Below are 288,358 nucleotides of genomic sequence, written 5' to 3' on the forward strand. Positions count from 1 at the left end.
AGCTGGGGGTTTAAAGGACTGTCCTCCAGAGAGGATTTTTATTTCCCTCCACTACTTACTTGGCATATGAGTAGCCCAGGGCCCCTGAAATAAGTGCTCGGCTGGAGGTGTTTGTTTGTTTGCTTGCTTTTTCAAGTAGCATGAATCCAGAGGACAAGTTCATGTAAGTGCTAGCTTGTGTTTATTTTAGCAGATTTACCTTCTCCATCCAGTGTGAAGGTCAGGATTAGCAAGTTTCTTCATTCTTCCCTTCTTCACAGTAGGTTTGTTTCTAGTTCACCTTCACCTTGATGGCATTGCCTTTGATGTCTTAAATTATGACAAAGGTGACATTGTAAATCAATAACAGAATGACTCTACGCTTTTTTTTTTAATTAAGTAGGCTCCATGCCCAGCTTGGAACCCAACTCGAGGCTTGAACTCAGGACCCTGACATGGAGAACTCAGTGGAGATCAAGAGCCCCACGCTTAACCGACTGAGCCACTCAGGCGCCCCCCAATAACAGAATGAAAAGTTGGTAAACACTTGTGTGATAACCTGAAGAAAATTCGGTTAGATCCCTGTATCATGCCTTAAGAGGTATTCTTGAAAAAAAAAAAAAAAAAAAAAAAAAAAGAGGTATTCTTGAGAGATTAAAGACTTCAAGGTGAAAAGTGAAATCGGGGAAAGATTATAAATATACTCTTTATATTCTTTTTCTTCTGACACAACTCAAGGATTTGGCGGAAATGGGGCAAACTTGGTCACTCTAGAGCCCTTGGGGCAAGTTCCACTGATGAGCCTGTTGTTTTGGATTTTATGGAGTCAAGCAGGTGGCATCCAGGAGTGTAAGTACTGCTGCAAAACAAACCACTTCAGAAACCCGGTGGCTTAAAACAACAACAGCCCTTTATTATGCTCATCAATCTGCAGTTTGGGTGGGTCTAAGAAGGGAAGCCCATCTCTACTCAACATTTCATTGGCTGGTGGGACCTGCCTGAGGACTGGAGGATCCACTTTCAAGATGTGTCATCATAGGACTGGCAAATTGGTCCTGGCTGTCGCCTGGCCTCTCAGCTGAGGATGTGTTCCCTGGGTTTCAGTTTCTGGCTGTACGGACCTCCCCACAGGCTGTGGGCTGCTTCACAGTGTGATGGTTTGGTTTCAAGGTGCAGCATCCCAAGATAACCAGATGGACATTGTGTTGCTTTTTTATGAACTAGCATCCAAAGTCACATAGTATGATGACACTGAGGTCACAGTCCTGCCCAGGTTCAAGGAAAGAAAACATAGGCCGCTCCCCACCACACCTTTCAATTGCAAGAGTGTCAGAGGCACATTATAGCAGAGCATATGGGATGGGAGATGCTGTTTTGCCCATTTTTGGAAAATACATTCTCTCACAAGGAGATAAGCTGGCTGTAAACCTGCCTCTGTAACGTGACCCGGGAGGTAGCCGCTGAGCTCATGGATGAGCCTGTGCACCCGAGGACCTGAAACTACTGCTACCCGATTATTTGACAGGGCTTTGGGAGTTTGCCATCGACGGGAAGCGACTGCGTACCTTAGGCACACACCCACCTGGAATTTACCACCAGCACTGACTCACGACAACCCTCACAAGACTTCCCAGTTTGGAATACTGCCTCAACCCCTTAAAGACCGTGTGAACTTTCTGTGTCTCAGTTGCTCCATCTATAGACTCGGGATAATAATGATGCCTGCTTTAGAAGGTTGTGATGATGATTAAGTTAATTGACTCGTGTAAAGGCTTAGAATAGTGTCTGCCATATAGTTAACCTGAAGGAGACTCTACTCCAGGGACAAACTCACTCGGTCCTCCCCCCCCCCCCCCCATGTTTCCAGGATGGAGTAAATTTCCTCCTGGCTGGAGAGGCTCTTCCAAGTGTCACGGTCCCAGTTGTGTCAACCAAAGAATCGCATGGAGGGGATCTGGGGTTGACCGCCTTCTACTAGTTTCTGGAAAAATCTGAGCAGCTATCTCATTTAGTCCGTGAGGGTGGAAAATGCAGATTTGTGAGCGTGGAAGAGACTCACCTGGATCCTTCTGCTTTGGCCATCGTGGGCCGCTCGCCGTGTCCACCCTAGAGGGGGCACCTGCTGGGCTGCTGCCCTCTGGCCAATGAGGCTCTGGAGCGCAGCAGGTGTCCCCATCGGGAGCCCACGGGGAGAGGCAGAGAGCCTGTCAGCCACCTGGCTTCCCAGCAACCTCCCAGCGGCCAGCTCTAGCTTCCGGGCCTGAGCAGGACAATGAGCCCACAGGAAGGCCATCGGTCACAGGAGGACAATCAGCCTTTGAGAAATAAGAGGAAGTGACTTCTAATGAAAACAAGTCAAGACATGAAATAGGAGAAGGACTTCTGCTTTGCCGCCCCTTCTCCAAATCCCCATAAGCAGCAAAGAAATAGAAAAACAAATTCAAGGCGGTGCAGGAAAGCCAGAAAGGCCATGTTGTAAGGAAAGGGATAAAGGAAATGAGAATTGGCCGCCAGACCAACCTAGCGGAGCAGAACCTGAACCCCTTCCCGAGCTGGGGCCCCGGAGCAGTTAACGAAACAAGGCAGTGGTTGAGCCCAGCTGCTGGGGCCTGGAGGCCTTGGCCGCGCCCAGCGGGGTGCGCTTCAGGAAGGCCAAGGGCCTGGTCCTGGGAAGTCTGCTCTGTGGCGGCCGGCCGCTCTCCCAGGCTTGGGGGTCGGTGTGCACGCCTTTCTGACACATCCCCCGAGTGAGGTACTGCTGGCCTGACACGGGCCGGGGAGGCCTGACACGGGCCGGGGAGGCACCGGGACACAGGGAGCAGCAGCTGCTGCAAACCCAGGCGGGCTCCCCTCCCCCCAGAGGCATGGTTAAACATTTACCAGCATATGACAGTCGGGGGAGAGGGGGGGACTAAGGTCACAGAGAAAGGACAATGCCCTGGCGGTCAGGGAGACTGAGGGAAAAAGAGAACTTACCTACTTAGCCTCTCCCATGAGGCCAATTCCTGTAACCAAACATGCATTTGCTGCCATGTAAACAGTTCTTCTTTTTCTTTTTATTCTTCTTTTTTAAGATTTTATTTATTTATTCATGACAAACAGAGAGAGAGAGGCAGAGACACAGGCAGAGGGAGAAGCAGGCTCCTTCAGGGAACCCAATGTGGGACTTGATCCCAGGACTCCAAGATCACGCCCTGGGCCAGAGGCAGGTGCTAAACCGCTGAGCCACCCAGGGATCCCCTGAAGAAAACTTTAAAATGATTGCTAAACCTAATAATTGCGGCGAATATGCAACAAATGAGTTGGAAAACTGAGTTGAGAAAATTCCCCTGGGATGCCTGGTTGGTTCAGTGGTTGGGTGTCTGCCTTCGACTCAGGTCCTGATCCTGTGGTCGAGGATTGAGTCCCGTATCAGGGCTCCTTGTGGGGACCCTGCTTCTCCTTCTTCCTGTGTCTCTGCCTCTGTGTGTGTGTGTGCCTCTCATGAATAAATAAATAAAATCTTTATTGAAAAGAGAGAAAATTCTCCCAAAATGGTATGGTAAGAAAAGAAAAAGGAGAAGGAGAAAAAGAAGGAGAAAAAAGAAGAAAGAGAGAGGGAGAAAAGGAGGGAAGGATGGGATGGAGAGAAAGAGGAAAAGAAAGAAAGAAAGATAGATAGATAGAAAGAGAGGGAGAAAGAAAGAAGAGAGGGAGAAAGAAGGAGAAAAGAAAAAAATAATGTTAAAAGACATGGAAGATAAATACAACAAAAACTATAGGTATAGAACTGTGAGAATTAAAAGGAAGAAATTATCAAAGAAATAAGAAAAGAACATTTCCTGGAACTAAAGAGGGACATGGACAGAAGGGGCCTATTCAATGCCAGGCAGAGTTAAAGCAAAATTATCTTCTGAAGGTATCTGCGTATTAACCTGACAAAGAAAAGTTAAGTCATTCCCCGTCTCTGTTTTTAGAAACCACCCATGAGTAATGCAAAGAATGAGAAGCAGTAACGCCAACTCCATATCTGATGAAACTAGAAGGCATCTGTAGCTAAAATAGGAAGGAATCCTGCCAGCCTGGCAAAGGTCAGACAGACGCAGGGGAGCATGGGGCCCAGAGCTGCAGAGCTGAGAACAGGCCGGTGGGGACCATCCCTCCAAAGTAGAGAGCGTGGCTTAAGGGGACAATTGGTAGTCCCTCTTTTGCAACAATGGAATGAAGGGGTGGGAACTTCTCTGGCATCAGTTTGTTCCTGAGAAAAAGCTAAGGAAGTTGACTTAAGCAAAAAATATCATAGAGTAATCATATTTTCCAGGAAGCTATCTGTTGTTGAGGGAGGAGGGAGAGGGAGAGAGACTGCCTTGGGTCACCCCTTTGAGGCCGATGCTGGTGGGCTACGGAGGAGCAAAATCTAAAGGAACTGATACACACGCATCACCATGTGCTGCGAGGAGAGTTTCTTCTGACCTTGAATGGCGTCTTGGCCTTTGTCACACGGAATTCCAGTAAATGGCTATCCAAATAGCTTATTTAAAGCTGAATAAGTAAAAAAAAAAAAAAAAAGAGAGAGAGAGAGAGAGAGGAAGATAGAAAAAAAAGAAAAGAAAAAAGCTAAATAAGTAAAAAAAGAAAAAAGTGCTATCATAGGAGCAATAGAAAGAGAGAATAAAGAATGCTGATGGGGAGGTGGGGGGGCAGGCAAACCAAATGACAGATGAAGAAGTCTCACTGTGGAGCAGGTAAAGACTGAGACAAAATAAGTTGTCATTAAGTTTTAAATTTTTATCTCTATTAAATTCATCTGTGTAAAATAAGAGCACAAAGCAGAAATATTTAAAGGAATGTACGTATGATAAAAACATGAAGACATGTGTTTCTTTGTGTTATGACACAAGATAATTGGGCTCAGGGAGAAATGGAAAGAAAAGAAAAATTGTTGAGGGGCACCTGGCTGGCTCGGTCGGTAGAGCACGTGACGGTAATCTCGGAGTCCTGAGTTTGAGCTCCAGGTTGGGCGTAGAGATCACATTTAAAAAAGCTAGATAAGGGCAGCCCAGGTGGCTTCAACCCGGGGCGTGACCCTGGGGTCCTGGAACCGAGTCCTGCATCGGGGTCCCTGCATGAAGCCTGCTCCTCCCTCTGCCTGGGTCTCTGCCTCTCTCTCTCTCCTCTGTGTTTCTCATGAATGAATAAGTAAATAAAATCTTTCAAAAAAAAAAAGCTAGAAAAAAACATTTGCAGATAGGAACCTGACATGAGAGGCAGCACAATGGAAAATAGGCGTTGCTGAAAGCACAATGAAGTAGGCACACAAAGGAGAGGAGGACTTAAAAAAAAAAAAAGAAACAGAACAAAATGAAAAAACAAAATTATCATTTTTGGAAAACAAGGAAAAGAAAACCTATATATGTACGATTGGTGTCTGTCAGTTTACACACTGAAATAAGCTAGTGAAGGTATCATTCAAATGAACATTTAGGAAGTATTTAAGATATAATTCAAGAGAATATTCCAGTAACAAAAGACTTATCCTAACGGACTGAAGAGACACAACATATCGTTGGCCAAATCTACTTGCCAGCTACCAAAATTTGTTTTCCCCTTCTTCCAAAGAGCCAGGCATCCGGCTGGACTCCCTGCATCCCTATGTGAAGAAGAGCCGTCCTATGATCTACTTCCCCTCTTCGGACATAATCACAAAGGCTTCTGGGTCTTTTGGCTCAGACTAAATGCAAAGACAAGCCTAGGTACCAGTTTCTTATATATGCTTCCCAAGATAGGATGTAAACGCATAAGAAAATACTCACACTATACATAAATTGTGTGTGTGTGTATATATATATGTATAAAATGTCTATGTGTATATATATATATATATATATATATATACATGTGAGCATATACGTTTGCATATGTGTGTACACATATACAGTATCCTTTTTTTAAGATCTTGTTTTTAAGCAATCTGTACACCCAATGTGGGGCCTGAACTTATAACCCCGAGATCAAGAGTCGCTTGCTCTGCTGACTGAGCCAGCCTGATGCTCCCACAGTTTTCTTCTTTTCATGCAAATGGGACATGCCATACGTCCTGTTGCGCACCTTGCTTGCTTCTGTTTATTCACACACCTTGAACACCATGGTAGTATATCTGGAGAGGTGTGGTGGTGAAGAGTTAGCACCACATTGTCTTGCCCCTGTGTAGCTTGTTCTAGCAGCCAGCGTGCTCTTGCTGGGTCGTGATCCTCCTCTGCTGAAGGCCCTGTGATGGCCTCTTAGGATTCTCCCAACAACACCTGAAGCTGTTCTGTGGCCTGCAAGGCTCTGGGTGACCTGGTCTCTGGTTTTTCCTCGTTTTCTACGGCTCCTACCTGCTTGTTCTGCTTAAGCCACACCACCTTCATTGCTTTATGCACCCCCTTTTCCTTCTTCCCGGAGGGACTGTGCTCCCAGACAGCCGGTGACTCTTTCACTCCACTCACCTTCTCAGAGAGGCCTTCTTCCAACATTCTCCCTGAAATAGTGCCCCGTCACCCCTGGGCCTCTTAATAACATGCACAGCTTGCATTTATCACGTTTCCTATATGCCGGACACTATTCTAAGTACTTTCCATGTTTTAAAGAATTAAGTCCTTACAGCAACTCTCTGGGGCAGGTGCTAGTATTATCCGCACTTTACAGATGTGCGGTTGGGTTGCACAAGTAGTTGAGTAGCTTCCCCAAGATCAGAGAGCTCACGAGTATCAGCGTCAGGATTAAAATCTTAGTTCCAGAGCCATATTTTATTTAGTTGCTCAATGGCTTTTTTTTTTTTTTAAAGATTTTATCTATTTATTTGAGAGAGAGAGCAAAGGGCACAAGCAGGGGGAGCAGTAGGGGGAGAAGGAGAAGCAGGTTCCCTTCGGGGAGCCTCGATCCCAGGACCTCGGCTCACAACCTGAGCTGAAGGCAGACGCTCAACCCACGGAGCCACCCAGGTCCCTCTCTCATCTGCTATTTTAAAATAAAATATTAGGGCAGCCCGGGTGCTCAGCGGTTTAGCACCACCTTCAGCCCAGGGCCTGATCCTGGAGACCTGGGATCAAGTCCCACATCGGGCTCCCTGCATGGAGCCTGCTTCTTCGTCTGCCTGTGTCTCTGCCTCTCTCTCCCTCTCTCTGTGTCTCTCATGAATAAATAAATAAATAAATAAATAGATAAAAATCTTTTTTTAATAAATAAAATCTTTAAAAATATATATAAAACATAAAATACTTTATGGCCCTTGATCTCTCTTATTTCTTTTTGCCTTATTTTTTTAATATAACACTTATCACTAGACTATGTGTCTCCTAACACAGTGCAGACATTATACTCTATATTTACTTACATATTTTATTTTATTTTTGCCTGCCATTCCTACTGTGCTGTAAGATTTCTGAGAGCAGGATTTACCTGTTCTCTTCATTACCGTGTGTCATACACGTAAAACAGTACCAACACGCAACACACAATTGTTGAAAGAGTGAATGGGGATGTGTACTTGTAGATATATCCACACCCCAATGTGGGAGCCCATATGGAAACATCGAGAAATAGGAGATGATGTGTTTTCAAGAGTAAACAAAGAAGGATGAATCCCCACAACCACCAATACAAGCACATGCACCTGCAAAAAAAAAAAAAAAAAAGAGAGAAAAAGAAAAAGAAAGAAAAGAAAAACAAGAACGATGCCACATAGAACAGCATAGAGCTGTCTGTGTCAAGATAAAAACTACTTAATAATCTAGAGACACCCGGGTGGCTCAGCGGTTGTGTGTCTGCCTTTTTGACTCAGGTTGTGACCCTGGGGTCCTGGGATCGAGACCTGCATCGGGCTCCCCACATGGAGCCTGCTTCTCCCTCTGCTTGTGTCTTTCCCTCTTTCTCTCTCATGAATAAATAAATAAAAATCTTAAAAATAAATAAATAAACAAATAAATAAAATCCTAAAAAAGAAACCTTAATCTAAAGGCTATATGTGTAAATACATGGGGAAAACAAGAAATATAAGTGAGATTACCCAGAAGGTAATGGCTTGGTAGTTTCTTTTTTTGGAGGAGTTATCCTTGATGACAGCTTGAAGAAAAAAGTGGTTTTAGCTAGTATGTGGGAAGTGGGAAGAAAAAAAAAAATAACATACATCTTCTGGACCTAAATGAAAAGAAAAATAACTAATTGGTGACAGTTTGTTCTTGAAACAGTATTAAAAAAGCATATGAAGGCAGATGTCATCCAGCGGACTTGTAAAGCTAGACATGAAGCTTTATTGGGTCGTCTTTGGATCTGACCAGTTTGGCCCAGACCAGCTGCCTCCCTGCGAGCTCATCAGAATTCCCGGGTCTTAAGGATTTGATAGGGAACATCACAGTCCTGCCTACAGATGGACTTGGTTGTCTGTTCCCTCTGCTTGTCAGAAGTGACTGGTTTCTAGTACAATGACCAGACATCCTGTTTAGGGTGGGACAGCCCTAGATTTTGATTGGAATCTGAGTTTTGGACAATTACATTTTTTGCGTGTTTCAGAATTGACGGTGTGGAAAGAAAAGACTTAATTATTTATTTTAAGATTTTATTTTATTTATTTATTTGAGAGGGCGAGAGCTGAGTAAGAGAGAGCATGAGCACAGGGAGGAGGAGGGGCACAGCGAGAGGAAGAAGCAGCCTCCCCACCCAGCAGGGAACTAGACACGGGGCTCAATCCCAAGACCCCGGGATCAGGACCTGAGCTGAACGCAGACGCTTAACCCCCTGAGCCACCCAGGAGCTCCGAGGAAAGACTTAGTAAAAGAGAAAGATGTTGGGATCCCTGGGTGGCTCAGTGGTTTGGCGCCTGGCTTCGGCCCAGGTCATGATCCTGGTGTCCCGGGATCGAGTCCCACGTTGGGCCCCCAGCATGGAGCCTGCTTCTCCCTCTGCCTGTGTCTCTGCCTCTCTCTCTCTCTCTCTATATATATATATGTCTATCATGAATAAATAAATAAATCTTTAAAAAAAAAGAAAGAAAAGAGGGAGAGAGAGGTGGGGAGGGAGAAAAACAAAAGGGGACAAATTGAATTTCTTTGAGGTTATCCTTCTGAACAAACAGTGACTTGTTCATTTTTCATTTAATAAATGCTTATTGTCAACTGTACACCAGGCACTTTTCTGGGCACATTGTTTTGGATTGTCATTGTCTCTATTGTCTTATTTCTTATGAGTCTATGTCAGATTGTGAATTTTTTTTAAGATTTTATTTATTTATTCATGAAAGACACACACAGAGAGAGAGAGAGAGGCAGAGACACAGGCAGAGGGAGAAGCGGGCTCCATGCAGGGAGTCCAACATGGGACTCGATCCCAGGTCTCCAGGATCACACCCTGGGCTGAAGGCGGTGCTAAACTGCTGAGCCACCCGGGCTGCCCAGATTGTGAATTTTGTTAGAGCAGAGAGTCTTTTCATTGTGTTAAGTGCCCAATAATTGCTCATTGTCTGAATGACTGAGAGGAGAGAGTTAATGAAAGACCTAGGAAGATATGGCCCAGTGACATTTATTTTTATTTGTTTTTTATTTTTTTTTTGGCCCAGTGACATTTATACTCAAATCAAAACAAAGGACAGTGATTGCTCTTTATATCCTACTTTAGAATACATTTTAGGTGTTTAGTAATTGTCACAATCTCAACACCTGAACGCATACATTTTCCATTTTCTTTTGATTTTGTCCATTTATATGCATATTTGTACACTCTTATAATTTTAATGTATCTTCCTTGTCATCTTCTCTTTCCACTTAACATGTGTCTACAGTATTGTACCTTTTTTGACTTTCTGTAATTCAGCAAATTCTCCTTTCTTACCTGTTTTTTAAAGATTGTATTTATTTATTCTGAGAGACACACACACACACACACACACAGAGGCAGAGACACAGGCAGAGGGAGAAGCAGGCTCCATGCAGGGAGCCCCTGATTCAGGACTCGATCCCGGGACCCCGGGGTCACGCTCTGAGCTGAAGGCAGGTGCTCAACCACTGAGCCACCCAGGTGTCTCTCCTTTCTTACTTTTTAAAAATCAAAAAAATTTTAAGTCGTCTCAGTGCCCTTCATAACGTGGGGCTGGAACTCATGATCTTGAGATCAAGAGTCGTGTGCTCCACAGGCCAAACCAGGCAGGTGCCCCTATCTTTTTTTTTTTTTTCCACTTTTGAAACTTGTGTTGGGTTTCCTGTGGTCAGCAGCACTGTAAACCCCTGAACAACCTGTCAGGTGTTCTGTGTTTGTTTCACAGCATGATGATAGAGTCCATCAGAAAGCACATCTCATTCTGGATTTAGAGAGGACGCCACACCAAAGAACAGCCAGTGAACCCCGGGTGCACTCAGGAGAGAAGCCGGGTGTGCCCAGAAGCTGCTCTGACATAGACCAGCGCGTGGAGGATGATATTTAGCTCCAGTCTGCACTTTGATGAGCGTGTCTGTGTCTCCCCGCCCTTGCAGAGCAGTCTGGCTGCACACCATCTGCTAAGCTTTTGCTTTTCTCTCTGTTTTGCGTAAAGCTCTGGCTTTCGATATGCTGCTGTTGAGTGGGGACAAACAGGAGAGCGCCAGACTCCAGGGATCTGCCTCTTTCTCTTCTTTCAGTGGAGCTTAGTTCTTCTGCCCCCTGTTCTCGCCAAGTAGGAGATGTGAGATGCGTATGGGGTCTACTGCATCCTGCACCGGATGCTGCCCTTGAAGAGATCAGCAGGATGTAGGAGAGGGTTAGCGCAGCTTCTCCGCTTCCACTCTCATCTTGGAAACACATAGAAGCACCTTTGCAAAATTGTATTGAAAATAAATGGGAAAACATGTGTTTTATTTTGTAGCCTACTCTCCGGGAATAGAACTGGTTTCGAATGAAGTAATGAGGAAATGGTCTTTGTAACTGAATGTTGATTAAGGAAGTGTGAGCTGTGACCTCAAGATGGGAAGTACGAGATCAAACTAAGGAATGAAAAGGGATATCTTGTCCTCAAATCTGGGAGACAAGCCATATTTCGTAAAACCAGAGAATGTAGATTTAGGTAATTTTGCGTTAATTTCTCCTCTCTTATTTGCTACCACTTGTCAAGTCGTGGGTGTTTTGTTACCGCGTTAGTAGTAAGGCACATGCTTGGGGGCAGAGTTTAGTGGGGACCAGCAGCAACCCCTGGGAGCCAGTTTTTGAATATTATTATCTCAATTTTTGTTACAAAAGGCAGCTTATCCTTTAAGAAGCGTACTCAAGCTGGGGTGCCTGGGTGGCTCCCTAGGTTAGGTGGCTGACTCTTGATTTTGGCTCCTGTCATCATGATCTCAGGCTTCTGGGGTCAGGCTCTGTGCTCAGTGGGGAGTCTGCTTGAGAATTCTCTCTCTGCACCTCCATCTGCTTTCTCTCTCTCTCTCTCTCTCTCTCTCTCTCTCGCAAATAAATAACCCTTTAAAAAAGTATATTCAAGGGATGCCTGGGTGGCTCAGTGGTTGAGTGTCTGCCTTTGACTTAGGGCATGATCCCAGGGTCTGGGATAGAGTCCCCTATCAGGCTCCTGCAGAGAACCTGCCTATGTCTCTGCCTCTCTCTCTTTCTCTCTCTCTCTGTATCTCATGAATAAATAAATAAAATTTAAGAAATTAAAAAAAAAGTATATTCAAGCCCCAAAGAATTCTTTTGAAAAAATCAATGTGAGAAAATTATATCAAGTAGAATGTAAATAATGCTATTTTTTATAAAGCTCTAAGACCTAGCACCAAGGGTATGAGTAAAAGAATGGAGTCACTGCATAATCAAATATCATCCACCGTGACATTTCTATGATAGGTGCAGTCATTCATGCACTGTCTCACTGCATGTTTATTGAGTGACTATTAAGTACCAGGTGTTATAGGCAGTGAGTGGAACAGTGTTGTTATGTGTGTCAGTTCTTAGTAATTTCAAAATGTGTTTGGATAAGCAAGGGCTAAGTGTGTGGGTCACAAATACCTAATGGCACAAAAGTGAGCTACCCTCTGGTGGCCTTATCTACGCTCTGCCAGAGTGTCTGTGCACCCCAGCAAACCTCACTTGAGAGAACAGAATGCGCTAGGCACAACCCACATTCTTCTTCTATGTGGCTGAAATTTACACCTTAATCAGTGTTTACCCTAAATTCCCACAATTTAAATATCAGGCAATTACAGAATATGGGGTTTCAGCCCTACTGAGTCTTGTAAATCCCCAAAGTACGCGGAATACTGGTCTTTCTGGTAACCCCGCCTCTGATATATTGATGAGACCACAGGTACGAGTACAAGTGGAGTGCTCCCTGTGCAGTTATTTGAGTGCCAGGCTAAACCGTCAGTGTTAGAACACTAAAAAAAGGAGAGTCTGTGCTTGACACCACTTTGTTATGCAAAACAGCACTTTGTTATGCAAGAATCTATTGCATTCCTGCTGGGGGAAAAATTGGACGAGTTAACTTGCTTAAGCACTTCTGCTGCTCAAACACCGCTGACCCTCAAGGAGCCTGTCTCTGATGTGGGCAGCTCTCCCACCCACCGCTCTCTCTGCACTTGGGAGTTACACCTTTTGTTCTGAAGACAGAGGTCAAGAGCTATGAGGAAGTCTTTCCCAGGGGCCTGACTGGGGTTGGTCATGGGAGAGGGTACATGCAGTTATGGGCCAGAGTTCAGCATCAGATCCAGATCTACCTGAGACATCTACCTGTCTTTTTTTTTTTTTTTTTTAATAAATTAATGTGTTTGTAACATGTGAGGTCCTGTAAGCGTGAGTCTAGGAAAAGGCTTCTTCTCCCTACGTCTCAGCTGGTTAGTGCCTCGTGATACTAGGATTTTAATGCCAAACTTATTCGCAGAGAGATCTAGATGGCTGTATTTTTTAAAGTTTTTTTTTTTTTTTTTCAGGATGAAGAAAGCGCTAGACTAATGGTTCAGAGAACTGTAGCAGATTGAGCCTTCCCCTGACACTTGGTGTAAATGACAGTGTTATGAAGACTTTTTAAGAAAAGGAAGTATCAAGCATACACAAAGGGAGTGTAGTACTGTACCCAGGTTTCCATAACCCAGCTCCCAACAATCACTAGCTCATAGTCAGTCCTACCGTGCCCCTACTCATTGTTCCTCTGCCCCGGGGGGTTATTTTAAAGCAAATTGTTACAGCCTATAGATTTCTTTTTTTTTTTTTTTCAGCCTATATATTTCTAAAAGACATTCTTTTTTTTTTTTTTTTTTTAAAGATATTAAGGACGGCCCTGGTGGCTCAGAGGTTTAGCATGTGCCTTCAGCCCAGGGCCTGATCTTGGAATCCCGGGATCGAGTCCCACATCAGGCCCGGCACATGGAATCTGCTTCTCCCTTTGCCTCTCTTTTTCTGTGTGTCTCATGAATAAATAAATAAAATCTTAAAAAAAAAAAAAAAGATATTTTTAAGAAAAGGAAAAAAATCACAACACCAGTATCCACTTACTCCCCATTCAACAAACCCTTTACAGCCCCATGCACGTGCGAGGCACTGTGTGGTTTTTGCTTTTGAGGACCAAAATCATTTTCCCCAAGAAGCAAACGCTCATTCCGTTTGGAGTCACGAGACCTGAGCAGGCGCGACGCGCGTGTCGGGGGAGCGGCCCCGAGTGTGTCGCGGGTCGGAGGCTCGCTCGGTTGCAAGCGCTGCAGACTGCGCATTGAGCTGAGCTGCTGGCCACGACCTTGAGGCCGGTCTCTACCGGGACTGAACGTTGTCCCCCCCTCCCAGACTCTGGAAAAGTGGGCGGGGGGTTTCCTTTACGTTGTGCCGGGATGTGTCTGTTTTTCCAAAATGTACAAGTCGCCACGAGAGCTAGGGGCTTCAACGAACAAGCCCTGGAAAAGACTATTTTATTATTTTATATTTTATTTTGTTTTAATTTAACTTAATTTTTATTTATTTTATTTTTATTTATTTATATTTAATTGTTTTATTTATATTTATATTTATTTTATTATTTTATTACTTTTCATTTTATTATTTTTATATTTTAATTTTAATTTTAATTTTGTTTCCCAAGGCGCCGGGTCCGGGGGGGCGGTCCCGGGGTGGGTCCCGCCGCGCGGCCGGGCCTGGGCCTGGGCCTGCGCGTGCCCGGGGCGCAGGGCTGGGGCCCGGGGCCCTGGGGGCGCGCCCCTCGTCGTCCGGAGCGTCGCCCCGAGCAGAGCCGGGCTCCCGGGCCCCCCGCCGCCGCCCGGCCCTCCCGCGGCAGTCCGGGGCCTGCGCGCGCGGCCGTGACCCCGCCACTCCGGGGGCCCGGGGCGACCCCGCCCGGGCGCGGCCGCGGGGCGCATGCGCAGCGCGGCCCGGCCCCGGCGCGTCCGCCGCGGCCGCTAGGTGGCGCATGCGCCCTGGAGGGTGCGGGTGCGGGCCGGCGTCCGGGAGGCCGGCGGCGGCGGGGGAGGCGGGGGCGCCCGGGGGCCGGGCCCGTGTTTACCCGGCGGCGGGCGGGCGCGGACGCGAAGCCTGGCGCGGCGGCGGCGGCGGCGGCGGGATGGTCATGGCGCGTTTCGTCGAGGATTTCTGGGTAAGGCCGGGGGTTGGGGGCGCCGAGCCTCCCGCGCCGGGCGGCGGCCTGCGGGCGGCGGGGGGGCTCCGCGGGCGGGCGGGTCCTCGCGCCGCCGCCGCCGCCCCGGGCCCCGCGGACCCCCTCCCCCCCCCACCCCCACCCCACCCCCGGGCGGCGGCTGTCAGCGCGGCCCCGAGTCCGCCCGCGGCCAGGACGCCGGGACAAAGCGGGGGGCGGGGGCTCGGGGGGCTCCGGGGGGGCTCGGGGGCGGGGCGGGGGCTCCGCGGGCTCCCCCTCCCCCTCCCCTCCCCACCTCCCCGCCCCCCGCCCCCCGCCCGGCCCGCGCTTCCTCCCCGCCTCGCCGCCCGGGACTTGGCCTCGGGGCCTGTTGACAAAGCGCAGGACGCGGCGGGTCGGGCCGGGCTCCGGGCTCCGGGCTCCGGGCTCCTGCGCGGGCGGCCCCGACCCCCCGTGACCCCCGCGACCCCGCCCCCACCCCCCGCGCCCGCCGCTCGTCGCGGGGGTGAAGGGCCCTTCGGGGACCGGGCCGCGCACTCCCCGCCGACCCCCGTCCGCGCGCGGTCGGCCCCTGGTCCACAATCTTTTATTTTCTCCCCCGCGCCACCCCCCCCGCAAGGGGCACAAATAGGAGACGCGAGGTTTTTGTTTTTTTTTTTTTTTTTGAAAAAAAACAACTCTGTGGGGCCGCCCCGGGGCTCAGCGGGGGAGCGCCTGCCTTCGGCCCAGGGCGGGACCCTGGGGTCCCGGGTTCAAGTCCCGCTTCAGGTCCCCGCGGGGAGCCTGCTTCTCCCTCTGCCCCTGCTTCTCTCTCTCTTTCTCTCTCTCTCTCTCTGACTCTCATGAATAAATAAATACATTTTTTTTTTATTTTTTTTAATCATACAAACTTGGACGCCTTCGGGGCTCAGGGTTGGGCACCTGCCTTCGGCTCAGGTCGTGACCGCGGGGTCTTGGGATCGAGTTCCGCGTCGGGCTCCCCGCATGGAACCTGCTTCTCCCTCGGCCTCTCTCTCTCTCTCTCTCTCTCTCTCTCTCTCTCGTGTCTCGTGAATAAATAAATACAATATTTTATAAAAAAAATCATACAAACTTGGACACCTGCGGGGCTCACCGTTGGGCACCTGCGTTGGGCCCAGGGCGTGATCCTGGAGACCCCAGATCGAGTCCCCTCTGGGGCTCCCTGCAGGGAGCCTGCTCCTCTCTCTGCCTGGGTCTCTACCTCTCTTTCTGTGTCTCTCATGAATAAGTAAATCTTAAATAAAAATGAACAGCTTTGTTAAGCCACAGTTCACGCACTATATAGTACACACTCATTTAAGCATACAGCTTAGGGGTCTTTCTGCGTTCCTTTGCATGCATCCCTGCGGCCGTTGTAGAACAGGGTCATCAGCAAAGAATCCCTGTACCACCAGCAGCCGTGACCCCTGTCGCCCCTAGGTCAGCCTAGGCCGGTTAGGCATCTGCAGGCTCCCGCCCCTATAGTCCTATGTCTGCGGGTCTTGGCGGCCTGAGTGGGATCGTCTGCGTTGCGCTGTGCATGGGCTTCCTTCCTTCCCTTAGCATGTTTCCCCGGTTAATCCCTGAGCTGCGTGCATCAGCGCTTAATTACATTTTATGGCCGAACCTGCCACTGTCCTATCTACTCATGAGTGACGGACGGTTTGGTGGGTCCCACTTTTTGGCTATCGTGAGTAATACCGCTGTGAACATTTTTTGTACAAGTCGTTGTGGGGAAGTATGTTTTCATTTCTTTTGGGAATGGAATTGCCGGGTCATACTGTTGTTACTCTTTAACGTTTTAAAAAACTGCCGAACTTTCCCAAAGTGACTGTCTGGTGTACCGTCCCACTGGCAATGTCTGACGTTCCAATTTTTCTACATCCTGGTCAATCCTTGTTATCCGTCTTTTTTATTACAGTGGATGGGTGTGAAGTATTATCCCATTGTGCGTTTTTTTTTTTTTTTTTAAGATTTTATTTATTCATGAGAGACAGAGAGGCAGAGACACAGCAGAGGGAGAAGCAGGCTCCGTGCAGGGAGCCGGATGCGGGACTCGATCCCAGGACCCAGGGTCACGACCTGGGCTGAGGGCAGGTGCCCAACCACTGAGCCACCCAGGCGTCCCTCGTTGCGGGTTTGATTTCCGTTTCTCTGATGGCTGATGTTAAGCACCTGTTCATGTGCTTATTTATATATTTTCTTTGGAGAAATACCTTTTTAGATTCACTGCCCATTTTTAAATTAGGTTATTTGTTATTTGGAGATAACAAATAAATACCTATAAATTTAGGTATTTATTTGGAGAAATACCTTTTTAGATTCACTGCCCATTTTTAGATTAGGTTATTTGTTTTTATTACTGAATTGTAACCGTTTTTGTGTTTTTTTTTTTTTTTAATTCTGGGTAGTCTTTTACCGGATATATAATTTTGTAAACATTCTCTCCTGTTTTGTGGGCTGTTGTTTTCATTCTCTTGATGGTGTCCGTATAAAAAATATATTTCTTATATTTATTTTGTTTTTAAAAATTATTTTTAATTGAAGTATACTTGACACACAATGTAGTCTCAGGTGAATGATATTCCACAATTACATATATTATGAAATGTTCACCAGTGTGCCATTACTGTCTTACACTATTATAGTATTAGTGACTCTATTCCTATGCTTGTACTTGTCATCTTCATGACTTATTTATAATAGTATGTTTGAACCTCTTAACCGCCTATTTCACCTATCTCCATCCCCTCCTCCCCTGGCAGCCACTACTTTTTTCTCTATATTTTTGAGTGTTTCTGTTGTTTTTGTTGTTGTTTTTCATTTGTTTTGTTTTTTTAGATTCCATATATAAGTGAAATAATGGTATTTGTCTTTCTCTGACTTGTCTGTCTTAGCATAATACACTCTAGGTCCATCCATGTCAGATGGCAAGATTTCATTCTTCTTTATGGCTGAGTAATAGTCCATTGTGTATGTATACATCTCCTTTATTCATCTATGGATGGACACTTAGGTTGCTTTCACATCTTGGGTATTGTAAATAATGCTGCAGTGAACACAGGGGTTCATAAATCTTTTTTTTTTATAATTTTTTTTATTTATTTATGATAGTCACACAGAGAGAGAGAGAAAGAGAGAGACAGAGACATAGGCAGAGGGAGAAGCAGGCTCCATGCACCGGGAGCCCGATGTGGGACTCGATCCCGGGTCTCCAGGATCGCACCCTGGGCCAAAGGCAGGCGCCAAACCGCTGCGCCACCCAGGGATCCCCCATAAATCTTTTTGAATTCATGTTTTCGTTTTCTTCAAGCACATACCCAGAGGGGGAATTATTGGATTGTATGATACTTCTATTTTTTATTTTTTGAGGAACCTTCACGTTATTTTCCATAGTGGTCGCGTGAATTTACATTCCCACCAACAGTGTGCGACTGTTCCCTCTTCTGCACAACCTTGCCGACACTTGTTACTTTTTGATAGTAGCCATTCCAACTGGTGTGATGTAATTTGATATTCTCCTTTGACGCATCAGTTTTTAATTTTTTTTTTTAATTTTTATTTATTTATGATAGTCACAGAGAGAGACAGAGAGAGGCAGAGACACAGGCAGAGGGAGAAGCAGGCCCCATGCACCGGGAGCCCGACGTGGGATTCGATCCCAAGTCTCCAGGATCGCGCCCTGGGCCAAAGGCAGGCGCCAAACCGCTGCGCCACCCAGGGATCCCCTCAGTTTTTAATTTTGATGAAGTCTAGTTTATTACTTATGCTTTTGTTTTATTAAGAAGTTTGTCCTAACCTATGGCCACAGAGATTTATTTGTTTTCTTCTGTGGGTTTTATAGTTTTAGCTCTTCTGTTTAGGCCTAGGATCCATTTGAAGTCAGTATTTGTGTGTGGTGCCAGAAGTAGGTTCAGCTTCATTCTTTTGCGTGGATATCTGGTCTCAGTACCTTTGTTGAAAGGCTCTTCCTTTCTCTTGTTAAAAAATCTTGGCACTCTTGTCAAAAATCAGTTGGCCATATGTTTATGGGTTTACTCCTTAATTTTCAGTTGTATTTCATTGTCTATCCTTAACACTGTTTTGATTACCATGGCTTTGCAGTAAGTTTGGAATCAGGAAGTGAGAGTCTTCCAGGTTTGGTTGTCTTTTTCAAGATTGTTTTTGCCTATTCTTGGATCCCTTTCGTTTCTGTGTGAATTTTAGGTTTACTCTGTCAACCTAATTAATTAGTTAATATATAACCTATCAACTTCAGACTTTAGGTTTTAGGCAACTTATAAGACTATTATGAGGATTTAAAATTGGCATTCCAAAATGTTTTCTTTTTAAAAAAAGTTGATTTAAGTAGTCTCTATACCACCCTCCGCCCCCGAACCAGCATGCTCTTGTGACTAAGCCAGCCAGTTGCCTCTTGCCCGTTTTTTGATGGATGAAAGTGTTTTTGAAGCTTGCTAATAACTTAATTCCAAAATGTATATTAAGATTTTTTTTAAAAAATTGAAATATAGTTTACTACAAATTGTACAGTAACATTTTAAAGTTCTCTTTTGTCTCAGTTAATTGAGCTTTGAACATAGCCTCGTCTATTGTTTTTGGCTATTATGAGTAATGCTTTCTATGAACATTCTTTGTACTAGTTTTTGGGTGCCCCTTGTTTGTCCCTCTTAAGGGACAGACAGGACTAAATTTGGATATCTGAAATCTGGAGAGAATTCCCAGTCTAATTTGTTTTTGTCTTTGCTTCACTTTCTCACTATTGAATACAGTTAAAATAGATTGCATTTTATTTACTTCCAAGCCTGGAATTGGGACTGAAAGCTCTAAATTGGAGCTTTATAAAAAGTTCCAAAGGAGGACTAAATGAACTAGGAAAGACTAGGAACAGGAACTAAATAACTTCTGAGAATCTGATAGTTGTCTAAGACAACTTAAAAATTTACGTATTTTAGGATCATTTATAACTTCTTGAAACAGAGAAATTACAATATTAATTTCACTTTTCTCCCCTAATATTTAAAGTGGCACTGCCAAAACAAATAAAGCTTGTCAAAGTGAGGTAATGGGAAACTTTTAAGTTTCTAACCAAACAACCTATTAATTGTTGTTTTCCCTGCGTATAGAAAGACAAACTTTTGTTGTGGCGTTTGTTAGAGGAAAGTTTGAATCATGCAAACTATTTTCAAGTCCTTTTGAAAGTAGCACATCCTGCCTTTTTCTTTAAAGTGTAGTTTTTCTTAACTAAAACAGTATGCTGTGTTACAAATTACTTAATATTATACTTTGAAGAGAAAAATGTATTTAAAACTTCCCACAGAACAGGTGTTTTGTTGCTGATAAGTCATTTTTTGCCACAAAGTATAGTGCCTTTGATAATCGAGTTGAAAATGTTCTTCTTTTCCATTAACATTGGTTAGCAAAATTAATTTTGATAGCAGAAATCCACACCATTGCCTTAATATTTAAAAACAGTTGTTAGTCCTCCAAAAGATGATGTAACTTTAAAAAGATATTTACAGGTGCAGCAAGGAAGTGTCTCTGTATACTGGTTCTTTCTCAGAGTAGGATACTAATTTATAATGTTCTTGATTGTGTCAACATTGCACTATACTAATTAGAATGGCTTTATATATGTATATTTTTTAAGATGTTGTTTATTTATTCATGACAGACACACAGAGAGAGGCAGAGACACAGGCACAGGGAGAAGCAGGCTCCCTGCGGGGAACCTGACGCGGGACTTGATCCTGGGACCCCAGGATCACATCTGGAGCCAAAGGCAGATGCTCAACTGCTGAGCTGCCCAGGCATCCCTAAGATGGCTTTATATTTTTATATAAACCCAGATTATTTAATTGAAGAGTTAAATTTTTTAAAAATTTGCCTTTTTAAATTCCAGTATAATTAACATACAATGTTATATTAATTCCAGGTGTACAATATAGTGATTCAGTAATTCTGTACTTTACTCAGTGCTTACCATGGTTAAGTATGCTCTTTATCCCCAATTACCTATTTCCGCCATTCCCAAACTCAACTCCCTTCTGGTAACCATCAGTTTATTCTGTATAATTCAGAGTCCGTTTTTTGGTTTGTCTCTTTTTTTCTTTGTCTTGTTTCTTAAATTCCAGATATAAGTGAAATCATATTGTATTTGTCTTTGAGTTATTTCGCTTGGCATTAGCCTCTGTAGATCCCTCCATGTTGTTATATGTGGCAAGGTTTCATTCTTTTTTATGGCTGAGTAATATTCCATTGTGTGTGTGTGTGTGTGTGTGTGTGTGTGTGTGTATACACACAACATTTTTTATATATTCATCTATATAGATGGACCTTTGAGTTCCTTATGTATTTTAGCTATTATAAATAATGCTGCAGTAAACATATGGCTGCATATATCTTTTTGAATTAGTGTTTTTGTATTCTTTGGGTAAATACCCAGTAGTGGAATTGTTGGACCATACAGTAATTCCTTTTTAGTTTTTTGAGGAATCTCTGTACAGTTTTCCACAGTGGCTGCACCAGATTGCATTGCCATCAACAATGCATGAGGGTTCCTTTCTCTCCACATGTTTGCCAACACTTATTTCTTGTGTTTTTGATTTTAGCCATTCAGAAGGGTGTGAGGTGATAACCCATTGTGTTTGTGTGTTTTTAAGATTTTATTTATTTGAGAGAGAGAGGGCGAGCATGAGCAGGGGGAGGGGCAGAAGGTGAGGGTGCCCAAGCACTGCCTAAGCACCTGGAGCCTTTCGCAGGGCTCGATCCCAGGACACTGAGACCATGACCTGAGCGGAAATCAGGAGTCAGATGCTTAACTGACTGAGCCACCCAGGCGCCTCTCTCTTGGTTTTGATCTTCATTTCCCTTATGATGAGTGATGTTGAGCATTTTTTCGTGTGTCTGTGGCCATCTGTAAATTTCTCTGGAGAACTATGTCTTCTGGTTTTTTAATTGGATTATTTGTGTTTTTGGTGTGGAGTTCTAGAAGTTCTTTATGTATTTTGGGTACTAACTCTAATTTTTTTTTTTTTTTTTAAGGAATGGATTTCATTGGTGATAATATTCTTTTTTAAGATTTTATTTATTCATGAGGGACACACACACAGAGAGGCAGAGACACAGGCAGAGGGAGAAGCAGGCTCCCTGTAGGGAGCCCGCTGCAGGACTCAATCCCGGGACCCCGGAGTCACGCCCTGGGTCGAAGGCAGACGCTCAACCGCTAAGCCACCCAGACGCCCTGGTGATAATTATTTGAAGGGAAAAAAATACAATGTAGCTGATTTAAATACCTTATAAATCTCATTTTGCATAGTAGTCCTGATCTCTATAAATTCTTTAGCATATATCACATTGTATTGAACTGACATTTTTAGTTTAGGTGACCTTTTCCAAAGATTATTTCCAGTCAGCACATCAAGAATGAAATAATTAGGGGCACTTGGGCTTAGCGGTTGAGTGTCTGCCTTCAGCTCAGGGCGTGACCCCAAGGTCCAGGGATCGAGTCCCGCATCAGGCTCCCTGCAGGAAGCCTGCTTCTCCCTCTGCCTGTGTCTCTGCCTCTCTCTCTCTCTCTCTCTCTCTGTCTCTCAGGAATAAATAAATACAATCTTTAAAAAAAAGAACGAAATAATTATCTTGGGTGTTTTTTATCCTGAAGTACTTCTGTGTTTCTTGTCCTTATTTTTTTAATTGTTTAACCAGTACAGAAGTCTCTTTCCAGTCTGTTGATTTCACTGGTATTGTCATGTTTTACTTCTAAATAAATTTGGAGCACTTGGTTATATACCCAAAAGTTGATCTATTATTTACATGGATAAATTGAGAGGATTAAAATTTTTTTAAAGCGTGGAATTGCTAGTAATAGGACTTTGGAATGTGGAACATTATATTTTTGCTTGATTTTTTTTTTAAGATTTTTATTTTTTTGAGAGAGAGAGAGATCACCAGCAACGGGGAAGGGCAGAGGGAGAAGCAGGCTTCCCACTAAGCAGAGAGCCCTATGCAGGGCTGTATCCCAGGGCCCTGGGATCATGACCTGAGCAGAAGGTAGAGGTTTAATGGACTGAGCCACCCAGGTGTACCCTTTGCTTGATTTTCTCAATCTAAATTTAGTATTCTAGATGAGAGACTTAAATGCATACACACACATATTCTTGGGGATATATCCATATGCAAATTTAAATATATATATTTTTAGAAAATTAGTTGAGGTGATTATAAAAACCCAGAATATAGACTTTTTTTTTATTACTTGAAAATTTCAAATACTGCTTATTATATCCCATTGGGTGGTCTGCTGAAATTTAAAAAGTCTATGTGTATGTATATTTACATATACATTAATTAACAGATTTGCAAAATTTACATGGTTCAGTATTCAAAAAGTGCCTAAATCCTTTTTTATTTTTATATTTTTGTACCCCAGCCATTAAGATCTCCATCAAGGCCATAACTGTTACCAATTTCTTTTTTTTTTTTTTTCTTTTTTGTTACCAATTTCTTATAAGAAATAAGAATAAGAAATTTCCAGAGATGATCTCTGCATACACAAGCAAATTATATAAACTAAATGAAAATGTGATCTTGTATAATTGTTAGCCAGTTAGCCATGCCCAAATTATTTTCAGCTGCAACAAGCTAGGAACATGCAAACTACCACATTCATCTAAGTTGGTTCAAGTAGACTTGACAGGTAGACATTATAAATCATAGTCTTTTAGATGGCAATAAATTTAATTGTGAGGTCCTTAAAATTTTCAGGGAGTGGAATGGTGGTTTGTTTTGTATTTTTGCCTTACCTGTAGGAGAAATTTGAAAGTGAGAAATTGATACCGATTGAGTCTGCTTAAGTTCAACTCGGGGGAAAGACTTTAACATTGACATGGAACGGATAAAAATTTGCTGTCTGGATTCTTTTCTACCCTACACACTAAATCTTGAATGCTCTAATCCTTTCAGAACTACTTAAATTATTTAGGCAAAGGCATAGGAGAAGGTATTCTTCATATTGTCCTGTACATTTGGTTAGCATAACTCTTTGGAAGTACTTTTTTTAGTCCATTTTTTTTTTTGAGATTATCCTTCCTGGTTTTATAATTCTAAAACATTTAACAGAAGCACCCTAAGAAATCCATATAGAAATATGGTGCCATGGAGATGTAGAGGGAATGAGTTTGGTTTTTCCAGTTTATCTAGTGTGGAAAATTTAAAGAATACTAGAGTTGGAAGAATGTAGCAATTGGTCCACAGAGATGAGCATAAACTGGTCAGATGTGGGTGATAAACGAAAACAGTACAACAGCAACTGAGACCTAAAATGGTAACTGTTGGTGAAGTTGCTAGAGGATTTTGCTGGTATTCGGATTCAGAGGATTAAATTGAGAAGTGATTGGTGGACTGTGTGATGAAGTTAAGACACCCGAGTCCATCAGTTCTATCAGGGACAAGCTCCTTGATGGAACAGCAGAAATAAAGGTCACAGAAGATGTGACAAGCATGTTTGGTTGCCTGTAGGGAAAAGATAGGAAGGTGCGGTGTAAGTACAGCAAATTGGTGATGCTGGACCTTAATCCTAAGAAGTATTAGTTTTTAATTGTTTGAAATGAGCCAGTGAAGATGGTTTTCCTATTTAATTATAACCATTGTTATGTGATAGGTAGAGCATAGAAGAGTACAGAAGAAAATTAAAATTATATATAGCTTTTCCATGTGTCCTCTAAGATCTTTAGAAATACAAGATTCACAGTGTGTTCTGCTGTATTTTTCTAAAGCTTGGTATTTTCAAATGATATTACCATCAAGCATTTTTGTCATATGATTAAGTATTCTTTGAAAATATTTTGCAGTGACTTGCATTGGTTTCCATGGAATGAAGAGGTAATTTTTAAAACTATGCCCTGTTTGAATATTTAGGTTATTTTCAATTTTTTTTCATTTATGAATTAGGAGGAGATTTAACTATTATGAACAAGATGTCAGTTTAAGAAGGTAGTCTTTGACTTTAAATGCACAGGTTGAAGAGTTTTGGAGAAAGCTGATGTTGTATTTATTTTTTTCCATTTTGAGATTAATGAACATTCATTATAGAATATTACAGAAAATTTAAAAGTTATGAAACAAATTATCTCCTAACTCTTTGCTTCTGCTATTTTTGTTGAATCCATATCAATTTATTTGATGGCTTAAAGGATTTAACTAATTGAAGAGATTAGAGAATATATCTGAGAGGTTAGAAAATATAGTAAGATTTCTTCCCATTAGTCAACCGACAAATGTGTTTGAGTGACTTTTGTACCTGTATCAAGTAGTTCTGACTCCTGAGCAGTGCTCATTTTACATCTTTAATTATTGTTTTCTGCTTTAAAAACATCTTGCCAATGGTTGTGTAGTATAGTTTTGATGATCATGTATGAAAATTTCAATGTATAAATAGAAGGTTAACAAGAAGAGATTGTAACTTGTGGTTAAATGTGCTATTCGCTTATAGAAAAACTGCTTACATAAGAGCTAGAGCAAAAGGAAAATGTAGAGTGGTAGGAAGTGATGATATTTATTTATTACCTTTGAGGCGGTTTGAGGTTGAGAGGAAGGTTAGGCATGTTATTTGCTGTTCACATGATACCACCTTCTGACTCTTTGATCCCCTTCCAAAAATTCTTTTAAAAATTTAAAAAGGAGGGGCGCCTGGGTGGCTCAGTCAGGTAAGCGTCTGACTTCAGCTCCAGTCCTGGGATGGAGCCCTGCATTGGGCTCCCTGCTCAGCAGAGAGTCTGCTTCTCCCTCTGCCCCTCTCTCTTTGATCTTTCTTGTTCTTACTGTCTCTCAAATAAAATCTTTAAAAAATTTTTTTCAAAAGAACAAGGTAAAAATAAACTCTTCAGTTTTGGTCTGATTGTATAGTCTACCCTATCCTCTGCCTGTTTTTCAGATCTTGGAATCATCAAAAGTGAACGATATCTAGGCTTTTTTTTTTTTTAAAGATTTTATTTATTCATGAGAGTGACAGAGACAGAGACACAGGCAGAGGGAGAAGCAGGCTCCCTGCAGGGATCCCAACATGGGGACTCGATCCCGGAACTCCAGGATCACGCCCTGAGCCAAAGGGAGATGCTCAACCACTGAGTCACCCAAGTACACCTCAGGCTTTTTGTTTTTAGTATTTAGTTTACTCTTGCTCTTAAAATGTTCTTTGAAGGAGAAGTTCCAGGCCATTAGCCAAACTCACTGGGATTTATAGCTTTGTGCTTTTCCACTATTACTATTCATGGATCTTAAAAACCGAGGTATGTTATATCTAGATTTTTTTCACAGCTTTGTTAATAGAGGTGCATTTTTTCTTCAAGTGAAAAGATATTGGGTTGTATTTTATATTTATTTTAAAAAGATTTAAGTATAAAGGGATGTTATAAAATCAACCAGAAGAAGATACCTTTGAGTTTCCAAAATAGGTATGATGATGTATTCAGACTTTTTAACTTGAAATTTCAAGTATGTCTTACTTGTGGATTCTAAATTACGGTGGAAAAAAAAATCTGAATGTTTCCAATGACTTTGTGACCTTACTTATAACTTAATTATCTTTTTAGCTAAATTTCAGTTTAATTGATAATTCTAATGCAAAACTATGCATAGTGTGATCTCATTTTCATAATAAAAAGTTAACATGTTAACTTGTTACTATATGTATGGGAAAAGGAATCTGGATTGATAAACATCAAATTGTTAAGTGTAGTCAAATTAGAGTGTGGTAAGTATGGGAAACAATACATCCTGAGAAGTTTGTGGTTTTTCTTTTTTCTTTTTTTTTAATATTTTATTTATTTGAGGGAACGAGAGACTGAGAGAGAGTGAGTGAGTACATGAGCATCAGGAGGGGCGAAGGGAGAGGGAAAAGCAGACTCCTGGTTGAGCAGGGAGCCCCAAGTGGGGCTCAGTCCCAGGACCCCGGGTTCATGACGTGAGCTGAAGGCAGACGCTTAACCGACTGAACCACCCAGGCGCCTGAAGTTAGTGTTTTCTTAAAGGACTTGTACAGTTCTGTACTGAACATCTTCAAAGGATAAGATTTTTTTTCCTACTTCATATTAGGAATTATTTCAAAGATTTTTAAGACTTGTTTATATCAGATTATAACAAGATTTTGTTTACCCCAGGCCACAGTCATTGGACTTTTATGTAAGTGTCAATGCTCTTTGCAAAGTGCATTGAGACCAGCCCATAAAAAATCCTATCTTAGTGTAAATCTTCAAAATAATTGTCTTCCTTGTACCAGCAATGGTGTTAATAGCTGCTTTTGTCAGTTAATACTGCAGATTTCTCTGCAAAAGTTTATTGATTGAAATGGATAAAAATACCGCTTGCACCTTTGACAAATTTATTGTGATATATTTTACATATTATGCAGTTCACTTAAAGTGTACAGTTCAGTGGTTTTGCGTAATAGCGATATTTGCATCCATCATCATAGTCAGTTTTAAAACTTTTTCATTATCTCAAAAAGAAAACCTGTACCTTTTGTCACAACCCCTCTCCCTAGCAACCCACTCATCTACTTTCTATCTCAGCATATTTGCTTATTCTGGACATTTCATATAAATGGAATTCTACAGTATGTGGTCTCTTGTGTCTGACTTCTTTAACTTCGTGAAGTGTTTATGATGTTAAGTCTCATGCATCAGTGTTCGTTTTTATTGCTGAATTATATTCCATTTTATGGGTATACCCCGTTTTGTCTTTTTAGTTACTGGTTGATGGACATTTAAATTGTTCCTAACAGGGACAGCCTGGGTGGCTCAGCAGTTTAGCACCGCCTTTTTAATCAATGGAAAAAAGCAAGATACAATTACCATGACAGCCAAAAATAATCTAATGTTAGGAACATTTTTTTTTTAAGATTTTTTTGTATTTATTTATTCATGAGAGACAGAGAGGCAGAGACACAGGCAGAGGGAGAAGCAGGCTCCAGGCAGGGAAGCCCGACGTGGTACTCGATCCCCTGTCTCCAGGATCACACCCTGGGCTGAAGGTGGCGCTAAATTGCTGAGCCACCCGGGCTGCCCTGTTAGTGCCTTTTGAGGCAGGCTTCTTCTGTATCACATCCTTATTAGAATGAGTTTTCTTTGTCTTTCCAAATGAAGACCTGAAAGATGGAATAGCTAGTACTGTTTCCTAGGGTGTATTATTGCTGCTGTAGTACTGTTGTTGTACTAAATAAATAATCCTCATTTCCTTATTGTATTGTATGAAATAAATAATCCTCCAGAACTAATGTGTTCTTTGGATATCTGAAGTTCTCTAATAAAGAGCTTACTCTTGCAAAGACTTCTTAATTTCTGAATATAATTTAACCTTTTCTTAATTGTTTAATGTTTCTGATACTGTAACAGTGAAGCAGAAACACTCAGGACTTTATTGCCCGAATTACTAGATGGTCTCAAAGTTCTTAGCTCCTTTAAAAAAAAGATTTTTTTCTTTCTCTTGTAAGCCTGGTAAATAGTATTTTTAATAGTCCCTGTGCCTGTTTTGAATAGCCCTTTACTCCCACCTTATTTCTAATTTGAATATGCATAATGCATATTGGGAACCCAGGTAGCCTGACTTGTTAGATTTTTTTTTTAAGAAGATTTTTATTTATTTATTTGAGAGAGCACAAGAGCATGAGTGGGTGGTGGAGAAGCAGACTCCCTGCTGAGTAGGGAGCCGGGAAGTGGGGCTTTATCCCAGGACCCTGAGATCAGAACCTGAGCTGAAGGCAGATACTTGAACAACTCAGCCACCAGGTGCCCCCCTGATTGTTAGATTTTGTGCAAATGAGAACTAGTAGATGTCCAGTAAGAATTTTGGGGTGTGAGAGCTTCAGACTTTGATTTTATGGTTTTAGTATTTAGATTTGATTTTTTTTTTTTAGGGTTCAGGGCTATACTGGGAATTGGTGGATAGTCTAATTACGTGTAAATTTATGTATTATATTCAAGTAATAAAATTCATCCCTTTGAGGATTCAGGCCCTTTATTATTTTGTCTGCAGCTTTACATACTAATCTGCATGATGATGTATTTTTGCTTGCTTATATAAACTAGTAATAATGGTTACCTCAGAGAATAGTCTTCTTTCGGCTAGGATAAATTTCCATGAAAAACCTACAGATAGAAGAAAAGCAAAGTTAGATAATAAGTTTTTGATCTTAAAAATGAAAAATAGGAGCCAAATGGATATGTTTGGATTCATTAGTCTGTGTTTTTATGTTGTGTTCTTATTGGTAAATAGAAATGGATGTTCAGAATGCTGAGTATATTGTCTATATTATCTCATTACAAATACCACATTTTAATTTATTGTATATACGGCAAAATAATTACTATTTCTATATTAGTTTACAAGTTTGTTAAGGATTCCTTCAGCATAACTGGAAGTTCTTAAAATAGGTTTCCTGTTTTTGGTGAACTGTAAAAAAATTAGGTTTCATATTGTGTACTTCTTATTGTATTGCTATTTCCAACAAATACATTGAATTCATTATTTTCATGGAAGAAAAACTACTAATTGTAAAGAGAGTTTAGTTTAGCTTAGTTTATTAATAGTCTTATTTCATTTATAAAATTGATATTTCTGTCTTCTTCCCTATGACTTACTAATTTAGCATTTATTGGAAAAAATGGCAGTAAAGGTTTTCTAGGGTTGTGTAGTGGTCTTGTTCTGTTAATTTCTCATTAGTTGAGGATTAACCAATGACTGTTACTGCTCTTTTGTTAAAATTTTATCTCCTTTCTCACTTCTCAAGTTGTTTAAGTTTACTAAAAGATTTATGTTAGCTATTATAAAGCATTTTGTGGTATTGAATGCTTAAGTGACTAATAATAGGCTCTTGTGACTCAGAAGTCAATAATCAGGAATCCCTTAATGTGTATTAAAGGAATTGAAATGGGCTTTGGTCATGTATTTAAAAAGATCTATGGTTATCTTTTCTAAATTACACTGCATGTTATTTTTTTAAAATTTCAGACCTAATTCCATTAATATAGTCATAAGTGATTATAGAATGTGTTCATGTATGTTTAATGTGTGTGTATATATATATATATAGTAAATTTTAAACTTTGTCAAACTGTGTAGTATTCCTTTGATACAGTTTAAAGTCATACAATGAGCAACAGTGGTTCAGTTAAAGAGAAGTAGCTCACCTGCATATTAGAATTGCATATTGGTTAGTATAGGGTTATTCTTAAGTCATTTTAATCTTTATTTGTTGTCATTAAACTAAAAATCTTTTTCAATTTTAGGGGGAAAAAAATAGTGGCTTTGATGTCCTGTACCATAATATGAAACATGGACAGATATCAACAAAAGAACTAGCAGATTTTGTGAGAGAAAGGTATGTATTTTTTAAATAAGTAATTTAACAATTCATCTAGTTAAATTTTAGAATATAAATGAGAAAAAACATTTTTTTTGAGAGAGACAGGGGTGCTTTAGTGGGCACGGGGTTAGGGAGAGAATCTTAAGCAGGCTCCCAGCATGGAGCCAGAGGTGGAACTCAATCCCAAGACCCTGGGATCACAACCTGAGCTAAAATCAAGAATCAGACACTTAGCCAACTGAGCTGTCCAGGATATTTTAGTTAGATCTGGCTTAAAATTATCAAGTACACTCTTGAAAAGTATATTATTATAGTTACATTTTAAAGTAGTGTGGTTATCTGGTGTCTATACATTTACGTGATAGTTTCAAGTAGCATTGCTGAACTCCTGTTTTGTATTCACTGTTTGAAAATTTCTACATATTTTTCATTGAATTTACTATTACTAGCAAGGTGATACAATAGAAAAATGGAGGAATTTTGCAGGATAAAATACTCCATTTTATTTTATTTTTTTCAAGTTTTGGGATACATCTATAATTTTATTACAAAAGCATTCTTTTGGCATTAGTTGGTTACAGTGAAAGCAAGATACTGTAAGTGTGGCATAGCAGCTCTAATGTAACAGTTGCGTTCCCTGCTTCCTGAACCCAAATTTAAGTTGCCTTATATCTGTTACATACAAGTTACCTGCATTCATTAGTGCTGCAAATAGGGAGGAGCTGATGCTAAGGGATTAGAGTAAATGTTGATGAGACTTTTTTTTTTAAAAATATTTAATTTATTTATTCATGAGAGACAGAGAGGAAGAGAGAGAGAGAGAGGCAGAGACACAGGCAGAGGGAGAAGCAGGCTCCATGCAGGGAGCCTGATGTGGGACTTGATCCCCGGTCTCCAGGATCAGGCCCTGGGCTAATGGCGGCGCTAAACCGCTGAGCCACTTGGGCTGCCCCTTGATAAGACTTTAAAAGTTCCTTCATGGGAAGGAACTTCCCTCCCTCCCCACAATTTACCTTACTTTAAAATAATCAGTTGCTAGTCTGAATAGCAGCAGCACCCAAGGAGCATCATGCTTAGTTCTTGTTAAACAGCAATACCTGTGCAATGCACGTTTTACAGCACAGGCAAAGGGAATGATCACTTTTTTTAAAAAATTTTAATTTTAATTTATTTATGATAGAGAGAGAGAGAGGCAGAGACACAGGCAGAGGGAGAGGCAGGCTCCATGCACCGGGAGCCCGACGTGGGATTTGATCCCGGGTCTCCAGGATCGCGCCCTGGGCCAAAGGCAGGCGCCAAACTGCTGCGCCTCCCAGGGATCCTGGGGAATGATCGCTTTAAACTCCTGCATTAGAGTCTCTTAAAAAAATAAAAGGATTCCATTGAGTTCTTCCAGATGGTGTTATTGCTGTACATTTGTTGGTGGGTTACTCTGTGCTGTGTTTGCTTTGAAGGGATCTTCCAGTATATCTCCCAATATTCCTTTCTTATAGAGTCCTTTTCTTTAGCTAGAATTTCACACAACTCTAATGCTTTATTGAGATTGTTCTCCTTGTCACATTAGTTTTCTAGCATGTCTTCATAGATGTCCATGAGAAAGGCAATCAGGTAGGGGGAACTATGACTTGGTTGAAAATCAAATCACTGGTTTAACGATTGGGATATTTGGAAAGACCAGGATCCTGTACAATCCCTTTCAAATAGTTGCGTGCACTCTCATTATGTGGTACTGGTTTGATCATTTCCAGAGTGTACTGGACTTCCCTCTCCAGCATAGCACTATCATTGTAGCCAGTGGTGTTAGAAATTGTGAAGTAGGGGATCCCTGGGTGGCTCAACGGTTTGGCGCCTGCGATTGGCCCAGGGTGTGATCCTGGAGTCCCGGGATCGAGTCCCACGTCGGGCTCCGTGCGTGGAACCTGCTTCTCTCTCTGCCTCTCTCTCCCTCTCTCTGTGTATCTCATGAATAAATAAATAAAGTCTTTAAAAAAATTATGAAATATCTTTGGTTCCAAACAGAGTTATTACATCCTCTTTAAGAACCTGGTCTACAGGGGTGCCTTGGTGGCTCAGCAGTTGAGCGTCTGCCTTCAGCTCAGGCCATGACCCCGGGGTCCTGGGATTGAGTCTCACATCAGGCTCCCCACAGGGAGCCTGCTTCTCCCTCTGCCTGTGTCTTTGCCTCTCTCTCTCTGTGTCTCTCATGAATAAGTAAATAAAATCTTAAAAAAAAAAAAAAGGAACCTGGTCTATGTACTGCAGCTTATTATCCCAGTTTAAATTCCTGGATAACCCATTGTCGATGTTGCCAGGCTTGGTAATTCTTTGCATCCTGATAAGAATATCAGCAATAAACTCAAGCTCCTGAGATGGATCTTGTAGCCATTCCATTAATACTCGCCTGTGATGCCAAACTTGATAGTTTTGGGGCTGTTTCTCAATTATTGCAGTGATGTAGTTCATTTCTTCATTTAGATGCTTTTGAAGTGATTTCAAGAGAACTCTCCGAAAATGCCACACTGTATAATTGGCTGCATTTAACTCAGTAGCATCTCTGCTGACTTTAAAAGCTCGTTCACTTCTTTCATCACACTGCAGAATGATCCGGAAATAATCATACACATCTCTAAATTTTTCACTATAAATGATCCGGACCACTGGATTGGGGCCATCGTTCTGCGGCACTGTATCTCTATCAGCCCATTCTGTTCTGGGCCTGTACAGGACATAGGTGGGCGAGTCCAGGCTTAGGAACGTGTCGTCCATGGGGGATGCCACCGCTTATCCCAGCTCAGCTGCATGGCTTCTTCCTGCGGCTGGGGCTGGTACTGGGGCGGCTGGGGCTCCAGCTCTGGCTCCGGCAGGACTTGCTGCCCTGCACAGCCTCCCCCACCCCCTCCGTGGCCACCATCTGCCAAATATTACCATTTTAAACAAACATCATGAAACATGCTAAAATAATTTGAAAAGCCTAAGGTTTTTGAATTTGTAGTTTAATTATGATTGATTGATTTAGATTTTAAGTGGGCTCCACACCCAATGTGGGGCTTGAACTCACAACCCTGAGATCAAGAGTTGCATGCTCTATCAGCTGAGCCAGGCATGTGCCCCTCTGAGTTTTATTTTAAAGAAGTATGTATTTTGAAAATCTGCAAATTTCTAAAATGTGTTGTCTTTAAGACTGAGATATGGGATGCCTGGATGGCTCAGCAGTTAAGCACCTGCCTTCGGTTCAGGGCATGATCCTGGAGTTCCGGGATCGAGTCCCACATCGGGCTCCCTGCATGGAGCCTGATTCTCCCTCTGCCTGTGTCTCTCCCTGTCTCTCTCTCTCTCCCTCTCTGTGTGTCTCATGAATAAATAAAATCTTTAAAAAAAATCTTAAAAAAAAAATCAAGGTAATTTGATTTGAATAAAGCTATTTTGTGGCTAGGCCCGCTTGGTAATTTGGGTTATTTCTAGTTTTTGCTATTACAAGTAACTTTGCTTTGAATATTCTTGCACATGGGTCTTGCCACACATATTTATATTAGGTATATGCCCTAGAGTAGAATTGCCAGGTCATAGAGTTTTGTATGTGTAACTGTTGTAGGCAATGCCAAAGAATTTTCCAGGGCGATTGTACCAGTTTACACCAGCAGCAACCTTGTTTCAGAGTTCTAGTCATTCCATGTCCTCATTGCCACTTGGTATTGCTCGTCTTTTAATTTGAATCATTCTGATAAGTAGTAGTACATGTTTCCCTCACTTTTCAGAGGTTTGTGTTACGTCATTTTGCGCTTAGGAAATATCGACATTAGTGCCTTTTTTTGCTAACTGGGAAAAATCTGAAGAGGATTTGGGTTTTTGCAAAATATCGAAATGAGAAAATAGCATTTGGCGTTTGTTTTGCAGTGAGCCTTTCTGGAGGCAGTGCACACAATGAAAGTGCCACTGCCAGGCTTCTTCCTTTCGAACTGTGCTCAGCATCTCAGCATCAAGCTGCTGTAGTTTTGAACTGTGTGAGCATCTGTGCCTTACCTCAGTTTATTTTGTGCATCTGTTAGCAAGATGTGTCCTGCAGTATCAGAAAAGCCTAAGAGGGGTATTTTTGGGTCCAGTAAAGCTCAGAAATTTTTCCATATAAATTAATGGTAATTGCTTCTTTGCTTTATGCCATTGGCTTTTGAAAGGTTTCATGGGAAGGCTGAACTTCTAGATGGTGAGGGATACCTGTATCTCATTGTGATTTTATTTTATTTAATTAATTTTTTAAAAAGATTTTATTTATTCATAGAGACACAGGAAGAGAGAGAGGCAGAGACACAGGTGGAGGGAGAAGTAGGCTCCATGTAGGGAGCCTGCTCATTGTGATTTTAACTCGCATTTTCTTGATCGATAATGAGCTTGAGCATCCTTTCATATGTTTATTGGTCATTTGCATTTCCTGTTTTATGAAGTACCTCTATCTCTTTTTTTTTTTTTTTTAAAGATTTTATTTATTTATTCTTGAGAGATAGAAGGAGAGACAGAGCCAGAGACACAGGCAGAGACAGAGCCAGAGACACAGGCAGAGGGAGAAGCAGGCTCCATGCACCGGGAGCCTGACGTGGGATTCGATCCTGGGTCTCCAGGATCGCGCCCTGGGCCAAAGGCAGGCGCCAAACCGCTGCGCCACCCAGGGATCCCTCTATCTCTTTTTTTAATAAAGTATTTATTTGAGAGAGGGAGAGAGAGTGGGCACACACACACACACACACACACACATGCAGTGTGGGAAAGAGCAAGAGGGATAGACTCCTCAAGCAGACTCCCTGCTGAGTGTGGATCCAGTGCAGGGCTGGATCCCAGGATCCATGAGATCATGACCTGAGCTGGAAGCAAGAGTGGGACATTCAGCCAGCTGAGTCACCCGGACGCCCCCCTGTTCATTTCTGGTGTTTTTTTTTTCTTGTTCTCCTCCCCCTCTTTAAAGAATAAATTGAAGGAGCTCTTTAGATATTTTGGATGAAAGCAGTTTGTTGGTAAGGTGTTGCAAATTCATTTTTTTAAAAGATCTTATTTATTCATGAGAGACAGAGAGAAAGAGAGGGAAAGACTTAGACAGAGGGAGAAGCAGGTTCCATGTAGGGAGCCCAATGTGGGACTCGATCCCAGGTCTCCAGGGTCCCATCCTGGGCCAAAGGTGGTGCCAAATCGCTGAGCCACCTGGGCTGCCCGGTGTTGCAAATTTATATATAAATGTACTTGATTTTTATATATTGACTTTGTGCCCAGCAATCTGTTAGTCTTTGCTTATTCTGACAATTTATCTGTAGATTGTTTGGGATTTTCTGTGTTTATAATCATCTTGTACAAAATGACAGTTTTGTATATCCCTTTCCACTCCTCATACCTTTTGGTTTTTCTTGACTTACCATACTGGCTAATACCTCAGGTATAATGCTGAATAGAAATGATGATGGCAGGCATCTGGTCCTGTTCCTAGTCTCATATTTATTTCACTATATTTTTTAAAGATTTTATTTGTTTATTTGAGAGAAACAGAGCATGAGCAGGAAGAGGGGCAGAGGAGGAGGAAGAAGCAGACTCCCCTCTGAGCAGGGAGCCCAATATGGAGCTCAATCCCAGGACTCTGAGATCATGACCCGAGCCAAAGGGAGATCCCCAACCAACTGAGCCACCCAGTTGCCCCCACTCTTTTTTTTTTTTAATAGGCTTCATGTGGAGCCCAACATGGGGCTTGAACTCATAACCCTGAGATCAAGACCTGAGCTGAGATCAAGAGTCAAACACTTAACCGACTGAGCCACCCAGGTGCCCCTTACATTTCACTTTTATTTTTTTATTTTATTTATTTTTTTTTTTACGTTTCACTTTTAAATATGATATATTTATTCTGCTTCTTTCCTTACTGTTAATCAGATAATGGAAATTCCCATTTGTTTACTGTTTTCTACTTTTTTTAAAAAATTATGAATGGTTGTTGACTTTGATCAAATGCTTTTCATGTATCTATTAAGATTTTTTTTCTTTTTTTCCTCCTTGTTAAAAGCTGATTTTTTTTTTTTTTTAGGATTTTATTTATTCATAAGAAACAGAGAGAGGTAGAGACACAGGCAGAGGGAGAAATAGGCTCTATGCAGGGAGCCGGACGTGGGACTCGATCCCAGGACTGTGGGATCATGCCTTAAGCCAAAGGCAGACGCTCAACCACTGAGCCACCCAGGCATCTCGTTAAGAACTGAATTACACTGAAGTTAAAATGTTAGACTAACTTCTTATTCCTGATAAAAACTCAACTTGGGGGAGATATATTATCATTTTTAAAGATTTTATTTATTCATTAATGAGAGACACAGAGAGGTGGGGGGCAGAGACACAGGCAGAGGGAGAAGCAGGCTTCATGCAGGGAGCCCGATGCGGGACTGGATCCCAGGACTCGGCCATGAGCTGAAGGCGGTGCAAAACTGCTGAACTACCCGGGCTGTCCTTATATATTATCATTTTTGTATATTAGTGGATCACTTTGCTGTTTTATTTAGGATTTTAGCATCTATATTTGTGATAAATAGTGGCCTGAAAAATTCCTTTATCTAACTCTTCTTAGGTTTTGGTATCCAGATTAGTTGACCTTATACAATGAATTGGGAGTATATCTCATTTTTTTATTCTTTGAAAATATTTGTGGAATATTATAGTTTCTTCTTTATGTATTTCATAGATTTTGCTGGTAGAATCATCTTTCTAGGAATGTTTCAAATTACATACTTAATTTCTTCAGTCCTTACAGGATTACTCAGATATTTCAGTTTTTCGATGAGTTTGACAAGTTTTACATATATACACCTAAAGATTTATTTATTTTAGGGAAGATGTGTGCACGCATGAATGAGGGGAGGGACGGAAGGAGAAGGAGAGAAGTGGACTCTCTGCTGAGTGTGTATGTAGGGTGGCTGGCTCCATCCCATAATCCTGAGACCATGACCTGAGCCAAAATCAAGAGTCTGCTGTTCAACTGACTGAGCCACCTGGGCACCCTGATAAGTTATATTTTTAAGGAATTATTTCATCTACATTTTCTTTCTTTTTTTTAAAGATTTTATTTATTTATTCATGAGAGACAGAGAGAGAGAGGGGCAGAGACACAGGCAGAGGGAGAAGCAGACTCCACGGAGGGAGCCCGACGTGGGACTCGATCCCAGGTCTCCAGGATCACGCCCTGGGCTGAAGGCAGGCACTAAAACACTGAGCCACCCAGGCTGCCTTCATCTACATTTAAAAAATTTTTTATTTTATTTTTATTTTAAGTAGGCTACATGCCCAAAATGGGTCTTGAACCCATGACCCTGAGATCAAGAGTTGCATGATCTACTGACTGAGCCAGCCAGGTATCCCTCATCTACATTTTCAGATTTGTTAGAAAAAACTTACTCTTAATGTCCTCTTATTGACTTTTATTTTTATTTATTTTATTTATTTTATTTTTATTTTTTAAAGATTTTATTTATTTATTCATGAGAGACACAGAGAGAGCGAGAGGCAGAGACATAGGCAGAGGGAGAAGCAGGCTCCATGCAGGGAGCCTGATGTGGGACTCGATCCCGGGACTCCAGGATCATGTCCTGGACCAAAGGCAGGCTCCAAACCGCTGAACCAACCAGGGATCCCCGGACTTTTATTTTTATTTATTTATTTGTCTATTTATTTTTAAGTAGGTCTGTGCCCAACAGGAGGCTTGAAACTCATGACCTTGAGATAGAGAGTTGCGCGCGCTGACTGAACCAGCCAGGTGCTCCCTTTTATGAACTTTATAAATGTGTGCTGGATCTGTACTAGATGTCCCCTTTTCATTCCTGATTTTGGTTATTTGTGCCTTCTCTATATTTTATGATCAGTTTCATTTGTTGCTTGTTGGTTTAATAATTTGTATAAAAAAGTAACTTTTGGCTCTGCTGACCCTTTTTGTATATTTATTTTCTATTTCATTAACTTTCTGTTCCTTATTTCCTTTTACTTTGTGTTCAATTTGCTGTTTTTCTAATTTTGAGACAGATGTTTGACAATGATTTTCAGCCTTTTTTCATCTTTTTTTTTTTGGTTTTTCTTGTTTTTTTTTTTTTTAATTTTTATTTATTTATGATAGTCATACAGAGAGAGAGAGGCAGTGACATAGACAGAGAGAGAAGCAGGCTCCATGCAGGGAGCTCGATGTGGGATATGATCCTGGGCCTCGAGGATCGCGCCCTGGGCCAAAGGCAGGCGCCAAACCGCTGCGCCACCCAGGGATCCCTTCATCTTTTTTTTTAAGATTTTATTTTTATTTTTTAAAAGATTTTATTTATTCATGAGAGACACACAGAGAGAGGCAGAGACATAGGCAGAGGGAGAAATAGGCTCCAGGCAGGGAGCCCAGTGCAGGACTAGATCCCGGGACTCCAGGATCTTGCCCTGGGCCAAAGGCTCAACTGCTGAGCCATCCAGATATCCCAAAGATTTTATTGTTTTAAGTAATCTCTATACCCAACGTGGGACTCAAACTCACAACCCCGGGATCAAGAGTTGCACACTTCACCAACTGAGCCAGCCAGGCATCCCAACCTTTTTTCTTTTCTTTTCTTCTTTTTTTTTTTTTTTTTTAAGATCTTATCTATTTATTCATGAGAGACACACAGAGAGAGAGAGGCGGAGACACGGGCAGAGGGAGAAGCAGGCTCCATGCAGGGAGCCTGACATGGGACTTGATCCCGGGTCTCTAGGATCACACCCTGCAGGCGGCGCCAAACCGCTGTGCCACCGGGGCTGCCCCCTTTTTTCATTTTTGATATATTCATTAAAGTCTGTAAATCTGCCTCAAACATTGCTTTGTTGTGCCTCACTAGTTTTGAGTAATAGGATTTTCATTATATTTTGTTTAAAGATATTCTAAGTTTCCTTGTGCTTTTTTTCTTGCCTCTCTGGGTTATTTTGAAGTATATTTCTAAAATTCCAAATATGTGATTTTTAAAGGTATATATTTGTTTATGCTTAATTACATGTAGTTAGAGAACATACTCTGTATGATTTCAGTGGTTTGAAATTTGTTGACACTTAGGTTACAGACCAGATACAGTCAATTTTGGCAAATACCTGCATGTACCTGAAAAGGCTGTATTTTGTATTTGTTGCCTATATGTATTTAAGTTTGTGCATTCTGTTCAGTTCTAATCTATCTCTACTGGTTTTTGTTTTATTTTAATCCTACCCATTTTATCCTTTCCCAAGAGAGTTCTATTGAAAATCTTTCATTTTGATTGTGATTTTTCTATTTATCCATGTACTTCTGTCAATTTTTGCTTTATATATTCGAACCCATGTTAGTAGGTGGATACAGATTCTTTTTTTAAATTGAAGTGTGGTTCACACATATGTTTACATTAGTTTCAGGTGTATGACATAGTGATTGGACAGCTGTACATGCTGTGCTCACCACAGTGTAGCTACTATTACCATACGGTGCTATCACAGTACTTTTGACCCTATTCCCTCTGTATGCTTCATTCATATGACTTACTCATTCCGTAAGTGAAAGCCTATATACCCTTTCCCCTCTCCTTAACCCATATTGTCCTTTCCCCCTCATCCCTTCTTTTACCTCTCCTTCGGCAATCACCAGTTTGTTCTCTGTATCTATAGGTCTGTTTATGTTTTTTTTTGTGTTGTTTGATCATTTGTTTTTTAGATTTCACATAAGTGAAATACTTTATGGTATTTGTCAGACTTATTTCACTTAGTGTAATGGGCCATATTTGCCTGATGGTGCTGTAGGTTGCCAGACTCTATGTTATTTTAGTATTTGTTATCTATGTATCCTATTTATGTTTTATTTTTTCCTCTTCTTTCTTGCTTTTTGGCCTTTTAAAAAATTATCTTTTCTTCTATTAGCTTAGAAGTAATACCCTCTTTTACTTTTTCTTTTAGTGGTTATCCTAGGTTTACAACAAAAATGAGAGGAAGATATGGAGATTTCCCATTTATCTCTGCTCGTACACATGCATAGCCTCCCCTATTTTGAACATCCTTCACCAGAATGGTATATTTAAAACATTTTTTTTTAATTTCTTATTTAAAAAAATTTTTATTTAAAAAATTTTAATTGATGTATAGTTGACATACAAATTTATATTAGTTTCAGGCATACAACATAGGGAATTTGCAATTCTGTACGTTAGAGAAGGCTTACCACTGTAAGTGTGGTTACCTCTGTCACTATCCAAAGTTATTCCAATATTGTTGACTCTGTTCGCAATGTTGTACTTTTCTTTTTTCTTTTTTTTTTTGAAGATTTTATTTATTCATGAGAGGGAAGCCTGATATGTGGGCCTCAATCCTAGGATTGAGATCTGGGATCACGCCCTGAGCCAAAGGCAGACACTCAAGCACTGAGCTACCCAGGTGCCCCCCCAGTTCTGTACTTTTCATACCTATAATTTATTTATTGTGCACTGGAAGTTTGTATCTCTTAATCCCCTTCACCTATTTTGTCCATCTTCCCACCCCTCTGGAGTATGGTACATTTTTTTTTTTTTTTTTTTTTACCAAGGATGAACCTACATTGGCACATTATAATCACCCAAAGTCCATTGTTTTCCCTTGAGATTCACCCTTAGTATTGTACATTATGTGGTTTGGACAAATAATGGTATGTATCCATTGTTCCAGTATTATGTAGAGTATTTTCACTGTCTTAGGAATTGTTTGTGTTATTTTTCACTGTTTTCATAGTTTTGCCTTTTCCAAATGTCATATAGTTGAAATTATACAGTATGTAATAGACTTTTCAGATTGGTTTCTTTCACTTAGTAATATGCATTTAAGGTGCCTTAATATCTTTTCATGCCTTGGTGACCCATTTCTTTTAGTATTGAATAATATTCTATTGTTTGTATGTACCAGTTTATCCATTTACCTATCGAACAGTATGTTGGCTGCTTCCAAGTTTTGGTAGTAATGAATAAAGGTGCCCTAAGTATTTGTGGATTTTTGTGTGGACATAACTTTCCAACTCTTTTGGGTAGATACCAAAGAATTCCTTTGCTGGATTATACAGTAAGAATATGTTTAGTTTTGTAAGTAACTGCCAAAATGACTGTATCATTTTGCATTTCTATCAGCCATGAATGAGAATTTCTTTGCTCCACATCCTTGATAGTATTTGATTTTCTCAGTGGTTTAGACTTTGGTCCTTCTAATGGGTATGTAGTTGTATCTTGTTTTAATTTACATTTCCTTGATGACATATAATGTTTAGCATCTTTTCATATGCTTATTTGCCACCTGTATATCTTTTTGTGTGTGTGTGTGTGAGCTATCTTTTGAGGTCATTGGTCCATTTTTTAATCAGGTTGTTGTCTTATTGTTCAATTTAAAGAGTTCTTTGTATATTTGAGGTAATAATACTTTTTCAGATGTATCATTTGTAGTAGTTTCTCCCAGTCTGTGGCTTTTCATTTTCTTGACATTGTTTTTCACAGAGCAGAAATTTTTAATTATAATGAAGTCCAACTTATTATTGATTTCTGTCATAGATTTTTACCTTTGTTGTTCATCTGAAAAGACATCACCATACCCAGGGTCTTCTGGGTCTTCTCTCTTACGTTATCTTCTAGGATTTTCACAGTTTTGCATTTCACTGCATTTTAAAAAATTAATTCTAGCATCTACTGTTGAGATGTTAGCTATGAGTAATTTTTGCTTCTTTAAAGGTAACATTTGGTGGTAGGAAGGGTTTAGCTGCTTTTAATATTTTCTTTTAGCCTTTCATTTTCAGCAGTTTTCACCTGTGTGTAAACATATGTTACCTAGGAATAGACATAGCTTTACTATTTGATGAAGTATAGATTTCTTTTTATTTATCCTCTTAGGGTTTGTTGGGCTACTTGGATCTGTTGTTTGATATCTTTTGTCAGCTTTGGAAAATGGTCCGTCATTATCTCTGGAAATGTTTTTTCCCTTTACACATTAGATTTTTTTACTTTGTCCTTTCTGTGTTTTCCATTCTTCCATTTCTCTTTCTCTTTTCCACTCTTTGGCCTTTTTTTTTTTTTTTTAAGATTTTTATCTATTTATTCATGAAAGACACAGAGAGAGAGGCAGAGACACAGGCAGAGGGAGAAGCAGGCTCCATGCAGGGAGCCCGATGTGGGTTTCGATCCCGGGACTCCAGGATCACACCCTGGGCCAAAGGCAGATGCCAAACCGCTGAGCCACCCAGGGATCCCTCTTTTGTCTCTCTGAGCTTTATACCAGGATAGAGTCTTCTCACTTCTCTTCCTGTTTATTAATTCTTACCATAATGTATTGAATCTGCTATTTAACCCCATGAGTTGAGATAATTTTTTTTTTTTTTAGATTTTATTTATTTGAGAGACAATGTAAGAGAGAGATCACGAGCAGGAGGGAGGGAGTAGAGGAAGAAGCAGACTCCCTGCTTAACAGGGAGCCCAATACAGGGCTTTTATCCCAGGACCCTGGGATCCTGACCTGAGCTGAAGAGCTGAAGGTAGATGCTTAACTGACTGAGCCACCCAGGTGCCCAAGATAATAATTTTTGATATTGTATTTTTCAGATACAGAATTTGTGTCTCTTTTCAAATTTGCTCTGCTTTTACTTCACTTTTTAAAAATGACTTCCATTTCTTTTTTTTTTTTTTTTGACTTCCATTTCTTGACTGAAATTCTTTATATTTTATTCATTATTTATATTTTATATATATCTATCTATACACCTGTACAGTCTGCACCCAATGTGGGGCTTGAATTCAGGATCCTGAGATCAAGAGTCACATGTTCTACTGACTGAGCCAGCCAGGTTCCCCTGAAATTCTTGATTTAATGTACTGTCTCCTTAAAGATAATATATAAACTCATAAAATCTCAGCTTTACATTCTCAGCATTTGGAACGTTGCTAATTTGTTCCTCCTGGGTTTTGTTCATTTGTCTTATTTGCTTATGTCTGAAGGTTTTATGAGTGTGTATATGACATCCATACAGGATCCAGTATCAGGGTTTGAAAAGGTACTGTTGGTAGTCCCTTTGAGAGCTTGCCTACTTATGTTTTTTACTCCTTGAGTCTCAGAGGACATGAGATTTCCCATGCTTCTCATCTTTGGTAAGTCTGAATCTAGTTTTGTCTCCCTTACCCTGTGAAGCATTGAAAAACTCTGCTCCCTTCTTAGTCTCAGCTGCTGCTTCTAGATGCCCCCCAGGGAAAAGCTAATCAGCTGATATCTGACTTCTCTAGATATCCTTCTCGTAGATCTATCCTTCTCATTCTTACTTGCTTCCTGAGCTCTCTGATGCCTTATAGTTTAGTCCCTTTTTCTCCATATTTTTCTGGTTTTCCTCATCAGGAGGTTTTTTTTTTTTGTTTTTTGTTTTTTTTTAAATCAGTTTACTGTTATAGATTAAGCCACTTTTTTGCTGTTAAACTTACCCATTGAGATACTAGTTTTTTTCTGTATTAACATTTTTTTAGGTGATCAAAGTACTGCCTTTGTGATACGATATATTAAAAAGACATCAGAAGTTTAAAGGTGCAAAAAAAGGCACAGTTCCATCAGAGAGAGGCAGTTACTGTTAATAGTTCATTTTTGTTAGAGCTGGGTTTTGTGGGCATGGGATTGCGGATGAGTTTGAAGATACGTGTGGTTTGAATATTCTGAGTTTGAGGGGCTTAAGATCCCTACCGAGTTACGTTTGAGGCATTTAGATACTAAACTGATGATTTGATGTAAGAACAGTGTAGAGATCTGGATTTGGACGTTTAAAGCAAAAAGGTAGTTGGACCTACCAAAGTAGATGGAAGGGCCATGGTGGTTTGTAGACCATTTCTGTTATGGGTAGCCCATATTGAGAAGGGACAGGGTAGTAATGGGAGAGTTACGATAGAACCTAACTTTTCTTGTGTTAAGAGGTTCAGAAAAAATCTCGTATTTTGTATTTGAGATTATGTGTCTTTGGGAAAAAATTTTTTCTTGCATATTTAATGGTTTTGGTTGATTTTTTTAAGCTTAAAGTCCTACGTGCTAAATAGTAGCTATATAAAACACAGTATTCTAGTGTGAAATATTTGTATTTTCAGTCTAATCACAAAATAGGTTAAACCTTGAATTCAGGACCTCAGACTTGCTAATAATTTTATTTGGTTTTGGCCAAATGACAATCCTCAGTTTTTTGTTCTCTTAAATATGCATAATAAGTGAAATCACAGTATTAAAGAATAATAAAACTATTAAGTACACTAAGAAGTATTAAATGCAAATGACATTCGCACTGAATTAGTTTACAGAGAAATGGAATATAAGAAGCGGTGTTCTTGTACTTGTTCACATAACCGCTGGTATATTAAAAATAGAGTAATGATTTTAAGTATTTTTGTTGGTACAAATTTTTTTTAGTTCTGTACCAGATTAGTTCTTTAAATAGATGTGCACAATGGGCATTTAAGGATAGGCCAGAAATTCATGACCACATACCTACTTTTTTTTAAAAAGGTAAGCTCTATACCCAACATAGGGCTTGAACTCATGACCCTGAGATGAAGAGTTGAATGATCCACTGACTGAGTCAACTGGGCACCCCAGTAACTACTTATGTTTAATATATAATTTGGATTTTTTTGTTTCTATAGTTTTAATTATATTTTGATAATTTTTCTGTGTGTTTAAGAGCTCTTACCATATGGAAATTTGATTTAACAGAGCTACAATAGAAGAGGCATACTCCAGGTCAATGACAAAACTAGCAAAATCCGCAAGCAATTATTCACAACTTGGGTGAGTTAATTTCTTTGAAAAACTCTTTTTTAATGTTGACGTAGGCATAGTTCTTGAGAATATTAGGTTCTTGTTGAAGACATAATGGTTCATAAGTATAATTATATGTAATTTACTTATTTAAAATATCTACATATGAATTCTTGATAGAAAATATATTTGAACTTGGTGAATCAGTTAATGCAGTCAAAGTAAATGAAACCTATTTTTTCCCATTATTAAACTAGATAGTCATTCGATAGTATAATTTTGAGGTTATAAATGTGTGTTATGCATGGTATTGTAATTTTCTAGAAGTTCACTTAAAATCTGTTGAACAATGATCTTTAGAAACTCAAACTTTATTGAAATGATTACAGTGCATTAAAAATGTCTCTTATGATTTTATAGATTTACTAAATCCTTCTCTTGAAAATTTGCAGTGAGAAAATGTGTTCTTTGAAAAATGAATATTAAAATAAGATATACTTTAAGATACGCTACATGGCTTTAATAGTTTGGGAAAGAAATATTGTATGATTTAAACCACAACAGCAAAAAAAAAATTAAAAAAAAAATAAAAAAATAAACCACAACAGCTATAGGAGGAATATTTAATATTTTTTAATTATCTAAAATTTGGGGAAAGGATATGTTTTAAATAACATGTTAAAATAATTTAATGTTTATAAAGATTTTTATAGTGATAGTAACACATTTCTTTGTATCTGGGATTCTGATGAATCTGTGAATACCCTGAATTTTTACATTCGTATTCATGTTTCTGACAATGAGGGTTTATACTGATTATTAGATTCACATATGGTTCTGTGAACTAAAACACTGGTTAAGAATGCCTTTTATGAAAGTATTCTCTGGTGTGGTTGGATGAATTTAAATAAAAATCTCACTAAGAGCAGCCTGGGTGGCTCAGGGGTTTTAGTGCCTGCCTTCGGCATGATCCTGGAGACCTGGGATTGAGCCCCACATCAGGCTCCCTGCATGGAGTCTGCCCCCCCCCCGCCCCCGTGTGTCTCTCATGAATAAATAAAAATAAAATCTTAAAAAAAAAAAACTCACTAAATTGTGGCCCAGATAAAGAGGAGTCCATTATAAAACACACTGTCCATTGTATTAAGTGCTGACAATTGCAGCTGAGAGGACCTTCTATCGCCCTGTACTATGGCTAGGAACGTTGGGAGCTGCCACCGTTTTTACCTAGAGGACAGTGGGGACTGTTATATGATGGCCATCTATTGCTGTTTTTTTTTTTTTTTTTCCCAGTTGTCTTCTCATTCTTTCTGTCCCTCTGCTCCTTCAGTATAATCTCATTCTTCATTCTTTTTCCATCTCTCCACTTTTTTTCTGGCAATTTCCTTTTTCTAAAGCCTCTATGTACATACACCTCTTCTAAAACATAATTTCTTGTTTATTTATTACCACAGTAGGAGGGCCAGAAGGTAACTGGAATAGCAGAAGCTGGCTTTAAACAATCGACTGTGGTTTTATTATAGGAAATTCTCATTATTTTTAGTTATCAGGTGGGAGATAGAAAAAACATGGATTGACTTCAACTGTGTTTCCTGATAATAAAGATGTTGGCAATGTTTCTCTTTGGAATGCATGTTTCTCATAAATAATATTTTATGTGTTACTGTCGTCACTTAAGACAAAGATTTTAAATATTAATGTTTTACTGATGTATATTTAGTTAAATTGAATTTCCTCTTTCTGTATTTTTTTTGTTTAAACATAACTTCAGACTTGTCAGTTTTCTTTCTTATTGCTTAATATACATCAATGTGTATTGCTTGACCAGAAAAAAGTTGTGTATATCAAACTTTTAAAAATGTAATGATTTTTGACCTTCCTTCAAGAAACCTGTGCTTAGGGCAGCCCGGGTTGCTCAGTGGTTTAGCGCCGCCTTCAGCCTAGGGCGTGATCTTGGAGGCCCAAGATCGAATCCCACGTCAGGCTTCCAGCATGGAGCCTGCTTCTCCCTCTCCCTCTGCCTGTGTCTCTGCCTCTCTCTCTGTGTCTCTCATGAATAAATAAATAAAATCTTTTCAAAAAAGAAAGAAAGAAAGAAACCTGTCCTTAAAGAAGTCTCATGTTGAATCTCTTTATGGTGTAAAGACTCTTTTGGTAAAGGGACACTCCCATCTTCCTGCTTTGTGAAACCCACACTATCATGTATCAGGCTTACATGAAGTAATGTATTTTGGTGCTATAGTGAGTGGATATTTTGTAGGTATCTTTTTTTTTTTTTTTTACTCCCAAAGTTTTCCGTGTAACTCCTTGCCAGATTTGATGCTGATTAGATTTTAAAGTGCGAGGTGAGATCTAATCAGAACAGCTCTAAGTATCTTAACTTTCTTCTTTAAACTTCTTTACTTTTGCTTAAAATGATCACTGTGACTTAGCATTCTTACTGGATAGGAAATGTGGTAATTGGGACAGACTGCATATTAGGATAATAATTTTCTCCACCTTTTGCTTCATGCTATTTGTTTTTTAGTGGAAGTCTGGTCCTGGAGCGAAACAGGTGCTTTGAAATTATCTAAGGTAGTACCCCAGGAAAACACAGGATAAAATTACCCTAAGATTATTCCCTATTGACCAGATTGAGTTCATTGACATCCTAAGTATTATCCAGGAGATAATCATGTAGCAATTCTTGGATATACTTGCACCTGCTGAAAATACTAAATTCTCAATATTGAGAAAAAGTGGTAGGAAAGTATGCCATGCATTATGCACCATGTACTAAGAACTGTCTTAGTGTTAAAGTACATAGATAAAATGACCTGAAACAAGATTTCAAGTAACAGTTTTAAAATAATTCTCAAATGATTATAATGAAGATTCTTATAAAATCATGTGTGCATTTGACTTTTGTATGTTTGAATTCAGGGGAACTTTTATTTTGTGATGAAGCGTTTTAAATGAGCACTAAATAGTCAAAAATTAAAATTGGTAACGAGTTAATTTTTAACAATAGACAGTGATCAGAAAGGCTTCTGATACAAGTCTAAATAACCAAATCAGGGCAGCCCGGGTGGCTCAGCAGTTCAGTGCCCCCTTCAGCCCAGGGCCTGATCCTGGGGTCCCGGGATCGAGTCCCACATCGGGCTCCCTGCATGGAGCCTGCTTCTCCCTCTGCCTGTGTCTCTGCCTCTCTCTCTCTCTCTCTCTCTCTGTTTCTCATTAATAAATAAAATCTTTAACCCCCCCCCCCCAAAAAAAAACCCAACCAAATCAACTCAGAAAATAGTATGATAAAATTAAGACAGGGCCATAGCCAAATCTTTGGTAAATATTTTACTGGATTTCTGTGTACTTAAGGTTCAAAAATATTTTAATTAACCAAGGATTAAAAATCAATGTCAACCTGTCAGTCATTTCATTTGTGATTTATTTTAATTTCTTATTTTATCTAATTAAAATTGCTGAATATCACATTGTTTCTGTTGGTTCTATTTTGGAGTCTTCATCTTTTCTTTTATTAAATAATTCCTGCATTTTCTTTCCCTCAGAACATTTGCACCAGTGTGGGATGTGTTCAAAACATCTACAGAGAAATTAGCAAATTGTCACTTGGATCTTGTTAGAAAATTACAAGAATTAATAAAGGAAGTTCAGAAGTATGGAGAAGAACAAGTAAAATCTCATAAAAAGGTATCTGTTTTTTCCTGCTAAAGGATTAGTTGATCAGAGATTTGAGTGTTTTGCAGTTCAGTCATTTTGATGAATCATTTTGTACCATTCAGACTAAAGAAGAAGTTGCAGGAACTCTGGAAGCTGTTCAAACCATTCAAAGCATTACTCAGGCCCTCCAGAAATCCAAGGAAAATTACAATGCCAAGTGTGTAGAGCAGGAACGTTTGAAAAAGGAAGGAGCTACACAAAGAGAAATAGAAAAGGTAATTGTAATAAAAGTAGTATCTCTGGAGTTTCAAAGCACTTTCAAACATAAGACTGTATTTAATATTCACACACTCCAGAATGATCTGATATTAAAGATGAAGACTCTGTACCTCTGAGTGTTCATGGTTTACCTAAGTGAAATGGAACTAGGTTTGTGGAATATGTTTTGTGTGTGGTAAATACATTGATTAGCAAATACCTAAAAAGAAGTAATTTCTTCATGCTGTTGACATTTGCAGGCTATTTTTATAGTAAGATACTTGATAGGGATACTGGTTGGTGTCAGGTTTAACGTGAGATAAAAATTTTTTGAGGCAAGATTGGTATATTTAGGAAGGCATAGATACCTGAAGATAAGCTTTAAAATATGTGTTGTGGGTGATTTATTGCTGACTTTGAAGACATTTATGTAGTATTGTGGTAAACCACAGCCCTTTCCCCTAGTCGCGTTTCAATTGAAAGTAGATTTTTCCCCCTTTCAAAACAGTTTAACCATTCACTTGTTTGATGTGTTATATCTCATTTAGGAATGAGGCATAGGGAGTGATAATTTCGAAAGCTTTCTAAATTATGTGAAATATCCTGTAAAAAAAAGGAAAACCAAATTATAACTGCATTATAGCAATTACAATAATTATAGAAGTATATATACATGGGAAGAAACTAGAAGAGAATATAATAGCCATATTTTTCATTTCAAGTTTTCTAATTAGCTGTTTTCCTATCTAGTAGATCTTACTTCATTATGCCTCTTTTAGTTTCTTAATCTTCTTTATTTATAGTTTATATTTTCATTTATCTCTTTGACCATCCTCACACAAAATTTTTTGTTCATCTGTTTCATAAATTTAAATTTTATCTGGAGTTAATTCTTTTTCCATTATTAAATTTACTGTATCTTAGATTTCTTAGAGGTACTCTACGATTTTGGTTGTTCACTCATTTCAAATGGGAGGCTTCTTATCTTTCTTATCTTTTCGCCTTTTCTTCTTTGTCCCTCCATCAGTGCTTTGGGATAGCTCCACTGAAGGCAAAGTAAGTGTTATTACCTAGAACTTGTTATGTTCTATCCTTTGTGGTCACCTATCCCCACCTAGCAGTTTTCAGGTTATTTCCTGCCAGCCCCCAAAGTCCTCAATTTAGTATCAATCTTATAAAGGTAGTTTTTAATTGTGTCCCTAGAAGAATACGGGGGATATGGCCAAAATAGTCATTAAATGGTTCCTTAGCTTGATTCACGTCAAAACTGTGTCAGTAAGCCCCCATCTTCCAATAAAGCTTTAGCCCTAGTCAGCACCCCAGTCTTTTTTCCTACCTATCTTGCTTCACATGGTGGGTGGGGCTTCTTGTGCTTTATCTCAAGTAGGAAACACTTAGTCCCTTTTACCACACAAGAGCTTAAATTCCACAGCCTAACTTTGGACTTTGAGCCAACAAACCTGCAAAATCAATCTCGACACACTACTTTGGGTTTCTGTTCTGTTTCTGGTTCATCAAGCTAATATTCTATTTTTTTTGGACGCATTTATTTTGTTTTGTTTTCCCTTCTTATATTTTATTCACAAATGCTGTGTCTGGAATGGTGTTTTAAAATAATAAACTTATTGTGCCTTATCTTTTTCTCCCTTCCAATTTTTATTTATTGTACAAACATTGAAGGAAATCTATTATGCCAAAATCCATCAACTGTTTTGATTTGAAAAATCAAACTGCTAGGTGGGGATAGGTGACCACAAAGGATAAAACATAACAAGTTCTAGGTAATAACACTTACTTTACCTTCAGTGGAGCTATCCCAAAGCACTGATGGAGGGACAAAGAAGAAAAGGCGAAAAGATAAGAAGCCTCCCATTTGAAATGAGTGAACAACCAAAATCGTAGAGTACCTCTAAGAAATCTAAGATACAGTAAATTTAATAATGGAAAAAGAATTAACTCCAGATAAAATTTAAATTTATGAAACAGATGAACAAAAAATTTTGTGTGAGGATGGTCAAAGAGATAAATGAAAATATAAACTATAAATAAAGAAGATTAAGAAACTAAAAGAGGCATAATGAAGTAAGATCTACTAGATAGGAAAACAGCTAATTAGAAAACTTGAAATGAAAAATATGGCTATTGAGAAAAAAGAAATAGAGAATACAAATTTTAGACTTGATGTGGTCAAAGGCTGAGTTTGGAAGGGAAGTCACCCAGAACATAGTACAAAGAAATAAAAGTTACTGGGGTGCCTAAGTATCTCAGTCGGTTAAGCATCTGCCTTTGGCTCAGGTCATGGTCCCAGGGTCCTGGGATTCAGCACCGCATTGGGCTCCCTGCTCAGTGGGGAGTCTGCTTCTCCCTCTCCCTCTGCCCCTCCCTCTACTCATGCACTTAGTCTCTGTTTCCCTCTCACAAATAAATAAAATCTTTTTTAAAAAAAATAAATAAAGGTTCACAACATTCCAGAAGAACATGGAGAGAGAGTGGTGGTCTCCTAATATTTAAAGAGTTAATAGGTCAGAAGTTTTCAGACCTGAAGAAATTCAGTAGTGCGCAGATTAATTTGTGTTTTAACTGGAATTAACATAAAAACTTTAAATATGCATTTGTAAATAGAATAGAGTCTCCAGATTGAAAGTACATTCTTGATTATTAATCAGGTTACATAAAGATAAATTCAGACCTAGATGCCAGAGAGAAAAAAAATATTAAAAGCTACCAGATAATTCTTTTTTTCTCACATTTTTGAAATCAGAATGCATCTTCAGCTGATGATACCATATAATCACTGTTGGTTAGGTAGCTGTTGTGTGTAGTTTTAGTGTCTGTGTGAACTTGGTGATTCTATCTGGTGATGTGATTGGACAACTGCAGCACTTTGACATATTAGATAACAGACCATCTTAAGACCGTTTGAGGAAGGAATTGTTCTGATACTTGTCTGGAAACCTTTTTTTCTGGTAAGATCAAGAAAATGTGAGCACTGGTATTTAGAAGAAAACTGGGAAATAATAATAGAGCATTTTTAAGAAGTACTGTATCAGTAATGGTCTTGATGACATTGAGGATAATATTGTGTGAGGAAAAAACAGACCTTAGCAATCTTTTTTTTTTTTTAATATTTTATTTATTTATTCATGAGAGAGAGAGAGAGAGGAGCAGAGACACAGGCAGAGGGAGAAGCAGGCTCCATGCACGAAGTCCGATGTGGGACTCAATCCCAGGACTCCAGGATCACACCCTGGGCCAAAGGCAGGTACTAAACCACTGAGCTACCCAGGGATCCCGCAGTCTTTGAATTGGAAAGAATTGAGAAGGGTCAAATCTGAATATAAGGAAGATACAGGAGTATGTCAAACAATTCATTTTGCTTTCCTTTTTATTCTGTATCACATAGAAAGGTACTAGAATAAAAATGTACTTCTAAGTAAGTCTAAAAGAGGTCTTTTTAAAGTACTAAATTAGAATTTTAAGGATAAGGCATTATTTTATACTTCAGGTGCTAGCATTTTTCTATTTTAATGGTACACAAGAAAATGGTGTCCTTTATAAATTAATGGTATGTCAGAATTAGTAGTAATCAAGTGTGTTCATTAAGCATAACTTCTAAAAGAATAGAAATCTATTCTAAGTCTTTTAAATAAGCAAAAAGAAAATAAGATATTAAAATTTATTGATAAGAGAGGAAGGAGAAAGTAGAGAAAAAAAGAATGGTAGACAGAAGGCTCAAAGTAAGCTGGAAGAAGTAAGTTCAAAGATACCAAAGCCATAATATGTATAAGTGAATTAGACTCCCCTAATAATAAGTTGGTTGTCAAATGGAAAAAAATCTTATTATGTAAAACATCCTTAATGTTTAGCAACAGAAGATTGTTTCATATAATGGTACCATTCAGGAGTTCAAATAAATTTTATAGGGTAAAATGTTAGATCTGAGATTTAAAATACCAGATCAAGGGATCCCTGGGTGGCGCAGCGGTTTGGCGCCTGCCTTTGGCCCAGGGCGCGATCCTGGAGACCCGGGATCGAATCCCACATCAGGCTCCCAGTGCATGGAGCCTGCTTCTCCCTCCGCCTGTGTCTCTGCCTCTCTCTCTCTCTGTGACTATCATAAATAAATAAAAAATTAAAAAAAAAAAAAATAAAAAAAAAAAATAAAATACCAGATCAAAAAAAAAATATTGGAGGAGGAGGCATGGAAGGAATCTTGAAGTTACATGATGAGTTAATGGAGTTTTTATTATACTTCTTTTGTGTGCTCTAAAATGTTTTCTTTTTTTTTTATTATTTTTTTATTTTTTATTTTTATTTATGATAGGCACACAGTGAGAGAGAGAGAGGCAGAGACACAGGCAGAGGGAGAAGCAGACTCCATACACCAGGAGCCCGACGTGGGATTCGATCCCGGGTCTCCAGGATCGCGCCCTGGGCCAAAGGCAGGCGCCAAACCGCTGCGCCACCCAGGGATCCCTAAAATGTTTTCTATAAAAGAAAAAAAAAACCTAGAATGCATGAATTATTATTTTTTAAAGATTTTATTTATTTATTCATCATAGACACACACAGAGAGAGAGCGAGAGAGAGAGAGGCAGAGACAGGCAGAGGGAGAAGCAAGCTCTATGCAAGGAACCCGACATGGGACTTGATCCTGGGACTCCAGGATCATGCCCTGGGCCAAAGGTTTTAATGGTAAGTTCACAAGGGAGGTATCCTGTTTTGCACAGAACCTGTAAAAAGAATACAGGGAAGATCTCATAAAATAATTTACTTTAAAAAGTATAGACAATCATTATAGTCCTATTTGGGGAGAATTTTCCATTTTTATGAATTTTTTTCAAGTTACAAATATCTCTAGGAGTGAACACAACTCAAGTCTTCATTAATAGCTAGCATATAGGCAGCCTGGGTGGCTCAGCGGTTTAGTGCCGCCTTCAGCCCAGGGCATGATCCTGGAGACCCAGGATCGAGTCCCACATCAGGTTCCCTGCATGGAGCCTGCTTCTCCCTCTGCCTGTCTCTCTCTCTCTCTCTCTTCCTCTTCCTCTCTCTCTCTCTCTCTCGCTCACTCGCTCTGTGTCTCTCATGCATAAATAAAATCTTAAAAAAAAAATAGCTAACATATAAATTATTAGGCAGCAGTAAAAAAAAGAGTGGGTGTTAGGATAAGGACCAAGCAAAGAGGAAGGGGCTCCTAGTGAGACTATGTTATTTTGCTAGGGTCTGTCATTGAAAATCACTCCATGGACTGTGAGTTGCTGATCATTCTTGCACAGACTGAAAATACAGGGAGTTGGAAGAAGAAACTGAAGTCTCTTGGTGTTAAAAAAACAAAACAAAACCAAAAACCCCAGATAACCAATAACCAAACCATTAAATTTTTTTCCTCACATCTATATATTTGTTATCTGGGTTTCCTGTGAATTTACTTAGTAATTGTTATGTGTTTGAACAAGGCCAGGATATCAGAGGAAGGTATACGAACAGTAGTAGAAATAATGTCAAAAGGCCAGAAACAATGGGAAAAGAGTTAAAAAAAAATCCATAGGAGTAAATTTCAAAATTATTATGTTTTAACCACTTACGTTAGTGATGGAGAACTCAGTACAACTTTAGATATAATAGCAAAATACAAGTATATATTCTCCTGATGGTGTTACTTTTAGAAACCATAGTAATAGCAGATACCATTTATTTTGTAGATTTAACTATATGACAGATCCTGTCCCAATCATTTTACCTAAGTTACATTTCATCTCTGCTAAAGCTTTAAATAATAAGTGGTATTCTTCCCATTTTAAGAATGAGAGAACTATGTAAAGCTAAAGCTCCAAGACCCAGGTTTCTTTACATTACAAGATAAAGTCGCATCCTGTATTACTTACAAATGCCAGGAGGGACCCTTGGGTGGCTCAGCAGTTGGGGGTCTGCCTTTGGCTCAGGTCATGATCCTGGAATCCAGGATTGAGTCCCACATTGGGCTCCTCCTGGGGAACCTAGTTCTCCCTCTGCCTGCGTCTCTGCCTCTGTGTGTGTGTGTGTGTGCGTGTGATGAATAAATAAATAAAACCTTTAAGAAAAAGAATGCCAGGAAAACATGGAGCATATATGTTTAATATACTGTATGTCATCATATTTTAAGCAGCATTCAGAGGGACCTTTTTAGAGAGTAGGACTGTCTACATCTCTTGCCAATCCCAAAACTTCCAGGTAAACCCAACTTTCTATTTCTAATTCTTATTTTTAGACTCCTGAACATACCTGGAGATAATTATATTTTGTTTCCGATTGGGTCTACACAAATTTCATGTTTTCCAGCCTTATTTAGCCCTCATTGGCTCTTAGTAGTACTTTTATTCATCTAGCTGTTACCTGTTGTATCTTTCACAACCTGGCTTGAAATGTTTTTCATTCCTGTGAAACTCCTAGCTCTACCCTACTCTTCTTCACTCTTAGCAGACTAACTCATCAAGAAAATGGAGATACTTGTATCTTGAAATTTGTATCTTCTCTTTTTTGATCTTCTTTAATAAACTCTTTTTTTTTAAAAGATTTTATTTATTTGAGACAAAGAGGGAGCACACGAAATGGGGGAACGGCAGAAGAGAAGGGAGAAGCAGATTCTCCGCAGAACGGGATGCTGGATATGAGGCTTGATCCCAGAACCCTGAGATCATGACCTGAGCCAAAGGCAGATGCTTAACCAACTGAGCCACCCAGGCACCTCAATCTTTAAACTCTTATTTACATCAGCACTCTTTACCCCCAAGCCTCCCATGTCCAAATTGATCAGTCCTTTGAGAATTGATCAGTCAGTCCTTTGATAATTGATTAGTCCTTTGAGAATAGTCAAGTTTCTTGATTACCATTATGTCTGCTTCAACCTCCACATTACATGTAATCTTTCTTCTGAATGTCTGTCTTCCTTAGAATTTATCTTTACTTCCGTGGCTTTGTTGCTTTTTACTGATTTCTAGGTAAAAATAGGAAAAGATTCCCATATAATTTATTTTCATATTCCTCACTGCCTAATATTTATTTATTTATTTATTTATTTATTTAATTTAATTTTATTTATTTATTCATGAGAGAGACAGAAAAAGACATAGGCAGAGGGAGAAGCAGGCTCCATGCAGGGAGCCTGATGCGGCACTCGATCCCGGGACTCCAGGATCACTGCCCTGGGCCGAAGGCAGGTGCCAAAACCACTGAGCCATCCAGGAATCCTCACTGCCTAATATTTAATATATTGTTTTAATTGAATAAGTAACTTTGATAACTAGAGCTGTAACATGGCAATAACAATTTTTAAGTAATAGTAATCTTGAAAAAAATAGGCAATAATAAAAACAAATTTATAGATTTATTGGAGCATATGGAAACAGACACATCAAAGAAAATGATTTTCTCAACTTTTGAGCTACTTTTATATTTATTAGTCAGACATTAAACGGAACATGTATATGTTGTAGGAGGAAGGAAGACTTGTAGGTGTGGAGCATATTTCAAGCATATTTTGATGGTATTGTTACATTTTTGTTGATTGAATTCTTAGTAACACCAAGTAACTTTTCAAAGCACGTTCCATCAGACAGAAATGAGACTTGACATTTAGTTTCTGCATTATTCTGTGACTATAACAAAAAATCTTACTAATGAAGACTTTAAAAAGGATATTAAAGTTTATGTCATATTGGACTCCCCATGGGCCTCACCCCTTTTAATGCACTTAAGTAGTTATTTCAAGTGAACTTAGGAAAGAAAACAGATCATTATATAGTTAAAAATGTTTTTGTCTTTTAAAAAAATGTTTTTGTTTTGTAACAGGCAGCTGTTAAATCTAAGAAAGCTACAGATACCTATAAACTTTATGTGGAGAAGTATGCATTAGCAAAAGCTGATTTTGAACAGAAGATGACAGAAACAGCTCAGGTTGGTATTTTTAAGCTTTAAATCTAAAACAGGATATTTGTTTTACTGATATAAATAATATAATTCTTGTATCAAATAATTCTTTAGTATTAAAAATGTTAAAATACACAATGTTTTATTGATGCTGTTTTAAAGATACACATCTTATTTTGGAGATTGAGGACCAAGATGCAATAACTATGACAATATAAGGGACTAAAGAGAATTGGGGAAAGTGAGGATGTTGATAGATGGTGAACAGAGCTAATTGTTAAAATTGACTTCTGCTTTAGAAGAAAACTGAAAATGATGCACTGCTAAGAATATAGCCATTAACAAATAATCAAGAACTGCCTTCATAGAACTTCTATTTGAGTTAGGGAAGACATAATAAAGTCTGTCTTCCATAAACTTGGGATAATTTATATCCCATTCTATGTTTTTAGAGCCTTATTTAAAGGGCTAGGTTTAAGATAGGTGTCTTTTATGGATCATGCCTAAAACTTCTACCCTCACGTTCTTATACATTTTTCTTGTTTTTTTCCTTAGCACCTATTATCATCTAATATGCCATGAATTGTATTCACTGTATCAGTTAGAATAGGCTGGGTTTGCTGAGGTGACAAAGAAACCCCCAGATCTCAGTGGCTTACAATAGTAGGGGTTTTTTTTTTTGTTATGTTCCTATTTATCATGGCTTGGCTGTAGCTGTCCTTCATCTTCACTCTGGTATTGAGGCTGGTGAAGGAACCTTTTCCTAGAATATTATTCTTAGTCATTATATTTGAATGTACTAAAGCACAGTGGTTCTTCTACCCATAATTTTTTATTGTCTGTCTTCCTCCACCAAAATATAAGTTGTGTTATAAGAGGGATTGATTTATTATTTCCCCAGTACTTTTAAAATAACTCCCAGCACATGGTAGGCATTCAATAAGTTTGAAGAAGGACTTTATATATCTGCCTTTTTGGATTCTAAAGAGTGTTCCTGTGAATCGTTCACATCTCAGAAATGAAAAGGCTTTCATGCTTCCTTGCAGGCATATATGGCATCCGTCTTTACTTGCCATATTGCAGACACTGTCAGAAAATGTTTGCCCTTCAGTCATTTAATTTGGAAAAATTAGAATTTACTAGAGTCAGAGTTTTTCATTAATTTATATTATTTCATCAAAGTGTTGTTTTTTAAAAAGATTTTATTTATTTATTCATGAGAGAGACAGAGAGAGAGGCAGAGACCCAGGTAGAAGGAGAAGCAGGCTCCAGGCGGGGAGCCCGATGTGAGACTCTATCCCAGGACCCCGAGATCACGACCTGAGCTGAAGGCAGATGCTCAACCACTGAGCCACCCAGGCATCCCTCATCAAAGTGTTCTGAAGGAAAGGAATTTTCAGCACTCATCTTTCTCTCATTATTTTTCCTTTTTTCCAAATTGACATTTTGTTTATCCTGCTACTTCCAAGATGGGAATATTAATGTATTTGAGCAGTTGTATAACCATGCTGCTTTTAAGTAAAGGTGATAGTATACAGTGCTTGTGTGTGTGTGTGTGTGTGTGTGTGTGTGTGTATTCTCTCACATGCCCTCTTTGAGTAAGTAAATAAAATCTTAAAAAAAAAATTTGCCCACCATTTGCTTCAACGTGGATGGAACTGGAGGGTATTATGCTGAGTGAAATAAGTCAGTCGGAGAAAGACAAACATTATATGGTCTCATTCATTTGGGGAATATAAAAAATAGTGACAGGGAATAAAGGGGAAAGGAGAAAAAATGAGTGGGAAATATCAGGGAGGGAGACAGAACATGAGAGACCCCTAACTCTGGGAAATGAACTAGGGGTGGGGGAAGGGGAGGTGGGCGGGGGGTGGGGGTGATTGGGTGACGGGCACTGAGGGGGGCACTTGATGGGATGAGCACTGGGTATTATTCTATATGTTGGCAAATTGAACACCAATGAAAAATAAATTTACAAAAAAAAATCGTCAAGACAAGACATTTTAACTCCACTATTTCTCTTGAATAAAATTGATTTAAGTTTTTGGACCATTGTTGCATTATTTCCAAAACCATAATTTCACCATTATTGATTGTTTTAAAAAAGTTCAGACCCTTTGCATAAATATGAATATAATCATTTAGCTTAGTGATTTTCTGATCATGTAACTCAGTGTTGAAGAAAATTGTATATTAAATATGAGGTGAAGGAAATTAATTTTGATAAACTAGCCAGAAAAGATAACAAGGCATTTAAGGCTTATTCCTTAGGACTAATTTAATTTGGGGAAAAACATGGGTAATCAGGTTTGTGCAGTTGAAATGACATGTATTTTGTTTGAAAATAGCTAATTCAGCATTTCCCAAATCCTGTTTTGAGGAATATCATTGTTGTGTGAAATATTAATAGGTACTTAGAGAAGAAGAAAAACAAAAAGGGCTTCATGATCAAAGAAATTTGGAAAACACTGGGTTAAGCAAAATGAAACATGTTTTATTTCAGTATTTCTCAGGGTTCTTATTTTGTTTATTGGAAGCCAACTCAAGCAGTGGTTTTCTTCTTGGAGAATAAATACCAGAATGACCTGGGAATTTTTCAAACAACGTTCTCATCTTTTTCCACTCCTATCTCCAGGGAATAGTAGAGGATCTATGTGTTCTATAGTTTGAAAACATTTTCTAAGTGATTGGATATATCCCCACCTTGGGTTGAGAACTGCTGAGATTGAGTTTACAGGCATTTCCTCATTTCTTTGACCATAGATTACCTCTTTTGAAGGCTGTGTATGTATTAACATTTCAAGGATTAGAAAGACACTTTGAGAGTCTTCGGGCTAGATTTTAAAGTCTTCAGAAGTAAACAGTAGTTTCTGCTCTGTCAACTAATTGCTCTTCAATTTGAAACACTTCTACCTTAACTTTTGTGACACTTCTCATTTGGGTCTTGTTCCAATTTTCTGACCGTGATTATAGATTTTAATATGTGGCGTTTTCAAACTCTGAACAAGTTCATATATACCTAAAAAATGGCATAACAAAAAGTTAACATAATACAAAGTTAAACATTTCAGTATTTTTACTGGACCCATTTGTCTAGAAGTATTATTAAACATTACATAATAATGTTAACTCACTGAATTTGGTTAGATGTATTGAAATTATTTAAAAGGTCTTTTGATTGCAGGGGCACCTCTCTGGCCCAGTTGGTAGAGGATGTGACTCTTGATCTCAAGGTCGAGTTTAAGCCCCATGTTGGTTGTAGAGATTACCTAAAAAAAAAAATACATAATAATAAAAAAAGTTTTGATTTCAGAGTGTATTTCTTTTATGTATATATGTAACTTTTCATTTTTGTTATCCAGAAGTTTCAAGATATTGAAGAAGCCCATCTCATTCACATAAAGGAAATTATAGAATCTTTGTCAAATGCTATAAAGGAAATTCATTTGCAAATAGGCCAGGTAAGTTTTTCTTTTGTTGAACTGATTCATGAAAATTTTATGTTGATTTATGACTTTTTAAAAATCCAGAACTCCATATGATACCGGATTATTTCAGATAAAGAATATATATTTACGTGTATTAAGTATAAAATAAACTGAGTGTTTTGATTGGCCACCAAGGATGATAATTCAAACCAGTTGTTAAAAAGTAACCATAGCTCATTCCTTTTACTTTAAAATTCTGAAGTTCATCAATTTTTTAATATTTAAAAATTTTTTTTGCTGTTTTATAATTTAGAACAGCCGTAAGTTATAGAATTTGTGCTTAGAGGGGAGCCTGGGTGGCTCAGTCAGTTAAGTGTCTAATTTCGGTTTAGGTTATAATCTTAGCGTCCTGGGATTGAGTCCCATATTGGGCTCCCCACTTGGCGGGGAATCTGCTTCTCTCTCTCCCTTTGTTCCTCCCTGCTTGTGCTTGCTCACTCTCTCAAATAAATAAATAAATAAAATGTTTAAAAAAATTGAGAGAAGAAAAGAACTTGTGCTTAGAAATTTCCAAAAATAGGAATTCATGGCAGGCTTAGTTGGTGGAACATGTGATTCTTGATCTTGGCATTTAGAGTTCAAGCCCCACATTGGGTATAGAAATTACTTAAAAAAAAAAAACTTTAAGAAAACATTTTTCCCCCCAAAATATAAAAGCAGTTTGTTTGTTTATTAAGATTTTATTTGTTTATTCATAAGAGACACAGAGGCAGAGACATAGGCAGAGGGAGAAGCAGGCTCCACGCAGGAACCCGACATGGGACTTGATCCCGCCCTGAGCCAAAGGCAGATGCTCAACTGCTGAGCCCCCCAGACGTCCCTAAAAGCAGTTTAATTATGACAATTGGAGTGCATTGAGATAGATTAGAGAAAGATGAGGTCTATTATTTTTTATTATTAAGGATCCAAAGATTGTTAGAGATCTGTGTAAGTTTTAATTTATATAAGAATTATGTGTCTAAAACATTCAAAGATGAGGACAGGAAACTGCCTTGACTTCTAAGGCTGTGGGGCTGTATCTTCATGTAAAACAGTGGTTGGTACCCACAGAGTAACAGCATGTTAGGTAAATGAAAGTTCTCAAAGGTTTGGGGTCAAAAAAAGCCTCATATTTTGGTGTAACAAATTTTAATTGCTTTGTCCAAGTTCTGTCTGAAATATAGTAAGAATTTTTAATGGAAAAAGAAAAAATATCTTTATTTCATTTTAATAGGTCCATGAAGAATTTATAAATAACATGGCTAATACTACAGTTGAAAGCTTAATACAGAAATTTGCTGAGTCAAAAGGCACTGGGAAGGAAAGACCTGGTAAGATGATAAACTGTCAGGAAATGTATACAAATTTCTCATCCAGCAACAAATATATTTGCTTTTAAATTCCCAAACTTGCAAAGTGGAGCCTGGGAGATATCTAAAAATCTGTGTAAAATATCAAATATCATTTACTTTGTATCTGATAATATGTTAAATTAATATTTTTATTTTGGTCTTTAGTGGTTAATAATTTAATATTAAAGTAGTTATAACCTTTAGGAAATTAATATGTTGCTTATTTACATTTTTCAAAGAGTTAACAAAAGTGCAGTTTATTTTTATTTTTATTTTTAAATTTTTAACTAAGAAATTTTTTTTTTAATTTTAAGATTTTTTTTTTATTTTTAAAGAGAGGGAGAGCTCACACAAGCAGGGGTGGGGGATTGGGGTGGGGACAGAGGGAGAGGAAGAGAGAGAATCCTAAGGAGGCTCCATGCCCAGCACAGAGCCCTATGTGGAGCTCTAACTAAGAAATTTTTTTGAGTATATGGACACACTGACACAATGTTACATTAGTTTCACATGTGTATCATGGTGATTCATCTTTCTAAGGGTTATGCTATGCTCACCAGAAGTGTAGCTACTATCTATCACCATACAAGGTGATTGCTGTATCATTATCTATATTCATTTATCTATATTCACTATGAACAGAAGGAAAAGTGGGAGAGAATATTGAGCCCTCAGAACATTGAGGCCAACAGAGAACCTTTCATAAATCTTAACTTTTTAAATTTTCTTATTGACATATGTATTCAACAAATATATTTGTTGCATGCTAAAAAGTATTTCAGATGGTGTTTGAGACACTGGAGATATATAGGAATCCTGGTTCCTGTTTTATAAACAATGACAATATTCTGAATCTTACGTTTAATAAGCATATTATGATATATCACATATACTAAGTAGCCTATTCTTTTGCCCGGCTCAGCATAGAGTCTTCCAGCTTTCTTGATTTTGTATATTGGTTACTATACCATATTCTTGTAAGATACTTGTTTCATTCTACAGGTAAAAATAATTCAGTCTAGTAAAGAAATTAAAATATCCAATTCAAATAAAAATTTGAAATTCAGGAAAATGGGTGATTTTTTGGGAAGTCGGGGAGCCATTTTTCTTTAGTGCAGTTCCCAGAACTAAGACTTGTAACCTAAATCTTCACTTTTTCTTTTCAGATTTTATTGACTTTCAGATCATTGGTTCACTTATGTTAGTATTTTTCCCTTCAGATCTTCTTTTCATGCTTTCTCTACCTACCTGATCAATTGCAGCGGTAGGTTTCTGAGTATTGGCACTTCTCTAACCTATTTTACATGTTACAGCACATTCATTTTTTGAGTATACAGTTGTGAACTTATCATTGCAGTACTCATAAATCTTTGACTTCTCATTATAGACAGAATGATTAGGCTCTGGATTTGGATTTAAAGCTTCTCAGGATCTGTCTCTGACTAGTCTTTAGTCTTACCCTCACTGTAGCTGACTGGAACTGCTTGCTATTTCCTATACCTGCCCCCTTTACCCTGGGGTACCTTGGGTGCCCTTATGTTCTTATTCTAGGAAATGCTGCATTGTACTTCATTTCTGCCTCATGTCTCTTCCCGTTTATTTGTTAAGCACATAAACTCTTAAATACCTGGGTCATTTGCTACTTCCTCCATTGAAAGTGCCAGAGAACTTTAACTTTTTTTTTTCTCCTTTGTTATTAGTGCTGTCTTCCTTAGATTTTAATAATTGTGCAGATATGAAGGAAAGTTCTGTATTTGATTCATCTGTTTATGTGTAAACAGTACATTTTTGTTGAGTGAATGAACAAATGGACGTATAATAGTAAAGTTAGAATGTTAGAGAGGTTGAAGTGGATGGATTTGCTATTCGAAGAGTCTTGGTGAGGAATAGTAATTCTGGTTAAAGTTTAGTGAGACACTCTGCCATGTACTGTGCCAACCATTTTGCAGGCAAACTTTGATCTTCAGCAACTGTTTGAAATAGGTACTGTTATTCTCATAATAAAGATGAGGGAAATGGTGAGAGGTTAAATGATTGGCCTAAGGTAGTAGATGGCAGAGCAGATAGTAAAATGCCAGGGTTCTTGACCCCAGGGCCTATGCTTTGGAGAAATTAGAATAGAACTGAGTAAGTTTACATATATCAAGAGAATGAGATATGTAACTACAGAAAAGTATGAAACCCTAAAATACCCTGTAAAGAGATGAAATTATGGGGTGCCTGGGCGGTGTGCAGTTGGTTAAACATCTGACTCTTCATTTTGGCTCAGGTCATGGTCTCAGGGTCATGAGAGCGAGCTCCATGTTGGACTTCTTGCTGGGCGTGGAGCCTGCTTAGGATTCTCTTTTTCCCCCCTCTGTCCCTCATCCCCTGCACTTGCTGTCTCTTTCTCAAAAAAAGATTAAATTATAAGTGAAGGCCAGTTAAGAGAGATGAAAACAGTTGGAGAACAAATACAGATTTTATATAGAGTAGTTAGAAGGGTTGATCAATAAAAGCAAGGATGTATTGGCTGGAAAAAGTGACTTATAACACTAAACAAGATATGCAGATTGTATTATTATCGGTATCCTGTTTGTGACATTATATTGTAGTTTTGCAAAATGTTATCATTTCAGGAAGTTGGGCAAAATGTACAAGGAATCTCCCTGTATTTTTTTCTTTACAGCTGTATGTGAATTAGCTCGATAAAAATTTCAGTTATTTTAGGGGTGCCTGGGTGGTGCCAACTCAGTTGGTTGAGTGTCCGGCTGGTGATTTCGCCTAGGCTTGTGATCTCATGGGGCCTGGGATTGAGCCCCATGTCCAGCTCCATGCTCAGCATGGAGTCTGCTTGGGATTTTCTGCTTCTCCTTCTGTCCCTCCCTTAGCCCGGGCTCAAGCTCTCTCTCTAAAATAAATAAAATCTTTAAAAAAAAAATTAAGTTATTTTCTTATCTGTTGTAATACTTAGCCCTATAGTTCGTAGTGTTATTTACTAGCCGTGAGATTTTTAAGCTTCATTACCTTTATCTGTAAAGTGGGGATAATAATAGTATTTGCTTCATGGGGTTATTATGAGGGTTATATGAGATAATTTAACATTTATTGAGTATTTAATAAGTGTTATGTTAAAAAAGTAATACATTTCTGATTAATGGGCAGCTACTGATAGATATTATTTCTTTATAAATTTAAACTTACTGGCCTTAAGATAAACTGTGACATGTAGAAAATCCCTGTAGCTAAATGGTAAGCTGTAGGACAGAGGCCAGGAGTGATGATGACATGGGCTTTCCTAGAATAATCACTAAATCCAGAATCAAGTGACTGTTCTAGGGTGACTGTTGACACTGTGACTATAAATGACTGATTTTCAAAAAAAGTAGTCCTAGAACTAACTTTAAAAAGAAAGAATGGTGCCAGAGTGGAGGAGGTGGAATAAATATTACTTCTCTAGTTGGCTTGTGGTGGGTAATGAGTTATAGCTCTGTGTTTGTTTGGCTTATGGGCACCTGAACAGATGAGTCTGGGGGCCTATTTCAGTGATGAAAACTTTGTGTTTCTCGTAAAAGTAATATAATCAAAATTTTGCATTTGATTATATAATGGAATTCACAGACTTAAAGGATTTTGTTTTGTGAAATGTAGTCTAACCTTTAATTGTATATACTGCTGATTGCTGTTAACATTTTATTTCTCCTGTTTTGTAAGGGCCCCCTCTGGTGGATGAATTCCTTCTTAAACTAATTTTTGTCCTTTGGGATTTATATTTTAAAAATAAAACAAGAGGCCCAGTTCGTTAAAAAATTGGTATATCTTAAAATCTATTTTTCGTTAGTTATCTGTTCAAAGCTACAACCTCTAATTTTATGTCCAATTTTCTTGTGTAAATCAAACACTTTGAGAGCATTAAAACTTTTTTCCTATTCATTGAGACTATTTTATACAACTTATTATATGAAGTGGCTTTTTTTGTCATTACTTTGTAAAGAATAAGATGGGGTACCTGTGTGGTTAGGTCAGTTAAGTGTCTGACTCTTGGTTTCGGCTTGGGTCGTGATCTCAGGGTTGTGAGATTGAGCCTGGTATTGGGCTCCACTTAGAGTATCCTTGTCCCTCTCCCTCTACCCCTCTCCCCACTCGTGAACACGTGTGTGCATGCACTCTCTTCAAATAAAGGGATAGATAATAAAAATCTTTTAAAAATTAGGATATCATTGACATATAGTGTTGTGTTTGTTTTAGATGTACAACGTAATGATTTGATGTATGCATATGAGAAATGATTACCAAAGTAAGTTTGGGTACTTGGGCCTACATGGTTACAGTTTTTTTTCTTGTGATGAGAACTTTTAAGAATTAGTTTCTTAGCTTTCAAGTACAAGTACAGTATTATAAACTATAGTCACCATGCTGTATATCATTCTATCTCCAGGACTGACTTATCTCATAATAGAAGTTTGTACCTTTTGACCATCTTTAACCATCTCACCACCCCTCACCCCCCTAACCCCACTCTTGATAACAACCAGTGTCTTGACTGTATCTTTGAGTTTGGTTTTCTTTAGATTCCACATAGAAGTGAGATCATACAGTATTTGTCTTTTTCTGACTTAATTCACTTAGCATAATGTCTTCAAGATCCATTCATATTGTTGCAAATGTCAGGATCTCTTTCTTTTTTTAATGGCTGCATGATATTCCATTGTATACTCACAGCACATTTCCTTTACCCAGTCAGTGGATGCTTATGTGGCTATTGTAAATAAGGCTGCAGTGAACATGGGAGTGTACATATCTTTTTGAGAGAATGATAAATAGCTATAAGAGTTGCTGGATCATATGGTAGTTTTATTTTTAAGTTTTTGAGGAACCCCCATACTCTTCTTGTCATTATTTTTTAAGTACTGCCTAGCTCTTCTGGAATTTGAGTCAGTATAAGTAGATGCCTTGAATATCAAAGTGCCTGTGGTCTGAAGGGTTATGAATAAACAAGTGTTTTCTAATTGTGAATATCCTTCTGTGTTCTAAGGACATTCTAATATTCCTGTCCATTCTCAGGTATTTTAATTGTCAGAGGGGATTAAAACCATATTTTGGGGAGTTTTCTATTTTATAGTCATTCTGGTAATTTTGCTGTATGCTTTTTATAATTCAGAAAGTTAAGCTAGTTTCCATTTATAAGAAACAAAAGGATAAATAACCTAAAAAGTTGGTAGACCAGTGTATATAAATATGTTTAATTGGAAGATTTTGCTGAAAAACTTACCTGTATTTTCATTATATGATGATATAGGCTTATAGCTCTCATTTGAGAACTTCCAGGGATTAAACTGTGTTCAAGATAAAAATATGAAAATCCTGTGAAAGGTACACATGAGAAACAATCAGCCACAAAGGAAAAAGGAGAAATTATATTCCTGTGGTCATACTACCTAAATGAAATTGATTGATTGAGGTATTTGGAGAATTTTAGCTTCTACATTATGTTTATTATTTTATTTACTTTTTAAAAAGGTTTATTTTATTTTTTTAAAAAGATTTTATATTTTATTTGAGAGAGACAGGGAGCACACCCAAGTTGGGGGGAGGAACAGACGAAGAGGGAGAAGCAGATTCCTTGCTGAGCCGGGAGCCTGATGCAGGGCTCCATCTCAGGACTCCAGAATCATGACTCCTGCTGAAGGCAGATGATTATTAACCAACTGAGCTAGCTACTCAGGTGCCCCAGACTTATTTATTTTAGAGAGAGAGCATGTGTGTGTGTGTGTGAGTGAACAAGCAGTGTGGGGAGGGGCAGAGAGAGAGGGAGTGAGAGAATCTTAAGCAGACTCCCTGCTGAGCGTGTAGCTGAAAGTGGTGGGGCAGGGCTATATCCCAGGACCCTGAGCTGAAATTGAGAGTCAGACACTTGACCAACTAAGCCACCCAGGCGCCCCTATGTTTATTATTTTAACGTATAGGGTAAAGCAAATATTTTTTTAAAAATCTAAGATCATCTTTCTAGAGCTCTCAGGATTTGCAAGAATGTTAAATGTACAAATAACTTCTAAGTCAGAGAAGCAGAAACCCTTATGTAGAAAGCAAAATTAAAAATAGCTAAGAAGAGGGGCATCTGGGTGGCTCAGTGGTTGAGCATCTGCCTTTGGCTCAGTTTTGATCTCAGGGTCCTGGGATCGAGTCCTGCGTCAGGCTCCCTGCATGGAGCCTGCTTCTCCCTCTGCCTGTGTCTTTGCCTCTCTCTCTCTCTCTCTCTCTCTCTCTCTCTGTGTCTCTCATGAATAAACAAATAAAATCTTTAAAAAAATTAATATAAATTAAAAAATATACTTATTAAGTAGCATAGTAGCAGGAATGATCTCATTAGAATTGTGTACCTCACAGTAGTACATAATCTTTTTTCCTTTTTTTTAAAGCTTTTAAAAATTGTTAAAAAAAGATTTTATTAAAAAAGATTTTATTTATTCATGAGAGACAGAGAGAGAGAGAGAGGCAGAGAGACACAGGCAGAGGGAGAAGCAGGCTCCATGCAGGGAGCCCGATAGGGGACTCGATCCTGGGCCTTCAGGATCACGCTCTGGGCTGAAGGCAGATGCTGAACTGCTGAGCCACCCAGGGATCCCCATAATCTTTTTTCAAAAGCTGATTCTGCTCTTCTTTTTGGGTTCAGAAATACTTTATTCTGACACCTTGTACTAACTACATCTGCAGTTATAGTGTAGTAATTGATTCTTATAATAATAATAATCCTGAATTGTGAATAAAGATTAAGATGTTTTGAGCAGGCTTTGTTTAATAAAAGCTTATTTCATTAATTTGAAGTAGCCACTAAAAACGTTAAATGTATAAACACTGGCAACAAAATAGAAGTAAAAAGTAAGGTAAGCTGATTACAATTTTTTATGTGCATAATAACAAGGACAGAGTTTTCATTCTTTTTGCAGTATGTTAAAGAAGCTAGCTTAAACACTTTAAAAGAAAATTTACTGGAAAGAGAGATATCCCAAGGATCCAAAGTCAGGAATATAGCCAGGCTGCAAAAGGAAACCCAAACCTGTAGGAACACAGGGTATCATGTTTCCTTCATTTGACCTCTGTATTTCTACTGTTTTATTTTTTTCTTTGCACAGTGGCTTTCTTTGTTTTTCCAGGCACATGACATAAGGTGACCTCTCTGTAATTTCTAGGTATTTCTACTTGTTCTTTAATTGCAGCCACAGCTCAGAATTAACCCAGGTTTTAGTCCCTTTACAGATTTCTGGGAGAAAGAAACTGGTCCAGGTAATCTTGGATCAAGTAATCCTTCTATGTTAGTTCATTCTGACTAGGTCATGTAGTATAGACGTGGCTTCTGCACCACTTGTGTGTAGAAGGGGGAAGTTCTGGGGGGGAGGGGTGGAGAGATTTAGTGAGCTCGGTATAATCACCCAAGGTTTTATCAGGATCACAGAGGATGGAGACATGACTCAGTCTAGGAGTATGGAGGTATTGTCAGATTTTGGACGTAGGAGATTATATTTTACGTTAAGATTCTGTGTTTGGAGAACTAGATGAAATTTTCCTTTTCATTTTTCTCTTCTTTACGTCTTTACTTCCATCTATTCTTCCTTTCTCTTTTTCTCTTTCCCCTTTCCTTTCCCTCTCCCTCCCTCCCCCATCTCTTTTTTAAAAAAATGCACAGACAGTTCACTGCCCTGGAAATTCTGATTTCAGGGGTCTAGGGCAGGACCTTGACACTATTACATTTTAAAACTCCTCATTTAGGGCGCCCGGATGGCTCAGTGGCTGAGCATCTGCTTTGGGCTCGGGGCTTGACTCTAGGGTCTTGGGATCGAGTCCCACATCAGGCTCCCCACAGGGAGCCTGCTTCTCCCTCTGCCTATGTGTCTCTCTCTGTGTGTCTCTCATGAATAAATAAATAAAATCTTTAAAGTAAGAAAAAAATCTGTATGTGTGTACGGGTATATGTAGAGAATGGGAAAACAAATACCGTAGAAGGTTATATTCTGCAGTAGCATTTGTAAAATTGATACGACCTAGGGGGGGTTGCCCGGGTGGCTCAGTCAGTTAAGCGTCCGACTCTTGATTTTGGCTCAGGTCATGATCTCTGGGTCGAGGGATCGAGCCCTATGTTGGGCTCGGGCTCAGTGCTCAGCAGGAAGTCTGCTTGGGATTCTCTTTTCCTCTGCCTCTCCCCGGCTCCTGCTCTCAATCTCTTGCTCTCTTAAAAAAAAAAAAAAAAAAAAAGAAATGATACGACCTAGGTTCAAGTAGAGTAACTAGTTTAAGGTAATTAGCCGGCAGGCAGGTGGCAGAACCAGAACTTGAGCTCCATGCCCTTTGTACTTCTCCACAAGCTGGAGTTTGATGTTGTTTTCGTGCTTGAGTTTGCCCTCCCGGCATCTAGGAATGTGGCTGTGCTGGGTTCCACAGGCCCAGGAGGAAGCTTGAAAATTTAGGCGTGGACTTCCATTGTTATGACTCATGATCCCACCCCCATCCCCTCCCCTCTTTCCCTCCCTCTCTCCTGTGTCTTGGTTCCCTCCTCACCCCCTATTATCATCATTCTTATTATTAGACTTTGGGATCTGGGCATGTTCATATACATTGTTTTGACTTCTAGTTAGAACCAAGTATTCGGTGGTTTGAGTTGGGCCTATGCAGAAGTATGGTTGACTTGCATAGCCCAGCCTTACTATTTCAGTTTTCGGGCCAGTTATTAACTAGATAGACTTGTAAATTTGTCCTGTTGGTGGCCTGAGATTTAGAATTGATTTCAAAACAATGGGAACTAGTAAATGTTTTACTTTTTAAAATACTGTACCTCATCCACAAAATGTTTGTGTTGATTAAAGATTGCTGTTAAATTGTCTTTTCTCCTGTAACATTTCTTAAAAATTTCAATTCAAATTAGAATTAGATGAAGTCTTTAGGTGGTTGACTCCCTCCTTTCTCTCTCTTTCTTTTCTTTCTTCTTTCTTTTCTTTTCTTTTCTTTTCTTTTCTTTTCTTTTCTTTTCTTTTCTTTTCTTTCTTTTCCTTCCTTCCTTCCTTCCTTCCTTCCTTTCTTCTTATCAATAATTTATTGCTATCTGATGATTAAAGAAAAATCCTCTCTAAGAATTGTTTTACTTTATTGTTGATTTTTTGGAGATCTGCCTTTAATTGAACTCATGATGGCATTTTTATATAATGTGTAAAAGAGCATCAGGAGATAGAGCCAAAATGGTCTTATTTGCTTTTATACAAATTAAATTGCCCTTGTGGCCCAGTATAAAATCTAAGCACTAGGAGCAGTTATTTATTTTGACAACAGAATTAATTGACCCTAAAACAGTTGAAATTCCAGTTGTAGCAAACTATTCTTTCTGACTCTCACTCTGGCTTTGGGACTGTCAAAAAAAGTAACTCGTCTTATGATTAAATAGCAGAATGATGGGCAGTGGACTGCATTTGAGGGAGATGCTGAATAAACTTTCTACTTGTGAAACATTTCAGAAGTGACATGCTACAAGGGGGGTCAGAATGTGCACTGATATCCAGCTGAGCTGTCAGCTGGCACAGAGCCAGGCACGCAAAGCTTTGCCGTGTGAAGCAGCATGTGGAGCATATGCCACTTAAAAAAGAAAATCTTTTTCATGCACGAGTTGACGTTTTTTTTTAAAGGTATATTTAGTTTTATTATACCAGAAACCGTTTATGTTTCTGTCTTTAGTAGAAAAGCTTATGTGCTGAAGGTACTCAGTTTTAAATTTTTATATATATTTTACAATTCGAAAGGATCTGGCACTTTATATTTCAAAAATGTTTGTGATTCTGAATAGTTTATTTTTATTGAACATTTCCCTATTCTAAATGGATTTTAAAGGGATATTTAGAAAAGATAAAGGGAAAAGCAGTCGGGATATGTCTGGTATAGGAAAAAGGTTTCATGAGGAAAAAAATGTAAAATTTTGTTGGAGGGAATTTTGGTAGAGTTAAGGGATGCCTTTGCTATTTTCACATATATGAAGGCATCCAAAGATGTTAAAAGAATATATGTATCTTATTTGCTAAGGTAATGTCATAGAAGTCTTTTTAGGTTCTCTTTTAAAATATTTGTAAATAACGCAATTTGTTTGGCATTGACATTTTGTTTTTCCTCTCAGGCATAAGCCCATAGCCTGAGTATTTGAGATTTTGTAAATAGTTAAGGGCACAGATTATGTGATGTGTAACTGTAGGAGCCCTCAGATTTATTTGACAGGTGAACATAGTCTCTTAAGGTTTATTAGTAAGTGATAAAGCTAATCATACATAATAAACTGTTGGTAATTTAGGTACAGATTTTTCACAATTTTTACATCAACTAGTTGTTAATTATCAGATGGACATACTACGGTTCTTCTATTGATCTCTCAGTTTCATCTGTTTGTAAACTGTTAACTTAGCTCTTAATGGATTCTAACAGCAAGCTCATTACCCTTTCATTTAATGAATTCTTAGCTTTCAGATTTGCAGAATGAACTTGGAGCCTTTAAATTTTTAATTGGACCATGTTCTGATTCTAAGGCTTTTTTTTTTTTTTTTTTGGGTGGAAGTATTGAATGTATTTTTTAATTTTAGTCACATGATATATATGATAATACTTTAGTAAGAAAGGTATATCTAATTATTTGATTAGGACGTTGTTTATCAACTCACTTTTATGAGTTTTTAAAAGTTATTTTGCTTATCCCTAAATGCTAATGTTTGATGATCCCTAAATGCTTCTATTTGAATAGAAACCAGAAGCAAAGAAGTGGATCTCAGATTTGGGGTGAAGAAGGACATTTTAGCCAATATGTTTAGATGTTCCTACTTGTAGAGAAATCTTTCTTGTTAATCAGTGGCTTTCTTTTATAATGGAATGATCAGTGAGAACTCTGATTATGAACTTATACATATAGTTTTACAGTTAAGCTTAACATCTCAGAAGAACCAGTAATGAAGTCTTCCATTTTCCACTCCTCATGCTGTTTTTAAATTTTTTGAAATAATATGTTGAATCTATTACCATTAATAAGTTATTTCACAAAAATACTAGACTTGCATGAATTTAGTATTAAAAAATAGGGCTAAAATGACAATTAAATAGAAGATAATTTTTTAGTCTGATACTTAGAGCTTTGCAGATATTTCAGTAAAACAGTGATACAAGCTTTTGCTAACTTTCTGTACTACCTAAATAATATAGTATTCCACATATATGAAATTATATGGCACTTATGGCTAGTCTTAGTAGATCTATCTATCATTTGAAGGCTATTTAAATTGTTTTTCAGCTGGTTTCTATTTTATCATCTTCCTCTCTCTCTACTCTATCCCTCATAACCAGTGCTAAATTAATTTTCTTATAAGACCACTTTGCAGGGGCATTTGTGTATCTCCTCACATGAAAAGTCTTCACCTGCAAACTACAAGTTCACATTCTTGACCCCACTGTACAGTTAGAGCATCACCACTTTGCTACTATGTAATTAGTGCATTTACTTGGTCAGCAGATATTTGTTAAAGACCTATTATTTGCCAGTTCGCAGTGGTCTGTGAGACAAATTCCCAAGCTTGCATTCTAGTAGTATTTACTATGTTGGCCCCCCTGTGCTCCCCATGAACACGACGAAAGATTCAGCAACTGCCTTTTATTCTTGTTTTCTCTCAAGTATCCTGCAGGCTCCTTGAAAGCGGAAATGACAGATTAGGTTTGTGTCTCCAGTTCTATAGTATTATATATAAAGGCTTTTCAGTAAATTGTGATCATACTAATAGGCTAGTCTCAATTTTTGTCACTGTTAGGATTATTTGAATTTTAAAATTATTACTGATATCTCAACGCTATCAGATAACACAAGAACACATCAAGTCAGTTAAAAAGATGTAAAGGGGTGTGAGCTGATTGTCTTCTATCAGCTTTTTTTTTTTTTTTTTAACTTTTACTAACTTTGTTCTTTTGTTTCTTTGTTTGTTTAGGCCTTATTGAATTTGAAGAATGTGACCCTGCTAGTGCAGTTGAAGGTAAGCTGACTACTTGTAATACATGGTAACTAGCTAATATTTTCTGTTTATTGAATAAATCAAGAGTATTATTTAGTGTTGTCAACATGTCTGTGGAGTGATACAAAAAATCTGAAGAACCCTTAATGAAATTTGGTTTGAAGCCCTACAGATACTATTCTTCACTTAATAAATAAACAATAGGCTTGCCCAAAGGAATATTGAGTGTGTTAGAATATAAATCTTAAAAGATTAAATATAACATGTATTTATTTTCAAATCTACATTGAGATTGTTTTTTTAATTGACATCCATTTTTAAACATTCTCATGTCACTAATGTGAAAATCATTAAAACACAATGTATAAGACTTTTTTTACATTTATTTTTTATTTAAATTCAATTAATTAACATATAGTGTATTATTAGTTTCCAAGGTAGAGTTCAGTGATTCATCAGTCTTAAATAATACCCGGTGCTCATTACATCATGTGCCCTTTTTAATGCCCGTCATCCAGTTACCCCATTGCCTCACTCCACTCCCCTCCAGCAACCCTGTTTGTTTCCTATGATTAAGAGTCTCTATGGTTTCTCTCCCTCTCAGATTTCATCTTGTTTTATTTTTCCCTCCCTTCCTCTATGATCCTCTGTTTTGTTTCTTAAATTCTATATATGAGTGAGATTAAAGGATAATTGTTTTTCTCTGATTGACTTTTTTCACTTAGCATAATACCTTCTAGTTCCATCCACATTGTTGCAAATGGCAAGATTTTGTTTTTTTTTTGATGGCTGAGTAGTATTCTGTTATATACATATATATATATTATACATCCTATTATACATATATATGTATATGTGTGTATATGTATATATACACACACCATGTCTTCTTTATCCATTCATCTGTCAATGGACATCTGGGCTCTTTATTCATAGTTTGGTTATTGGGGACATTGCTGCTATAAATATTGGAGTGTAGGTGTCCCTTTGGATCACTATATTTCATCTTTGGGATAAATACTCAGTGGTGCGATTGATGGGTCATAGGGTAGCTCTATTTTCAACTTCTTGAGGACCCTCCACACTGTTTTCCAGAGTGTCTGCACCAGCTTGCATTCTCACCTACAGTATAAGAGGGTTTCCCTTTGGGATCCCTGGGTGGTGCAGTGGTTTGGTGCCTGCCTTTGGCCCAGGGCACGATCCTGGAGACCCGGGATTGAATCCCACGTCGGGCTCCCAGTGCATGGAGCCTGCTTCTCCCTCTGCCTGTGTCTCTGCCTCTCTCTCTCTCTCCCTGTGTAACTATCATAAATAAATAAAGAAAAAAAAAAAAAAAGAGGGTTTCCCTTTAAAGGGCTTATTCTAAAGTGAGAAACATTTCAGTAATTAATGAGGTTATATATTAATGTTATTATTACTTTCATTTAAAATGAGCGATAATATGACTTGGAGGAAGGGTTCACAACCCTTCCTGCCTGTCTGTTTAAAGATTTTATATCCATAGTGGAGCTTGTTTAAAGATTTTATATCCATAGTGGAGCTTGAGTTTACAACCCCAAGATCAAGAGTTGACATGCTTCTCTGACTGAGCCAGCCAGGTGACCCCTTCCTGTTTATATGGATTATTTTCATAGTATGAAACCAATAAATGCCTGCTAATTTTGTCATATTTTACATATCTCACTTTGTAAGCTACTAGAAATAATTTGAAAAGAATTTTGTATTTTTCTTTCTCCCAACATTTCTGTAAGAATTTGGAGAAAATGTTTGATGTGTGTAAGGTTTTTTTTTTTTTTTTTTTTAAATCTTTTTTTTAAATTTTTATTTATTTATGATAGTCACAGAGAGAGAGAGAGAGAGGCAGAGACACAGGCAGAGGGAGAAGCAGGCTCCATGCACCGAGAGCCCGATGTGGGATTCGATCCCGGGTCTCCAGGATCGGGCCCTGGGCCAAAGGCAGGCGCCAAACCGCTGCGCCACCCAGGGATCCCTGTGTAAGGTTTTCATTGGAGGAGTCAGGGACTCCAGTGCCTAGGCTTTTTTTTTTTTTTTTTTGAGCTGGGGTGGGGCAAAGCGGGTCAGAGGAAGAAAGAATCTTTATCTTTCAAAATTTTTAAAAAATTTTTAAAATATTTTAATTTTTATTTTTAAAAAATATTTTATTTATTTATTTATTCATTAGAGACACACACATACACACAGAGAGAGGCACAGGCAGAGGGAGAAACAGGCTCCATGTAGGGAGCCACCCTGATGTGGGACTCGATCCCAGGACTCCAGGATCATGCCCTGGGCCGGAGGGAGGTGCTAAACCGCTGAGCCACCCAGGGACCCCCTAGGATTTTATTTAAATTGAAGTTCACGTATAGTGTAATATTAGTTTCAGGGGTAGAATTTAGTAATTCACCATTTGCATATAATACCCAGTGCTCATTCCATCATGTGCCCTCCTTAATGCCCATCGCCGAGTTACCCTATCCCCCCACCCACTTCCCTTCCAGCAACCCTCAGTTTGTTCCCTGTATTTTAGAGTCTTATGGTTTGCTTCCCTCTCTGTCTTTATCTTATTTTCCTTCCCTTCCCCTATGTTCATCTGTTTTGTTTCTAAAATTCCACATATGAGTGAAATCATAGGTATTTATCTTTCTGTGACCGACCTGTTTCACTTAGCATAATATACTAGTTTTAGAAGAGAGAGAATTTTAAGCAGACCAGTGCAGAGCCTATGCTGGGCTAGATCTCATGATTGCGATCATGACCTGGGCTGAAGTCAAGAGTTGAACACTTAACCAACTGAGCCACCCAGGTGTCTACACTTCTTATAGTTACTAGCTGTTTGAGAGCAATTAATTATTTAAGTTCTCTGTACTTCAGCTTTCTTTACTGTAAAATGTGGCTAGTAGGAGCGCCTGGGTGGCACCTCAGGTCATGATCTCAAGGTCTTGAGTTGGAGCTCTGCTTAGGCTCTGTGCTCAGGTTGACATTCCCTCCCTCTCCATCCCCTGGTTTGCATTCTTACTCTTTCTTGCTCTTTCTCTCAGATAAATAAATATACTCTTTTAAAAAATATGGATAGTAAATAATACTCTGTGAGAATAAAAATGTATTTGTTCTTTAAAATATTACAACATGGGATCCCTGGGTGGTGCAGCGGTTTGGCATCTGCCTTTGGCGCAGGGCGCGATTCTGGAGACCCAGGATCGAATCCCACGTCGGGCTCCCGGTGCATGGAGCCTGCTTCTCCCTCTGCCTATGTCTCTGCCTCTCTCTCTCTCTCTCTGTGTGACTATCATAAATAAAATAAAATAATAAAATAAAATAAAATAAATTAAATAAATTAAATAAATTAAATAAATTAAATAAAATAAAATATAAAATAAAAATATTACAACATACTATACATTTGTATGGTTTAAGGAGTTCATTTTGCATGAAAGCAAGTACCCTGTTCTAAAACATCTGGATTCTAATCCTGGCTGTGGTATTTAGTAGCTGTATAACACTGAGTTAAAAAATAAAAAAAAAAACTACTCTTGAGTTTTCTCATCTATATGGTGAGGAGTTGTCTTAAATATACTGTGGTTGTCAGAGTAAACAGCGAAACGTTAAATGTTGAATTCTGTCGATGATGAATAGCATGACTGATCTCTAACAAATAAATTTGTCATGCAAGAGAGGAAGGAAGAACTTCTATATTAGGCAAACAAAGATGACCTTTGTTTTTCATTCCTGGTAGGATCAACTTACAACATTGTTTATATTAAAGATAATATATGGGCAAAAGAATGCTGTGTTTTCTGTGCATACTATTAATGGGTCTGTTGTGTCATCTTTTTAAAAAACAACATATTTATATATATATTTTGCGACTTTTCAGACAGGAAACATGACTTGACCTGCATTTATAACAGAATCTAATGTAGTAAATAATGTACTTTCTTTGAAGTTTTAAGATATCTCCAAATGCTTATTTTGTCTGAGGTAATTTAGGGGAGACTTAGAAGAAAAGAGAATTCTATTGATTAAGTGAATATTCTAGAATCTTCTGGTGCATAATAGGCTATATTAAGAAAATTCTAAATGGATTGCAACTCTGATTTAAATATTAGCATTTAGCAGGTGATACTTTGATTTCTTTCATAAAAATTTAGTATTGATATGAGCAAATTAGGTGTCAAGATACAAGAGATTCATAAGTTTAACATATTTATCAACTAACAACTATATTTTTGTAACAATATACATTTTTTTAAAGGTATAAAACCAAGGAAAAGAAAGACTTTTGGCTTGCCAGGGATAATTAAAAAGGAAAAGGATGCAGAGTCTGTGTAAGTATATTTCATATTGTCAAAATCCTTTGTTATTAAGTAATTAAGAATAAGACTGGTGTTTTGAATTTGGGAAGAAAAAATTTGTTAAGAAACAACTCTGTATGTCCAAAGTGTGAAAACTACACTTTTCTAAGTACATTTGCTAGCTCATCTGGCTTTAGATAAAAGTATTAACTTTTCTTATTTTAAAATTTTAAGGTGAAAATTTTAGTGTCTTAAAACTGAAACTTTAAAGATACTCTTTTTATAAATGATACATACATATTTTAGAAAACAAAAGTCCAGAGGAAACTAAAAATTCTTCTAAGTCGTCTTAACGCCTAAGAAAAAACCCACGGTCAACTATTTGATGACAATCCTTCTAGACAACTCTATAAACATTTAGGCACACAGCAATATATGTACACATAAATAGAAAATGGAGGAGAACAAAAGCCCTAACATGTTTTAAACATTTATACTAGGTCATTAATTTTAGATGGGAGATGGAGTATAAATATAATATACTTTTTTTTTAAATTAAGTTAGGTTACAAGGAATATATAATTTGCATATAATAAATTCAATGAGTAAGTGAAGTTTTCTTTTTCTTACATTGGCTACACATTAGAGTACATGGAAAATTAAAATACATATATCTCTGCCAGGCTCTGCCTCAGACCAGCTAAACCAGATTCTCAGGATGTGAGGTTGAGCATAATTTTTGTTTGGTTTGCTTTTAAGCAGCCTGTATGATTCCTAACATATACCTGGGGTTGAGAATCTCTAAGATCTGTGGCTTACCAGAGACAAACTGGAATTAAATGAATCCTTTTTTCTGTAATTACCTCAACCTTAAATAGATTGATAAGATGGTAATCAAATCTTAAATTCTTTGCTGACTCAGTAACACTGGCTAAAAATGTGTTTAAAATCCCTACTTCTCTAGCAGAGCTCTGCTGGGCACTCATATTTTCAGGGTAAGAGAACAGTTTGTGCTATGGGTATTATTACCTCCTAACTAGTTAGATTCTTTTTATCTGAGTTTCTCAGAGTGCCTACCATTTTAAATGTTTCTTCCTCGCCCCCAAGTTTTATTTGCTTTAACAAAGACCAATTGCAAAGTGGTTTATATCTGTAGTTAACCATCTCATCTGCAAATGTTTTTTCAGCATTTATGAAAGCTGTCTTTTGCTAAGGAGATGGAATACAATTTGTTTCTATAACATTGTAAATACTTACAGAAGTCTAAGCAATGGATTTGTAAGTGAAACTATAAAAGTAGTCAGGTCGTCTGTTAATAAAGAGTAAAGGCCTTAAATTCAAATATTTATTATATAATATAATACATGGTTTTCTCAGCCGTCCATTCAGGGAGCTTAGAATATTTTTGTATAATTTGTGTTTTTAAAATAGTTTTTCATGGTCAAAAACTTCCCAGTTTTTCATGGTCAGTAACCATCATTAGGCCACTTGGATATTAGAATATTTTTTTACCACTGAGAAGACCAGGGCTGAAAACCAGTGCTTAAACAACTGCATCATGCTTGCCTTCTTTCAACACTTGCAGGCAGGAAAGATGTTAGAAACTGCTTTGTTTGAAATGCTGGGGGCTCTTGGCATGCTTCTGCGTGTAGCCTGAAGGCTTTGAAATGCCAGTATTGTAGAAGAGGGGTCCTGCTCAGAGCTTGCTCTCTTCCTGGGGCTTCATCTGCAGGGCTCATTACGGCCCACTGTGAAAGCAAACAGATGAGTGCTTCACCACAAGGACTGGAGAGCTCTGGCTGAAAGCCAGAGAATAAACTGTTTGGAACTTTGACACTTATATTTAAACTGTATCTTCTAAAAAAAAAAAAAAAAAAAAGAAGAAAGGAGTGCTCTAATATCTTAAATGATTTGATTCTGTAGAAGAATTGAATTTATTATTATTACAGTACCTTTTCTGGAACATTTCCTCAGAGTATGCATAGGAATATACCAGTAATAAGAAAGCTGTTTTTCAAAATTTTCGATTTTAAGTGAGGATTAACTGGCTAGAAAGACATAAGAGGCTTGCATTTATTCTCTTTGGTGCTTCTATTTGGATTAAGAGCAGGGTAGTCATCTCCCTCTTTTTTCATTATTTTTATTATTTTTTCATTATCTGTTCTATCCTCTCTTCCTTTAACAAAATTCTTCAATTTGTAGATTTTTTGGTTTGTGCTTAGTCTTTGGGTAGAGATAACCCATTTATCCTATATATTAATTTAATACATTTTCATTATTGCTCATTGGGCTCTCAAGGTATACCTAATACATATGTTTTCAGTCTGTTATTTAAGTGGTGGATTCTGATATTACATGCATTAACTGTCTCAAGCCACTGAATATGTAACTAATCCAAATGCCTTTTAAATGTGCACTCTAGGGGCACCTGGGTGGCTCAATCAGTTAAGCATCTGCCTTTGGCTCAGGTCATGATCCGGGGTCCTAGGATGGAGCCCCATGTTGGGCTCCCTGCTCAGTGGGGAGTCTGCTTTTCCCTCTTCCTCCCCCTGCTCATTACTTTCTCTCTCGCTCACTCTCTCTCTCAAATAATAAATACATAAATCTTTTAAAAAATAAAGTGCACTCTGATTTTTGTTAGTGAAATTCTTCTAGAATATATTCAAAGAAATTCTTCTAACTTTATTCCTCATGGTCTCAATGTCTTTATGGATTTAAGTGTTTGAGAATGTTGGTCTTTATTTTTTTAATTTTACGTTTAAAACACTTTCTTGCTGGTTTATATCCAAATTACTATTTATCAGTTAAATGATAAAATACCAATTTTCAACAGCTTATTGTATTAAACCAGAAAGCTTTTTCAAGCAGAATTCTAACTACACATTTAACATATTTGGAGAAAAATGCTTTTGACTTCTATGTATGTGCTAGTTATGGAAAGTACTTCAAATGAAACTGAAGTTTTAACAAGAATATATTGTAAAATGTTATTTATAGTTTATCAATTAATGTAGACTTTTTTTTTAAGCCAAGCTTTCTTCTTAAAGAGAATTTCTTTGAGAGAACTTTCTCAACCGGAAGAATTAAAAGTCACTAGAAATCCTTCTAGGACTGACAGCTTCCTTTATGTGATTCATGTGTATATTCATGGAAAAGAAGTACTTTTGAAGTACAAGTTTTTATTATTTATTTGTTTTTCTTAAAGATTTTATTTATTCATGAGAGACAGGCAGGGACATAGGCAGAGGGAGAAGCAGGCTCCCTGCGGGGAACTCATGCAAGACTGGATCCAGGGACTCCAGGATCACACCCTGAGCCAAAGGCAACTGCTCAACCACTGAGCCACCCAGGCATCCCTCTTTTGAATTTTAAGATCATTTGGTGTATTTTAATCTTCATGATTTGATTTTTCTAAATGTTTTTGTAAAGTTTAAGTTATGTTTAACAAGTAAACACTTTCAATATACTATATTTATCAGATAGTTCTAATAGTTGACTATTTTTTAATATTTTGTTTATTTTAATAGGGAATGTCCTGATGCAGATTCACTTGTAAGTAGTTTTACTTTGATATAAGCCATGTAAATTAGCTGTTTCCATTAGGAAATAATCAGCATATTTGGGTTGAGTTCATAAGAAAAATAGTAACCAGCTTATTGTAAATTCACTGTTAAAATTATTTTAGAGATGCAGTTTTGGCTTTATTTTAGTAGATGCTTTTGTATTAAATAGAAGGTAGCGCTACCTATCTGAAAAGTGGACATTTTACTTTGAAAATTTGAATGGTACCATACCATATTGCTTTTTCTTGGGAAATATGCCAGATCTCAGATCTGCTTACTTTATTTTAAAATGTGATGCTCTTACTAAAGTATTCCTGATTATTAAAATATTATTTTATCTCTTCAGATGTTTGAGTTTTAAGAGATTATCAGTACAGAAAAGATAGCAATAATAATCATTGTCAGTATTTTTCTCTGCTTTTTGTTTTGAAGAGAGTTTGTTTATATTTCTTATTTAAATATATTTCTTTGTCTATAATTGAAGAAGACAATAAGTGGAGTTCCCCGTGGTTACAGTGGGAGAGTATTACCAAATGGTGTAAGTAATGTGTAGACAGACATATTTTTCAAACTGTTCATTAGACACTGGTCATGTTGCTAAGTGTAGTAGAATCAAACTGTCTGTCTCCTTTGCTTATTGTTCTTGCTTGCATAATTACTGTATCTTTTGGCCCCAAGTCATTTTGATCTTACAGCATAATGGTGTACCAAGATAAAGATACTTTTGGAACACTGTGTTTTATGTGACTTAAATAAAACCTTTTTTATGTTTCATCTTTAAAATAAGAAAATTATGATTTGTTAGTAAATGTATAGTAAAAATAAATAGATTTCTAGTGAGCTCTAAGGTTAAAATCCTCAGAGTGTTTTAGAACTATATTTACTTTACCAGTTGTTTGTTTTGATATGCTTGGTTTACTAATTAATGAAAAAGTTAGCAGATGTGTTGACATTAACCTGAAGATTCATCAGGCATTTCATGTTGGAATTATTTATGTGTAGCATTTATTTCATGATTGCAACATTGAATTAAATGCTTTAATAACTTCATGTTTTATATAAACTCCCTTAAAACATTTCTAATCCTCTCAGCTCACTGATACTGTTCTATAATGATCAGTATTAACCACTTTTGAACTTCAGTCAGTACTTGTCTGGAATTAGGAAAGGGCTTTTAAAGAGGATGCATAAATATAACGCCATAAAGGAAAGGATTGATAAATTTTTATAGAAAGAAAACATGTAAAATTACAAAAAATACATTATAGAAGAATTTGAATCCGCAAAGTTGGCAGAGTATACTTGTAAGACATGTAACAAGGGCTACTTTCCTTTGTAAAGCTCACACAAATCATTGTTAAAGGTGAGCAGTGTCCCAACAGGAAAAGGGCATTATGAGAAAAACAGGCTATTTTCATAAAAAGAAACAAGGTGGTAAATGACCATTATAATGTTCAGAATAGTAGTCTCATTCTGATGCAAGTTAGAATGAAATTCCTGTATTTATGTATGATATTGGCAAAGTTTTGGTTAATTCATATAACTGGTAGGAGTATAAATTGGTACAATCTGTCTTATGGATAGTTTGGCAGTGTCTTCTCAAATAAGAAATGCATGTTTTTTTGACTGTCCAATCCTGCTTGAGGTTTATTGTTCCGGCTGTATTCACAAACTCCATGTACTTGCTTCATCAAGATACATACAGTAGTCCCGCCCCCGCCCCCCCCCCCCACTTCCCACTTCCCCTCACCTTCTCTGAGGTTTTGCTTTCCACGGTTGAAGTTACGCATGGTTGATCAGTTGCTGTGCCTGCTGATAGGGAAAGAGCTTACTAAAGGGAAGCAAGTATGATTTTTAAGTAATTGCTGTTTAAAAAATATAAATGGGTAGATATTTTTGTTCTTTTTGTTTCTGTTACCCAACACTTAATTGTGGTTACCTTTAGGGAGCATGATTACAGTGGTGGTCAGCAGGGAGAAAAGGCTTTCTTTTTTTGTTTTATTTATGGCCTATTATTATTATAGCCTATTTATGACTTTTCTATGGCTTTTTTAAAAGTAGGCCCCACACTCAACATGGTGCTTGAACTCACAACCCTGAGATCAAGAGTTGCATGCTCTACTCACTGAGTCAGCCAGGCTCCCCCTATAGCTAGTTTTAATAACCACTTAAACATCCATAACCTGCCTTGTTAGGGAAATAATCGTTTAATTTCTGTTCCTTTTTTAAATGGTCTGTGTAATTAAAAAATTATTTTGAGGGACTATATTTTTTAAAGGTTGCCCAAGTAAGTGTGAATTGTCTTTTTCTTTTGGTTTCTGCCAATCTCCCTATCTAAACAGAGATTGAGGAATATTTCATTGACTGAAGAGTTCTGTCCCAGTATATATTTTTAAATCACTACCACAACTACTATCCAAACCTGCCTTTAAGATTATTGAGTGAAGTTACCTGCTCTTTTCTTCACAGTGCTTTGGCCTAATGCTTTGCTCCAGCAGTGTAGGGCCTTTAAATAGAAATCATGGACTGAGTGGACAAAGGTATAAACTGGTATTGGGCAAGTTTTTATTAATATCAAGTTTCTATGAACAGTTTTAGCATTCCAAACCTGATATACCGAGAATTATTATTTATTTTGAAGTAATCAATTTACAGCAAGTTGCAAAGATAGTACAGAGCAGTCCCGTATACCTTTCATCCACTTTCTCCTGATAATTTTTAAAAATATTTTATTTATTTATTCATAGAGACAAGAGAGAGAGAGAGAGAGAGAGAGAGAGAGAGGGGCAGAGAGACACAGGCAGAGGGAGAAGCAGGCTCCATGCAGGGAGCCCGATGAGGAACTCCATCCCGGGTCTCCAGGATCAGGCGGCGCTAAAGCGCTGCACCCCCGGGGCTGCCCTCTTGATAATTTCTTGCAGAAATACAGTATCACAGCTAGGATACTGACACCATCACAGTCAAAACAGAACATTTCCATTACCACAAAGGTCTTTTTTGTTGGTTGCCTTTTACTGCCACTTCTCTTCCATCACCACCCTCCTTAGCTTCTGGCAATCACTAATCTTTTCTCTATTTCTCTAATTTTGTCATTTTAAGAATGTTATTTAAATGGAGTCCTATTATAACCTTTCAGATGGGCTTTTTTCTTCCAGCATAATTCTCTGGAGTTTCTTCTAGGTTTTTGCATATATGGTATATGAATAGTTTTTTGTTGTTTGAATAGTATTCCATGATATAGAAGCACTGAAGTTTGTTCTAACCATTCACCTATCATAGGGCATTTAGTTGTTTCTAGTTTTCAGCTATTAGAAAAAAGTTGCTTTGAACAATTGTATATGGATTCTTGTGGGTACCGTGTCCCACTCTGACCCTGGTTATTTGCTTTCTGAAATCTGTTTTACCTAACAAGAAGTCATTCATTTACCCCTCCCTCCCTTTTTAATGTTTACATGGTATTTTTCCATTCTTTTACCTTCAACCTACATATGTTGTTATACATGAAGTAAGTTTCTTACAGATGGCCTCTAGTTGGGGCATGTATTTTAATCTCTTCTGCTAATCTGCCTTTTATTACATTTGGACACTTTATATTTAACATAATTATAGACGTATCAGAGCTAAGTATGTCATTTTTTTTTTTGTTTGTTTTCTGTTTCTGGTTTTTTGGTTTTCACTTTCTTTTCCTGCCTTCCCTGTGGGTTATTTGAACCTTTTTTACGACTCCACTATGATCTATTTATAGTTTTTGAGCATATAATTTTGTAGACTTCTTAAATGGTTGCTCTAGTTCACTCTCCAGTACCTTCAGATAGTTTTTTTTTTTGACCAGAGTTTATAGTTGTAATCTTCAAGAGGTTGGTCTTACCCTATAAAAAACAGCTCAGTATTATTTTAAATTATTACATCCTACTGTATTATAGCAAATCCTTAGAACTTCTAGGAGATTAAACATCTAGTATGTTTCTAGGATACTAGGAATAAGAATAAAGTATTTTATAAAAACTTTATCTTTTACTTTTTAAAAGATTTTATTCATGAGAGAGACACACAGAGAGAGAGAGAGGCAGAGACACAGGGAGAAGCAGGCTTCATGCAAGGAGCCTGATGTGGGTCTCGATCCTGGGACTCCAGGATCACGGCCTGAGCCAAAGGCAGATGCTCAACCACTGAGCCACCCAGGTGTCCCTATAAAAACTTTAATTCTGATTTCTAATCAGCCTCAACCTATATTTGGTAAAATTTATTTTTAAAAGTATTTTAAAATATTATTTGCATATTAGCAAGCAATATGTAGAATTCAAAGTGCTCTACTTCTAGGGTTATATCACTTGACATCTTTTTTGTATATGTAATCTGCTCTTTACTCTGTATTAGATTTTTCATTTCTAGATTTTAATCCAGTCTGTTAACTCACTGCTGGGTACAGTAAACTTTTTATTCAAATTGGAAGCCATAGCCATGTAAATTTTGCTCTTAGTTCTCCTTGACCTTGTGCTATGCCTGTGAGATTACCCTTCATATTCCTTTTGCTGAGCTTTAGCAAGTGAATGGAGGAAGAAAAGAAGCTTTACCAGTAGAAGAATTTTAGCTCTCCAACTGATCACTTGGCATTTCTTGATTATCTTTTTTTTTCTTGTAAAAAGTTTTTGGAATTGTTTTATCCTTGTATTTTTTGTAAGTTAGAACTTATTTCCAAATAAAAACACTTTGAGTACCCCTAACTTTTTATTATTATTATTATTATTATTATTATTTTTAAAAAAGATTTTATTTATTTATTCATAGAGACACAGAGAGAGAGAGAGAGAGGCAGAGACACAGGCAGAGGGAGAAGCAGGCTCCATGCAGAGTGCCCGACATGGGACTCGATCACGCCCTGGGCTGCAGGCGGCGCTAAACTGCTGCACCACCGGGGCTGCCCCCTAACTTTTTATTATATTTTCCTTAACAGTTGTATTCCTACATGCATGTGTTTATGTGTGTGTATATAATTTTTTTCTGATCCATTTTAGCATAAATTCTATACATGGTGGCCCTCATCCCTAAATTGCTTAAATGTGTATTTCCTAAAAATAGGAATATTCTCTCCACATAGCATACATAGAGAAGTGTTCCTCCATCTTTCATCCCTTCTATTCATCACTTTCCCTTGGAGGTAACCAACTTTATTCTGATTTCTCCTTACAGGGGTTTTTCTCCCTGTAAAGATAAGCAGATATCTGTGTTTTAAAATTTTCCCATCTTTCTTACAGGCTTTTTTTTTTTTTTTTCATTTAACAGTATTTCCTCAAAGTCATTCCATATGAGTTCATAGAAACTTCCCATTTTTAAAAAATAATTGTAGACTACTCTGATTACTATGTGTACTATAGTTTATTAAACTATGCTTGGACATTTAGGTGCTTTCCATCAGTTTTGAGTTACGGATAATCTTTGATGAATACACTTATTGTATATGTATTTTTAAATTGTTGAGGGTGTATTTTCAGGGTAAGTTCCTAGAAATTGAATTCCTGGGTGGAAGAGTAAATACTTAACTATTTTTGTTAGATAACGCTAAATTTCTCTCTATAGGGATTTACTAGTTTGTATTTATACCAGCAGAATATAAGAGTACCTTTTCCCACAGTTTTGCCAACAGAGTGTATTTTCAAGCTTTTGGATTTTTGCCTGTCTCATGTATAAGAGATGCTATTTTAATGTAGTTTTAATTTTCTTGGTTATCTTTCATTTGTTTTCTTTTGTTAAATATTTTTGATAAGTATTTCCATTTATTTAACTTGTCAGCCCTCTGATTTCATCATGTCTCATTCCAGACACATACAGTCTTGTGCTTTTACTTCTTCCCTTTCAAGATTTGGGTGAACATTTGCTTATTACAGAACTGCTGGTATTCCTGCCTGAACCCCTGTTCTCTTCCTTATAGAGTGTTTCTCCTATTTCATTTTTCAGTGCCTTTCCGTTTCAGACGCTAAAGCATAGAATGTGATCTGGAGCTAACTTAACCAAAATGATAGAACTTTGCCAGTGTTGATAATTTTATGAACCTACATCATTGATAAATGATGTAGCCACTGCAGTAGGTAAAGCTGTTTTGCTAATCTTTTGTATCTATGTAGTTGGAGCCATCCTTACAATGAAGTTTTTTTCTTCTTCTTCCCATAGAACATTCCTGATGTAGATGAAGAAGGTTACAGTATAAAACCAGAAGCAAATCAGAATGATATCCTTTCATCATCTAGATATTTCTATGGATTGTGTTGGCATCTAAGTAGACAGTTAAAACAGAATAATCTGTTGTTTAATAAAGACTTCAGTTTTTAATTATAATAAAATGTGATTCCATAGTCTTCACTTAACATGTTTTTATTAATGAAAGTTAGTACTATTTCTGTTAAAGTCTATCTTATCTCTTAAAGGTTTATATCCTTTTTATAAATGTATGAAAAACTGTTTATATGTTAAGATAGTTTAAAAACTAAATTCTTTAACTGATACTCACATACCAAAGAGAACCATTTCTACTCGTCTAGTGATTCTGATTCTGAAGATGAAGAACCAAAGAAGTATCGGATAGAGATCAAACCCATGCACCCAAATAACTCCCATCACACAATGGCTTCCTTGGATGAATTAAAAGTATCTATAGGAAATATCACACTCTCCCCAGCAATATCTGTAAGTAAGAAAATGAGCAAGTTCATACTCTATATAGAAGCCTTTGGTTGTTTTTTTTTTTTTTAACCTTGTCTACTTGCATCTGGTTAATTTTAGCAACAGTTAATTAAGCACATCGAATAAGGGAACATTTAGTAATTTTTCTTCTGTTTTATTGAGGCATACAGTTTATGATTGTTATATAGGCACATAAACCCGAGTTTGGCTTAGTTTTGCTTCCTTTTGAGGTGTTTTATAAAGAAACAAAAATGTAGAAAATCTATTTCTGCCGTGTATTTTATTTTATAAACAGTTTCTATGTTTCAGAAGTTTGAAATGGCAGTATTAATCTTTTCCTCATCCAGTTTTAAATATTTTGTCCATATTTTATGAACCTTATGTGAAAGGGAGGGAATTCTTTCTTTAACAAGGGATTTAAAGATTAAGTTTTATGTCTGCATGTTTTTGTAACTACAGCATTTGTTATTTCATACTTTTTATATAAAAAAGACACATATAAGAATTCATAGTGTTAGTGGTTAATTCCTCAATTCTCAGATACCATAAACAGCTTTTGAGGGAGGAAAAAAATAAAAAGTAATTGCCATAACTAATCTTTCCGTTGATGTCAAACTCTAATTTCAGGAATGTTAAACTATGGGGAAAAAAAGCATGTCTTAGAATGACAATTTAGTTATCTGTACATACTTAACATAATTTATATTAAATCAGTTCTCCTTGATAATGGAGAATAAAAGTTCTTCCCACTTCATATTGTCATTTAATTATGTATTTTAAATAGTCTCTATGTATTTGGGAATAAATGTTTTTCAGTCATGTGCTTAAGCATTTAATTTTTTTCTACCAAAAAGACTGATTTCTTAAGTGAGTTTTTATCCTACCATTGCTATTTAACATTAAGATTAATGCCCAGATTAAATTATATATATATATTATGATATATGTAATATATACGTATGAAGTTAGAAGTTATGAAACCATTAAAAATTTTTATTGTGAAAGAGCCTGACTAATTAAAAAAATATATTTATGTAAAGAAAATCCTAGGGGAATATATACCAAAACATTAAGCACCTAATTCTGAGTAGTGAGATCATTAATGATTTTAAATTTTCTCCTTTGTCCTTTCCTCTTCAATTTTTTAAAAAAGGTGAGCATATTAATTTCATACTGAGAAAATAATGAGAACATTTTAATAGTTAATATTGGATCTGAAAAGATGTGTTGAATATATTTAGCTGGCCACTTTGCTTATCTAGCCTATGTCCCCTACCCCAATGATGTTCTGCATGTGTTCTAAGGTGTGTAGATTTTAGGTATGATTCAGAAGTGAATAGACAAATTATGAGACCAAGAAAATAAGATATTTTAAATTCTAAAATGTACACTATACCTTTTTTTCTTTCCATGCACTACTAGAGACACAGCCCAGTAAGTGCAAAATTTTATATTCTTAACTACTAACTTAAAATCCTTTTAATATTTGAACATTGATCTTCAAAATACTTGTGTTAAGCTTTTTAAATTTGCAGATCATAGTATCTTGCTGTAGGTACTAACATTTTGATATTTTAAAAACATTTTATTGAGTTAAAGGTATGTGTATTATCTTTTACTATAAGATACTGAAAGTTTGTTTTTTTGTTTGTAGTTTATAATTGAGTAAATATACTAAGAACAACTTAAAATTAGGTCCCCATTAATATCTCACGAAGTAGAGATGCGCCTGACTGGCTCAGTTGGCATTCAGCTCTTGATCTCAGTATCATAAGAGTTCAAGCACTGTGTTGTGCATGGAACCTACTTAGAAAATAAATATACCACAAATTTTTTTTTACTAAATATTTCATTACCAAATTATTTGTTTAATGACTCTTAGTGTTTGCATTTCTGTTTTAGGTGCAGATGAATCGGAATTCATCAAGTAAGTTTGACACTTAAAGTGTTTATTTTGTGTCTATTAAAATTTATCAGGTAGTTTGCTAAGCTTATTGTAGCCTTTCATATGTAGTTAGAAGAATAAATGGTTTGTTTTAATCATAACTGTTAACAACAGACTAGAAGGATACTTTAAACAGAAGACAATTTTAGGTATATTATTTCTTTTAGTGTTTATACACACCTTCAAGTTTAATACTTGGCTACAACATTTTTCAGAAGTCAACAAACCAAAGAGTGGCTTCTTTTTAACAATGTTAAATTACTTAACTGACGTAACTCTGCCTTATGAGCCAGAAGGCTTTATGAGGTGAGTAAGCTTTAGCTTTTCTGATTTTTAAGTCATATCACAATTGCAACTTTGTAATCTATAGTTTTTAGTATAGTAACTTAATTATACTAAAAAAATGGAGGGGGGGAGTGTTAACATCTGCAGAATCATGCATTAAAAATAACAAAGTTGGGAAAAAATAGAGTTGAGGCAGCCAACTCAAGTTGTGCATTTTTGTAAACACAAGGCTTAATAAAAACCATAAGTAAGTAACATCAATCCTATTAAAAATTCTAGCACAATTACAAAGACCTATTAAATGCATAATAAATATCAAACTAAAAGTAAGATTTTACTTTTAAAAAAGAGTGAGTAGCTTGAATGATAGGGGATACAAGGAAAATGAGGATAAAAGTGGGTTGTTCTTATGGAATTAATAGGCATAAGGGCAAATTGCAGGAAGATGGAGGAGAACACCACAGTGAGTACTTTGAGGCCAAACAAGGCCAGACTGAGCCAAATGGAACAGTGTGGTATGAAGGGGCATCACATACACTGTGGTATTCCTCGGACTTTGCTGCAGTTACCCATGTTGGTGTATTCTGCATTCATCTGGTGTTGGGTGGTGACCTAAGACATTAAGATACAGGGAAATTTTCTTATGAACCGACCTGACTTCTGCATGTTACTGATACTGTTTTCTTTGTGTACCAGTTGCTAATGAAATGATTAATACTACTAATGGAAAAGGTAGCAAAACAGCCTGTCTTATAAAGACTGTTATTCTAGGTTGCTCTAAAAATTTTAGTTTTTCAAGATACAACATCCTTCAAGAATAACTATTTTTGGTCAATGTAATAATATTCTTAGAACCTGAAAGATGCTTTCATGATTCATCAGTTATAATTCTTGACTGATAGATACTTAAGTCTTTCAACATATGTGTTCTAATTTTTAAAGTTCTAGCCCATATTTTTCTTGTCTGAACAGTTTTATTTTCATAAATAGGATAGTTCATTGACTTAAGCAATTTGTTATCAAAGATGTTAGAAGAAGAAGACAGCAGAAATTCAGCTATTATTTTGATATTCTTAAATGATAGTGTTAGCATGTTAGAAAACTTGACTTTTTTCCTTCATAATTAAAAAAATTCTATTTATGTTATCAGTTCCACAATTTTTTTTTTTTTTCACAATTTTTTTTTTATTCATGGGAGACACACACAGAGAGGCAGAGACATAGGCAGAGGGAGAAGCAGGCTCTATGCAGGGAGCCCAAATTCAGGATTCGATCTAGGACCCCGGGATCACGACCTGAGCCAAAGGCAGATGCTCAACTGCTAAGCTACCCAGGCGTCCCAGTTCCACAATTTTTAAATTGTTCGTAGTATTGAGTTATATGTCCAGTGTTTCTCTTACCATTTAAATATTTCATTACTCAGATGATGAATTTCTTGATGTTTCAATTTTTTAATTAGGTGAAGAGCTGACAAAATCAAAGTCATGTGCTGCATCCAATGAGTAAGTTTCACAGTTAAGTTTTATTTTTAAGTAAGAGTCTTTTTAGAGTAGTTTTAGGTTCATAGCAAAATTGAGGGGAGGATATAGAGATTTTGCATATATTTTCTCTGCCCCCACATATGCCCAGCCTCCTTCATGATCAGAACCCCCTACTAGAATAACTCACTTGTTGGAATTGATGAACCTACACTAACACATTATTGTCACCCAAAGTCTGTGGTTTACATGAGAATTCGCTCATTCTTGTATAGCCTATGAGTTTTGACAAATGGGTAAGGACATGTAACTCTACTATTATGGTATACTGAATAGTTTATACTGAAAATCCTGGGTCCTCCACCTGTTCATCCTTCCCTCTTTACTATGTTTAAATTTTCCTTTGTCCTTTTTTTTTTTTATTTTTTTATTTTTATTATTATTATTATTTTTTCCTTTTTTTTTTCCTTTCCTTTTTTTTTTCTAGACAGTTTTATTATCTTTGCGGTTTCAGTTCCAGTAGAGTGTTAGTAATCATCCTCTTTTCTAAGCTGTGAAACGCTCTGTGGAGTTTCTGGTTGTTTTAAATTCTTATTTGACACTATAATTTTTAAAAGAATCCTTATTCAACTATATTTGGCCTTGGTGACTTCACTGCTTCTAAATAAATGCTAGTGTCCCAAGTTCATATATATATTTCATCTAGTCATTCTCATTGACATATTCTCACTTTTTTCCTTCAGTTTGGGCTGTGACTGTTTAAGATAGACTGTACTTTTCATGAACTTTGAAACAAGGAAATGTCGCAAGTTAAAAAGGCTAGAAACCATGTTGCTAGATTGATTGATTGATTTGTAAAGATTTTATTTATTTATTCGTGAGAGACACAGAGAGGCAGAGACACAGGCAGAGGGAGAAGCAGACGCCCTGGGTGGGGAGCCCGATGCAGGACTTGATCCCAGGATCCCTAGGTCACGCCCTGAGCCAAAGGCAGATGCTCAACCACTGAGCCACCCAGGCACCTGCTAGCTCTTTTTATTTATTTATGTATTTTTTTAAAAGATTTTATTTATTCATGAGAGACACAGAGAGAGAGAGAGAGGCAGAGACACAGGCAGAGGGAGAAGCCGGCTCCATGCAGGGAGCCCCATGTGGGACTCGATCCCGGGTCTCCAGGATCACACCCCGAGCTGAAGGTGGCGCTAAACCACTGAGCCACCAGGGCTGCCCTGCTAGCTCTTTTTAAAAAGAAAGAAATATTTGAAGCCAGTGTTTCATGGGTCCTTTTTCATTTCCATATCTGTCAATAAGAATACAGTCTTATAATGGTTTGTTTTTTGCATAAGTAAAAGTGTAGGCTTCATTAAATGGATAGCTTAAAATAACTTGATCCTGTTTTTTTTTAAAGATTTATTTATTTATTTATTTATGATAGACATAGAGTAAGAGAGAGGAAGAGACACAGAGGGAAGGAGACACAGGCTCCATGCCAGGAACCTGACGCGGGACTCGATCCCAGGACTCCAGGATCGTGCCCTGGGCCAAAGGCAGGCGCTAAACTGCTGAGCCACCCAGGGATCCCCTAACTTGATCCTATTAAAGCTAGGCACTAATCTAATTGAGCACAGTGGTGGTATTCATTTATCATTTTTAAAGATAAGTTCAGTGTTTTAAAATTTTGCTTTTAGTAATTTATGCAATTGTGATTCTAGGTTTTATATACAAAATTTAGTTTGCTTCCATATAGGTGCATGTTGTGATACTAGATACGTGCTTATAGATAATTGAACCATTTTCATTGTAATGAGCCTGTTTTCTAAGATTTAAAAATATTATATTAAATAATGGCAATTTGATACATTAAAGTATTGTTTTAATGGGGTTGATTTTTATTTTGCACCTTAACTATATAAGGTGTCACTTTTCATAGCTCACTAAAGCTGGGAACATCTTTTAAAAAGAGGTGGTGGCAAAATTTTGGTACTTCAGGATCTTAGAGATTAGACATCTTAAAAGACATGTGACTAAAATGAAAAAGAACCATTCATTTAAAAGTTTTTATTAAAGAGCTGGAAGTTGAATCCTAAAAATAACTAGTCCAGTGGATTCCAAGGGGTCAGTGAAGGGTTATATGGTGTGTTGAGATTTTTGAAACTTGAAAGTTGATGCTCTTGATGATTTTGTCCATAGTTTTGGTTACCTCTCATAAGACATGACTGGTCCATACATTTCTCTAGACTACCTCAGTGGCTCGGGCTATCGGTTGCCCAGGGAGAAGTCCTGCGCTTGTATGATCTACTACAGTAATCAGAACTTTAAAATTTATATCAAGCTGTTGGGCTTACTTCTGTACATGACGATTTCAAAGATGAAGATAAAAGATAAAATATTTTGAGTACTTAAGTATGACCTTATAAAATTTCTGCCTGATTTCTTATCACTTGAAGAAATTTCCTGTGCATGACTTGGTTCTAGGTGTGAATCAGCAAACCTGATTTCTTCATTTGTAAAGCTGAAATGATTTCTGTTCTTGGAGCCCCAAAGATTGTTAGAGTATAACAAGGTGTGATTGGTGTGCATTATCTCCTCTACTGCCCCCTACCAACTTTATGTACTGTTACTGGACGTTCTGCTTAGAACAGTTAACAAATACTGGTTTAAATTTTTTTTTTTTAATTTTTAAATTTTTATTTATTTATGATAGTCACAGAGAGAGAGAGAGGCAGAGACACAGGCGGAGGGAGAAGCAGGCTCCATGCACCGGGAGCCCGACGTGGGACCCGATCCCGGGTCTCCAGGATCGTGCCCCGGGCCAAAGGCAGGCACCAAACCGCTGCGCCACCCAGGGATCCCAATACTGGTTTAAATTAAAAATTTTGGTTCAGTTTTTTCACACATTCTATTGGCAGAATATCCAGCTTTTAAATCATATATTTAGCTATTCCAGTTCTAGGAAATAAAAATAAGTGACTAGGTTTTATACGAATGAAGTGTTCCTTGGTTAAAATATTTATTTTTAAATATTATGGCAGGAAAGGGACCAGCGACTTACTTGCTTGGGATCCCCTGTTTGGACCATCTCTTGATTCATCATCTTCGGCTTCACTGAATTCGTCATCATCATCAGGTAGTGTGTGTATGTGTGTGTGTATTTATTATTTAAAAGATTTTATTTATTTATTCATGAGAGACACACAGAGAGAAGCAGAGACACAGGCAGAGAAAGAAGCAGGCTTCATGCAGGGAGCCCGACGCGGGACTCGATCCGGGACTCCATCATGCCCTGGGCCAAATTCAGGTCCGGGACTCCATCATGCCCTGGGCCAAATTCAGGCGCTAAACCGCTGAGCCTCCCAGGTGTCCCAATATGCGTGTGTATTTAAACTGAGGAATTCATGAGTTACTTTTTCCTGATTTATTCATCACTTTTGTGTTATACTTAATGGTCAAAAATATTTTTAACTTATCCTCTCATATTGCCAGATAAAGTGATTTTATACTGATTTTGTTAACTTGGCTGAAAGACCCTATGCCAATGTAGTCATACAGGGAGAGAGAGAGAGAGGGGCAGAGACATAGGCAGAGGGAGAAGCAGGCTCCATGCACCGGGAGCCTGACGTGGGATTCGATCCCGGTCTCCAGGATCGTGCCCTGGGCCAAAGGCAGGCGCCAAACCGCTGCGCTACCCAGGGATCCCCCTATGCCTTAAACAAAAATTTATCAAAAACCAATTTTTTTCATTGATGTATTCATTTCAATATATCATTCCCTTATCAATGCCCAGATAATTCTGTTTTTAGATCATTCCACTGCTTAGATGTACATTAATGTAACCAGTCCATTGTTATCGGACATTTGAGTTGCAGCTAGCTTTCTTGTTTTATGAAAATCCACAGATAAATTATTACAAAGATATTATGAAAATTCTATCAGTACAACATGTGAGTTTCAAGATACACCCATTGATATTTATTGCCAAACTGCTTTCCAGAAAGGCTTTAGCACTTCCCAAGCAATGTATGAAACAGCTTGGTGAATGCTTTTTAGTTGTTTTGGCAAGAATGCGTTTTCTTTTATTCAAAATAGTAAATTCCACTAGCCAATAGTCAAAGTAGGCCTCAAAATGCTTGTTTAATAGAACGCTGCTTGTTCAAAATAAGAAAGTAAAATCCACTGTAAATTGATCTTCAGCCTTCTTTGGGATTTCGGGATTGCTGTTCAGTATTTGGGGTTAGGAGAGTGGTGGGGAGAGAACTTGAACTGATTGAGTTCCTGCCATGTTGCTCTGTTAGAAGCTACACTGTTTAATTTCACTTCATTAACTGCTCCATGAAGTCCATTTTATTGTCCCAGTTTTGTAGATGAAAAAAAGTAAAGCTCAGAGATGATTTGGAACTTCTCTGAGATCATTTCATAGGAAATGAAGCAACGATTCAAACCTGGATCTTACTAATTCTAAAGTTCTGTTCATTGTACTCTAACATACCTACCAAACATAAGACATTCTGAAACATAAATGGATTTTAGGCAACCTTAACTCCAATTTGTAATTTTGAAGGGATGATGACCTATATTTAATACTTATAAAACAGCAAGAAACAATGAAAGATAGTTGAACATATTCTGAAGTACATTATAGCCTTCCTCAGTGGACATGTTATTATTTACTTTTATAAAACTAAATAGATTATATAAGGAAAGTAATTGTAAAGGAAAAACTGAAGTTATCATTAAGGTCTCCTTTTTGTTCAGTGAAAATGTAAGAATGGTGTTTTATGAATTATTTTTCAAAATACCACATAAAAATTTTCACATTGGTATCACACAGGATTTAGTTACATAGAAATTTTTTCCTAGCCCTACCCTTAGTCTCTTACTCTTTTTTTCAGCACAGTCTCTTCCTTTTCAAAAAAGTCCTCACTTTTCAAAACTCTTGCTGTCTCAAGTATGTTTCACCCCTGTCACTTTTAACTTCAGGTAAAAAATGATTCATTTTTGTTCAGTGGCCATTTGATGTGTAGTAGCCAGGAAATAAAACATTTATTAACCCTTTGTTACTTTTTAAGTTCACTTTTGTATGCATTTTTAAACTTTCCTATATAGTCTGAAAAATGATGTCAAATTATTTTACCTTTCAAAGAATGTTAGTCATGATGAAAAGAGATGATGGTAAAAACCTAAAAATATTTGAGAAGATATAAAGGGGGGGGGAACGCCTGGGTGGCTCAGTGGTTGAGCATTGGCCTTTAGCTCAGGGCATGATCCTAGTCCCGGATCAAGTCCCGCGTCGGCCTCCCTGTGAGGAGCCTGCTTCTCTCTCTGCCTGTGTCTCTCTCTGTGTCTCTCATGAATAAATAAATAAAATCTTAAAAAAAAAAAAAGAGAAAGTACAAAGGTGATAGTGCTACGTTACTCAGCAGTGTGCCTGACTGGCTAGTGTTGGGAGCAATGTTGGAGTTAAAAACCAGCCTAATATTTTTGAAAAGATAATTTTAAGGGATTTTTATAGATCTGATGTGCTCAGTTAATTCATGAAGAGAAAAGAAATGCTCTACATTAAGACTTATAGGAGGGTTTTGCTTGTATATCAGTGTTTACACTTTTACCAACTGTTGGAGTTACATTTTGCTCCTCTGAAAAAACGGAATAATTATGGCTTCAGTTTTACCCCTATGTTTTTTAAATCTCGTATGCTCTCATGCTTATTTTCCTTAATAGAAAATTTGGACTTATGCTTTTGTTTGAAAATGTATAACTATATTTTTCTAGTTTTGAATGATTAACATAACATTAACCTGAACCAAGAAAACTATTTGGCTATGTAGATTCATATATATTTTTTTAAGATTAATATCTTATTCGAGAATTTCCCTGTTGCTTCTGGTTTTTCAACTACTTTCCCCTCGTTCAGCTTAAGGAACTTAAGGAGTACAGCAGAAACTCTTTGTCTCCTATGGATTTGTTTGAGTGTTTAGTAATTGAGTCTTTTCTTGAAAGCAGCCTGTATTTTGAATTGGAAAAAGTGACTTGTGATTATTTGAAAGAGCTGAACCTTAACACTTCTACCAGGCTTGGTTTGTTTTGAGTTGGACAGGCTGTTTGTCTGGCAGTAATGAAGCTCAGGGGTACGTCTCTGTGACGTGGAGCTCTCACAAGCTTGAAATAACTTGTCAGTGCTGGTTTCATTGATAATGGGCTTCTCTTGCAAGTCACTATGTCGTAGCACAGGGAAATGTTATGGTTCTCATTGTACTCTAACATACCTACCAAACATAAGACATTCTGAAACATAAATGGATTTTAGGCAACCTTAACTCCAATTTGTAATTTTGAAGGGATGATGACCTATATTTAATACTTATAAAACAGCAAGAAACAATGAAAGATAGTTGAACATATTTGTTTGCCTGGGCAAACTCAGGCTGGTACATATTTCTTCCAGTGCACAGCTTCAAGTAGGGTGCAACGTGACAGAAGTGGCTCGTGACAGAAGTGGGGCTCGCTGGGAGAAGGCAGTGGCCTTAGAATCTGCACAGAGTTTCTTAGCAGCGTTTTACGGTTTTCTTCAAGCATCGGAGATCTTTCTCAATGATTCCATACCCCTCGTGCATTGACTTTCACTCCTCTGTGACTCCCTTTTGCTTTAGGTCCTTTCCTGTCACCCGCATTCCCCTTCCTTTCATATCTGTGTTCCCTTATCAATGACCACCGGTCCTCAGCCTTACTGTTTGTTTCTCCATAGATGTACTTAGGCCTATTCATATGTTTGTTTTTTTTTTCAAAGATTTTACTTATTTATTCATGAGAGACACAGAGAGGAGAGAGAGAGAGAGAGGCAGAGACACAGGCAGAGGGAGAAGCGGGCTCCATGCAGGAGGCCTGACTTGGGACTCCATCCCGGGTGCCCAGGTCAGGCCCTGGGCTGAAGGTGGCGCTAAACTGATGAGTCACCTGGGCTGCCCAACTATTCATATGTTTTTAACCTGCACATCTGCAAACTTAAAGAACGTAATGATTTCTATTTCCTCCCATCCATATTCTTCAGTCTGAATTATAGCCCCACCTTTTACAATAAACTAAAGGGATTTGAAAATACTTTAAAATACTATAAAGATGATTTAAACATATTTGCTCTCATTCTTCAATCTTGTTTAGATTTTGCTAATATATTTATGACTTTTGATGATTTACACTTGGATTTCATTAATTTCTACCAGAATTGAATTATTTTTAATGAGGAATACTTAGGTTAGTATCTCTGATTTATAAAGTAGCAAAATTTGCAAATGGTGTTGATTAAATTTATGTAGGGGATCCCTGGGTGGCGCAGCGGTTCGGCGCCTGCCTTTGGCCCAGGGCGCGATCCTGGAGACCCGGGATCGAATCCCACATCGGGCTCCCGGTGCATGGAGCCTGCTTCTCCCTCTGCCTGTGTCTCTGCCTCTCTCTCTCTCTCTCTCTCTCTCTCTCTCTCTCTGTGACTATCATAAATAAATAATAATAAAAAAAAAATTTAAAAAAAAATAAAAAAAAATAAATTTATGTAGGATTCTATCATTAAAAAAAAAAAAAAAAAAGGGATCCCTGGGTGGCGCAGCGGTTTGGCGCCTGCCTTTGGCCCAGGGCGCGATCCTGGAGACTCGGGATCGAATCCCACGTCGGGCTCCCGGTGCATGGAGCCTGCTTCTCCCTCTGCCTGTGTCTCTGCCTCTCTCTCTCTCTCACTGTGTGCCTATCATAAATAAAATTAAATAAATAAAAAAAAAAAGATACCAACTGGTATCTATTTAAAAAAAAAAAAAAAAAAAAAAAGGTATCCCTGGGTGGCGCAGCGGTTTGGTGCCTGCCTTTGGCCCAGGGCGTGATCCTGGAGACCCGGGATCGAATCCCACGTTGGGCTCCCGGTGCATGGAGCCTGCTTCTCCCTCTGCCTATGTCTCTGCCTCTCTCTCTCTCTCTCTCTCTCTCTCTGTGTGACTATCATAAATTAAAAAAAAAAAAAAATTTATGTAGGATTTAGGAACAGTGAACTCTAGGATTTCTGTAAGTATTTTCTTACCAAAAATTAATTATAGTGATTTGGGGGAATTTTTTCCATAAATAATGTATTTTTGATACTTTTAATTATCATCAGAAACTTTACAATGTAATTCAACTTGTAATTTGACTTTTAATTAAGGTAAGTGTTTTATTTAGAGTCCATGTGACTACTAAAAAGGTGTTGCTTCAAAGGCTTGGTCTTGCATTACTGTCTGTAAGTAGATGTACTGGCAATAAACTAAAGGCCTTCAGCCTTTAACTGGTTTATTTTCACTAGCTAGTTTGTCAGAGTTTGTTTTTTTTTTTATATGTATAAAGAATTGAGGGGCAGCCCGGGAGGCTCAGTGGTTTAGCGCCGCCTTCAGCCCAGGGCCTGATCCTGGAGACCCAGGATCCAGTCCCACGTCGGGCTCCCTGCATGGAGCCTGCTTCTCCCTCTGCCTGTGTCTCTGCCTCTCTCTCCCTCTCCCTCTCCCTCCCTCTCCCTCCCTCTCTCTCTCTCTCTCTCTCTGGTCTCTCTTTAATGAGAGAGAAAAAAAAAAAAAGAATTGGGAATACAGTTGTGTGTGTCAGTTCTACTGAGCAGTTAACTTTTTTTATTTTCAGGAATATTGTTAGCTTCAAGAAAAGCCCATTTGATAGATTCCCAGTATTTCAACAATTATGGATAATTTTATACATATATGTGTGTGTATATATATATATATATATATATAATTTTACACATTCAAATATATATATCAAAAACTGGAAAATGAGCTTTGAGTACTGAGAGTTCTTCTATAATAGAATGTTTTTATGTAAGAATTACTACATACTACTAATGATTTTTTTCAAATTCTCTTTTTCCCCCCCTACCAGCCAGGCCCACAACTCCTCTTTCTGTAGGCACCATTGTCCCACCTCCAAGGCCTGCTTCCAGACCAAAGCTTACTTCAGGCAAACTCAGTGGGATTAATGAAATAGTATGTACTCAGGTTTTTTTTTTTTTTTTTAAATTATAATTGTTTGATTTAAGATGCAAATGTATTTTTCCTATATGCACCTATAAACAGTTAATTGCTTGGAATTATCTAATTGAATCTTCAAATTATAGAAGAGCTTTTCCAGCCAACATATCCTTTACTCCCTCATATTATTTCAGTGATCATACCTATGGAACAAGACATTGTTCAGGAGGAAAAGAGATGCCTGAGAAAGTTGTCACATCATAAAAAGACCATTCAGTACCTATTCTTTCACAATTAAGAAACAGTATTCATGTAATTCTGCTTTAAGTAAAATATTAAGGAAGAAATGGTGGCCTGTTCTTAGGGCTTAGAAGTTTACTGCCAGGAGAATCCTGGAGGGCATCTAGTCCAGCTTTTAAACATAAACTGGAGTTCAGGTTGCTTAACTGACTTGTCAAAGTACATGTTGCTTAAGGAAAAAAAAAAAAACATTGGCCTACAAAAGTTGTCAGGTAACTAAAGAAAATCTACAACGTATATCCAGAGTGAGGTTCTCCCAAACCAGTCTTCTTGCCTCTCATCTCTTCTACTTTGCTTCATGTTTTACACTAACTGCCAGTATTAAATTTCTAATAATCAAACTTAAACATCTTATTCTCCATATAGATGTCTCCAGTGGTTCCCCATAATCCACGTGTTTGAATGTTTTAACTGAATGTATGAGGCTCTTTATAAAGTTGCCTCAACAGCCTATGTTATTACCATACTAACTGTCCAGCTTTCTCCTCTTTGCAACCTGTGTTCAGCCCTTTCAACTCTCTGCCATTCGCCAACCACATCATGCTCTTTTATGTATCCATGTCTTATTTTGCTCCCATTACTGAAGTGCCCCTCAATTGTCTGTGTAGGAAAATGATCTCTTTTTTAAGATCCAGCTAAATATCATCTAGCTATTTGATCATTTCTCCTCCCCAAGTGGATTTAATCACTCTTCCTTATAACCATATACTTTACCCTTATTTCTTATAGTGCACAAATTATATTGTGTATACTTCCCTGTGTGTTCCCTTCACGGGACTGTGCCTTAGCCAGTTTCAAACTTTGCATAATGCCTGTTACATAGTAGATATTTCATGAATAAATGAAAAGGCTTGAGCACCAAATATTGAAATGGTGACATCTTTCTCTTCTTATTCTAATGAACAGAGTTAAGGAAGTGCACTCAAAGACTAGGTACAGGCTGCCAAGGAGATGATGTTATTTGAGTAATATAAAAATGACTGCCTCTAAGTAACATAAGATTTCTTCCTGATTACAAAAGCATTGTAAGATCATGTAAAATTTGGGAAATAAAACAGAAAAATTAAAATCCCTTCCATATTTTATGACCCAGAGATAGCCAGTATATATATATGTGTGTGTGTATCTCCTTTCATTAATTTTTGAGTGCTTAAGAATTTATTCAGATGCAGTAAAACATAGTTGTTAAAGGCACAAGCTTATTAGTCACTAATTAGTCACTGAGCAGCATTAGATAAGTTATGTGTTTGGAGTCTGTTTCCTTAGGTGTAAATGAGTATAAAGAGAATGGCTGGTGTGAGACTGAAATGAGTTACTATGTGTAAAATACTTGCAACATTACCGAGTGCAAGTAAATATGCAAAAAAAAGTTACTGTGCATGATAAATCAAAGGTCATAGTTTACATATTTTTTATTCTTCACTTGAAAATATTTTGGGGATATCTTTCTATTTCATGAATTATTCCATGGGCTTTAAGCTCCTTCCAAGCAGTAGAATTCTTTGTCAAATGATCTGAAGTTCCAAGTCTGTTACTAAATAACTAAAAGTTGGACTTTTATACTTGAATCTTTGACCTTTTATTCCCTGTCTCAGCCTTGAGAACCTTCTAGAAACCACCCTCTGAGGGCTTCTAGGAGCACCTTTGGAAATGGTTCTAGAGCATAAATGCTCTATCTTGTAAGACCACCGTCAACATTAAATTTCCCAGAGGTTTTTAGAAATGTGATTAGTTTAAACATTTAGTTTATTTCCAAGTTTTCATTATTCAAAACTGGCTTAATGATTTCTTTATGAACAATTTCTTAATATCCTTTTGTTTACTTCTTAGCAGACATTATTTCCTTACTAAAAATTTTTAAGGTGAAATTCATGAACTAAAGGGTATGCATGTTTTTAAGACTCTTGATGATTATTATTGCTGTATTGCCCACCAGAAATTTGTATTTGAATTTTCTCCAGCTGTACATCTGAGTGTTCTTTTCCTTGTATGCTTATATGTGCACTTTTCCGGGGAGAAGGCCTCTCTACCTTTTACCAGATGCCCAAAAGAGTCACTAATCACACCCTTCTCACATTCCTATAGTAAATGCCTCATTGTTCTAGAACAGTGGTTTTCAAAGTTTGGTCCCCAGATCAGCAGCAGCATTACCATCACCAGGGATCTTGATAGAAATGCGGTTTCTCTGGGTCTACACCAGACAAATCAGAAATTCTTCTGAGAAGTGGCCCTCTGAGTGATTCTAATACATGTTTATATTTAAGAACTGCTGTTTTGAAGTAGTGCTGTTCAATAGAAATATCATGCAGCAACAAATATTAAAGTGTTCTAGTAGCCACAGTAAAAAAGTAAAAACACTGAAATTGACATTTTATTTTACTCATTATATGAAAAAAAAAATCATTTTACAATGTAATCAGTATAAAGATTGAGAGGTTATTTTTTTTGTTTGTGTGTGCTAAGTCTTCAAAATCTGTGTATTTTATACTTAATTTGAACCAGCCACATTTCAAGTGCTAGTGGCTACTGTACTGGACAGTGCCATTCTAAAATAAGACAAAAACCACTTGAGAAAATAGATATTTTTGTGTTTTTCTAAAAAATTATAAAATACACATTCTAAATTGTAAATTATAAAAATGTAGCCTAGCCATGTGATATTGGTCATGAAGCCATGTTGCTATAGGAGAAATTTCCCCCATGGTAGGTTGATCAAGACTTTTTTCTGAGTTTGCAAGTTTCAGATTAGCTGCTGAATTGAATATGTTTGGCCTCATACCCTGCACTATTTCCATCTGTGTACATAGGGAGTTGCAGTTTTATACTTTGCTGTATCTTTTTAATCTGTCTTCATTATCAGTCATCAAAAAGCCATTCTCTGGAACTAATAATTGAATACCATTTAATTGTGGAAGTGAGGGTTTACTTAGTGTAAAACACTTGGATGGTATCTAATTTTCATGTAAGTGTGTATCTGTAAATGTATATTCATGGAATCAAGAGTTGACTAATTTTAGTTGTATGAATGCTTATAAAGAGTTTTGTTTTTGCCATTTGTTTCATGTCCCTCAAATAATTGAGGACAGAAACAATGTCTTTGTTATTCACTGCTTGGTTTCTACTACCCAACCCATGGCCTGATGCATAGTAGGCACTAAATGAGTATTGTTTTCAGTTTATATTTTTATAAGCAGGAAAAGGTTATTTTTAATTAAGCTAATAAATATGCCTTATGTTAAAAAATGAAATTTCTCAGCAAGTGTTGATCATCTCTTATTGGGACTCTTAGGAATGTGGAAGGAAAAAAATCCATTCCCCCAGGTAAAAGATATGAAATATTTTTCGTATTTGTTTTTTTTTGGTTAGAAAAGTGGGAAGGCAGTAGAATTGATTTTCTCAAACCTCCTTTAGGGGTTAAACTGTCTCAAACAGGAAGCATTACAAGGAATTATAAAAGGAAAACGGACACATTTGTAAACAGTGAAAATAAAGCCAAACAACATATAAGGACAAAGTGTTTGCAGCATATAAAGCAGAGGGGTTAGTGAAAGCTCAGGTAATACTAAGCCCTCCTGAAACTAAATCAGAGAAAGCTAACAAAGAAAATTCATAAAAGGCAAAATGCCAATTTTATTTTTATCAATTTTAAAATTATTTTTCCTTCTTCTGAGTCTCATCCATTCATTGCTGACAAGGGTACAGAGAAATATTCTCTTATATTTATAGGAAGTAAAGTGAATAATCCTTTTGGGAAGCAGTTTGGCAGTATGTTTGAAAAACCTTCATACAGTTTGAACTAATAGTTTAACTTCTGAGAATCTGTCTTAAACATACTTTTTGAAATAGAGAAAATGTCCTATGAATAAAGGTTCTCTTGACAGCATTATTTTGAAATAGCCTTCCTAGCCTTTAATCTATACTTGAAAATTATTTGACCTGTGGCATCTCTATTTTTGGTTATAAGAAAATCAACTTATATTAAAATTAATCTTACCTGGTAACTAAAAATCTGTTCTTATAAGGAGCAGTTGTTTTAGCACTTTGGTAAATAACTTTTTGTTTTTAAGCCCAGGCCATTCAGCCCACCTGTAACTTCCAATACCAGCCCACCTCCTGCAGCTCCGTTAGCACGGGCAGAAAGTTCTTCTTCTATCTCATCTTCAGCTTCATTGAGTGCTGCCAATACTCCAACAGTAGGTAAGTGATTATTATAGATGACATGTGATAGTTAGCATCCCCAGTATGGCCAGGCTGAATTTTGTTTTTTAATGAGCTCACGAATTTAACATTAGAAATTTTGGTTTTCTGGAAATACAGTTGGCATTATCAAATGTGCTGCATTTTCCTTTTCTGTTACACAGTTTATATTATCTGAATAGGAGAAATTTTTAGCACTGTTGAGAGTGCATCAAATTTATCAACTACTGACCAATATAAATAGTCGAAGGCAAAATACAACACAGTCCTTTCTAATGTGAAATGATACTTAGATTCCTTAGAGTTTTTATTTCAATAATGATTCAACTTAAGAAAGTTTTGTGCTTACAATGAAGTATTCCTACAAGAATTTAAAAAATAAAGATCTAAAAGTAAATATAGGCATATAAGCCTAAACCCCACCAAATCCAGTATTTTATTACATCTAGTTGTTTTTTTTTTTTTTAAGATTTCATTTATTTATTCATCAGAATACACAGAGGAGAGAGAGAGAGAGAGAGAGAGAGAGAGAGAGGCAGAGACACAGGCAGAGGGAGAAGCAGGCTCCATGCAGGGAGCCTGACATGGGACTCCATCCAGGGTCTCCAGGATCAGGCCCTAGGCTGAAGGCGGCGCTAAACCGCTGAGCCACCCGGGCTGCCCTACATCTAGGTTTTAAGACATTTTTCTATCTTCACTTATAACTAATTTTTTTCTACAAATTCTTACTACTTTTCTTGCCAGCTGTTGATATAATAAAGCACAAAGCCACTTTAAAGCTGTTGTGTTGTAGGAGTTACAGCATTTCATTAAAATTAGAACTGTCCTTGTTGCTGCTTCTAAGCAGTAAGAGTTCATCTTTGACAGTCCCATTCACTGATGCACACTAACTGAACATAATTCAGTAGTGCTCTTAAGTGTGATCCTGTACCATCTGTCTGCATCACCTGAGAACTTACTAGAAACAGAGACCTTTTAAATCCCAAGCTCAGTATGGGGTTAGCAATTTTGAACAGGCCTTCCAGGTGATTGTGAAGCATGGTAAGTTTGAGAATGACAGCCATATTTAATTACATCCGATTTGTGAAAACTCAGAAAAGAGAAATGCATTTTCTAAGTTTGGACATTGTAAAATGACATAATAAGAGGCTAATATAACATTAAAAGTAATTTCATATTTACATGTCCGAACATGATGTTATCATCTTACTTTATACACCTTTACGAACATACCGGTTTTCCAGTCTTTTAATTTCAGGTAAACTATATTTAATAAGTTTTTCTATTTGTTGTATCAAGCACTTTATTCTTACCTTTTCTTTTTTTGTATATGTGATTTTGTTAATTTTGGTTTTTACAGACTGTTTTTGTCATAAAAAACATAGATGGGTCCTTTAAGAAGTCAGATGGGTGGGCTAGGTGCCTAAAATTAGCTTTACTTCTCTATTTTCCCTAGATTATTTAGAAGGATTTCAGTTTGTGATGAAACTATTTTTGATTGAGTAGGTACATATTTGCTTTTAGTTTGGGTCAGTGTTGGCAGTAGAAGAACCACAGGGTAGATGATAGCGATGATCTAGGCAGGCAGGATATAATGTGGATTTTGTACAACAAAGGTACTTTAAATCTACCATAAAAGTTCACTTTTAGAAATTATAATGCTTATTCAGCTAAGTTTTTGATTCTTCTTGAAAATATTTTATTTTCCTGCAATATTTTGTTTTATTTAAATATGATAGAAGATGATAATTTGATTGGGACACTCTCTGAAATTGAAAAGCAGTGTGAGACTTCACAAGGTATTGTATCAAAAGCAATGTATGTGTTGACTAATGATCCTAAAATGTATCTAAAATACTTTGTTACCTCATTTTTCCTTTTTCAGCAATGTATGGTGTCTCAGAAGTCAAGAATAACTCTAAGGTTTTTACGTTTGTACTAATTATGTCCAGTTGCTATGTATAGGATCTATTGATATCAAATCCCCAATTATAAAAACATACAGAATTTTTGCATTGTCTTCCATCTCTGCTTTTCTTTCCTCTTCCACATTAAGAAATGTCCATAAATCTTACTGCTAACGTTGTCAGAGAAAAAGTCATTAGAAAAGAAGCAGCAGTATGATGTCAGTTAAAAAAAAAAAAAAAAGGTAATACCTCAACTACCAGAGCAAAGGCTGTCCTAGGAGGACTGTCCATCTAGTGAGGTGAGGTCAGAGGTATAAAGTTAGCAAATAGTTGGGAGTGGTTTTTACTCCTGAGTAGAAAGAAATTCCACAAAAATATCCATTGATTGTTACAGGAAAATACTTCATACTTCAACTTTATAAGCTTTCTGCATTTTTGTTACAGGAAAATACTTCATACTTCAACTTTATAAGCTTTCTGCATTTTTGAAGCATATAGTTTAAATGTAGAACAATGAAACCAAAATTAGAACACATGATATTCTTCTAAGGAATACAGGGGATTTTTTATTTCTAAGAAATGATTTATTCTGAGTAGTGTATTATAAATTTACACTTTTATACTATTTTAAGAACTTGATTACTTATTTCCTACGTCAATTTTTTTAACTATGCATGTGCAATATGATCTTGAATGGAAAACAAGAATAGAAAATACTAAAGCGGATATACCAAAATGTTAAGTAGATTTTGAGTTTTCCCCCTACTGCTCAGTGCTAGACACATTATAGTTAGTAAATAGTAGCTGTTTTGATTTTTTTCAGATTTTTATATTATTGGATTTTTAATTTTCATATGAAATTTTAAGTTTTTTACAGTCAGGAGATGGAGGGAGTTACTTTTTCCATTGGCCTAGAAGCAGTTCTTGTATTGATTTTTAATCCCTGAGCTATTTTTCTAACTATGAAAAACCTTCTGAGTCAAAATTCTTTCAAAATTTTAAATACCACAAAGTCTTCGTGGCCATTAAAGCTAACAAAACATCTTTCTAATTGTAGAATCTCAGGGTCACTTGTGAGGCAGAGCATTAGTACTGATTTTTGTCAGAATTAGTATTTTAGGTATTTCAAAAGAACTCCACCTTTCACTGTGGTACACTGTACTCTTATCTGAAATAAAAATACCTGGTGGCTATGAACATTGACATTTATAGAACAAAAATATATATTCAAATTTCAGAGATACATGTTGACCCAATTATTCATTCTTAGAAAAACTGAATATATTATTGGCTTATTTTTTATAAAATTTCATCATTTATTGTATATTACATAAAATGCTCCACTTTCCAATCAGTAGCAATAGTGGTAAGGTGTAAATAGGAAGGGTGCATTTGTCAAGAAAGGTAGTCAACTATTTTCTTTTTAAAGATTTTATTTATTTATTCATGAAAGACACAGAGGAGAGAGGCAGAGACACAGGCAGAGGGAGAAGCAGGCTCCATGCAGGGAGCCTGATGCGGGACTCGATCATGGGACCCTGGGGTCATGCCCTGGGCCGAAGGCAGGCACTAAATCACTGAGCCACCCAGAGATTCCCGGTAGTCAACTATTTTGAGGAATTTTCTTTTATGAAATAAGCCAAAAACTTTGCTTAGGTTAAAAAACACACACACACACACACACACACACAAAAAAACCCTGAACATATGCATATATTAAATTTCTTTACATTTTATTATTTAAAAAAACTGATCTTTATATGATTTGACTCTAAAGGTGTATTATGTAAGTGAACTTTATGTCAGGAATGTTATAAAAAATAACAATATAGTTCTATCAAGGTAAGGAAATGTAATGTAAGGACCAAAAAAGTAAAAAAATTATAATGAGTAGCACATGAAACATTATACTGTTCATTTAGAAGTAGAAAAATCCAGTTTAGTGCCCTGAAGTGTATGATTGGTAGAACCTGAAACAGTTTAGTATCTGAAGGGTTATGAAGAAATGTTTTGGAAATTTCAGTTCTTCAGGGGAGGGTCTTTTTCCTTCTGATATTCCTTAACCCATGCGTTCAATGTCATTTCATATAAAAGAAAAGTCAGTGTGACATATTTTTCTGATTCTTTTTCTTGTCTTCTGTATTATGTTCCAGTTGGTTTTATGCTGTTTCTTAACCTCCAGATTTATACATCGGCCAACAATGGAACCGGTAGTAGTCATTTGTGATAAGCTAATAACATTGTGAATTTACCTGTCTTGATATCTTATAAATGTCTTTTCTGTATGATTTGACAAATGAATTACATGTATTCTAGGTGTGTCACGAGGTCCCAGCCCTGTCAGCCTTGGAAACCAGGACACCTTACCTGTTGCAGTTGCCCTTACAGAATCTGTTAATGCCTATTTTAAAGGAGCAGATCCCACCAAGTTAGTTTTAAAAAGATGTGTGTGTGTGGGGTGTGTGTGTGTGTGTGTGTGTGTGTACATGTGCACACACATGCATGTTTGGTGGGGAGAAAGCTTAGTGGTAAATTTTAAGAGTTTTATTTTGATTCTGTTATAGGTGAGAGTTTTCTGTTATTTATTTACCTGCCTTTTTTGTTATCAAATATAGCCATTTAGCAATTACCTTTCTTAAAAAATCACTATAATCAGCAATGGTAATGGCTTTTCCCCCCCACTTTATTTATATTCTTGACCAGGCTGTAGGACCATTATGACCCATCTGTTTAACATATCTGTAGAGCAGGATGATGGCAGCTGACCTAGAAGGGAATAGAACTCTGAACCTTGGCTAAATGTGTATCATTGGTGAAAGTGTTCTGTTTGAAAGAGAGACCTAGAATATAGGTTTCGTTCTTGAGACTCTGGTCAAGGAATTGGTTTAACCTTCTTTTAAGAAATGTTTTGGTGAATGACCACTCCTACTTTCCATGTACTCATTCAACATACATTCACCAAATATTTGAGCGCTTACTGTGTGTAAGACATGGTTATAAGCTTGTATTATCATGCAAGAAGCAGCTTTTTAGTTTTCTTAATTTATGATAAAAAACAAAAGGTTTGTATTATTTTTTTAAAGATTTTACTTATTTATTCATGAGAGAGGCAGAGACACAGGCAGAGGGAGAAGCAGGCTCCATGCAGGGAGCCTGATGTGGGACTCGATCCTGGGACTTGATCCCAGGACTCTGAGATCACGCCCTGGGCTGAAGGTAGGCGCTAAACCGCTGAGCCACCCAGGGATCCCCAATGCAAACCTTTGAGAGAAGAACTTTGTTTAGTCTATTAAAGTATCCTCCACACTTGAGTATTTGATGGATGATTGTATGCTGAATAACATGAAAGGGAGTGGAATTGATATATGCTATGAAGAAAAATAAACTAGGGTAAGAGGAGATAGAATTACATAGAGGGCTTTTTTTTTTTTTTTTTAGATAAGATGATCAGAAAACCTTTTTGATGTTAAATTTGAGCAGATGTTTCAAAGACATTGAGGAACAAACCATGCAGATGTCTGAGAAAAGAGCATTCCAGTGAGTGTAAAAGACTGAGGTAGAAGCATACATGGCCTGTTTAATGAACAGGAAAGAGAACTATGTCACTAAGTTAGAGTTAGGATGGAGAGGAGTCGTCCCTCCTTAGGGGGAGCAGATCATGCTGGGAATTGTAGACCATGGTAAGTAGTTTAGAGTTTGTTTTGAGCAAGATGGGAAGCCAGCGAAGGCTTTTGAACAGAGAAATGAAACATAGGTTTCGTTTGTTTTGAACAGAGAAAAGAAACAGAGGTTTCTTATGTTTTTGAGGGAGCACTCTGGTTGCCACATGGAGAATAAACTAGAAGGAGCCAGAGTACAAGCAGAGAGAGGAGGTTAACTGCAGCAGTCCAGGTGAGAGATGATGGTGGCTTATATAAGGGTATTAGCTGAGGAAATCATGAGTAATAGATACTGAATTCATTTTGTCAAGATTTATAAGAGAGTAGACTGGTTAAGTTTTGAAGTACTTACTAAGACAACTGGATACATGATTCTGGAGTTCAGGGAGTAGGTCATAGGCTAAGATAACATATTCAGTAGTCAGTACTGAAAGCCACCAGCCTCAGGGACTAGAGATCTGTTGAGAACTGTGGCTCCCTTCCATGTTTTAAAAACAGGAAGACAGCAATGATTTGGTAATGGAGTTTGATATAGCACGTGGCAAGAAAGGTGAGGAGAGAACCAGTAGAACAGTGTCCCAGAAATGAAGTGAATAAAACTCTTCCGTGAAGGATAGTGTGAAGCTGTATCTGATAGGTCAGGAAAAATTGACTTTTGACATTACAGAGATGATTGGTGATGATTTTAGTTGAGTTTTGGATGAAAGCATGCTTGGAGGATGTTCAAGAGCAAGAGATGATGCAAATACAACTATATTTGAATAAAGCAAGTGTAGAAAACTTTCAGGCTGTTTGCTCTAAGTGGAAGCAGAGAGGTGGAGTGGTAGCAGCAGAGAAATGATAGAATCAGAGAGTTTTATTAATTTCAGGTTATGTTTTTTAGAGATGATAAACATTTTAGCATGTCTGTACACTAATGGGAAAGTTCCAATATTTTTGGAAAAAATTGAACTTGTAGGAAAGGATACGATTGCATGAGTTAAGTACTTCGATGTGTAAGAGGAGATGACCTTCGTGCAGAAGCAGTGAGATTGGCATTAGGGGTATAGACTGATCATCTGTTGAAAAAGGAGGCAAGGTATGGATACAGAGTCAAGCAGGAGTTCAGTTGTGAGCCTGTGAGGAAGTTTTTCCCTGATTTCATTTCTTCAATAAAATTTAAAGTCAAGTCAATGACTGTGAGTAGAGGGGAAGGAATATTGTAGGTTGGAGGAAAAAGAAGGCATGAGAAGAGGTAGGGTTGCATAATGATGGACTAGGAAATCCCAAGAGAAGAGGAAATAAGGATCTGAAGAAACGAATGTAAAGGTAGTAGGAACAATGGATTGTGGAGGCTTTGGTGGGGTTGGAGACTCATTGGAGATGCGGTACTAGACAGAATGAGGCGGGCAAAGAGGAAGTGGCCATTAGAGGAATGAGGAGGCTGAAATTGAGATGATGGAGGGGCTGCAGTTTGGCTGAAGTAGGCTGGAAGACAGGACCACTGGAGATAAGGGGCTGAGATCTAGGTGACCAAAATTTTAGTAGGGTTATCTGTGTGGATATTAAAGTCACTAAAAATTATGGTAGGAGTAGTGGTACACAGAAAGACTGACAGTGGGCCAAGAACTAAAATTGTCAGGAAAATGAAAGGGATGGAATAGCAAGTAGTATAGTCTGATGGTTGGGGTTACAAGACGCTGGAGGTTTTTAGGAAGGAAGTAGTAATATAGAGTTGGAAGAGGCAGTGAAGAGCAAGGAAGACATCTCCCACTGCCACTGTCAGGCCCAGGACTTTGGGTGGGGGCGGCGGGGGGGAGGGTCAGGGAAAAATAGCTACAACTGGAGATGCTGTTACAGGAAAGCATTGTCCCTGTAGGACAGCCAGAGGATGATCTCTGCAAACAAGCAAAGGAATATGATCTTTATGCTTGCATTTGTGTTTGAGTTTAATTCTAAGCAAAGATGATGATACATGCTTCATGCACATTTTTTAATTGAAAAAATAATTCATCTGTAATTATGATGAAAGATTTTTTGTGTCCTTTTTAAACCAAGTATGTTTTAAATGGATATTAAAATGCCTTATTTGTACCACTTAAAATTTTCAAAATCCGTAATTTCAGGTGTATTGTGAAGATCACTGGTGACATGACAATATCATTCCCGAGTGGAGTTATTAAAGTCTTCACTAGCAATCCATCTCCAGCTGTGCTGTGCTTCAGGGTGAAAAATATCAGCAGACTAGAGCAAATTCTTCCAAATGCACAACTTGTGTTCAGGTTTGTGTACTTTTGTTTTGAAGGTGAAATTTCTTTAAGAAACTTTTCCTTCTTCAATGGAGCAATAATAATTTAGTTGAATGACAATACCAAAATTTATTATTATTAAACAGCCTTCTCCAGCCTGTGTTTTTGGTGGTGGTGGTTGGTAGTTGTTAAATCTTCTGTTCATTATCTCATTGTTCAAGTTTCTGCTATGTTCTATTTTTTATCTGCCTAACTTTAGTTATTCCTACTAGTCTTCCCCAGGTCACCAAATGATGATACAGAGGCAAAGATAAAGCTAAGTCAAAATAACAAAAATATTTCTTGTGCTTACAGTGATCCATCACAGTGTGATTCTAACACAAAAGATTTTTGGATGAACATGCAAGCTGTTACTGTCTACCTCAAGAAGCTATCAGAGCAAAATCCAGCTGCTTCTTACTATAATGTAGATGTATTAAAGTATCAGGTGAGTGTCTTATCCTTGTAAACATCTTAAAATATTAACAGATAGAATCCCACAGATTAAACGAATAATAAGTCATGGCCAAGAGAGGTTTATTCCAGGAATTCAAGGATATGTCAAAATAAGACTATCTGGGGGTGCCTCAGTGGCTCAGTCGGTTAAGCATTTGTCAGGTCATGATCTCAGGGTCCTGGGATTGAGCCCTATGTTGGGCTCCTTGCTCAGCTTGGAGTCTGCTTCTTCCTCTACCACTGCCTCTCTCCCCCATGCTTTTTCTCTCTCCCTCTCTCTATCAAATAAATGAAACCTTAAAAAATTAAGCCAAAGGAAACTGATGATCAAACTCACCATGTACTCTTGATTAAAAAGCTGAGTAAATTTAAATACATGAATTTGTCCTTAAGCTGAAAAGATCAGCAACATCAGTCTTAATAATGAAACACATAAAGCACTTAAATTCTGGAATGGCAAAGACACCTATTCTCGTTAATAGTATCAGAATTTTCTGGATGTATTAGTATAGCTAGACAAGAGAATTAAGTAAGCAGTAATACTGGAAGGAGGAACCCAAATATTATTACTTATAAGTGATGTTCTATTCCTGGAAAACTCAAAGGAATCAACTGAAAAGCTATTTGCTAATAGGAGCTTCTAGTAAATTGGTGAGTTTAATGAAAAATTAGTAGCTTTCTAAATAACCAGTTAGGAATTCTAAGGTAGAAAAAATATTGATGATTAAAAAAAACTAATTAGAGTTAGAGAGGTAGTAGAAGATGGCAATATAGAAAGATCCTGAGCATTCCTCCTTTAATGGACACACCAAATCTGCAGCTGTGTCTGGAACAATTTCCTCTAAAAAAAAAAAAAAAAAAAAAAAGATCTGAAAACTACCTGAACAACTCCTTCACATTAGTAAATAAGACAGGTCTGGTGGTCATCGGGTCTTAGGCTTGTGGTCTTACAAAACTGTGTATATTTGTTTTTTTAAAAAGCTGCTGCCTAATGGTTTGGCTTCCTTCCAGTCAGTCTCAGTGTAGGTGCTGAGATTACTTCCTTTGGGACACTGACAGGTCTTGGCACACCCTCAACAATTGGGAGCTATTAAAATAGGAAATAGGCTGCTTGGATAATCACCAAGTTTCAAGAGACAAGTAACAGCTAGGGCGAGGTTGAATGTTAAGGTTCATCTACGTGAGGCTACTCTGTCAAGACTGGGAGAGGTGGCTATTTCAGCTCATAACACAGAAACAAAGAGCCAAGCAAAATAAAGAAACAAGAGAATATGTTCCTAATAAAAGAACAAATAAAACCTCAGAAAAAAAGCCTTACTGAAATGGAGGTAGGTAATTTGCGTGATAAAAATTCAAAGTAATGGTGATAAAGATGCTCATTGAACTTGGGATAAGAATGGATGGACACAGTGAGAACTTAAAATATAAGGAAGTATCAAGTACTAAATGTAAGTCACAGTACTGAAAAATATTCGACAGCAGACCAGATGAAGCAGAAGGGAACAATAAACTTGAAGACAAGACAGTGCAACTTACCCAATCAGAGCAGCAAAAAGAATGAAAAACATGAAGATAGTTCAAGGGTCTTAAAGGGACAACATCAAGCAGACTAACATTGTCATTATAGGTGTCTCAGAAGGAGGAGATAGCAGTACAGTAGGGGAATTTAATGCCCCATTTATATCACCTAGACGAATTATTAGTTTTTTTTTTTTTAATTTTTTTTCACTTCAATTTTTTATTTTTATTTTTTTTTACATATTTTTTTTAATTGGAGTTCAATTTGCCAACATATAGCATAACACCCAGTGCTCATCCCATCAAGTGCGCCCCTCAGTGCCTGTCACCCAGTCACCCCCATCCTCCGCCCACCTCCCTTTCCCCCACCCCTTGTTCGTTTCCCAGAGTTAGGAGTCTCTCATGGTCTGTCTCCCTTTCTGATATTTCCCACTCATTTTTTCTCCTTTCCCCTTTATTCCCTTTCACTATTTTTATATTCCCCAAATGAATGCTTTATATTCCCCATATAATGATTGTCCTTCTCCGATTGACTCATTTCACTCAGCATAATACCCTCCACTTCCATCACGTTGAAGCAAATGGTGGGTATTTGTCGTTTCTAGTGGCTGAGGAATATTCCATTGTATACATAAACCACATCTTCTTTATCCATTCATCTTTCGATGGACACCGAGGCTCATTCCACAGTTTGGCTATTGTGGTCAACTAATATTCAACAAAGGAGGAAAAGACTATCCACTGGAAAAAAGACAGTCTCTTCAATAAATGGCGCTGGGAACATTGGACATCCACATGCAGAAGAATGAAACTGGACCATTCTCTTATACTATACACAAAGATAAACTCAAAATGGATGAAAGATCTAAATGTGAGACAAGATTCCATCAAAATCCTAGAGGAGAACACAGGCAACAACACCCTTTTTGAACTTGGCCACAGCAACTTCTTGTAAGATACATCCAGGAAGGCAAGGGAAACAAAAGTAAAAATGAACTATTGGGACTTCATCAGGATCAAAAGCTTCTGCACAGCAAAAGAAACAGTCAACAAAACTACAAGACAACCAAAGATGGAAGAAGATACTTGCAAATGACCTGTCAGATAAAGGGCTGGTATCCAAGATCTGTAAAGAACTTATCAAACTCTACAGCAAAGAAACAATCCAATCATGAAATGGGCCAAAGACATGAACAGAAATCTCATAGAGGAAGACATAGACGTGGCCAACAAGCACATGAGAAAATGTTCCGCGTCACTTGCCATCAGGGAAATACAAATCAAAACCACAATGAGATACCACCTCACCCCAGTGAGAATGGGGAAAATTAACTAGACAAATTATTAGTAAGGAAACACTGTTCTTAAAAGATAGGTTAGGCCAGATAGACTTAAAAGCTATATATAGAACATTCCATCCAAAAGCCAGAATATACGTTTTTCTCAAGTGCACATGGAACATTCTCCAGGGTAGATCATATGTTACACCACAAGTCAATAAATTTTAAAAGACTGAAGTCATATCAAGCATCTTTTCTGACCATAATGATATGAAACTAGAAATCAATTACAGGAAGAAGACTGGAAAATTCACAAATACATAGAGTTTAAACAATATGCTTTGGAACAACCATTGGGTCGATGAATAAATCAAAATAGAAATTACAACTTCTCTTGAGACCAATGAAAATGGAAATACAATACAAAAATTTATTGAAATGCAGCCAAAGCAGTTCTAAGAAGGAAGTTCCTATCAATAAATGCCTACCTGAGAAACAAAAAATCTCTAACTTTACACCTCAGAGAACTAGAAAATGAAGCCCAAAGTTGTTGGGACAACAGAAGTAACAAGAGCAGAAATGAAATACAGATTTAAAATACAGCAGAAAAAACTAAGCTGGTTCTTTTAAAAGATAAACAAAATGGATAAACTTTTAGTTTGACTCACCAGAAAGGAAAGTGGGCTCAAAATCAGAAATAAAAGAAGAGACCTTACAGCTGATACCACAGAAATATAAAGGGTCATGAGAGATCACCATCAACAATTTTATGCCAAGAAGTTGGACAACCTGGAAGCAATAGATAAATTTTTAGAAACATACAGCCTTCTAAAGTTAGATCCTGATGAAGTAGAAAACTGAACAAACCAATTTCTAGTAAAGACACTATATCAGTAATCAAAAACCTCTGGCACCAAAAGTCCAGGACTATACTGCCCCACTGGTGAATTCTACCAAACATTCAAAGAAGAATTAATACCAGTCCTTCCCTAACTGTCCCCCTCCCCCCCCCCCCCCAAAAAAAAGAAAAGGCAGCTGTTCCATTTTATGAAGCCAGCATTGAAACCAAAGCCAGACAGGGACATCACAAGAAAAGAAAATTATAGGCCAATTTTGCCAAAAATTTAGGACTAAACTACAATCAAGTGGGATTTATTCTAGAGGTATAAGGATGATGGTTTAACTTCCACAAATCAACATGGTACACCACTAACAAAATGAAGTGTAAAAATTATGTGATCTCAGTAGATACAAAAACCATCTGACAGAATTCAACATCCATTTATGATAACTCCAAACAAACTGAATACAGAGGAAATGTATCTCAGGAGAATAAAGGCCATATATGGCAAACCCAAAGTAACATCATACTCAAGATCAGAAATAAGAAAAGGATGCCTACTGCCACCACTTTAATTCAACATAGTATTTTAAGTCCTAGCCAGAGCCTAGGCAAGAAAAAGAAAACACTTCCGAATCAGAAAAGAAGAAGTAAAATTGTCACTACAGATGGTGTGATAAATAGAAAACCCCGAAGATTCCACAAAAAAAACCTGAGAATAAACAAAGTCAGTAGAGTTGCAGGATATAAAATCCATATCCAAAAGCCTTGTTCGTTACTGCTGTACAAAAATGAAGACAGTGTATTTACAAATACATCAAAAGAATGAAATGCATAGTAATAAATTTAACCGAGGTGAAAGACCTTTACACTGAAAACTGTAAGACAATGATGAAAGAATTTGAAGATGACACAAATAATGGAAAGATATTACATGCTCATGGATTGAAGAATTAATATTGTTAAAATATCCAAAATACCTAGAGCTATCTAGAGATTCAGTGCAGTCCCTGAAGTTCCAAAGCCATTTTTCACAGAAATAGAACAGACAGTACTAAAATTTGTGTGGAACCACAAAAGATCCTGAATAGCTAAAGAAATCTTGAGAAAAAAAAGAACAAAGCTGGAGGTATCACCCTCCTGGATTTCAAACTGTATTGCAAAACTCTACTAGTCAAAACAGTATGATGTGGTCACAAAAATAGACACATAGATCAATAGAACTGAATAGAGTCCAGAAATGAATCAGTGCGTACATGTTCAATTAATTTGCAACAAAGGAGCCAAGAATATACTATGGGGAAAGGATAGCTCTGCAATAAGTGTGCCAGGAAAATTGGACAGCTACTAGACCCCTGTCTTACTCCATACTCAAACTCAAAATGTACTTTAAGATCTGGAGCCATAAAACTCCTAGAAGAATAAAAAAGTAGCTAAGTTCCTTGACAGTGGCCTTGGCAGTGATTTTTTGGGTCAGACTCACAACAGCAAAGGCAATAAGAGGAAAAGTAAGTGACAGTATCTCAAGTTAGAAAGCTTCTGCACAACAAAGGAAATGATCAGAAAAAGTTAAAGGCAACCTACATAATGGAAACAGGTATTTACAAATCAACCTGATAGGGGTTAACATTTAAAATATATAAAGAATTCATACAACTCAATAGCCAACGATCTGATATAAATTGGATAGAAGGTATGCATAGACATTTTTCCAAAGAAAACACAGATGGCCAGCAGATACGTAAAAGATGGTCAACATCACTAGTCAAGAAAATGCAAGTCATAACCACAATGAGGTATCACTTCATATGTGTTAGAATTGCTATTATCAAAATGACAAGAATTTACAAGTTTTGGAGAGGATATGGAGAAAAAGGAATTTTTATGTACTGTTGGTGGGGATGTACATTAGTGCAGCCACGATGGAAAACAGTATGGAGTTTTTAAAAAAAAAATTGAAAAAGAACTACCATATGATTTAGCAGTTGAACTTCTACATATCTGTCTAAAGAAAATAAAAACACTAACTCCTAAGTTTATTTTCACTCCCATGTTTACTGCAACATTATTTACAGTAGTCTAGATATGGAGGGAACCCAAGTGTCCACCAATAGACAAAAGCATAAATAAGATGTGGTATATATATATACAGTGGAATGTGACTTGGTCATAATAAAGAATGAAATCTTGCCAGTTGCAGCGTCATGGGTGGACCTTGAGGGCATTATGCTAAGTGAAGTAAGTCCGACCAACAAAGACAAATACCATATAATCCCACTTATATAGGGAACTTAAAAAAAAAGCCAAGCTCAGAGATGACAGAGAACAGATTGTTGGCTGCCAGATAGAGGGTTTGGATGAGGGTGGGAAGGTAGGCAAAATGGGTGAAGAGATTCACAAGTACAAACTTCCAGTTATAAAATAAGTCATACAGATGGAAAATACAGTGTCCTGACCAAGGCCAGTAAAACTGTATTGCATATTTCAAAGCTGCTACGAGAGTAGATTTTTTTTTTTTTTTTAAGATTTTATTTATTCATGAGAGACACAGGCCACGGGAGAAGCAGGCTCCATGCAGGGAGCCTGACCTGGGAATTGATCCCAGGTCTCCAGGATCAGGCCCCAGGCTGAAGGTGGCACTTAAACCGATGAGTCACCCGGGCTGCCCAAGAGTAGATCTTAATCATCCTAGGAAAAAATAATTGCTGTGATTATTTTGTGGTGTATACACAAATATTGAGTCTTTATGTTGTCCACTGGCAATTCATGTCAGTATTCCACAATAAAAATTCTTTAAAAAAAATGTTAACACCATCCTTTGCTGTAGCCACAGTGAACACACAACAGTAAAAACTAATTAGGAAGAAACCTAACACAATCTCTACTGAGTTGAATTATAAAGAATACTCTGTTCATCTGAAGAGTCCAGTTGTAAAAAGCTTAGATGTTTCTGGATTAATTTATAAATTTAATTCTCATCCAAAACCCAGTAGAAGTGTGTATGTATTGGTGTTTGGAAGCTTGACAGTCATTTTGTTGTTTTTTTTTTAAGATTTTATTTATTTATTCATGAGAGACACAGAGACACAGGCAGAGGGAGAAAGAAGCAGGCTCCATGCAGGGAGCCTGATGTGGGACTCGATTCTGGGTCTCCAGGATCAGGCCCTGGGCTGAAGGCGGTGCTAAACCACTGGGCCACCCAGGACTTCCTGACAGCATTTTCAAATTCTCTGGGAGAAAAAACGTGGAGTAATCAGTTAAATGTTTTAAATGGTAATGTAGAGTAATGTTTGAGTTTTAATGGGAAAACTTTTTGTAAGGGTATTTACAGTAGTTTGGAACTAGCAGAATAGATGGCCAGATCAAAGGAACAGTATATCCAGAAATGGGTCTAAGAATAAATCAAAAACTAATTATTTGACAAATTAGCATTTCGAGGCAATGAGGACATAGTGAATTTTTCAGTAAATGGTACTGGAGCATCAAGCTGGAGATTTAGGGAAAAATTTGCTGACTCCCTAACTCCTACCTTAGCCAAAATTCAGTCTGCATGTATCAAAGGTATAATAATAGTAACAGATGAAACCATAAAGTTATTAAAATAAATCACTTAAATATGTCTTTTGGTATATGTGCAGGTGTGTGTATAAATTATCTATATTTTACATATTTTGATCTTGAAATATCAAGACCTAAGTGTAATAAAAAGCCCAGAAGCCATGAAATAAGAGAGTGAGATCTTTGACAACAATAAATAAATTTCAGGTTCACAGCAAAATATAAACTCTTTTTGTTAAATTCTTAATCTGTATTTAATTTGAGGGAAGAGTATTCATAATATATAAAATAGACTGAAAGAACTACTGCAAACCTTATAAATTATAAAGTAAAAGGTGATTAACTCAAAAGATAGGTAAATTATGGAAGATGTTCCATCCATAGCAGTAGTAATCAGAGCAATGAATATTAAGACAACAGTGGGATATCAGTCTTAGCCCATTAACTGACAAAAATGGGCAAGATTGCTCTATTAAGAGAGGTGTGATTGCTTGTTAGTAGGTATACAAGTTAATCAAGCTGATTAGAAAGCAGTTCTGTTAGATTGTCAGATTGCTGAATAGTTGAATCTTTAAAACTTCTTTATTAGAGAGAGAGAACACGAGCACACAAGCAGGAGGGGCAGAGGGAAAGGAAGAGAAAATCTCAAGCCGACTGTGCCCTGAGCACAGAGCCCAGCACAGGACTGGCTCTCAAGACCGTGAGGTCACGACCTGAGCTGAAACCAAGAGTCCAACACCTAACTTACTTTACCACCCAGGTGCCCCTAAGTAGTTGTACCTTTAATTCCACAATTCCACCTCAAGAAAGCAGTTCTTCAAGTATCACACAAACGGGCAAAAAAAGAAGATAAGGTACAAAGGGTACTCACTGCAGCACTGTACACAGAGCACTGCGGTACGCATCCACAGAAGAGATTCATTAAATGAATTCCTACAGTCGTTAAAAAGAGTGAGATCCGTGTGTGCATGCCTGCAAGGTGGGTAAGGCTGTGTCCCACAGTGTTAACAACTGGGAGTAAGAATGTCAAGTATATTTCTTACACTTCCTGTATACTTTCTTATTAATACACTTATTTCATATACTTCTCTACTACCTGAATTTTTAAAAGATTTATTTATTTGAGAAAGAGAACACGTGCACAAGTGGGGGTGAGGGGGTGGGACAGAGGGAGAGGGAGAAGCAGGCGCCCCGTTGAGCAGGGAGCACAACTTGGGGCTCGATCCCTGGGGTCGTGACCTGAGCAGGGGCTTAACCCACTGAGCCACTCAGGCGCCCCCATACTATCTGATTTTTTAATAGAGTAATTGTATTAAAACGGCTTGTGTTTCTAGGAAACACTTTAAAAAGTACTGCCACTTAAGTAGGCTCAAAGTTTATACCAAGTACTCATTATTCTTGTGTACTTTTTTATTATTTAGTGCTTGCTATTTACCAGGAATAGCACGAGAGACAGTATATATATATAGTACGTAGATAGTAACTTGTAATCAAGAAAGGGCAAAGTGCAGAATAAGGAAGAATGAAAATGTGTAAATTTAGACAGGGTGATCAGGGTAGGTTTCATTAAAAAGGAGTTACTTGAGCAAAGAACTGAAGAATGGTAAAGAATTGCACCATTTACTATGGGTCATGTGATTTTTTTTTTTTTAATCTTTTTTAAAATTTTTATTTATTTATGATAGTCACACAGAGAGAGAGAGAGAGAGGCAGAGACACAGGCAGAGGGAGAAGCAGGCTCCATGCACCGGGAGCCTGACGTGGGATTCGATCCCGGGTCTCCAGGATCGCGCCCTGGGCCAAAGGCAGGTGCCAAACCGCTGCACCACCCAGGGATCCCGGGTCATGTGATTAATATTGAACCCTGGAAGTTGGAAGTATTCTATTTCTAGGCTTGCAGTATTACAGGATGATTTTTTTTTTTAATTTGAATTCTTTTAGTTCATAAGGAATCTAGTTCTGTGTTGGATGTTGAGAGGTACTCACAAGTTACATGCATAAATGAGAATCACCTGATAATATACTTATTTCTGCATCTTGCACCTAACCTGCTGAGTCAGATTTTCTGCATTTGAACCTACAACAATGTGTATTTTACGCAAGTGTCTCGGACATTATGACCTAGTAGTCCTAGACCCACACTTTGAGAGTGATTCTTACTTCTTTGAGATGAGCTTGCTTTATTTTGCCTAGCAATATTGCCATCATTATTTTTGATTCCAAGACCTCTTGTGTTCATGTACACATTGTTAGCATGACTTGTTCACTTTTTGGGCAAAAAAAAAAAAAAAATCACTTTTTTTTTTTTCCTCTTTAAAGGTATCATCAAATGGCATTCAGTCCACTCCTCTAAACCTTGCAACATACTGGAAATGTAGTGCTGGCACCACAGATCTTAGAGTGGATTACAAGTATAACCCAGAAGCTATGGTGGCACCCAGTGTGCTTTCCAACATACAGGTGGTGGTACCAGTGGATGGAGGAGTCACCAACATGCAGTCCCTTCCCCCTGCTATATGGTAAATTTTCAGTTTCTGAATTCTTGCTAAATTTTTGCTTCAAGTCCCAACTTTTAGAACCTAAGTTCTCAAAGTTGTCTTGTAAATTTGAAAAGATATAGTGCATTTTACCATGGAAACCATGGCCATGGTATGTATGAAAGACGCTGTTTATCCTATTAGTCAAATCACAGTAGCCTCAATCCAAAATGTAGGTTTGCTGTCACCACCCAGACTTGAATAATTCAGTACAACCTCACCCTGAGGCAAAGTGGCCTCTGTTAAACTTCTTCTTAAATAAAGATAACTCTTTTGCAGGGTTAAATATAGCATCTAGCAAATCTTTAAGAATACTTGTCTTAGTAACTCTTGTCTCTTCCTCTTTTGTTCCCATTATTAATGATGAGTGGTGATTCTAACACTCTTCCTATTTGCTTCACTCTTTAATAAAATTTTGTTCTCTTTTAGTAATGAAGGTACTCAACCACCTATACAGTTTTCTTTGACCAGGTTATGTAATTTAGTAAATTTCCATTAATTAAGATGTAGCATTCTATTATATCATAAATACATCTTAACCGGGTGATACTGAAAGTAAATTTAGCCATGTAGTTCTGGTGAAATATGTAAAAGGTTTGCCCATCCATTTATAAGGAACTATATTAGACACTTTGTTCTTCTAGGAATGCAGAACAAATGAAAGCCTTTTGGAAACTGTCTGGTATTTCAGAAAAATCAGAAAATGGAGGTAAGCACGCATATGCTTTTTTGTTTGTAATGCAGTGTCCTTGAAAACGGATTTGTAGGCATTTTTATGGAAAGCGTTCTCTTGGATTTTCATGCCTTCAGTTCTAGAATTGACCACTAGGTGGAAGTTAATACCTTAAGTAAGAGTGGACCTGTTGAGATCAGAATGCATTTTTTCCCCTCTAGGTTGAATATGCTTGCTCTTTAAGAAAATCATTTGGTTTGCTGGAACTTTATAAATAGTGTGTAGATGCTTATGTATTTTGAAGTAGAACTATCCAGCTGAGCAACCTGATAACTAATTAAAATTCATGGGCAGCCCGAGTGGCTCAGCAGTTTAGCGCCGCCTTCAGCCCAGGGCGTGATCCTGGAGACCCGGGATCAAGTCCCACGTCCGGCTCCCTGCATGGAGCCTGCTTCTCCCTCTGCCTGTGTCTCTGCCTCTTTCTCTCTCTCTGTCTCTCATGAATAAATAAATAAAATCTTAAAATAAAATAAAATAAAATAAAATAAAATAATAAAATAAAATAAAATAAAATAAAATAAAATAAAATAAAATAAAATAAAATTCATTTAACACACCCTTTAGCTCATTCTGTTATTACCGTCCTTCTGGCCTCCCAGAAATCCTGTGGAAGCTTCCAGGCTTTAAAAACCCCTTTTCTTTGCCTACCCCCCCTTCCTAAGAGAACTTGTCCTAGTCATATCACTTTAGTAAAACTAACCATCAACAACTTTTACTTCTCTGCTTTTCATTTTAAGGAGAAACAAGTTAATTGCCTACTCCCACCAAATCTGCGTCTGTGTTCATAATGCAAAGGAGAAGTGTATGCTAGCTGCTCACTAGTGTCTTCCCTGATCAATTTAAAATATAATTTCCAGGACCATCAGGTCTCTAATTATTATCATTTTCTCTTAATCAAAGAATTCTCCTGCTGTCTTTTGAATGCCTGATTAACCCTCAGTAAATTTTCTTAAGTTGTTGGTTTATTTTGTTTTGTTTTAGCTTTTCCAGTTTTGCTTAGCTTTTTCTCTTTGAACGTTTTAAGCATAATGTGATAAAAAAAATCATACCAGTTTTTCTCACTTATTTCTGTATCAAGGACGAGGAACATATCCGTAGTGGCTGTTTATTTATACATGCCATGCTGAATCAGACTTTTACTAGAGAACCACCTATTTGGTGAAATAACCAAGCTGGTCTATGGTTCCTCCTTTTTTGTTTGGTACTTGAAAGTTGCCTATTTTCAGGTGTAATGGTGCTTTTAGTCAAGTTGTGTGGCTTCTGGGAGGACAAATTTGAAATTCCTAGTTAAAACTAGAAGTAAACCAGAAATCCTTTTTGAATTGAGGGCTTACAACGAATTAGCAGGCAAGAAAGGACATACAGTTTTCCCCTATTTAATGAAACTATACTATTTTAAGTACTAACAAAAGAAATTGTTCCTCAAAAAATAAGATACAAATTTTTTTTCAAAGATTTATTTATTTATTCATGAGAGACACACAGAGAGGCAGACGCACAGGCAGAGGGAGAAGCAGGCTCCATGCAGGGAGCTGGACGTGGGACTCAATCCCGGGACCCTGGGGTCACGCCCTGGGCCAAAGGTGGTGCTAAACTGCTGAGCCACCTGGGCTGCCCAGATACAAATTTTAATAGTTTCCCCCGGCTCTCCAGGTGTCAGAGTGTGTGAGGAAATGGAAAAATGTGTTAAATGTGCTTCTATTGGGTTAGTCAGCCTTTAGAAAGAAATACCCCAATTTGAATACTGTAAAGTAGGAATATGTTTCTATTCTGGCTCTAGGCCCAGAAGAGGGACAGGAAGTAATTCTCCAGCTTAAAGATTGCCAAGGTGGCTGCTCTTGGCCTGCTGTAGAACTTCTATAGTTCTCTTGATAGGTCAATTCTGTGCAAGTGTACGGCGGGCTTAAGGCATTAGCAGGCAGGCAAGCAGCACACCCCAAGCCGCTCTGTGCCATCAGGCCCGTGCGGCGGACAGAGCGGCGGGACCGTTCTCGTCCTCTAGACTTCCCTCTGTGCTGGGAGCCTCTGCGTAGGGAATCCAGGAATGTCGCTCCAGCTACCAGCAGTTGCACCTGTTCTCCTTGACCAGAAGCCTGGGCACACTCTAGACTCCCCCTCCTTTCCCCTTTCTTGATTCCAACTCTGAAATACCTTCCAAATGCGTTCACTCCTCTCCCTTCCCTCAGCCTAGTTGAGATCCTTTGTTTAATAAGCTGTCACTCAGAGTCCTGCAGTATTTTAGTGACTCAGTTGGTTTCCCTGCCTTGTATCTTGTACGTCTTTCCCCTTTTGAGATACTAACCTGAAATTGTTTTGTCTTCCTTATCTTTAGTGTTACTTATTTCTTATCATGGCTTATAACGAGCTTTGGGACTTGTTCTTTCCTACCTCCCTAGTCTTTTGCACACTCGTATCCTGTTCTCTGGCTCTTCTGTTATGTATGCAGGTCCTTTAACGGCATTGTGCTCTCAGGTCTCCCCTCCCTGTCCCTATAGTGACCTCTGCCTGCAATTCACATTGTCCTCTTCACCATCATTTTTTGTGCTTTTTTGCTCATAGTTCTTGAGAGCTTTTTATAGCATTTATCATATTCATCATAATTATGTGGTTTACAGTTTCTGGCATACTATTAGACTGAGGTATGTTGAATAAGTGTTTTGTGTGTGTGTGTGTGTGTGTTTTGTTTTTTTTTGTTGTTGTTGTTGTTGTTTTTAAAGAAAGCATCTCGGAACTATCTAGTTTGACCTTTAACCAATGCAGGGGTTAGGAGTGCTGAACCCTCCACACCCCACCCCGTATAGTCATAAATCCACAAAGAACTTTGAATTCCCCCCCACCCCAAAACTTAGTTCAGAAGAGTCTATTGTTGACCAGAAGCTCTACTGGCAAAAAGCAGCTGATGAACAGTTGTATGTTCCGTTTTGATAGCGCTTTCCCAGTCCTTGCTGTCTCTCCCTCTTTCCCTCTCCCAGCCCCGTAATATGGCAGTTGACTGTCATTTCCTGCTCCTGCTCCTCAGGCCTCCCTCTGAACTATCCTCATTGACTTCCTTTTTCTCTTTTGACTTACTTCAGCATGTGTCTGTAGCACGGTGAAGCTCCATACACAACTACAGGGGTGTTTACTATTGAATAAAGTCTGATTTGGAAACAGGACAATGATTTGTTTACTGTATACATTTTATGAATTTGACATAGGACATAGTTTATCTTATTGATTTGTTGTTTTTTTTGTGTGTGTGAATTTATGTTGCCCTGTTTAAAGTTCTGCATTCTTTGCCTTGTAGGTTCTGGGTCCCTCAGAGCAAAATTTGATCTTTCGGAAGGACCTAGTAAACCCACAACACTTGCCGTGCAATTCCTCAGCGAGGGGAATACCCTCTCAGGAGTAGATATTGAACTTGTAGGCACTGGCTATAGGCTTTCCTTAGTGAAGAAGCGGTTTGCCACTGGTAAGTTGGGAGATTTTAAGTTTGTATATTACCTGGGAAATATTTCTATTCGACAGTAAGTTACTAAGCAACTGTTTATTAAACTGTCAAGCAGTTTATAATCTAAAGTCATGGAAAATTTCTTCTTTGACCTTTGTACCAAAATGCCAGATAGAGACACACCTTGGAGAGAGTAATAATGGTCCGTATAGCTGGACACCTGGGATCGGATGCAGTGTATTGTAAACAGCAGGTGGGAACTGGGGTTGTGTATCTGTCCTCACAGTGAAAATGCCTTCCTTTGAGTTCATTTGAAAGTGTAATCGCAAGGGTCTGCTTGGTGTTTTTCAGGACGATACCTGGCAGATTATTGATGGACCTGGGAAACTGGTTGGCTTGAGAGAGAAGTACAGGCCTGCCCTCCTGTGTTGTCTATTCTTTCCAACACTATTTTAACTTGTATTATGTCTTTGAACTTACACATATTTGAGAATGTTAATTACAAACATTAAATTGCACTTTTGAAGTGAGTCATCAAAAGCAATAGCACTGAAATGATTTTTCAACACTGTTAATGATCAACTGCCATGTTCTGGAAGCACATTTGCTGAAATTCTCAGTATAATGAAGTTTTCTTAGGCTGAAATTTTACATTACTTTCAGTGTCTATGTTGAGTTATAGTGTATTATCAGGCCTAAAATTTCAGGAGAGCAAGCACAAAATAATTCAGCTTTCCATAAATTTTTAGAGTCAGAGATAGCCTTGAAATTTCCTAAGTTGAATATTGAACAGAGACACACACAACACGAATTCTAAGTTTTGGATAATGTTAATTTAGAATACTCAATCAAATTGAGTTATGTGCCATAAAGTAATCAGACCAGAGTCCCAAGGTGTGTGCAAAACAATGTATAATTTGATTCTCATATAAACATTATTAAAGTGTAAATGGTGTTTTGTATGATTTTTCTAATTCTCAAGTGCAATGTGTTTTAAAATAAGCTTGCAAAAGACAGAGAAATTTACTTCTGCAGTTAGTTAGTTAACTTTATAGAATTTGTGATTGTTTTTAAGAATTAATGCTGTAGATTTAATTTATTTTTATATGGATTACAGAATGTGTGCCTTTTAAAACAATAACAAAAGCCAGAAATGTGCCTGTCCAGTCTGTGTTCATTAATGTGCCTCACTGTTGTCCCCTCACAGTCTGGAACTTCTCTTCATCCTAGGGTGGTCAAACATTTTTACAAGATAATAGCCATTTCTGTAAATACCTTTGGCCTCAGTTGGGAAGGGAATTCAGAGTAACTCAAGGATAATTTGTACTTCAAAACCCTGGCTCACTTCTTTAGTGATACACTGTAGCCACTAGAAAGAGAAATACACCTAATGGCCTATGTTTACAGGGGGAAAACAGTTGACCTTCACTTGTTCCACCTAAGTATGTAAATCGTAAAACAAACATTGAAAACCTCCTCCTCAATTGGTAACTGCTAGTTTATTTCTCCACTTGGCCCTTCCCTTCTTTCTGTTCATCTTTGGAAATTTATATACACTGAATGAATGTGTCAGAAGCATGAGTTTTGTGTTTTGTGAGGAACACATTTAAGCAATATTATTGGCATTGGAGACGTACTGCCAGTTGTTTTCATTTCAACGATTGGAAAAGTTACCAATTATTTAATTGCCACCTGCTAGAAATGGGGAGATTATCTGAAGTGATGGATTGGGCTAAGCATTTCTTGAACTACTAATATTAAATAGTAAAAAAACCCTAACTTTATAGCAAATCCTAATTGAAGGACTTAAACTATTTTGGACAGTTTCATAATTAAAAATGGAATTTTATTTATAAGGATAAATGCCAGTGTCCTGCATTTTACATAGAAGTGATAAATTGTGTTATATATGATAATTTATATAAAACCACTAATTATTCTGTTAAGCTTCACAGAACATAAAACCCCTATTACTAGACATTTATGTAACGTCTTGCTCTACTAAATGCAGCAGAAAATCTACTTATTAGCAATACATATAACACAGTACGTGCTTTTTAAATATATTCAGTGTTAGCCCAATTCTAAATTTAGATTTGACTAAAGCAACACATTAAGACAATACACTGAAATGTTCATCTTTACTAAATAGTGAGTGAAATGAGAATTTCTAACTCTTGTGCTCTTTTAAATGCCAATTACAGTCCCTTACTGGAATCTTAAATGTAACTGCTTTGCGATTGGAGTGCTTTTAAATGGGCAGTTAATACTTTATTCTTGGACTTCAGACACCATTACACTCACCAGGTTTATTTTTAATCAAGTATTACCTGAAAATGTACAAATTAGTGAAATGGTTAAACTTCTGCACTTTCTTCATTACCACAGTCTTCATACCAAGTGTTGATACCTACATTTGTATTAGGTGCAGGTTACAATTTTGAAGCCATATGAGTTTATATTGATTTTGTTTTTCATTTAAAAATCCACTAATGGTGTAAAAAAGACCAGTAGATTTTTCAATGGGAGATGTATTTAGCAAGCTGGTTCTTGCTTATGTATAGTGATAAACTCTGTAGCTGCCTCTTTAACCCAGATTTGTAAACACAGAACTCTAACAAATGTGAGTTTTTAAGAAATGTTATTTACTACTTTGAGTTGTAATTAGAACAATGCAAATCTATCTTACACAATTTTGTAAATATTTTTGATTTTTTCATAAAATGTAAATTTTACATAAAAGTTTTTCCTTAATAAACATGTAATATATAATTTATCTGTTGGTTTATGTGTCTTTGTACCCCTACTGATAGGACAGGGCAAGCTAGGTAAGGAGTAATTGGTTTTGAACTTGGTATGACCATTTACACAGACATACAGATTGATCTGTTAATTTTAATTGGTTATATAGGAAAACTTGATTTACACTATAACCCTAAAATGGAGAAATGGCTTAAGAAGAGATTTTTAAATATACTTAAGCATATTTTCCAATGTATATTTAAATGATGTTAAGCTTTAGCAAAGACTCTGCTCCTGACTAGTTGCTTAGAAATGTTGTCTTAGCACAATTTAAGATCCTACTCTTTATCTGTTGCCGGTATGGGTCAGAACAGGGATTTCTTGGCCTTTTCCTCTGGTTGCCATATGGCTGCCACAGGTCGAGTGTATGTTTACACTGAAAGCTGGGAAAAGGAGCAGTGCCTGGTATATCTGTCCTTCCTGTTAGGAGAGTAGAAACTTTTCCAGAAGCTTCCACCACATTTGTCCTTATATCTTATTGCCCATTATTGTGTAAGAGAAGCAGAGTAAGCAAGTAGCCTTTATAATGAAAATGGCCAAAAGAGAAGAGGCTGGCAGTGGCCCAAGGTGAGCTGGCCAATAGGTCAGCCACAGAATTCCTGGCTGGTATAGGGGTATTTCCTTACAGCCTATTGCCAATTGAATCTTTGCATTATTTCAATCAAATTAAAAAAAAATTTTTTTAAGATAAACTCAGCAATGGGCAGAGCCAACTTGAAAATCCGTTTTTATTTTTAGGAAGAGTCTAGGAGTATGACCTTTGTATAGGGTAATTTGAAACCAAAGCCTTTAACACTGTATGGTAACTATACCGGAATTTAAAAAAAAAAAAAAAAAAAAAGGAAGAGAAACCAAAGCCTTTAAAAAAGTTTCTGTATAAGGTTTAAACTAGTAATTCACCACTTTGGGGAGTGTATCCTAACAAAATAATCAGGGAAATAACCAAAGATGCATATGCAAAGATGTTTATTGGTACGTTGTTCATAATACAAAAACCTGGGAGGACTGGTTAAATGGATTACTCACGTATAGTGAAATACTAGGTAAGTATTAAAAATAATCTTGAAGATTTACAGTTATTGATATGAAAATGCCATTAATATGAAAATAATGCCACTATTAGGTAATAAAAGGCAATATAGTCTTTTTACAATGCATTCATCTATAGCAAGTCTTACAAAAATACGTGACCCATTATAATCTCTGGGGGATGGGATTTTTACTTTCCATAAAATGTTTGATTTCTAAGTTTGTTTTTTTTAAGATTTTATTTATTTATTCATGAGAGACAGAGAGAGAGAGAGAGGCAGAGACACAGGAGGAGGGAGAAGCAGGCTCCATGTGGGGAGCCTGACGTGGGACTCGATCCTGGGTCTCCAGGATCACGCCCTGGACCAAAGACAGGCGCCAAACTGCTGAGCCACCCAGGGTTCCCAAGATTTTATTTATTTATTCATGAGAGACAGAGAGAGGCAGGCTCCATGGAGGGAGCCCAATGTGGGACTCGATTCCAGGACCTCAGGATCACGCCCTGGGCCGAAGGCGGCGCTAAACCGCTGGGCCACCCAGGGATCCCCATGTCTAAATTTCATCTCTGTGCTCATCAGTAGATATTAATTATACTTGTACCCCAAACTTTATTTCAAAAAAGAGTTTTAGAAATCAAATTCAAATTAAACTTGATGTCAGTGTAAACAGTGCACAAGGATTTCTGCAGTAGGGCTTTCCTCCTTTTTCCCCTGCCTGAGCCTCCTGCTGGGTCCTGCAGTGTAGTCACTGCATTTGTCTTGCACTGCTTGTTCCCACATGGAGGTGAATCTCTGCTCTTTTGCGCAGGGGTGGCAGTCGGTGGGGAGGGGGGTGTGTGTCTTCAAACCTAAGTGCCCTGATTTACCTAAGTGACTATAAGATCAATTTCTTTTCCGACCAAATTAATCTCTAAGAAAAGTTATCATCCAGAGAAAGGACAGAGGAAATATTTATTACTTTCATGAGAAAGGTTGCCTTCTGGGGAGCTTTCGGCAAAATTAAGGACATTTTTAAGGTTAGAAACCTGTTGTTATTTCTTGTTTCACCCCCAATAAGTCAGCTCTAATCTTTTAGCACATTCACTCTAATCTTTCCTCTCTTCGTTCTAGCAATATCCCAACACTTCATACATAAAAGCAGTGAAGTGTATCAGGACCCCTCAGCCAGGGCTTTTTCTGCCTGGTAGTAGCAGATCTGTCAGTACCAACCAGACGACGACCTGTTCAGCACTCATTCATCGCTGGCCACCTACTAGGCCTTTGTCTTGTTTTTCTTGTACTTAGGCCGCTCACCAGCTTAATGGAAAATAGTCTTCTAAAATAAACAGTCTCTGTGATCTAGTACTTCGGTCTTCTAAACCAGAAAAGTAGAAAAACCTTTCCCTAGGACATCAAGAAAAAAGTTCCAACTGTACCATCAGTACCCAAAGCAGAAATTCTGAACTCCTCCCTGGAAGTTGCGAGTGAGGAGTGAAACGCTGTCACGTGCATGTTGAATTCTAGACTAATCCACTGCTTTGTGCATTAAACAGCCTCCCTCATTAAGACATTAGGATATCATATGTGATACAAAGTACGTGTGATCATACATGATACAAAGTAGAGCTGTTATTTGCCTGATACATAAAATTCTCTCTTTTTTTTTTTAATTTTTATTTATTTATGATAGTCACACAGAGAGAGAGAGAGAAAGAGGCAGAGACACAGGCAGAGGGAGAAGCAGGCTCCATGCACCGGGAGCCCGACGTGGGATTCGATCCCGGGTCTCCAGGATCCGCCCTGGGCCAAAGGCAGGCGCCAAACCGCTGCGCCACCCAAGGATCCCCTAAAATTCTCTTTTGTAAACTACGAGATACGATCGATCTTCTGTTGGATATTACTGATGGCACACGTCCCCATCAAGTCAAGTGAACCCTAGTTCCCCACGTGTATCAGAACCAACCACTTTCCTTAGTCACCAAACTGAGAAAGCGGTGACCCCTTCACAAACGTGCCCCTCTTCTTGCTCTGGGCCCATAACATGAAGGTTTGGGGACATGACCCCTATCTGGCATCTGGCTCTTACTTCAGGACCTTCCTACATAGAAGTACCCACTCCTCCCCCTCTTGTAGTTGAGATTGTATTAAATACTATTTACTCTCTCAACCACCGTAAGGTATTATTTAGTCCATGCTCTGAGGATATAGAGAATTTTACACATACTGGTGTTTATCAAATAAAAATTGAGGAAACACCCCTTCCCCCACCAAAGACAAACTGTATTTATTAACAATCTTGCCAACCTCCCCAAAACAAGGTTGAAATAAAACGTATAATCCTACTTTCCCGCATCCTATAATAAACATGTAAATCACAAATTAAACATTAGACATATTTTAGCCAAGATCCTTAATTAAATGAAAACTTCGGGCAGCCCGGGTGGCTCAGCAGTTTAACGCTGACTTCAGCCCAGGGCATGATCCTGGAGACACAGGATTGAGTCCCACGTTGGGCTCCCTGCATGGAGCCTGCTTCTCCCTCTGCCTGTGTCTCTGCCTCTCTCTGTGTATCTCTCATGAATAAATAAAATCTTAAAAAAAAATTAAATGAAAACTTCAAACTTCTAAAGTCTATGGACCAGAAAAATTTACCTCCAGTAGTTTAATATCAACATACCTGTTTAATTCAGAGTGTCAGTGGACAGTGATCCCCAGGTCTAATTCACTAGTGCAGCCTAGTAAAGCAGGGACTGCAAACGCCTAAGCCTACTAACTCCATAAACACATGCATTTGGTCCTATTCTATTAATTCTTAATAAAATTCTGCAAGTATCCACATCCCTCTAGAGCACTAATGATCGCAAGGAACAGGAATGACGCCAACTAAAAAGTAGTTTATGATGCCTTGCTTAACCACACACACCCTCACGGCAAACAGCAGTGATAAACAGCCATAAACCTAAGTTTGTCTAAATTGTATTAACTTACTAGGGCGGGTGAGCTTTGAGCCAGCTGCTGAAGTCCTACCATTAACCCCAAATAAATGAAATTTTCGGTGTGATGTTAAAGATACCCTCACAATAAAGATTAAATTAAGAGAGAGAGTGGGGGGAGCCGGGGTAGGAGGGGAGGGAGAGGGAGAGGCTCACGCTGACCACTGAGCACACAGTCAGCTGCAGGCTCCCTCCCACAAGCCTGAGATCCTGACCTGAGCAGAAATCAGTCTGCTGCTTAGCCGACTGAGCCACCCAGGTGCCCCAAAATATTTTAGGTTTTTTTTTTTTTTTTAAGATTTTATTTTATTTATTCATGAGGGACACAGAGAGAGAGAGGCAGAGACACAGGCAGAGGGAGAAGCAGGCTCCATGCAGGGAGCCCCACGTAGGACTCCATCCCGGGATCCCGAGGCCACAAAGTGAGCTGAAGGCAGGCGCCCAACCGCTGGGCCACCCAGGCGTCCCTATATATTTTTTTTTTCGTCCCTAGGTTTTTAAGTGCTCCCTAACCCAGCACGGGACTCAAACTCAAGACCCCAAGATCAAGAGTCATACGCTCTACCAACTGAGCCGGCCAGGCACCCCTCTCGCCAGAAACTTAAATTTTAATTAGGCTATAAAATGCCATAGCTGAAATAAAAGTAAACCATGAAAGTGACTTTAACATTCCCAATTATGTGATGGCTAAGACTCCAACATACCCCGCTATGCTTAGCACTAAACCCAAATGATTATTAGAGCCGAATTCTTCACTAAAGTACAGAAAGAATAACCTCCAACTTAACCAGGTTGGCATTTTATTGGCCTTCTATGGAGCCTACATCGCCCTAGAGAAGCCCAGTCCGTCAGCGACAAGCCCCAGGGAACCCTACCGACCCTGCAAACTCTAAGAAGCGAGTGCAGCGCCGCAAACCTGAAAGCATTAGGTTGAAGTGTGGCTTATGGGGTAGAAATAAAAAGGATTGCCTTTTCTACTTGAAGATTTCATTGCACCTAAACATATGAAATTGAAAACAAAAGGAGGACCTAGTAGTGAATTAGGAACCGAGCTGCGCCGCGTTGGGCCGAGAAGCCGGGCACACAGCTCGCCCGCCCTCAGAGCCAGGCCCAGGCGAACGGCGCTCCCCGTGGCCGTGGCCACACAACATCTAGGAGACCAGCCGAGTGGGAAGGGGGCTCGCGTGGATCTCCGTGTGGCTTCCCTAGAGCTCCTAGTGGACACCCAGCGGACGTCATCTTAAGTGACTGTGTGCAACCGAAGCTAGCCCAGGCCACAGCCTCAGCCCACCAGTTAGAGACCCAGAGGGCAGCACGGACGGCCCCGAACTCACTTCCCTGACGCCAGAGAGCAACCCCCCAAGGCCAGCGGCTGCCCAACAGCTTCCGCCCAGCAGAGGGGACAGCCCGCCTGGAGAAGGGCAGGCCAGACGGACATGGCAGACGGAGATGCCCAATGACGCCAACGCCCCCCCAACGCCACGACCTGCAGTAGGTGTGGGTGGCACCCAGGGGCCCGTGTGCAGATTCAGGATCCAAGGCTCAGTCACAAGGCAGGGTTCTACGGGGCGAGCAGGCTGGGGATGAAGGAATCTAAGCCTGGAGCATCCGAACAGTGGGGTGGCTGGGGGGCTCTGGGCAAGACTCTATGGGAGCAGCAGCCAATTCTAAGAAATAAACCACATCCACATGCTACTAAACAGCAAATATGTCAAGCAAGACATCAGAAAGAGGAAATAAAAAAAAATACCCGGAGACCAATGAGAAAACAATGGTCTAAAAATCTTCGGGATGCAGCAAAAACAGCTCTAAGAGGGACATTTGTAGCGATACAGGGTGACCTCCAGAAACAAGGAAAACCTCAAGTAAACATCTGACCTTATAACTAAGGGAACTAGAAAAAGAACAAAGCCCCAAATTAGAAGAAGGAAAGAAATCATAAAGATCGGAGTAGAAATAAATAAAAAGGAGACTCTTAAAAAAAAAAAGCAGGAGACAATATCAGCAAGACTAGGAGCTGACTCTTGGGGAAGGTAAAGATGATAAACCTCAGGGCACGTGGCTGCCTCAGTCAGAGGAGCGTGGGACTCTCAGTCTTGGGATCCTGAGCTCAAGCCCCTTGTTGGGTACAGAGACTACTTAAATAAAGATTAAAAAAAAAAACAAAAACCTTTACCCAGACTGATTAAGAAAAACAGAGAAGGCCCAGATAAGTAGTATCCGAAATTAGAGAGAAGTTGCAATGAACTCCAAAGAAATACAAAATATTTTTTTTAAGTCATTCCAAAAAAAAAAGGTCTACTAACAGGTTGGACACCTTAGAAGACATGGATAAATTTCTAGCAACAAACAATCTTGCAAGACTGAATCAAGAAGAAATAGGAATCTGAACAGACTGATAACCAGTAAATAAAATGACTTATCAAAAAACTCCCAGTAAACCGAAGTCCAGGACCAAACAGCTTCACAGTTAAATTCTATCAATAAAGTAGAGTTGATACTTGTTCTTGTCAAACTCTTCCAAAGAACTGAAGAGGGGACGCCCGGGTGGCTCAGCGGTTTAGCACCTGCCTTTGGCCCAGGGCGTGACCCTGGAGTCCCGGGATCGAGTCCCACGTCGGGCTCCTTGCATGGAGCCTGCTTCTCCCTCTGCCTGGGTCTCTGCCTCTCTCTCTGTGTCTCTCATGAATAAATAAATAAATAAAATCTTTAAAAAACATCAAAACAAAAACAAAAACAAAAAAACCCCAAAGAACTGAAGAGGAAGGAATGTCTCAAATTCATCCTATGGAGGCTAGGATTACTCTAATACCAAAACCAGACAAGGACATTGCAAAGAGAGAGAGAGAGAGAGAGAGAGAGAGAGAGAGAGAGAGAGGGAAATCACACCCGGTATCTGTGAACACAGATGCCACAATCCTCAACAAAATACAGCACACCACATTCACCAACCCACTGCAATGACCATTCCTGACAATCAGGCAGGCTCTACTCCAGGGATGACAGGATGGTTTAACAGACACGAAATCAACTCAATATAGCACATGAGCAAAATGAGAACTAAAAATCATATGCTCATCGCAAAAGATGTGGAGGAAGCCCCTGACTAAATTCAACCGCCACATTCATGACAAAAACTCAACAAACTGGGCAGAGAACAAGTATCCTTCATATAATCAAGGCCATAAATGGTAGAAGCACTGGTCAGCGGGAGAAAAGTGGAAAGCTTTCTGCCAAGATCATGGAAGAGGTAAGGATGTACACCCTCACCGGAGAGCTCCGAGCCCTAGTCACAGCAGTCACAAGGGAAAGGAAGCGAAAGGCACCCAAATTCGTACTGCACTTGATCTTAGCAAAAGGCAGAGAAGCCAGCTGGCATCCAAAGTGGTAAGGAAGAAAGAAAACTCACCAGTTGCAGATGACAGGATACGGAATACGGGAAACCCTAAACACTCCACCAAAAAAACCTATCAGGACTAAAAAAAAATTCAGTAAGGTAGTAGGATACAAAAATACACAGAAATCAGTTGCATTTCTATACACTAATAGGAAAATAACAAAGAGGGGAATTCAGGAAACCGAATCCCATTTACAATTACATCAAACAGTGTAAAATGCAACCACGGAGATAAAAGGCTTGTGCTCTGAAGATTGTCAGACATCGAGGAGACCAGTAGATGACGACACGAGCAAATGGAAACATATACATGCTCGTGAGTTAGAAGAATATTGTTCAAATGTCCGTTCAACCCACAGCAGTGTGCAGTCGACGCGATCGCCATCAAAATGCCGCTAGTACTTTCCCGTGTATTAGAACAACAACAACAGAAATGTCTAAAGTTTGAGGGGTTTTGTTTTGTTTTGGTTTTAGATTTTTTTGAGTAAGTAACCTCTGCACCCAACGTGGGACTTGAACTCATAACCCCAAGATCAAGAGTCACATGTGCTACCGATGGAGCCAGCCAGGTGCCCCCTTAAAAACCTCAAATTCTTAAGGGATGGCAAACGACCTCACTAGCCCAAGCAATCTTGAGAAAGGAGGACGAAGCTGGTCCTGTTGAAACCCCAGGCTTCACGACAAAGCCGTCGTCACCAAAAACAGTACGGAGTTGGTACAAAAACAGAGAAAGGACCAACAACATGGAAACCCAGGACCCAGAAATAGGTCAGGGCCTGTGTGGCCAATTGGTCTGCGGCAAGGGAGGCAGGACCGTGCGGTGGGGAGAGATGGGCTCGTCCCTGAAGGTGTGGGGAAGGCCCACGGCCACGCGTGGGGCGATGCGACCACTACCTGCTTGTCCCGGACGGGGAAGCTCCAAGCGGGTTAAAGACCCGAGCACATTAAACTCCTTGCAGCCTCCGGGACGGCCAGCTCCTGCCCGCGGCCTCCGCAGTCTCCTGACGGGCTTCCCCGGGGAGAGGAGCCAAAGCCAAAGTGCCCAACGGTCACTGCGTGAGAGTGAAGTGTCTGCACAGCAAGAGGGCAGCGGGGATGAGCCACTGACGGCGACACAGCCGCGAAGGACTCCGCGTCGCAAGCAGCTACGGGGCCTTTTCCACTTGACGCCAAGAAGGCAGAGTGTTGCTGAGAAAGTGGGGCTTTTCCTAAAGAAGACGTGCACACGGCTGACACACGAGGCGGTGCTTGTGTCCCCCGCGGTCGCCGAGACGCCGTCGGGACCCAACGAGGGGCCACCCGGGCTCGTGGGAACGGCCAGATGAAGAACCACGGGACCCAGTGGGGGAAATGTAGAGAAGGGGACCCTCATCACTGTTGGCGGGGGCGCGGCCCGTGCAGCCGCTGCGGATGACCACGTGGAGGTTCCCAAAAAATAAAAATAAATGAAGAGCCCTTGAGATAGAAGCACCACTCGACTCGGTAACTCCACGTCTGGATATTTCCCCGAGGATGAGGAGAGCCGCGATGTGAAAAGACACAGGCCCCTGTGCTGGCTGCTCCCGAGGGCCAGGATGGGGAGCAGGCCACGGGCCTGCAGAGAGGCGAGTGGGGCGCAGTGCTCGGGTTAGGGGCGGGGGGCGGGGGTGAAATCTTGTTATTTGGAACAATATGGATGGGCCTGGAGGGTAGGACTACGAGAAGCAAGACAGAGAGCAAGACAAATAGTGGATTATCTCACTTCTACCTGGATTCCAAGAGACAGAAACAATGAAATGAGCACCAGACACAGAGCCCCAAGGACAGGGAGAAGCCAGTGGCCACAGGCACAGAAGGGCGCAGGAGGGGCGCAGGAGGGGCACAGGAGGGTGATCGAGGTAAAGGGCGCCGAGGGGTCACCGCTGGCACCTTGGACGTCAGGAGGCCGCGGAGATGAAGGTGCAGCAGAGGGGACGTGGTGCAGACCCTGGGGGGGGAGCGCTCCACAAGCAGCGGCACGGCCAGCAAGGGACGGGGCTCTCCAGCCCCACATCACATGGCCGCCGGGCCTAGCAGCAGCCGTACCTAAAACCTGGGGGGACGCCTGGGAGGCTCAGTGGTTGGGCTTCTGCCTTCAGCTCAGGGCGTGACCCCAGGGTCCTGGGATCGAGTCCCGCGTCGGGCTCCCTGCGTGGAGCCTGCTTCTCCCTCTGCCTTGGTCTCTGCCTCTGTCTGCGTCACGTGAATAAATAATAAAACCTTTAAAAAATAATTTTAAATATGTGAATGCAAAACCAAAAAAAAAAAAACCAGGGAAAAATATTGGCATATATATAAAATATATATATATTTATAAGTCAAATAAAATATTTACAAATAAAAGTATAGGAGCAAGAAATTCTAACTGGTGCTGTAGAGAAAGTCCCGCAAGGGAATGATGAACGCGGCTCACCCCACCTGCGGCATTAATGATTTAACTCCAACAATCCCACAGGGGAATTTAAGTTAAACACCCTGAAACCAGAGGCGTTTCTGTCCGTCATCAGTTTCTGAAAACAAGCTTGTCGGTCTAAGCGAAATAATGAGGTTTGTAGGTGCAAGTGAGACGCCTTGGGAGCCCGGTAGCAGCTGGAACAGAGTCAGAGTTAAAGCAAAACTCTGAGTTTACCTAAAAAAACAATAACTCTAACATGGATTTAAATATGACTCCTGAGCGTTAGCGGAAGACGCAGGACACGAGCTTCCCGGGAGAACGGGGCGCAGGCAGGACGAGAAGCAGCGTGGAAGTGTCCACGCCGCTCAACGGGGCTTGGTGGCAAAGTGAGTGGCCACCTAGTGCCGGACCCACCGACGGGGCGGCGCTGCCCCTGAGTCATGGGGGGCATCCCCCACACACGCTTGTGTCAGGGCCGGGCGATCGCCCACAGTTAACCATAAAGAAAAAAACCAGGGCAGCCTGGGGGGCTCAGCGGCTGAGCATCTGCCCTCAGCCCAGGGCGTGACCCCGGGGTCCCGGGATCGAGTCCGGAGTTGGGGTCCCCGCAGGGAGCCTGCTTCTCCCTCTGCCTGTGTCTCTGCCTCTCTGTGTGTGTCTCATGAATAAATAAATTAATTTAAAAAAAAACCCCAAACCTTAATTGTTTCTGAGCCTGCGTGTTAAGGGCTGTGCTGGGGGATGCAGGAGGGGCTGGGGCCTGGTGAGTATGAGCCCTCATTCTGGTTGCCAAGGCCACAGCATTGGTCCCCTCCCAACGGGGACTCGGTGCCCGGCGGGGGGGACCTCCTGTCTCTTCCTTTTTGTCAGCGAGATGGACGCTCCCGTGAAGATGGGGGTGACAGATGGGAACGCAGAGCAGCGGGGGGTTAATCGGCCCCCAAGCCCCGGACCTCAGCAGCACAGCGCGGGGACTAAGGACCTCGGCCAGTACAAGCCCCTGAAACCCAGATGTGCAGGTCCGGCTGTGGGTCCTCTACCCTCCCAAGAACCTGTCCACAGACCTGGGTGCGCTGGGCCTGGGCCCGACCCCATTGTAGAGTTCACCCGCACGGGGGGGGAGGGGGGGCGGCCCTGGCTCCACTGGTGGTTCCTTGGGGTCGCGGCCCCACGTGAGCTGAGCTCGGACAGAGCCTCCCGGCCGCCTTCCACCTGCTTCTCCCAGCGCCGAAGGGCCGGAGGCCTCGGCCCCTTCATGTCAAGCCCCTGCGAGCTGCTGGAGGACATGGTCCACCCTGCCACTCGCCCTGCTCCAGGACACAGTGTGTAGGGAGCCACAGGCCCTGGAACACGTTCCCTTTGCTGGCTGGAGGGCCCATTCCTCTCCTTCACCATATTTAGCACTGACCTGTCCCATCAGGTCCCCTCTGCACAGCCCGGCCCTGCTCACACTATGTGAGTCAGAAGTACAGGGCTATGTCCAACCCCACGCGGGCCGGCCGGCATCAGACCTCGGGGACCGCTCCACACCGTGGCCGAGGCCATCACTACAGGTGTTCAAGACCCGTCACCCCCCAATATCATCATTAACAGGTTAGTGGCACATTGCGCCTATCTCAGCCCTTGCTTTGGCCCCAACGACATGAGTCCTGTCACCCAAACCGTATCCGTCGATGGACGGAAACCGGGGTGCACTGTTCCTATCAGCCGTTTGGAGCCCAGCCACGCGTCCTATCCTCTGGTGGGGATGAACCTCACGTTCAAAATACACATGTGTCGCAGGGAGAAGCCCCACTGCACGAGCAGCTGCTGTTCCCGCCTGCGCTTCCCTAGGGCTTCGCAGAACAGGGCTCGACCTCTTTGGGTGGGCAGCCAGCGGCTTGCTCGGCGTCTCACCCACGGTCACAAACCACTGATCACTGTCAACAGACCTGAAAAGTGTCGTCACTGGCACTGCAGCTGGACTTTAGGTGCTGGCTGGAGCCTTTCTACCCAAACCAGGTCAACCTGGCGTGACACCGGGGTGACCAGATTTACCGCGCATGCAGTTGACTGCCTGGACATGCTTAGTGACCCCCGGCCCCGAGTCAGACCTAGTAGAACTGGAGGGTTGAAACAGGCTAGTCCTACTAGTACTCGGAGCCCCAATTTTGCATCCCCCCCGCCCCCGCACCGATTCGTAAGTTTGGGAGGTCTTCCCCCATCATTTCCACTGCTACAAACGCCACGGACCCCTTTCTCCTGGCCATCCAGCTCCCATGGGAGCTTCCGTTGACCGAACCCACTTTTTCCTCCTCCACGCAGCAGGTGGGAACCCAATTTTAGGCGCTATTGACTTTTCTACCCCAATGATCACTGTAGGACCTCCGGCTAGATCTCAGCCGCAAACAGCACTATTTGTTGGACATATCCTAGTAACCGCCCGCCTCGCACTACCACCCAGGACAGTCCCCATAGCCAGGATCCTCAACACCCCACCATCTCAACACCGCTTCCTCTGGTCCCGCAGCGGGGCAGCAGTCCAACTTAGCGTCCACCTTGTTGGGAGGCCTTGGCCACATGGAAGCTTCTGTCTTCTTTCTTACCTGGCTTTGGGATACATTTTTATATCCTCGTGTATTATTTAGGGGGAAAAACCCCAATCTCTTGGGTAATAGGAATAGTCTGAGCCGCAGTGGCTATCCGCTTCCTGGGCTGTGTCACTCATGATCCTCCCCACGCGTGCACAGGAGGGAAGGACTTAAGTTATGCTCAAGTATCTACACCAGCTGCTCCAACGACCGCCATCCCCATGGGAATAGAGGGATTTCGACGACCAGCAACCCTCCATGGCGGCAACGTTGCGTGATCACCACATTAGGAGACTCAGCTTTTCTTTTCTTATTTACGCTAAGGGGCTCACCAGACGCCCCTGCTAAATCTGCCTCTGTCGTGCTTCATGGTGTGCACCGTGTGGCCGCACATTTTCATCGGGTCCAATCGACAGGAGCAAGTACTCACCACCGTTCACGAGATGCCTCATTACGCGCGTCACCGCTCAGCACAGACAACCCCCCCCCCCGCCCCCGGGCAAAAGTCTGTTGTACAACTATGTCGGTGTGAGTAGAACTCTCTCTACACAGCACTTCCTTGGCCTTCCGGCGATACCAGGACTTCTACTGTGACTCACCCAGGTGCGCACACACCATGGAACACCGTCCCTTCGATGGTTTCGGGCATTAACGGCAACGCAGTTGCTGTAATTTGAGAAGCCCTTGCAGGCCCACAAGGTGTGTCCGTGGAGTGAACAGCTGCCAACCTAGCAGGGCTGCACGGCTGCCCTCTACCTTATCAAACCTTCGAAAGATCTACTTCTGTCGATGTGAAATAAGGAACTGAACCAGCTCGCACTGGTTCACCCCCACTGGGTCTTTCTCAGTAAGTTAAGACGTTAGTATCAATCCCGCGACGTCGTCAAAGTTAAATTATAGGTCTGGAAAACCCTTGCATCTTCCTGGCACATTCATTCCCTCTAAGCAGCAGCTGCTGCTAGGGAACTTTTATATCGTCAGGACCACACACTAGAGATCGTTTCCCTAATTAGTTCTTTTTTTTCTTTTAACATTTTATTTATTCATGAGAGACACACAGAGAGAAGCAGAGACCCAGGCAGAGGAGAAGCAGGCTCCATGCAAGGAGCCCGACGTGGGACTCGATCCCGGGTCTCCAGGATCACGCCCTGGGCTGAAGGCAGACGCTCAACTACTGAGCCACCCAGGCGTCCCCCCTAATTCATTCTTTAGTCCTCACGTTATTTCATGAGCAACTAACTCACGTAAGTGCAACAGATACACATAAAGTACATTCACCTGCTACTATCCTAATTTTAATTACTCACCTTTATCACAAATTCTTTCTAACAAAGGATAGGATCCTTTCCTGACTATGAAAACTACAGGTCACCAATGATGACGAAGCTGTGAATGCACAGGTGACAAAGATGAGGCGCTGATTCTATCTAATTCCTTCCACGGAGCTGCTGCAGCAGCCTGTCACGCTGTCCCACCTGTGGAAATAACAATCTGGAGCCTCATTTCCTCTGAAGACGTCTTACGGTCATGAGCCATTGTCCCCTCCTTTGGGCTAAAGACAGATGCCACTCCAGGGGACCTGAATCAAACAACCCCAACATCCACATGACCAGACAGATGCTATGGACAAGGTTCGGAAATTTGTGGTTCAGAGGATGGCTTCCTTCTTGACGCCCTTGAGTTAGTTTCATCAGTTATCTCAAAACAATGACGTGTGTCTCTATTACAAAATCATTAAGAAGCTAAGTAGCGTTAAGCCTTCCAGGTTCAAGACCAAGTTTTGCCTTTTCCCGGATGGTCAGCCACAACTGGAGGAGTCAACATGATGGCTATACTGCGGTAGCTCTGGTCCTATTCACTGTGTTTCAGTTAAAAATTCCAGCACATTCTTATCCTTCCTTTCGGAGCTAAAAACATGAAAACCCTGTACCCCTTAGGAAACAAAAGGAACAGAGACTTATTCACAACCTTGATATGTGATTACCTGCTATTATTCCAATTATTTTATTTCCAGGTATTTGGAAGCTCCCTAACTGCTTAATTTCTATCCGAAAATGATGAATTCAGCTTACGCCAAAACAAAATCATAGCCATTCAAAATCATAAATGACAGGCCCGATGCCCAGAACGGAGCCTGTTGTACCTACTGGCTGCGGGGCCTCTGCCCCTGCTACACGGCTCTCAGTCCATGTAAGGATGCTCGTTCCCCCACAAGTGGGGACGATGATTTTCCTGGTTTCCTCCACAAAACAGCATTTTGGCCCCTTTCCTGCCCAAAGGGTCACCACCCCACTTACTCCTCTGTTAGCAACATCGCCACCATTAGCCTATTCAAGGGCCCAGTAGTCTCGGGATAGACGGGGAGCCGTGCACGGGCCTCCAGCTGCCGGTGCCTTCCTGGGGGGCCAGGGTGGGCTGGTGGCGGGGGGGTGTGTGTGTGTGTGTGCCGCGGTCTTCAGGCTTCGGAAGGTTTGAATTCAGGCGTCCTGCTCAGGCCACTCACAGGTGCTTATTCATAGCAACAGCATAATGACCCCTGCTGTTCCTGGTCCTCTCTTTCCCTGCGGACCCCACTTTCCCTGTTGCTGAGGTCAGGCCCACTGCCTCTTGCTGACCACCTTCTCGGTCCCCCCTTTCCCTGTGGACCCCACTTTTCCCATCACTGGGGATCGGTCCCACTGCCTCTTGCTGACTGACTGCGCCTCCTCCTACCTCCCTGCTCACACGGGTCACCTCTGTCCCCGCCCGACTCGGCCCCAAGTCCAGCGCCTTCATGTCAGGGAGCCCTCCGGGCGCTTCTATCTTATCTTGTTTTGGCTTCATGGTGCCCCAGACGGGAGGGGGGCGCCCACGGGCCCTGCGGGGCATGACCCCGGGGGCAGGTGGATCCCGCCCACTGGTGCTCTGGAGTCCACGCGGGATGCCTGCGGGGGGCCGGGGTTAGGGTCCCCGGAGCCCCTCCGTCGCCCCCGTGACCTGCACGGCTGGTGCCCGCGGTCCCTCCTTCGCACAGGTCCTGGGCTCCGGGCGCAACGGGGGTCCCTGGGGGAAAGGCCGGTGACCTCCGGTGACCTGGCCAGCGGCCCGAGCTCGCAGGCTCCCGTCGCCCTTGGCGCCCCCCAACCTTCTCCTCTTCGGTCCCCTCCCGGGGGAACAGACAGGGGAGCCGCGCACCGTCACCCCCCTTGCAGGAGAGGAAACTGAGGCACGGAGCGAGGAAAGTGCTCAGCTCTGCTCGGAGCCAGGCCCCCGCCCAGCTGGCAGCCCTCACGGGGCTTCCGCACGCCCCGACTGGGGTGGGGGCTGGAGAGACCTGAGCGGGGAGGGGGGGCAGGCCGGGGCGTGCCGGGGGTGGGGGTGGGGGGAAGGGGCGGAGAAGGGGGGGTGGAGGGGGGTAGAAGGGGGGACATGGGGGGGGCTGCTTCGGGCCAGGGGGAGGGGCCACGCGGGGAGGGGCCACACGAGGAAGGGACACCCGTCAGCTCTGGTCACCCGGGAGGGCTCACGCGGGTGCGGCCCCTCCGCCGTCCTGCCAGGGGCCGTGCTCCCCACCGCCATCGCACCTTGGCTCCTCCTTGCCCCCAGACCCCGCTCCTGGGCCACCGACACCCGCACGCACACCCGCACGCACACCCGCACGCACAGCCGCATGCACAGCCGCATGCACAGCCGCATGCACAGCCGCATGCACAGCCGCATGCACAGCCGCATGCACAGCCGCATGCACAGCCGCATGCACAGCCGCATGCACAGCCGCATGCACAGCCGCATGCACAGCCGCATGCACAGCCGCATGCACAGCCGCATGCACAGCCGCATGCACAGCCGCATGCACAGCCGCATGCACAGCCGCATGCACAGCCGCATGCACAGCCGCATGCACAGCCGCATGCACAGCCGCATGCACAGCCGCATGCACAGCCGCATGCACAGCCGCATGCACAGCCGCATGCACAGCCGCATGCACAGCCGCATGCACAGCCGCATGCACAGCCGCATGCACAGCCGCATGCACAGCCGCATGCACAGCCGCATGCACAGCCGCATGCACAGCCGCATGCACAGCCGCATGCACAGCCGCATGCACAGCCGCATGCACAGCCGCATGCACAGCCGCATGCACAGCCGCATGCACAGCCGCATGCACAGCCGCATGCACAGCCGCATGCACAGCCGCATGCACAGCCGCATGCACAGCCGCATGCACAGCCGCATGCACAGCCGCATGCACAGCCGCATGCACAGCCGCATGCACAGCCGCATGCACAGCCGCATGCACAGCCGCATGCACAGCCGCATGCACAGCCGCATGCACAGCCGCATGCACAGCCGCATGCACAGCCGCATGCACAGCCGCATGCACAGCCGCATGCACAGCCGCATGCACAGCCGCATGCACAGCCGCATGCACAGCCGCATGCACAGCCGCATGCACAGCCGCATGCACAGCCGCATGCACAGCCGCATGCACAGCCGCATGCACAGCCGCATGCACAGCCGCATGCACAGCCGCATGCACAGCCGCATGCACAGCCGCATGCACAGCCGCATGCACAGCCGCATGCACAGCCGCATGCACAGCCGCATGCACAGCCGCATGCACAGCCGCATGCACAGCCGCATGCACAGCCGCATGCACAGCCGCATGCACAGCCGCATGCACAGCCGCATGCACAGCCGCATGCACAGCCGCATGCACAGCCGCATGCACAGCCGCATGCACAGCCGCATGCACAGCCGCATGCACAGCCGCATGCACAGCCGCATGCACAGCCGCATGCACAGCCGCATGCACAGCCGCATGCACAGCCGCATGCACAGCCGCATGCACAGCCGCATGCACAGCCGCATGCACAGCCGCATGCACAGCCGCATGCACAGCCGCATGCACAGCCGCATGCACAGCCGCATGCACAGCCGCATGCACAGCCGCATGCACAGCCGCATGCACAGCCGCATGCACAGCCGCATGCACAGCCGCATGCACAGCCGCATGCACAGCCGCATGCACAGCCGCATGCACAGCCGCATGCACAGCCGCATGCACAGCCGCATGCACAGCCGCATGCACAGCCGCATGCACAGCCGCATGCACAGCCGCATGCACGCATGCACAGCCGCATGCACAGCCGCATGCACAGCCGCATGCACACCCGCCCCGCCCCGCCCCGCACACGCACACGCAGCTCCCCTGTTGCCTCCTGCTCACGGTGCAGGGCCTCGGGGCATCCCCCCGCCCTCGCCTCACGCGGTCCCGTGGTCACGCCTACACTTGGTCGCGACGCCTGCAGCCTCTCCAGGGTCTCAGTGGGGTTAGAGGTCCCATCCCGCCCTCCGACCACCCTTTCCGTCCTTCCAGATCATTCGGTCCTGTCCGGCGACAGTCTGCGGCCCGTGGGTCTCACCAGCACTTACTGAGCCCTGCTCCCCGCCCCACTGCCTAGTTGCCCCGGAGCCGGGGTCTCCCCCGTAACCACACCTGGCAACTTCCGCGGCGCCGCGCCCCTACCGGGTGGGGGACCCCGGGGTCTCGTGGGGACCCTGCCCTCCGGCCGCCCTGACCTGCCCCCGCCGCCCCGCAGACGCCACTGCCCGCCCTGCGCAGCCCCTGCTCGCTCTGCTCTCCGGGAGGACCGCTCTGCCGCCGCCTCCCCTCCTCCCCTGCCCTGGGTGCCCGGCCTCCCCCTCCCCCGCTGGTCCTGGGCCTGTTCCCCCTCCCCTCCCCTTCCCCCTCCTCCTCCCCCTCCCCGGCTGGTCCTGGACCCCATCCCCCCCACCCCCCAGGCTCTGTGCACCTCGCTCGCTCCCTGCACGTGGACGTCTGTCCAAGCGCCACCTGCCCAGGGAATCCTGTGCAGCCCACGGCCTGAAAGAGCGCAGCCAGCGACCTGTGGGCCCTAAGGGCTCAGTTGTTCCCCACCACCCCTCTGCCAGAAACTGCCTCCTTACCTGTTGGCTTGTTGGTGCTCTGTCCCCCCATCTAGAACCTTCGCGGCCTAGGGGCAGGACCGGTCTCTGGGCACCTTGGCATCCTAAGCACCTAGAACGGGCCCCACAGGCAGTGACCAAAAGTATTCATCAACAGTGAGGGCGTTAAAAACCGCTCAATGGGAAAAGCGTCTTTCTTTTTCATGTAACCTTTTTTTATTCCTTTAAAAAATTTTTTTATTCCTTTTTAAAAATTTTTATGTATTTATTCCTGAGAGACAGAGAGAGAGAGAGAGAGAGAGGCAGAGATCCAGGCAGAGGGAGAAGCAGGCTCCACGCAGGGAGGCCAACACAGGTAGGCAGGTGCTCTACCGCCGAGCCCCTCAGGCACCCCATACCCTGAGACCTTCCATCCCAGGTGCTAGGAGCCACGGCCGGGACTCCAAAGCGCCAAAGGACCTGAGAGCGGATCTTCCATTGGAGTAACGGCCGAAGGCTGGGTGAGAACCCAAGTCCTGCCACTGCTCTGGGGGGTCACGGGAGGTCGGGCTTGCTTGTGGTCGGGGTGTCTGCAGTCATTTGCCAGGGGCTTTCCCCTCTCTGTCCTCCTGGCTGGGGGTCGCAGCCTGGGAGGCAGGTCAGCGAGCAGGTGCCTCCTGCAGCCCTCTTACTCTCCACCTGACCAGGTGTCCTCGCTGAGCCAGCTGTTGCCCAGGCCGCCAGAGCCACGGGGCCTTGGGGAGCTTGTCGCCACGGCCCAGGCCCCAGCCCCTGGGCCTGGTGCCCCAGCCCCCTGGTTCCCTGGCCCCCCAACCCCCAGGCCTTGAGGGACCACGCGGATTGCCGCGTGGGGCTGACTGCCTGGGAGGCTGCAAAGGCTGCAGCTGCTACGTTCCCCGATGTTCCGGAGCGGAGAAACGCACAGGCTTCCCGACAGCTCTCCGGCCAAGCCCTGAGCGCCGAGGACAACCGATGGCCGTGCGGCTGGTGGCGGAAGCTGTAGCTCAGCGTCCCAGGACGAGCAGGAAGGGAGGGCTGGCAGCTTCCCCAGACCTGTCCCTTCCCTCTGTGCCCTCCTGGGCACCTTCCTCTGTAAGGGATGAGAAAGACGACAAAACCCACTGTTTCGGCCTGCTGGGACCTGGAATCGGGTAGAGGAGAGAGGCCAGGCTCCTGGCCAGCTTGGTATTTGTGACGTCACTTTATCTAGTTCCCTATCCGTACTCCGTTTCCCAGCTGAAATGTTCTGGGCCGCATAGTGTGTGGCTACATCGGTGGCAGCGAGACAGCGAGCACGGGGCAGTCGGTTCGCAGCAGCTCCCTTCTAAAGGGAGACAGCCGTGCTCTGTGCTGCGCGGCACCCGCTCCCCCCACTCGGCCATGAGCTGTGCCTTCGAGGATTCCCTGTGTGAGAACTTGCAATGGGTCCCCTTGGACCATAGAATTGGGTAAAAAATCCCTCAGTCTGACACTGAAGGATCCCAAAAGCATCATCCTTCTGACTTTTCCAGGTGTATTTCTCTCCTGTTTCTTCAGGCCTCGTTCAATATTTTAGCCAAACCAGTCTGATCATTGGCCCCAAAGCACTCTTCAAACCTCTGACCTTTGCCCACCATGGAGTCCAATGCATCCTGGAACGTCCGCCTCTCTGCCTTGACTCCATCTTTGACATTCAACATCTGACCCAAGGAACTCCCACTTTATTTCCTAAATTTCTATTTAAATCCCAGTTAGTTAACCTACAGCATACTGTTAGTCTCAGGTGTACAGGATGGCGCTCTAACGCTTCCAGACACCACCTACTGCTCCTCACACGTGCACTCCTTCCTCCCCACCATCCATTTCACCCGTCTCTCCAACTGCTAGGAGACCCTCCCTTTAAAACAGAGTAAAAATAATGCTGCTCTATTCCCGCCTTCAAAATTCTCTGGGAAACGAACAAGGGGTGGTAGAAAGGGAAGTGGGCAGGGGGTGGAGGTGACTGGGTGACGGGCACTGAGGGGGCACTTGATGGATGAGCACTGGGTGTTATTCTATATGTTGGCAAATTGAACACCAATAAGAAAATAAAAAAATAAAAAAATAGTAAAAAAAACAAACAAAAAAGCCCAAAATTGTCCCCAAACAGTGACAACGGGAAACAGAAATGCAAATTCCCCTTTGACAAAGGGGACTTCTACATCGCAAAATCACAGACCACGATGCTGATGCCCGATGCTGAGCTGTCGGGGCAATGGCACTCCAACAGACTAGATGGTGGGAGGACCCGAGGCTGGAGTGAGTGAAGGCTTGCTGCCTCATTAACGGGGGACAGCAAGCACCTCAAGTGGGAAGGGTACCCGCGGGAATGGAGGAGCGAGTCCTGAACAAAACTGATATTATGTGGTTCTCCAAAAGTTGGTGACCATTCTGAGGGATAAAACCAAAAACCTGTTTAGCAACGAAAAGAAGCAAGTGCCCTGGTAGCAGGTGATGCGCAGGAGATGCCTGACGTGTCTCCGAGATAATGCAGGAGACGAAGGACCGTATGCAGAAGTGCGTGTTTAACCACCATGTGGTCCATCTGAGGAGCCCTAGAGCTGCAATCCTGGTTGGCCTGGGAGAAGAAAGATCTAAAAGAACTAACTCACACACCTAACCTCGTGTCATAGAAGGATTCCTGTAGTGGCTGGGATGCAGGCCTGGCCTCTCCCCACACGTAACTCCTAAAAATATCTTGACCATGAAGCACTGACCTTATCCAAAGAAGGATCATAATTAAAAAAATATATATTGTACATGTATGTACATACAGATTATATATAAGCATATATAATGTCATATGTATACACATAATCATACAAAATATATCTATACTGTATAATAATAGTTAAACAAAAAGGAGAAAGAACAAACCATTGAGAAACGTGACAGGAAAGGCAAGTGGCCGATGAAGTATACCCACCAGAAATCTCTTTCCATGGAGCAGATGTAAAATGAGACCAAATACAAAAGCATAGATTTTTAAATTCCATGAAGTAATTACCTCCAGGAAACAAGAGCATACTGAAGACAATCAAAAGCTCGTGGTAAGTCTAGGAAGAAAATAGGAACTGAAAGATGAGCTGGCCAAGCTAAAGAGAGAATCGGAACGAGTCATCGTGGAGAATGTTGAGGCCCTGCAGCAGCCCCAAGGGGCAAATGGAATTATTGGGGCGCCTGGGGGGCTCCGCGGTTGCACGTCTGCCTTTGGCCTAGGCCGTGACCCCGGGGACCCAAGATCGAGTCCCACGTCGGGCTCCCTGCATGGAGGGAGCCTGCTTCCCCCTCTGCCTGTGACTCTGCCTCTCTCTCATGAATAAATAAATAAAACCTTTAAACAAATAAAAATAAAACAAAATTATTATTTATGTCATAGATCAGTCACCTAAATTCCTACGTCGTGAGCCCCCAGGACGCACTTCCCTGGGGTCCTGCCCGGCTGTTCTGTGTCTTGTGTCCTCAGACACTTGGGTCCCGTCTCACTGCCTCTCCTGTCGCTGACCGTCGGCCGAGTGCCTTTTCGGTTTTGATGGCGAGTATCTTCAGGTTCGGCTTGGTTTCATCGCTCAGCTTTTCATGTCACCTCGTCATTTAGCAAATATGTAGTGAGCCCCTTCCGGGCTGGCTCCCGCGGCCCCGCTGCCCCGGCGCAGCCCCAGAGCAGGTGCAGAGCGGGCTCAGAGCTCGGCAGGACAGACGCGGCTGGAGGCGGCGCTGATGAAGTGAGGCCTCATTTCAGTTCAGAGAAGCTGCTACGGTACCAGGGCTTCCATGCGTCAGTGGATAAAGCACATCCCGAGGGCAGAGCGCCTTCATTTTGGAAGAACCTCCCGAGGGGCCTCGCCCGGGTCCTCACCAAAGGCCAGGAGGCACCCTGTGCCCGGGAAGGTGTCGCGGGCTCCTGGCTGGGGCGTGAAGGCCGTTCCCCCAGCCTGCGGGGTGCAGAGCCCGGGGCCCTGGGGCGACGGCCCGCACGTGTGCAGGCCCCCTCGGAGACGCTGTCCCACCGCAGCGAGCTCTGTTGAGAGTCTCCTCCGAGGGGACTTAGAAAAACTACCCTCCTGCTCGTTTGGAAGTCAGTGTGAACAATACATGAAAAAACAAACTAAGAAAGTTGACATTTAAAACTTTCCGCATACGTTTCAGCAAAGAGGACATGTGTTTACGGTGTGTTATAAATATTGACATCTTCAAATAAAATGGCTGTCACTTCTTTTTTTAAGATGTTATTTATTTATTCGTGATAGACACACAGAGAGAAGCAGAGACACAGGCGGAGGGAGAAGCAGGCTCCATGCAGGGAGCCCAACGCGGCACTCTATCCCAGGACCCCGGGGTCACTGCCTGGGCCAAAGGTGGATGCCCAACCACTGAGCTGCCCGGGTGTCCCTCATGTGTCATTTCTAAAGCTGCCTAATGGGGAATGAACAGTTCCGCACACTGACACTCACCGCGAGACGTGTGTACTTGACTTTGAAATGCCATAGCTGAAGTGGGGGATCGTGCTGCTTAGGCTACGCTGGCCCCAGTCCGGAGGCGGGAGACCAGCTGCCGGGCCTTCCCGGCCACCCCCAGCTGCTACTCAGCCCCCGGGGCCGGGGACACAGCACCCTGGAGCTGCCCAGCTGCAGGCTACCTCTGCGCCAGGGGTGCTACTTAAGGCCCCACGGGGTGGGGGTGGGGGTGGGTGCTACCCCTTGCCCTCCTAGGAACTCAGAGCAGCGCCAGCCGCCCCCCCCCAGAGGGCGCCCTTGGCTCACCTCATCCCCTCACAGGCCAGCCCGCGGCTGCGCACCTGTAGCCCGTTGAGCACCTGCAGCCCATCAAGCACCTGGACCCCGTCGAGTCCCCGGGGAGCCAGGCTCTGGATGTCATGATGCTGATGCCAGCGCGGTCGTCAAACTCGTGCAGCCGCATGAACTGCTTCGTGCCTGTTAGTAAGTGTTTAATAACTGTCTGCACGTCCAGTAGAGTTGATCTGAGACCCTGGGGCGTTTGCCTTCACCTGCCAGCAGGGCTGTGTGGGGGCAGCTCACCTTTGGTTCATCCCGACCCCTTTGGTAGCTGCCAAGAACGGCCTGGGCAGTGGGGAGGGATTAAGTGGCCTCAGCTCAGTTCATGACATAACCACAGCCTTTTTTTTTTTTTAATTAGCCAGCTTTAAAAAAATGGGAATACATCTTACACATTTTTATTATAAATGTTTATTTCCGCATCCTTCCTCCCCGGAGAATTTTACCCTGATGTCATGTTTTTAGGCAAGAGCATTTCCTACGAACCACCTCATCCCAGTGCTTTGAGGCACCTGTGCTTTGCTTTGCAAGGAAACACACACACACACACACACACACACACACACACACACGGCTTGTTTTAGCCTCCTTCCACCATAAGCGTTAAGATGATTTGGGTCTGGGTTATCGGTACAGGTATTATTAGCGCTAATTGATCAGCTTTGCATATATTAGACATATTGGTGATCGTTAAATACAAGAGCAAACTATTACCGGAAATAGCAGCTGCACCTTGAATCTGACAGTTTGGGGAAGGGGTTCATCCTGCAAAATAGTGAGAGAAAGAATCTAAACTATCCAAAAAAGGGCTGCTTGTGGCCCCCAAGGGCTGTGGACTGGGGCGGGGTGAGCTCAGTGCCGGGGGTCACCGTCAGCATGCCCCGGTCCAGGCTCACCGGGTGAACCCAGGGAGAGTAGGACACGGTCAACGCCTATGGGACCCATCTGGCTGCCCCCTAGTTTTGTGTGGCTCACAAACTAAGCATGATGCTAATACTTCACATGGTCAAACAGAATTTTAAAGGCCGCTCTGTGACACGTGGAAGCCCCGAGACGGTCACGTTTCAGGGTGCGTCAGCGCAGTGCTGTGAGAACGCGGGTGCGCCCCTTTGGTTCCGTGCCGCCCGTGTCCCAGGCTGCCCTCCCTCCCTGCAGAGCTGGGCACCTGCCACGGAGACCCAACGTCCTGCAAGCCCGAAAGTGCTTGCTCCCCGGCCCTGCACAGAAGCCATTCAGCAGCCTTGGAAGGTGGCAGGATGTGAGCCCCCAGCTCCTGCCACGTTGCACAGCGACTGCGGTGAGCTGTGGGCTCCAAGAACAGCAAACGCAGAGGTTTTCCGTGAGTTCGCCTTGCCCGCCTGGAGTCAAGTTCTCCCAAAGGATCTCAGTTGTCGTAAGTCCCCTGGCTGGGGCGGGGGTGGGGGTGGGGTGTTCCCTGAACCAGGGAGCAACACCTCTCACCACAGGACAGCAGGCTGGAAGTTGACCCAGAAGTCGATGCCATGCCCAGACTTTGTTGCACAGTATCGTACTTTACATCTGTTCTTCTAAGGAAAAGAGAACAATCCTTTCCTAAAAATCACTTACCCTCCCTAAGAGGCCACCATCCTTCAGCTCGTTTCCCTAGTAAGATGGTGTTAGGCCTGAATTCTAGGCCACCTTGGGGAGCCGCTCATTTTCCTGCGGGTATCTCGCAGGGGCGGCGGGGAGGTGCATATCTGCATCAGTAAGCTCTGTCCCTTATTAAAAGGTCTCGTTTGAGAATCCAGAAGGGTAGAAGACAATTCTCTTCTGTCTCCTACATCTTGCGCGTGGACGGTGGTGGTTCTGACTTAGGCTCTTGGCGAGAAGTAGTAGAGAAACCTCTAGAAAGAGGGGAGCCTGCAACGGTGCCTTGGGTCCAAGGTCGGGGCAAAGCCAAGGTGAGAGGGAAACGGGCTTCGGCTTGGCGGGGGGCCCAGGCATGAAGCCGCCTGATGAGGCTTAGGAGCCACGGTGCTTTGGGGAGTCAAGCTCCCGAGAGAGAAATTAGAGAGCTGTGGCCCTGGGACCCGAGCCAGGGGCGTGAGGAGCGAGGCACGCCTGGCCAAGGGCTGATTTCCCTCCCAGAACCGTGTGGGCCATGCAGGGAAGGGCCCACCCACGGGTCAGGCAGGGAAGGGGCCACCCGTGGGCCAGGCAGGGAAGGGGCCACCCGCCAGGTGACAGGGCTCACCAGGCTCCGGGCCACCTGCCAAGACAGTCGTAGGGGAGTGAGCCCGGGAGCCGAGTGGGGTTGGGCTGCTGGCAGGACGGAGGCCCTGTCAGAGCGGACACCCTGATGATGCACACAGGCCGAGGTTGACCCCGAGGTCACGTGTTTTACCAGCAGCGCCCATGGCCAGAGAGGGCCCCACTGAGCCAGGGGAGCAAAGCCCGCCAGCCAGGTAGGTTGATGGGAAGACATGGGTGTGGACATGCAGGGAACTGGCCCGAGTGCCGGGATGCAAGGCCCTGGAATCCACACTGCACAAGAGACGTGAAGAGGGCGGATGCCCGGGTGGCTCAGGCCATGACCCTGGGGTCCCGGGATTGAGTCCCGCATCAGGCTCCCCGCACGGAGCCTGCTGCTCCCTCTGCCTGTGTCTCTGCCTCTCATGAATAAACAGATTTTTAAAAATAAAAAAAAAAAAAGGTAAGAAAGACATGAAGAGAGGGGAGGGGAAGTTGTGGGCCGCAGTCAGCCGAGGGACTGGGGGTAGGGACAGCGCAGCAGCAGGACGTGGGAGGGGAGGGGCAGGGGGCCTGCGAGTCCCGGGTCACCTCTGGGAGCTGGGGCGCCCAGGATTAAGGCAGAATCTAAAAGGGAAGGGGCCGGAGCAGCAGCGGGGGGGGGGGGGGGGGCAGGAAGAGCAGAGGTGACAAGGCGGGGCAGCGAGGGGTGGAGGGGCGCTCCCAGGGGGACTGTCACTTCCCCTTGAGGCAGGTGCCCGGGATGGAAACAACTCGGGACTGTGCAGAAACACCCGAGGTGTCGCGCAGCAGGCAGATGCAGACTGGGGGTCCCTCCGGGAAAAGGATTTTTTTTTTTACTTTTTTTTTTTTTAAGGGTTTTTAAATTTATTCATTCATGAGAAACACACACACACACACACAGAGGCAGAGACAGAGGCAGAGGCAGAGGGAGATGCTCCCCCGTAGGGAGCCTGACGTGGGACTCGATACCAAGATCCAGAATTATGCCCCGAGCCAAAGACAGATGCTCAACCGCTGACCCCCCAGGCGTCCCGGAAAAGGGCTTTTGAATGGGAGTTGGTGAGCCTGCCCTTGGAGGGAAAGGACGCTGGGCCAGGGCCGGCCGCCCCCGGGGAGGGACCCGCCCCGACGCAGCCGGGCAGGCCGCAGGCACAGCGGTCATTCCCCGAGAGGACGGGCTTCCTGGGCGGCAGCCTGCGCTGTCCCTGTGTCCGCGGAGTCCTTGCAATAACCCTGAGATAAGGGAAGAAATAACCCAGAGGCCAGTTCCCTTTCCTGATCTCTGATCAGCGCTGCCTCCGGCCCCGCCTGCGTTCTGGGGCTGCGAGGGGCCTTCTGTGGAACTCTGGGGCGCTGGGGAGGCGGCTTCCCACCAGGCCGCCCTCTGAGTGCCCGGTGCCCGCTCTCAGGCGCTCACGCTTCTGCCGCCAGCATGCTGCTGGGGGCTGCGCCCACGGGCAGGGGTGCGACGGCGGGGGCACCGCCTGGGAGGGCTGCGCCGTGCGGGTCAGGTGGCCATGGGGTCTGGGCTGTTCTGAGGGTCACCACCACGTGCCATGTGGGGTCCTAAAACAGCTGGGTTGGCTGTGAGCACAAGGGCAGAGGGACGGCAGCCCGTCCCCCGCATGCGACCAACAGGCTGTCCGAATGGGGCTCGGGGCACGGCTAACCTTTGCTTCTTCCGTCCCTCACTGGCTCTCACGGCTGCTTCACGTGGCCTCCTCCTCGGCGCCGTGGTCCAGCCTGACTCTCTTTCGGGGTCACGGCGACCAGCAGGAAGTGGAGAGCCAGACCCCAGGGGGGTAGTGGGGCTGAGATGCGCAGGTGGATCGGGGCGGGGGGCTGGCAGGGAGGGCCTCGCGCCCACCGGGTCCCCATGTACCTCTCCAGGGCCACCTGCAGCCCCAGACCCCTTCCGGAAGCGCTGGGCGGGGGCCGGGGAGGAGCAGGGACAGAAGGACAGGCAGACAGGGTGACTCTGGACGGCTGGGGGTGGAGACCACGCGCCACACACGCCCCGAGGGCTCCTGGAAACCAACTGGGACAATGTGCTGCGGTCGGGCGATGACAGGACTCATTGTGCTGCCGGGGAGCACCCCGATCTCCCTCGTCGTCCATCATCTACCTTCCCCGGGGCCCGGTCAGCTCAGCCCACCGCAGAGGGCGGCTGGGAGGAGCCACGGCGGCGAGGAGGCGTCGGGCTGGACGGGCCTCGACTGCTGGCCCGTCACGTGCCAGGAATCTGTTCTCCAAGACGGACTCGGAGGTAGGCGCACTCGTTCCCACATCACAGAGGAGGATGCGGAGGCACGGAAAGCTTGTTGACCGCCCCACGGTCCCGCAGGTGGCAAAGCCAACCTCCAGATGAGATCCACTCACGCCCCTTTTATCCTCGCTGCGGGGACAGGCTTTGTGCTTTGCAGCCTGGGCAGCGCCAGGTGTGTGGCGGCAGCCGTGCAAGCTGCCAGGAGCCCAGACATGACACGTCGGGCGACTCCTGCTGCCTCCCCCAGCCGGCTCCATCCCATGCTCTGGAGCCTCCGCCCAGGCCACGGCCAGTCCTCCGTCTCTGAAACAACAGCTCGCATCCCTTTCCCCACCCCCCCACTCCGAGTGGAATCCGCAGTCCCGTTCCCGCAAGAAAGTGACCCTGCAGGACGTCCGTCCGCGTTTGCACCGGCCAGCTAAGGGGCCCAACACGAAGCCCCCGCCCAGCCCCAGCCGGCCCAGGTGGCGAGGCCCAGCCATCAGGCCTGGCCTGAGTCCCACCCGGGGCTGTGACCGAGTGACCAGCCCTGGACCCTGAGCTTCTCGGGGCGCCGCAGCCTCCGCGAGGTCAGAGGCGTCTCGGGGGCACCTGGGGCCCGCTATCGAGCCCTGCACGGCCAATCCCTGCACGCCAGCCTCAGCAGAGTGGTGGGAAACATCAGGAACCCGAGATAGGAACGCACGCTCCTGGGGGCAGAACCAGAGGAGGCCAAAAAGGGACAGGGGAACGGGAGGGCGGCACGCTGGGTGGCTGAGCTGTCTTCCTGCCTTCCGGGCCCCACAGGCCGACCTGCAGCGCCCCCAAGCCACTGCTCAGCCTGGCAGGTGCGCCAGGGAGTGTCCGGCAGGTGTCATCCTGGTCCTGTGGGAGTGGAGAACACACGGGTGCTCCTGAGGCCCCTGCACCAGCAGGAACTCACCCCCCTCACCGCCCCCACCCCAGCCACCCGCAGACATCAGAAATCCTGCATTCCTGAACGTGGGCCTGGATGGAGCGCAGGATGGGGTTCCCCCACAGCCCACTTAGCTCCCCCACCGGCCATCTCACACCACCAGTCCAAGCTTCTTGTCCTGCCCCCTCCCCGTCCTGAGTAATACTGGGATCATCCTCCTGGCTCCTCAGGCCCAAAACCCACATGTGGCCCAAGGGCTCCCTCTTGGAGATGTAGGAGGCCAGCTGCGCTCTCACCTCTAGACACAAGCGCAGCCGTGTCCCTCCTGGGTCACCCCAGTCACCCCAACAGCCTCCTACATGCCTCCTGACACCCTCACCCCTCCTCACACAATTCTCACCTGGAGGCCACTGTTGCCTTAAAAAAAATAAGTCAGACCATATTTAGCTAAAAAAACAAACACAAAAAACCAAACAACCCTCCAAAGACTCCTCCTCGCACCCAGTACTTACGATGGCCCACGAACCTCGAGGCCATCTGGTGCACAGGGCCACACACAGGCGCCTTTCCTCTCTGACCTCCTCCCCATCCCTCCTCTCCTGCTCACCCAGTCATTCTGGCCGCTTAGTCTCCCTTGAAGAGGCCCTCCCTGCTTCTGCCTGAGGGCCTTTGCACTTGCTTTCTCCTGTGTCTGACGCCCTTCCTTTCTTCAACCAAACTGTCACTGTAGCTCTCTGTGATAGTTTTACCATATGATCGCTGGTTCTTGGAGAGCTGCCCCGCCGCGGCCTCCTAGATAGCCAGCGGGCTGGCTTTCCCACCCCTCAGCTCCGCGTGGCCTGGGGGACACGGAGCGGGACCTCCCCGACGCCTCCCACGATTCCCCACGGCGCCCGCTGCCTTCTCCACGTTTCCTTCACGGCCTCTCTCCTTCTCCTCAGACTCGAAGTTCCATGAGGGCAGAGGATGCCAGGGCCTGCTGGTTGGCACAGGGCCGGCCTCCGTGAACGTCTGCCCACAAATCAATGAACGCACGTCGCGGCTCCGTCCGTGTTCCCGCCTCAGTTCACACCTGCCCGTTTTTCAGAGCTTGTTCTGATGCCATTTCTCTCGGCCACACGGGCTAGGAGAGGCCACTCAGTTTTCCATACTGAGGGGTCCCTCGGTCTCGCGCCTGGAGGGAGGTGTGCCCCCGGGATGAGCGCCGGGAAGGCCACCGGCTACGCCTTCCACACCTGGCCCACGATCGGGTTCCAAGGATTTTAACTTAGTCAAACAGGCCCCGCAAGGCCACCTGTCCAGGCCGCAGATATGCCAAGCGGAGGCTAATCTGATCGTCCTTGGTGCCAGCACATTCAAGTCCGTCACGTGTGGCCGGCCTGCAGTCATGTGGCACCACGGGGGCAGCTGTATCAACAGGCCCCTGGGGGACCCGTGCGCGTGACGCGGTGGAGAGATTGAGTTTCAAATTCGGGAGAAGGAAAGCGTGAGTGTGAAGGGAGACGGGAGCCCTCTTGTACAAGAGTTGTTAGCAGGCCTGTGTGGGGAGCACACGTCCTCTACTCAGGGCCTGTGTTCTTAGAAAGCTCGCTGTCCCCTGCTGTTGTGCAATCACCGCTGCTGGTGACCCGTGCGTCAGCCAGGTGTACCTTGAGGTCCACCCTCATCTCACTGACACTTGACCAGGGTATCTCCACGTAGACGCACAACATCCTTGGGATGCAGTGTCTATATTGTTATAATGATGAAAAAGCCCCCTAATAGGGGCGCCTGGGTGGCTCTGTGGGTGCCATATCCGACTCTTGGTCTCAGCCCAGGTCGTGAGGATCCCAGGGTCACGGGGATCTCAGGGTGCCACACGGTGCCTGCTTCAGATTCTCTCTCCCTGTCCCTCTGCCCCTGCCCTGTTCTCACACACTTACTCTCTGTCTCTTAAAAAAAAAAAAGCCATATGATTAAAAAGTCGTTTTCTGAGTTTGTGGCGGCACGTGTCCTCTGGGTGACAGGTGTATCTGGGTGGAGTGGTGGGTTCAGGCCCCTGCTCCACGGTAATCAGCTGTGGAGGTCAATTTTTGCCTTTGGGCCTCAGTTTCCTCACCTGAAAACTGCCTGGTTTTGAGCCTCCCCCTTCTCCCATCTTCTGTCTCCCGCCTTCTCTGGGTTGCTGGGAACACGCAGAAGAACCAAGGGTGTAGGGAACATGGTACCACAGAGGCCGGCACAGAGTGAGGGTGTCAGTGTGGTCCACTAGGGTGACAATCAGCAGCAGCGAGGGCAGAGGTGGTCAGAGCCCCGGCTGCGGCTGGTGGGAAAGTCCACATGCGGCCTCTGGGACCAGCGCCCCACTAAGTCCCATGCAGGACACCCCCCCAAGCCCAGGCTCGACCCCCCCCCCCCCAGTGCTCAGAGCCCTGGGGACGTCCCTGTCGCCTCCCTGACCTGGAGAGTGGCTCCTCTCACCCTGGGGAGAATGAGCAGCTCATTCCTTACCTGTAGTGAGGCCCACGGGAGCACCTGCTGAATGAACCGGGGGCGCAAGGTGCTGGCACTTCATGACGCTCAAAGTGATGGGCATTAAGTGGTGAGCGGTGCACGGAGCTGCCGGGAGCTCGGGAGGCCGGTGGCAAGTGGGCGGGCACGACCCTGGGGCCCGCACAGGTGCACCCGGGCTGGGCCTGACTCACCTCCAGGGCGCCCCACCTCTGCTGCGGCGGGCACGTCCCCGGCACCCCCCCCCCCCCCCCGCGCAGGTGCACCTGGGCTGGGCCCCAACTCCCCTCCAGGGCGCCCCGACCTCTGCTGCGGGCCGGCAGGTTCCCGGCTCACCGCCCCCCCCCCGCCCCCCGCGCAGGTGCACCGGGCTGGGCCCCGACTCCCCTCCAGGGCGCCCCGACCTCTGCTGCGGGCCGGCAGGTTCCAGGTAACACGGCGCCAGGTGAGCCCATCCCGAGGCTCCGGGCTCCGGGCGGGGGAGCCGCGGCCGGCTGGGCTGTGCGGGCACCCGGGGCCGCAGGGGGGCCCGGCGCGGAGAGGGGGGCGGCCCCGCGAGGGCCTGCGGCGGCGCTGGAGCCGGCCTGCCCCGGGCTCGGCCGCGGGGTCCCCGGGGCGGCAGGAGGGCCCCACCCGCCCGGCCTCCGGGCCCCAGCGGGCGCTGCGCCCCCCGCACCCGGGTCGGGCGCCCAGAGGGACCGGCTGCGCCCCCGCCCGCACCCCGGAGCCCCTCGCCGCCCCCCCACGTCCCGCGGCTGCGCGCCCAGGAGGGCGGGCGCTCCTTCTGCCCGGATTCCGGGCGCGCTCGGTCCCGCGAGGCGGCCAGGTCGGGCTCCCTCCCCGTCCTTCCCTCCCTCCCTCCCCGCTCCCCCCTCCCCGCTCCCTCCCTCCCCGCTCTTCCCTCCCCGCTCCCCCCTCCTTCCCTCCCCGCCCCTTCCCTCCCTCCCTGCTCCCCTCCCCACTCCTTCCCTCCCCCCTCCTGCCCCTTCCCTCGCTCCCCGCTCTCCCCTCCCCGCTCCTTCCCTCCCTACCTCTCCGCTCCCTCCCTCCCCCCTCCCCCCTCCCCACTCCTTCCTTCCCCCCCTCCCGCCCTTTCCCTCCCTCCCTCCCCGCCCCTTCCCTCCCCGCTCCCCCTCCTTCCCTCCCTCCCCGCTCTCCCCTCCCCGCTCCTTCCTTCCCTCCCTTCCCGCTCCCCCCTCCCCGCCCCCCTCCCCCCTCCTTCCCTCTCCGCTCCCCCCTCCCCGCTCCCCGCTCCTTCCCTCCCTCCTTCCCTCCCCGCTCCCCCCTCCCCGCTCCCCCCTCCTTCCCTCCCTCCCGCCCCGCTCCTTCCCTCCCCTCTCCCCCCTCCTTCCCTCCCTCCCGCCCCGCTCCCCCCTCCCCGCTCCCCCCTCCTTCCCTCCCTCCCGCCCCGCTCCTTCCCTCCCCGCTCCCCCCTCCCCGCTCCCCCCTCCTTCCCTCCCTCCCTCCCCGCTCCTTCCCTCCCCGCTCCCCCCTCCTTCCCTCCCCCCTCCCCGCTCCTTCCCTCCCCGCTCCCCCCTCCCCGCTCCCCCTTCCTTCCCTCCCTCCCTCCCCGCTCCTTCCCTCCCCGCTCCCCCTTCCTTCCCTCCCTCCCTCCCCGCTCCTTCCCTCCCCGCTCCCCCTTCCTTCCCTCCCTCCCTCCCCGCTCCTTCCCTCCCCGCTCCCCCCTCCTTCCCTCCCCCCTCCCCGCTCCTTCCCTCCCCGCTCCCCCCTCCCCGCTCCCCCTTCCTTCCCTCCCTCCCTCCCCGCTCCTTCCCTCCCCGCTCCCCCCTCCTTCCCTCCCTCCCGCCCCGCTCCCCCCTCCCCGCTCCCCCCTCCTTCCCTCCCTCCCGCCCCTCTCCTTCCCTCCCCGCTCCCCCCTCCTTCCCTCCCTCCCGCCCCGCTCCTTCCCTCCCCGCTCCCCCCTCCCCGCTCCCCCCTCCTTCCCTCCCCCCTCCCCGCTCCTTCCCTCCCCGCTCCCCCCTCCCCGCTCCCCCTTCCTTCCCTCCCTCCCGCCCCGCTCCTTCCCTCCCCGCTCCCCCCTCCCCGCTCCCCCCTCCTTCCCTCCCTCCCGCCCCGCTCCTTCCCTCCCCGCTCCCCCCTCCTTCCCTCCCTCCCTCCCCGCTCCTTCCCTCCCCGCTCCCCCCTCCTTCCCTCCCTCCCGCCCCGCCCCGCCCTCCCGGCGCGGCCTCCGCCGGCCAGTCCGGGGCCCGCCCTCCGCGGCCCGACGCGCAGGTGGGAGCGTGCGGTGAGGGCCGCCGCCCCGAGGCCGCCCCGCCCGGGGCCCAGGTCGCGCAGGCCGCAGCCCAGGTGAGCGCTGGGTCCCCGCGGGCCGGGCTGCGGGCGGGGGCCGGGCGGGGCGCCCCGCGGAGGACGGAGCCGAACCTGCGGAGCCGGCGCGCCGAGCCCGGTCCGGGGAGACTTCTGGGCCCCCCTGTACCCCAAGGCAGCAGAGCCTCGGGCAGGTGAGCTGTGCGGGTTCGGGACACGGTGCTGCGGAGCGGGCCCTGGCCTCGGGGAGAGCAAACGTAGGTCGGTACTCGGCAAAGCCTGGACTTGGCACCTGTGGAGGGTGCGCCCTGGGACACGGACACACGGACAGACCCACAGGCCACTTGGACGAGGGAGCCGCACGTGTGGCTGCCGTCCAGGCCGCTTGTCCATGGAAAAGAGCTCCAGGTCCAGCTTTAGGCTTCTTCTTACTTTACCAGTATTTGGGGAATTTGCCTTAAGATACTGGAAGCTGGGCAGCCCCGGTGGCTCAGTGGTTTGGCAACGCCTTTGGCTCAGGGCGTGACCCCGGGGTCCTGGGATCCAGTCCCACCAGCGTCGGGCTCCCTGCGTGGAGCCTGCTGCTCCCTCTGCCTGGGTCTCTGCCTCTCTCTGTCTCCTCTCTGTGTGTTCTCATGAATTCTCCTCTCATAAATAACCTCTCATAAATAAAATCTTAAAAAAAATAAAGACATTGGAAGCCTTTGTGACTCCCTTCAGAGTTGAAGGTACCAGGAATTCAATGAATTCCTGATAGGACTTTGTAGCGGAGAATCACCCTTATCTGTGGAACCGGTAACAGAGATTACAGGACTCAGATTTCTGGTTTTTAAATTAGTGCAGTATTTTAAGTGTCTGTCTCAGCTTTATCCCATCTTTTTTTTTTTTTTTTAAAGATTTTTATTTATTCATAAGAGGCAGAGACACAGGCAGAGGGAGAAGCAGGTTCCCTGCAGAGAGCCTGATGCAGGACTGGATCCCCAGATCCTGGGATCACGCCCTGAGCCATTGGCAGAGGCTCTACCACCTACCCCCACCCGCCCTTATCCCATCTTACACACAGTCTGTCCAGGTTTAACCTGGAAGCTCATTTCCCTCCTATATTTCCTTCTTCTCCAACTTCCTTCTGATACCATTACATTTTTTCCTGGAAAAGTACTTCCTCGTCTACAACCAGCCATTTGTTCTCTTTACTTAAACCGACCCTCCTCGGACATGGTCGGGATTTGCGGGAGGGGGGGTGGGGGGGGGCGGGGCGGGGCACTTGGTTTTACAGCCTCAACCTCGAGCTCCTGCATGTGATGACGGATACAAAAGACGGAATATTATAAGTTTTCTTCCCTTGAGCAAGTCAAATGGTCTTCACACACGAATTGTCTTTTCCGGTGCCCCAACTTGAAGGGTCCTGGTGAAATATCCCACCATCAGGGTAAGACAGGTTACCTAAGGTGATAAAGGCAACCTGCAGAAACTAGACAACTGATCACCACCGATTTGGGTTCCTGTGATTATATGGTGACAGCAGCGGGGCCTTGGGTGATCTCGTGGGAGGGGCCTCCCCACTGGATTTCACTTATACTCTGCCTTCAAAGTCAAGTTCTGTTGTGTTTAGTGCTTTTAACTGGTGATTTGATCGGCTGCTTACTTTTAACTGAGCCTAAATGTTTTTGTGGAAGTGTGAGGCCCCGTTGCAGGAGGGTATGCGAGAGGTGACCCACACACAGAGGCAGCACCTGACCCGCGGTGCCAGGCTCCCCAGGGTCCCCCCAGCCCGGTCAGATTTCAGACCCCGGGCAGCCCCAGCACCTGTGTGAGAACTCAAGAGTCACATTTTGACAGAGTTAACTTAAAACCCACCAAGCCCACTGTGTCGTGTTCCCGAACTGCCCTCCCCTTCCGTGGAAAGGGCTGGACTTGGGCCTCCGGGGGGGGGGGGGTGTCCCAGCCTTAGAAGAAAACAGGGAATGGAAAGCTGCCGCAGCCTGAAGCAGGAAACGGGAAGTTAGCTACTGAACCGAGATTTATCGATTTGGAAATAGAGCAGCTGTGATGAAACATGGGACGTCTGTAAATCAGAAATAATCCCTGCAGTTCTTCCCTCACACTCACCATTGCTTTGTGGGGTTTTTTGTTTTGTTTTGTTTGCCCGGGGAAGTGAGTTTGTAAGACTCATAACAGGAAGAGCCACACCCAGCTACTTTTGTTGTATGGGCTTTGTTGTCATTGCTTTTTTTCTTTTTTTTTTTTTAAAGACGCTCTTAGGTGCCTGGTAATTGCATTTCCTCTTCTTAAATATCTTTGTAAAATGGCATATTCAGGAGTTTCTGAATGCCAGTGCTTCTGACTCATGGACCAACTCATTGTATCATTTGCATGGAGTTCTGCTCCCTGTGATTTCATCCCAATGTGATTTCTGAAATGGCCAGGGCGGGTCAGGACACCTGTGCCCACCTTAATTTGGTATCGGTTATATTTTCAGAGCTGGTGAGACCCCCGGAGGGAAGGCAGTCCGTCCCGCCTGTTCTGGGCAAGGGGCCACTCCTGGCCATGTCACCCGTGGCTGCTGCTGAGCCAGACGGGGCCCAGCGCGACAGGTGTGTCAGCAAGCTCATCTTCTTCCTTTTTGTCTTTGGTGCCATGCTGCTGTGTGTGGGGGTGCTGCTGTCCATCTTTGGGTTCCAGGCATGCCAGTACAGAATCTTCCAGGACTGCAGTGTGGTGCTGAAGGTCGCTGGGCCGGCCTGTGCCGCGGTAGGGCTGGGGGCCGTGATCCTGGCACGCTCCCGGGCCCGGCTTCAGCTCCGGGAGAGCCGCCTGCGGGGCAGTCCGGTGGACCCCGACCGAGCCTTCCTCTGTGGGGAGAGCCGCCAGTTTGTCCAGTGCCTCATCTTCGGGTTTCTGTTCCTGACAAGTGGCATGCTCATCAGCATCCTGGGCATTTGGGTCCCCGGCTGTGGCTCAGACTGGGCGCAGGAAGCGCTGAACGAGACGGACTCTGCCGACACGGAGCCGCAGATGTGTGGATTCCTGTCCCTGCAGATCATGGGGCCCCTGATTGTACTCATGGGGTTGTGTTTCTTTGTGGTGGCCCACGTGAAGAGAAGCAACCTGCACGAGGGCCAGGATGCCTCTGAAAGTGAGGACCCGCAGATCCGGAGCTTGGAGCCCGTCCAGGTCACCGTAGGTACGTGGCTGTTGGTCCTGTGCTCGAAAGTATCACGGTGGCGGTTGCATCAGGGCTTCACTGGGTGGCCCTCGCTCTGGCCTACTTTCTCTCTTCTCTCCGTCCCTCTCACACACACATGCTCGCAGGTGCACACATGTGTGCGTGCACAGCGCTGCCGCCGTGAGAAGCCGCAGGAGAACCCTAGTGCATGCACATCATCTCCTTCTAGCACTTCCTTATTAATTACTTGAGCAAGAGCTTTGGGACATGAAGTCATGACCTTGACTGAGGTCACAGAACAAATGAAGAGGAACGTGAGAGAAGGTACTAGGATAGCCTGGGAGCCTTCGGCCACCTGGGAGGCCTGCCAAGTGCTGTTGGTACCTAGGGTGCGTTGTATTGGTCGTGTGGGGTCCCGTCCCAGGATGTCCCCAGCTGGCTGTCCTTCCTAAGTCTGTAACCTCTTATGGCTTTGGTTTCTGTGGCTGTAAGATGAGCGTTGCGACGATTCCTGGCAGCACTGGCGTTCTAGGATTCTGTATCCCCAAGTCTGCCCATCTTCTGTGTTTTGGGGGCGAGGGCTATCTGCACCGTTTCCCACATTGTTCATTTTCTATGACGTTATCCTTGGCCTCGGGGTGGAGGCGAAGCTTGGAAACGGTGGCACAGAGAAAGAGGAAATGTGATCGTACCTGTCTCTTCTTTCCCCCACGGAATGTCAAGAATTGACTTCTGTGTTCTCTGGGTTCTGCAGAAGAGTGGGTCACTGTTGCCCCGGCGGCCTTGGCCTCAGTTTCACACAAAGGAGAAACCCCATTGCTGCTCATTTTTGAAAAATCACTCCCCTCCCATCTCCTACTTCTGCAAGGGAAGAGCTCTGAAACCATAGCCTTGACCTCTAAAGGGCTAGGCCGGGAGCTCTAGGGGCAGAGGCCAGGCAGGCACCAGAGGAGCGTGGTGAGCGAGACGTCTGGTCCGGGCTGCCTGCTGCAGGAAGCGGGGCTCATGGGGGAGCTCCTGGCACCGGCCTCACGTGGCACTGGCCTTGGACCTTGGAGCACGAGGGCAGATGGATTCACAGACGAATCCTGGGGCCGGGGTTGAAACTCCCAGCCGACTGCATATTTATATATTTGTGGTGACCACAGCAATATTGGTTATACATTAATAACGGCTAACACAGACCGAGGGGTCCCTCTGGGACCAAATACCCATCCAAGTGCTCCTCGAGGGCTGCTGCTTCCCAGTTTTTCACACCCACGGCAACCCAGTGAGGCAGGTACCCTCAGTACATCCATGTTAGAGATGAAGGGACCGAGGCGCAGGGATGTCACGTAACTTGCCAGGGTCACAGACCAGCAAGTGGCAGAGCCAGGATCCAAACCCAGGCAGGTGGGCACACAGGTACTATGGCCCTGCATAGCACCGGCCAGGGCCCCCGGGCCCCGGGCTGTAACTCTGTTTCCACTGGTTTCATCCTTCGCCCAGTGTTGCGGGGAGCTGTTACGTGACTTAAGGGCTCACCCCATGTTGTAGATGTGCTCGGTCCTCTTTGGGGAACATGGGGGGTGGAGGGGACAAGTAAATACGCTCACTGATGCTCACGGTGTTCTGAGTTGGGAGCATTTCGATGTGTGCCCTTTGGGGTGGCGATCAGGGGATCTTGGGGTCCAGCCTCCCTCCTGATGGCTGGAATTGGGGGCAGCAGAAAGCAGGGACACAGTGACTCCCGGGGGGGTCTCCTCCCGAGGTTGGCACTCCATCACGCAAAATCTTTTCTGTTTAACCCTGTAAGTTCCATCAAACCTGGCAGCCTAACTCCTCGTCTTGGTCTCCTTTGATATACTTCGGGGTAGGCTTTACATTTTCAGAAGTCCTGCCTCTAGCCTAATGGATAAGAATCTAGGCGTTGTCCATCGACGGTTGGCCCTCCCTTGCGAGGGACTGGAGGATAGAGGCGATTCTGGGCTCAGTCCCAGGGTCCAGCTGCTCCCAGAAGGGGCGCGCCTCCTCCGCAGACACAGGATCCACCCGCTGTGGGCGCACTGGGCGCTGAGTCCCGGGTCCAGGTGCAGGGGTGTGAGGTGGCCCTTCCTGGAGGACGTCTGCCATCAACCCAGGGGGCCTCCAGTCCTGCAGGATATAGTGAAGGGGCGCCCCAGGGGATGGGACTGCTTTCAAGGAGAGCAGGCTGCAGGGCCTGGCGGTGGGAGCTGATGGGCAGAGGCTCCGACGGGCCTCCTGGACGGCAGGCAAGGGGCGGGGGGGCCTGGAGCTTGGGTGTTGGCGGAGGAGGTGACCGGCCTGCTCCGGAGGCTCACTGCCAGCCCGGGCCTGTGAACAGAATGAACCCCCACAACCACTGAAGGCAGCTGGCTTTAGGTTGGCATGTGCATTGGAGGTTCTAGTCGGCCGTTCAGGGGTGCAGGGGGTGCCGGGATGCCGGTGTATGGGGGTGCCAGGGTTCAGGGGTGTTGGTGGGAAGAGGGTGCGGGGGTGCCTGTGTTCAGGTGGGTGGGGGTGGGAGGGGGTGCCAGGGTGCAGGTTTGTTGGTGTGGGGCATGAGTGTGGTGCAGGGGTGCGGGGAGGTGTGCAGGGGTACCTGTGTTTGGGTGGACAGGGGTGCCGGGGTGCAGGGTGGGCAGGGAGCAGGGGTGCCCCGGCATCTGCAGGAGTCCCTCCGCGAGCAGCACCATCCCCAGCAGCACCCGAGTCTCCGCTTCTGCGGCAGGTGCACTTAGGGATGGCAGGCAGGGCAGGTGCGGCAGGTGGGGCCCAGGAATGGGGGCGGTCACGGTGCCTGCTCGGGCGGGAACCCGGGAGCGGTAAAGCGGCCTGTGCGCCCCTGTGCAGATGCTTCCCCCCGGCGCTGATGACTGTCGTCTGTCCCTCATGTTTCCTGAGCTGTCCCGTGGTGCCGCCGGCCGAGGAGAGGTACCCTCAAACCTCCGCGTACTGGGGCCTCCACACGTCTAGAATGTTCTGGGCAGCCCCCATGGCGGGGTCTGTATGGGGACCTGAGTGCAAGTTAGAGCTTACACGTGGAGTCTGTGTCTCCTGTGCAAAGCATGTCCTATGTCTGGAGGGAACCGTGGCCACAGAAAGGCCGAGGGTCCAGCCCACCCACCAAAGGCAAACAAGCTTCCCTTGAGAGCGCCTGTTGCCTGTACCGTGTGGTGACCCGGGTGGGAAGAGCCCCGGAGGCGCACCTCCTGGGCGGCAGTGACCCGGGGGCCTCAGCTCCTCCCTGGGGGGCTCCCACCGCCCGGAGAACCACGCTTCCTCCAACTGCCAAGCGGTGATGACTTAAAATCTTAAGTTGAGGATGAGGAAAGCTTTGGAGCAGGAGGCGCCCGAGGGCGTGGGCACTTCACCAAGGGGTCTAGCTCAGGCCCATCAGGAAATACTGGTTCGGGATCCCTGGGTGGCACAGTGGTTTGGTGCCTGCCTTTGGCCCAGGGTGCGATCCTGGAGACCCGGGATCGAATCCCACGTTGGGCTCCCGGTACATGGGGCCTGCCTCTCCCTCTGCCTGTGTGTCTGCCTCTCTCTCTCTGTGTGACTATCATAAATAAATAAAAAATATTAAAAATATCTTCATCATAACAACATAATTATTTAAAAAAAAAGGAAATACTGGTTCGCTGCTGGAAGGAACTGTGGTATCGTCAACGTAACATAAAATTCACCATTTAAAGCATTTTTCAGGGATCCTTGGGTGGTGCAGCAGTTTGGCACCTGCCTTTGGCCCAGGGCGCTATCCTGGAGACCCAGGATCGAATCCCACGTTGGGCTCCTGGTGCATGGAGCCTGCTTCTCCCTCTGCCTATGTCTCTGCCTCTCTCTCTCTCTCTCTCTCTCTCTCTCTCTCTCTGTGACTATCATAAATAAATAAAAATAAAAAATAAATAAAAAAATAAGTATTTTTCAGTGTACAGTGACATTAAGCACCTTCCCAGTGTTTGCAACCATCACCACTATCAAGTTCTAGAAGCTTCTTTTTTCTTTTTATTTATTTTTTAAAGATTGTTTTTATTTATTCATGAGAGACAAAGAGAGAGAGGCAGAGACACAGGCAGAGGGAGAAGCAGGCTCCATGCAGGGACCTGATGCAGGACTCGATCCCGGGACCCTGGGGTCACGCCCTGGGCCAGAGGCAGACGCTCACCACTGAGCCCCCCGGGTGCCCCTAGAAGCTTCTCTTCGCCAGGGAGGAAGTGCCCCATTGAACACTCACTCCAGTGCTCCCGTGCCTCCCCCCCCCACCTTCACTTTCCGCCCTGCGCATTCGATGGGCCACGTTTAAATTCCGGAGGTAGCCTAGGTGTTTTGACCTTTTATATTCACGGGCCCAATGCATCATTCACCCGCGTTGCTCCTGCTGCTGTGCGCCTGCTCCTCGGCCATGCTCACTGGAATGCTGTTTCCCTAGGTGACGCCGTGATCCTATTCCCGCCGCCGCCGCCGCCCTACTTTACCGAGTCCTCGGCTCCTGCAGCGACTCGAAGTCCTGGGGCTGACGGTTTGCGTCCAGATGAAAATCCACCTTCGTATTACAGTATTTTTAACTATGGGTAAGACTTCTGCATTTGAACTTCACGAGTAGGCGCGTTTCACGTGTTCAGGCCTGAGCCCAGGCCAGGTGAGGTCTGTAAGGCTGCAGGCGCAGACATCAGAGGCCGGGGGCTCTGTCGGAGGACGGCGCGGCCGGATTATCGCCTTCGCAGGAAGAGCGCCCTTCAGGAAACTCTGGGGCAGCGCATACATTAAAAATGACAACAGCGGTTGCACCGGGTGGAGCATGAAGCCCTGTGCAGGCATCTTGAGGTCCTCCTGGCTGCGCTGATCCTCCACGTGTTGAGCCCCCGAGCCGGGCCTTGGGGTGCCCCGGGCCATGTTGGGCTTTGCCATGTTAGGTCACGGGGAGACGGACATGGGGGTCATGGGAAGAAGCAGGCTCCATGCAGGGAGCCCGACGCGGGACTCAATCCTGGGACCCCAGGGTCACGGCCTGAGTCCAAGCAGAGGCTTCACTGCGGACCCCCCCGGGTGCCCTGGGAGTAGGACCCGAGCAGGGCTGGGGTGGCAGCCGCCTCACCCGCCCCTCCACGTCCGAAGGCTTGCATTCCTCTTGCACGACAAACGGGGTGGGGGCTGCAGGGGCACAGATGGGATCGTCCTGCCCGGACAGGGGACGGAGGCTCCGCACGGCTGCGTGATCCTCTTGGGGGATTTTTCTGTTCTTTTCTCCGACCATGAGCTTCCCCAAGCCCTCGGTGAAGGCCTGTTAGCCTACCCACGGCCCTGGTCCCTGCCACCGTGTGATTTCTGTCACTGCAGTAGGGGGAGCGGGGCCCACCGCAGGTGCACACGGGGCTCGGGGGCTAGGACCTTGGTCCAGGTGGCGCGTTCTGGAAGCTCCCGCCCGGGCCTGGCCTCCTAACTCATTTGCCTTGGCCTCCGTCTGCCTCCCGCGTCCCCACGGTAGCCTGCGGAGACCAGGCCTGAACCCAGGCCAGACGAGGCTCCCCACGGACTCCCCCATGACAAGGGCAGCAGTGGGGTGAGGTCTCTAATGTGACCCGAAGGGCGGGGGGGGGCACCCAGGTGTGTGTGTCACCGCGGCCCCAGAGGTGCACAAGCTGCCGCTGGCCGAGAGCGCCACTCTCAGGTGCGTCCTGGGGCCCGACCTGTCCCCCCTTCTCCTTCCTTTTCAGTCGGACCCCAGCTCCTGGGCTCCAGGGCGTGGCCCCCGAGGCGCATGGCGAATCCATATACACCATTTCCGGGGCTGCTGCGGCCCCCAACACCCTTCCACCCCCCGAGCTGCCTCCCAGGTACGAGGAGAAGGAAACGGCAGCCGCCTCGACGCCAACCCTGGGCTCCGGGCCTGCCGCGCCGTGAGCCGTGCACTCCGCTTCCGTTTTCTGGAAAACTGATGGCTATTTTATTTAATTTGTTTTTTAATAAAAAGAAAAAAAATACCACGGCACTGGCTCCATCCTGATTTCCCTGGGACTGCGGCATCGGCCCCAAGGGAAGGTTCTGGAACAGGCTGTGCTTGGGCGGTGGCCTGGCCCATCCGCAGCCTGTTCCCTAGTTTGAGTCGGTGGATGAAGAAGCCACGGCTCTGCTGCTGCATAACTCGTGTCCCAAGGGCGCTGCCGCCAAACTGCGGGACCGGCTTTTGAAACCCTCTGGCTGGTGCTGTCCCCCCGCTGTCCTCCCGCTGTCCCCTGCTGTCCTCCCACTGTCCCCTTGCCGTCCCCTCGCTGTCCCCCCACCATCCTCCTGCCACCTCCCGCTGCCCCTGCTGTCCCCCTCTGACCCCACCGTCCCCCCCCCCCCCCGCCACCCCACGCTGTGCTCCCAGGCCCCGGTCTGGCCTTCCCTGCCCTCTCTTTTGTCCTCCCCCCATCCCCTTTCTTTCTTCCGCCGTGCATGTGCAGTGACACTTTCAGAAGATGAATTTCTTATTTTTTTAAATTTAAAATTGTATTTCTTTTTGACACGGAGAGAGCGAGCAGGAGCAGGGGAGGGGCACAGGGACGGGGAGAAGCAGCCCCCCTGCTGAGCAGGGGGCCCCAATGCGACTTGGGGCTGGAACCCAGGAGCCCGGGGTCATGACCTGAGCCAAGGGCAGCCGGTAACCATCGCGGGGGTGGGGGGCAGGCGCCCCCAGGGTGGGATGTGTGGGCCGCTGGGATAACTGGACTCCTGGGGTGGGGGGCACGGGAAGGACGCGCCTCTGCTGCAGTGTCCTGGGCCCCGCTGCCCAACTGCCACCCACCCACCGGCAGAGGCCTGGGTGCCGGTGGGCGCCGGCCAGGGCTCAGCTCCCGCCCGCAGCAGAGGGAGCTGCGCTGGCGGTTCTGCGTGACAAACTGACTTGCAGGAAATGCGCACTGGTAGCGGGCGCATGGGGGTGGCCCCGCCGGGGCGGCGCAGGTGGCACCTCCGGACGCCTCTCCGTGGCCCAGAGGGCAGGGGCCTGAGGGTGGGACCCGGGCATGAACGCTCCAGTCTGGCCTCTCGCGACCACGTCCCTGGGAATTGCCCGCGGTAAGTGGGGGGCGGCCTCTGCTGCCGTCTGCCCCTGGATGGCGACACTTACTGGATTCAACTGCTCTTAAGGTTTGGCTGCTTTTTTTTTTTTTTCCTTTCCTGGAAGGTTAATTATTCACATTTTAAAATTAGAACCCCAGGTAGATGATTACCACTTCCTTCTGCTGTTATTTGTTTGAAATGATTAAGCTGAAATTTCTAGGTAGACTGACTCCGTTTTGGACCAAGACCTTCCAGAGGCTCGGGCGGGGCGGGGGAGGGGGGGTCTGTAACCGAGGACTTTTACCTTACAAGCCCATGAAATGAAAATGCAACCAGAAGTCTGTGGGCGCCGGTCTGCCCTTGGGGAAAGGACGGCTGTTAGGCCAGGGAGCAGGGTGGTGGGTGCAGGAGGGTGGTGGGCACAGGAGGGTGGTGGAGGCAGCAGGGTGGTGGGCGCAGGAGGGTGGTGGGCGCAAGGGGGTGGTGGAGGCAGCAGGGTGGTGGGCGCAGGAGGGTGGTGGAGGCAGCAGGGTGGTGGGCGCAGGAGGGTGGTGGAGGCAGCAGGGTGGTGGGTGCAGGAGGGTGGTGGGCGCAGGAGGGTGGTGGAGGCAGCAGGGTGGTGGACGCAGGATGAGGCCACGTTACGCTCGACGGCACGACAAGTTATCGCAGCCCCGGGTGCCCTCGGCAGAGCCCAACATCACCCCCCCCCCCCCCCCCCCCCCCCCCGCCCCAAGGTCTGTGTCCTGGGAAGGGGCCGGCGTGCCCTCACACGTGCCCGGGGCAGCCCCCCACTCCGTCCCCCCGGCCTGTTTCTGGGGTGCCCCCTTCAGCCCCGGAAAGGACCTAGGACCACGCTCCAGCGCCGAGAGGTGGCCGCTCCTCCTGCAGCAGGTTGCTGGCTGGGGCTCCTTCTCCCTTCCAACTGCACTTCAGTTCTACTACCGCTATCAAAATGACGGAACGAAGTAAAAGAGTTTTTGGAGCCTTTTAAATCCTTAAAAAATGTGTATTTCATTAAGCCCAAATGTAAACTTAGGGTCGTGCATCAGAGGTCACTGAAACAATTATTTTTCTTCCTGTTGCTAATCTGATGCATGATTGGGGTCATTTATCCCCATTTATATTTAATATTAAAATTAATTTTGCTTCTGGATTTATTTTTTTTTAATATTTACCATGACCTGAACCAAGATCAAGAGTGGGATGCCCAACCAGCTGAGCCACCCAGGCACCCCAATTTAATTTTATTTCTGAACACATAAAACATATACTATATTAAAAGGTGGACATGGAGGGACCCTGGTTCCATCCGTGACTCGTCTCCTCCGTCCCACCTACTCCTCCAACTCATCATGCCTTTTATTAGTTTCTGTTTTGATGCACATGCTCTTTTTCGATATGCATATATTTCACAATACTTATATATAATGCATAATATTTTATGTATGAAAAGTAATATACGTTGCAATGTGGGTGCAGTATAGAGGATAGGATATAGTACTTTATGGGCGTGTGTACATGCACGCACACATGCAAATACACGCTGCCCTGCCCTTTGCTTTTCTCACCTAATGATCCTTCTCCATAACGACCCTGGGGATGGAGATCTGCCTAATTTGGCGGTATCGCTATGTAGTACCCCATTGTGCGAATACTCCCTAGTTTCTTCAACTATTCCTCTAATTCTGCACATTTACGTTGTTTCGGGTCTTTTAATATCATAAGTAATGTCATAGCAAAGACCCTTGAATTCCATGGGCTTTGAGACGACTACCAGAAAGGTGACACCTCAGGATTAGGGTGACCGCGCTACTCGAGACCTGCCTCAACAACGCTTAAAAGTAGGTCTTCAGAGATTCAGGTTGATCCACATACAAACTCACTCAAAACTCAACAATCTTTGAAACAAGGATAGATGCCTTTGACTTTTTAGACCAAGTTTACCAAGACCTTCACTCATGAATGGATTTTGAGATTTGTAAAATGCTTTTTTCTGAAATCTTTTCTACATCATACTTTTTGGTAAATGACTGAATATTCCCCCCCCCCCCGACACACACACAAGATCAGACTCAAGGCAGGGAGTTCTCTGTCACCGTTTCTAGCCAACGTTCTGCGGTGGTCCTTACCATTGCCAAGAGTCAGGGGGAAAAGGGCACATGCATTGGAAAGGAAGAACTAAATCATGGTTGCAAACACAGAAAATCCTCAGGGAAAAAAAAAAAGGAAAATCCTCAGGATTCCACAGAAAAGCTAGTGACACCCAAAAGGGACACCTAGTAAGTATGGAGGACACAAGGTCAACATACAGTGATCACTTATATGTCCCATATTTCAGCACAAACAATTATTTTATTATTTATTTTTTTAGCACAATTATGAGATGAAATATTATTTACAAGGTCAAAAGATTAATGTTTCAGATAAGTGTATATATAGGTATCTGTGTATATGTGTGTGTGTGTATATATATATATATATATATATACACTGAAAATGATAAAACTGTTGAAATTAAACATGCTCCAAGTGAATGGACATATTTCCATGTTCATGCATTGAAAGAATCAATATTGTCAAAATGGCAGTTTTCCCCGTGGATTTATTGATTCAAAGCAATTCCAATCCCAATCTCAACAGGCATTTAAAAAAATAAAAATTGGGAAGCTTATTACAAAATTCACGTGAAAATGTGAAGGACCAGAAGGCTCAAAATAATTCTGGAAAAGAAGAACCAATGTGGAGGACTTACACACTGATTTCAAGAGCTACTATGACACCTTGGTAATCTTTGTGATCTTAGCAGAGGATACGCCATGGACTAGATAGAATAGAGTCCAGAAGTAGACCCACGTATCTATCTATGGTCTATTTTTTTAAGGTAATCCAATGGGAGGCAAACAGTTTTAAACAAATGATGCTACAACAACTGGATATATGTATGAAAAAAACCTTAACTCCCATTTGACACTATATATAAAAATGAACTGTAAAGGGACTAGGGATCTAGATATAAAAGCTAAAACTACAACACTTCTAAAAAAAACATAAAAGAAAATCTATCTTAGGGTAGGCAAAGATTTCTTAGGATACAAAAAAGCACCAATATTGAAAGAAAATATTGATAAATTGGATTTTATTATTTTATTGGATAAATTTCTCCTCAAAAGATACCGTTAAGAAAGTGAGAAGTCAAGTCACTGGAGGGAATTATAATGCATAAACCTGGCAAAAAGATTCATAGGTGCAAGTCAACAACAAATAATAACCCAAGTTTTATTTTTTTCTTTTTTTTTTTTAATTTTTATTTATTTATGATAGTCACAGAGAGAGAGAGAGGCAGAGACACAGGCAGAGGGAGAAGCAGGCTCCACGCAGGGAGCCCGACGTGGGATTCGATCCTGGGTCTCCAGGATCGCGCCCTGGGCCAAAGGCAGGCGCCAAACCGCTGCGCCACCCAGGGATCCCATAACCCAAGTTTTAAAAGGGGAAATATTTGAAGAGACAGATCACAAAAAGAATATATAGTTGATCCTTGTTTATTTTTTTAGATTATTTATTTATTTATTCATGAGAAACACAGAGAGGAGAGAGAGAGAGAGGCAGGGACACAGGCAGAGGGAGAAGCAGGCTCCATGCAGGGAGCCCGACGCAGGACTCCATCCCAGGTCTCCAGGATCAGGCCCTGGGCTGAAGGCGGCGCTAAAACGCTGAGCCACCCGGGGCTGCCCTATATTTGATCTTTGAACGGGACGGGCTGGGCTGCCAATCCCCAGTGCAGTCAAAAATCTGTGTATAACTTTTGAATCCCCCCAAACTTAAACTACTAATAGTTTACTGTTGACTAGAAGCCTTAACCAATAACATAAGCAGTCCATTCACACATATTTTGTATATTATATGTAGTATGTATTCTTATAATACAGTAAGCTAGAGAAAAGAAAATGTTAGGAAAATCATAAGGAAGGGAAAATGTCTTTACCGTGCTGTAAAAAAATCCGCATATAAGTGGACCTGCACGATTCAAATCCATGTTGTTCAAGGGCCACCTGCATGTAAGTCGGCAATGAACACATGCAAGGACGTATAACTTCTCTGGTTATTTGGGACATACAAATTAAAACCACACTGAGATACCACTACACACCCAGTAAAATGGCAAGAAGCAAAACGATTTTTATTTTTATTTATTTTTAAAAAAGATTTTATTTATTTATTTATTTATTTATTTATTTATTTATTTATTTATTTATTATAGAGAAAGGGGGAGAGACAGGCAGAGACACAGGCAGAGGGAGAAGCAGGCCCCATGCCGGGAGCCCGACGTGGTACTCGATCCCGGGACTCCAGGATCACGCCCTAGGCCAAAGACAGGCGCCAAACCACTGAGCCACCCAGGGATCCCCACGATTTTTAAATATTAAGGATTGGTGAGGCTGTGGAGAAACTAGAACTCTCATATATTCCTGGTAAGAGGGTGACATGTCCTAAAAACACTTTGGGAAACCGTCTGGCAGCTTCTTACAAAGTTAAACATACACTAACTATATGATCCACCAATGCTAATTCTAGATTTTCACCAAAGAGAAATGAAAACATATGTCTACACAATGACTTGTACATGAATTTTCATAGTAGCTTTAATCATAATAGCTTAAAATGGAAAATAATCCAGATGTTCACCAATGGGTGAATGGATAAACACACTGGTGCATTCCTACAACGGCATGTTACTCTGCAACGCAAAGGAACAAGCTGCTTGTATACACAACAACATGGATGAATCTCAAAAATATTATGCTGAGCAAAGGAAACCAGACACCGAAGAATATAAGCTATATTACTGGATTTCTGAATTTCTTGCCCAGGTAGAGCTGTCTATGGTGATAAAAAATCAGGATCAGTGGTTGCCTGGGGAAGGGGGTGGTGAATGGGTGATTGGTTGCAAAAGTGGCCCGAGGGAACGCTTTCTATATTTTGATGGGAGTGGTTGCTGTAAAGGTGTATATATATATAATTTCTTTTTAAAAAGATTTTATTTATTCATGAAAGACACAGAGGAGAGAGAGAGGCAGAGACACAGGCAGAGGGAGAAGCAGGCTCCATGAAGGGAGCCTGATGTAGGACTTGATCCCAGGTCTCCAGGATCACGCTCTGGGCCAAAGGCAGATGCCCAACTGCTGAGCCACCCAGGGATTCCCTATATATATATATTTCAAAACCCAAACTGTACACTTTAAATGGATGCATTAAAATTATGTTAATTTTACATCAGTAAACAAAAATTTTTTTAAATTTATTTATTTATGATAGTCACAGAGAGAGAGAGAGAGAGGCAGAGACACAGGCAGAGGGAGAAGCAGGCTCCATGCACCAGGAGCCCGACGTGGGATTCGATCCCTGGTCTCCAGGATCGCGCCCTGGGCCAAAGGCAGGCGCTAAACTGCTGTGCCACCCAGGGATCTCCAAAAATTTTTAAATAGGCTCAAAAGAGGGGCACCTGGGTGGCTCTGCCTTCGGCTTAGGTGATAATCCCGGGGTCCTGGGATGGAATCCCACATGGTGCTCCCTGCTTCTCCCTCTGCCTCTCCCCCTGCTTGTGCTTTCTTGCTCTCTCCCTCTCTCAAATACATAAATAAAATCTTAAACAAATAAAATAAGTAGACCCTAAAGAAATAACAACAAAACATAATGTGTGACTCTCAGCTGAATCCTGATTTGGTGAAAACAAAGCTATAAGAGATTCTTAGATTGATTGGGAAATTTTGAATAGGGCCTGGCTCTTAGATCATATTATAGAATGATTGTTCGTCTTCTCAGGTGTGCTAATGCTTTTGTGGTTGGAGAGAAGCAGGTCCTTACTCTCAGATGTATGCTGAAGTGTTTAGGATTGAAATATCGGGATGTCTACAACTTATTTTCCAGGGGTTCAAAAAGAATAAAAATATGTACCACTTTCTTACATCGTGCACAAAAATAATCTCTAATTGCATTCAAGACTCAAATGTAAGGCCTAAAACCATAAAACCCCTAAAGGGAAACTCAGGTACTAATCTCTTGGATATCTCCCGAGCGATATATTATAGGACGTGTGTCCTCAGGCAGGGGAAACAAAAGCGAGCTATCAAGACTGCACCAAAATAAAACACATCTGCACAGGGAAGGAAGCCATCAACAAAGTGAAGAGGTGATCTACCGAATGGAAGAAGATACTTGCAAATGCTGTATCTGGTCAGGCATCAACATCCAAAATAAGTGAAGAACGTACACAACTCAAGACCAAAAAAACCCCAAACAATCCAATTAAGAAATAGGCAGAGGATTTCAACATATTTCCAAAGACGGCCTGCAGACGGCCAACAGACAACATGAAGAGGTGCTCAATGTCGCTCATCATGACGGGAATGCAAAGCAAAACCACATGACATATCACCTCAACCAGTCAGAATAGTATCAGAAAGATGAATGTCAAGCGTTGGTTGGCGAGAAAGGGACTCTCATGCACTGCTGGTGGCAACTGATGCCACCATTCTGGAAAACTCTATGGAGGTTCCTCAAAAAATTAAAAATAGAACTACCGTAGGATCCAGTAAATTCTACTACTGGGTATTTGCCCAAAGAAAAACGAAAACACTACTTTGAAAAGACCTACACACCCCGATGCCTATCACAGCACTATTTACAACGGCCAAGATAGGGAGGTAGCCCAATGTCCATCGACACATGAACGCATGAAGAGGATGTAGCAAATACATGACAGCTCAGTCGCGTAAAGGAACAACTCTTGCCATTTGAGCACGGATGGACCTAGAGGGCGTCCTGCTAAGTGAAACAGTCAGACAAATGCAAATACTGCAGGATTTCACTTACATGCAGACCCAACAGAATAAAATAAAACAAAAGCAAAGAAAAGGGGGCAGAGGACGCAGAGAACAACCCGGTGGTCCCTAGCAGCTGGGGTAGGTGAAGGGGGGACCAAGAGGTACAATTCCAGTTATAAATAGGTCGCGGAGATGACAGGTACGCATAGGGAACCGAGCCGGTAACATCGTAATGGGGCTGTGTGGTGACAGATGGTGGCGACCCCGACCACGGTGAGCACCGAGCGATACACAGGCTCGTTGAGGGACACACGCACACAAATACAGAGATGGGACAGCTGACAGGGCTTACAAATTATTGAAGAAGTTGGAGGGTATATAGATTTTCAATGTTCTTTCAACTTGCCTGACTTTGCGACATTTCCCACCAACACCTCATAATAACAACAACAACAACAACAACAACCGTAATTGGGGAAAGAAGGGCTAATGTGGAGGCTTACTCTCACATCTACAGATTTTTCTTAGACCGAGACACTCATGACTATAGGGCTAGAGTCGCGATTTCCCCTGAATTCTGCTGTGTGCTTGTTTTTAAACAGAATCCCAGCAACAACGCACGTGAAGAAGCCCCGGGTGCTGCTTTGCTGGCCTCCTGGCTTCCTTGGCTGCTCGCAGGTGCAGGGAGGGCCTCAAAACCTGTGCCGGGAGCACCGGGCCCCGGTAGGAGGGAGGTGAACGGCAAACTAGCCCCTCGCCCCCCGGCACTGTGCTCCTTGGCCCATCCTGCCTGAACCCCAAAGCCTCGAGCCAAAGCATGAGCAGGAACGAGGCCCAGGTGCCCCTGTTTGCTCAATAGGGAGAACCAGGGTCGCAGGACACCTTCTAGGAGGCGACACACACCTTGCACAAGGTTGCAGCTGTGCACGAGACCTTGGGCTCACGGAGACCCTGAGACACTGCCCGGGGCTCTGGGGATGGGGGGGCGGGGGCGGAAATGAGGAGGCACTTCCTTGGGGCAGCAGGTGTTTCACAAGTAGGGGAGGGCCAGGGACCCAGAGAGCAGAGCGTGGGGGGGGCGTGCCTTCCCAGGTGGACAGGTGCCCCGCTGGTGTGTGTTTTGCAGTCCCCCCCTGCAGTCGCAGACTGTGGACAGGGTGCTGGATCAGGCCGCTCTGTCAGCTGGGGTTCAGGGCCAGGGGGTCTCCCCGAGTGGGGTGAGGGGTTGCACAGGACAACAGGGGTGTGGGCGCTAGCGAACTTTCAAGAGGTTGGATGCAGTCGCATGACGGCTGTGGGGCAGGAGGAGAGGGCGCCAGCGTCTGGAGACCAGAGAGAGGCGAGGGAGAGCAGACGGACCATTGGGGGTGGGCAGGATCCTAGCCCCGGAGCGGAGGGGGAGCAGGAGAGCGTCCCTGGATGCAGGGCAGCCCGGCCGCTGCTTTAGGACCGACTAACAGCAGTGCCTGTTGGCCCCCCCGCGCGCTCTGCCGAGCAAGGATGTGGCCTCAGCTGGAGACAGCGGCGATGCCACCAGGGCTGGAACAGGAATTGTGTCCCTGGAGGGGTCTCTGCGGAGCCAGGAGGCTGACCTGCTGTAGCCCTGCACCCTCATGGCCTTGGCTGGAGGGTCTCCTTCCGGGGGTGGAGGCTCCCACTGGGGGCGTGCGGGGCCGGGCTGGGGTCGGCCGCGAGCCTTTAGCAGCAACAGTTGCAGTAGCTGCGTGGCGTCTGAGGGAAACGTAGGAACAGGCTGTCCCAGCTCCCCTGGGAGAGACCATCTACCCCGGCCTTGGCTGATCAAGAGCTTCGTGGGCTCCAGGAGGTGAGAGGTAGGAGTCACCAGGGTCGCTCTGGGGTTCCCCCACTTGGGAATGTCTAACTGCGCCGGGGTCTGCTCATTTCTTTTTGATTTGGAAGATAAAGCGCACGACTTGGGAAGAACTAGCTGTAATGCAGAGAAGCGTGTGCCGCAGCCCTTTCCTTGGCACGGGGAGCAGAAGCGGCAGCAACAGCAAACAGAAGCATCTGGAAAGAGTCTCCACGAGGATCTGCAATTGGCCACGGTGGTTTTTAAGGCAGAAGCTACTGAAAGTCAGCCTTGCTGAAGTATAACCGTGTCCTCTCCTTGCTCATGGCGTCGACTTGTAAATTTTGTCCGCACGGGATCAACCGGGCAGCTCTCGAGGTCTCCTTGCCCTCCTTCCATACAGGGCACCCCAATCTTAGCCTCCCCGTCTCCGAGAACATGATGGCCTATTCTGTGAGCCTGAGCACACGGGCCGGGGGCCCCTTCCTGCCGCAGCGACCCACTTGCCCTGGTTGGCTCAGGACGTTTCCGGGCTTGGCGCTGGAACTCTGGCCTCCAGGAGGCCTCTCCGTGGGGAGGCTGCCCCGGTCAGATGCCCGCCTGGGGGGCGCTGGGGGCCAGCAGGGCAGCTGCGTCTCTATGAGGCTGTGAGCTGGGCCAGGGTGATCAACGTCTCCAGTTAGAACTACAAACGGCGGGGTCACTGGTGAGAAGGGCAGGAGTCAGGCTGCGGCAGATATGGTGTGGGGTGGGGGGGACACACGACATACCTGGTTCCCACCACTGACCGGTGAGACCTCAGGCTCTGAGCCTTGGCTTCCCCGCCCCTGAAGCGAAAGGACTAGATGTGAGCTGGCTCCCTCTTCACCTTTTGTTTTGGAACTTCATTCTGCGGGACAGCGCCTCACACTCCTTGACCACTTGCTCTCCTCACCCTTACGAGGTTTCCCCTCTTCTCCCTCCCCACCCTCCCCCTGCCCTGTGCCCCCCCTTGCTTTCCCCATTCTCAGCACTAATCTCTTTTCTCCCAATAGGCAACCACATCAATGTGAAATACATTTACTGTTAATTAAGATGTAGTGTTTGCTTATTTGTTTATTTATTTATTTATTTTTAAGATTTTATTTATTTATTCATGAGAGTCACACAGAGAGGCAGAGACCCAGGCAGAGGGAGAAGCAGGCTCCATGCAGGGAGCCCGACGTGTGACTCGATTCAGGGACCCCGGGGTCACGCCCTGGGCTGAAGGCACACGCTCGACCGCTGAGCCCCCCGGGGGCCCCTCGTGTATGGATTTTCAATTTGCATGGGTTGTATTGCACAACAGGCTTTATTTTACTCCCAGCACTTTTTGACTCTGAGCCCCACTTCCCAGTACCCTCAGGATGTCGGGTGTCAGTCTGCACGGTCCCTCCGCAGTGCCACCAGAGCACAGTATTGCAGGACGTCCCGTTGGCCCACGTTCCAGCCAAGTGGAGGCCAGTTATTGATGGGCTTTCTGGAGCAACAGGGAGGAGGAGCAAGTACCTTTAATGCCCCCCAAACTGTGGGGCCTGGGTCGGCAGGAGGGGACTGCGGGGAGTCAATGCAGTGTCAGAGCACCCTGGGCCCTGGGCCTCGTCGCCCAGCAGGTATGCAGCCTGGGGGCTCCCCTCCTCCAGACTGCAGGCCCCATGGCAGTCCCTGCGACCCCGGCCAGAGACCGGCCTTGGTCGGGCCACCGACCCGAGCTCAGCCCCCTTCCCGGGCCACCAGCTGGGCCGCTGTGTCGACAGCAGGGCAGGGGCAAGGGGCAGCCGCGGGACCCGCATTGCTCCTCCACCGCAGTGGCCCTGGGTGGCCTGTGCCTGCCCCCAGGTCAGCGCCCCGCCCCCCCAGGAGGCAGACCCGGCTGTAGGGCCTGTCCCCTCCCGGGTGCGGCTTGGGCAGGCCTCTCTGTGAAGTCCAGGGACAAGGGCAGCACAGGTGCCTCACGTGCCCCCACGGGACCCCCTCACCTAAGCTTTGCACAGAGGCGCCTTCGACTCTATCCCAGGCCTCAACCATTTCTGCTCCTTTGATGATGCAAAAAACGAACAAAAGCCACAAGAAAATGTATACAACGAAAACGGACAAAGATGTAAACAGACAAGCATGACGACAGAGGCCCGTGGTCTCCAGCCACCGTCTCCCCATCTCGGCTGAGTCTCTGCTGGTGCCTTATTTTCTCTTTCGTATTTTTCAAGCTTCCGGAGAGGCTGACGCCCTGGCAGGATGACGTGCGTGCTCTACCTCTGTGACACCTTTCCCGCTGCAAGACGCGCACTGAGCCTAACAATCAGGAAGGTAGGCCCTCAGGCCTGGGAGCAGCTGAGCCTTAGTCCCCAGGCTACGGTTTCGGGGTCTCCTGACATGGAGAGCCTGGGCACCCAACCCTACTAGGGACCAGCTCTCTGAGTACCCATGGAGGAGCTTCAAGAAATGTAGCGATGGGGCACCCGGGTGGCTCAGCGGTGCGGTGTCTGCCTTCATCCCAGGTCGTGACCCTGGGGTCCTGGGATCAAGTCCCATGTCGGGCTCCCTGCATGGAGCCTGCTTCTCCCTCTGCCTGTGTCTCTGCCTCTCTCTGTGTCTTTCATGAATAAATAAATAAAATCTTTAAAAAAAAGATGTAGCAAAATAAGTTCATCACCGCTGATGGTCACCGAGCCTCCTAGGCCACGTGCTCCTGTGCGGTCATCTCACCTGACCCTCGGACCGGCCAGGCTACTACCTTTTATAAACAAGGACACTCAGCTTCAGTCTAAGCAGCTGACCCAGCGACACAGCGAGTCATTAGCGGCGCCAGGCTTTGGGTGCAGAGGAGCCTCCGGAGCCCATGCTCTCAACCGCTGTGCGTGGGTGGGCTGGTTCACGAGCACATGTGCACGATGATGCACACGCGGGCCTTCTGGTTGATGCATGGTTGTCATTTTAAGAACAGTCTCAGAATCATAGGTTATTGGAAGTGAAAGGCAACCCAGAGATGGCCTGACTTACCCCCCAACACGCACACGCACACAGAGAAATGCAAAGAAAGAAAAAGGAAACGGGGGACTTGACTTAGGGAAATAATCCTCCATTGAGTAGCATCAGAATCACCGGGTTAGAACACAGATCTCAGGACCACAACCGCGGTGGGTCGGGGTAGGGGGGCAGATCTGCACTTCTGACAAGGTCTCGGCTGAGGCTGCTTGGCGGTGGCACCGTGAACACCCCGCAGCTGCGGGGCTGCGCCACGTAAACGTGCTTAGCGATGCCAACGAAGCTTGGCTGGCATCCCTGGGGGCGTGCTTACCTGAGTCCCTTGTTCTGGGGCGCTCCTCCCGCCGGGAGTCCTGGCCCTGTGCCCTGACCCCGAGGATCCGTGTGGATCCGACCCCAAGAACCTGACCCCGAGGACCTGACCCTGAGGATCTGCGTGGCACAGCTGCCCTAAAACGGAGAGTATCCGGGTGTCAGTCACTCCCTGGGTCCTTCAAGGCGCACGCCCTTGCACTGCGGTTCACGCGTACATGGATGCTGCGTGAGTCTGGGAGGCGCCTGGCCGATGCACACCTGCCCCCCAGGTCCTCGCCGCGAGCTGCCCCCGGGGCCGCCTCGCTGCCTCTCGGTGTCGGTGTCCGTGTCGGTGTCAGGCCACCCATGTTCCCGTCCCTCCACGCCCGTGCAGCTCAGCCCCTGGGAGGTCCCCCGGCCACCGCGTGCCCTCCACGGAAGAGCGGTTACATGACAGTTGAGGAAAACGTGCCCCGCACTGCTGCTTGGCCGGATAACACACTTCCCTGCTGCGGGGCGTGATGGTCAGGCAGGGGATGGAGGGGCGCAGGGTCCCCGCCGGGCCCCCGCGCCCCGTCTTGGCGTTCTCCTGACCCACTGATGCGCTCTTCTGCGTGACTGCAACCCAGCAGCCACCGAGCACCGAGGCTTCGTGCTGTAAAAGAGCAACGCGGCCACCTGCTGCCAGAGAGAAGTTCAAGTAAATAAAACAGGTTAGCTGTGGACAATTCTCAAGATTGAGATCCCCCCACTATTCACCGTCCATGGCCTCGTAGACACCGGACACTGACCTAGGTGCAGATCCATCTCTCAGGGGTGAGCTTCCGGACACTTGACATCATGCACGCGCGTGTGCACACACACAGGCTCCCACAAAGCAATTTCCTTCCCACCCACAGTGTGTTCAATCTAATGTTTTGCTAACAAATGCATGACCATGCTTGGTTTCACTTCCCACCAGAGTTCTTTGATAACCTCCGAAAGCTGTTTTTGTGGTTTTCTGTGTCACTTTTCACTGATTTCTTTGAGCTATAATCATTTCAAAGTGATAATTTTTAACTGAGATTGTGGGTTGGTGGTTAAAAACAGGAAGCGTGATGAGCGCATCTGACGAACAGTGAAAATATGCAAGAAACTCCAGGGAAGTTCAGGACTTGATATTATTATTATTTTTTTAGATTTTATTTTATTTATTCATGAGAGACACAGAGCTAGAGAGAGAGGCAGAGACACAGGCAGAGGGAGAAGCAGGCTCCATGCAGGGAGCCCGACGTGGGACTCAATCCCGGGTCTCCAGGATCAGGCCCTGGGCTGCAGGCGGCGCTAAACCACTGGGCCATGGGGGCTTGATATTATTCATGATGGTGACAGTGTCCTCCCCACCCCCTGCAAGTCCCCCGGAGAGCTTGCCTGGAAAGAAGGATGAGGTTACCACCCAATATAAGTGAACAAGGAGACACATGTGGTTCATCTAAAATCTTGAAATGCGCCTGGAGGCCCATGTGGACCCAAGTTCGAGCAGGATCACAGACGACACGGTGAAAAAGTCAGTGTCTGGAAGGTTGTACTCGTGCAGGACGGCAGGACCCTCTGTCCCACACGCTCCTGGACGCCGGGGCCTTGAGCTCTGTCCTGTATGGAGGGAGAACCTAATTCCATTCCTCTGTGTCTGGGTTGGCTTAGGAGCCCGCTCGAGCAATACAATGACAGAAAAGTGATAATCTGGGACTTTCGGAGCTAGGTCGTGAGCTCCTTGCAGCTTCCACCTGACACCCAGGGAGTGCTTACTCTCAGGACACCCCTCCTGAAAGCCAGGGCCACACGGGGTGGGGCCATGAGGGAAGAGCACAGGTCGGAGCTCGGGTGAACACCCCTCACTGAGCTCCTAGCAACAGCCAGCACACCTCCCTGGGCCGTGGGAGTGAAGCGGCTCGTTGGCCGACTCGGCCCGTAAATCCAGGGCTTACAGGCTGCATCCCTGGCAGATTGCCCCGCAGAACTCAATCAAGCAACAGGATTATGTTTTAAGCCACAAAATTTGGGGGTGTTTTGTTATCTGGCAAAGGATAACTTGAACCCTCTGCCGCTTTTTTCCCCCTGTTTGTTGTGCATCACACAGCTCTGGTGACAAGCGTACAGACCCCTCTCCCTTTGCAAATGATAGATGGAAATACGCTGTGTTCAGCCAACAGCATGCCTTAGAGATCACCCCGTACCTGTCCCTATAGACCTGCTCGTTCTTCAATGGTGACAGACACCCTATTGTCGTCACCATGACCTACTTATCCAGTCCAAGGCTCAGGGACACTTAAGGGTTTGTGTGTATGTGTTACTAGGAACAATGATTCATTGTCTAGGCTGTGGACACTCTGGTGTAAAGTCTATGTAGAGGCTACATCCCTAGGAGATATTTGTGTCTCTTCTGATTGCATTGTATGTGCATTTTAAATTTAATAGATATTGCTAAATTGTCCTCCTCCAAAATAAGAAGTTGGACCAATCAATTGAGAGATCTTATTTGAGAGAGACAGAGAGACAGAGAGAGGGTGCAAGTGGGGAGGGGGCAGAGGGAGAGGGAGAGTCTCAAGTAGAGTCAGTGAGCACAGAGCCCAACACAGGGCTTGATCTCACCACCCCGAGGTCACGACCTGAGCTGAAATCAAGAGCCAGACCCTTAACTGACTGAGCCCCTCAGGCGCCCCTTCACCAGTCAACTTAGAGGTGTCTGTTTTCTGACACTCCTGCCACAACAGGGCCTCTCAGCAAAGTCCAAAAACTTGTTCACCTGGATTCTTATTCAGATTATGGATTTTATTATTGTGGCAAAAAATGAGCTTGATCCTTGATCTCTACTTGCTTTCTTGATATATCGTGTTTGAGAAACTCCCAGCTGTAATTGCCCCAAGCAGTCATTTTTGTCGGAATATTAAAAATAAATGGTATGGATATGGGAAGGATGCCTCATGGGACAAGAGGCAAAAAAAGCAAGTTTAAAGACTAACAAAGGTTAGTCTGTGAGCTTGTTGTGTGAGCTTGTTGTAAGGGGAGGAAATCTGGAAGTATATATGCAAAGTGTTAGGAAAAAGCAAAGTCCATCATAATTATAAACCATAATCAGGGACGCCTGGTTGAGCGTCTGCCTTCAGCCCAGGGCATGACCCCAGGGTCCTGGGATCGAGTCCTGCGTCGGGCTCCCCGCATGGAGCCTGCTTCTCCCTCTGCCTGGGTCTCTGCCTCTCTCTCTGTGTGTGTCTCTCATGAATGAATAAAAAACAAAATCCTTAAAAAAAGATTAAAAATAAACCACAATTGAACCAGCAAATAAAACACTGCCTGAAATTTCCTGCAAGATCCGTGTCCCGGCTGCTTGGGAAGGTGGGCACTCTGTTCTCTAAGTGGCTGGATGAGGTGCGGGTGGAAGGGGTCAGCCAAATGGAAGAGGGTGCTCTCACCCAAGGCTCATGCAAGGCCCGGGTCTGGCTCGATTCCCCCAGTGACCAACCTGCTGAACAGCTGTTCAGTAGCCTTAGTTGGGCCTTTCGGTTGACGAGTTTTCATTTGTCGTTCGAACTGCATCTTAAGGGAGGTCACCGTGTGTCGGCCTCCTCTGGCCCTGCGTGTGCCGTAAGCGGCGGCAGAGCCAGCGGCTCCGGGGACAGCTCCCATTGCGGCATTGGCTGCAAGGACATGCCCAGGTGGCCAGTGCCGCCCACCCCAACATCCCAAGCCGCAGCTTAGGCAGCCACTGAGCTCACTCAGATCGCCACCCCCACCCCCAGGGTCCTGCCTCTGCATTTTCTTTCCTTTTTTTTTTTTTTTTAAAGATTTTATTTATTTTATTTATTTATTCAGGAGAGATACAGAGAGAGGCAGAGACCCAGGCAGAGGGAGAAGCAGGCTCCATGCAAGGAGCCCAACGCGGGACTCGATCTGAGGACCTTGGGGTCATGCCCTGGACCGAAGGCAGGTACTCAACCACTGAGCCCCCCAGGCGTCCCCTGCATTTTCTTAAACAGAAGTAAATTTTGTAGGAAGAGGCACATTGAACGTACCTACTCCCAACAGATTTCAAATGAACGATTAATAACCGTGGAAGCCTACCAGCTAGCTCTTTGGCTTCAGAGCGGAATCATCATTATTAATACATGTCCACACCAACAGCCCGACCCGCCCGTCCCTTTGATGGCCCTTGGATAGAGGTGTGGCCAGCAAGGCCCCGGTGGCAGTGGGCTGCTCCGGTCCCCACACCGGCCCCCCGCCCCCCACATCGCGGGCTGCCAGCCTCCCCTCTGGCCGTGGCCACCAACCTCTAAGCTTCCCTCGGGCACTGTCCCCTTGCCACCACCGCCGGGCCCTGCCCCTCCTGCCGCTGCCCTCCCAGGCTGAGCCCGATGCGCTGTGGGGCCTTTGGGGATGGGGCTGTTCCCGCTCTGCACCCACGTCCCCGAGCAGGGGAACACCGACTGCTGACCTTGACTTGTTAGGAAGGCACCAATGCAGTAGGAAAGTGCGGTTCCAAGGTCCTGCTACCTTTGATTTTATAATGAATAGAAACCTGAATTGCGTCACAGGCCTCTCGGCCGAGCAGTAGGCACGGAGCTCACGGGCCAAGGTCACTCCGTCCTCCAGGCCCGGATGTCTGTGCAGCGCAGGCTCACTGTACTCCCCTCCACCGTCTGGCCCTAACAGGATTTTTTTTATATAAATGCTGAAAGGTACTTCCTGTTAGGTGCCCAGAGGATGATACTAAGAAAAACTACGGGCCTGAGGGTTGTTTCATGAAGCATAACCTGAAATATGTTTTTGGGTTAAACGTACTGGAAATCATCACCTCTAAGACGGTCATGGCACCGTCATTTTTAGTTCAACGTATTTCTTTACTGTGGTGGCTCCTAAACTTCAGCAGGCATCGGGTTCATCCGAAGGGCTGGATCTCACTCGCAGAGTTTCTGATTCTCTAGGTTTGGGGAGGGGCCGAGAATCGGCGTTTCTTTCTTTCTTTTTTTTTTTTAAAGATTTTATTTATTTATTCATCAGAGATATACACAGAGAGAGAGAGGCAGAGACACAGGCAGAGGGAGAAGCAGGCTCCATGCACCGGGAGCCTGACGTGGGACCCGATCCCCGGTCTCCAGGATCGCGCCCTGGGCCAAAGGCTGGCGCTAAACCTCTGCGCCACCCAGGGATCCCGAGAATTGGCGTTTCTAACAAGTTGCCTGATGCTCCTGATGCTGCTGATCCAGAGCCTGTGCTTGGAGAGCCACTGCTCCATGAGTCGTTATTATTTTTATTCATTAATAAAAATATCCTACAGTACAAAGGGTCAAATTTTGGACCATACGAGTGCCTGGATCGCTCACCTCAAAGACAAAGGGCTCACAAAGTTGGCTTGGTCAACAAATATTTCTCAAGTTTCAGTGCTAAGCATTCTTGAACAGCAACTGCAAGGGGAAATTGGGAGGCTTTTATTGTACCCGGTGGCACAGAGTTTAAAAATTGAAGGAAGAGACTTACTTGATCACTGAGTAAGTCTCTTACTGAGTAAGTATAGTAAGAGACTATACACCATTTGAGACAGTTCATTTACGCTGATAAAAATTTGGAAGAGAGTAGAGAAAGAATTGGTTCTTAATAATTTGGTGTAGAAAAAAACCCCATCATTTGCCAGAATGATCACTGCATTCCCAGTGCCGGGGGCTATGATGATTTGCTCCAGCTGAGACCTACCTCTGGAACATCAGCTACAACCCCGGGAGTCACGCCTGGATTAAACTGATACACGATCACTCTTCAAGACTTGCCTGCCTTCTTGACAGGCCACGTAGTTGAGTTCAACAGGGATGTCACCGCCTCTGTGTCTTTCACCCCTGTGTCTTTGAGGGGGACGTTCATTTCTGCAATTCCTCTAGGAAAGTGGCATTCCTTTTGTATTTCCATCTTAGTAAGGAGGGGTTTCTACTAGGTCCTTCCTCCTAGAGCAGCCCTCACTCCACAGGGTAGAGAGCCAATCGGGGATTTGCCAATTGCCAAATATTTTATATTCAAGGACTGGACAAATAGACACATGGTGGACTCATAGACCTACTGGACCCTTTGTCATTTAAAGAAGACAAAACTCCATGGGTCACCTGACCATCATAAACTCCCCACTTTGACTTTTGGACCACAGTGGCATTTTGGGTCCCCAGAAAGGAGCATCAGTTCAGAGTCGATGTACGTCAATTCCCAAGAAGCTTGGGTGGATGGCTGTCGGCGCTCGAAGGAATAGTCAGAGGAAGACTCAAAGAATACCGTGGGGCAGTGCTGCTGAGCTCTTTCTCAAGGGGAGGGAACCCAGTCTCCTCTCCAGTCACAGAGCTCTGGGTCTCTGGGCAGCTTAGGTCTGCAGGCCTGGTAAGAAGCCCCGACTCTCCGTGGTGATAACACAAGTCAGGTTTTTAGACTTCGGATCTGAAGTTATTCCTGTTATACAAATCCAGTAACGGGCAGCCCCGGTGGTGCAGCAGTTTAGCGCCGCCTGCAGCCCAGGGCGTGATCCTGGAGACCCTGGATCGAGTCCCATGTCGGGCTCTCTGCATGGTGCCTGCTTCTCCCTCTGCCTGTGTCTCTGCCTCTCTCTCTCTCTCTCTCTCTGCATCTCTATGAATAAATAAATAAAATCTTATTTTTTAAAAAAATTGTCCACAACTCACACACACAAAAAAAACCCAGTAACATTTTTGTGGGAGGCTCATGCATTTTGTTCCTAGAGACACTATGATCAGCTTGCCACGAGCACAGATTCTTGTGGGTCAAGATATCCTGGTAATCCTTTATCCCTTATTGCACATTAAACACTTTCATCTTGTCTCTGTTTATTAAGTGCTTTCACTTTTCACTTTCCCCCGCTGCAATGAAGCTGCTGTAATCACACCTACAGGGGACTCTGGGCCCTGGAGCTTGACTGACTATAACCTTATTGTTAAAAAGATGGAATAATACTAAATACCTACAATCATACCTGGTCCATAATAAGTGTTTAATAATCCTTCACACTTTTGAGGCACCTGGGTGGCTCAGTTGGTTGAGCATCTGATTTGTGATTTCAGCTCAGGTTGTGATCTCACGGGTGGTGGGATGAAGCCTTGAGACAGGTTCCGTGCTCTGCAGGAGCTCTGCTTGGAACTCTCTCCTTCTGCCCCTCCCCCAATTTGTGTGCACTTTCTCTCAAATAAATACATAAATCTAAACATAATAATCCTTAGCACTTTTTTTCCTGATGTCAGTTGAGATAAGTACCTAAGGCTTTTTTCCCCCCTGCTTCATTCTGTTGATATGATGTATTACATTGATTGACGCTTGAATGTTGAACCATCTTTGCATTCCAAGAATAAATCCCACTTGGTCATAGCACAGGATTCTTTTAATATGCTGTTGAATTTGGTTTGTTAGGTTTTTAAAAACTTGCTATTTACCGCATAGACAGAGTTTGAACTTTTGGAGTGAGAAGCTAAATCAAGGTGACCTTGGAAATTTAACTAAATTACCTGACCTGTAGCTTCCTGCTCTGAAAGTCATTTCGGTTTTGCATTCATGGGCTATTTTCACAAAAGTGACCTCTCTGCCCTGCTCTTTGAGTGTTCCCTTAACTGCAGGTGGATATAGCTAGATAATTGAGAAACACAAACTGAGTGACTTAGAAGAAGAATTTTGAAAGCCTAGCTTTTTCTAAATGCCAGGCACTGTTTCAGCTGTTAACTCAGGGATTAAGAGCATGAAAAGAATTTCAGGCTAGCTGACCAGAATTTTTATGATTAAAGAGAAAAGCTGGCTTCCCTGGATCTTTGATCTAGCTCAGTGGGAAAAGGGGCAGACCACTCCGATTGCACCATCACTCCATCCTGGCTGCTCAGGGACACACCTGGGAAGGCACCTGAGGGGGCCACCTGCTTGCTTTCCCATCTGGAAATGAAGTTGGAGATTACAGGCCTTATCCCGTAGCAGGAGGGAGGCATTTTTGGTGGGAAAAAAGTCCCCTTGTCACCGAGGAGCATTTGGGGTTAAGTTGGAGTAGGGTTTACAAAGATTCCCGATGAGGAAAGCCACTTGGGGCGCTTACACTTCCTTTGGAGATTTGGGTTCTGTTGGTCTGAGTAAGGAACTCAGATTTTGCCTTTTAGAAAAAGTGGCCCTGGTGATTTTTATCATCAAGTAAGTTTGGGAAGCCCTACCTAGAGCAAGAGGGCAACTGTTTTCCTGGACCTTCTGCTCAATATTGGGAAAGGGAGCTAATATAATATTTAAGCACCAGGCAGCCCCGGTGGCGCAACAGTTTAGCACCACCTCACCACCTTCGGTCCAGGGTGTGATCCTGGAGACCCGGGATCAAGTTCCACGTCGGGCTCCCTGCATGGAGCCTGCTCCTCCCTCTGCTTGGGTCTCTGCCGTGCTCTTTCTCTCTCTCTCTCTCTCTCTCTCTGTGTGTCTCTCATGAATAATAAATAAAATCTTTTAAAAATCTATTTAAGCATGGAAGAGAGACATCCATCTGAATAAGACCTGTCCAGGAAAGGCAGAGAGCTGTAGTCACTATTCTGCAGAGGAAGAAGTTCATGGGGCCGCTTTGCATTGCTGTAGTCATGGATGACAGAGGACATCATTGAGGACCAAGCTTTCTTCTCTAAATTGGCTTGGGTTTGGTTGCAAAACACAGCAGTTTAAAGACGTAGCTGTTGTCTTCACCTGGGGCACAGGGGCTGTGCTGCCGCCAGGGAGGGAGGTTCTGAGGCCGTGACCCCTGGACGCCTGGCCGTACCTGCTGCTCGTGCACCTTTGCCAGTGGTGTGATGCATGGGTAGGTTTCTAACCAGCCCCCACATGCTCAAAGCAAAAGGCACCTGGGTGGGAGAGAAGTCCACAGCGCTTTGAGCTCAGTGAGTTATGGGAGGTTGTGGGTCCTCACGGCTAGGGCTCCCTCCTGCGGGAAGGATGCACGCTCGGCCAAGAAAGGCGTCTGTTTACTCCTGTGGAGCTGAGCCGGCAGGGACGTGGTGGGGTGTCTGACACGGGGCAGGTTCTGCCAGGGCCCCCCGCCAGAGGCCCCGAGGTCACTCCTGCCATTTCCACAACCTTGGTTTTGGGGGGATGCCAGCGGGGCCCGGCGCAGCGCCCTGCGCCTGCAGGGAGGCACCTGGGAGCACACGAGGACAGGCTCGCGGACTCCGGGTGAGCGAGCGAAGGGGATGGGAGAGCCTGTCAGCGAATTCCAGTGCGGAGACCTCCCATCGTGCCACCGTGCCACCGCGCCACCGCAGGAGAAGCGTCAGGCTCTGCTTCCCAGCCCTTTATTCTTCTACTCAAGGTTCAGCCTCTGCCGCCACACTCTGTTAACTCCGGGGGCCCAAAGTCCTTCCATGAGTAACCGGCCGGCCCTCCCGGCTCTTAGGGGCGCTCCCAGTCCCCAGCCCTCCAGGGAGCGCGGTGGTCGTGGCGGGCGATGGAGCGGGCCGGCGGCCACGTGGAAGACTTGCCCCTCAACGTGTTCTCCGTGACCCCCTACACGCCCAGCACGGCCGACCTCCAGGTGTCAGATGACGACAAGGCGGGGGCCACCCTGCTCTTCTCAGGCATCTTCCTGGGGCTGGTGGGGATCACGTTCACCGTCATGGGCTGGATCAAATACCAGGGGGTCTCCCACTTTGAATGGACCCAGCTCCTCGGGCCCATCCTGCTGTCAGTTGGGGTCACATTTATCCTGATCGCTGTGTGCAAGTTCAAAATGCTGTCCTGCCAGGTGTGCAGAGAAGGTGAGGAAAGGGCCCCAGACGCGGAGCAGACGGCAGGAGGACAGTCGTTTGTTTTCACGGGGATCAACCAACCCATCACGTTCCACGGGGCCACGGTGGTGCAGTACATCCCTCCTCCGTACGGTTCACAAGAGCCCCTTGGGGTGAACGCCACCTTCCTGCAGCCAGGGATCCCCTGCGGCCCCGCGCCCGGCCCTCCCCACTACTACACCATCTACCCGGCGGACAACGCGGTGTTCGTGGGTGACCAAGGCGGCCCGTCATCCGCGGGGGGCCGCGACAGGTAGGTGGGGCCCGTGGCCAGGCCGGCGGCCCTGCTTCGGACTCGGCGGGCCCTAACGGTGCGTGTGCTCTGCTCCGTTCCAGATCCGGCCCCGCGGCCCACCTGCTGGAAGCCACCCCGCCGGGGGTCGAGGTCTTCTCTCCTCCCCCGTATGAGGAGCTGTACTCCCCTCCTCGCCAGCCCACCATGCTGACCCAGGTGCTCCCTCCGTGACCCCCAGCTCAGCCCGCGGCCCAGGAGCCTGACCCCCGACCCCTGGGGGGGCTCAGATTGGTGAAAATGCGGCCAGAGAGGGGAAGCTGCCTTCCGGTCCAGCTAGACCTGCCCTGCACAGGGCTCAGGGGCAGGAACCTCCCTCGGGCCACCACCTACCCCTGGCCTACAGGAAGGCACTGGTGTCTCAATTTAATGCCAGTAGCCGAGGGAAAAATCACTGCTGCTGTGACTCTGGGAGTTTTCACGGCAGCCGGAGGGGGTTGGGGGGCGGGGGGATGGGTGGGCAGAGAGCGGGGAAGCTCTCCAGGCTCAACTGGAGGTGTCCTAGGACCTCTTCTCAGCCCCCTCCTACAGGGCGGAGGGGTGGTGCAGATTCCCAAACACTTGGTTGCCATCCAGTGTCCCTTAAGGACTCTGGGTATCTTAAAGGCTGCACAGCATTTTATTAGTGGAATAAAATAAAACAATATATCTTGTTTTTAAAAAAAGATTAGATAGCTGGCAACAGAATAAAATAATAACTGTACAAAATAAATATGATGGGCAATGACATAAATACATTCTTAAGTTATCACTGGGTCATGGTGACTCTTGGCAAGGCGAGAGCTCGCTGTGCGCCCCCAGGCTGGGATCTGTGCTACACACGAGCTACCCCAGCCCAGTGACCAAGAACCTGGAGCTTTCTCTAAGCACCTGTGGATGAGTTCTGCGAAATCAGACAAAATAGAGATTCAGGGCAATACCTGGAAAACCACTAATCATGGAAACGATTTTTAAGGTTAAGACAAACTCACCTTCTTTATAAAAGAAGTTGATGCTGTTAATCTTCCAGAATCTGAACTGTGTAATAAACAACCACAACCCATCAAAGACTTAAGAAGAGACAGTTACAACTATCAGGTTTTAAAAGAAAATATTTTCCTTATTTTCCTACCACTTGAGATAAGGGAGGCTCATCCCAAAGGAAGATAGGATTCAGCAAGCAATTCCTTAAGATTTTGGTACCATATTTATATATGGAGTGATTTTTACTGATTTTTATCAAAAACATCTAGTTTTCCAAGGATATGATTAAAATGTGGTTGGTACATTATTGGCATGGTTTGTATTATATCTTAGGAATAGAACATTTTTATATGAGAATTCATTTTGATGTTTGATGATAAGAGGTGATGGAAAAAAAAAACAGGATTCTGCATGCAGAAAGAATATTCATGAAATAGTGGATTCCTAGCCATCGGTTCTGGGGAGGAAATGGGGTGACAGGGACACAGCGGGGCATCACTGGCTGTGCCATCCCGGCAATGACACCCTGCAGGATTGCCTCCTTGGCCCCTTCTCTGCTCATCCTCACTCACCCCACAGCTTTATATTCCTGGATTTGGGTTATAATGAGCATCAAGGGAGGCTCATGTAAGAAAAAGACGTTGGGGAAGGGCATCCGTGTGTGGGAGCAGGGCAGGTAGGACCGCGATCCATCCTGCTGACGCCGGGAGTCCCATGTGCAGCCAAGTGGCCTTGGGGAGTTTTAGCTCCAGGCAGCAGAACTGCTCAGCGCCAACTGCCCCTGTTCTAAGAGGGGAGAAGTGCTAACAGACAGATAACTGATGCATCGAGCTTCAGGAGCTCAAGGTGGGAGGCTGGCCTGCAACGGCGGGGGGTAGGGAATTTGTTCATTCAGTCAACGTTAGTTATGGAGTCTCTGCTCTGCGGCAGGATATGGGCCATCCAGTGGGGCTCCAACAGTGACAAACTCACCCAACTTGTGCTCACCAGAGCTTGTGCTGTGCGCTCACAGGGCGTGTGGCTGGGGTAGGGGTGGTAGGCGGGTCTGTGGGTTACTCTGACACCGTGAGAGTTGCTGTGGCTGGAAGAGGGATCTGGGCGACATAGGAGGGCCATGGGGGCCTGCTGGAGGAAGTGAAGTCCGGGCCCTGGACTTGCGTGAGCCCCGGGAGCACTGCTCACGCCGGACAGTGTGCAACTGGTGCCTCTTGAGCCCCAAGGGCTGTGCTGGGAGCTGAGGGAACAGTGGCTGGTACCTAATCAAAGAGAATGAGGGACATGCCTGGGACGCCCTCGAGTGGCCGAGTGGCCAGCAGCCCCGGGAGGCTCCCGCAGGCTGTGTAAACTGTACTGCCAGCTGCTGCAGCTTCACACAGCCCTTCCGCCACCTGACAAGCACTTCCACCTGCTGTCTGGCTTCTAGATCCCTGCTCTGTCTTTATATGGGGGCTGCAGGCACCAGCATGACGGGAAGCCCACCGCATGGCTTTAGGATTCCAACGCCAGGCCCTTCCTTGGCCTCTGACCAGCAATGTCAGTCAACCAGATACTTGCCCTCTCTCATTCTTTCTCCCAGTATCTGATCGGGGAGGAACGGAGGACTGTGATCTGGGGACAGTGGATTAGAGTCTGTCCGGTCCTGCCTAGGAGGTCCACCCTGGAGCTACCGGTGTGGGAAGTGGCCCTGGCAGCCCACGGGGCCATGTCAGCCTTGTCAGACATCTCAGTGTGTGTCTGCAGAGCAACCGGAAAGCCAGTGAGCGGCCTTAACGAGGGGGGCCCTGGGCTCTGGGTCTAGACACTCACCGGTCAGGGCAAGGCCTAGAGCCACGCAGGGTGGAACAGTGCCCTTGCCGGCAAAGCTCAGGTCTAAGTGACCACAACACCAGGAAACATGCTTCTCGTCCGCCCTCAGCCGTCAGTGGGGCACTGTGTGTGGGCACGATCTGGCCGTGCATACGGAATCTTAAAGAAAGCTAAGAGGTCTTGTTAATCAAAAGAGACAGGCTTCTTAAGAATGTAATGTTGTCTGGAAACATGTCCCAGGAGCTGACCGGGGCTGGGCCTTTGGGCTGGAGAGAATGACGACAGCGGATGATCCAGACAGGGCAGGACAGGGATTATCTGGGCCTGTGAGGTGAGGCCCGCCACCCCGAACCCTGGGGAAGGCATTACACAGAGCTCTTAGGGCTTCCTCTTTCTGCCCTGGGCCAACAGCAGGATGGCCCTCCCTGCAGGTGGCTCTGTGTCTGCTCCCTCCTGCAGAGCTCTTGGCGTATCTTACACGGGGCAGGGGCAGGGGGCCCTTCCCGGAGATGCAGTCTTTCCCCCTCTTGCTCTGCTGTGCCAGGCATGGGTCTTGGTTTCAATTGCACTGAGTGGCTCTCTACTACAAAATCAGCCTTTTTAATGCCCTCCCCACTTTCTTGGCAGAGGGTGCGGCAACCGCATAAAAATAAGGCCTCTTGTTCGTGAAGAGCTGGCTGTGGGTGTCTGTTCCCAGCTTCTGACCTCTGGGCGCTCACCAGCCTTGTTTACACTGGATCCTGGGAGCAGGGCTGGCCGAGGCTCCACGCCCCCAGACAGAAGCTCCACAGAGTGACCGTGGGGTAGGCCTCTTACCAACAGAGGGCTTCCTGCCGGGTCCTGAGCAGCGGTCAACGTGCCAGGCGCCGTCTGCTGCTCGCAGCACTTGGCCCTCACCAAAGGTCTCACGCAGGGCCCTGCACACAACCGGCACCCAGCTCCTGGTGAACGACAGGGTGTGAGAGAGAAATGAAGAACTTTTCAAACAGATAATTCAGGACCACTCTGGTTCAACTTAACTGTTCTGGTGTTTTCTACATTATGAAAAATTTCAAACAAATACAAGACTAGAGAAAATAGTACATAGAACCCTGTGTGGCCATCACCAACCTCAACCTGTGGCCAATCCTGCTGCAATTACAGCCCCATGCACAATCCCCCAACTGGATTTTTATTTTTTAAAGATTTTATTTATTTATTCATGAGAGACAGAGAGAGAGGCAGAGACCCAGGCAGAGGGAGAAGCAGGCTCCATGCAGGGAGCCCGACGTGGACTAGATCCCTGAACTCCAGGATTATGCCCTGAGACAAAAGCAGAGCTTAACCGCTGAGCCATCCAGGTGTCCCAGCCCCACCTGGATTTTTATGATCTTTTTTCAGGGTTTTTCATCTTTTTATTTTTTAAAAGATTTTTTCTTCTTTTTTTTAAAAAATGGGGGTAAAACTGACATACAACATTATGAGTTTCAGGTGTACCATAAGATGCTTTGATATTTGTATCATCCAACTGGATTTTTATAAGGAAATCACATCATCCTAAAATATGTCATTGTATATCTTTAAAAGGTAAAGACTCAAAAAAAAATCACACCATTAGTATGTCTAAAAAATTTACACTTAATGTCATCAAATATCTAGCCAGTGTTCAATTTACCCCGATTTTCTCTATTTTATTTTTACGTTTTCATTTTGCTTGAATCGGGATCCAAGTGATATCAGCTTTTTGCTTAAATGCATCCTAAATTTCTAGTTATACTGTATTTTGGGAGGCAAATTATTCATGGTAGCAGATTTATATTTACTAAATTTCACTTTCCAAATGAAAATGTTTTTTAAGATTTTGCACTTTGTATCTCCTTCTCTGTCAGTTTCCCTGGACCTCTAGGACTTTTTGGGAATTAGAAACTTATTTTTTTCAGACTTTAGCATATTACCAGAGATTTTTCTAAACACGGGGCTAAAAATAATAGATACATGAAAACAAAAAGAGATCTTTAAGTGACTGTTTACACGTTGAGAAATATCTGTTGCAGAATAGTTTCAAGAGTATCTGAAGACTCTGACAACCTTTAGCATTTTTGACTTGGTAGGAAAAAAAAAAAACTTCTCGGGAAGGTTTCATCATTTACGGGGTAAGGTCTCGATGAAAACTCCTCCAAACATTTCAGAAGTGGGAACCAGAGTCTCCTCTTTTAGAAATAGCAGGCAGAGGCATCTGGGTGGCTCAGGTGGTTGAGCCTCCAACTCTTGAATTTGGCCCGGGGGGTCATGATCTCCGGGTCCAGGGATCCTGCCCCATGCTGGGCTCCTTGCTCAGTGGGGACCCTGCTTGAGATGCTCTCTCTCCCTCTCTCTCTGCCCCTTCCCTTACTCACCCTCTCTCTCTCTCACACAAATAAATAAATCAATATCATAAATTAAATAAATCTCTTAAATAAATAAATAAAGGGCAAAGCCTTTTGCTGAACATTAAAATATTACCCGGTACAATTTATTTATTTTTTTTTCTTTAATTATTTATGATAGTCACACAGAGAGAGAGAGAGAGGCAGAGACACAGGCAGAGGGAGAAACAGGCCCCATGCACCGGGAGCCCGACGTGGGATTCGATCCCAGGTCTCCAGGATCGCGCCCTGGGCCAAAGGCAGGCGCCAAACCGCTGCGCCACCCAGGGATCCCCTACCCGGTACAATTTAATTCACGGGGGCTGTTGATAATGGACCTCTCACCAATGAATTCCCAATTCTCCTCAAATTAGAAATATATGCACTTTCTGGACATGCCTACCACTCTTCCTTTGAAGTGGTTGTGTGTGTGTTCACCTATACCCTCTCATAGAATGTGATTTATGGATTTCTTGCCCATTTACTACCTGTAAATCATCAAGAGTTTTATGTCCCAAGCAGTCAGCAGTTGGTTATAAAATCAACAGAGAGCTGTACTAAATAAACCTTTACTGGATGGCTCTTAAGAATTGATGACAAATCAGAACGTGAAGACAACTCCACGGGAATGATTCTCACCTGCCTCTGGGATACCACAAAGGTCTCAGATATGGGAATTTTATTTGTCTTGAGCTTTTAAGAAGATTAATAACCAGATGAACTGGGAAGGAAATCAGTGCTCTGGGTTCCAGAAGTTTTCTTCTGAAACAAAGAATTTGTCCTCCGGCACAAAACTTACACATGTGTAAATCATAGACACAAATATGTGTGCTGGAGTCTGCTAACACACAAGGGGCTGAAAATGAAGCTTAGGTAAGAAGTCCGAGATCTTCCTGTTTGAATCCTTACATTTATTACTTTAATAAATTCTTAAAAAGGGAATGTGTGTGTGCGTACACTTTTTAAATATATATATTTTGGTGAGTAATGTAAGAACTGGTAATAATCATTTCTGAGGCAGAGGATGGGAGACTCATTTTTCACTTTAGTCCAGGTTAATTAATGATTTTAAAAATTTTATTGTTCATTTCCTACCTGCTCATAAAATTATTTTGGGGGCATCCCAGGTGGCTCAGAGGTTTAGCACCTGCCTTCGGCCCAGGGCGTGACCCTGGAGACCCGGGATCGAGTCCCGCGTCAGGCTCCCTGCATGGGGCCTGCTTCTCCCTCTGCCTGTGTCTCTGCCTCTCTCTCTCTCTCTCTGTCTCTTGTGAATAAATAAATAAAATCTTAAAAAAAATTATTTTTGGAATAGAGGAAGAAGAGAAGCAAATGATATCTCTCCATGTGCTGTTACTGTTAATGTCACCTTCTTGAGGCCCCGGCAAAATGATTTCCATGGTCACTGCTGCTTACACGTCGACAGAGGAGCACACAGGGCGCACAGATGTAGACGTGGTGTGTTTACGTGCCCGTGGGCACAAGCGCGCTGTGCTATGAGCAGCACCTTTACGCAGACACACACGTAAGGTCCCGGGGGAGAGGACAGAGTGCTCGTCATGTCGCTCCCCCCGTGCGTGGATTCTTCACACGTACACGCTGTTGCTGCAGCCCCCTGCGGCTCATGCTCAGTGTGAGGCCAACCCGGATTGGTGTCAGCGGCAGAGCCATGAGTCAGATTCGGGGGGTTCGTCCATCACTCCCTCATCCAGCCCCCCCGCACACCTTGGGAAAACTGCTCACCGCAGTAGCAGCTCGTTTTCCTCCGTACCTTTGGAGGTGGACCCAAGGGTGCGCTGGCTCCTCCCCAGAAGAGCTACGGGATGAGCGATGCAGCATTTGCCACCCTTCGGCCCTCTGGGTGCTGTGCAAGGATGTCAGTGCCCGCTGCGGCCCCCGGGGCTCTGGCTCTGGCCCCTCAGAGACCTTCCCACTGTCCCCCCGGGGCTCTTCCTCCTGGGCCTCTGGGACTGGCCTGACCCCACGTCAGCCAGGAAGGACGCCACCACCCCACAACAGTCTGAACAGGAGCCACAAAAACATGTCAGATTTTTCCAGAAGGCAGAAAGATGGCGAAGGGCTCCATCTACCAAGCTCCAAAGAGAACAGATTTAGACTAGAGTGTGTCTGTGTCTCGTTCGGCCCCTTGGAGGCCGTAGCGACTCACCTGCAGGGTCCCCTTTCTGGTCCCTGGGCTCAAGTGACACCCTGACTGACCTCCCGGCTCACTCCGTGGTTCTCAAAGCCTTCGACTCGCGTACGTGGCCGGCATTCTCTCCACACTGAACAGAGTGAGTCTGTCACTTCAAGGGAAGTCACTGACGCTGTGTTGCCCACGATGACATCCAACCTGTGAAGTGAAAATGGGAATTTCCTGAAACTTGTATTTGTCATCACAGGCTTGACAACTCCCCCAAAAGTGGGCTTTATTTTTGAGATAGAAGTGGCACTTAAAAATGTGATTTTTAAAAAAATGTTATATAATGAAATGTGTCAACATTTGAAAGGTCTGTATAAGTCCGTGAACAAATATTTTCCACATGAGCACTAGGTGATTTTACAAAACCTCACGCACATAAAACACGTGTTCAATGTGCTAGATGGACCAATGGATTTTAATGGAACAGAGTACAAAATAGTCACGGATGCAATTTCAGATTCCACACTGCAACTAGCCGTAAAGAAACTGCCACGTGAGTTTCGGGGTGGTATCAAAGAACAGTATCTATGATTATCTGAAAAGGTTTAAAAACATTTCTCCATTTTCCAACTCACACATCTGTGTGAAACCAGATTCTCTTCATATAATTCAACCAGAACAACACACTGCAACAGAGTCAGTGCAGAAGCAGATATGAGAATCTGGCTGTCTTTTGTTAGATTTGGTATTTTTTTTTTAATTTGCTAAATTGGAAAGAAATATCATTCTTCTCATCCTTTTTCTCCACATTGGAAAAAAATATGTTATTAACACATAAAGGGGATATAATTGCAATTTTATTTATATTTTACTTTCTCTATTTTTTAAAAGTTCATTGTTTGTTTATTTAAGTAATTGCTACACCCAACTTGGGACTTGACCTTATGATCCCAAGATCAATCAAGAGTTGCATGCTTTTCCAACTGAGCCAGCCAAGTGCCCCTGAAATTTTTATCTTTATGTTTTAATTTTTTTTGAAGGTCCTGGAGCTATTTTAATTATTTCCAGGTTTATTGAGGTATAACTAACATGTAAAATTAGAAGATTTTAAACTGTACAATGTGATGGTTTGATATAGATACTATAATTTTTTAATGAATAAACAAATGAATATTTAATCTTTTTTTTGTTTTAGTTTCTAATAAGGTAAGTCTTAATAGATACCACATAAACAAAAATTCTTTGGGTTTCTTAATATATTTTAAGAGCATAAACAATCTCCAAGAGCCAATGTGTTGAGAATGGCCAGCCTGTATTATTAGGGGCAGAAAAGCCCCAGTGGCAGTGAGCCCACCTAGGAGGTCCTAGCCTCCTTTGCAGTGAAGTTTGAGCATGCAGTTCTGGCCAACTGGATACAAGTGCAAGTTTTGGCACAGGGGTTCCAGAAAGACCACCTGGAAAATACATAGGTAGGGGAATTCCTTTTTTGACTCCCTGCTTTTCGTCATTCTGAAGGACTACACCTTGTACGTAGTCACAGGACACCCAGCAGCCAGCTCGGACCACGAGAGGACTCTGGGAATAGAAGCCACAAAGATGGAGAGGGAAGACAGGATAGGCTGGGTCCTCGATGATGTGATGCTGCCTGCTTGTGCAGACTTCTTTCAGATCAAAGAGAAGAAAAGTTTTAAATTTTGTTTAGGCCACCATGATTTTTATTTTTTTGTTACATGTAGGGAAACCTAATTTGTTTCCTCCAAGTGTGACCATGTGTTAACATTAGGCACAAAGGACCCGTCTTTAGGTGATTATATAATAGATATACTATGTCTTATGTACTTTTATGATTGGTTTCACTCGCACGTCAACCACTATGTTAAGGTATGACACTGGGATGCCCGGGGGGCTCAGCAGTTGAGTGTCTGCCTTTGTCCCAGAGCGTGATCCTGGAGCCCCGGGATCGAGTTCTGCTTCTCCCTCTGCCTGTGTCTCTGCCTCTCTCTCTCTGCTCTCATGACTAAATAAGTAAAATAAAAAAAAAAGGTATGACACTGAGAAAACATTATTCAGGGTCAGCATTACAGGCACTCAGAAATTTGTTCAACTCTTTAAACAACAAACCGTCAACTCAGGAGGCTCATCCTACTGGCAGGCGGTGAGCTGGGCCCTGGGTACACCTGCCCTCGCAGCCACCTCGCTCCAGGAACCAGCATGACCCTCGTAGCTCTGCTGCCGGCTCCACGTTAAGGTAACAGACTATCCTCAGTGTAGAGACAGGAGCACACAGCTTGTCACTTCGTTGGTATTTCTGGGGCAGGACTTAAATTTCATTGTCACCCTCACTCATTGAACCAGAATGGCCCAAATAAACAAAGAGGCTTCTCTCTCCCTTCTTCTTAATGTTGATGGGTTGACAAATCTCATTTCCATGATCAGCCACGTCAGTTATCGAGCGCTCTCTCAATACAGTAACTGACCTGATGGGAACGCACAGCTGGAGAAGGCCAACGAACCCCGTCCACAGAACCACCTGTTAATAAAATCTTCTAAGCAAAAGTAACTTCTCATGAACCTCCTCCCTCCTGTTATGCAGAGTCTATAAGCATTGACTGGGAGCATCACAGGTGGGGACTAGGTGAAGGAGAGATGGACAAAAGCCTTACTCGTAAAGGCTGGCAGACTCCAGAAGGGGCAACGTGTCTGGAGTAACCAAGTTTCTCCCAGGCTCCTCGGGTCTGGGGTGGATTCAGGCCAGAACTGACCGATACACAGCCTGCCGAGGATTAAACGTGATGATAATGTTGATCAAAAACACAAAGTCAAAAAATAAAAAAATAAAAAAAATAAAAATAAAAACAAAAAACCACAAAGTCTGGGGGCACCTGGGTGGCTCAGTCAGTGAAGCATCTGCCTTTGGCTCAGGTCATGATCCTGGGGTCCTGGGATGGAGCCCCACATGGAGCTCCCTGCTTGGCGGGGAGTCTGCTTCTCCCTCTCCTGTTCCCCCTGCTTGTGCTCTATTAAATAAACAAACAAACAAACAAACAAACAAATATCTTGATAGGGAGAGAAAGAAGCAGACTCCCTGCCTAGCAGGAGTCATCCCAGGACCTTGAGATCATGACCCGAGTGGAAGGTAGATGTTCAGTCGACTGGGCCACCCAGGCACCCATGAATAAAATCTTTTAAAAAAAGCCCTCCAAAGTCTGCAGACTTGCGATTAGTAAGTCATGCTCCTGTGACAGGGCAAGTGGGGTCAAGTATGAGCACAGGTGGGATCAGTGCTGGCGCTGGCGCTGGCGCTGTTAGCTAGGTGACGTCGGGCAAGCTGCTTAACCTCACCGAGCATAAGACATAGTTACGTACATTTTCTCAAAGGATGCCGTTCGCTCTATCAGGGGAACACCCATAGGCCAAATGTGCTAACACAGACTGAGAGCCAACTTTTCCGTTAATTTTGCCCTACCAGAGTCTATCACTCAGAAGTAGATTTGTTTTCATGTAACTAAAACCCCCAAATGACATTAACTCAAACGAGAAGTTTCTTCCTCTCTTCCCTATAAAAAGCTCAGACGTCGGTCGTATGGGGCTGATCCCGATGCTCAGGGACCCGGACTCCTGTCTTTGTGGCATCTTTAGTTGGCGCCCTGCTTCCCTCCTCGAAGTCCTCTTATGGTCCACGGTGGCTGCGGACGCGTGGCGTTATGTCCACACGCCAGGAGGCAGAAGGAAGGAGGAGAAGACGGAGAGAAGGACACAAATCGCACCCGATTCGATCCTCGTAGAGAGAGCCTTCCTGGAAGTTCCGTGCTGTACTTCCACTTCCTCCTCACTGGCCAGATGTGGTCCATGGCTTTACCGAGCTGCAAAGGGATCCTGGGACACAGAGTTGTTTTTTGTTGCTGCTGCTTCATTACTGGGGAACGGGGTGGCATCAATCCCGGGGCGCCCCAGCAGCCTCTCCCATCCTTGGTCCTCTCCCTCTTGCTCAGTCTACATTCAACTGTCTGCTCAAGAATGTGGAACTTTTCAGAAAATGTGTGTTTTGAATCCCTCTGCTGAACTAGAAATACTAACTTTGGAGCGCCAAGTCCGAGTCCACGGGCCAGAGGCAAGGTTTCAGCCAAAGACGCCGGCCTGGCAGTTCCCCGGCGGCAGGTGCAGTCCGCGGCGGCAGCTCCAGCGGTTCCCGAGCGCCTGGTGGGCGAGGCAGGCCAGCTTCCGACCGGGCCGCCGAACCGGGACCTCAGGGCGCCACACGTGGGTCTCATTTCTCTGCGTTTTTGTCGGGTTGTCATGTCCCCCATCCTCACATTTGAAGGACATTAACGGTGACATGACCGTCACAGGGCAGGATTTAATGATACCGACATATTCAAAACCAAGTGCATTCATTCCAGAAGCTGGGATTTAATAACTCGAAGCGTTCAGAGGTTAACTTGTTCTCTGAGTTTTCGGGGGGTGGCGGTGGGGGGCGAAGGGGGAGGAACAGAGGAAGCCAGACGCCGCTGGGAGCTGCCATAACTTTTTGGGGGCATTAGTGCTATATTTAGTGCAATTAAGTTGCTAATTCAGTAAAAACTACTACAGTTCCCTTGTGGCCCGAAAGAGTAAAACACAGCTGCTAACAGTGGCTGATTTATAACCTAGGCACCAGGGGAAATAAGCCAGATTCTTCTGAGGGCCTAAATCACTCAGCCAGGAGATCAAAACAGCATGCTCCCCCTGGGCAGAGCACCAGAGTTATGCAGCCTCCGAAGCCGGGCTTGACGAACCTCGGGTTTGCAGCCGGCCTAGACGCCTGCCTCTCCCTCAGCCCTCGGAAGGATGCAGGAAGTAAGAGGGAGTCTTCAAAGGCTCAGAGGTCAGTACCTACGCTCTCCTCAGCCCCAATCCCAACCCAAGGGAAACCATGACTCAAAAGGCAGAGAAGCATGTGGTTAGTCTGTGATCTCCCCTACTGGCACGTTCAGGTCACTGAAGATGACACACACGTATGGGCAGGGCCCATCAGAGGGGCTGAGAGACCGTGCCACACTCCCCGCCCCCCCCCCCTCCCCGCCGCGGCCGCCACTTACAGTAGAGCCTAATCCCGTGGCTCTCATGCAGGGCTGCATGTTAGAGCCACCTGAGCAGCCTGACGAGTCCCGATGCCCAGGCTGCCTCCAAGACCCAGTGAACCAGACTCTCTAGAGGAGGGCCCGAGATGTCAATGATGTTTAAAGTTCCCAGGTGACTCCAGCGTGCACCCAAGTTCAAGAACCAACGGTCCGACTCACAGAGACTTTGCTGTGAACAGTGTCCCCTGCAGCTACCCGGGGCAGAAGCTGCACAGACTTATGTCAGAGCCCTCGGGGGGGAGGGGGCGCGGAGAAACCCAGAGACGCAGAGGACAGTAAACACACGAGTGTGCCTTAAGGCTCCCCGCCCCCCCTCAAAAGAGCTGAAAAGGGAATCTGGAAACCAACAATCTGCCCAGGGGGGAAAATGAAGGCACTGTATCATGTGGGATTCCTGGTTGGCTTACAGAACCCCCAATGTTACTTCTAATCTGCCCCAGTTCCTGAACTTCCTTTCTTGGCTATTTTTTAAAAAAAGATTTTATTTATTTATTCATGAGAAAGACACACACACACATGGAGGGCAGGGCAGAGACACAGGCAGAGGGAGAAGCAGGCTCCCTGCAGGGAGCCTGACGCAGGATTCGATCCCAGGACTCCGGAATCACGACCTGAACCAAAGGCAGACGCTCAACCACTGAGCCCCCAGGTGCCCCCTCTTGGTTGTTTTCTAAGACTCGTATTTTCTGTAATTAAAACAGCAGCTCACACTCAGGTATGACGTCAGAGTCACAAAGCCCTTTTTCAATACCCATCACCCTTACCAGGGCACACAGCTCATCCAGACTCGGCCTCGGACCTCGGGGGCTGAACCCCTTCCTCTCAGACCCAGATGCCATTAGAAGCAGAGGACTGGTTGTCCTTGAGCTTCTAGACAGAGGGCTTTCATCTTTGTTTTCTGCTTTGAGCTGTCAATTCGTAAGCAAAGACTTAAAGGGGGAGTCTGCGGGTGAAATCAGCGCCTGTGACATCGCAGCCTCCTCCTTGCCAAACGTCTCCCTCGGGCAGGGGCCTCAGGCAGATGGCCCGCTGACCCCTCCCTGCCACCCAAAGGCCCCACGTTTGGCACAAGGGGAACACTCGGTGTACTCAGGTGTGTGCAGAGGTGACTAACGCAGGGGCAAACCGTGCGAGGAGAAGGCTCTGGGAGCTGAGAGGAGGAGTGTGTCCCTGCAGGAGCAACGCTAAGTGGCTGCGAATCCAGTGGAGGCCCGGCCTCCATCTCCCCCCAGCTTGCAGCCCCCCACCACGGGTGCCCTCGGGCTCACGCAGTCACCAGGTCCCTGGGCGGCATGTGGAGGAGCAGAGCCATCAGGGGCTGATGCCTGTAGCCGCAGCATTTGGCTCCTCACTGGCTGAGTGACTTGGAATATAGCCCTGGAAAGTCCCCCTCGCCTGCTGAGCGCTGCTTAGCACATGCCCGAGGCCTTGACGGGAGCTTTGTCATATCAGGTGATGGTAATCCTGCACAGACCCTGGCCTGAGATGTCACTGCCTTCACCAGGGCAACCGGCAGAGGGACTTGGTCCCCTCCAGCTCCCAGCCCCCCACACACATCTGATGGGTGCTCTGTCGACAGACCGCAGTGTGTGTTTCACGGATCCAGTGATAACAGAACACTTTTAGTAGAATATAGGAAACTCGGAGATTTCGTCTTTTTCTTTAAGGACCTAGGACGGTGTCTAATAAGGTAGGTTCTGGAGTCAGAACGGGTTCCTTTTGCTCCATCATTCCGTTATGACCTTTGGCAAGTTCTTGCCTTCCGTAAGCCTCAGTTTCCACACTTGTGACATGGAAGCGACACTACCACACAGCTCACAGAGACAGCTTATTGAGAGAGTCGGAGGATGTAATGTCCGGAACATCACTCGCACCTGCTAACAACAGCTGATACCATTGGGCAGGCTTGGTGGCATCCCATCCCCATGAGCTGGGCCTGTGGCCCCGTGGCTCCCCATGGCACTTGCTGCCAATCTCAGTCCTGCTCAACCCCAGGGACTCCCGGAGAGCCCCATTTTCCAGGAGTTCCCATTCCAAAGTGTCCCCACCTGATGGAAAGTCCTTATGTTAAAAGAGGGCTGTCACTTCCTAGGGCAATCGTCGCTCAAGAACATCGTCCAACAGTGGATCAACCTATCTCAACGCGCCCCATTAAATCACCTCTCCTTTCCAGTCGCTCCTGTGGGCAGACCGTGTCCGGTTTCAGCAGGGCTCACCTGCTTGTGCCAGGCCACGCGTGCCATTCAAAATACCCAATATGGACACTTTCTCGAAACCAAGCGTGCCACCCCACAGCCTGTCAGGCTGCGCCACGCAAACCTGGAGGGGCGCCTGCACAAACTGGCAGCTCCTAGGCCTGATGGTAACTTGCACCCTGTGTGATGAACTATTTTGTGTTGACTCATGGCCTGAGCTCCACCCACACCAACGTGACATCACCGTTTCCATAGTAAATAATAATCTTCAAATGGAATACAGCAGGAGCTGAACACAGAATACAGCCAAATGAGACAAACATGTTCCTCGAACAATGGATACAATGGTGCGGTATGGCCGCAAGCCTGTGCATTCATGTTCCAGATGACTTCCATATCTCAGCCTCTGGTGCTTCCATTCAACAAGGAGTGGGGAGGACTTGCGACTATGAAAACAATACCCCACAACCTCACATATCCTATGGGAGCATATATTTATATAGAGAGACATGACTCCCATTAGCTGTTAAGACTTATTCATGCGATCCTGCATCTGGAGCATGTGTTAATCCTCAACGTTTCAAAGTAAGCATGTGGACATGAGTTCTTTACAGAATTTAAAATAGACCCTGGGATCTTGCTCTCATTCACTGCCTGGAGCCCTCATGTAGCACCCGGTGTACGTTCTCTTCACAGCTCCCTACATTTTTAGGCTGACGAATGCAAGCTCCTTAAGGGTAGGGGCCCTGCCGTGTAACAGAGAGCGTGATTTCCCGGGACTCAGCACGGGGCCTCATGCACAGGAGCAAGCGTGTACGTTTACTGCTAGAATGACAGAGCTGTCCAAGGGAGCAGAGAATCCATGTGATAGGTAATATCTGGATACCTTTGAGGGCATTTTGTTCCTGGACTTTGTAAAAAGACGTTAACACATCCCTCCCTTCTTGTCTCAGCAGCGGGACATCACCTAGAGGTGATGGAAATGGAGAATCTCAGGCCCAGACCTCCTGAGTCAGAATTCCCATTTAAACAAGATCTAAACAAACAAACAAACAAACAAACAAACAAACAAACAAGATCTCCTGGTCATTCACAAGCACGTGACGTCGTGAGAGGCCCTAGCGGGTCTATACCACCTCCATGTCCAAGCTTGAGAGGGCTACGCACCTAAGATTCTGGTGTGTGTGGAGGGGCGGGGGAGAGAAGCCAATAATAACATTTATCGAGTTCAGGAGGAACCTAGGAGGGAGGTACTATCGTGATTCCATTTCACCAGCTGGCACCGTGTGGAGACAAACTCAAACCTACAGAGGGCACGCTCAGAAGGCATCATGTTACGAGCCCCAGGAACCGGGGAAATCTGCTATTCCGGTAACACCTTAGAAGAATTCCAACTTACACCAGATAGCAGCTTCTGACATGAAGCATTTACATACGGACAGGACTTAGGGCGGCCTATATTCCCTACCTCACATGAGTAATATGTGCTTATTGGGAAACAATTGGAAAATACAGATAAGCAAAAAGAAGTAAAACCCACCCAATGATGACAACATAGCTAATATTTTAATAAATATTGTTCCATATGTCATTAATATTTGAGCATTTATATGCATATGTATATACAGTCATACTTTTAAAAAATATTAATTTACTTGAGAGACAGAGAGAGAGAAAGAGAGAGAGCATGCGTATATGCGTGAGCAGGGGAAGGGCCAGAAGGAGAGAGGCTGACTCCCCACTGAGCAACGGAGTCCAACGTGGGGCTTGATCCCAGGGCCCTGAGGTCATGACCTGAACTGAAACTGAGCTGTATTCTTAACTGACCAGTCCACCCGGGTGCCCCTATTTGTACATGTTTTTAAGAAAAAAAGGAATCATAGTATCCACACTATTTGCGACTATCCCTATTTTATTTTATTTATTTATTTTAAAATATTTTTAAAAAGATTTTACTTATTTATTCATGAGAGGCAGAGAGAGAGAGAGAGAGAGAGAGGCAGAGACACAGGCAGAGGGAGAAGCAGGCTCCATGTAGGGAGCCCGACGTGGGACTCGATCCCGGGACTCTGGGGTCACACCCTGGACTGAAGGCAGCGCTAAACCGCTGAGCCCCCCAGGCTGCCCTATCCCTATTTTAAAATACCTTTAGAAGTTCAGATCTCTCCATCTCTCACCATCGCCCCTTGTCTGCATGTGTTTTTAATTCCCCCCCATTCTTGAAGGATTAGCTCAAGGTTCCCGTCCTCCAAAAAGCCCCCCTAGACCACCCAGACCATGGTGGCAGCGATGCTCAGGGATGCTGCCAGCCCGGCCCCGGCTGCCTACGTGTCAGTGTAATGCGCATTCCTGGTCACCGCAGCCCAGAGCAGGGTCTGGATGTACTCAGGGGACACTGACATCCAGCTTCTGCTCCTGGAAAGGCTGCGGCCGCAGCACGCCTCTTCCTGCAGGTTCGAGGGCTCCCTTGAATGCTCCACACGTGCGTCCTGTGTGTCCCGTCCTCGCCATGCGGGCTGCTCCCTGCACTAACTTGTCTGCTGCATTCCCCTCCTCACCGGCCGCAGCGGACGTCAGCTCGCAGCGGAGCCGGACTAGAATCAACACAGGCCATCGCCAACATTGTGTTTCTGATCCCCCTCCGTGGCATCTCCAGAGCCTCGCCCAAATGCTGCCGTGCTTGCACTGGATGTGGCCGCCCGCCTGCCTGGCTCGGACGGCTGTCCCAAGCACCCGGAGCAGGCCCTTTGCACCTGCCTCTTACTCCATCATTAGGGCACAAGACAGAGCAAGCCCTCTGCTGAGATCCCCTCAAGTCTCTGCTGGACTGGGTAGAGGCTGCCCCATGCCTTTGGGGAGCTGCACCCTAAGTCCGGCCGAGTGACCTGCACCTGGCCGTGCCCAGGTGGTCTCTGTCCACTCGTTGCGCACCTGTTTCTGGCACCTCCTGTGGTGCCCAGCCCTGGTCACTGCCTGGGAGGTTCAGGGTGCCCGGCTCCCCCTGCGGCTTGGCATCACCATCTCCCTACGAGGCTGCTGCCTCCTGGCCTCTCTCACGCCTGGGTGTCAGCCTGCACCTGCGCTCTGGGGTCCTTGCTGTAATTAGCCTCCCCTTTCTACCAACCTGCCGGGTAGATAAGCAAGCGTGGGACCAACTGGCTGTCCCAGCTGGGCTTTGAATTTGGGCTCCAGCACTTGCCAGCCTACATCAGTGTCTCTGGCCTCTCGATGATTTTTTCTTGTCGTTTGAAAGAAACCCTCAAAACTCCACTGGACAGCTGAGAGTTGAACAGAGTCGCCCACGGGAGAGGTGTAGAGCAGCGCCCAGAAGCCCCGAGTATGTAATGAACTCAAGCATGGAGACCTCCCATCCCCTGAGCACTTGGCCTGTGCTGGATACACCGGGGCCGGGGGGGCGGGGAGGTGATTAAGGCCACTGGTAAGAAACGAGGCAACTGTCCCGTGCCGCCTACAGAGAACGTGGGCTGCCGTGGGCGCACGGAGGGGTCTGCGACTCAGGGGCGCTGCACCCTGGTCTCCCGGGCCCTGGCCACCCCGTCACACCAGGCCCTCATCTGGGGGACATCTCTGTCCAGCACCACGGACACCCAGCTACTTGCAGGGTGAGCTTCCAGCCAGCACAAGGTGAATCTTGGAACCTTGGAAAAAAGTGTCTTTTCTCCATAAAGCAGTCATTTAAGCTCCAAGAACCTGGGAACCAACTGAGAAACTTATAAACATTATGATCTAACGGCCTTGGAAGCAGATGATCCAGTTCCAGACATACGGACTCTAGCCTGACGTATGGCTCCTGCAGACCTGTGCACATTCCAGGCCAGAAACCAAGAGGGGAGCCCGTGGGGAGGAAGGCCCGCTCGGGGGAGCAGCCTGGGCCCCCCGGGGCACGTGGGACTGGTCGGGGCTCCCTGGGACTCATGAGCCTTCTCCACCGGAGCCCACCGAAGCCGCCCGTGGCCGCCAGCCCCGCTGATCCGCTCTCACCTTGGCCACCTGTCTACGTACTGCCAAGGGTCTCATGTCATGTCATAACCATACGTGTTAGGTGGACATTTCGGCCCATTTTCACGGGACAGGTGTATGTAACCAACTCCCCGCTGGAGGAGCCCAGGTACAGAAACGGAGCAGCAGTGGTGGCGTGGGGCCTGCAGGTGATGGGCGACAGCGGTTCGCACTCCCCCTGGCGCCCGGCCTTCAGGGAGGGCTGCTCCTACAGCCCCAAGGCTTCGGGAATGGCTGCCACACAGGAGGCAGGGATGCAGGGATGCAGGGAGGCAGGGAGGCAGGGATGCAGGGAGGCAGGGAGGCAGGGATGCAGCTGGCAAGCATTTTCACGGGCCAGCTACGTAATCTGCACGAGAGCAGAATGAGAACGTGCGGCTCCTTACCCAACAATTATGGAGACGTTCAAGATGGTGATGGCAGCGCAGCAGATCACAGGCCGGGCTCCTCCTAGTAGGAGCCCCGGTGGGGCATGAGGCCCTGGGGCACTGCACATGTCACACACCTATGTCAGCAGCCCTGCGTTTTAGGCCGCAACATCAAATCCAAGGAATGGCACATTCCTTCATTTCTCCAAAATAAAACTTTGCATCCATAAAATTTGGGTGTTTCCTCCCCCAAGCCTGGGAGCCTACGAGAAACCTGGACTTGCATGGTGCTTCCCAATGCCAGGGTGGGAAGGGAGGCCGTGTCCTCGGGCCCGGACGGCTTTCCTCTTTGCCACTGCTCCTTTGGCTATGTTAAGCCACGCTGACCCAGCTCCTCACCATCTGTCTTCTGGGCACTCCTGGTGGCTCAGAGAGGCACCTACTACAGACGGGCGACCACCTGCTACCCACGCTCTGCCTCCCCTTCCCTGGCCCTCCTACCCCTGCCAGTCTGGGATTGCATAGAGCCCTTTCTCAGGGTCTAGCTGCTTCCACCTGGTCAAGGCATGGCCCTTGACCCTCTCCTCTGAGATGTTTCCAGATTAAGGCCCCTCAGAGGGTCTTCAGGAATACACTGCTGCTGCCTTGCCTGAGGTGGGAAGAGGGGAAGCAGACGCCTACCTCCATGAGGCAAGTGTTTTATATTCTCACCCTGTTGGCTTCAGAAAGGTTGTGATGAGATGTGAGCCTCCTAGCTTCTGAGTCTCCACGTCCCTTCACCCTTTGCATCCATAGAGGACTGAGGGCGCCCGATGGGAGGTGAGGAGGGGTGAGCAGGGGAGTAGATGCAGCGGGACGAGGGGGAGACCTTACTGAATTCTGAGCCCCTTGCTTCTGTTGCTCTGACCTTAATTTCCCCATTGGTAGGATGGGTGGTGGCGCCTGCCTCCCGGGACGGTGGGGATGAGGAGATCGGATGGAGCATGGACCAAGCCCCTCTCCACTGTTAGCTCTCTCTCCTCCCGTCTTCTAACCTCAAAGCAACCCCAAGCCAGAGGAAATCAAGGAGTTCTGTAGATTTGGAAAACTATCTCAAGGTGTTCAAAGCAGCCTGTTGAGTGAAAAGGCAGGGGACAAACCAGCCTGCCTGATTCCATTCATGTAACGCTGCACACATATCCATTTGCACCAGAAATGTTTGGAAGGATATTCATCAAAATGTTAATAGTGGTTTTCTTTGAGTGCTAGGACAGCAAGTGATTATTACCTTGTTCTTCAAGCGTGTATGAATTGTCTTAATTTTTTGCAATGAATATGTCTTTTTCTGGGGGGGCGGGAAAGACTTTCAAGTGTCACAACACAGCTATCTAGGATCAGAGGAGTTAGTCTAGAAGATTTCTAAAGGTGAATGCATGACATTGTCTACATGAGGCCCCAGGGCAAAGATATGAGCATAAAACGTAAGCTCCAAAAATTGCTGCCCTCAGTATGACGTTGTCCGGCCTCTTTGAGAATCGTTTGGCAATATCAAGCCGTACCGACAATCGCTATCCTTTGTGAGCCAATAATTCCACTTCTTGCTAGGTCCCCTGCAGAAACTCTCACGCACGAGCACGAAGAGATACTGAAGGGGTATCGACCACAGCCTTGGAAGCAAGAGTGGAAACTAGAAAGAATGCAAACATCCGTGGTCTGAGTCCGTGTTGGCTGCTATAACAAAATTCCCTTAAACTTGGTGGCTTACCAACAGCAGACATTTGTTTCTTACAGTGAAAGCCAACAGGCCCAAGGTCGTGGCTCCGGCAGATTCAGGATCTGGTGAGAGAAGACATTTCACAGTTTTTATTTATTTTATTTTATTTTATTTTTATTTTTTTTCATTTCACAGTTTAGTGGCTAAAACTAGTCACGTGTCCCTGCAAGGAGTCCTCTTAAATGAGAATGGAGTGAAGTGTGTCTTTATGTTGCTATTATTCTTTAAAAGGGGTCACATGGAGCTTTGTCTAAACATGGGAAATCAGATTCCCCGCATGTTTTCAATCATTTAAAAAAAATGGGTCAGAAAAGATCTTGTAATGATTTCTGGGTGACTTCAGTAAGCGCACTGCACTCAGAAGCAGCAAACTACTTGCCTGAGACGCCATTTCACCGTCCCAGACAGTGGCACCGTGCACTTCTGAAACTCACGTGGCAGAGCCGAGCCACCGTGGGAAAATGGGTCTGGCTCCATGCGTCTAATGCTTTCTCACGAGCTTGTGTCACTGTTCCTTCCCGCTATCGCCAAAAAGTAAAAGTCTACCTCTGCCTCTGCCTAATCATGCAGATTCACTCTTGGCTTTGTTTTTCATCACTCATTTGCATATGTTCAATTGTCACTAAGACGTTCTGCAAATATCTGCAAGGCATTTTGCCCTGGAGGTGCTGAAACCCCTTGTCTCACAAATGTCACCTTCTGGCCTCATGCTCTGGGCGCAGCAGCAGGGAGCTCCCTGTCCTGGGCATGTGGGCGCCGCTCAGGGGCACTGGCCAGGCTAGCAGGGGAGCCCCTATGGGGACACTGGTGGGGAGGAGGCATACTGGAGGTCACCCAGTCAGTGAGCCTCCCCGCCTGGAGCCACAGGTCACTGTCACACTTCAGACCCCGAGTTCCAGGTCTGTCTGCAGAGCCACCACTGCAAACCCAGAGCTCCTCCTCCCTCTCCCCCAGGCCCCAAGGGGACATGATCCACCCTGCTGGAATCTGCCCCTCCCTGGCCCACGTCCAGGCTCTGCTCTTTGCATCTGCCTCTCGGCACTTGCTTCTTGGCCAGTGTCCCAGGCTCCAGTTCCTCCCACACCCAGTGCCCTCTGCCCTGGGCCTGCGGGGACCAGGCTGACTTCCCTCAGAACGGCAGCAGCTCCCCCTCCAGGACAAAGCAGGAAACGCGGTGGGCCACGAGCCTTCTCCAGTGGGATCCAGACACGCATGCCCCCACTCTGCCCTGCACAGACCTTCAATTCAAGCACGCCGGGACCACGGGATCGGGGCTTCCAAACCCCAGCTGGGGAGCTATAAGATCCAGGCTCCATCCCAAGCCCGAGGGAAGACTCGCCCAGGGAGCACCCAGAGATCCGCATCTGTGTCCGCGTCTAACCGGAGAGTCCGATGGTCAACAAGATCGGGGAGTTGTCTCTCCCTGCTCCGAGGACACGCACCCTGCCCCCCACGAGGCCTCCCCACCCAGGCCTTTCCTTCTTCTGAGAAGCACACACGTTTAAGGAAACGGCCAGAGCCTCTGCGAGAACAGCGGGCTGCAAAAGTCTTTCAGAACAAAGAATTAAGTATCTTTATAATTATATCCAGGCCTATATTTAGGCCGTGGCTCATATGGCCTCTTGAACTTCAAATAAATACCTAGTTTGTTCCTTGTTTAAACAGGTGTGGCAATATCGGGGGATACTAGACTTATCCAGGCAGGAAGGCAGCTCCCACAGCTGTCAGAAAGCACGCTGCCCTTTCATTCCTCACAAGAGGAAAAGCTAATTATACTGTCATAGAGCAAAATAAATGTACGATTTCTAGCTCCGAGCTCACTGAACCACTCAGAGCAAGTTTTTTCTGGGCTGCTCCCGGGCGGGACTCCGGGCCCTGGCTTGGCCCCTGCCCCCGAGGCGGAGAAGCCAGGGGCGGGCGAGGCCTCCGTCGCCAGCACGGCTGCTCTCTCGCTGGAACACACGGCATCCAGAGGGTTCTCCAGCCCCGGAGGCGACGCGGAGGCATTCGGGACCACGACGCCGAGCAGGCAAGGTGCCCAGCGGCCGCGGCCCTGCCTTGGCCCTGCTTGCCCTCGAGCTCGTGTGGGGCAACCTGGCAGGCGGCGTGGGGACAGAGTGGCCCCAACCTCTGCACCCTGGGACTTCTGAATACGTGGGCATCCTGCCCAGCGGCGCCCCTGGCGCAGCCCCCACCTTGTCTGCAGCCCAAGGGCGCTTCCCAGGCGGCAGCATGCTCACCGCCTGCACCGCAGCGCCGGCCCACCGACGGGGCTCCTGGGACGGCAGCCCCGGGACCCAAGGCAGTGCTTGTGAGCTCCTCCCGACGACGGGCACCGAACGGCCGGAGGCACCAGCCGGGACTTCTGTCCCTTTCTGTCCCAGCAGCAGGGCGGCGCGGGGCCCGCAGGGACGGCCCTGGGCGGGCCTGAGCCTCAGTGTGGCTGAGCGCCCATGGCACCCACTGCAGAAAGTTCTCACTGGTGCATCAGTGGCCAAGCACCGACCCGACCTAGTGTCGGCGGCGAGGGAGTGACAGACGGCAGCTCAAGAAACAAGTGGAATAAGTCAATTGGAGAAGGACAAACATTGTATGGTCTCATTCATTTGGGGAATATAAAAATTAGTGAAAGGAAATAAAGGGAAAGGAGAGAAAATGAGTGAAAATATCAGTGAGGGAGACAGAACATGAGAGACACCTAACTCTGGGAAACGAACTAGGGGTGGGGGAAGGGGAAGTGGGCAGGGGGTGGGGGCGACTGGGTGACGGGCACTGAGGGGGGCACTTGGCGGGATGAGCACTGGGTGTGATGCTATGTGTTGGCAAATCAAACTCCAATAAAAAAAATAAATAAATAAATAAATAAATAAAATGAGTGAACGGGATGTTGTGTTTTAATTCTTCACATTGTACCCAAGCGCTCCCGTCAAATCCAAGTCCCATAAACAGTTACGGGAGAATACCGATTTCCTGTTGTCATTGTAACAAATTACCACAAACTTCGCGACTTAAAATCATGCAAATTTATTATCCCACAGTTCTAGAAGTCAGAAGTCTGAACTGGGGCTCGCTGGGCTAAAATCAACATGTGGGTGGGTTGCATTTCTTCTGGAGGCTCTGGAGGAGGATCCATTCCCTTTCCTTCTCCATCTTCTAGAGGCTTCATGCATTCTTTTGGCCTCTTTCTCCATCTTCGAAGCCAGCAGTCCACCATCTCTCCGACTCTGCTGCTGCCGCCTCCTCCTTTCACTTATAAAGACACTTGTGATCCCACTGCCTCCCCCCGCCCCCCCGCCCCGGGGCCATCTTCCCATCTCAGGACCATCAGTGTTATCCCATCTGCAAAGTCCCTTTTGCCGGGTAAGGCGACACCTTCACGGGTTCTGTGGATGAGGAGGTAACTCCTGGAGGGCCACTGTTCTGTCTACCACACGGGGACAGCTTTGTCACTTCTAAGCTTTTTATCTTCCAAAAGTTTTCCTCCAGGCCGTGGCACCTGCTCCCACTTAGCTGGTAGCAAATGCTGGCAGAAAGCTAAAAACATCATTGAACAAATTAGCATCACCAGAACTTTCGGAAACTGCCAGTCAGGAACTTTAAGTTTCCTCCGTGTGTGTCTGTGCATCTGTTTACCCCTGGTCGACATTTCATAGCACAGGGCATGGCACCAGCATGGTTTTTGCCCGTGAAATTGTTTCTAGAACATTTGAGGGGACTAATCAGTGACGTGGGGCCCTGCAGAGATGACCTTGACAAGTCTGAGGACATCCCCCCGCGCCCCCACCCAGGGGCTGCCAGACTTAGGACTTTACAAGACAGCTCTTGCCCTGACAGTGGACCACTGGCAAACCGCCCCCCCCCCCCGCCGCCTCCCGGGCGTTTTTTGTATTTCTGCCCCAGGAAGGAGAGGACTGAATAGGCAGCGGGCTCTTCTGTTCTTCAACCGACTCGAGGACTTAAATCTGGAGTTTGCACAGGAAACTGGAACTCAGTGGGAGGTCTGAGAGGGTGGAGGATGGGGGTGCTTCCAGGCAGGCTTTCAAAACACAAAACAGGTGGTTTTCAGCGGTGCTGGCTGGCTAAGGAGAGGTGGGGAGGGGAGGGGTGGGTACCAAGTAGGCAGGTCTGGATGGGTGCGGCGGGGCCTGCTGCCTGGGCTGGCTGCCTGGGAGCGGAGAGTGACAGGTGAGGGCCCCAACTTCCCGCCTGCCACTCCGTTAAATCCCAGGGCTGCCAAAAGGCGCAGGGAGGGACCTCGACTCTGCACTGGGACATGCTCCGAAGTGGGAGTCCAGCCAAGCTGGAGGCCCCTGAAGACGACCAGGGAGCAGAGTGGCAGGAACTCCCTCCTCGGATGAATCAGCAGTGATGTGGGCGACAAGGAATCCGAAGCCGTGAGCCCAGCCAGAGCCAGCCAGCATCAGCCAAGTCTGACAGGCTTTAATTAATTTAGGGTAAGAAATCTGCGCTTTGTAAACCTGCCAGATGTCTATGCTTTTGTGTATTTTGATTTCTTGTTTGTTTTTCTTTTTTGTTGTTGTCGATGATGTTGTTTTAGTAAAATTCCAAATAAGAAGAGGGTCACAGAGTCCTTGTCCTTTTCCTGGGAAGGCCCAGCTGGAGAATCAAGGACTCCCTGTGCAGCTGAGGCCCCTGGTGAGGTGAATCGTAGGAACGTGACCTATCTCAACTCCAGCGGTGGCTGCTCCTGAGTCTCCTGGGAAGTCTTTAATTATCTCTTGAGCACATTGTGCAAATGAGAAGAATGGTGATTTTAGTGGCCTGTTAGGCACGGGGAGCATAAGGGCAGACCCCTGAAAGCACACCTTCGCCACGTCCCGTCTGGAGCATCCAGAAGGCCGGGTGACCACGCTTTTTTAAGTAGCTTAGCAGATGATGCAAAATGCCTCCTGGCTCCCCAAAGGCCCTTAGCTGCCCGTTTTCTCTTTACCCTCTCTAGCCCTAACCAAACAAAAAATAAATAAAAGTCTACAGTCTTTGCAACAGACCTGCCTGACATCAATTAACACTAACCTCTGGCAAGTGGCAATCCTCACAGAAGCCCCAAGATGTTTTCAACACGAGGATTTTAATGTGTTCTCTAACGTATGAGTAAAGTATGAGTGTGCTAATGGCCATTTTCCTGACAAGGCGACCGACCAGGCTTGATACTAAATGGTGACACTAGTTAAGCGATCCTGTGAGAAAGGGATAAATCTGTGCACAGCATAAGGTCCAAAGGCCCCAATTCCCTGCACGATCCGTTAGACATCTGAAATCTCTCTTTCAAGCATGCAGCACATGGGTGTCCCAGGCCTGGCAACGGACTCCATGTCCTGGAGCTCTCATTCCAAGCGATCGTCCGGGGAACGTCTCCACTGTTCCCACTCGAGGGGGCAGGGGGAGTGGCAGCAGAGAGAAGGGCGGGTAATTTATCCAGGAGCTGGAAGCTGAGAAGCAGATTTGGTGAGCAAATACTTCAAAGCTCAGTAGACAAGTCCCATAAAACACAGACCCTCTGCAGCAACCAGGGAGTGATTTAAATCCACTTGGAATTTCTAGGAGGAAGGGGTAAGACTTACCAACTCTGCTCGGAGCCTCATGAATAATTTCACCTGACACAGGACGCTGAACCAGCATGGAGCTGGGCTGTACGAAGGAAAAGCAGGCTTCCGGCTAAGCTTTGTTACTCAGGTCTTATTCCTCGGCCGAGAACCAGGTGGTAAGGGAAGCCCGGGCACGAAGTTCAGCGTTCTTAGGCGCATTGCTGTCCCCTGGAGAAACCTTGGATGGGACACAGCAGCGCGGCTGGGGAGGAAGGACTGTGAGGGTGGGGGCTGCAAGGTACCCGCAGGCGCCCCCTCTCCACACTGCACACCCCCACGTCCACGCTGCACACCCCATGTCCACACTGCACACACACACTCCCTCCACACTGCACACCCCCATGTCCACACTGCACCCCCTGTGCACACTGCACACCCTGTCCACACTGCACACCCCCCGTCCACACTGCACCCCCAGGTCCACCCTGCACACCCTCGTCCACACTGCACCCCCTGTCTACACTGCACACCCCCTGTCCACACTGCACACCCCCCGTCCACACTGCACACCCCATGTTCACACTGCACACACACACCCCGGTCCACACTGCACCCCCCCCTCCACACTGCACACCCCCATCCACACTGCACCCCCAGGTCCACCCTGCACACCCTCATCCACACTGCACCCCCTGTCCACACTGCACACCCCCACGTCCACACTGCACCCCCTGTCCATACTGCACACCCCCTGTCCACACTGCACACCCCCCCGTCCACACTGCACACCTCCCGTCCACACTGCACACCCCATGTCCACACTGCACACCCCCCCGTCCACACTGCACACCCCCCGTCCACACTGCACACCCCATGTCCACACTGCACACACACACACACCCCGGTCCACACTGCACCCCCCCTCCACACTGCACACCCCCATCCACACCGCACCCCCCTCCACTCTGCACATCCGCTGCCCCGCCCTCCGCGGCTCCCTGTTACTGTCCTGGGGCGGCCTCCGGGCCGGTGACCGGCTGTCCCCGCGGTCCTCAGCACTCCTAGCCGGGCGGGGGGCGGAGGGAGCGGCCTGGATGTCTCCAAGGTCCCAGGGGTGGCTCGGGCCGCGGGAACCCTCTGTTCCTTCCTCGAGCGCGAGCGCGACCGATCCCTGCGACCCGGGTGCCCGGGGTCCAGGGGGCGCCCCGACCCGGGGTGGGGGTGAGGGTGGGGGTGTCGCTGCTCCCCCCGACGGCCGCGGGGGGGCAGGAAAGGAGGCCAGGGCTGGGGGGGGCGTGGGGGAGGGCCTGGGGGAGGATCAGGGGGAGGGCGCGGGGAGCCCCAGAGCGCAGGCGGGCAGGGGGCGGGGCCCCCAAGGGCATCAGCCCCGCGCCCCTTTCCCAGGCCCACCACCTCGCCCAGCTCAGTCTGCAGATGCAGCGCTGCAGGCGCTGGAGCCTAGTCCTGAGCCCTGTGGCTCAGGGTTTAAATGCAGGAGCCAACTTTTTACATCACCTCGACCGAACCAGTGCTTGTTCTGTGGTCTCCAACCGCAGCTCCTCCACGCCAGCTCTTCTATGTCCCAGCGCGACTTCCACACATCCCCATCATTCCACCCCAGGACGCAGCAGTAAACTGCTCTCTTCCCTTCATCAAATCATCTCCCCTTCTCTTCTTCCCGCTTCCAAATTTAATTCCGGATGCATCTGAACCAAAACTCCCCAAAAGTTCTTCTAGGCTGCAGAGCCTGACACAAATGGAAATGCCTCAGGAAAGGGGGACGAGGATGAGGCTGTGAAAAGTCAAACTGCACTTCTATGGTGGGTTGTTTTTTTTTATATACATCATAGACATTAAATTGCTTCATAAGATATTTCATCTGTTAAAAAAAACTATTCTACAGTGACTCGTGCTAATTTGTTTCACTGATGATATTTGAGATTTCAAATAATCTTTGCAGACCATGTACAATTTTTATATTCATTAAAACTATGGGGGGTGGTAGGCGCACCTGGGTGGCTCAGTCTGCTGAGGGGCTGACCTTGGCTCAGGCCGTGCTCTCAGGGTCCTGGGATGGAGCCCCTCCTTAGGCTCTGCATTCAGTGGGGAGTCTGCTTATCTCCCTCCCCCCCCCTACCTGCTCATGTTCTCTCAAATAAATACATAAAATATTTTTAAAAAATCTAAACCCAGGTTCAAAAGGATTGTGAGCCATTGCTCTTATGACCTTAATAAACCATTAGAAAAACCAGAAAGCACCAAGAGGGGGAAACCAATGAGATGTTAGCCAGGGGGACTAACAAAGTGGTCCTAAAAACAAAGTCTTGGTCTTCCTCTTCCTTTCCTCATCCTGTTAGCAAATTGTGTTCAAGTGAGGAGAGAGCACTTGGGTTAGTCTGCTGCCGGGTCTTTCCTACTATGAGCCAGGAAACCAGGCTCCTGATTTTTTTTTAAATTTTTATTTATTTATCATAGTCACACAGAGAGAGAGAGAGAGAGGCAGAGACATAGGCAGAGGGAGAAGCAGGCTCCATGCACCGGGAGCCCGACGTGGGATTCGATCCCGGGTCTCCAGGATTGCGCCCTGGGCCAAAGGCAGGCGCTAAACCGCTGTGCCACCCAGGGATCCCAGGCTCCTGATTAAAGCTTGGTCTTTGTTCACCCTGGGTGAACACACACGCTGGTCACACTGGGCAGAGAGCGTGATCTGAGTGTGGCAGCACCAAATAGGACGGCCCTAGTCCTTCTGAAAACAGCAGCCCAGTGCTCCCAAGGCCTGGGTCTGCGGGCTGCTCCTTCATGCTAGGTCTCCAGTGCCTTCCAGTTGCTCAGCGTCTGCTTTTCTAGCTTGGCGGTGGCCCAAGCTCATGGTTATTCGGTTTCCTTTCTCCTGGCTACTCTTCCGTTCCTTTGGCTGAGTCATTAGCATCTCCATTGGAGGGTGGGCAGAAGAACGGGGAGCTTGGAACTCCACTCAGCTCTTCTTAATGTTCCCTCTAGTGCTGGGCTTTGGTGGGAAAACAGCCACGCTGTTGGCTAAAATGAGATTTTGGGATTATCTGTGGATTTAATCTGGTCTTCTCACATCTACCATTTCCACAAATAATTAGAGATTACTAGATACATTCAGAATGCTGCATTAGCCTTAAAGAATTTGGAGAAAATCTAAATAGGCTTAAATACCATCTTGGAATCCAGAATGTTAAGCTCTATGCTCCAGATAATTAACATTTTTATGGACTTTCCCCCCTGCCCCAGGACCCCGAGGCTAAAATCACTACTAGGTAACAATTTACTGAACACATTTTAAATATATTTTGCAGGAAGGGTGAACAGAGTAGAGAAGCAGTAAGTGTACTATTGTTCCATGAAGAGAGAATAGGCCAGGCAGTGTTGGCCTTTTGAAACGTCTCTATCATCCGAACATATATTCTGATGTGGGAAGTTTGAGAGGATTTTTGTTATTAACATTTGTGGGAGATAGACAAGTGGAGGAGGATTTGCAGAGCCATGCCCTCTCTGTGAGCATGAGAACACCCTGGACACAGTGTCCCTCCGGAGCAGGGGATGATGCTCACAGAGGGAGCATGGCCCTTCCCCCATGCTCAGAGGGCTCCTTCCGGAGGGCAGGAGTACAGGCAATGGCATTCTCTTGGTTTTTCTTCTCCCAGTGGGAGACCTACATTAGCACTGACATGCAAATGGCATACTATTATTGCAGGATAGTGGAGAATATGGCAATAATAGTATGTTGTGCTTCCAAGTGTTTGACAGTTTTCAAAGCAATCTTGTATTTGTTCTATTATTTGATCTTCATCACTGTGAGGTAAGGGCAGTTATAATTATCTCCATTTCTTTATGATGAGGGACTTAGCCACAGTCAGAAAGCTCCTAAAGAGCAGATTAGAATTAGAATCCAGCCTTTCTGACATGTCTCTGTGATGGACCTTTAAAGGTCTGTACTAAAACATCCTACTTTCCTATGTGACTGCATGAACACGCCTGCTGTATGTTCATTAAATGCACTGTACTCAAGCATTCACATTTTACACTGATTTAATTATGCAAACTATACTCATGAAAAAATTGTGACATTCTAACACTCTTGTCTCCTTTGGCGTACCACTATTGGAACTTTGCCCTTTAGTTGTATTTCTCCTCTTTAATAAGCAGGGAGGTGTTAATCTAGCCATAGGCAACAATTTCCCAAAGTCACTTAATTTGACTTATAAAATATCACCCAGTATTCACTTTCTCCCTTGGCTCTTCTTTTCTGTTACTGGAATCTGAATGCATACTAAGATATTCCCCAAAGGAATGGGTCAAGATCACACCTTGCCAGAAACAAAAAAACAAGTAAAACAACTCCAGCACGAATAAAATATTTCATATGCATAATGACGATGAATTTTACATCCATAGATGTTTTTAGAAAGATTAATAAAAAAACTCTCTGACATACCCACATGGCGATAGTCCGATTCATGCTCAAAAAAGCACTTCAGCTTTTTCCATCAACACCATTCATATTTTAGAAGAGTGACTTTGCAGGGGCCTCCCCAAAGAATTTCCTTAAACCTCTGCCAACCTGTGGGGAGAAGGAGTGAAGATATTACATAAATATCTGCATCAAGTTCTTGGATAGAGTTGCACAATGGCCATATATGGTGAAAGGTAGATTTTCCCTTGTGACTCTGCTCTTGGAGTATGTTAAATGCATATGTCTCCATTTCTGCTCTCAAGAAGCTGGTGCACAGATGTTTAGTATTGGGGTGGTAGAAACGCTGCTGTCTACAGTTTACATGATGTCTAATAGGTCTCTAGAATGTGCTTAAAAGGCAGTGTTCAGAATTAGGCCTCTAACCTTCTTTGACGTAATTGTCTTTCTTTGGAGGCACATCTTGACGGAAAGGATGAAGATTTGGAAAGGGAATTAATTTTCTCCACCAGGCTTACTATTTTCCTTCTGTACTCTATAGTAATCCTTTAAACTCAAAAAAAAATTCAGCTAATTATGGATTTCTACCTGAATAATGTTGCCATTTGAGGGCTGCATGTCACTATTTCTGGTTTCTGACCCCCTGTCAGGCCAATTCTGGCTGATTTCACTCATGTGCTGCTGCTTTTTATAATCTGAACATTATTTCCACTCAAATGTTTCCAGCTTTGCAGAAAACCTAAGAATTTGAAAGAGGGAAAAAAAACCCTCTCATAACTATTACTTGAATAATTATCATTTGGAGTTATTCTGATTTTTTTCTGCAAAAAGGATATTATGGGAAGAACATTTGAAAAAAGTGAAAGGTCTTAGTTTGAAAGCTAAAATTTACATTTTAAAAATAGAGCTTAGGCCGTCTCTCTGATAATTAAAATGTGATTTCCCCTCTATTTTCTATGCTCAATAAACTCAACTGTTACATTTTGAAGTGTACAACATTGAGCCGGGCATTAAACAAAGATGTTAAAAAGCTTTGAGGGGATTTTTAAAGATCCAGTTTCCTAGTACGTAAAATGGGCCCTGGAAAGTCTTCCTGGTGTTTAATATGTTTTTTCCCTATCTTCTAAATGCAATAATCTCTAACCGCCACTTGATCATTAGAGATTTATATTCACTATAATTTATGTCAACTTATATCTGGGATTCCTTTTTTTTTTCCTACAATGTTTGGCAGCAAACTGCTGGTGGAAACTAGAATGTTTCACATTAGCAGCCCTCTTAAATTATTTCTATGAAATAATTTACTGTGGATTACAAATTCTTATATGGCATTTCAAGTTAATGATTAGACAGAGAGATATATCAAAAATATGATTAGTCACACATGTACCTGACTTGCATGGTTTTAACTCTATGTGTGTTTCACAAGAATTGTTTTTCAAAAAGATACTTCAGGGCTTATATCTTTTTCCAAGTGAAGCCAACATATTTTCAAAGGAAAAGAAAAAGAGATATACATGTCCTTATAAACTATCTCCTCTAATTAAATGTCTACACAATTATTTTCTGTTCAGATGGCCACTGATGGCATAGGTACTGTTGCGTACTCTGAAACTACAGGAACACACAGTGGTGAACACTTCTCGCAGCATGACTTAAAGTCAAGATGTAAAAGTTCTAAGAAAGCGTGAGACTTTAAATGAAAATTGTAATGTCTCTTCTCTACTGCAAGGAACTAGTCATGAAGTGCTGTAGCCTACCCCCACCAGAACACAAAATGAAACGAAAGAAAGAAACCGGGAGCTCCTCATTCAAACCTCAGAAAGAGCGACTTCCTAACTCATTTTCACTTCTCTACATAATTCTTGTTAAAGCTTTTAGAGATTTCTTTGTTCAATTTCTTTGTTCACCCAGGAAAGGAAGACTTAGGAGGGTGGCCCTGAGAATTGGGTTAAAATTCTATTTGCATGGAAGGAGCTCCCAGAGCACCTCTTTTGCATCTCAGACGGATATTTCTTTTTCTCTTCCTTTCCTCTTTTTTCCTATTTAACAGTGGTTCTCTTGACTCAACTATTTATGATTCATTTCGTGAAAGGCTAGGTTTTCTCTCTGAGGGTACTATAATGTCCTACAGTGGTTTTAGAGACTAGCAGCAACAAGGAACTATTTTCTTTGGGGCTGTAAAAATAAAGTCATTGTTAATAGCTTACAACCTGCAATAAACTATTAAAAAAGGAATTTATGACGGCTGGTTATTATCCTCCTGAAATAATGTTGTTGCAAGTCTGTCCTTGTCTGTCATCTGCAGGAATCACGTGCTGGATCTCAAACAAAGGGAGGGTCTGGATCCACACAGAGGCTCATGGCAAATTACCCCGGGATGGCCTGGCCTGATAGTCCCTTATGCCCTTCGTCACCTTTTCAAAGCCAGAGAATAATAGCCACATGTGTATTTTATCCTGATTGCACTAAAAGGCACCTGTTTGTGAGGCTGAGTTTGCCCTGGGAATTAGAAAAATATTTGCATGGCTGGTAATAGCAAATGATGTGGGAGTGCCTCGGGGACACTGGGGCAGCAGCAGGCGAAGCTTTAGAAAGACAAGTGGATGCGTCCTGCACACACTGGAAACTATACCTCAACTCTTCCTTCTTTTTAACGTTAATTTAAGTCCTGAGAAGAACTGCTTCTTCCTCTACTAGCACTTTCTTTTGCTAAAGCTAGGTCTACCTGGCAAGCTCCTTGTGAGTCCTCTTTGGGCTCTGCAAGGAAGGAGAGGAAGAGAGAGCATCCTATCAGGCAACCCAGCCCAGCCGACCAGCGTGGGGTGGGGGTGCAGGGAGCTGGAGGAAGGAGCATGATTATTCACCGGAGGCCCGATTAATCTAAGGTTCAGGAACGTGAACGGAACGGGATTGTGATGTTGCACAATCACCGAAGGTGGAGGGTCTGCCTCGGAGACAGGGCCACGAGAATGAAGAATAACAAGATCATGGGTGGCTGGGGAAGGACGGAGATGGTCTAGGAGGTGGAGGAGGAGGAGGAGGCCTGAAGAGGAGGCAAAGGCCTGCAAACAGTTTGATTGGTTTCCAAGAGCTGAAGATATAAAATCCCAGGTACTAAACTTTTATAATATAAATCACCATTGCCTGAAGAAAGTAATAGAATTTCACTGGTAAAGTGCTAGCTTTCTTTATGAAAAAAAAAAAAAAATGTTGTGCCTGCAAATGTGAAAAAAAAAAAAAAAAAAAGCTCTCCAAGAGCTGGGTGGATGTTGCTTAATACTGAATGCTGAAGCACAGAAAACTGGTTTTTAAATGAGAATAAAAATGAAAAAAACCAAGAACCATCCTTCTTAGACCTTCATTTAAATAAGCATACTCTAAAATACTGTGCTGCTCATTACTTGTTTCAGAAAGTTATCAGAAGCATCTGTTCAGTATATTTTGAAAGCCAACTTGCTTAGTTCTGTGAAGCAATGTCTGGGTTATTGCCTATGGAAAACAGAACAGCACACACACGATTTTAATCCCATTATTTTGAAAACTTGGAAAAGCTTTGGTATCATCTGAAATGGCTGGTTTTCTTATTTTGTGTACTTAGATGAACATTAACAGTTTTTAGGAAAAAATGATGTAGATTTAGAAAACTGAAAATAAAAAGCTAGAATTGAAATAATCACTTAATAAAAAGCTCTGATGTGTACTTGTCTCAATATAAGGGACATCACATCACCATTCCCTCATGGGATTAAAATTCGTCTCTAAAGGAAAATCTAAAATCCATGAAAGTAGTGTTATAAAAAATTGGAAATTAAAGACCTAATAGAAATAAACATAATAAAACAATACATGTCATCTGCCAAAGTAATACTAATTAATGCTAGCAACCTGTTCAGCTTTCTTATACAAAATTTCAGAGCAGCCACTATCCACTAATATTTATGGAATGATGGCCTGAGAAGCAGTCCCTTGTCCTTCACTTAATGACCCAATGAATCCAAAGCTGGAATATTTTCAACAACCTCCATCAAGGATTACCTTTAAGTGATTGAAACTGTCAATGAGAGCCTTTTGAAAGACCATCTACTTTTGGTCAAAATGCTACTAGAGAAATCATCCCTCTTTGAAGTGCTATGTATTAATTATATCCGCAATCATGCTGTCAAAATAAGATATATTTAAGACACACAAAGAGAAGGGCTCCTGGGTGGCTCAGTCGGTTAAGCATCTGCCTTGAGCTCAGGTCACGATCCCAGGGGTCCTGGGATCGAGCCTCACATCAGACTCCCAGCTCAGGGAGGAGCCTGCTTCTCCCTCTCCCACTCTTGTTGCTTATGCTCTGTCTCTCTCAAATAAACAAATAAAAGCTTTTAAAAAAAAGGCACAGGAAGAGAATTTCTTGATTAAATATAGAAGAAAAACAGAAGATGGTGTTCATTTTGTACCACACTCTTATTCCATGATTATCTGTAAAGAGCTGGAGTAAAAGAGACTCAGATGAGTGGCCGTCTGGTCAAAAGATGGAAACTGATATGTTTAGCCATTGAAAATTTATAAGATCTTGTCACTGTTCTGGAAAAATAAAATCCAATAAAAAATACAGTTTTCTAAAATGTTTTTCTAATTATCACCTTGGCTCTCTGTGGTTCTGCAAATACAAATAAATAGAAAGCTAAGTTCTTCATTTCTTCCCAACTCCCAGCTTGGCTACAAAACTCCTAAATGAAAACACAGTTTTCTGGTGTTGTCAAAGTCAGGCGTGGTGAAGAACAGGGATGTAAGGATTCCAGGGAGGCTGGGGAGGAGCGCAGGGGACAGAAGGAGCCATCAGGGGCGCACTGGAGCACGCTCCTTTGTTGCTCCACTTGCCACACTCTTCACTATTTCAGAGAAGTGGAGCTGCTAATGTTGGTTCCACACCGCGAGAATCACTGAGCTTGGCTATCGCCAGCGTCACCAATGCTCCTTGGTAGCAAGAAAACGCTGAAGTGAGCAGTTGTTGAATCATAAAATATTAGAGCTGGAGAGGACATTAAAGTGGTCTGAGTACCGTTTCCAGCGATGTAGGGGCGAAAATGGAACTGAAGTGACTCTTGACTTTCAATCCACAGTTGTTTAGAAAGGAAATATCACAAATTGGTCTAGCCAAAGATTATAGATTTTAACACATTTTGTAAGATCTACACCTAAATATTTCATGGCTTTCTGTATCATAAATTAGAGTGCAACTCCCTGGAGTCCCAAATTAAGCATGGAGCGCTCGTAGCACTCTGAGCCACAGAGACCAGTGTTGTCCAATACAATCACAATGGGAGGCACACACACCATTTAAAACTTTATGGTAGCTACACTGTTTTTTTTTTTTTAAAAAAAAAAAAAAAAGAGAGAGAGAGAGAGAGAGCAAGCACTGGTGGTGGTGAGGGGGCGGGCAGAAGGAGAGGGAGAGAGACTCCTCAGCAGGCCCCATGCCCAGCATGGAGCCTTATGTGGGATCAATCTCAGGGTTGTGAGGATCATGACCTGAGCCAAAATCAAAAGTCAGATGTTCAACTGATGGAGCCACTCAGGCACCCCCTGGTAGCCATTGTCAAAAGTAAAAAAAAAAAAAAAAACAACTGACATTAGTATTCATAATTGTGTATTGGCTATTTATTGCTGTGTAACAAATTACCCCCAAACCTTGCCTGACCCACACATTTATTATCTTATAGTTGCTGTGGATGAGTGGTTTAGCTGGATCATTTCTGGCTCAGGGTTTCTCCTCGGTTTGCGGTCAAGCTCTTGGCTGGTTTACACTGACTGAGGCAGGGGAGTCGCTTCCAAAAAGTGTTACTCACATGGCTGGCACTTGGTGCTGGCTGTTGGCTGGTGTGCCTCCATTCTCCACATGACTCCTCTCCTCCGGGGCTTCGCATCCACATATGGCATCCTCAGCATGACAGTCTGTCCTTCACTGGGGACAGGGCTCTAAAAGAGAGGAGAGGAGGCAAGCCAATGTGGGGGAGAAGGAGCACCCAAGATGGAGCTGCATTTTGTAGATTTTGTAATCTAATCTCAGAAGTTCTAGTCTATCACTCCTGCCATATTTTTTTGGTTAGAACTGACCTAGTGAGTCCAGCCTACATTCTCTGGGAGGGAATTACACATATGGGTGATTGAGAGTCATCTTAAAGATAGCGTACCACAAATCTATTTTAATTACACCAATATACCTAAAGCATTATTTATAATATTGCTGTATAATCAACATAAAAATTATTGAGATATCTTATATTTTTTCATACAAAGCCTTCAAAATCTAGCATGTATCTTATACTTACACTACATATCAGTTGGACTGTGGCTTGTGGCTACAAGAGCACAGCACGTGTCCCGATCTCTGCAGCCACCTAAAGACCCAAAGACCCTAACAAAGGGCTTCTTCACCAGGAACTGAAAAATGTATGTGATTTATCATATCTGTATCGAGTACTTATCATGTTCCAGGTGTGGTGCTAAGTATAGGGAGCCCCAAATCAGTAAATCATCGTGCCTGCCCTAAGGGAACTCAGCCAGGCAGATGAGAAGCTAAATACTAAATGCTCATCAACCATTCTGGGTCCACTTTAGGGAGCTCTAACCTGTGATGGGTCTTAGAATGAAGCAGAACTCGGTCTCTCTCCATTCCTTGTGAAGGTGGATGACGCTGAGTCTTTCTGGGCCAGCAAAAACTTCTGATGATGACCATACCCATCATTCACCCCCGGGGCCCAACCTGAGGCTATGTCTCCAGGCCTAAGCTGGAGCCCATATGTTGGCCTAATATCTGATTTGCCTTGGACATGGAGCAAATTAAATATTTGTTTAACTCAGAACATTGTAATTTCCACTATTCTCCATAAGCAGGCGGAAGGGAGATGTAGGGAGCACCTTAACTATTTCAGGTTTCTCAGCTGCTTTGGAGATACGTGTCATAGTCGCGCCAAGCTTCATATAAATGCAACTAAATTTATATAGAAAAAAGTCCTTAATTATCTTATCAGCTATGAATGGATTTGGCAACAGGGAACATTATTTTTAGTACTATTCTCTGTCCTAACCCATGCAAATTTCTTTGCTTTTGCAGAATGCGCATATGTATTTGACTTGAATCTTTTCTCACAGTTTATGTCCTAGTCTATTTGTGTTGTTATAAGCATAACATTGTGCAGCCAGGACCTATCAAAGGAGCTTCCCATCTCCCCAAACAGCTTTCTATTAATGGTCATATACATGGCAGTCCAGTTAAAGACTTCTGGGTTGCATATGGGGGAAATGCAATATAATTTTCATTAGTGGAGGGGAAGGCAGTTTTCTGAGTGGTTTTTCTACCAATGTAAATAGCAGTCAGTTATTTTCAAGTTAGAGGAAAATTCATGCCTATCTCAGTTTCATTCAGATGGGGAAAATGGTCTTGTATCCTTTCTTTCTTTTCTTCATAAACATATTGTTTAGAGGGAAAAAACTGTGTGAAGACAGTTTCAAATAAAGGACTACATGTCTTTCTTACACATAAAACTTATTTCCAAGTTTTTATCATATATATATGCATATATATATGCACTATTTCATAGCTATAGTAGCTATATCTTTATAGGTTATAGTAACTGTATCTTTAAAATGTCTTTGTTCCATATTCAAACACCTGATGACACATCTCATTTCTGTGCCTAATAATGTCATGATTTTAGTTGAGCTGCCATAGGCTGAGGCTCAACCATTCACCCTGGAAAAACATTCAGGAGGTCTGGGACATAGAAAAACCCCTAAAGCTGTTCAGCTGGAATTTGAGGGGTGAGAGTAAAGCTTCTGTTCTGTGTAAATCTGTCCAGATTTAGTGTTTTACAGTATCAGGCACTCCTCTAGGAGCCAAGAACGGACTCCGCTTAAAGGCCCCTGCAGGAAGAGAAATTCCCTATACCCTGAAGTCAGCTTACATTAGAGAAATACACGAATTTTAAACATTCCATTGTAGATATAATGTATGCGCATCTTTTTTTTTGTTTTTTCACATGTAGAGTAGCTTCATCTAAAAGCAACACTTTGCTCCTGTTTTGGAGATTCTAAATAAAGGAAAATAGTATTTTAATTAGCCTTTGGGGGAAAGTCCGCAGGACTCTGCTGAGTTTCAGAATGCAAACTTAAGTCCACAGCATCCACTGCAGCAAACACATGTGCATCCATCCACATCCAGACGATACAGCAGGCAAGCGCATAAGGTGCATAGGGACAGTGGCAAAAATACCCCTATTTTTCTTTTTTTTTTTCCCTTTTTTCTCGATTATAGCTTTGGTTGAGATTTATTCTAACACTATCCCAGAAAAGAAACCTTTCACTGCGGTAGCAGAGCAGGCACTGTAAAGGATGGGGTGTGTGCAGCTCTCTGAAGACTACTTTAGCCTTCTCCATCCCAATTTTGATTTTGCCTCTTAGAAGTAGAAGCTGAGTTCCTCGGCTAAACCGCTAAGCTTGAGATCTGATTTAAAACTGGAGCTTAGGGCGTTTGGGGGGTGTGGGCGGCTGCTAGCAGGGTCCCAGGGCCTCCGGGTCCCTGGAAGGGTCGCGTGGCCGGTTCATGTGTGTGTGGGGGGTTCCCATCCCAAGGAAGATCTTGTCCGCCGCCGGGTGTCCAGCCCCGCAGGCCCACTACGAGGCCACCTCAGAAGTGCGCTCCCCGGGGAGAGGGGGACATGGGGTGCGGCTCCAGTGCGATGCCCACAGCACGGCCTCCTCCCGAGACCCCGGGATGTGGGGTCAGGAGGGGCGGGGCTGCTCACACCCAGCCCTCCCCACTCAGGCCGATGAGACGGACTTTCTTAAAAAAAAAAAAAAAAAAAAGGTCCCAACCTGGAGGACATTCGTGCTGCGCAGCCTGTCCCCCTGCTCACGTGGCACGTCCACGCGGGCCTCGGGGGCAGCCGGTGTCCACGGGGCCGAGTGTGGGGCGGGGGCGGCAGGGACATGTGGGCAACACGAGGACCACCCGGAACCCAGGGCGCACTGAGCGTCAGACTCTGGGGGCAGGCTCCGGGTCCCCGCCGTCGCCCCGGCCCTGTGGTCCTCAGGGCGGCGGGCGCCGGTCATCCTGGGCTGGGGCTGCGCTCCTCCAGGTGCTCTTCCCTGTGGCGGCGGCGGCCGCCAGGCTCGCACTCCCCACCGTGGCCCAAAACCCGCACCGCTGGACCCGCACCTGCTGGACCTGGACCACTGACCTGCACCACTGGACTCGGACCGCTGGGCCCGCACCACTGGACCTGGACCACTGGGTCCGGACCTGCTGGACCCGGACTGCTGACCTGCACCGCTGGACCCAGACTGCTGGGCCTGCACTGCTGGACCCGCACTGCTGGGCATGGACCGCTGGGCCCGGACCTGCTGGACCCGGACCGCTGACCTGTACCGCTGGACCCAGACCGCTGGACCCGCACAGCTGGGCTTGCACCGCTGGACCCGCACTGCTGGACCCACACCACTGGGCCCGCACCGCTGGACCCGCACCTCTGGACCCAGACTGCTGGACCCGCACCACTGGGCCTGGACTGCTGGACCTGCACCGCTGGGCCCGGACCACTGGACCCGCACCTCTGGACCCGGACTGCTGGACCCAGACCGCTGGGCCTGCACCACTGGACCCAGACCTGCTGGACCCAGACTGTTGGACCCAGACCGCTGGGCCCACACCGCTGGACCCAGAAGCTCTGGACCCCGCACCGCTGCAGCCGAGAGCAACTCCAGGACACAGGGGGCCTGAAAGCTGGGCGTATGACATCACTTTCACCACTTTCACACCTACTTTCTCTGACTGTCTCACGAACTCTGAGAACTCTGAGCTGCCCCCCCACCCCCACCCCAACCGGGCTGCTCCGCAGCTTGAGCAAAAGTGTCAGGATTCCAGGGAAGGGTTAGATTCAAAGGAAGTCCTTCTCTTCCTGAGCATAATTTTTTTTTTCTTTTCTTCATCTAATCTCATCTTTTTGGCCAAGATCCTGGAATTGAATGATTAAATATCATTGCTTTTATATATTCTTGAAACCACACACCATCACCAGTGTGATGAGGTATCTGCAGTATTAAATCTCAAAAACAAAACAATACCCCCCAACCCCCACCCACCAAAGGCTTCCCTTTAGGGCCGTCTGTTAAAGCAGCCCGGAGAGAGAAGAGGGAGGGTTTCAGAATCACCAGAGAAGGAACAGGAACGTCTCCCTTGCTGTCATCAGAATATTACACACACCGACTTCTAGAACAAATAAATAAGCAATGATTGCCTCGAAACCTGAGGCCTCGCCTGGAAAAAAATTTTTTTTGATGGCAGTCTGCAAACTCCGAGAACTTCACCCATTTCTGTGCAGGGAAACGGCTCAGTACTTGGCAAAGCAGGTTTTTAAATTTCCTAACTTTCTACTCCCAAGAGGAGGGAGAAGAGGGGAGAGGGGAAAGGGATAGGTCATCCTTATAAGGCAAAGAAACACAATACTAGCCCTCATTTGGAATTTTCCCAGCTAATTCTCTGGCCAAGGAAATTATCAGAAATCCACGAGTACAAAAATTTATCAACCTACCTACACTGTTAAACTGTATTTTGCGCTTCATCCTCAACAGGCTGAGGGTATTTTAATACAAAATGAAAATAGATATTCAGCAAATAGCATTCTTTCTCTATTTGTTAGAGAAACCTTGCTTTCATTGGATTTTTCCAAAACCATAGGGGTGGAATGAGAGAGAGAAAAATGTGAGCAAGTGTGCATTTTGTTAGGGTCTGAAAGTTTCTGATCTTAAGTGTCTGTTTCCTTTGTAGTCCTGTCTGGAGTCAAAGCCGGCTGTGCTTGGCTCGCTAACCTGGGTTTCTGCTGCATAGACTCGGAGCCACGAGTGACCTAGCTGACCTCTGCGGGGTGGGTGCCATATCCAGTGCCCCTGGGGAGGACCCAGTGGTCACAGCCAGCCAGTGGGAAGCCCAGGGATGGCCCCAGCCCCAGCCACTGCCCTCAGTCTCAGGCCTAACCCAGAAAACATTTAACCCCGAGCTTTATTTAAAGCAGGGTTTTCACAAGTCGGGTCCTCCCTGCTTAGACCGGCAGGCCCCAGCGGCGTGTCCTCTGCTGCGTGGGGCAGGCCTGGCAGCTGGTGGATCCGTCTGGACCACAGCTGTAGGGTCGGGAGCTCCTCGCAGACTCGGCTTCTTTCAGAAAAGTCTTTTCTTGTCGGATGTGGTTTCCCTTTAATTAATCACTCATGCCCGCGTGTCCGCAGCGCAGCTTCCCCGTTCTTCCTCCTGTCCCCGCAGATGATCCGGATTGGGAAGTGGGAGCACAAGCTGAGCAGCTAAGGGGCGGCGTGGGTGTGGACTCCGCGGGCAGGGCTGCCAGCTGCCCTCAGAGACCCCAGTCCGCGGTACCCCTAAGACAGGCTTTCTGGGAGATCCACACGGGCTCCCGGCCTTTCCAGCGGCTGGCCACGCAGCTCCAAGCTGCGGCCTGGGTGGTCCAGGTGCTCCGGGTGGTCTAGGAGACCGGGTTTCCGTCAGGTCCTCTCCTCTCTCCACCCCGCTCCCTCTCCTCCCTCCCTGCGGTCCCCTCCTCTCCCTTCCCTTCCTCCCCCTCCCCTCCCCTCCCCTCCCTCTCCTCCCCTCCCCTCCCAGCTGGCATCCCACTGGCAGGAACCACCCCTAGCCTTCCAAGGGTCCCTGCAGGCCTGGCTTGGCCTTCTCCCGCTCTGTGGTTTGCTAGCCTTTGCAGGGGAAGCTGGCCAAGCTTCCAGAAAGTGCGGCCCCTGGAGGTTGTCCACGGAGGCCTCTGCAGGCTCCTCTCCGACCGGCGCCCTGAGCGGCTTCCCTCCCAGTGTTTCCCTCAGCTACCTCCAGCCACGGAGGGAGGCAGCATTAAGGGTGCAGCCACGTGCCGCAGGGACCGCTCCCTCCCCGGGCCTTGGGGGGCCTCCTAACAGGGCTCCTGTCGCCCCATGTTGAGCAAGGTGGGGTTAGTGTCCCCGCAAGGGACCACGCGGGGCTCAGGTGCCTGCTGCAGTAGGGCGCCCACCGGGGTGCTGCAGGGTGCGGACTGGAGCGCCCACTGGGGTGCTGCAGGGTACGGACTGGGGTGCCCACTGGGGTGCTGCAGTGTACGGACCGGGGCGCCCACTGGGGTGCTGCAGTGTGCCTCAGGGTGCCACAGGGTGCAGACTGGGGTGCCCACTGGGGTGCTGCAGGGTGCTGCAGGGTATGGACTGGGGTGCCCACCGGGGTGCTGCAGGGTGCTGCAGGGTGTGGACTGGGGCGCCCACGGGGGTGCTGCAGGTTATGGACTGGGGTGCCCACCGGGGTGCTGCAGGGTAAGGACCGGGGTGCCCACCGGGGTGCTGCAGGGTGCAGACCCACTGGGGCACCCACCCGGGAGCCGCGGGGAGCCGCAGGGTGCGTCGTGGCCTTGCCCCGAGCTCAGGCGCCCGGTTCCGCAGCGGGTCCCGGGGCGGGTTCGCGGGGACACAGCCGGCTTTCCCGAGGCCGGGGCGGCGAGCGAGCGAGGGACGGACTGCGGCCCGCGCGTGGGTGGACGCCCCCTCCCCTCCCTTCCCCTCCCCTCCCCTCCCCGCCCCGCCCCGCCCCTCTCCGCCCTCCCCGCGTTCCCAGCGGCCGGGAGCGCCTCCCGCGCGGTCACGGATCCAGGCCGCCGGCCCAGCTGTCAAAACAGGGGGTGTCTCTTTCATTCTGGCTCACAAAGTCCCAAAGGGGAACAGGGGGCCTTAATGCTTGTGTTTGGACACAAGCAATTATCCCTAATTATTCTTTTTCTTTTGAGCCTGCCCGTCCCGCCGGCGAGCTGGGGCGCAGCGGGCCCCGTAATCCTCCCCGGTCGGCGGATCGCAGTGGGGTCCGCGCGGCCCCGAGCCCGGCGCTTTCATGTCCCTGCGGGTTTAGGGCTGATTCAAACTCATTGCGATGGGGGAATTAACCCCAGGGCCCGGGCTTTCAGGGGCCTCTGATAAGAGATTATACGTGTTGATGGCAAGCTTTTCTTGGCAAAATGTTTTCAAAGGGCTTGGAGTTGTTAAATCAAAGCGCCATTGAATTGCTGGGGAGCGCCCCCTCCCCGCCCCATCCCTCCCCTCCCGCCCCCTCGGGCCCTGCATCCCCCTGCATCCCCCTGCATCCCCCTGCATCCCCCTGCATCCCTGCCCTCCTAGCCGGGACCTGGGGGAGCCGAGCAGCCTTCCAGGGACGCTCCCCTCCCCGCAGCAGGGTTTTCCCCTGTGAGGGTTGTTTTTGTAGGTGCTCCTGCTGCTGGGCACGTTGGTACCCCCAGCCCCCTCCCCCCTCCTCCCCCACCCTACTTGCTCTAGTAAAGAAAACACATCCCAGATGAAAGACTTCTTTTCTTTCTTTTCTTTTCTTTTCTTTTCTTTTCTTTTCTTTTCTTTTCTTTTCTTTTCTTTTTTCTCTCTCTTTTCTTTCCTTTCTTTCCTTCTTTCTTTCTTTCCTTCCTCTTTCTTCTTTCTTTCTTTCTTTCTTCCTTCTTTCTTTCTTTCTTTCTTTCTTTCTTTCTTTCTTTCTTTCTTTCTTCTTTCTTTCTTCTTTCTTTCTTCTTCTTTTTTATTTCCTCTTTTTCAAACCTACATGTGTTCCGTAGGAAATGGAGATGACAAGGCTGGGATAACGAGGAGTAAAGGAAGGGTGGTTTTCTTGCCCCCCCCCCCACCTTCCACCCCCAAAGGTCAGCGCAGTCAGAGGGGTAGCCATGGGGTTAAACAGTGTTTGGGCAGAGTTCAGATGTCCCGTGAATCTCACGGTCCTGCCCTGGGGGCGATCCCTGGGGCTGCCAGAAAGGAAGAAAGCCAGCGTGGGGAGGACTGTGTGGATGTAAATTCTGTGCTGGGGAAAGTCTCTTTATTCAAGGGAATGGGGCCCAATTATAAATTACAAAGGCTTATTGGGTATTCTGAGGGGCCCTGCTAGAGTGCAGCGGGGAAGGCACAACTTAGGTAGAGGCTGTAAAAGTCCAACCGGAGATAGGTAGACCTCTTCCCCTGAAAAAAAAAAAAAAAGATCCTAAAACACAAGTGCCAGTTATGCAAAGCTGTCCTCTCCCTCCCACCTTTGGTATGTCCATATGCCACACTATATTGGTCCCTTTCCATAGCTACGCTTCTTGGCCATCCCAACCTTCATCCTCCCTCATCCACCGCCCCTTCCACCCATGTGGTTGATCGGACCCCCTGCCTGCTTCCTGCCAGGAACCCTGGGAACAGGATCCTATTCTTCATACCTTGGCCAGTGGCTGGGGCCCTGCTTGGGAATAAGCTGGCGACTGGGAGAGCTGATATGCCTGACTCTGTCGGCACCCCCCACTGGATTGGACCCCATGGCAGACCAGCTGCTGCCTGGAGTTCACTAGAATTGCATCAAGCCTCTAGGCTAATAGTTCCCCACCCTGGCCTCCCCTTCCTGTTTACTTTTCCTTCCCACTCTAGCTTTGCTAAGACCCTGTGCAGAAGCCTGCCCGTGAGTCTGCCCAAGTTATAACAAAATTTGGTGCCAAGTTGGCACCCATTTGGTCTGCTGGCTTCCTGAAGGATAAACTGGTCCCTTGATTTGTTTTTTTGCTTCTTTCATAGTTAATGAGTTATGGGCCCTGTAGTATGCACAATTCAGTTATGACTTTTTGATTACACTGCCGTGGAATCTTTGGCCCTGTGTCTCTAGTAGCTGGCTAATCTGTAGCTAGCTTTGTCTGGGGTTTTTTTGGTTGTTTTTTTTTGTTGTTGTTGTTGTTTTTTGCTTATATTGTCTATCTAAGGTACACATGGTTCTTGTCATCTTAATCTACTTCATTGTTAAAATTTTATTTAAATTTTTTTATTCTGCTGGGACTCACTCATATTTCCCCTTTTCACTCTGTTGTCTAGTTTTGGTATTAGTTATACTAAACACATTCCATTCCAGTCCACAATTATTTACTCAGTGGGGGTGGCTGGCTGGCTCAATTGGTAGAGCATGTGACTCTTGATCTCGGGGTTGTAAGTTCCACCCCCATGTCGGGTGTAGAGGTTACTTACAAAAAATAAAATCTTTCAAATATACATATTTACTGAGTGCTTCCTATGTTTCAGGCAACTCTTAACAGGAAACAAAACAAAACAAATGAAAAATGGCAAAAATCCCTGCCTTCATGGAGGTCACATTGTGGTGGAGAGACGATTAGAAACAAATAAATAAAAATGTAAGAAATGAATAAATGAGATAGTATGTTGGAAAGTGAGGTGTGGGGACTGTGTGTGGGTCGTGGGTGTTGTAAGCCTTCTACCTTGTGGGCCTGTGGAGGTTTGGGTGTAGGAAACACAAAAGTGTAGGAAACATGCTTTTTTTTCTTTAAAAAGCCTTACTTTTTAAAGAATTTCTGGACTGCAGAAGAGTAAGGATGATGCAGGGACACCAGGCAGGAGGCTATTATAGGAGTCTAAGTGAGAGACAGAAACTCAGAGCAGGGTGGTAGCAGTACAGGGTGTGATAAGTGGTCAGATTTTAGAGATATTTTGGGTACAGCCAATAGAATTTCCTGATTGACTGGATGCGGAACATAGGAGAAAAGAGATTCAGATGACAAGGTTTTAGCGTTGCTAAACCTTTATCTTTTGCTCTACCAAAAGATACAATTGCCCACAATTGAGATGGGGAAGACTGACTAGGAATAAGTTGGTGGGAGAAGATCAGAATTTTCAGTTTTGAACATGTTAACTTTGAGGTTCCTATTGGATACCCAAGTGGAGATCACGTATCAGGCAGTTTGGTATGTGAATCTGGGGCACAGGGGAGATACATGGTCAGGAGATAGAAATCTGTTGAATTTGATGGCATGTAAAGCCATGTGCCTAAGTGAGAACAATAAAGCAATAAGTATAAATAGAGAAGAAAGAGGATGAAGAGCTGAGCACTGGTGGTCTCCAATATGGAGATTCAGGGAGAATAGTAAGGACCAGCTAAGGAGACTGAGGAATGAATAGTGACATTGGAGGGGACCAAGGGAGTGAAGCATCCCAGAAGCCAAGGAAAGAAAGGGTATCAGGCTGGAGGGAGTAATCAACTGTGTTTAAATGCTACAGAGAGATAGAATACAAATATGTTTAAATTAGTAATTTGAAAGATTTGAAGAGGGCATTTTCAGTGGAGTGGTGCTGATGAAAACTTGATGAAAATCTGCATTTCCAAGAGACTAGAAGGAATGGAGCCGAAGTGAATGTAGACAATGCATTTAAGGCATTTTACCATAGAGATGAGCAAAGAAACTGGGTGGGGCTGATGGAGGAAGTGGGGTCGAGAGAAAGCTTCTTTCAAGATGGAAGGTATAACCACATGTTTATATGCTAATGAAAATGATCCACTAGTGAGAGAGACAGAAAGTGGTCGCTGGAGAGATGTCCTTTTACTAGCCTTAGGAAAGCAAGCAAGAAGAAAAAATACCTAGTTCTGAACCGGAGAGATTGACTTTGCGTGGCAGCAAGACTAGGCCATGAATAGTAACAGGTAAGACTAGAGAATATGTGGACCCATAGGGCAACAGTAGTGTTGGGAATCTAGAAATTCTCTGACTGTGTCACTTTTCTCAGTGAAGTGGAAAGCAAGATTTTCAGTGAGTGAGTATGTGGGAAGAAATGTTGGGAATTTGAGAACAAAGGAAAAAGATATAAAATGGTCAAATATGACAACAGAGATACATGGATTGAGAAATATAGTATGTCTGCCAGGGAACATCCAGGGTTCACTTGAGGTTTATGGTCTTGAATTTAAAATGGGGCGGTCAAAGTGGTTGTGTCTCCCTTCTGTAGGCTCTGAGTAGGTAGAAAGTTGGATTGAACTAGGATCATGGTTTTGCCCAATGAGTCATACCGAGGAGAAAGCGACAATGACATAGAGGAATTTCAACTGGGTAAGGTGGAAAGAGAGGAGAAAGCAGGGTATGAGAGGTGGGGGAAAAGGTGCCAGGATGAACAGAATGAGGTCCTGTTAGGACAAAGGGTTTGCTGAATTCAGAGCGCTACAGTGAATGATGGAAAGGTAAGAGAGGAAAAGAAGGTCTTTATTAGGACAGCCCGGTGGCTCAGCGCTGCCTTCAGCCCAGGGTGTGATCCTGGGATCAAGTCCCATATCTGGCTCCCTGCATGGAGCCTGCTTCTCCCTCTGCCTGTGTCTCTGCCTCTCTTTCTCTCTCTCTCTCCCTTTCTGTGTCTCTCATGAATAAATAACTAAAATCTTAAAAAAACAAAAAAAAGATCTTTATTTCACCTTGACTTTTGGCCTAGTAGTTTAGACTTCTAGGTATAGACTTCTAGTTGTCAGCATTTAGCAGGTATTCATCTATTGTCTTCTGGCTTCTGTTGAGAAGTCTACTAACCTAATTGTCATTCTTTTTTGAGATTATCTGTCGTTCTTTCTGGTAGCTTTTAAAATCTTTTCTATATCTTAAGGGTTTCTTTCTTTCACTATGCTATGCCTGGGGGTGCCTCCATGTTGATTTATTCTGTAATTTCTGAAACTATTAGTGACTTCCATTACTTGTGAAGGATTTTCAGCCATTATATATTTTTTTAATTTTCTTATGATAGTCAGAGAGAGAGAGAGAGAGAGGAAGAGACACAGGCAGAGGGAGAAGCAGGCTCCATGCACCAGGAGCCTGATGTGGGATTCGATCCCAGGTCTCCAGGATCGCGCCCTGCGCCAAAGGCAGGCGCCAAACCACTGCGCCACCCAGGGATCCCCAGCCATTATATTTTTAAAAGCCATCTTCATTGAGATATGATTTGCATACCACAAAATTCACACATTTAGAGTCTACACTTCACTGGTTTTCATATATTCACAGAATTGTGCAACCATCACTACCCATTATCTTCCGAATATTGTTTTTTCCCCCCATTCATTTTAGAATTTCTTTTAAACATATGTTGGAGTACTGAGATTTGAACGAGCCCGATCTACAATGCTCTTTTCCCACTAAAAGTCAGAATTGAGAGATAGGCAAGGAAACTAAATACAAGAAATCAAAATTACAGCATTTATTAGGAATAACTGCTATTCCATGGCTGTATTGAAGGATGTGGCTTAAATCTTTCGGAACTAAACCCTAGAATTAAAATGATCCATATCCTTTCCACATGCAGCACTGGATTCCCACATGTTCCCTCATGGAACTTGCCCCATATAATGTGTGACCAAGAGTTGTAGATCAGAAAGCTTGTTCTCTGTGGGCAAGCTGGCTCCCAAGAGGAGAGCAGGAGCCAGGGTCCTGTTCTACCCCAAACTCACCAGTAAGATAAGTCACTCTGGCAGAAGGAAGCCACCCTGTCACACTGACTCATGTCCCTCCACATGCGTGCAAGGCTACCCAGATTATTTGATGAAGCAAACACAATCCTGATACCAACCCAATAAATAGAAACAAGCAAAAACTACAGATATTTTTAAAATGCAAAAATTTGGGAAACAGAATTGAACATTATATGTTGAAACAAAAGAGGTACATAAAATATATTTCTCCCAAAATTCAAGGGCATTACAGTTTAGAGAAATATATTAAATATAGTGATATAAATGTATGTTAATAAGAGTCATCAAGAAAGAACATGGTTATCTTAATCGAGGTTCTTTCTTATAAAAGCATCAAAGAACACAGAAGAGAAGGATAGATTCTTCGGTCAGTATTCAATTCATGCAAAGATGTATCTGATGTGTTTACCGGAAAATCCAGAACAAAATTGTCCTCAATATCTTAATATCATTTTGGAAAATTTGGCTAATAAAGGATGATTGTAAGCAAGATGAATAAGTATTTTCATGAGTCAAAATGTCATTTTTGATAGTCTAAGTAGAAAAAACAAAGGAACTAACTGGAAACTGCTTTGGAGTAAAGAGTAAGACAGAGGAAATGTCACTTGTCCCAAAATCAGTGGTTAGTTTTAACCCAATCGCAGTGAAAACAATCCAACACAGTTTTCCTGGAAACTCTATGATATTTTGATAAAATTGATAGGAAATATAAAAGGGTAGGAATATCAAAGACTGTTTTGAAAAAAGGAAGCAATAAGGTCCGTCAGCTCTGAAAATATATTATAAAACATCAATAATAAAATAACATCTGAATACTGAAGTAACACTAAACACAGATATCAATTAAATAGAATAGAATGTCCCAAAATAAATCCTATTATACATAAAAATGTAATATGTGATAAAAGAGGTTATAACTCTATAACTTTTATAACTGTAGAATTTAATAAACCCCATGGGCACAATGGGTTACTATATTGGGGAGAATTCATGTATGTGTTCCCACCAAACCTCTCCCCCTAGTTCTAAGTGTAACCAGAAAATTAAACGAAAAGGAATGAGAAAAGTCACAGAAAAAGTACAAGAAAATATGAATACTTCTTAGCTCTTTGGAAGACTAAACACACAGTACGCTTTGAAGCAACAGAAGAAATCAGAAAAACAAATCAACAGATTTAACTCAAGAAAGTTTACACTTCTGAATAAAAACAGTTAAAATAAGGAGATGCTGAAATACACACACCCCAACCAGAAATAGGGTTAATATATATCATCATATAAAGAGTTCCTCAGATGAAAAAAAACCATGGTTTGTGGTATATTCGTACAGTGGAATTTAGTTTGGTCATTAAAATGAATGAATTGCATCTCACGGTTGGTCCCAAAATGGATAAATCTAGCAATATAACATTGACTTTAAAAGGAGCCATTTGCAGAATGCTAACTTTAGTATATTATCACTCATAAAATATAAAAACTTAAAATATCGACACTGTGTGTGTATATGACGACCGAAAACTAAAAATATTAAAATGTGGAAAGGAAAGATCTACAGCAACTCTAAGTGGTTACCTCTGGAAGAGGGGGTAGGAGGTAGGATCTGAGCAGTTTGTAAAGGAGCTCTGAGTCTGTTATTTTCCTTATGCCTGAAATATTCCATGATTTTTAAAAAGGGGATTTATGGATTGCTAAGAGGAAAAAAACCCCTTAAAACTCCAAAATCTGTATGTGAGAAACAACATGGAAAAAAACATGTCACAGGATAGGAAACGCACCCAAAAAGATGGATAGCCCCTTCGCAAGCTGAGGAGTTAAGACGAAAATGGGATGTCCATCGTGTTTATTAAATTAAAAAAATTTTTCAAAGAAAATTGTCCCACATAGTCCAAGGTCAGTATGATGTTCTAAAATATGTATGCAACATTCAGAATCTTCGGGTTTCGGAGGGGGTGATATGGTCACCTCGTTCAGGAATTTTGAGCGGCATCTGAGATTTTTTTCACTTGAGTGTTTCCGTACAGTTAAGACCACACTCCCCACCGCTCAGGAGTCTCGGGAGCCAATTTTGAAGAACTTCAGACTCCCCTAGAGATAGGGGGGCCTCGTGAACGCCGCTAGGGACAGAGGGCTGCCCCAAATGTTTCCCCAATAACCAACCCTTAATCCCAACGTGTCTCTTCAATAAAACTTGTAATTTTTAAATACCCACCAAATCTTCAGACTTTTCTCAAAACATCTGAGATAATTCATAATCCTGCAAATCAAGTGCAGACTCTTGTGGAGCCCCCCTCCCACCTCTCTACGAGGACGCACACGCACCCCAGAGTTAACTTGTGCTTTTTGTTTGCAAGGGCCTGTCAGTCAAGACAAAGCTCATCTTTTGTGGAAGAGCAGGCCCCTTCTTTCCTGGGGATGAACTCATCCCCCCCAGCGACTGTCATCAACACTTGGCTTTTTCCATTTGTTTTTAAAGAGAACTGGGGGGTGGGGGGCGTCAGAGGACTGGGATGTTGAAGCGGTGGGAGGCATTTTTATTTTTGTTTTTGTGTTTTCACAAGGGAGCCCTTAAATATATTGAATTTCTGGCTCATCTCAGCTCCTAAAGTTGTTTCTTTGGGATCCCTTTCTTCTCCAAGATTCTTTATCCTCCCGCTCCTCCAAGGTGGCCAGAAAGAGAGACAGCAAGGAAAAGTCACACGTCCTTTAGAATCTAAATATTTGGGTTCATGAGTAAACGGAGGCATGTTTGTGTGACACTTGTCACTAGTGTGGGCCGCCGAGTGATTCCACCCCGGGGTAGAGGGAGGTGGGCCACCGGCAGTTTCCGAGGAGCCGGGAGAGGCCCAGAGCCCGGGGTCACTGGCCGGGGCCGAGTCAGGACGCTGGGTAGCGACCCGAGGATGGGCTCCAGCAAGGCCGCACAAGGCGAGCCAGGGGCTCTAAGCGGTTGTTCCCCGGGCACCAGGTCGCCAGGGGGTCGGGGCGCGGGGCGCAGTGGGTGGCAGCAGAGCCCGGCTCTCCACGTGCGTCCCCACGCCCAGCTTATGGCTGCGGATGGAGGCCCCATGGCCACTAACTCTGGGAGTGCGGCCAAGGTCGCAGGGCCGCAGCCGGGCCGGGAAGGGCCACAGAGCCCGGTACTGGGCCGCCGGGGGGACGCGGACGGGCTGGGTTCTGGGGGGCTCCCTCCCGGGCCTCAGCTTAGACGTCGGCCCTTGGGGCACTGGCTGCGGGCCCCCCGCTGGAAGGGGCCGTGGGCCACGTGGCCGAGGCAGCCTGCGCTCTGCTCCGGAGACAGGCAAGCCTCGGGTGATCTTGGGAACCCTGGCCTCGGAGACACAACCGTTATAATGACTTAGGAATGTCTTAAAGTTGGCTTTTTTTTTTTTTTTTTTTTTTTAAAGATTGTGCTTATTTATCCGTGAGAGAGAGGCAGAGACCCAGGCAGAGGGAGAAGCAGGTCCGTGCAGGGAGCCTGATGTGGGACTCGATCCCGGGACCCTGGGGTCACGGCCTGGGCCCAGTGCAGGTGCTCAAGCAGATTTAACTCAAATTAAAATCAACTTTTTATTTTAGAATAGTTTTAGCTTTACCCCCCAAATAGTTTAGAATAGTTTTAGCTTTACCCCCCAAAATGCAAAGCTAGTGCAGAGCTCCCATACACTCTGCATTCATTTTTCCCTATTACCAGGTCTCACATGAATATGATACATTTGTTAAAACCAATGAACCAACATTGATACATCATTACCAACTAACGGTCTGTACTTTATTCAGATTCCTTTACATTTTCCTTAATGTCCTTTTTCAAATCCAAGATCCTGTCCAGGATATGACATTACATTTTGTTGCCCTTTCTATGGAAGTGCCTCTTTTTTTATTTTTTAAGATTTTATTTATTTATTCATGAGAGACACAGAGAGAGAGGCAGAGACACAGGCAGAGGGAGAAGCAGCCTCCATGCAGGGAGCCCGACGTGGGACTCGATCCCGGGTCTCCAGGATCACGCTCTGGGCCGAAGGCAGCGCTAAACCGCTGAGCCACCCGGGCTGCCCTGGAAGTGCCTCTTGACTCCAACAGCTGCTTAGATTTTGCTTGATTTCAACGACCTTGACAATTTGGAGGAATACTGATCACGTATAGTGTAGACTGTCCCTCAACTGAGATGTATATGAGCTTTTTCTCATGATTAGAGTGGAGCTTTACTTCTTTTTTTTTTTTTTTTTTGGAAGAAGACCACAAAGTGCCATTTTCATCTCATTTTACCAAGGGTCCGTACGGCCAGCATCTTGCGGATTGTTATCACTGTTGGTGTTGATCTTGGTCACCTTGTTGAGACGGTGTTTGTGAGACTTGCCCACTGTAAAGTTACTCTTTCTCCCCTCTTTCCCTACTTTCTTCTTCGGAAGGAAGTCATCATGCCCATTTAAGAGAATATTCAAGAATGCTGTTAGCCAGCTGTTGAATCTTTGGTAGCTTAAAATAAGCCTGGGTGCGAGTACACCAGAGAAGTCAGCAAACTCCATAAGGCCAGGCTCTCTTTGGAGGGCTGGGTACTGGCTCTCACACCGTCGCATGTGTGGCTTGGGCCGAGCCTCACAAGATGGTGCGCAGGCGGGCGAGCATTTGGACGAAGGGGCTCACGGGGTGACTCGGAGGCAGGAGGGCTGCTGTGCTCTTAAGACACGGACTGGGATGAAGGAGATTTGGCTCAGGCATAGAGCCACCTGGCCACCTGACAGAAACATTATCCAGAGGGTTTCACCGTACACGAGGCTGGGACCCTGATGGGCCTACCTCTGTGTCGGCCTCTTCTTGCAGAAATGATCACTGCTTACTGAGCACCTCCTTAGGAAGAGGTGCTTTCCAAAAGCACAGGCAGCAAGCAGCAAAACCGAGATCCAGCCTCCCTCTGGAACCCCACCAGCCACGCTCTTCTCTGTTTTGATGGCTGCACGCTTCCCTGAGCGTTGGTTGACTCATCAGATCAGCGTCGGGGGGTGGAGGTGGTGGGACGGTGATTGACGGTGAGTTTCCAGGAGTTGATTCATGGTGAGAGTGTGCTGCCAAGCGCTGTTCAGGACATTGTGTCACAGTTCGAGCTCCTAGAAGTGCGTGAGAGCTGGGACGGTCCCCCCGCTGGAGGCCCTGGGGGTCTCTTTTCAAGTCAGGCAAAGCACACTGGCATTTTACCGTGTAATCATCCAGACCAAAGTCCTCCTTCTACGGAACTTTCTTTATTTTGCCTGGGAATGTATCATTAGGGAATGTATCATGCAGCAACCATGACACCGTCCAGCCTCGAGTCTCCACTGAACTCCGCGTCTGAACTGTCTTTCTGGTTTAACTTGACACACGACTTCATTCTTTTTGAAGGTATTTTTAAGGAACAGATGTACAAAAAAGTCATCGCCTGACTCAACCGTGAGGGCTCTGGTTAACTCTATAAAGCCATACAACCTGCGTAGATGCTGAACAAATATTTTTAAAAATGCAATATATTTCATTTTAACATTCAAACGTTAAAAAAAAATCACTTAGAGTTCACGTTAATATTTAAGGCGAATGAAATGTTACTTGGCCTGTTTCCATTTGAGTCATTCCGGGAGTTTAAAGATATTTTAAAGAAGTTTTAGAAGGTTAAAATAGGACTTGCTTGGATTAGAGGTGGTTGAATCATAAATTTCAGTTACTATTTTAAACTAAGACTCTACTGGATTTATTAAATCTGAGCAATATTTGGGAACTATTCTCAAATGATGGTAATGCTATTTTTACTTTCTTCTCACATCACTGAGGCTGTTTTTTTTTAATAGCACAACCAGAAGTGAGGTGGTACAAGACTCACATTCAAGAGAACTTTGTTTTCTTTGGTCCATTTCCCTCTCCCCACCGCCGCCGCCCCACCCGCACCCCTGGCCCCGGCTGTCTCTTTTACTCAGGGATCTGGCCTGAGATGATGGGACCCAGGACGGACACCTGACCCAACGGGGAGTCAGCTTACGCACCAGCTGAGTCAATCCTCCTCCCAAGAGCATTTGCATTTGGCGACAAAGGCTGAGTCGGCCTGTTGATGGATGGTGACGGACCGAAGGTCATAGGGAGTCAGAGCTGGAGTCCTTCCAGATGCCATTTGAAGTCCCGAGGTGGTCGACCACAGGAAGCAGTAGGAGCTGCTCCGTGCAGGGAAGACAGAGAGCAGGGCCAAGGCGCGAGAGAAGGACGGCGGGGCCCCGTTCCCATTTCCTGGCTCGGACCCCCAGGGCCAGATGACATTGGTTCTCCGGTTCTGAATGCCTGTGAGGTTGCTCACTCATTTTCCTGGAGTTCCTTAGGTAGGTTTCTCTCACTTACAACCCAACGGATTCCAGGCGAAGATAAATCCACATACCGAATGTCAAGTCCAGCCTACAACCCAGTTGCCACTGTCCAGCATCACAGCCAATTGCCCAGACTTCAGAGGTCTGTGGGGCAACACAGGGAGGACTACGGGAGACAGGCAGGATACGGGAAATGCGTACATAAGGCCATGGGTTATGGCTTATAAACGCCCGATGTCCAGGTGATATTTCTGATACGTTTCCCATTAGTCTTTTTCACTTGCAACCTCGGAGGGCCGACGAGCATACTCTGCGGAGATGGGGGCTCCGCACCCTCTGCGTGGTCTCCTCCCACCAGGAGGGCATCCTTCCGACGCAGCAGCCTCCTCTTCTGCTCCTCATAGGATGCTCCAGACAGAGTTTTGCTTGTTCAAGAAATATTTATTGACTGCCAGCTCTGGCTGCCAGGCACTGTGCCAGGGGCTAGGGGTCCGGCAAGGAGCTGAACGGTAAACCTCTCACCTGCATGGAATCGGGCCCTGGGGGCGGCAGGGGGCATGTGCCATAAAGACTAAGAGGGGCCTGAGTAGGGTCGCCTTAGAGAGTGACCTGAGATGGGAGGACTGCATGAGGAGCCTAACTAGGTGTGCTGGTCAATGAAGAGAACAGAAGGCGTGCACAGAGGCCCTACTGTGGGACAAAACTTGGGGAGGTCACGCAACTAAAAGAAGGTAGGGTGGTTGGGCCACGGTGACTGGGAAGGAGCACAAGTTGTAAGGGGACGCGGGGGCTGTGGGACTTCCCACGCAGGCCGCGGTGGGAAGTGTGTTTCCCGAGGGCCTCGTGTGTTGATGAATGTTTGTCCACCTGAATGAATCAGACTTGAGTGCTGGGGATGTCTTCTGCTTCTAGAACCCAGACTGCAGCTTAAGACAGTATAATCCCAGCTTTTACAGGCGAAGACACGACCGGTTTTCACTAATGTGTTGGATTGAAGATGAACACAAATCCTCCGATGCCCTCATCTCCCCACCTGTCATGGGGCTGGCCCGTGACTGCTGTGACCTACAGGATGCAGCACAGGGATGGCACGCAAGTGCTCGGCTGAACCTTGAAGACAACCAGCAGCTTCCGCTTGGAGGCCTTTCGGAACTATAAGCTGCCACGGAAGAGGTCCAGTTATCCTCCAGGGAGACAGCCTGGAACGGGAGAGAGGCCCGTGGGGCCCGGCCTCCAGCTGTCCTCGCCAGCGTGCCAGGCACGTGAGTGAAGCGGTCCGGGAGGCTCCAGAGCGGGCTGGCCACGGGCTGATCACTGCCTCGTGACCGCAGCTAGTGCCACGTGGAGCCGAAGACTCAGCCTGCTGCACCCAGCCTCCACCCCAGGTGATGGGAGACATGGCCTCATGCTTGTGGGTCTGGGTCGGTGGTAGCTGCCCACGTTTTGGGGGCAGTCAGCATCTGCATTCTCGATACAGGTGATTTAGTCTGTATTGAAGTCAGCTTTTTAGATAACCGAAAACCGTTCACAGGCCTTCCTTACCTGTGAGAGCCTTGGACTGGGAACCGCTGATCTTGGGCTCCCATGTGCACCCCTCGGTGCCACGGCGTCCCATAGTCGCCCTCTTCTGCTGAGTTAGTCTTGTATCTGGATTACTTCTCCCCCTGTCCCCAGGAAAAAATAGTTGCCCCTGTCAAGTGTCCCCACCACTGGACTACGGCCGCCACCTTCCAGCCGGGGTGGGGGGTGGGCAGTGACTCTCTGTCTGCTGCTGGAGACCAGCATCTAGTATTTGGCATCGGTAGGCACTCAAAGATGATCGCTGAACGAATTGATAAAACTGTGACCTCAGATGTCACCCTGACCGCCCTGCTCCCCGAGGTGCCTCATCCCATGTGCTCCTCAGGATTATGCTTCTAAAACAGAGGGCCGGTTACACCACTTATCAAACCCGAATCCTCCAGTGATCGGTCCCGTTGACGAGAGAGCAAAACTCTCAATTCAGCCTTCACGGGAAGTCATAATTTGATCCCAGTCCGCCTTTTAGGCTCATGTCCTGGACAGTAAGTGTAGCCACTGAGACGTCATCTGCTGAGATGCCCTGTACACCCTCTGCTCATGGTTTGCTCTCTCCACTGGGATTGCCTATCTGCCACCTTCTCAGCCAAGCTAGATCGTCCCCATTCCTCAACCGTCACCTCCCCGTGTGGGCTCCCAATACCGCGTTCCTCAGCTAGTGGATCTCACCATCGCCCCTGAGCTCAGCATGCTTTGTTCCCATTGCTCCTGTGGCATCTGTTTCTCCCGAGAGATAGCAAATTCCCCTAGGGCGCAGGGGTCACATCTTATCCGTCTTTGTGTCCCCACTTGTTTTTTTTTTTTTTTGCCTTTTTAAAGATTACTTATTTTAGAGGAGAGGGTGGGGCAGAGGGGGAGGGAGAGACACTCAAGCAGACTCCGCGCTGACCATGAGCTGGGTGCGGGCTCACACTCGCCACCCTGAGATCATGACCTTAGCCAAACCAAGCGTCAGCTGCTTAAATGGCTGTGTCACCCAGGACCCCCTGTGTCCTCAGTTCTTAATAATTAAAGCTAAAAATCTACTGAGTGCTTTTGCAATGGGCCAGATGCAATGCAGAATTACTGACATGACCCCAGGGGATCATCTTACGGTGGCCCTGACGTTAGAGTTAAGGGGATGGAGGCTTGGGAGAGTTCAGGGAATCCCCTGTGGCGGCGCAAGTAGCAAGTTCCCGCCAGTCCAGAGTCGTGCAGGCAGCCTGGCTCCGCAGCCCGCAGGCACAGCCAAGGCTCAGGCCGTGCCCGGAGTGACCCTTGGCTGCTGACCGCATCACCGCTGGGCCACCGCAGCACCGAACTTGGGCAGAGGCATTTTTCGAAAACTCCTTCTGGTTGACAGCCCCGATGATGAATGTCACCTGGGGCATTTGTTAATATACGTTGAACATCATGTCTCTTTTCCAGAAAATTCTGTTTCCTAGATTGGGGTTGGAGCCTAGCAAACTCGTGGCTTATGGAGCAGCGCGGGGGCACTTTCATCTTCAAGGACATTTGGGAAATTGTGCTAGAGACATTTCAGTAGGTCTTTAAATGCCAATCCATCGATTCTGATATGTAGACCCTGGAGGGTTTCATGCTCTCTCTCCTAGGGGGAACCTCAAACCTTCACCAGCCCTGCTCGTGACGGGGCCTGGGCTGGAGTACTCGACAGCGCTGCATGAGCACACATCCCTAAAAATGTCCACTGGTAGTGCCTGACGTCAAGCCCCAATATTTTGGCAGTGCTCATTCATCTTGAATGTTCTATATACACTTTAGCCAAAAACTGGAAGAAAGGCCTCCCGCCTTCTGAATAAGGTAGAGGGGGATCATGCAGGCACCGGGGAAGCAGTGCTTGAGGCCAAGGACTTCTCCGCCTCTACTTCCCCTTCTGGGGCCTCCTGAACTGTCTGCTAGAGCACGCTCACACACATACACACGGGCTGGCACAGTAGGTAATATGGTGAGACGCCCGTCATTGCCTCTATTTCCCAGGATGTAGACCCATATGGTACCCCGTGTCAGGCAGCCACCTTGCCTGTTGCTGCCTCCTGAGAGCATGTTCCCTTCCAATTGTCCTTCATCTTAGCAATGACTCCCTGGAGCCTTGGTCAGCTTGCCTCTGAGCTGTTCCGTGAGCACCTCGCGTCCTGACTGTTGAGTTCACTGACCTTTCTCTAGATTCTGAAGGAAATGCCTCATCTTTCACACTCAACGCACACCATGTCACTCCTGCGACCAAGGAAAACCTCCCCTTTGCAGCTTCCTTCTCTTTCCCCCTTCCTCCACCCAAGAAAAGTTGCGAGTCTATTTGTGGACAATGTTCCAGTTCTAGGGCTTATGCTGCCAGAATAATCTTCCTAATGGGAAATCTAATGGGGCCTCCCACTGCCAGAGGAGACCACCCCATCTGCAGCTGGGGATGAGAGACACTCCCAGCCCAGATGTCAAGAGACGCAGCAGATCAGGGCTTGATGTATATTCATTGCTTATTTAATATTCGAGCATCTTTTTCTAAAGATACTTTTATTGAACTCACTTGTGGTGTCACCATCTGGAAAATATCAAGCCTCACCCCACTGAGGTAAACCCCTATTGCGTATTTTTTCCCTTTTATGTGAGCCCAGTGGGCATGGAGTGTGTATCTCTATGTTTAGCAGAGTTCCTTGCCAAGGCAGCTCTCAAACACATGATATTCTCTAAATAAATCAGTGTCGTAGAGACGCATTAACAACCCCTCCTAATTGATGCTAACAGAGAGTTTAAATGGGGCTCTAAGGAGCTCCCATGACTTCTCAATGTGAGGTCCTTTTACAGTTTAAAGCGGTAGATTAGGGTTTTAAGAGAGAATAAGCTGTCTGAAAACTCATTTATTTCATTACAATCAGTTTTTTAATTGGGCCAGATCTTCTCCCGAAGTCTAGAATAAGATCTGTGTCTAAACCTAGCAAAAAAGGGTTCAGTCAACTCTCAAGGATACAGACCGAGAGGCAAGCAGTGTGCTACAGGCCATTCTACCAAAGGGAGTTGAAAAGCCACAGTCGTTAGACAATAGGGATCATTAAGATGAAATTATATTTGGGTGGGGAGCGTAATCATATTTTCTCAGCAGGTTTATTGTCTGTGTTTTGAAATAAAATCAATTCTCATCCTCTGGGTGTTCATAAACTACTGGTGTGGGGAAGTGGCTCAGATATAATCTAGTTGGCAAGTGAAAAATGAGTCTTTCTTTTCTTTTTTTAAAGTAAGCTCAAGGTCCAACATAGGGTTTGAACTCACGACCCTGAGATCAAGGGTCGCATGCCGCACGGGCTGAGCCAGTCAGGCTCCTCAAAAATGAGTCTTAATTTTCAAGTTTGTTGCAGATAAGGTGAAAGTGAATAAAATTTATCCACTCAAAAATTCATGAAACACTTGCTGTGTGCCAGTGGTTCCTAGGGAGAATGAGACACCCCACAGGACCTACTCCCCAGTACGCTGAGTTCACCCCAGGGAGACATAACGTGGGGCAATGTATTAAGTCTTACAACTACGTGTTTTAGGCTGTCGCTCTGAAAAAGTATTCATTCATTTGGTGACAAGTCCGTTTTCCTGTACGCCTAATAAGTACTGCGTGGAGCTAGTTTTTTTTTTTTTTTTAAAGCAATTCTAGGTAAAAAGGACAAAAGTGAGTCATTTAGGAAGGAAGAGACAAACTTGTCCTTCTTGTATTTTTTAAGTAGGGCGTGGAGCCCAACGCAGGACTTGAACTCACGACCCTGAGATCAGGACTCTGAGATCAAGACCTGAGCGGAGCTCAAGAGTCAGGCAGGCGCTTTACTGACCGAGCCACCCAGGCGCCCCCAAATCTGTCCTACTCTTGACCTGAATCACCACGGGGAAGAAATTGGGAAGTCGTTATCCAGCGTCTTCCGCTGCCGAGGATGATCCCCACACAAGCGCCCTGTTTCCTGCCGCCAGCGCGGCCTTGGATTACAAAGGTAACCCTGCGGGTGAGGGTAGCAGATGCATCTGTGGGTGGCAGCCCGGGCAGCTCGGTGCCCTTGCACTCGCACTACCCCGTGCCCCCCGCTCCCACGGACTGCCCTGCTGCACCTCAGCGGCTCCCCTCGCGAGGCTCCCTCCACGTCAACACGCGCGGACTCCTGATTCCTGGCGCATCCCGCTTCTTGAGGCCACGGGCAGTTCATCTGGATGGCGCTTGGCCGCAGTTTTCCATACAGCATGAAATCATATCGAAAACCATTTTGCTGACGTTAGGACGGAGACGATGCTAGAACCCAGATGTGATGTGATGTCATCTATTCGTCATACATACACTTGGGGGCTGAGTTCTAATTGTTTGCGGCCACCTCTAAGATTATTAGACGTATCGCATAGAAAAGCGCTGTCCTGGCGCAGCCGGTTCCTGCACAGACTGTGACGTTTCCGAACAGTGAGAAGAAATAATGTTTCTCAGAAGAGAAGAGACCGTCCTGAGACTGTCGTATGCGTGTCTCCTTTCCTTTAGCAAAAGGAGCTTTTGTTGGAAAATGGCAGGTGAAGTGAGATTTTCACCGGGAGGCTTTTGGGAAGAGTAGCCCGCTCTACGTTCGTGAGCACACAACACCCACCAGCAATTCCGGGTTCGTAGGCCCTGGCATCCGGACGGAGAGGGGTCGGAGCCACACTGGTTCCTGCATGCAAGGGCCTGGCAGGCCAGGGAGGGCGCTCCCAGCTCAGCGAGTCATGACCTCACAGTGTGGAAAGTGCTAGAACACAGGCCTGTACTGGTAGACTGAAGGGCGAGAGGAGGAGGCAGTAAGATCGCCTGGGAGCGCACAAGGAAGAATCAGAAAGAGGCTGTGTCTGTTCACCTTGTGCGCTGCAGCCCGCCCAGAGTCGTGTGTTTGTTTCGGGGGGTTCATCTGTTTTTATCCATCCTTCGGGGTTTCCCACATAGACGGTTCCGTGATCGGCAAAGATGGGCAGTTTCATTTTGTAGTGCGGTGTCCGAGAGATGCATTTTCAAGGCTACGTCTCCGAGTTCCGACAGAAGGAGGGAAGGAAGGGGAAAAAAAAGTTAAAAAAAAGTTTAAAAAAAATAAAAAAATAAAAAAAGAAGGAGAGAAGGAGGCAGACATGCGCACACACGCACACACCCGCCTGGAGCACAGAGAAGCTCAGTGCACCTGCCCGACGTCAGCAGCCCTGCAGCCGGGGATCGGGCTAAGCGGTAGGAAGCATGAGGTCAGTAGTGTGGGGCGGCCTCAGGTGGCCGACGTGGGCCAGGGCCTGCGGGTGCCCCTCGTGGGCCATGGAGAGATTCTGGCTCAAGAGCTAGTGAGGGGCGTGAGCAGGGGAGCAACAAAGGTCAGAGGAGAGCAGGTGTGAGAGGATTCCGGGCAGCGTGGACGACGGTGTGAGGGCGGGTGCAGCTTGGGAGACAAGAGAGGAGGGCTCGGCTTTGGTCCGATGACAGACCATGAGAGCTGGAGCCACGCAGGGGGCGACCCAGGGGGACGGGATCCCGGAGTCCTTCAGGAGGAGGAGTCACATGGCTCAGGCCCGGACATTTGACTTGGGGACCCGGAACAGGGGAGGGCTTCACAGGGTTCTCTGACCTTCCCCCATCTTGTGCTCTCTCTCTCTTTCTCTCAAATAAATAAATACAATCTTAAAAAAAAAGGAAAGAAACAAACAATAGAGGAGGAAGTACAGAGGAGGAAATCAAGAATTTGGTCAATTTTGGGCGGGTGGCTTCTGAGGTTTCTTTATCTCACTGGTGTTTGGATACATGGACCTGGGACCCAGAACCATCACCTGGACTAACCTCACGTAGAGGTTCAGGTGCATTTTTGAGGCCGTAAGTTCACCCAGCTGTAGGATGTGGCTTTAGAGGAGGAGAAGGCCAAATCCCGAACTCCAGGGGAGTCCATGGTCAGATGGGGGAAGAAGAGGGGCCGGGAGAGAGGGCTGCGCGGGCTGGGAAGTGTGGGGCTCAGAGAGTCAGGGGCTGGGGGCAGGATTCTGAGCCGAGCATGGGCAGGCGCCGCCACAGGGGAGCCAGCACGATGAGAGCTGGGGGGCGTCCGTGGCCTCCTTTGCATGGGTCACAGGTGGGATGGTGCTCCCAAGAAGCTGGGTGGAAGTCTTCCCCTGGAACCTCAGCACGTGACCTTATCTGGAAGCAGGGCGGCTGCAGACACAGGTAAGAGTCATGCTGGAGTCCAGTGAGCCCTTCGTGCAAGAGGAGCCGTGTCCTTCACAGGAGAAGAGGCCACGTGCCGCTGAGCAGAGGCAGTGCCGGGGTGGCTGCAGGCCAAGGCACAGCACGCACCACTGGCGACATGCAGGCCCTGCTCCTCCGGAGACATGACGGCCCCACGACCGTCTGGCCTCCGGACTGCCGGCCTCCAGCACGACGGAGGAGCAAACACCTGGTGTTCCAGGCCACCGCGGGTGCGGTGATGGGAGCCTGGGGACACCTTCATCCGCGGCGGGGTCGCCGGGTCCTCTTGAAGCCAGGGGGTGAGTTGGCAGGGCACAGAGCCACTGTGCTGGGGGTGGACGGTCACAGCCCGTTGGCACCGTGGGTCGCCTGCGGAGCGGGAAGGGCATGAGCAAGGCCACAGCCCCAGGTGCCCCTGTCCTAGTCCTCTGTCCCCCGAGTCTGACAGCTCCAGCAGCGAATGGTATGAGCTCACGCGGCTGCTGCCCAAGAGTCAGGAGTGCGGCTGGCTCCCCCGCTGCTCCGGCTCCGCACCTCCCCGGGCTGGCCCGAGGTCGGGGTCTTCCGGGGCCCCCGGGGCCGCCTGGTGCCCTCGCCTGGACCCCGAGGCGTAAACCTGCACCCGTTATGCCCGTCACACCCCATCGCTTTGCCTGGGCTCTGCTGGTGACACCGGCGGTTCTGAAATGACGGAGGGCCAGGCACCCAGAGGACAGACGCTAGAGGCGGGATTCTTAGGTGCTGTCCCGGAGCCTGGCACCCTGGGGCCTCCGAGGCCTCCGAGGAGGGCACCGTCCTGGCACCCGCTCCTGGGCGCCAGGCACACACCTCGCGGTGGCTTCTGACCATTGTTCCCCCGTTTTTTTTAAAGTCCTATTTATCTTTTATTTTATTTAAATTCAATTAATTAACGTGTATGGTCGTTTTCCGAGGTGGGGTGGAGCGACTCATCAGGGTCAGGTGCGCGCCCTGTCCCAGGCCCTCCGTAACGCCCGTCCCTGCGGTGGTCCCCCGTTCGTTTCCTGTAGTTAAGAGTCTCTAACAGTTTGTCTCCCTCTCTGGTTGCGTCTTGTCCTACTTCCCCCTCTCCTCCCCTGTGATCCTCTGTTCTGTTTCTCAGATGCCACATACGGGTGAGACCGTGTGGCATTTGCCTGCCTCTGACTTGTCTCACGGGGCATTGCCCCCTCTGGTCCCGTGTCCGTCATGGCCAACGGCGAGACTCCACTGTGCCGCTCGGCTGGCCTTCACCCCGTTGACTGTCCTGCGAGCACCTCAGTGCAACCAGCCTAGAGGCGAACCTTCCCGCTGCTTTGGGAGAAGAAGCCGGATACCTTCCCTCAGGCTCCTTGGAGTCTCCAGCAGTGACCCGGTCACCTGGAAGCTGACATCGTCCACGGCCGTTCTCCTTCACCAGCTCCTCCGGTCCCAACCGTCACAGTCCTACCACTTTTACTTTCTAGAAACTTCTGGAATCTATTGCCTCCTACCCATACTTCCTTGCACGGCTCTCATTAAGGAGCTGACCCCTCACCCGGTCACTGTGGCGGCCTTCAGACTACAGGGCCAGCACGCAGCTGTCAAGATGCGAACCACCACGAAGGTTCGAGGGTGGACCCCGCTTGTGAGCTAATGCAGGAGCTTGGATTCCAGCAGTCCTGAGAATGTGCCCCGACACGCGCGGTTCCCGGGGCCGATGCACAGGCCTTCACAGCTCCCAGCAGAGCGAACGGCTTGCACCCCGCATTTGCTCCAGGCGCCCTGCCTCCCTGAGGCCCACAGGGGCAGACGCCGCGTGGGACTCGGGCCCAGCTGAGACGCCCAAAGCTTGGGGACGCGGAAGATTTCTAGCAGGCTGTAAGCGAGGCTGCCAGCTCTCTCCTCCAAAGAGCCCCGACCTCCATCTTCCAGGGATGCTCTGGGAGCTGGGGTCCTTGGAACAGACATCCCGTGAAGGAATAATCCAGAACAAAAGGCTTCAGTCGCGAGACAGGCAGAGAAGTGAGAAGCTTGGGGGGCAGGGATGGGGGGATTGTCTCACAACCACAGCCAAACCCAAATGGGAACCGCTGATTTCCCACCTCTACAGGAGGAAGTCGAGTTTCTCCAAGCGACACCGTCCGCCTCTGCCAGCCACGTCCCTCATGCTCCCTACCTCCGCGTGCGAGCCGATGACCGAGCGTGGGGCCCCCCCGAACCACCTGTGCTCCCTCCTGTCTCCAGGTCTCTGCTCAGGGATCCCCTTTGCCCGAATGCCCCCCTCCCTGCCCCGGAGGTCATTCATCCTTCTCCCTGAGAAGTAACTTCCGAGGCCCATATGCACCCAGTGGAGCAGAAGTAAGGTTTGGGGCCCACGCACCATCTCTTTCTCCTTCTGGCAAACAAAACCGCCGAGGGTGCGTCACAGGAACCGCGTTGCTTTGACACAGCTTCGAGAGACGCTGTGACAAGCCCATGAACCCATGCCAGAACTGAACCCTGCTGGTCACTGGACCATGTTTCAGGAATCCACTGGTTTCCAGAGAATTCTTAGGAGTGGTGCCCAAGCAACACTGACTTCATCTAACTCCTTTCTTTTATGCCCCTGTTTGTTTTGTTTGCTTGCTTTTGGCCTTTTCGTTTTTTCTGCGCAATGAAGTCGACAGCACGCATCACCAGCCTGGCTGTGAGTAATAAGAGAAGGAACAAGGAGCAAGAGCGTGAGGCTCATAATGCGCTGGAATGCGAGTGAAAAAGGGCGCATGAGGTCGTGCCCATGTGTGCGAACTAAAAAAGTACAATTTCCCCATTTGGCATTTTGGTGTTGGTTGTGCAAGTGTCACTGTCTGGGCTGTCGCCCGCCCGGCAGACGATGACTCTTCTTCCTGAGGCTTCTCTGAGCTCTGTAGAGTTGGGCCCCCGACAAGCATATTTCTAGGACGTGAATCAGACCCTGTCTCCCACCCCACGGGCATCTTCCTCATTCCCCCACGTACCCCACGCACCTACAGCAGTGACTGGAACACAGGACGTGTTCAGTAAGTGCGTGCTGAGTGGGTGATCCTGGGAGTCGAGGCTACACGGAAAGATCCCTCCTTTGTGTGTGGGCTCCGGAGCTGGAGTCAGCCTCACCCCAACACAGGGCTGAGGACCAGGGGCGGTGGAGACCGCAGACACCTGGAGAGAGAACGTGGGCCTGTCCTGCCACTCCTCTAGTTCCTGCCACCAGGCCTCATCTAAGGCCAAGCTGCGAACCAGAACCACCACCTTCGAATAAACTCCTTTGTTGCTGCTTAAACTGGCCCCGGGGTGTTAGGCCAACACGTAGAGAATCTCCAAGCTGACTCGGTAAAGCCCAGATGTGATTAGCAAAAGAGGTAGGTCCCTCCCAACCAGAAGCCCTGGAGCTAAGACGGGCTGTGACATCTGGGAAACGCACCCCTGTCTCCTGCCCCGTGGAGCTCACGGGTGTGTTCCGACAATGCCGTGAGGACACTGGCTTAACACGGTGGGCACGTGCACTGGCCAGGCAGTGGAACCCCGGTTTGCACGGCGATACTTGATGACATTATACGGGGAATATTGCAAAGCCTACGTTGGAGCTCCAAGAGCACCGTCTCAAGTGGGGAAAAAATTTTTTTCCCCATTACACAAAGTGAAGGCAAGTGAGCACCGTTTCTCGTGGCCGCAGCTCCACGGAGACATGGAGATGGACACGTTTGGCGCAGGCAGCTGGACGGGGCTGCAAGGCCTACGTGCACATTGCCGCCTTGCTCTTCAGGAATGGGTGGCAGGCTGCTCGGGCAAGCATCGGGAAGCCGGGGCCTGGGCGTTAGGGACTGTCTGACAGGGGTCTAGCTGGGGAAGCCTCGGTGACTCAACTCTGAACTTGGAGCGTCTACAATGCGCCTCACAATTTTCCGCAGCCGATATCAGACGTGTCCTGGGAAGGAAGCGCACGCAGGTGTGCAACACAAAGGACTCGGGTGACCGGAGAAAATTCCGGACGGACTCAGGATGGAGACCCCACCCCCCCGAGCCACCGCCAGCATAGCATTCCGCCAGTAGCAAGGAGCAGGATCTGGGGCCTCAAGCGGCCTGGGGTTACTCCTCCCTCCGGAAACTTGGCCCAGGTGGGGCTGTGGCTCCCCAACTCCTTCCTGCTCAGATACCGACTAAAGGAGCAATCTGCACGTGGACGTGCTGCTCGGTGGCAGGGGGAGGACGAGGAGCCCCACCGTGGCTCTCGGGCCTCTGCTCTCCGTGACCTCCACCCACACCTCACTGGCGCACAGTCCCAGGGCAAAGCTGCCTGCAGCAGGCGGGAGGTGCCCCCTGGGAGGCCGGGGACTGTGGGGCTGGGACAGCACAGCACCGCAGGGACCAGGGGTCTTTCCAGAGCCATGCTCCCCATGCACGGCAGCTCCGACCCCAGCGTGCCAGCGACCCCGCGAGCTGCGGTCCAGTGGGCAGGCCGAGAGGAGGAGGTGCTTCCCGTGGCCTGTCCTGTCACCAGCGCCTTCACCCTTCCTTCGTATACGTCTCGGTTTATACGGTTCACCCCTCTTTTTTCTCATAAGTCAGCATCTGTGAATCATTTTGTTATTTGTCTATTTTTAGAAATGAAATGTGACTATATTGAACGATGTTCTCATAAAAAAAAAAAAGATCCTCTTCTAGTAGTAACAGTTGTTGGAAAACCTGTATCGGAGCTGCTTTTCCTCGACAGTGCACATTCGGAGCAAAATCTGTGATGAGGGCTTAACTGTTAAGTGTCCAAGCCTGATTTTGGCGAGGTCTGGGCATGGTTAGATATTTCAGTTCTCGACCCCCGAAATGAAAATGAAAGTTTTAAAGTTTATACTCCAGCTCTGCTGATGATTTTCCAGGGCTTTTGAAAGGGGAGGGACAGCGGTGCTCCCTGCAGGATGATGTCGTGTTGGATGGAGTTCTGTGCCAGTGACCTCTGCCCCGGCCTGGGTCACTACATTTAATACACTCCCTCCAACGAAGAGTTCCCCGGCCTTGCTGTGCCTTGACGGCCCAGCTGAGCAGGGTAGCCACACCGGCCGCCCCAGAGCCGCGAGCTCCTTTTGGGACAGTTGGGCTCGTCAGGGCTTTGGCTCGGCTCTTCTGCTTCCCTGTGGACCCGCAGGTCGTCGCCGGGCTCCGGGAGGAGGGGGCACCTGGGCACGGGGCCCCTCAAGGTCCAGTCCACTCTCCAACACCCACCTCAGGCATGAGTGACTTCCCAGACGTGGTCGAGCAAGAGAGTCCATGACATGAGGCTCTCAAGAGTTATTTTCACGTCATATCTGCCTTTTTGGGGGCACCCGGGTGGGGGTGGGCTCCATGGTTGAGCATCTGCCTTCAGCCCAGGGCGTGATCCTGGGGTCCTGGGACCACTTGCTTCTCCATCTGCCTCTGTCTCTGCCTCTCTCTCTGTATCTCTCATGAATAAATACATAAAATATATATTTTTGAAATCTGCCTTTTTGAAGCCATGAGTATGGTCAAAGTGAGGAGGACAATTTATTACAAAGTTCAGTTGAGAAGGAAAGAGAAAAAAAGAAGGAAGGGAAGGAAAGTCGCTTTTTTTTTTAACTAATTAACTTTTTTTTTTTACAAACACAATACCAAACAAAGGTACTCAAATACTTCTTAAAATGTCAATTTAGGGGCAGCCCCGGTGGCCCAGCGGTTTAGCACCACCTTCAGCCCAGGGCCTGATCCTGGAGACCGGGGATCGAGTCCCACGTCGGGCTCCCTGTGTGGAGCCTGCTTCTCCCTCCACCTGTGTTTGCCTCTGTGTCTCTCATAAATAAATAAATAAAGTCTTTACAAAAAAAATAAAAAAGAAAATGTCAATTTTAAAGTCCCTTCTCTCCAGGCTAATGACAGGCACAACACAGGCAGACTTGCTGGTTGAGCGTAACTGGCCGAGTTTCCGCAGCGCTTGCATCTTCAGCTCACAAGTGCCTTGGTAAATGGTGGAGTGTCTAGTGCAGCCATTTCTACAGAACTAGAGAACAGATGTCTACGAAAGAAAGATTTTCAGAATCCCATGTTTTATACTCAATTCCATGAAGAGAAGGGGAAGGGAGGAAGGAAAGAAGAAGAAAGAAAAGGAGGAAGGAAGGAGGAAGGTTGGAAGGAAGGAGGGAGGGAGGGGGAAGCTTCCGTGTCCACCCCGCCCCAGGTCCTTCGTGTTGACCCCAGGGCACCCCTCACCTGAACCCAGACGTTCACATTTCTGTGTGACGGGCTGTCTCTGCTGTGGCTCCTGAGTCCTGCAGGTTGAGCACAGCCAGACACTCGGCACAGGGTGAAGGCGTCTGGCCCAGGGAACTCGGGGAGCTCGGCGAGGCTGGCCCTGGACCCCGGATGGGCGCGGACTCAGACTCGAGCATCCCCGGCTCCACGCCGAGGCATGGGCCTCGGCCTGAGGCAAGCGCTCCCTCGGGATCTCCCGGAGTCGCAGCCCAGGAGGTGGTGGGCACTGCCAGTGTGTCCTGCTGCCTGGTCCCGTCGGCGGCTTCTAAGGCCCACGCGGTGGCCCGCAAGTACCCGGCAACCCAAATGAAGATAATCCGAGCAGAGGCGGTCACAGATGGTTAGGGTTTCGGGGCAGGGCCCTGGCCCTGGCAACACCAAGCTGCGGGCATTCCCGGTTTTTGTTTTTGTTTTGAGTGGGAGTGACTGGAGGGGAAAGGGGGCCGTCCCGGCTGGAGGTCTGCTCCCCGTTTCATCCACACACGGGTTCACGGTCTTGGGGGTCACTCGATTCAGAAGCCAAGTTGTTGGGGCGCCTGGGGGGCTCAACTGGTTGGGCAGCTGCCTTTGGCTCAGGTTGGGGTCCTGGGATCGAGCCCGCATCGGGCTCCTGGCTCAGCGGGGAGCCTGCTTCTCCCTCTTCCCCTCCCCACCATGTGTGCTCTCTCTCTGTCAAATAAATAAATAAAATCTTAAAAAAAAAAAAAACCAAGTTGTTCAAACTGATCCCCTCCACACCGCCCCAAAGAAACGGCTTTCTGTGGCACACAACTCCTTTTTTTTTTTCCTCCGACGGCTTTGTGGCTGACCTCAGCTCCCCAGACAAGCAAAGGCTTAAAAAAATCCTCGCTTTCCAAGGCATTACACCGCTCTCGTAGAAAATCTTCTCGAACCAACGAACGTGGAGCGCACCTCGGTGGGGAGGAGACCACACCTGAAGTCACGGCCCTAACGGCCCTAATGGCCCTAACGGGGTGTTTGGTTTGCCTTCATCAGAAAGCTCTACCGACCGCATCAGCCAGAGGCAGGCGCGTTTCACTTCCTAAAACCAGCCAGCTTGCTGGCGCTGTGGCGGCAGCGTCACTTAATCCAAGACACATTTTCATGAAAACCTCGACTTATAACCCACATATGGCAGCAGATCATTATCCTAAGACTCTAAATTGCACTGGTTATACAGTTGGAGAGGGATCTATCATAATCTGGAAAACTTTTCTTTTTACGGGTCTATTTTAACAAGTGTAGGGAGGAAATAAAACTCAAAAAGCATAAACTGTTTTACATTTTGAATTGGACTTTGATTTAAAAAAAAAAATGGAGACACTCCAAAATAAATGCTGGCGAAGACAGAGGGAAAGATACGGAGAGAAATCAGGGAGAAAACGGGGGAAATAAAGAAATAAAGAGGTTCTGTGACGGCTTCCACATTTCCTGATTTGGTGAACTGAGAGGCCGGATGCCCCACTAGCTAGAGGTACGGCCGTTTCTGAAGGAGGGAGACGCCGAGCCACGAAGGACAGATGGACAGAAAGAACCAAAAGACTAAACTGAAACGGAGCCAAACGACTCCGGCGACGCGCCCTGGGAAGGGGAGTAGAGACCACTTTCATTTCGTCTTCAGCCCTTTTGTGTGTGTGTTTCCCAAGCGCGTTTTCCTTCAGTGTCTAAAACAACTCAACGGAACGTTTTTAAGAACAGCTCCCGACTCGGGATGCGAGGATCTTTTTAACTCCACGTGTGAGCACCGAAGCTGGCAGGCGGCAGGGCTGTTAAAGTGGAGTTTCTGGATAGACTGCGGCACCCCTGGGTCCCAAAGGAACAGGGAGCGCACCCCCAGCCCATCTCATATCCAGCTCGCAGACAAGCACGGCTCCTGCCTGACGTCTTACTAGTCCCAACGCCCTGGGTCGCAGGAACAAAATCAAGGGCTCCCGAGTGCTGCCTTACTGCAAGGACGCTCGCTGGGCACATTGCTTCATACCTAATGTGGGCCCGACAGGCGCAAGCCAGGGTGCCATGTGCAAGTCGGGGTGCCATGTGCAAGCCGGGTTGTCATGTGAAAGCCAGGGTGTGTGCAAGCCGGGGTGCCGTGTGCAAGCCGGGGTGCCGTGTGCAAGCCAGTTTTCGTGGTATCGGTTGTTTCTGGAGCCAGGATCTCTAGATTCCGGGGCACCCCAGCACCTGGAAGAGGCAAAGCCGGGACAGCAAGCAGAAATGTGCTCAGGGCATCTCGATCCGTCCCCACCGGGAAGCTGGCTGCACCAAGTCCCCTGCGCAGACTTCTGTCGCTCGTCCTGCAGATTTGCCCTGTGGATAAACGGCAGCCTCGGGACAGTTATCCTGCCTCACTGCCTAAAACTATCTGCGGTGTTTGTTCGTCAACTCGCAGACCCTTGAATGTGAGGTTTCCGGAGGTGAACAGGATCCTTTCCTCGGGAATGCAGTGCCTCAGGTAGGGCCACCAGCCCTCCGTCGCTCTGACCTGAGCATAAATCTCTTGGGTGGCAGTGCTTCCCTTCTGACACCTCGCTGGCTAGACCGAGAAGTGGGGGTTTTGACCATCTGTAGCGGGAGTGAGTGGCAGGTGGGGATGGAAGGACCCCACTTGAAGAGTGAGGCAGCAGGTGGGGAGCCTGACCCTGGGGGGCTGGGGAAGGAGACACGCAGAGGGACTGGAGGGGTGGCCCTCCCCTCTCCTCCCGCATTGCACCCCCCTTCCCCCGCCCCCTGCCCAGCCCCAACTGCCCACATCTTCCCCATCCTTCCATCTGGGGTGAAGTCCTCTGCCTGCTGGATCCCACCTCCACTGCCTTCGGAGGACCTCGCTCTTCTCTTGCCGTCTAAACAAACACAAACTACTCTCCTGGAACCCTCCTCCCACTCCAGCATTGCGCTCTCTCTCAGGCTTCTGGGAATAGCTGCTGGCACTCCTTGCTTCCATGCCCTTACCTCCTACTCTTTGCTCTCCCCTTCGCTGCCTTTCTGTTCACCTCCCCACGATGAAACTGCTCTCACCCAAATCACCAGGGGCATCATGACGAAAGGCAATGGAAACTTTGGCTCTAAAGCCCTTGACCCTGGTGACCTCTTTCTGCTTCCTTGGCTCCTTTGCTTGGCTTCTTTGGCCCTATTCCCTCTGGGGAGCTGGCCCCCCCATCCTATGATGCACACGCAGATGACTCCCATGTCTGTACTCTCAGCCCAGGCTGCCCTCCTGAACTCATGCTCCCCAACTGCTTATGGGACAATCTACACCTGACAGGCCTGTCACTCAACATTTCCAAAATGGAACCCATCACATTCTTCCCCTAGTCCCTCCTCCCCCCGCCCCAGCCTGATGTGTCATGTCCTGGGGACTCTGTCCACCCAGATCCCTCTGGTTGGAGAGCCCTCCTTTGCCCCTGACCCTCTGAGGGACCCTCACTTGGCTAACTGTTCTTTATCCTTTAGGGCCCGTGTTAGACGTCACTTCTCTGGGAAGCCTTCCTTCACACGTCAAGGCCAAGGCAGGTGTTCTACGATTTCAGAAGCTACTATTGTAATGCTCTATTAAATCATCTACCCCTCCCATTAAAATATTTGCTCCCCAGCGCAGAAATCTTTCTTGTTCATTATGTCCCTTCACCCAGCATGATGTCTGGCACACAGGATACTCAACAAAAATGCATTTATTTGAAGAAGTAAAACATCCCATTTCCAATGCTCACGCATCCAGTGGAGGGGGAAGTGTCACTTTTCTCTGCTTAGTCTCCTGTCCCCATATTCCCCGTTATAAGGTTAGGCTCCATATCCCAAGTGAGCATCCTTCGGCCCGCTCTTCAGCTTAATCACCGCCTGTCTAGCCTTGTATGTGTCCATCCCAGCATTTTTCCCACTATGCATGACAATTTTTTTCTATGGGAAAATGTATTCTTAGGTCCTAACATTGACTTTCAATGACTTTTGTGCTATTTTTTAAAATCGAGTACTATCTCTATCATATGTAAATATGGATCACCCAGTGCAAATACATTCTATGTTGGTTCTTCCAAGTAAAATAAATAGCCTTGCCACAGGATAATTCTTAAAAGCAATTTGGTTTATGTCTTAGTCTTTGTTTTCCTTTGTGGATTCCAACTTAGCTAAAAAAAAAAAAAAAAGGTCAATTCCAATAGGGTCATTTCAAAAATGCATTTTTAAGGTTGCAAATACTCGATAGTTTTTTTCTTTGTTTTGGCTGGTTATGAAGATTTTATAGGTCCAAATACATAGACTTTGATGTTCTAATTAATGCTATGGCTACGTTATGAGAGAGACAGAAAATACTCTAATAAGTTTACACAAGTGAGTCATTTGATTTCCCCAACTGGAGCCACAACATACAGCACCCTGCACTGTAGGACATCTGTCTGTCTCTTTCAAAAAATTGAGAATGGGATTTTAGCAGCTCTGTCATTTTCAAATTTGCTGCTAAAATCCCGTTCTCAACTAAATGACAGAGCTACACTCCCCACCACGTTGGTGAAAGATCTGTGCTGAGCCCTTTCCTCCTCGGCTGCTATATCCAAGGACAGCCGCTGCCTACGGGATCCCTCCCGTTAAGCCACATCATACCTCTGAAAACCAACGATGGGGGCCACGGGGGACACCACGGCACAACTCTTTGGCCAAAGAAAGGTATTCACTGTGAGAATAATAAGAGAAGTATAACAAAAACGGGGGCCGCCAGTGATCTGCGAAAAGACAACTTCTGGCTCTCTCTGCAGCCAGAGGGTAAGATTTGCTCTTGGCATCACGTGAATGCTCCTCCTCTCGACAGAACTTTGAAGAAAGTGCCTCTCACCACGCTGCTCAGATAGCCATGGCCTATTAGCCTCAACTTTGAGAACGCTTTACGGGCACTTTTGCTTTCTCGCCTGCTTTTCATGCTCATTTTGCAAGAGTTTGCTCTTGCTTTTCATCTTCACTTTGCTCTCTGGGGTAGACAACCATATGGCATATAGGTCAAAGGCCAGACCCTGTCCTATCTCTCCATGTCCCCGCGGTTTCTCTCCTCCATCCTCTGTGGATCCTAATTGAGGACTTCTCTTTAAGGCTCCAGCTGATCATGATGACGAAAGGAGGCTTCCTATACCCTTCATTCCATTGAAGAGTTGCTTTTTTTTTTTTTTTTGTCTCCCGTGGTCCCCTGAACCATACTGAGGATGTAGTGAGTGTCTCGTCCATACTTAAATCAGTGCTACTCGTGTTGCTCGGGGATCAGCAGCATTCGTTTTACTTGAGAGCTTGTGAGATATGAAAATCCTCAGGCCTCCTGCTTGACCTACCAAATCAGGATCTCGGAGTGAGGGCCAGGGCGGAAATCTGGAGGCTGACAAGCTCTCCAGGTGATTCCTACACAGTGTGAGAACCACTGCCTCAGCCGCCAGCTTCTGTGAGTGGGATTATCCGTGCTCTCTGCAGTTCCCTGAGCAGGTGACCGGGTCTTCCTGGCCAAACACACATCAACCTAAAGACCTACACAGACCCATCAGCAGCAAGGATGAAGGACCACGCTTTACCCACTGGGAGGTTTCTCTTAAAGGTCCCAAAGTTGCTGTCCTTTTCCCCCACTGCACCCCTGCCCCATAACAACTTTGCAGCAACCTGTCTGCATGCTCCCCGCCCATGTAAGCCGCAGCCTCATCTTCGCCTGTGCCCATTTGTGGGCTCCTGAGTCTCTAGCAACTGAGAATTGACCCACAGCCCCTTCCAAGGCTTGGCTCTGCTGGTGAACAAGTAGTGACTGAGCACTTGATATGTGCAAGTTTCCATTACCCACCAGCCCCCCAGCCTCTTCTGGCCACTGCTGCCCATGTCCTTTGGAGTCCTTTCTTGGGGACTGCCTGGTCCACTGTGGGGCACACAGCCACCAAGACACAGGAAGCAATATGCTCCTTCTGCAGCGTCTGCTCCAGTGACTTTCAGATTTTTTTTTTTTTTTTTTAGTAAAATAGCCATATTACGACACCTACACAGAAAGTAAGGGCAGCGTTTCATTCACATGAATGCATTTTGAAGTTAAATCTTCGATTATCCACCGAGTATGATAAGGCTATCTGACCCCTCGAGATGAAGTCAGGTGGAGAGTCAGGTCTGCCTCTGCATGCGGACTAGCTGGTTGCACCATATTGAGAAGGAAAAAAAATCTTTATTCTGATAAGTAGTTACACATGGTAACAGTGGGTTTGGGGTTCTTTTTTTTAAGATGACTTTCCTTGCAACCCCAGGGTACTCTGCCGTGAGACCGATGGCAAGGCAGCCTTATTCCAAGGTTTACCCACAAACGGGTGTTTATGTGGCATTATAGCGAATGCGTTGGCAGTCTTCAGTGGGTTAAAACATGTCATACTTGATCGTGTCTCTCTCTTTTTTTAAAAATACAACTGGAAAAAAACCTTAACAATTTAAATCAAGTGTCTGGAAACCCTAGCAACCTTGTAGGCCTGCAGGACTCTACAAAGCGTGAGTCACTTCCCAGATGAGGAAGCAAGACGGACTCACTTGCTCAGGCCCCATGCGTGCTGGTGTCGCAGCTGCTGCACCTGCCGCCTGACTCCTGGTCCTTCCTCCGGCTTCCTTCCCGTGGACGTCTGAGACCTCACGTGGATTTTCAGCACCTTGTGCTCTGGGCCAAATCTTCCAGAGCGGACGCTCTGTTTATCCTGCTCAAATGAATCACAGGGTGGAATTTCCCCCAGAGCCATGGCTCCTCTTCAGCTGCAGGGCACTGGGCAGGGGCAGGGAGGGCCGTGCGAGAAGGGGAACCCTGCTGAGGACTGGGATCCCCCCAGGAGCTGGCCCACACGGTCCTCTTACGGACAATCCGATCCTGCTCTGGACCTGGCACCTGGGAAGTCTGTTGCTCGGCCTGCGGGAGGCTTGGCATGAGGGCGGGGAGCAGGGCGGGAAAGTGGGGGGAGAGCGGAGCCCTCCTGGCACCTGCACTGGCTCCCCGGGGACAGAGCCGCTGCAGGGTGAGGGCAGAGGGTTCCAGGAGACAACGGAGCCCCTAGGGAGGTGGGAAAGCGGCCTCCCTGCCGCAGCTCATTGGTTCTCACCGCTGCCCCTGGAGAGCTCCCCTCGGCTCCAAGCGGGCCCAGCCCCACGCGGCTTTGGACACAAACAGCGATCAGGTGTGTCTGTCATCGGGACAGGACACCTGAGCCTCACAGGCCACAGACGGCTCCCCCCACTGAGCCCTCAGGTCCCTAGCCACTCGCCGCGCTGGGCCTTTTCCTACTGCCCTTCTAAGGTGGCATTGCATTTTGAAGGACACAAGGACCCTGTCAGTGAAACCCAAAGGGCTGGAACCCAGAGGCAGAGGGGACGTGGGTCCCCTAACTGCGCCGCCCTGGGGGGATCCTCGCCCGCGGCTGTCGGTGGGCTCTTTACTTTCCATTGGAATTAGAATCAAAGGATTGCTGTAATATTTTTGTCTCTCACCAAAAAAAGTAGCAGACCTAAGAAGGCTGCATGCTGTTTCGCTAAAGCCCAACCTTCCTCGCAGCAGCGCCCCGCAGCACATAGCGCTGGTTGCTTGCCCAGTACTCTTCTCTCCTTCCTTTGCCAGAAGACATGGTTGGCGATGTGCTTGGGGAAAACTCCCGCTTCTGCAGCTTCTTCTACGCATGGTAGCTGCCAGGCCGCCAGTTCTGGCCCGTGACCTGCAAGCAAGGTGTAGGGAAGGAGCTTCTGATCAAAGTGGGCAGACGCAGATCATATGGGGGGAGGGGGTGCGTGTCTTTCTCTGTCTTCTTCTTGGTCTGAATGATGGCCGGAGGCACAGCAGCCACCTTGCAACTGTGAGGATGAAACCCCCACAGGACGACAGGTGGAATAAGCAGCCCAAGTCTGTGGGTCCTTGTGGGTCCTTGACCACCTGTGACAGTTCTTGACTGCTTGCCTCAACAATTTCTCAGCTGAGCAAAATAAAATCCATTTGGTTAAGACTTTGTATTTTGATCTCTCTCAAATGCGACAAAAAGCAATTCTAAGCAACACTCTCTCAAAGCATCGACCTCACGCCGTCACGAATGCTTGCTCTCGTCCAGCTCCTAGAACAGGAATCTCCTCCCTCCCTTCTAAACATGAAAGAACTGGGCCAGCGGGAAAGTATAAAGTGAGTAACTTCCTTTTTGCTGAATCAGATTCCACATCTCTGCCCTTGACCTCCGAGTTCTCTCTGCCCTTGACCCCCGAGTCCTCTCCACTCTTGACCTCCAAAACTTCTCCGCCCTTGACCTCCGAATCCTCTCAGCAGCATTTTTGGGCCACTGGCTCCTTCCTCTCCTTGAAATTTTCTCCTTTTTCGCTTCTGTTTCCTCACTGCTCTGACTCCCTCCCCAGGGTCTTGCGGGTCCTACTCCTGCCTTTTGCCCCAGAAGTGCACGTGTCTCCCAGCGTTCCCTTCTCTTAGCATCTCATGCTCACTTGTGTAGTGGTCTTACGCCTTTCATGTCATCCTCTACCACTACCTGGAATTGAAAACTGAAAAATCAAACCCAACCCAAGCCACTGACATTGGGAAAGGAAGTCTACTGTGCACTGTCAAGGGGAAAACAGCAGCTCACAGGACACAACCTACTGTTCGATTCCATTCCTGTGCGTAGAAAACAAAACCCAAAAACCAACCACCTGGAAGGCTCTGTAAACAGGATGTTAGCAGGGCCTGGGGGTGCAGTGAAGAATTTAAAGTCCTTAATTCAAAAGTAAAATTAACCCTTTAATCCCTAAGGGTTGACTCAATGGATCTGTAGTCCTTTCCAGATATTGTCCCATGTCTTACTCTGCAGGTACATGTTAGCTGGGCTTTGGGCGGTCATTCGTTCATTTGTGGGCGGTTTCTCACTGTGGCTCTGCTCTGGGCCGGTCTGTGAGATGCACTGTAAGAATGGACCCCAAGTGCAAGGAGCCCTCATGTGAAGCCAACCGGGTATAGACGGCTTCATTTATAAACTGGCAGAGGAAGGGCGTCATCCATGCCCACCCGTACGGGGTGCTTCTGGGCGGAACGCGGTCCGCGTGGGGCGCAGCTGCCCCGGCCTTTCTCCCAACTGAGCGGGAGCCCCCCCACCCCCGCCCGGCTGGTCGCTGCTCGCGGCCCCTGGACACAATGCTGCCCCGGGGGCCTCTGCCTGCCGCGTCTTTGCTGGCTGATCCGTGAAATGATGGGCCTGGAACGTCTGCCTGCTTCTCCGATGAACTCTAAGCACCCCAAAGTGAAAAGTTTAGAAAATTAAAAAAAAAAGAGAGAGAGAAAAAGAGCTCAGCATACAAGGTAGTTTGTCCTAGAACCTTGCTCCTTCCAGGCCCCTGACCCCGCATCATGGTCCCTGCCCCGGCCAGCCCCGGCTTACACTTGCAGAGCCCTTCAGGGGACGTGGGAGCGTCCGGCCCATGCACAGAGTGAAGATGACGCTGTACCGCCCCAAAGTCCCTCATTCCCCACGATGCCACGGACCCGCGGCCACTGCTCTCCGGCTCCCCTTGCGGGACCGTGGACACAGCTGTCTTCAACCTTCGCCAACCAGCCCTCGGGCTTCCTCTGGATCCCAGCCTCCTGCCCCTTTGTGACTCTTTCTCTGTGGAGCACCCTCCTTCCCAAATCTTCGATCCCTCTCTCTTTCCTGTGTCTATCTCTTTCTCCTCTGCCCGAAGCACCTACAAGTCTCTTCCTGGCGCCGAAGGCCATGGAACGGGCTGGTCAGGTGGGAGGCCTGCGTGAGGATGGCGGCCTGCGCATCCGGAGGGGACCTAGGTGGGTGCTCAGGGCCTTGGAGGCTGCCGGCAGGCCCTCGCACACTGAGCCTGTGGCCACACGGCCAGGCCCAGGGCTCCTGTCAGTTGGGGGCACGGGTCACGGCGTGGGTGGAGAAGCCCTGACCTCCCAGAAAGGCTGCTGCTCCCCCGTGGGAAGGCTGCTCCTTCCTCCCCACTGAGCGGCCCCGGGCGCCAGGACGAATGGCCACACGGGCCTGGCAGCCTGGCCGCCTCCTCCCCGGATGCTGCCTGAACAGGTGGAAACCGGGCTCCGAGGGGCGGCGGGGGCTGAGCTAGCGGGGCCGTCGGGGGGCATGCGGGGCGCTGGCCACTGCCCACCCGGGACAGCGGGAGGCCTGGCCGGCTGGCTGGAGAGCCCGCAAGCACCGCTTCTGCTTTCTGAATGCAAGCGTCCTTACCATCTGCTGAAGACCAGCCTCGGAACGAAAAGACTAACGTTTTCTCGTGGATCAGGACTAGGGACATCGGTACCGCTCCCAAAACTCTTGTTTATTTCCCCAGAGGACAGTGGCGTCGTGGCTGGAATTCCTCAGCCGCCGAGCAAGGCAAAGCCTCTGTGCTGCAGGTGGCCTTGCTTCCAGATGCGGGGGCTCAGGGGGCTCGGGGAGCTCGGGGCAGGAGCGAGCCTCGGCCTAGGGGCCGGCTGGGCCCGAGCAGCCTGGCCTGACCGCATTCCCAGGGGCCTGTAGTCACGTCCCACCCGAAAGCCAGGAACTCTCGGGACCCGAGCTCCCCGTTCAACGTTGCTGCCAACGCTGGGGCCCGGGAAGCCACCCCTGGGGGCCAATTCACGGCTCCTTCAGCAGGGGCTCCTGGGCTGGGCCTGGCGCTCATGAGGCACAGAGACTCACAGTGTCGGGGTGGCCCGGTCCCCAACGCCGCCCCACTGGCCAGCTCTCCCGCCCACCGCCCTTCTTCCCCTGAGGGCGGCCGCCCCGCAGCCGGGCAACCAGCGCTTTGAAAGACATGGGGAGAGCATGAGGAAGAGCCCTGCAGCGGTCACACACGGAGAGACACCTGCGGCAGGTGACGGGTGCCCGGGCACCTACCTGTGACCTCTCTGCCCTGTGCCCGCTGACTACGGGCTTGGTGGTTCCAAGTGGCTCAACCCTTCCCTCTCCCCTCCCTCCTCCCATAGCTCTCCGTCTCCTAGCTCCTCCCAGCCCCTCTCCATCCTCTCCTAAACCATCTGCATCTTCATCAATCCATCTCACTGTATTATGGGCCGTACCCCCTCCTCCACCCCTTTGCAAATTCCCCTTTCTGGGTCAAGGTGCCAAAATCCACTTTTGATGCCAGTGGTGGGACTGACTTGCTTTAGGTTTTCATAATAGGAAACCCTGTTGGTTCTCACATTTCCTGATGCCCCATTTCCCACATGAAACTTTCTTGGGTTAGAAAAAAAAGAATTAGACTCCGATGGCTGCATGAATACATGTGACACTCTCAGAGCTAAATAGAATTTCTTGTGTAATGACCTATGAAGTCAAGGCCACTAACGCATTCTGATTAATTACTTGTGTGCAGCACCTTTAATGCCCTAAAAAAAAAAAAAAAAAGAAAGAAAGAAACAAAGAAATGAAGTACTTTGCCATCCCAGCTGCCTACTGAGATTTACTGGGACTCTGGTGAGGATGACTTGCCTTTGGTGACACCAAGGACCTCTCTTTGTGAAGCACTGCTGGCAACTGAGGGTTTTGCAAACGGAATTCAGAAGGAAGGAGACTATCTTGTGGTGGCGAGACTCCGAGCACGCACAGGGTTCACTAAGCGGCTGCCTGTAAGGTCCGCATGGAGACAACAGCGGGCAGCCTGTATCAAATCTGTAAACCGAGGGCAAGGCGTCCAGGGCAGAGGACACTGACCCCGTCTCTAGTCGACCTGAGTGACCAGCACTGCGAATATCAGAGCCTGAGGTAGTAGGAACGTGAGGGAATGTGAGGGAGGGGGCTGAGCCCGTGGGACATTCCTCAACAGGGTTGGGGAGGGAGGGGTTTTGGCAAAAACGCCGGTCATAACCCAGTCCTGCTGGTTGGGACCAGAAGTGGGTTTTCTAGATAGACTGACCCCCCAGGGCTGGGAGAGAAGAGCGAGAACAGAAACCTCAGGTAGACAGGGTTTCCGACCCAGGTGGCACGGTCCAGGGGGTGCTGCAGAGCTGGGGAGGGTGGTGCTCCCCGAAGTGTGGGTCCTGGAGGGTGCAGCCGGGTGGGCCCAGGGAGTCAGCAGACCGCGGATCGGTCCTTCCTGCCCGCCAAGCTGAGGGCAGTGCCGCCCTAGGCAGCCAGACGGTCCCCCGAAACCCCAAGACACAGGTAAGAACTTGGTCCTGGTGAGCAAAGGCTGGCTTCACGCCCCCCTGCATCACCCCATGTCCATCCAGGATGGCCCGGCCGCTCCCCTGCCAGACTCAGGAGCCGAGCCCAGAAGGAAGAAACGGGGCCGAGTCGTGTTTGTGATTAGCTTCTCACCTAAGGCTGTAACCCCATAGAGCTCCGGCCCAGCTGTCAGGGGGCTTGGCTGGGAACGCGGCTCTCTGGGGAGGGCCGGGGTGCAGGGGGCAGGTTCTGGACCCCCCGCCTGCCGCCACCCTCTGACGGCCAGGTCTCAGGAGTCTCCTTCCCTGTCCACTGCCGGAGCACCTTCCCTCCAGATAACCATCAAGGCCTTCGCCCTCACTCCAGGGTGACAGCCCCGTCCCCGTGTGGGTGAGCCTCCTGCGGCGCCCGGCCTGACCCCCACCCCGGGTTAGGACCCAGTCAGCCACCATGAGCTGGACAGCTGGGGCGGCCTCCCCGACAGACCGCACTGGACGGAAGGGGAGCCCACAGCAAATTCCAGCCTCTCTCGCCTGCGACTCCGCTGGCCTGAGCAGCCCTGCAGATGTGACCTCCCTCTGCTTTTCTCAACAATAATCCCAGCCCCTTGTTATGATAAACTACTTGCTCCTTGCTCGGCAGTACATTCAGGAACTGGACTGCTGCCAAGGAAAACTCAGGAGCGATGGTAGGGACTATTGAAATAAATTAATGGCTTATGATAAATAAAGGGAGAGCAGCGCTAGGTAATAAGCTCATACGCCAACAAAAATCACATGGCTGTTGCAGAGGAGGAGTTTTTACATAAATGTGGATGATGTTAAGGAACGAGACTGATTTTTTTTTTTAATAACTCATTCACTAGTCCCAAGCAAGCAAGGGCCCTCCAAAGTCGCCATCAATAACATGGGGGGGGGGGGTCTATGATTGCCTACAACGGCCCTCTTCTTCTTTTGGGGGGTCTTCAGGGCTAGTCCAGCAGGGATGTTAGGTACGTGACTTCATAATTATGCTTTTTTAGCTTCGAGTATCAGATGGTATCACTCACCTGGATTGCTGGCCTGGCTCGCCAGACTTGGCTCTGAATTATTTTTGACATTTCCCAACATGTAAACCCACCTCCAGAAAAACAAGCCCCTGCTACTTCTCAGGCACGCAAAAGGGTGGCTCCGCACATGCCGGCGTTGCGGAGAAGAGTCCAACACCGTTCTGAGGAGGAAAAATGTCAGCACGGACCTCACAGGTGACCGCTGCACACACACGCAAGTCCTAATTTCTTTGTTTGAAGATCTGTCATGTTATTTTAGAATCAGAATCCGTACTTGCTCATTCCCAGAGACTGTCATCAGGTTTGGTTTGCACAAGAGAGTTGACCCGAAGCAAGGAATTTCGACTCCGAAATTCCAGACCAGCTCTGACATTTGGATCAGTGGGAGCCTTTGCAAACCAATACGAAAACCTGAGCAGCCCACACGGGCGTTTCACCAGCTGGCCACCCTGCAGGAGGCTCACAGAGTGATCACTAAAAGCAGCCTCTTTGCTTCAACCTGGCATAAATCACCCTGACTCCCCTCCGAGGGGGTGCCTGGGCCAGCCCCAGCATCAAGTGGCCAAGCGAGGACCTCCGTGTTCCCCGCGTAGCGTGTAGGGCTGGTTTTTGCCTTCGCGACCCACTTGCAGATGGGAGTCCAAACACTCCCAGCACCAGCTCTGAGCTTTGTACAGATCAAACCCCAAAGGCCCAGCCTGCAAGGAAAAGCTCTGCTGGCTCACACCCTGGGGGAAATGGCTGGGCAGAGGTTCCCGTTACTCGAGGTCTCATTCACACCGCGTCAGGAGGTCCACCTCTTGTTTGGCCTCTCTCCCCTCCTCTCCTTCCTAAGAAACTAGAAGGGAGTGAAAGGGCAGTAATTTTCTGTGTAAATCCCCGTGCGTTTGTGAAGCTGAATTCCTGCTCTCCTCCCCCCGCCCCCCAGCCTGAGGCTGCGGGAATAGTGCTTCCCGTTCCCCAGCACGCCTGGGACATGGGGCCTGGGGAAACCTGGCCACTGTGTCACCCGCCGGGCGGTCCGCTTCCAGACCGCACAGCTCCGACCACATCTTTGCCGAGGAGCAAGCAGTCGCGCCAACAGGCCCCCTGAGAAAGGGCCTGCTGCTCTCCTTGCCACCCTGCAGGAGGCCAATCCGCCTACGTGGCACAAAGGGGAAGGCAGAGAGAAGACAGTCGTGGTTTGCGCCCAGGCGTGCGCTGGCCATGGAACCCTGATGGGGTCCTAACACTTGTTTGAAGTCCGAGTGGTGTCTGACCTAAACTACAGCAGGGCCAGACCAGAGGCGGTCCCAGTGGCAGTCCTACTGACCTCTGTTCTGTGGGGCCAGTCGGGCTGGGGCCCAGGGGTCGTGGGGAGCAGACGGGAGCGTGGCCTGTAAGGGGCTTCCATCCCACTTAGAATGGTGTTTCAAAAACATCGGTGCTGAAGCCAAAGTGTCTGGGTTTGACTCTGGGCCCTCCCACTGTGTGATTCGAGCAACTTCCTTGACCATTTTGTGCCTCGATTCCTCTTCATAGAAAGGATATAAAAATAGCACCTTTAATTTTATATATTTTTTAAAGATAGTATTAATTTATTCATGAGAGACACAGAAAGAGAGGCAGAGACACAGGCAGAGGGAGAAGCCCGATGCGGGACTTGATCCCAGGACCTCGGGATCATGCCCTGAGCTAAAGGCAGACGTTCAACCTCTGAGTCACCCAGGGGCCCCTAAAATAGTCCCTTTTACATAGGATCACTGTGAAGATTAAATCATTGAATATATGTCCAGGCTTAGGAAAGTGTTGGACACAGAGGCTGCACTAATTACTTGGAAGATAGGATCCAAGTCAGACGTCATCTCCTGGACATGCAAGGCCATCTGTGAGGACTTCAGGGAGAGTACATGGGTTGGAGAAAAACCAGGTGTCTATGGGGTTAAAGTAGGCGGCATGGACTTGTAGGGAAAGGAGGGGCCTGAGTTATGACCTTGAGGTATGGCCTCCCCTGACCACCCATGAATACGGGGCGACTCCTACATTTCCCTCCCCTACACCCTGCTGCTCACCTCCTGACCCGGTCTTGAGGTTTCATCTTCGATTCCAGGCTTGTTTACCCGCTGTTGGGTCATGTGCACCATCTCAGTTCAGGTCTCTTCTGGGTGATGAGCCGGCACAGCCAAGGTAGGCATCAAACAATGTCAAATATCACCTCCACGAGTTCCTGCATCTGTTGACATGATAGGTTGATATCAACAGATCTCGCATCTGTTGATAGCTAGGTTGACATGACCTGAGGAGGGTGGCTGCCCCAGGAGGACAGAGAAGGAGGGACGGTCCAGGGGTGGAGAGAGGAGAGGACTCTTCCAAGCTGACTAGGAGGAGCAAGGGCCAGGGAGCTGGGGGCTGGGGGTGTTGGGGGATGTCAGGCAGGTGGGAGGAAGTGCTTGAGTTGAGTTTGGACCCTCAAGGCTCTCTGTGAACACCGGGTGGGACGATCCTTTTTCTGCCTCTTTCTCCAGCTGCTCCAAAGCTCCCCGAGATCTGCCTGGGGCTGGAGAAGACTGCCCACAAGGGGCCTGAGCGACGCTGGGCCTGCTGCCCCCACAGTGGGGTGCAGTGGAGCAGGGTCTGGGAACACAGCATTTGTGGAGACCCCAACGGGAGGGCATGGCACCCACTTTAAAACCAGACCCCTCCTCTCGAGTAGCTCTGTCCTCTGGAACAAGTGGCTTCGCCTCTCTTGAGTTCTCACAGCAGGCTCGACAGAATGATAATTGCCAGCAGGGTGGTGGGGCTGAGTGAGACACCCGGGAACGCCTGAGAAGCTCCTGCTGTGTGTAGCGCTGGGAGGGCCTGCCCAAGTCCGAGTGCACATCTCTCACCCAGCAGCGCACGTCTACGGCAGTACCAGGGCTGTGCCAGTGACAGGCGCACGTGCGTGTGTGTTCTTGCCACGTAGGCAATGTTCTTTCAGAAATGTTGTCAAGTCAAAACAGTAAGCTGCAGACAGCGCAGTCAGCCTGCTACCACTTGCACAGTGCATGCATAAACAAGGCAGTTTTGCATTGGTGGCTTTTGAGGAAAGGAGCTATAGGTGGCGGCGAGGGGTGGGGAGGGGGGACAAAAGAGAGATGTCCCCCATTTACTTTTTTATACAGTTTGGGTTGTGAACCATGTGAATATGTAAGCTACACCAAACACTGGGAAAAAAACCAGTTGCCTTACAAAGAAACGAATGAATGCTCGTTGTCCGTTGGTGGTTGAATGAATAAACAAAATATGGCAGATACAGACAAAAGAATATTATTCAGCCTTAAAAATGACATTGTGGCACATGCTACACTCCTCAGGATGGAACTTGAGGACATGATGCTGAGTGACATACGCCAGCCACCAAAAGACTAAAACCAAGTTGAGTACCTGTGTGAAGGATACCTAGAGGAATCAAATTCACAGAAGCAAAAAGTTGAATTCTGGTTGCCAGGGACCACAGGGAGGGAGCAATGGGGAGTTGTGGGTTAACTGGGGACAGAGTTTCAATCTCGCCAAATCAAAAGAATTGTGGAGATTGCTTGTACAATGCAAATGCACAGATGTGCCAAACTGTGCCACTAGAAACGGTTAGCATGGCACATTTTCTGTTGTACGTGTTTTTACCACAACTCGATGAGACTGATGTCATAATCCCACCCGTGACTGCTTGGATGGTAGCTGGGTGGCGTGATGCTGTTGGAGAATTTCAGGGACTTTGCTTCTCTGCCTGGCCTCTCCCTGGGCCAGATTTTCTGATTATCTGATTGCAAATCCACATTATCTGATTGCTCTCTGCATTCTTTTTTTTTTTTTTTTTAATCTGGAAAGTAGGAAGTAGGAGCACAATATCCCAACCCTGAGACCTTAATTGGATTATGATATATTGATGCGTTGCCACTCAGCTTCCCAGCCATTGTGACAAAACCCAACCCTCTCAGACGGTCTAACCTCATTGGTGGCCCACCCCCTTCCCAGGCTTAGAAGGAGTCTGCCGAGTTAGTGTGTGTGAAGTGCTCTGAGCCCCCTTGATTTAAACAAGGCTTAAGGAGACAGGGTCCTCCTGACTACTGGGTGCGCCCCGTTGTACGTCTTGGGAATGCTGTTTATGGTGGTTATTCCTACACAAAGGAAGGAGTAGCAAGCACAGGGTGAAGAGTCCTCTGGCCAAACCATGAAGTTGGCCTTAAAGTACAGAAGCGGTGTCAGCCTCCTGAGCACCGCCCCCCCCCCCCGCCCCCCGCCATCAGCTCCCTGAGGAAGGTAGCAGAGAGGTGGGAAAGATGCACAGAAGGCTGTATTTGTTCTCTGGATGCTCCTGCCAATACTGCTATAACACCCTGTCCCTGACTGGCCAACTGACGAGGACATGCCTCCCTCCTGGGTTAAAACGTGTGGGTTATGTGATACCCCGGAATCAACAGTAGACACCAAATTCCAGAGGTGCCTGGTGGCTTAGTCGGTTGAGCGCCTGACTCAATATCGGTCAGGTCTCAATCTCGTGGGTTCAAGCCCCTCTCTGGGCTCCGTGCTGGGCATGGAGCCAACTTAGAATGGCAACAACAACAACAACAATACATTGCTTATTGGTGCACCAGCCCTAATGAAGAGCTGCCCGTTACCTTCCCACCCCCCAATTGGCCCTCCCTCCCCAGGGTGAGGACTCAGATGGAGAGGAACATTCATTCTCCTCTCCTCCCTTGACCTACGTTGACCTGAGTGGGCTTCCTAAGGCTGGTCCCTATTCTCTCTTCACACATCAAGCTTAAATTCCATTGCTCGCCTCTCCATGCCGCTTGTGACTGGACTCTACTTGCCCATCCCACCAACGCCTTGGTCTCTCCTGCCTCGTCCTCGGGACTGGGGGCTTGGGGACCCTGAGAACCCTTCCTTCGACCTCCCCTGCAAAGCCAGGCACCAGTCTAACCCTCTACCAGCCCAAATCCATCTCTTCCTCCTCTGAATTCCTGTGGCATTTACAGATAACACCCTACAATTTGCTAAACCATTTAATTATATCCTCTTGGGTACTGCTCATGGTTAGTTCTTGCATTTTAGTCTGGCCTTCTGAGTAGATATGGAACCCCATTGGGGCAGAAACCATACTTTATACATATTTATTGTGTCTAGAGAGCACATAATAATAATAATAATAATAATAATGGTGGCCATGTATTAAGCACTCAGTGTATACCCAACAGTGTTATATGTGTGCAATTTGTCTAATGTTCACAACGTCTTTAATGAGGCATTATTATGTCTATTTTTTCAGATGAGGAAACCAGCGCTGGATGAGAGTAGCAAGGACAGGTGGCTGGAAAGGGCTGAGTCCAGAGTCAGATCAGTAGTTTCCAAAGGCCTTCATCAAACTTTTTGACAGATAAGAAAAATGAAGTAAGGAAAATGCTTCCCTAGGATCATCCCCTTATGAAGGAGGAAACTAGATCTACTCCCCGTGGTCCTAAAACACAGAAGCTCCGCTATGAAGGCAGCTCCTGAGAACAGGGACTTTTGTCTGTTCCGTGTACTGGTGCATCTCCCACCTTTGGAGCAGCGCCTGGCTCACACACAGTAGGTGCTCAATAAAGTATTTACTGAATGAATAAGAGAAATCTAACCGGCAAACCTCTACCCGGTGCCCACCAAGTGTAAACAATTGCTAATAGCATGAGAAAAATAATGTAAAAAAAAAACCAAAAACGCTCTAATTTGCTTGTCCTAAATTCACTTGCTGCAGAATCCTTGTAGAGAACCACCTAGAAAGAGAAAGGGGATGCAAACCTAGGTTCCCAACTTGATGCCAAATTAGTCCTTTTCACCTTCCGAGGGCTTGGGGTCGTCCGCCCCCTGTCCCTTCTTCTCCTCCAATCCTCCCTCTGTTAGAACACTCTGCCACCAAACAAAACACGCAAAGGCCCAAAACGATTATTTGAGATTATTTCGGTTTTTGTTTCACGTTGTTTCACCCAAGTCATAACCATGTAAAAGAGGAGAAAGCAGAGCCAGGCCTTCCGGGCCTAATTGCCGGCACGTAGTCATTCCCTCCGGTCGCTTCGGTGGCTTCTTCCTTTTTCTGAGCCAGGTCCCCTCCCGGAGTCTGAGGCAGTGGCGGCAGGCACCGTGGCAGCCCAACAGGAAGGATGAGCTGGCCGCGTGGCTGCCCGGACACCCCCGAAACGCAGGGCTCAAGTCGGTGGGCGAGGTGAGGAATTCGACTTTCCGACCCGCTCATTAGGCCCCAGCCAGACCGGCTTCAGTTTCTTTTTCTAAACCACATCGCCCTCCTCGCGTCTATTCACAGGAGGGAATATTCTTTCTGAAATATTCTTCTCCCTGACTCTCCCCCTCCGCCCCTCCCCCGGGGCTGGCTTAGTTTCGGCATCACCTCTTCACCTGCCGCCACATCCTCCTCGGGGGCTGTTTCCAAGCTCGCTGCCTTGAGCGTCCTCGTTGCTCCGTACTTGGGGTCTCTTTAGGGTCTCGGTCTTCCGCGCCCCTGGAGTCTGGGAGGGCAGCTACCCCACAGCCCAGAGCCCAAAGTGCCCCAGAGACCTGCCAGGTGCTGACCTTCAGCTCACGGGGCAAACAGCGGTCTCGAACTCAGGAGGTGGGGCCGTTTGGGGAACTGAGTCAGGAGTGTAACCCGGGAGGCCAAAAGCAGACCCAAAACGCTCGTTTTACGACTGATTATGGGTAAGCAGCTCTAGCAAGCCAGTGTAAGAAAATGCTCCCCCAAAAAGCATTTTTCTGGGTCAAAGTAATAAGAAACGGGGGCACCTGGGTGGCTCAGCCGGTTAAGCATCCTCCTTCAGCCCAGGACATGATCCTGGGGTCCTGGGATCGAGCCCGGCATTGGACTCCCTGCTCAGCAGAGCCTGCTTCTCCTCTCCTCCCTGTCCCAGGTCTCTTGCTCTCTCTCTCTAAAATAAATAAATAGAATCTTAATAAAAAAAAAAAAACAAAAACAAGGTCAGAAGAAACAGCTAAAGTAGCTAAAGCGAGCCTTTTTCCTTTCTTTGAGGAAGGCTGGCAAGTGCCTTTTGCTTCCAGTAAGACCATGTACACGTGAAAATTAGAAAAGCACAAACGAAAACTACAAGTAGTGAGTGTGCGCTCAGATGTCTTCCCCCCCCCCCACCGGGCGGTCGCTGTCTGAGGTCTCCCTGACATGGCAGTCCATCCTGTTGCACCCTACATTGTGGGGCCTGAATGCAGGGTCAGGCCTGGGGGCCAGGCGCGGGGCAGCGCGAATCACACGCTACCTCTCACGTGGGGAGGATCGGAGGAGAGCACCCCCAGCTTTGCGGAGACGCTGGAGAAGAACAGAGTAAGTCAACAGAAGAGGGTGCATAGTGAGGCAGGTGCACTGGGGGACGTCACAGCCCCGCACGAGACAGAGCCGGACCTTTCACTGCATACTTTTCCGTGTTGTTGTGATTCTCAAACCACGCGAATGAATTAACTATCATAAAAAAATAAAAGATTTTTGAATCGCCTATCACCGATAGAAATGGGTTGTGCAGATCAACAACCGCCTCGGTGAGGCCTGGCACAGGTGCGGTTGGCACAGGTACCGTGGGAGGTTTGGCTGGAGGGCCGCCGTCAGCAGCTCGGGGTAAGGAGCGTGAGTGGGAGAGGCATTCACGGCCCTGTCTTCGCAGATGGACGGGACCAGCGGCCGAGGCGATGTTTCTGATTCTGCAGGTGGACTCCTCACCTGGCTTTCTTCTTCATAATTATGAGAATTACCGCACTGAGAACGACGAGGGCTAATTACTCTTTCTTGCGCGAACAATGTCACGACAGGTGAAAAAAATCACACAAGCTACACAGACTGGGGTGGGACTGAGCCCTGATGTAAGCAGGGAGCGAGCACTTAACCTCTCAGCCTCCTGAGGATTCAGTCCCCTTATTGTTTGTGACAGAAGAACTTGTAGAAAGAGTAAGTGCCCACCAACGCGAGCCTGGTTGCACAAATACGAGTGATGGGTGAACGCAACAAAATCCCATGTGGCTTTGGCATTAAAAAGGGTAGCACGTCGGGCAGTGCCTGCCGAAGCTGAACATGCCTACACCCTGCAACCCAGCACCCCCACCTCTGCATGGACGTCCAACAGCAACGTGCGTGTGCCTCCATCACAGACCACGCAGGAAGACGTCCACAGCAGCCCTGCTCACCCTGGCCCCAGGCGGGGACACTGCCCAAATGTCCATCAAAAGTAGACTGGTTGGGGGGGGTGGGCATCTGGGTAGTTCAGTCGGTTACTGTGCTTAGGTCACAATCCGGGGGGTCCTGGGATCAAGCCGGGCCTTGGGCTCCCTGCTCTGAGGGGAGCCTGCTTCCCCCGCCCCTGGTTCCCCTGGTTGTGAGCTCTCTCTCTCTCTCTCTGTCAAGTAAATAAATACATTTATGAATTTCATTTAAATAAAATAAAATATTTCATTAAATATTAAATTAATATTATTTATTATTTATTATAGTATTTATTAATATTAAATTAATATTTAATAAAATATTATTTAAATATAAATAAATTTATTTATAAATTCTATTTAAATAAAAAAATTTTAAAGTAGATGGGTGGGGGCGCCTGGGTGGCTCAGGCAGTTACATGGCCTGACTCTTGGCTTCCTCTCCGGGTCATGACTCTGAGCCCCCCTGTGAGGCTCAGGCTCTAGGCTCCAGGCTCAAGTCTGCTCGGCCCTCCCTCTCCCTCTCTCTCTCTCCCTCCTTCTCCCTCCGCCTCTTGCCCCCTTTCTCATGCACTCCAGAGTGCCCCCTCTCCCTCTAAAATAAATTAATACAATTGTTTTTAAAGCACAGGGCTCAGCAATGCGTGGTCGTGGTTGCTGGCCTTCTCTGGAAGCACAGAGCCCCGAGGGGAGGTGAATGGTGAGAGCATGGGTCTTGCAAACAGAATGCTGAGTCCGGGCTCAAAGAGAGTCTCGGTGTGGGGCAGCGCTTACCTGAAGCTCAACGGAGGCAGAGGGGGCCCCAGGCAGTCGGACAGGCATCGCCTTGGGAAGGACTGGGGCCTGGGATGGGGCCCAGAAGGCTGCAGGTGCTCCGCCAGAGACCTTCGGTCCCTCCATCGGGCCACCAGTTTAGGCGTGTTCACTTTGTGAGCAGTTGGGGTCACAACAGACGTCGGATCTGTGCACTTTTCTGTGTTTATGTTAAACATCAAAAAGGAAGAAAAACCGAGGTGATACTGTCTACACTCACCAACATAAGATACGGAAAGCCGCACAGGCCCCGCGGTAGGCAGCAGCTCACTGCTCTGCCTCTCGGACATGAGGTTGCAGACATCAACCTACAAGTGCCTGCGTGAACGGAGACTGACTTCCGGAGATGGTCCTTGCTTGCCTTTGGGTCACATCTGGAGTCTCTTTGTTTTACTTCTTTATGCTTTTCTGTGTGGGTTTGCATTTTCGCACAGCGTATATCGGAACATGGCTGTTTTTTTTTTTTTTTTAATTTTCCTTAAGTAAAAACAAAGTTAAGGGCAGCCTGGGTGGCTCAAAGGTTTAGCGCCGCCTTCGGCCCAGGGCGTGACCCCAGGGTTCTGAGATCGAGTCCCATGTCGGGCTCCCAGCATAGGGCCTGCTTCTCCCTCTGCCTGTGTCTCTGCCTCTCTCTCTCTCTCTCATGAATAAATAAATAAAATCTTTAAAATAAATAAATAAAAATAAAGTTAAAGCCTGCTTTTTATTTTTCCCTAAAAGCAAACCAGTGCTTTGCTCAACCGGGGACGTGACGTACACGGTGTGCACCTACCGCACTCTGTGGTTGCCTCAGTTTGTATGCATCTCCGAGGCTGGTTCTGCACAAAGCAGCCACCACCAGCCTTCGTGCGATGGCTGCACAGGGCAAACCTATGGTAAAATCCAGGGCGGACACAAGGGGAGAGGTCAGAGCATCCGAGAGTCTGGGGTAAATGCTCTAGAAATTGCAGGCAGTCTCTTCTTCCTCCCTTTGAAGCACAGAGCACCTGGGTCTGCTAATGAAAGGAAAGGAAGCGCTCTGCCCTTCACCCCCCCCCCCATGCTTTCTACGTCTCTTTGGCTGGGATGGAACTGATTCTACCAAGTTTTCTTATTTCTTCCTCAACTTCCCTCCTTCACACATTCACATACTCGAAATCCTTTAAACGGGCACAACTTACTTTTTCCTTCAATCAAAGCCCACGCTGGGAACGTCCATAGCCCTAGGTGAGTTAGCACACGACCTTAATAG

The 288,358-nt window shown here is 45.8% G+C and overlaps 4 protein-coding genes and 1 pseudogene across 13 annotated transcripts; 3 read left to right on the forward strand and 2 right to left on the reverse strand.

Moving 5' to 3' along the window:
- The first annotated feature begins 14,375 nt into the window (after positions 1-14,375).
- On the forward strand, positions 14,376-129,976 carry FCHO2 (FCH and mu domain containing endocytic adaptor 2). Of its 3 annotated transcripts, XM_041765634.1 has the most exons (27): positions 14,376-14,527; positions 29,809-29,900; positions 44,607-44,681; positions 48,197-48,338; positions 48,431-48,583; positions 56,397-56,501; positions 59,837-59,935; positions 61,176-61,272; positions 73,260-73,304; positions 77,539-77,611; positions 81,106-81,130; positions 81,626-81,679; positions 87,310-87,367; positions 87,647-87,822; positions 89,242-89,253; positions 89,722-89,746; positions 91,509-91,551; positions 94,560-94,654; positions 100,429-100,532; positions 104,885-105,014; positions 109,238-109,349; positions 112,686-112,841; positions 113,163-113,295; positions 122,820-123,019; positions 123,682-123,746; positions 127,057-127,221; positions 127,552-129,976. In XM_041765634.1, exons 1-27 carry the CDS (start codon positions 14,495-14,497, stop codon positions 127,572-127,574), a joined length of 2,490 nt encoding a protein of 829 aa, XP_041621568.1. In that variant the 5' UTR covers positions 14,376-14,494; the 3' UTR covers positions 127,575-129,976. The 3 variants fall into 3 exon arrangements, with proteins under 3 accessions (XP_041621568.1, XP_041621569.1, XP_041621571.1); XM_041765635.1 differs by lacking the exon at positions 89,242-89,253; XM_041765637.1 differs by lacking the exon at positions 44,607-44,681.
- LOC121496858 lies at positions 31,135-32,796 on the reverse strand (annotated as a pseudogene).
- Positions 129,977-152,735: 22,759 nt separating the features above from the next.
- Positions 152,736-161,252, reverse strand: LOC121497940. Of its 6 annotated transcripts, XM_041767768.1 has the most exons (4): positions 161,011-161,252; positions 160,619-160,684; positions 157,485-158,489; positions 152,736-157,397 (listed from the first exon to the last, which is right to left on the reverse strand). In XM_041767768.1, the coding sequence occupies exons 3-4, from the start codon at positions 158,105-158,107 to the stop codon at positions 157,058-157,060; spliced, it is 963 nt and encodes a 320-aa protein (XP_041623702.1). In that variant the 5' UTR covers positions 158,108-158,489; positions 160,619-160,684; positions 161,011-161,252; the 3' UTR covers positions 152,736-157,057. The 6 variants fall into 6 exon arrangements, with proteins under 6 accessions (XP_041623702.1, XP_041623703.1, XP_041623701.1 ...); XM_041767769.1 differs by lacking the exon at positions 160,619-160,684; XM_041767767.1 differs by having other exon boundaries at positions 157,485-160,684.
- A 100-nt stretch (positions 161,253-161,352) lies between these two features.
- Positions 161,353-172,428, forward strand: TMEM171 (transmembrane protein 171). 3 transcript variants are annotated; one of them, XM_041767763.1, is made up of 4 exons: positions 161,353-161,455; positions 165,758-166,462; positions 170,877-171,018; positions 172,162-172,428. In XM_041767763.1, the coding sequence occupies exons 2-4, from the start codon at positions 165,826-165,828 to the stop codon at positions 172,346-172,348; spliced, it is 966 nt and encodes a 321-aa protein (XP_041623697.1). In that variant the 5' UTR covers positions 161,353-161,455; positions 165,758-165,825; the 3' UTR covers positions 172,349-172,428. The 3 variants fall into 3 exon arrangements, with proteins under 3 accessions (XP_041623697.1, XP_041623696.1, XP_041623695.1); XM_041767762.1 differs by lacking the exon at positions 161,353-161,455 and adding an exon at positions 163,216-163,317; XM_041767761.1 differs by lacking the exon at positions 161,353-161,455 and adding an exon at positions 163,225-163,472.
- Positions 172,429-194,385: 21,957 nt separating this feature from the next.
- Positions 194,386-196,799, forward strand: TMEM174 (transmembrane protein 174). Its single transcript, XM_041768193.1, has 2 exons — positions 194,386-195,490; positions 195,574-196,799. Exons 1-2 carry the CDS (start codon positions 194,898-194,900, stop codon positions 195,701-195,703), a joined length of 723 nt encoding a protein of 240 aa, XP_041624127.1. The 5' UTR covers positions 194,386-194,897; the 3' UTR covers positions 195,704-196,799.
- Positions 196,800-288,358: the final 91,559 nt, after the last annotated feature.

The sequence above is a fragment of the Vulpes lagopus genome, chromosome 8, assembly GCF_018345385.1.
Source record: "Vulpes lagopus strain Blue_001 chromosome 8, ASM1834538v1, whole genome shotgun sequence".
Taxonomy (NCBI): Eukaryota; Metazoa; Chordata; class Mammalia; order Carnivora; family Canidae; genus Vulpes; species Vulpes lagopus.

Excerpts from the sequence above, each read along its gene's own strand:
- LOC121497940 (XM_041767769.1), bottom strand. The coding sequence starts at position 158,107 with ATGGCTGGGCCTCGCCACCTGGGCCGGCTGGGGCTGGGCGGGGGCTTC. Across the intron at positions 157,398-157,484 it reads CTGACCGGGCCCCGGGGAAG|TTGGTTTCCAGGAGCCCTCG; the intron begins GTAGATGATGGA and ends ACATTGTCCCAG.
- FCHO2 (XM_041765634.1), top strand. The coding sequence starts at position 14,495 with ATGGTCATGGCGCGTTTCGTCGAGGATTTCTGG. Across the intron at positions 87,368-87,646 it reads ACCAGAAGCAAATCAGAATG|ATACCAAAGAGAACCATTTC; the intron begins ATATCCTTTCAT and ends ACTGATACTCAC. Across the intron at positions 100,533-104,884 it reads TCAGTGGGATTAATGAAATA|CCCAGGCCATTCAGCCCACC; the intron begins GTATGTACTCAG and ends TTTGTTTTTAAG.
- TMEM174 (XM_041768193.1), top strand. The coding sequence starts at position 194,898 with ATGGAGCGGGCCGGCGGCCACGTGGAAGACTTGCCCCTCAACGTGTTC. Across the intron at positions 195,491-195,573 it reads TCCGCGGGGGGCCGCGACAG|ATCCGGCCCCGCGGCCCACC; the intron begins GTAGGTGGGGCC and ends GCTCCGTTCCAG.
- TMEM171 (XM_041767763.1), top strand. The coding sequence starts at position 165,826 with ATGTCACCCGTGGCTGCTGCTGAGCCAGACGGGGCCCAGCGCGACAGG. Across the intron at positions 166,463-170,876 it reads GCCCGTCCAGGTCACCGTAG|GTGACGCCGTGATCCTATTC; the intron begins GTACGTGGCTGT and ends CTGTTTCCCTAG. Across the intron at positions 171,019-172,161 it reads TACAGTATTTTTAACTATGG|TCGGACCCCAGCTCCTGGGC; the intron begins GTAAGACTTCTG and ends CTTCCTTTTCAG.